We start from the raw sequence: 283,930 nt of genomic DNA, 5'->3' as shown, positions 1-283,930 counted from the left end.
TTTTTGTTTTTTTGTTTTTTTGTTTTTTTGTTTTTTTGTTTTTTTTTTTCCAATTTTTTATTCACAGCTAAATCATATGGTTGGACGTCATGGTCGGGTTGGACACCATGTGATGACAATTGCTATCGTACCCGTGAGAGGTACTGCTACCATTCAGGCAACACACAATCTTGTGGTGGAAATGTAAATGGGTACGGAGTGGAAATAGACAAACAAAAGTGCCCGCCTTCTATATGTCCAGGTAACCATGTAGGAGGCTAATTTCGAAAACCTACAACTCGGTGTCACAGCAACAACACAGCATTCAATGTTTGAATATAGTGAAGCATGTCTTCGCGCTGTTGTGTATCAGTCAAGAGAAGATGAAGGTGGCTGTCCACGTATCCATGTGGCTGTCCGAATGTCAACGTAGCTGTCCATGTATCGCACGAGTAACTTCCGCAAAAGAACTGGGTACCATGTCTAAAAATAACTTAAGATTGATTACCTTGGACACAAGGTCAGTATGAGGGTTTCACTTTCTTACCTTGATCTTCTCTTGATATCAGTGGATTGACAAAGACAAGTTCGTCCCCCGCGCTTGGGCAGAATATTGTACATATTGTTATCAGATGTTTGAGCCACCCAACGTTTGAGTTTAGGATCTCGGATTCTTCATTATCCATTCTAGAATTCTAGAATTCTAGTTCTAGAATGTTTCCACTTATGTGATTACATAAGTATAAAGTTGATAAAAAAGAAATGCTTGTTATGAATAATGGCTTTTTGCAAGCAGCGTAGTGCGGATTACTATAAAAATAAAAATAGATAAACGTGCATCAAAATAGCGAAACACAGAAGACGCAAAAGTGATTCAGAACTGTAAAAATATTTCGTAATACCCAAGACTTACAATAAACAAAACGATAAAAACAAAACAAAACAGAAAACGTAAGGAAGACAATTAATAATCACTGAAGTGAGAGTGTTAAATCAACGTCAGTGTTAAAGTTGTTTGTTCAATTCAATACGGAAGGCTTTTTTGATGGAGCCGAGTCCAAGATGAAACAAACAACCCTGAGAACACAGATTATTACAATTTTTTGAAGCCGGCTTGCAATTTAATTTGTAAACATGGGAATGACGGTGTGTAATTCGCTATTTTGTTGCACTCTTCTACTATTATTTTCACAGATTTGTATCCTTACCGTACCCAAATTCGCAATTAGCCAATCAGAAGCCGTGTCTACGGTCCTGATATCCTGTGCACCACGTCACTGACCTGATATGGCTACGATATCATATCTTCACTTGACCGAATATGGGTACGGTAAATTCCTAATCGTGCCTTTTTGGCACGCTTCGACGGAATATCATGTTCGTTCGGTCTCGCCATACAAACCATGGCCTAGCCAAACTCGCCTGAAATGTCGCCGAATTAAGAGTACCAAAAAGAAACGACTAGCTATAAGTATCACGTTAATTGCAATAAGCAATAGTCAATAACAAGCAGGAACTGATGAAGTAAAACATGTTCTCGAAACTCAAGCGTTACGTCATTGCTTTGAAATGTTCCGCCATTTACTATTCTACTGCTACGAAAAATTGGAATATTGTATGAATTATACATGGTGAATAACCACGTGACTGTTCGTGTGCTTACCCAACAGCCCCTATCGATGGTAATTGGGGTCGCTGGTCGGATTGGGGCTCCTGCAGTAAGACATGTAACGACGGCGTTAGAAGACGAGTCCGCAAGTGTAACAATCCGCCACCTGGTCACTACGGGAAACCTTGCGCTAGCAGTGGATACGAAAGTAAAATGTGTATCTTAAAAAGGTGCAATCTTGGTGAGCAAGGAGTCTTTACTTCTTTATACCTATAGTACTTTTAGGAGCTGATTTATGATATGAAGAACGTCCAAGCTCGCGAATACAAGCCACCCCTTGTAAGGCTTTTCCTCCCCAACCCCAACTAAATACAAGAAAACAAATAGTGTGAACGTAACTTTCAATACTTGGGACTGGGATAGCGAATGCTATGAATACGAGCGCAATTAAAGAACTATATTCGGAATTGTCTTAAAACTGCAAAAGCCTTTCTTTTTTGGAAATAATTTTCTAATATGACGAATATATTAAATCCTTAACTGCTAGAGCTTTCAGCAGGCTAGCGCTATTCATTTATTATATGACAGAGACATTTACAAACGCGCACGCTTTAATTTGCACTTCAGTGCAAATTGAAAATCAACGATAAATTTGATTGTTTTCAGCCAATGATAATGAAGCAGTTTTTCTCAGCTATATAATAAGGGGTTCTACTAGAGTTTTGCGAATTTTTACTTCATATTCTACAGGACAACTTAAAGATTTGTTTTATGATTTTACAGCCATAGTCTCTTTTTCAACAGATGACGACGACGTGGACTTTGAAAATTCTCGTCTTGGGATGTGGAAGAATTCTTATATAGATAAACTGGACTGGCAATTTCACAGTGGACATACACAAACTATCGACACAGGTCCCAGTAGAGATCACACATCTGGGTCAGGTAAGGTATAGAGCGGTTTTCAATGGCGCTTCATAAAACCAAAACTAAAGCAATAACTTACTAGACACATATTGATATGATTTTCAATTGCTAAATGGATACGGCTTCTGGTCGCGACATTGGTTATTCGTCATCCTGGCGTGCTAGTTTTTGAATATTTACTTTCGTTCAGAGGATGAGTAAGAAACACTCGGATCTGACATGAAACATTTTTAGAGGAGCCCCAGTAGACATAAGATAAAATAAAAATTGTGACTGTTTCGCAGCCTAGTGTAAGGTAGATCTTTGTTGATAATTGAAATGTAGAGAAATCATACTAGACCCCTGACTATAAATATTTTTCAAATATTTCCAAGGTCACTACCTTTACGTGGAATCTTCATACAGAAAACCTGGAGAAAGAGCTGATTTAGTGAGTCCGTGGATAGCAGCTAAAAATGGAGGACAGTGTCTGAAGTTTTACTACACCATGTATGGTAAAACAATGGGTACCCTAGCAATCAAGCTGGAACAATCGAACGGTGTAAGCTGGTTAATATTCTCCGAAAAAGGAAACAAAGGCATGGGTTGGAAAAAGGGTATTGGTAACATTGATGTCGATGTGGGATTTCGGTACCAGGTAAGGACGCAGCCTGATTTCTGCGCTCGTTTTCTGAAGCATTGCTCAAAACACTGTTCGTTCCATTGTGGGAGCTAAATGATACTAGGAAATTTATGTAACAACGATAAAAGCAAAGACAACAACAACAACAAAAACGATAAATTGCATCGACGAAGACAAGATTAGCAAGCGCTAAAATGACATTATGGCTTCCAAATTACACACAGTTTCTGGTATTTTCTTATCTAGTTTCAAATATGCCTTTGAAAATAGCTGTACTTTTCTTCTTCAATATTTGTTTCGCTTCAAGATTGTCCAAGTTTGATTCTTTATAAAATCAATAATAGGTAATTTACGCAGTGATATATTTTTCTTTTTCTCCCATTTGCTTATAGCTCACGATACAAGGGATAATTGGTCAGCGAGGATACTCAGATATTGCCATTGACGATGTGTACATAGACGATGAGTTGTGCAGTAAGTGATGGTATTAATAGGCTGTAGAAGGAATTTGTACATGTATGTAGTATCTAGAGAATTCAGTCCTTAAGTTCTTCTGGAAACAAAACTCTCTGTTCCCCTCTTCTCAGCTCTGCTCTGCTCTACTCTCTTCGGCTCTCGTCTCCTCTCCTCCTCCCTTGAGAATACTTCAGTGGGATACTCTTGGAGTTCGACGTCAACATCATAATGCAATCACAACACATAAAATTATGCATACCAAAGCTCCTGAGTACCTTACTGAGGTCTTTAGCCTGATTCGAGACAGCACTGCTTACCATCTCAGTGACTGTGGCTACAATTTCGCATTGCAGACTTTGCAGACTTTGCACACTCAGTCTCCACAATGGCAGTTAACACTAATAATTTTATTCTCTCGTGAAATTTTGTATTGTTTTGAGTAATTTCTTAGCACGGCTTTCTCGGAAACCAATTCTTTGTAATTGAAGAGATACCGTGTTGAAATAAATTGTCTGTCTGTCTGTCTGTCTGTCTGTCTGTCTCCTCCCCTCTCCTGTCCTCTCCTCTCCTGTCGTCGCCTCTCCTGTGCTGTGCTGTGCTGTGCTGTCCTCTCTTCTGCTCTGCTCTGCTCGGCTCAGCTCTCCTCTCCTCTCCTCTCCTCTCCTCTCCTCTCCTCTCCTCTCCTCTCCTCTCCTCTCCTCTCCTCTCCTCTCCTCTCCTCTCCTTTCTTCCCCTCTCCTCTGCTCTCTTCTTCTCTTCTCTACTCTGCTTTGGGCTCCTTTCCTCTCCTCTCCTCTCTAACTCTGCTTTCCCACTCTTTTCTTCTTTGCTCTGCTCTCTTTTCCTATCCTCTCCTCTTCTCTTCTCTGTCTCCTCCTCCTTCTGTTTCTCCTACTCCTCTTTAAATCTCCTCCGCAACCTATTGTTAACTCTTCCTTCACTTACACCACCGCACCGCTAGGACAATCAGCATTCCATTGCTTTCCTTCTCCACCACCAGCACTAACACCACCACAATTCAGTTCAAGTGTTGTCTTCCTTGACTACTTCCAACCTGTTATTACCTACATTACCAGTAACCCTCACTGTAATTTTCGTCTTCCACCTCTTCCTCTACCGACGCCTCTTCCTCCTCCTCCTCCTCCTCCTCCCCCTCCTCCTCCTCCTCCTCCTCCTCCGCCTCCTCCTCCTCCTCCTCCTCCTCCTCAATCTCCATCAATTTTATTACTTAACTATACCGCGTTATTTAATATACGTATTTTTTGGTCAGTAAATGAAAATAACCAAACAGCTAAAAATTTCACGGAAACACGAAGACGTAGTTCTAATTGAGTAGCATCTGATAAGAGATACAGTGTTGGCTTAAACATGCACGTTTACCAATGTAATAACTGAAGCTAGGAAAATCTAGCTAGGGAATCTTGGGTCTCGGAAACTTTTAATTCGGTTTCAAAAATTCGTAACCTTTGTGACGAACATCGAATTCTCGTTTCCTTGAAGTCTAGGATTTGCAAATAAGGGTCCCGGCGTCCAGGCAAGTCTCAAGGTCTACCATGCATCATCTATTATCGTATTTTTGGTCATCTTCTTTTATCTTCCATCAGAATGTCAAGATGACTATCACACATGTCACATTTGGGCGGCTAAAGGAGAATGCACCTCTAACGAAGTCTGGATGAAGCGACACTGTAAGAAAAGTTGCAAGGTTTGCCAAGGTAAATATACATAAAAAAGTGTATTTGTCGTGAAAAATATATTTTCTATAACAAAACGATTACAAAACCTTAGATAACTTATCTCTATCCAGGACTTAAAATGTTAGGCTGAAACGAGATCTGTCACGACATATTTAGAAATTAAGAACCACGGCAGTTGAGGCTGGGAAAGAGCACGATGAATTACGAAGAACGAGTGAAGTGTATTCCAAAGTAACTTATTATCATATTGTTTCAGAGCGACAGAGAAATTGCAGTAATTTCCTAGACTTGGCCAACCTTGTGCCTCGATCTAAAGGGGATTCCTCTTTCAACGTCAATGTTGACACTTGGTCTCATCAGCACACAACTTTGCAGAGAAATGATAACATTTTTTTATAAAATTATTAACTTTTAAAACTTAGTAATTTGCGAAATATTTAGTTCTTTGCGACACTATAAAAGTTATATTGGCGTTCAAATTTTGCAAATTTCCATTTGGCAAAAAGCCCATAGTGTTTTGAGTTTGTGTTTTTTCTTGGAACAGTTAATTATGTCATACCCTTTCAATACGTATTATTTTCAGAGCTGATTTTTTCGTGGATGAATCACAAACGATTCCTTTATGATACCAGTAGGGGATAATGTTTCTCAAAATAATTAAAAATCCTTGACTTATGCCTAACTGTTGCAGGAGCCAGTTCCAGTTGTGAGGATAACAGTAAGCACAAAGTCCATTGTCCAGGTTGGGCTAAGAACGGCGAGTGTCAGAAGAACCCTGGCTTCATGAAAGTTAACTGTCGAAAAAGCTGTAACACTTGTGGTGAGCTGATTATTTGAGATCCAAGTGTGACCCGGAAAATTGCGAGTACTATTTAATTGTAATTATGATGTTAGGTTTTTATGTAAGCGTGTATATACTAGGCTTTTTATGCCTCCCCCCACCCCTACCTTTTTACCCTCTAGATCCCTAGACCTCTAGATGTACTAATAGACCATTTTACAGTTGTCTGCTCAGTGACCTGGCCTTTGGATGGCAGCCCAGCTGGAGATGACCTTGTTTTGATACAGACCTCACTTCTTTTGTCATGTAAATGCATCTAGTTAGCATCAGAACAACTTATTTTACACAGCAAAAGCAGTAAAGTCTGTATCAAAACAAGGTGAACTCCACCCTCGCTTCCATCCAAAGGCCAGGTCACTGAGCAGACAACTGTAAAGTGGTCTATTCTAAACATGGACTTAAAATAAGTCATGGAAACTTTCCCTTTGCGTAAAAAAACAATTAATTATATTAAGTTTAACTCGAGACATTTTAAGAGCTAGTGAAAGTTAGTAGTTAACTAAGATATATGGTTATAATACAGAAGGAGATGTTGGCTTTCCAAAATTGCAAAATTTCCGGTTGGCAAAGTCGCCAATAAGCCGAAAACTACATCTCACAAACATTGTTTATAACATCGGTATCAAATTGCTTGGAACAGTGTCACATTCTTTATACATTAAATGTTGAGAGCCGTTATTTAGGTAGCTTGATAAAAACAGATGAAGCGTTCGTGCTGACGAGTTAGAAAAACACTCCATTATAGTACGGGAGTGTTTCTCAAAACATCTAAGTACTCTAAATTATTTGCCTAACTGTTGCAGGAGTCACTCTCCCCAGTCCTAGTTGTCAGGATAGTGCTAAACACAAAGCCTTGTGCCCGGCATATGCTAACAATGGGGAGTGTCAGAAGAATACGGTCTTCATGAAAGTTAACTGTCGAGCAAGCTGCGGCGTCTGCGGTAAGCACACAAGAATTCTGATGGTTTTTTCTTTGTTTTGTGTTGTTTTTGACATTCGGTGTTTACCCGAAAAACTGGGACGGTTGACTTAAACTTTGAATTAAGGGTAATGCATAAATTAATATACTTAAAATGCCTAGACAATTAAGCAATTACCGTATTGTGTTGTGTATGCCATACGGTCTAGAACACTGTAAATAGTTGACTGGGTCAATCAAATCAGGAAAACAAGAAGCCATTACTTCCAACGGTTCAGCATCCGTCAGTTCAATAATTAAACTAGTTTATCAGTCAGTCAATTAGTGATTCAGTCTGTCTGTCAGTTAGACAGGCATGTAGGCAGCCAGGCAGCCAGGCAACCAGGCAGTTAGTCAGTCAGCCAGGCAGCCAGGCAGCCAGTCAGACAGTCAGACAGGCCGTCAGTTAGTCGAGATCAGGAAGTCTTACAAGACGTCGAAGATTATTTTCCTAACCTTTACACTTACTTTTGTTTAATTTTCGGCAGTTCCTGTGTGCAAAGATTCGCATAAAAGTTGCCCCGGGTGGGCGAAACTTGGGGAATGCAGCAAAACTCCAGCTTACATGAAGGCATACTGCAAGTTGAGCTGTAAGCAGTGCTGAGGCATGTAATTCACCCAACTACTGATCACTGATCATGATTATAATATATGAATGTTTTAATAAGTAATTGGTCGATCAATCGATCGATCAATCAATCAATTGCTAAATCAATCAATCAGTCAATCAATCAATCAATCAATCAACCGATCGATCAATCGATCAATCAATCAATCAATAAAAAAGACCAACCCGAAGTGATCTTAACTACTTTTTCAGGCTTAAATTAAATTTTCTGGGTTATGAAACAGCTGTAAATCTGATTGAACTATCGGTTACCTTCCTGTCTAGGACGTTGGTAGTAAATAAATAGGGACCTTACACAACGGCAACGCGGCAACGAGTACGTCGCCAAACACCAGGCGTAATGATACAATGACCAGAACAATTGATCTTCACGTGCATTATGCACCTTTGTCCATTTTCTCTATTGCGTTAGGAAAGAAGCCAACAAACAAGGAAACAGGGAAGTTAACTTGTCCGTTATGGAGAGTGCCGCTAAAAACTGAACAACGCTAAGGAAGTTATATCTAACCATAAAGGAAGGAATGAAAACGACTCATTTCTTAGTCAAATGTTGTGATCGATATTACCCTAATTTTGACATTGTAGGTAAACTATATTGGCAGAGAGAAAAAGTGGATTACCCTGGCTTAGTGAGCTTTATCGGTGTGGTTCAATCGATCATTCTGGTGATGTGATTTTAAGTAAAATGTATGCCTGAACTTATGAATAAAGTCTGTAAAAATTAAACTATCTTGTGACTTACATTTAAATCGATTCACCAATTCATTGATTAAACGTCAAAGAAACTAGGTCTCTTATAAGGAAATCAGGAGGAACCGGAAAATTACCTATTTTTTGGATTCCCAAATATTTTATCAAAAAATTTTAGCATCCCTGCCCGAGTAAGATTTTTGGCAATTTAACGTCAATGTCGCATTTCCCAAAATTCGACCCAAAACACGAACTGAAGGAATCTGGTCGCGACACTTTCATTTCATTCACAAAATAAGGTCGGTGAACATTAAAGTAAGTCTATTTCCAACATTTTAAGGAGCTTACAAACATCAAGTGCTTTATTTTAAACGGTATAGGTCGGCCTGCAACCATTCCGGAGATTTTTAAATGGCATAGTGAAATGAAAGTAATTCGAGTTCCTTTGTTAGAGGTCATCCAGTGTGGCGGTGTTGACGTCAGTTGGAAATGAACTATGGCTGATAACGTTAACGAAAATAACTGGTGCTTGGAGGCAACCCAATATCAGGATATGCAGTTTAAAAGGGAACCTGCTCGATCGAGTTATTATTTCTTGCCAATCTCACACCAATCTCGTATTTCCCATAACACAAACTATCTGATGGCAACACTTTCATTTTTACTCACAAAATAACAATAAGGCCATGAAGTTTAAAAGTAAGTTTATTTTCCACCTTTTAAAGAGCTTACAAGCATTTAGCACTTTAAATGGTTAGAACCCTTACTCTGACTTATTTTACTATAACCGTATCTTTATCAATTTCCTATACTGCTCTGGTATCGCATTTCGCAACCGGTTGAATGTAACGAAATTTTGCCCTAGGCTCAAGTGATGTCACCTTTCAGATCATCAAAGTTGATGTGACCCCAACCACCAGAGCTGTTGTCGACCAGTCTGATTTGTGCCTTTTGACCATAGAACTCTTTGACATCCCAGGTCACCCTTTCCATTGTCTCGGTGCATTTACCGGTCACAGTCTTCTACACCTGAAGCGTGAGAGTAAATATATTTGAAAAGCGATGCAACTTATTCTGATATATCCGGGCATCGAAAATCCAAGAAGACGACATATTTCAGAACCACCCGGAACATGCCGGACTAGTAAAAATAAAGCAAGAAATTAAAAAAGGGAAGAAAAATTGAGTCAGTTATTTAGGTCATTATCCATTGAACAATAGTTTGCTTGTATAGATATCAAATAAAGAGAAACTCCTGCTTGCTTGCGGTTATTTTTTCTTTGGTTCTCTAGCGGTTAGCTTTTATTTGTTGAAAAGGGCAACACTGTCTACCTGTTTATATTTGTGATTTATATATGTACTCTGGTTAGTTTTATGTCCGATCCCGGCATGTGTTATGTGTCTGGCACAAGCAACATCTACACAACAGAGGATTCCATCTAATCATGCCTGACAAGATAAAAAAAATCTCGGGAGCGAGAAAATAGATTTAAAAAATTAAAACTAAAAAATAATTCATCTGCCACTTTGAATTATTGCTTCTTGAAAGTAGAATCCGATGTGTCCACTGCTTATTTGAGAGGCATGGCTTACAAGCTTTTCCTGATACATTATTAGTTAACTGAATTACAGTTCGAGTTGGCCGTATGCGGACCCTGCCCGGTTTTATGTTGTACGCTGTGTTCTACCTAGGAGTATAAATGGGGGCCAGCAAGGTGTTGGGGCAACCTGACAGAATGCTGGGGAGTACTATGGGGAGGACTAGCATCCCATCCAGAGGAAGCAGCAATACTCTTAACCGCTTCATGCAAAAGAAACCAGAGATAAATGCCTAGAACTATAACAGCCGTTTGGACTGACTTAAAAGGCTCTACCACTATAATTTCTTACCTCGCGGTCAATTATCAGGTCTGTATGAATCAGATTGGCATCACAGCCTCCTCCAATCAGGAATGTGATATATCTGCCCGTTATCTCAAAGAATGGGGAAGTAAGAGTTCCGGTGGGACGGTCTCCCTGAATTTCTTTAGGCTTATTATCCGGAGTGTGGCTGTCTTCAAACCCTCCAATCCAATAGTCACCTTGTTGTTTGGCAGGGCTGTCCTCTGTTACGCTCTGAAGGGTTATCACCATAGGTCGGCTGGCTTTCAAACACTGTACCGGTCTTAACGCAACCACCGAGTATTCCATCTTCAAAGTCGAACTTGCAAACTTAAAATAAAATATAAATTTTTAATGTTAAGTCCTAATTGGAATGTGTGAAACGTAATTTGCAGGTATTAACTTAGACTCTCTTCTCCCTGGCAAGTCATTATGTGCTGACGTATATCACCTGACGAGGCTAGAGAAATAACCACACGTCCAGCCATTTTTAATGTTTTACCTAACTTGTGTTCTGAAATTGTCACAGTTCTTTGGAAATTGTATTATTCTGCAAAAGCTGTTCTTCGTTACTAATTTACAGTTACCAACGTTGGTTCGGTCTCATTAGTTGCTGTATATATATGGTTAGTTCTGCAGTTGTGTATCTCTTGTAAGTAAAATTTGCAATTTACTTCAAAAAGGATAATTATTTGCGAACATTAGTTTGAAAAGTCAAAGCCCCAAAAAATATTTCCATCAAAGGATATCCAAAATTACTATCAATAGAAGTGATCTGAGACCATAAAGTTGAAACAATTGGTTTGGACCCTAATTTAAATATATAGCAGTTCAAGTTTTCCATCAGTTTGAGGGCATTTTTGGACATCACGAAAAAGTGCCAAAATATCGTACCAGGGCTCCTTTAAGTATACTAACGTTTGCACTTGTCCATGCATGTTTCATCCAGTGCATTTATCCTCTTCCCTATGCAGTCCCTTCCAGCGGGGACAGGTTTGGCGTCTTCCATCATGATAAACAGCACCAGGCAGGTCACAACAGCACTCAGTCCTCCATTGATTGGCCATTTCTGTGGAATAAATTTGCATTCGTAAATTTGCATCCTCAATAACTTCGGTGCTGTTCTTCAAATATACATAACTGTTTTCAGGGAAATCGTATTGGAAAAAAAAGATTTAGGTTAAATTTAAGCTGATGCACTAAGCTCACCGGACTGATTAAGCCCTCTTGTTATAGAGTGTTAAATATATTGTCAGCTTGCACAAAGCTGCACTTATGCTTGCATTTTTTTTGCCCTTTTTGCCGTTTTCTTTCTATTTGATAAGTTGTTCAAGAGGTAAATATTACTTTCTATTGATCGTCAATGGCGAATAAAAAAAAACCTTTTCTCTTTCGGAGGCTTCCACAGCAATCTTCACACAATTATTTCATTTTTTAACGCAGTATCTAGGATACACGTGTTAGAAAAGTAGACAAATGCGTTTCGAGATAAGGCACATGGAAAATCACGATGTTACTATAAATTCTCGAAGTTTTTGACCCACTTTGCTTCACATTGATAGCTGCATTAGTTGACAGTCGCTTAATAGAGACATTTGATGGCACATAAGCGGAACAAGATAGATTTTTAAGGAATAGTTGCCTAGCTTCTAATACTGTTAATTTCTTTAAAGTTGTTACACAGGCTAAGAGCCGTCTTATGGTTTCTCTCGCTCGAGCTTGATGTATTTATTGGCCGGCCTGGCCAGGAGCCGGAAGCTAATAAATACGCAACGAAATCTTGGTAATTGGAAGGAATTTCCTTGCATGAAAGCAAAATGGTTTTGCGATGCCTGATATACGTTTGACCCTATGAACCTTGTGTAAAGTGAGCCGATTATCTTTCCTTTTTCTCGCTAGAGAGCATACTTTTTTACTGTTAGAAAGCATGTCAACTTGGATAACGAAGTCAGTGGGAGGTGGTGAATAGGATGTAAATTTGTAACCTCTATACTTAATGGCCCTTGAACAATATATCCCTCGAAACTATTTAGGAAAGCCAATGCAAAGTAAAGAAGTATCTGACTGTATGATGTGGCACTGTAGCCCAGTGGAAAGAGTAAACCCAATGAAAACCGCCCATTTTCCTAGGGTCTGATTACATGAGCCGGGCTGGCTCGGTTAGCCGGGCTGGTGTCAGTTTGCCGGGATCTCGGCACGTTTGTTAAACGCAACAAAAATCAACCTCGCGATTACATGATAATCGGATCAGTCCGGTTAGCTAAGATCCCGGTATCGCGGCGCCGGGATCGCGGCTAGCCGGGCTGAGATTTTTCCATGTAATCGCGTTTGCCGGGTCAGCCCGGCCCATTAAGCCAGCGAGAGTACAGAAAATCAAAAATAAAAAAAAAAATAAAAAATATCAAACTCGCTCCGGTCTCCCGCCGTTCATCATATCAGCCATCAACCGGGCTGCCTCGCCTCATGTAATACCGGGCTGAAAGTCATCTCGGCACCCCGACGCATCCCGGCTTATGTAATCAGGCCCTTAATCATTATTTTGCAGCAAATACATATAGTGCGGCATAATTATCTGAATGAAACAATGGTTTGGACCCGGATGTAAGCAGTTTAAGCTTATAATAAATTACCTTCCACTGTGTTATATTTCTTGCCGTGAATAAATTAAGTCTTTTTTAATTATATTTTAAAAAACAAAACAAAAGGAATTAACCTGCATAATTTAAAATGAAAATTGTTTTTAAACGTCCAGCTATGGTTATCGAGTTATTGCTGACAAATTGTAAAAAAATATCGATGAAATTATTCGATTTAGATTTATTTTTAGCTCTTAATAATATACATGAAAAAATTACTCGATTCTGATTGCAAGAGAGCAGTGTAGTTCAGTATTTTGGTAATCACCTCCGAGTGAACCATCAAAACGTGTGAAATGCACTATTCACTTACGTGGTATCTACTAACGTCAATTAGTATATACCACACAAGTGAATAGTGCTTTTCGCGCACGCTGATTGGCTAGCTCGGAGGTGACTAGCCAAGTACTATTCACCTCCGAGCGCACGAATTTTTTTGTCCGACCATTTGTCGGTATATTGTCACAAATAAATTTACTCTTTGGTCCGCTAATTATTCAGCTTGTGTGATATATACTAAAACAATTATTCACCTCAGTGTCGGTGAAAGTGGTGGATATTTACCTCCACTTCGGTGAATAATTGCTAAGTAAACTTCTCAGTTACCAGTTTTAGTAACTAATCAAATTAGTTTATCTTTTTCAATCAGTTAACTGTTGTGCACATTTTGTTTTTATGAATATAATAAATAGAGGCAGATTTGACAACTCGTCGTGGGGGATACTGTGCACACAACAAATTTAAAATGACAAAAGCAGGAGACTATGACCGGACTCCTGAAAAAGGTATTAGCTTTTAGGGGTGCGATAATGGGTGTAGTGGCGGAGATAATAAATTTCCTTTTTCGTGTAATGGAAGATTACATTGATAATTTTTGTTTATTTTTAAACCATTTCCAAATGATTATGCCGATAATTTATGTTTAGAACCGCTACTGATAGAAAGTTAAAATTTCATATGATGTATATAGCAAACATTAGCCTGAATATCACGCATTTTATCAGTTATTGCATATACTTTGCATCAAAACAGGAAGGTGCTGAGAAAGCTATTTGCTGTAAATCATCAATTTCAAATATTACAAAGAGAGAAAGGTGCCGCAATCAATTTTGAAATCTCATCATTTAAAGCAAACTGATGACAAAGCATCGAACTTGATCGCTTTTAACTCCCGACGATAATCGGTATTACATTGTTATGGGTTGGACGAAAGCGTTGCAACGATTGAGAATGGACCGGTACGCTGGTTGAAACTCACACAAAACAATTCTACGGAAAGATCATAAATACTCTTGTTCTTCGGCCAGTTCAAGTTCAGAAGGAAAAGAAAACAAACAGCGGTTACAAACATCACAAATAGACAACCCATGGTCTAAAAAACTTAAGTGTATTAACAGAAAGCTTTCTTATAACACTATCGATATTCTCTTTCTTGTTACTCATGCGCAGTATGGCGCATGAGTTATAAAATGGGCTCTGTTTCTCCGTTTTGACCCGTTTAGACTTTTTCCCCAGTTATTGGGGGCGGGGAAAAAGTCTGAACGGGTCTTCGCCCGAACTTTTTTCTCACCCGTTTAGACTTTTCCCCGTCCCCAATAACTGCCCCTGGGTCTCCGAGGATGACGTCTATCATGACTGTCTTGAATTGACTCCATGTTTTCTAAGAAATTTAGCTAAATTTATAACCCGATAGTGAAAAAATATTCAAGCGGCCACCTCCAATTTCCCCGAGGGTAGCCCACTGTATTATATGTAAACCAAAAATAATTGCACAGCGCGAAGAAAGACCTAGGTAAGAGCTTAGCGTTACACTATTTACGCAGGGCGTGTATGTAGCGATTGTATAGTAAAAGATGACAACACGGGCAATGGTTAACTATTCATTCTTTTCACAAAATCGCACTAGTTGGTTGATAATGCAAAAATTAAAGTAGCACTTACCTACCGGGTATATCCAAGGCTGTTAAAATAGATATCAATGATCTTAACACTGAGAATCCCCTGTTTTAAAAATACGGAGCATTATTTGCTCGATGGGACAACGTTCTCCTAGCAACATGTCGAAAAAGCAAAATGTATCTTGAAAAGTTAAAATGCAAACTTAACACTGAAAAATTTGTCGCCATACCTACAAATGAAATCAATTTTACACCAGTTGTAAAGTCTGGTTTAAAGCAAAGTTAAAGATGTATAACAGAGCCTTACAATTACTTATTTTCTGTAATGTTATTGTGTGATTCTCTCAGCGTGAGATGACAAACACCACATTGGTCGATGTCGGCGGTAGAGTAATTGCATTTGATCTTGTAGTAATTCGACATTTACAATATTTGTAAGCTTAATTAAAAATGAAGAAGGTTGATAAATATCTTTATTAACACCGGGTTTAGACAGAAAAAAATCACACCGTTGGCACCTCGTCTGTTAGAGTGATTTTACTGAACCCGTGAAACAGAAATTACTTGTTAGTGTGTAACATTGTCTGCTAATAAGTATAAGTGCGGGTATACAAAAAAACAAAGACTAGAAAACAAAAGAATTACTAACTATAGGGGGATAGTAGGATACGAAGTTGTGGCGTGTACAAGTCCACTATCTATTTCACGGGTTAAGGAAAACTACTCTATGTTGTGGACTATGATGAGCTATGGTTATAGCTTGTGTTGAAAACCTCTCCGTGACAAGCTGAGGTAAATGGAATGAGCAGTTTGGTTTATATTTGTAACCTCTAATCGCTTTTTATTCTTCAATGTCATAAATAAATGTTAATGATAAAAAGCAAAAACAAACAAACAGCAACAGCTCGACTCATAGGGGATATACATTGGGTATGCAGCTCATTCAATTAGAACGTCTTAGCTTCAATTAGAATGTCTTAGCTTTTCTCGCGCGAAAGGAGGAGGTCTATATGGCGGCTACTCGTGTGCCTGTGTGGGTTTGTTTCACTCTATGGTATGGTTCTCTGTTGCTGAAATTAAATGTTTGTCTCTCTTAGCGTGAGACAACGTAAACACATATCACACAGTTCCATAAAAATCACAAATAATGTCCCATTTATACTATGATCAGGTCAAAAAGGAAGAAAATAACTAAGCTGGAACATTGAGTAGTATAATAATGACCTAGCATAATAGTCATTCGTTGTCAGTCGTCAGAATCAAATATTTAGGAGCGCAAGTGACCCACGAAGTGACGGCAACGAGAATGCCACTAAACAAGAGGTATACAGAGAAGAGCAACGAGGGTCACCCAGAAAGAAGAAACATGTTCCATTGATCCCTAAAAAATTTCACTTCTTCTGGATCACTTGTTCCCTATTAATAAATTTTGATAGTTCCCTAAAATTTAATTGTAGAAATACCCCTTGTTCCCTCAAATTAATCCTGAAAATATCCCTTACTCCCTTGAAAAAATCAATGAACAGATTCCTTGTTCCCCATAGTTAAACCCCTAGAGGCCATCCACAATGACTGTGCACCTGCGTTATAAATTTTTCTTCATTTCAAGCCGTCCTCTGCAAAACAATAACGTAAAATGACCAAGTTCTGCGTGGTCTCGAGAACGCAACGACGGCACTTAATTTGTGGTATTTCAATTTGGGATTAAACGCTATTATTACAAGTTTAAGCTGAGTAAGGGTTTACAGCCAAGGGCGCACAGATCTTGAAAATTTTGAAATTCGTAGGTGAAATATAAATTGAAATAATTAATAAAAAGCAAATAAGTTGACTTAAGTGTCGAAGTGTCTAGCACTGCTGTTCTAATTTTGGACACAGAAATAAACAAACAATTATTATAAATTAAACAGAAACTTGTTAAAATCTCCATTAGCGGCAGGCTGACTAGTTGGCCATTTACAAAGCGTGAAGGAGTTGAATCTAGAACAACCAAACACAAATTTAGGCCGTTTTCTTTTTCTTTACTAGCGCTCTTTCACCAGCATAAGCAACAGGAATGCTCGTAGATACAGTAAGGTGGTGGTCATTAGCACCTTTTATCCCGCGGGGAAGGGGGGGGGGAGGTACTCCCTTATATGGGCTATATAGGTATGTGCGGCCCCAAAGGGTATGGTTTTTCAGCGGTTTTAATCATAAATAGGGTATCGATTTTAGCTGATTTTGGCCATTTTGGTCATAAATAGAGTATGGTTTTTTTCACTCTAGCCTTGATATGGGTATGTTTTTGAGAAGAAGCCACGTTTTCAACATTATCGAAAAGAAAATCAACAAAAGCACTTCACAAATCATTTTTACGGTAATTCAACATTGGATTCTGAACTAGGGAACTAGTTATTACGCAGGTCTGAAATAGGGTTTTGATTTAAGGGTCAAGTCATAAATAGGGTTTCGAATTTTTGGTCGGGTCATAAATAGCGTAGGGAATATCGCAGATTTTGATCATAAATAGGGTGAGGGTTTTGGGAAGCGGGCCGCACACCGCCACTCAATTTTTCCGGGAGTACCTCCGGGCCTTTAATCATCACCTCACTTCATATTGGTTATGTTGCTTACGCTAATAATAATAATAACAATAAACGAACGAGAATCCCGCTTATAAAGCCAATAATCTATTCTTTATATTTTAGATTCACTATAGAAACCGTCTTTTCCACGAAGAGTTATGCAATTTACTTTCCACGGACGACCCTCAAAAATGTCCATGTCAATAAACCTAATTGGCCAATTACTTCATCAACCTGCAACAACGAAACAGCTAGGCGATTTCAGTCTCCGTTTTTGAGCTAATGGTTAACAACTCCAAAGCTCAAATTTAATTATCTTTACACACGTCGACCAATGCAAGGTTATCTCCCGCTAAGGCAATTAAACATCTAATAAGACAAAATTAGCGCTGTCTTACTATTTGTAACATCTTAGAATTTGCTTGAAGTCACACCGTTTTGACCGGTAAAGATGGATGACTGCAGGCCCCTAAATTCATTTTTACTAATGTTTCCGATGTCCGATGTCCGATCTCCGAACATTGTTGGTCTGTTGTCACGGGAACGTTGTGTTCTGAGGGAAATATGGCTCCTTATATGTGGTATACCTCCCCTGAGAAGAAAATTACATATTACGCTGTGCATCTGAGCTCACAGTTTCATAGAACCGGGAGTTCTTAGCGTCAAGACCGTCAAACCCAGCCGCAGAGAAACACTGAAGAGGTATGTCACTGATATAGTTCTTAGCTTATGAGCCAAGAAATTCAGTTTTCTAGTTTTCTAACTATGGTACTTCGTAGAAAATCTCGAGTAGAAATATTTAATTATACACTCTCACGTTTTCTCATTTAATCTTCACTGCCTTTCTTTGTGTTAAATACAATTTAAAAGCCGGTTTTCATGAGCCTCGGAGTTTGGCTTTCTGCAATTAAAGGGCACCATTTGTTTTAGTTTAGAGAAACCTTTCAGGTCCAAGATATTTTTTCATTGTAAACGATACGATGTATACTATACACAACACGATAACGTACGAGCGTTTAAAAAGTTTTAACTTCTGATGTAGAAAGTGATGATTTCAAGATCCTGTACGAGTTTTCATTTTTCTAGAAAATAGTTTTTTTTTTTTTCAGAAAAATATATATATATTTTTAGTTCGATTTGTCTGTATTTGTCAGCTGTCCCCATTTGGCGGTGTTTGGGACCTCCAAAGGACGGAGTAAAGAAAAATTACAATCTTCAAATCCATCCCGTATCGCGGTTTTCGAAACTAGGAGACCTCCATTAGACGGAGTAAAGAAAAAGTACAATCTTCAAATCCATCCCGTATCACGGTTTTCGAAACTAGGAGACAGACGCCATTAAGGCTATAATCAAAGAATGAAATTTTAAATGGGACCAGGTATATTTATAAGAATTAAAATAAACATGTTCAGCGTGAAAGATTCCGTGCCGAAGAGTCTCCGTTCGCGTGTCGTTTATGAATTCACATGTGCTCTCTGTTATGCCTGCTCCATTAGTGAGACCACTCGCCGCATTTGTACACGTGTCCGCGAGCACCTTGTGTCGGAAAAGCTTTCGCATGTGTACAAGCGCTTGCAGTCATCAGGAACTTGTCGTGACTCATGCTCTTCAGACTCTTTCACGATTCTAGTTTCTGCCGCCTCGAGTTTTCAAGTTAAGATAAAAGAGGCGCTGTATATTAAGTGGGAAATTCCAACAGCACTTAGATTTGTCTCCTTTTTAATTATTTTTCATGTTTTGTTTATGTTATTTAATTTTTTGATTCTGTTTCAAGTACTGTTGGCGCCACCGCAGCCTTTGTTCCCAATGTATTGCAATATTCAAATTCTTAACGTAAATTTTATGGCGTAATTCTATCACGTAATCACGTATACAGTGAAAATTCAAATGTAAAACCGTCGAATATTTGCAACTGAAGATGATATAGGAAGGACGTCGAAACATGTTTTGTAAAATTAAAAATGTTGTCTCCTTCTTAAAGACTGCTGTTAGTCTGTTGTCTTTACGACCGTTTGCTAAGAATTGAAATGTTTTTTAATTGATTGATTTGATTCTAACCCTTTGTCGTGTAACCAGCTAAAGAACCCTGAATCTCGCTTATTACCCAGACCACTTGATCCAGAGACGTGCACACTTACCATGAGGCCTGATTCGAGCTCGTGCAAGCTAGCCCTTTATTGTTGCTTGTAAGAGTTTACGTAACTGTGCCTGCAAAAATTGTCTTATTCCACAGAAATGGCCACTCAGTGGAGGATTGCTGTGGTGACCTTCCTGATGTTTTTTATTCTGTTTGAGGACGCAAGACCTGTCCATGCCGGAAAACGATGCAACGGTAAGTAAATTTAACAACTCCGGGAAAACATGCTATGAAACCCTTTTTAAATTACGTCGATAGTTCATTCAAGCAAAGCATTAATTTGTCTTCATAGATGCTTCGTAACCATCTACATGACACTTTAATTACAACACGATTATTTTACTTTAACGCCTCCGCGTGTTCGAACTATTTTTGCGATGATGCAGAGGAAGAGTGTCCAAATCAAAAATCCCATGGAAAAAGATTAGTGTTTAGAGAGGCCGGAATCGTTATGTGGTAAGCATTGCTTGTATAAAAGAGGATCATGACATGTGAACGTATTAGATAACTACTTCCAATAGAACGGTTTTCAACTAAGTAATAACCCTAGCCAACCACCAAGGACACAGACAGTACAGCAAACCAGTCAAAACTCAAAGTCATGTTACATGTATCTGACGCGGAGCACGGAAAAACGTGTGCGGACGAGTTGTGATTGGTTTTGGTCTTAAAGTGGCCAATCGTGCAGCGAAGTAATAGGAAAGCAATCATATTTTTTGACGCTCAAATGAAAACCGGTCCATATCTTTTCAAGATCTTTGTCAAGATTGTTGCAGGGCACGGCCTTCCAACTTCAGAAGATGGCACAAATAAGCAGAGATTTTACTTACAATATATTTGTTAAAGGTTGTGACTTCGACTTTGAATGCGAACATTCAAAAAAAGGAGAAGTGTGTGGTTGGATACCAGATGGTGAAGCTTTTAAGAATCAGCCGACCTTTGGTGATAACCCTAAAGCTCGTGCCAGAGAGCCCTCCAGACACCAGGGTGACCATTTTATTGGAGGTTACGAGAACAGGCAAACCCCAGATGATCCAGCCGGAGCAATTCAAGGAGACGGGCCCCAAGGAAATCTTACCTCCCCGACATTTAGAATAAGAGGCACGTACATATCCTTCCTGATTGGAGGAGGTTGCGATCAAAGGTTTGTTCGCGCAGAGTTGCTTGTTGAGGAAAAGGTAAGCAATAGATACATGGAATATTGCTTTCAGGTATCAGGTGTCTACTTGCCATAGATTTTGATTTTTGGCGTTGAGCGTTTTTCATTACGTCAAGACAGTCGTATTGGTGCTCAAAAGCAATGATACGGCAATCATGCGTGTCCCGGCTAATCCTTTGGGAGTTGATTTCTTTTCATATGTAAACACTTTCTTTGTTTCAATAAGTTTCCATGGATGCTATCCATGTGAGTACAAACGCTTTGTACTCCCTTTTAGTATTTCTCCCCATACTGTAACGTAACGGATTTCCGAAACTGGGGGCGAACATTTGTATCCGATGGTATCAACAAAATCTGGATGACCAAAGGTAATCCCTTTCTTGTATTTTTTTTTATCACAGACGCTTTTAGAAATCCTGGTGAATAGACCATTTTACAGTTGTCTGCTCAGTGACCTGGCCTTTGTATGGCAGCGAGGCTAGAGTTGACCTTGTTTTGATACAGACCTCACTGCATTTTTTGTGTAAAACAGGTTGTTCTGATGCTAACTAGGAGCATTTACATGACAAAAGCAGTGAGGTCTGTATCAAAACAAGGTCAACTCTAGCCTCGCTGCCATACAAAGGCCAGGTCACTGAGCAGACAACTGTAAAATTAACAAATGGTAAACGCCATAGCGTGCACTATTGAGTTATGGATGCACGCGGGAGGTTGCTAAGCACGAAAGAAGTGTAAGAGTCGTACGAGGCGATAGCCGAGTGCGACTCTAGCTTCTTGAGTGCTTAGCAAACCTCCCTCCAACATAACATTGAGGCATTGGAACAACAGAAGTCCTTTTATTGAGCTACATGACAAAAAAATGTTCGTGTAGTCTTACATGACAAGAGAAAACAAGCGCGCGAAAATTCATTCATGACAACCGACTGCACACCAGTAACTCGATAAAGTTTCATCTTCAGACAACTGTGAAGACAGTTTCGCATTTCTAGCAGAAGAACGTCGGCCATTACTTTGGAAACAATGTCTGTCAAAAGATTTGCTTTGTAAACATTAGCACAAACGTCAGCAGCGTACACCCATGGGCAAATAGTAGACGCTAAATTAACCAATCAGAGCGCGCGCTTTGCTTTAGTTATGTTATAATGGTCTACGGGCCATGTTCGATATATCAATATTCTAACATAGCTCCGAGGCTTTCGCGTCAAAATTGTAAATTTTTAAAGTTCCTTTGGTCTCCCAATTTCCAAAAGAGGCTTGGGTACAAAGAAAACAACACCAAATATAGAAGTTTGTCCTGAAAGTCTCGGAGCCATGTTAGAATATTTTTTTTTCCATAACCTTTATTAACCATATTGTACTCAGTTACATCAATAAATGTGAAAGGCTACGCTACAAGCATGCACGCACACACCCACACACACACATAACAACAATAACTTGGGTAAATGCTTAGTTGTTTGATAGATTACATTAACAAGCCCTTATCCTTTCAAACAAATTATAACCTAAAGTGACCGTGGCAAGCCATCCTTGCACTTCTTAATGTAATATTGATCTATCGAACGTGGCCTATTCTACAAACAGCCAATCCCGTGACGCAAATTTTTCTCACGTTGAAATTCGAAGCGGTGTTACACGCATTTTAATCCCCCACCAGGGGATGTTTTAATCCCCCACCATGTTTAAAGATGTTTATCTTATTGTTAAACGAATGGGAAAAAGGCCTATTTAAAATTAAAAACTCGCGCATGTAATATCGAGGCCTTATTTCTTTTTTAAGAAATAAACGATATCATTATCATAGGCTTTCGCAGGACAAAATCAGTGCTCATGCTGATGTACAAGCATTCTGACGCACTGTAGAAAACATTAAATGTAAAATCTGGAGCAATTTGTAGAAACACCAAGTTCCCTTAAGGGGGTTGGGGTTATGTCCCATGACTGGAAGTGAGCAATATAGTTTTCTTCACATCCCAATATATATTTTTCCCACAGGACTATTTCCGGGTGCGTGAGACAGCGACCGGTGAATGCAGCGAGACTATGATCACTAAGACCTGGGATGTCGCCGCTCACAAAGGCAAACGCGCCCAAGTCAGATTGGTTGACCGCAGCTCTGCTGGGTGGGGTCATATCAACTTTGATGATCTGAGAGGTGATATTCGCTGTTAGTAATTAAAAGGAAGGCAAAACTTCGTCCTATTTGCGAGAGACACTCTCTCGAACAGTATGAAGAAATGGAAATAAAGATGTAGTCGTAGAACTGGTTAGACATGAGGGAAAAATTATGTTGTAAGGTGCTAAAGATGTGGGAAATAAACTTTGACTTGAAAATGTCATTGATCTTTGTGCTATACCTAGTGATGAGTGAAAATGAGAGTTTTTTTTTTTGTTTTTTGTTTTTTTTGTGATTTATGTCCTGCGACACTGGATCACGAAACTTGAATACTTAAAGAGACATATAGTTAATCATACGAAGACCAGGTGTCAGTTCCTTGTCGGTTGCAAGATTCACCCCTCTAAGTGCTCATTATGATAAATATACTAATTGTTAATTTCGTACGGCAGATGTCTTTTAATGATAGCATAATCAGTGAGTCCGGTACTTTCCTGGCTGAGAACATCACAAAGAAGAGAGGAGCAAATTTGTGTCGGAAACTAAAAAAATTACCAGTAGCTGAAATAATAGAAAATATATCGGCCCACATTCATAGGGAACGTGGCTAATCCGTACTAGATAGCCCAAAAAGATCCTACACAGCTGTAGAAAAGGACAGAAAGTTTCTTGGGACTCCCGAACTATGAGGGGTTATTTTCTGTCTGATTAGTGATTGCGAGTATTACAAGTGTGTTTCTAAACAACACACAGGAATCGTAGCAAATCCGTACTCGATGGCCTTTAAATATTCTTCACAGCTTTGGAAAATATAAAGGACAAAATAATCATCATCATCATCATCATCGTCGTCGTCGTCGTCGTCGTTATCATCATCATCATCATCATCATCATTATTATAAGAGCTTTATTTATACTGAAAAAAAGGCGATCAGCGAATTCAAAATAACCACGCTGGTATGAATCGGTGATCAGTAGGTAAAACACAATTTACAATTAAATACAAGTTAAGGTAAAAAGTAAAATAAAAAAAACTACAACATATGTACAGAATACTTGATGGGACTCGCGCACTGAAATTTGCTATGTGATTTTTCTGCGTGACATTTTCTGTGTGACGAGGGGTTAATAGCTGTTCTTGGTTAGTTATTAGGGAAAAGAAGAAAAATGAAATAAAAAAGAGAAAGTTGAAAGACGAAAAAAAACAACAGGTCTTAGATCATAAGAAATATGTAAATAAAACGGAAAATAAAGGATCATTCGCAAAGAAAGAAAAAAATTGGTCGACAAAAAGTCGTTAAAAATGGTGTATTAAGTTTTTGACGTTTTGTGTACATAACTGGTTGGTTTCATGGAGAGTTTTAAAGCGCACTATTTGAGGTGGAGGTTATCCATTCATAAGTAGTAATAATAATGATAAAACAGAGCGTAACGATGCAAAAAAGCAAAATAAAGCAAGACAGTGAGAGAAACTTTAACCCGAGTATACATGAGCTCGTGTTGCCTTTTCTTGGTGTGCGTAGAGTATTTTACATGACGACTTAGCGGCTATGCTGGTGCTCCAAAACAACGAAAATTTCTTTTGTTTTCAAGAAGAATTACCTCCCCGCCGTGGAAACGTTCTATTACACAAGCTCATCTGTTATACCGGGAGAAACCCCTAGATTGAAAAGGAAAATCGAACTGGTATTCCGATGGGGCTGAAAGAATGGAGTAGCGGGCATGTAGCGCCAAAAAGTGTCAGGAGTCCGGCCTGTGTCTGTACTTATCGATAACTGACGCCGTGACTGGATGTCTCAATTGCATTTTAGGATGAAGGTTTGAATGCCAATTGAATGATTTTTTTTGGCTAGGCTTGGCCAAAATGCAGAGAGTCGAACTGTTGACAGGCACTTGCAGGCGCAGACAGGTTTCTTAACAAATTATTTATTTGCGAGCTACGCTTCTTGTACAGCTTACAGGCTTGCCTGAATGTGATCCTTAATCTAGAATTATGGTTCTAAAATTTCATACAAAAATGATCTAGTTTACTTCTAAATTTCAACTAAAGTAAGCGTTAATTCTTACACCACCTATACCAAGGTTACTATGTGAAAAGAAATCTCACGTGGACTCGTGAATCGTGTATATAAATAAACACTCATTTTGGTGTATTCTGACATCAAGAACGCTGTCTTTGTAAAAGATGACGACCGAAATTTAGATCCCCAGATAGACTTCTGATATCAAAAGTATGCTTTTCATTCTCTAGAAATTACCTTAAATATGGTTACTTTGTTATGTCTGTATTTTTGCGATCAAAATAAAAACTGACGTAATGTTGAACAGAAGCAAGTGCGCTCATAATGGGTGCAGATGAATGGCAATTGCCATGTCCATGATACTTTAAGAGCATCGTAAATATTTAGGATTTCACGAACAAATGGACAACTCGGAAGCATAACTTTTTTAGCAGTTATTACGAAATGTCTTAGAACATCCTTACGTAGATGATGTTGCAACTTTAAATCATTCAACGAGTTACATTCACTTTGATGGCATACTCCATTAAAGTTGGAAAATTACCATAAAGTTCCGAATGTTGCAGCCTTTCCTTGTCGCTCAGTCCTTCTTCCGGTGAACTAAAGCGGGGCTACCTTAGTGTATGCGAGACTATCTAACAATAAAAAAAAGCTATGTATACATATCTATGCCCTAATAATTTCAAGAACTGCCCTTTATACCAGGAAACTTAAATTGCCTTTTCATTTGGAATTTCGATATTGTTGTTTACCTCATTCACACCTCACATAGCCGACCATACAGACGAACTGCGGAATACAAACAAGAAGAGAAATTTCTTATTGTCTCGATGTTTGCACAGTCCCTCCCCAGCGGAGACTCATTTCTAGAAACTTCAGTAAAACATTCATCAGCTTCCATTTAACTGCGTAACGAGTCTTACACACTTCCCCATGCCTTATGGAACGCGACTTCGTTGATCTGCAGTTGCTCTCTTCTGCTCTTCATTTGCATGCTTTTATCTGTTTGGCAGCGCTAGTAAGGCTAGGGCCTTAGCAAGTTCTTTTTCGTCGTTCATTTGATTATTTGATTGCCTTGGTTGTGGAAGTAACCTTCTGCGTTGCTCTTGTGCCTGCGAGTAAGTTAAATACTTTGTCCTCAGTGACCCGCGATATGGCCCGTATGGAACTCTGGCCGATGGTCTCATAGTCTTACTGTTCGCGATCTGTTAGTAAAAAAAATGGAAGGCAACATAAGATACCGATGGAATCGTTGATAAAATAACGGGTAGTATGCAGTTTACAAGAGGTAAAATGGATAAAATTGTTACAGTTTGATAACAACCCTTTCATCGTCAATACATGATGGCTTTATTTTGATGGGCCACTAAAATTGTGTGGCTTGTTCCAAGAAGTATAAACAGACTTACAAAATAGGTGCTACCTATTTTGAGCCCCTCTTTATGATTCCCCGGGCCTCCATTGGTCCTTCAACTGTGTACTCCTATTTGCCCCTTAACTGTGTCTCTAGGGAGTGAATTCATTAATGTCACTAAATTGTTTGCCTATTTAAGTCCCTTACTAGTGTGCGTTTCTATCGGCCAATGGCGTGCCTGTTTTGTAGAGAAAGTGACTGACCCACGTTTTGATGCAAAATTATGGCGCAACAGAAATAGTGAAGTAATTTGCTAGAATACAACAGCATAGTGTTAAGATTAAAGTTAAATGCTAAAAACTCTAAAACACATACAGGGTGGGATGAAGACATTATAAAAAGCGTTAGATAATTAAACTTACTGTCACGTGAAGTCGCCATGCAACAGTTATTCCATGCACGTGGATGGTCGTGTTCTGGTCATCAAAGTGTCGTCAGTTGATAAAAACAAAGATGATACTTGCACGGTAGGTCATTAAGAGCTGTTACCTTGCGGCTTGTTAAAACGTCAGTTGGATTTTGGAAACCTGTCTGACAGAAAATCTAGATTTCTTAATTGGGTTCAAGAGGTTGCTGTCACTAAAAAGCGTTTAGCTGAGGCACAATGGATAATTTAGACTTTTAATAATAAGAAATTGAACTTATAATTCTTTTAGAATATGCGTTAGTTCTAAGAAGATGTATGGACATCTCTGATAATGTTGAATCCTTAAGAGATTTCTTTCTTTTTGCAAATGAACAAAATTAAAACCTTATAGGACGTCGAATTTGTGTGAAGGAAAAGTTTGTAATATGCTAAAATTGCTTAGTGGAGTCAAACGTATGTCATATTATACAACGTCAACGGTATCTGTAGACGGATAATCTGGATTACTGTTGTAGTGAAAAAAAAACCTGAAAACAAACTAACGTCAAGTTACGTCACGTCACGTCATGTCAATGTTCTTTGGTAACGATTGCTGCTAGAAAAATTGTATTTTAATGACATTATGAATTGCTGTACTTAAGAATTAGCTATTAGTTATTACTTTTAGCTATTAGTTCATTAATAATCAATAGCTATTAGACGTTTCACAGTTAGTAACTTTATTAGAATCAAGATATTTTACAATTTTTTTTGCATTCTAATAAAGTTGTATTTCATTGACTTGAAACATTATATTAACTGCCTTTGCTTCTCGTCAATATTTACATCATTTGTACATAATTTTAAATCATTGATTAAAAACTGACCGCAACAAACTAGCGCTAACCATGTGTACTATCCTATTAAATATCACAACAAAAACACGTCATTTTAATCTTTACTCTTAGAGTCCCTTTGCTGCTCTCAAAAAGTAGCTGAGAAAATTCAAACATTGCTGAAATATGCAATTTACTTAGTCTTTTGGTTCAAAAGTCTGGTGATGCCAGGTTGGTTACGTTGACGCAGTACTCGTGTTTCGTGATTCCGTGTGGTCCCAGGTTACACAAAGCTTTGTTAAATAATGTTGTTGACGGAAAATTTTAAAGTCACAGGGTATCTTTTTGGATTCATCACCCTTATGAACTGGCGGGGGCGGCTAAAACCTCGATTTAGTCATAAGCCCAAACAGAAACCATCTTGGCTCACTTTCAAAACTATTAGCTTCCTTCGTCACACAAAGCTTCCTCCCTTTGAAAGAAGTGTTGTGCGATCATCTATTATAAAATACCACATGCACACAAAAAACGAAGAACTATTTCAAAAAAGTAATATCTAAAACTTTTGCTAAAACTTTACTGACTCTCATTATCTTCTGCCCATTCCTTTCCTGCTATCCTTATCCTTTCTAGATTTCTCTTTCACTCCACGTTTTCTCTTTTTGTGTTTTAGCTTACCATATCGTAACCTGAGAATATCGTTCAATACCCTAGCTAGGTATTGCTGTGTACTAGATTGAGTGTTAAAGGAAGGCATTTTTTGGAGTTGGTAATAAAGTTGATATGGTACTGTTTCTATGTAGATTGGTCGGTTAAGCAGTCCGTTTGTTAGTTGTGACTCTCTGTCTGCCACAGCCAGACGCTGCGGGTAAGCAACTCTTTGTGGCTGAGTTATGAGCTTGCTGTGTGGGTAAGTAACATGTGGGGATGTCCATGCAGTCTGGTATGGTATTAGTGGAAGAGAAGTCAATTGTGCCGCACCCTTTCTAAGCTGAGGAAGTAAAAGATGCGTTTGAGCTTGAGTCTTACCACGGAAGCGTTTGGCCAATGGACCAGTAGACATACCTCTTGACAAGGGAAAATTTGCTGACCCTGTTTCAAGGTTGTAGTGCGGCACATAAGGGATCTGTGTAAGTTGTTTGGAGCTTCCGTTAGGAACCTTGTTGAATTTTGTAACAGTTGATTTTCCCTTCGTTTGTCCAGTTACAGTCGGGTTACCTGTTGTTATAGCTACTCCTGGCATGTTGTTCAACGCAGCACTGGAAATTTGTTGTGTTAACTTTTGTAAATAGTTTCCGTCCAGTTTCTCCCCTTTCAGGCTCGTCATTTTCATAAGAGGCCGGTTAATTGTTTTAGGATAAAAATAGTAGTATAGCAATACCTTGGGTGACATTGTGTACGGGGATGCTGGCAAATTGCTAACAAGACCAGCACCTGGATGATAACTTGCAAGAGGGTTACCGTATGCTTGGAGACGAGAAACCCCGGTTGAACGACTTGATGCTTGTGCTACTGGTGAAGCCTGGTTTCTCCAAGGACCCCAAGGCCAAGAGTTTTTCCCAGAAATAAAATGTGGACTGAAAGGTGCTATCTGCCTCGGTGGAATTCCTTGGGGTATTTTCCATGTCGTTGGTGCAAGGGGACCTTTCGAAGGTATCTGCGTCCTTGCTGGTATTGTTAGAAGCCTGTGCTGTACATTAGGTAAATATGGCGGTCTTGGCATGTTACTGGAATAATATGGTCGACCTGGTGATTGGTCCTTGGTTGAAGTAGCCATTTGGGTAGATGGCATCTCTTTTTGCCATGGCGATGACGCTGGAACATCGCTCTGAGAGACATGCTTAGGCTGCTCCAGCAAGGGCATCTTATCTGCGAGTGATTTTTGTTGCTGTTGTTGCCTCTGAAAAGATATTGGTACTTGTGGCTTGGGTCTCCTAAACAGAGGATTCACATTACTAGGTCTCCGCAACGGTTGCATAAAGTTAACTCTCTGTTTCTGAACCAACGGTTTTTGAATTAGAGGCAATTGTTCACTTGGAGCAACATAGGCATTTTGAATAATTCCTGCAGTTCTGTTTCGTTCATATGCTCCGTTGAAAACGTTCAGCGGCTTCATTCTTTCCAATGTCCGTTGGCCTGTTGAATCTACCGGCGACGCAGGGTAATATGGCCTTTGCAAACGTAAAGGGGGTCCCGTTCTTGCGTTTTCTAGAGGCATATGCCAAATAATTGGCGTATGGAACTGTTCAGCACTGTTAATGTTACCCCAAGAAACTTTTGGCTGAATTATCTTTGTTCCTTGACTTTGATATTGTCTCTCGGGTCCCTTTTGAGCACTGAATCGTTGAAGCTGCCCATTATTATTTTGTCTCAAAGGAACTCGTTGCGCTCCAACGGTATTCAGTTGATTCAGCACATCAGGAGGACGATTGGCATTCACCTTTTGCATTGCGACGGGATTCTCATGCCGAAATGAAGCTTGAGCTAAAAATGATGGTACTGTTCCAGGAGGATGATACGCATTCAGAGGTTGCATAGTTGGTGGTACACCATGCCTAATTGAAGCCACCTTCTGCATACCTCCTCGAGTGTTATACTTGATCGAAGCTTGTGTTGCAAAGGGTGCAGCTAATCTAGGTGGATGATTGGCCCAGAAATTGGCAGACCACAGCTGCGGGTTTAGCTGCGAGGCTCCAGACAGCGGTTTATCTTTTGTGTATGGTGCAGCAGGTCTATAAAGCGTTTGTTGTTTGTTCTGACTTAAAGGCGCTGAATAGCCTTGAGGTGGTCGATAAAGTGAAGAAGGATGTAGGCCGGAACGATTTGGTTCTTCAGCATTTAAACTAGCCAGAATTTGCTGTAGATTACCGGCAACATAGTCCGTAGGAGCTGGCTTCCTCTGATAAGCCGGGCCCAGAGAAGTTATACCCTGAGGAACAGCCGGGTGAGTTTGTTGCAGAGCAATAGGTCCATTATATCGTTGCCCATTTGCAGGCGGAGTCATAATTGTGGCAGAGCCTCTTGTCGTAGAGGACTCCTCTGTCAACTTCTTAGGTTTGTTAGCTAAAGAAGAGAAGAAAATAAAATTAATTTAGTTCAAGACTAACCCCCAGAAAATTTTCTTAACACTGACATAGATCTAAGTCAAAGAGGTAAATTTTGATTTCAGGTCGTAAAAAAAAAAGTTAACTCAAAAGTCTGATTTGATTTCCGAGGTAGGTGAGGTATCTTAAGCAAATTCTCCAAATCTGAAAGTTTGCGTTTCTGTTTCCCGCAAAATGTAAAGTCCTCATTCCGTGACATCTAATTTCAGACTGACATAACAGTTACTTTGGAGGCTCTGGACACCAACAAAAAAAAATTCAATGTTTATTAATTCGGATACCCTTGGCATAGAAATTGAAGTATCTTTGAGCCCCTACTTATTTCAATTTACGTGCTTCAAAAATGCTCCTGTAATGACTTAAGAAAGAAATACGTGTTTACTGCTTTTTGTTGTTGTTGTCCGCCGCGCTTTATGGATGCTTGATGAAACTCGCGCAAAGAGGTCTTGATGGTCAGTTGCTCCAAGGCAATGGTTACTGGCTAATTTCGCTATTTCTGAACTGAATCTAGATTTCCACTCTCGGCTCTACTTGCGTAAAATGAATTAGCGAAAAGTGTGTATGGTTGTATCAGCGGAGAAAGTTGAATCGTATTTAATGTGTTCTCCATTAAAATTTGCGTCCATTAAAATACTTGAAATACCGCGAGAATGGAAACCCGCTTAAGGAACGGTATTATAGCTAACAAACGTACTGAAATAGACACGGCAGTGCCTCATCAAAACGAGAATTTCCAGACGTGGCAGCTCGCAAGGGAATATATAGAACTCATCTATCATTCCTCTTAATAGGCGATTTCCAAATGGGTGCTTGTGTCGTCCTGCGGAGATCAACAGAGGAGGGAAACGTTTGGTACATCTGCTCTAGCATTAAATATGGTTAACCTGCAGCGCAGATAGATATTGAAAAATAAAATAAAATAAAATAAAACAAATTTGTCGACCGAGGAGTATAAGCCCAGCGAAAATTTTCAAATACCCAAAACAACTTTTGACTGATTTTGTCTTCTATCAAGTTGTTAACCTGCTAAAATCAAAATCATTACTTTACTGGTGGCTGGTAACTCCTTGCCGAGGGTGTATGATAAATTGTTCAGGTAACTTCAGTTACTTTTGTTTTCTAGCTATTAACTTGGTAACATGCTTGGTACTTCGTTATCTCGCAGTTTCATACCTATTCCCGCCTTGCCTCCCCAATCCAGAGACAACAGACCTTGTCCTTTGACTTCCTCTCGCATATCTCCATTGACGAAAACCTTCAAGAAAGAAACGCAAAAATGGATTTCATGTAAATGAAAAGTATTCAAACCCTAAGTATTCTAAGTGTTCTAACCTTAACCCTAAGGACATATGCGCTCCGGTCGTATGACCAAGAGGTCATAAGTTAGACCCTGGCCCATATGCTTGGGCTATGATTTCGGGAAGGACACCTTACTCCTTTTTTACTTCTAGCCTTTGTGCTGCTAGATGACACGGGTCTCATAAACGAATATTAGCGTCTCACTGATTTGTTGGTGGAGAAATCTCGCGTTAAACAAATGGCACAGACCATGGGGGTATTTTACTCTGTTAAGATGTTTCTAGAGTAGGGGCTCTGTCTATTGCGGTTCTGCATAAAATTATTTCAAAAAAGTAATCACGTGCAGGTTGTGTGACATACAAAGCAGTAAGATACAGTGTAGGCTTTCTTGGAATTCTACGGCTTACTGGCATCAAAAAGCACTTAATCAACTAATTAGCCTAGTTTAATCTCACGGACTACCTAATTAAGGTAAGAAGTTAATCTTCGGTTTAGATTTGTTTTTTGTTTGAAAGTTAGATTAGTATACAGTGCATACAGGTCACTCGTGGCCCCATAAACTCAGAGCTTGTATGGGTCGCCATGGAAACCACAAGTCTAAGATCCTGACTAATGACTTTTTTAAGGTATTGTGACCTACAGCCCTGGAGAGGAATAAGGATGTCTCTCTGGGGACTGTGACCTGCAACCCAGCAGATAAGATGAGGTTGTGACATCCCTTACCATACTAGACTAGTGATTTTTTCACTGAAAACCACGTTAACCCACATATCATTGTTGCGTTGTTGTTTCTTTTGATTTGGGAGCATTAATATATGATAGTCAATACATATGGTGGGATATTTCGTGCGATAACACTTACCCTTGCTCGCTGTTTGCTGGCACTGTACGTAGCGGTAATCTGTGTCCATACACCTTCCCTTATGGTAGGACGCGTGAGCAGACTAAATATTGTATCGTGATTTTCGTTTCTGTGGAACCAGCGTACTTTTCCATTTTCAATTTCAAAATGATACTGCCCATCTTTGTGCTTCGAATGGCTACCCACTGTGTCAAATATCGATTGTATGCCCTTGTTTGTGTCCAGTTTCACCCAGGTTGATATAGTGATACCTTCTCTGGGGATTCTATCGAAGTGTGCACCGTCCAGAAGAACGTCTCCACCTTAAAAGATAAAATGACGTTGAAACTCAAAATTTAACAACGAGCCGACGGTTATCGTAAATGCGGATCCAAAATCGACACTTGTGTTGTGTATGATGCACATTTTTCTTCGGGGATCGCTTTTAATTTGCTGGTCCGAGCACGTGCACTCGAAATGGATCACAACGCTTGCACAGCCAAATATGCGCTTTTAAAAGTGAAATAGGTTGGTGTGGTAGATAACATAGGTAAATTCATGCAGCAATTTTTTTCAGAGCTTTAAGAGCAAATTTTTTCTCGAACAAGTGTTCTTTGATGCACTGGGAAGTTAGTGTAAAACAAAAGACCCCAACCTGTCCCTTGTAATACTAACAAAGAAACGAAAATTCAGGTAAAACGGTATAGGTTCCAAGCAGGGAGACAGGATATCAGGCTGAGTTAATGGACTTTACACTTACCTAACAAGTTCGCGGCATTGCCACATTTCCCAGCGTGTGGCTCTATTTGCGCTCCGTTGGCAATGAAAGCGTTATTTACACTTCCAGAGTCATCCAGTAATGTACCCTTCGAAAACCGGTCGAAACTTATATGGACTGATGGCGGGCAGTGAGCTAAAAAAAAGGACAAGTTAAGGCGTTAGTTGACCAAACTATCTAAAAGTGAAAAATTTCGTGGCACTTTGTTTGTTCAGCTGCGTATTTTAATGACCAAAACTACTTTCAAGATTGCAATTAATTTGTCCATTTGACTTTTTCAATGTTTAGCATTATTTAGGTTTGCGTGCAGTAAATACTTTAATTATAATGGATAAATTATAACAGGATCGAGTCCATTAAATTAACAAAACGAAGCTGTCATCTTACATTCACAGTAGTCGCCAACGTATCCCAGCCGACAGACGCATTTCGATATCCCTGGTTTGCATGTTCCTCCGTTCTTGCACGGGGAGACCATACACGTCCAGTCCTTGTCCCGCTGGGTTTCAACTAAAACAGATAAGAAGAATACGCGATTAGCTAAAAACACCACTTTGGCGCGTAAGATGACACCTATATAACAGTGAGTGTAGAAACAGGTTTCCTTAATGGTTATTTTACTTGACTATTTTTAACTAGAGAGGTTAGAGATTTCCCATCGTGACTCCTTGTCTTTATTCTTGTGCAAAACACTTGACTTTGTCTATGCCACGTCCTCCGCCCATCAGTGGCTGAATTAGAGAGTTCTGCAGACGTGCACTTAATTTATTTAATATCACTCGATTGGTATAGAAATTGTAATGCCAGAATTATTGGTCATTATTCCAGAGCTAACAGTATTGACTACATTCTGTCACCAAGCTATGGGTAATAATCAGGCTTCTAGACTAAATTAGAAATCGAGTCTGTCTGACGACGTTTCCTTCTTACCCCAGCAATCCAAACCGTCCCCCACAAATCCATGCTTGCAGATGCAATGTCCTCCAACACAATGAGCGTTCCGATCGCAATGCTGACACTCCTCTGTACAAGACAGAGAAACATTTTCCAGAATAAGATAAAGCGTACGTTTACGCAACGGCCAATTCCCTCTAAGAGACAGGGAATTCAACATGTTGGATATGAAATTGGCCATTGTGTCGAGAAAAAGAATTAGGCTTCAAAAACAGCTTTATTCTAACCAAATGGTGCTGTAGTGCTTTCTCGTTTGCGATGTTTTGAATTACGTGTTGAATCACTAGAGTTTGAATGCTTGAAGGCTGGATTGAAGCTATGAGCTTCACAGCCACAAGATTTCCCAGTGTGGCCTCTTCCAGTGATGGACTAGTTTCCACATTTAGGTTGTCTATATTTGTCGAGTCGAGTTTGCACTTACCTCCTTTTCCAGGAAAGAATTTTGGCGCTGAGGAGTACTTGTATGCTCCAGCATCTGAAATAAGAAATAAACATGATGAGTAAACGAGTCTTTCAGAATCCCCTTCTGAATACAATTGTATCCCAAATAAAAAGACAGTTGACACGAGTAGTATTCTTTGAGGTCTTTATAGGAATAGAACACATTGAAATTAGTAAGACTCGACGCCAAAAGACCTCTTGTCCTTTGCGTGGACAATATTCTCGCACGTCAGGTAAATTGGAAACATGGCAAACATGGCGCTATGAACCAGAAATTGTGTCTGCGTAGGACGGTTAAGTCCGAGATTGTCGGTACTGTAACTGTTGTCTTATTGCTTATCCAGTACAAGTCTAGTTAAGTAAAAGTCAAGTATATGCAGTCAACAGTCTGTCAAACCTTCACATCTTGGTCCAGAGAAGTCACCGCGGCAAAAACACTCGAAGCTATCGTCAATTGTCTCGAGACACACGGCGGAGTTGAGACAAGGTTTGGAGGTGCAAGCGTTTGCTAACATTTATAAAAGATAAGAGTCAAGTCACATTTAGTCAGAAGCGGTTGTTAATAGTCAACAGTAATTCCCGGTCATTGAAGAAAAATGGCAAGACACTTTTCAAAGAAACGAGCTGTTTGTGAGAGCAAGCTTAAAAGAACAAGCTTAGTCTATTTGTGAGAACAAGGCGAAAAGAGACAAGGCGCTTTGCTCTAAGGCAGGGTGTGGGACAACAACCAATCAAGGAAACAACAAAAACGACAACAGTAAAAAATAAATAAATAAATAAATAAGGAAAATAAATAGATGAAAAGAATGAATTGTTACGTCGCTGTCTTTGATGACTTTGAACTCTAGTCTACTGGGTATGTTTTTCAGAAGAAGCTACTTTTTCATCATTACTAATAAGAGCGATCGACAAAGGCACTTCAAGATGTCTTTAACATCGGTCTGAATTAAGTATAAGGCAGGACTGAAACAAGGTATTGATTCAGGATCAAGTCATTTAAAGGGTATCGAATTTTTGGTCAGGTCATAAATAGGGTAGGGAAAATTGCAGATTTTGGTCTTAAATAGGGTAAGGGTTTCAGTAAGCGGGCCGCACAACCCCACCCAATTTTTTTCGGAGAACCCCCCTGGGACTTTCATATTTGCCATGCAATTCACAGGCATCGCTTTTGTGACCAATTCATCACCAAATAAGAAAACAAGGTCTCGATTTAGCTACCTCCCTATGTTTAGCACGTTATTGTCTTTAAAAGGTTGCTCTTACTCTTCAAGTGTTCTGTTGTCTTGCGCACGGGTGATACCTCAGTAATGAAGTTGGTTGATTGAACAGGAGGTGGCGCAGGGGCCAAAGCTTGCTCGGGGATAAGCACTGAAAAAGCAAAACTATGGATCAAATAAAGAACTTGTTATCTAGTAATGACGCAGTAGGGCTGCTCATAGAGCCTATAAATTTCCCAATTATATTCTGACGCAACATTTATCTAGGGAAGTTTTTGAGTAGGTAGTTCTTCAGAACCCATGCATATCGAGCAGAATATAGGTACATTCATCATTTCATCTCGCCGCAATGGAAACTCTCACTAACTGGTAAAAAAGGTAAACTGTCCAAGTTTTTTTTTTTCTTAATGACACTTCAAGAAATCGGAAACTTGAAAATGCACTTTGTTCCCTCGACACAAAACGTCTTGTACTCACTCTAATTTTGACCTTTTTACTCAATCGAGATTTTAGGGATTGGTTTATACCATGACGCAATCGTCCATGGTTTACATGGAGGACTCGGTAACCTGGTATTGGGAGTTCTAAGGTCCTACATTCTAATCATGACAGCATTCAACATTTTTTGTTTCTTTTCCTCAAATTCCCTTAATAGAGAGGGCAAATTAACAGAGACAGTCTGCCAACTGTAAAATATCAACGAATGGGGCTTAAACATTAATATTTACTCTACGGAATGTTTATGGTACCGCTCGAAACCGCAATTCTTACTTTACCCAAGGGCTGATTACAAAGTGTGATACCAACTAGATAGGATGAGTAGAATCCAAAAACTCACCGTTACATCTCGTTCCTCGATAAGCCTTTGAACATTTACACAGGTATACTGTGTAGAAGACTAAGCAGCTTCCTCCATTATTGCAAGGGTTAGGATAACATGGATTGTCTATTGACGACACCAAAGATAATGTTACTAAATTGTATAGAAATGCATTAAAAAAAACGTATTAAAAAGTATTAAAAAGTGGGATAAATAGGAAATAAACACAGTCCCCAAAAATTCCGCGTATGCTTAAATTGTAGAGCATGGTTCAATGGCTTATGTTTATCATCATGGGTAAGCCAATGAAAACTCTTGACCTGTATATTAGCTTGCATCGTCTAATGATTCAGTTTTTAATCATTGATAATACCTCTACACACAGAAATTAGGCTAGAACAACAGCCCCTTTAACCCTTTAAGAGAGGACAACATATAAAACTGACTTTCACAGTGGGGGCCATTGAATCCATCTCGACACTTGCACTGGTAACCTTTTCCGTGAACCGTTACACACAAGCCATCATTTTTACAAGGATTGGGCAGACATGAATTAACTGGAGGAAACAAATTGCGAATCTCAATTAGGATAACTGCAGGAATTATATAAAAAAGCTTAACTCAGTTTAATTTATGCCACACTTACAGAAGAACTCTAGCATGTTTGAAACATGTTTTGCCTAGCGTCTTTTAAGGCAACAGCAAGCATAAAAGCTGCATGCTATGGCTATATGAAACAGTACCATAGTTATTGTAAGTTTGAGCTGGTATTAACCCTTTCTTCCGGCTCGCTCTGTCGAGGCTATTTTTATAAGTGGTTTGGGTTATTTGCCATATTTTAATCAGTGATGGAGCAGAACTGTCGTAAACAATCTAGTTTTAAAGAGTACCCTTGCATGATTTTTTTAAAATTTATCTGTTAATTCACTTAAGCACTTATTTACCCTCTCGCTTGCTCACTTGTCTATTTTTTTTTTTTTTTTGAAATGAATTTTGTTATATTTTCTGTCAAGAACAATACCATCAAATGTCACCAAGGGACTCTACGGGTATGCTCCATCAGGACAAGGAAATAGAGAGTATGAGGGAGGAGACCTGCACTATCCCTTTTAACTATCCTTTTTAACTATTCTAGATCTGTCTATGAGATGTACATACCAAAAGCCAACCTATACGTTAAATTACCTTGACAGTTACGTCCCAGAAAGCCGTTCTGGCAGTGACACCTGTAATGGTTGTTCTTCTCTCGGAGACAAAGGCCGCGATTTCTGCAAGGATTTGGAACGCAGTGGTCCACTACAAAAGAAGTAAATATGCACATTAGATTTGTTTAGATTGAATTAATTTTCCTAGATACTCGTTGCAACCCATTCTCTTCTTTTAGTAAACAGTAAAATAGAAATTGCTACCCTGGTGTACTCTTGCTGGTTTCAATTATGCTTGTTTGTATCTGGCTCGACGAAAAGCTTCTGTGCTATGCCATTATATTATTATATGGACGATTTTACATTTTAACCGGATAAAAATTTTCATTAAAGATATAAACAGATAAATGGGTAAATGAAATACTAGTTATGCAATGCTTTCGAACATGTATTTTCTCATTATACACACAAACCTTTATTTTTATACCATGCCATGTAGGAAACACATTGGCCAATGCAATCAATGCGACACACACGTAGTGATGACTACTGCTACTCACTATTTATCTATAATTTAGTATTACCTTGACAGTGAAAACCAGTGAATCCTGGCTCACAGGTACAACTGTATCCTTTCCCTTCTTCTACCACACAAACGCCTCTGTTCTTGCAAGGATTTGGATTGCAATAATCCACTGAAATGAAGAAGTGGGGTGAAAAAACAATTCAATTTTTCATAGATGGTAATTTGCTAATCTATATATTGCTCTTTTCTATTCAACAGGGAAATATAATTGTAGTCGTCTTTCTCCAAAGTTTGCTTATTTGATGAATCAGGTTGTCATTTCGTGACGCCCGGTACCCTGGTTAGCATCTAGACATGCACATGTAATACATTTAAGAAAATCAGAGGCAAGACAAGTTTCATATGCGGTTTCTATGCGGTTTCTGGTTATGCGTGGAATAGTGATTGTGTGAATGTGATTGTGAATTGATAATTCGGGGCACTGCTAGACTTGCGCCCTCTTTAGTTATCGCCCTAATTTTTTTTTTCTGCATCCGTAAATTTAATACAAAACAACCATCCCGGCGGCCATTCCTCGTAGAACCAGAAAGTGCAAAATTTATAGCCAACAATGTCGATTAAACATGCACTTGATCGACTTACTATGAGGCTTTAGATGTACTCTCACTTTTGTTGCTTCTGCAAGACCAAGTGGTCCGGTTAGAAGCTAATTTCACAGAATTTTACATGCATATTTAAATTGGAAATTCACCATCGACATATTTAACGAGGTTTTTATCATAGAAACAGGGAATATTCTGAGTCAAAAGGCTGTCACTTAAATTAAGCTCGGATCTAATATTTATGCCCTGTTCTTCTTCCTATTCTCGTACACTTACATTACCATAAACTCTTTACAGGCACTTGTGTTGAAAAATTTAATGTTAAATCTTTAACAGCTCTGAGAGGACCAACAGTTAGCGTTGTTCTTACGTGAATGCGAATGTAGGGTGACTGAGTTACATTGACAATGAAGTGCAGTAATCATCTCCGGCATTTAAATCAGTATAATGTTTAGCGGTTGATTGCGTAGTATGATTTGGTGACGGTTAATAAATTTGGACGACTTGGGCAGGCAGGTTTTCAGTGCGCATGATTATATATATGTTACAAGTTACGGCCTTAAAGTATCTCAGTCAAGGTATTTTGAGATATTTTAGCCACGTACAAAATTACCTTTAAATTAAAGGAAACCTGAAAATAGTAGATTACTACGAAAGAGAAACACCAAAGGGATAATAATAAACCATAAAGGAACATGGATGGTTAAGGATGGAAAAGATTAACACTGATTACGAACGATGAACTTGAAACAATTAGGCTTAACTTTTGAAGATGCGCGAACCGTGACGTAGCTCCTTTAATATTAGGACTTGCAAGATGGAGTGACGGACTCAAGGCGAACTATCTGTTCACAAGTAGCTTGAACATCGAACCAAGAGAGAGACACCTCAAAGAAATTTCAGTCGAAATCAGACCTTGGAGGCCTAAACCTATACTACCAAACCATATTCCAGTTTACCAGACCAGAGTACCTCGATGGGAGCCTATTCCATTGCCGGCCATAACCAAGCACTTGACAGGTTTTATACAGAGACCGAGCCTAGAACTCGAAACCAAGTTGTTTCAAAATTAGCTGGGAGCAGAGTGCGTCAACACTCAAAGTTAGACACGAACACAGAATTAAGGGTAAATGAAAGCCAATTGCGAATGCTAGTTCCTGTCTTCATGCTAGAAGAAAGAGAAACGACACAGAAAAGATTCTTTTAGACAGATTATCCACATCAATAATGAAAACAGCGGCATCTGAAACTGCGTTGAATTTTCTAGCGCCTACAGCATCAAAGCACAGCGGCAATGAATCAATAGATCGGCAGGAAGCGATATTTATATTAAGAAATGAATGCTTCCTGCGCTCTAGGAAGCTGCAAGTGAAGATGATTAACGAAGATGTGAAGATGTGTAACGAAAGTTAGTAAAATCAGTTAAAATGGCTTTGTTCGCATTGTTATTGCCCACGTAGTATATGGGTATGTTATACGTGCGCTGTTATTCTCAACACTCTGTTTCCTCGAAAAAGTGACATATTCTAAACAATTGCTTGCAGCTATGAACACTTCACCACGTTTTTCTCTGACATGCTCGTAAATGGGACTTGCCTTCACACGAAGCGCCAGCAAACGCTGCAGGGCAGCGACAAACATAGTTGCCTTCCTCTCCCAAAAGGCACGTACCGCCATTATTGCATGGATTGGGAATACAAGGGTTGTCTGTGAGTGAGCGAGGAAAATGTATGGTATGGACAAGCGAAGACAAAAAAAATGAATTAATTTTCCAGTATGAAGTCACAGCTCGTAGATACATTAAGACTATATAGCCCTTTAAAAAATCCAACTTTAAAGTTAGTGGAGCTTCGCTGGATTTTAATTTTAGTTATAAGGGCCCCACTGCAGGTTTGTGTTTTCATATCACTTTATAATTAAAACCCGGGGATATTGCTTTTATATACAAATAGTACTCAACCAGAATTAAACCAAACGCTTTTAGATTGAGCAAAAGTGAACGAAACCTTGATCTTTCAACACTGTTTAGGAATTTTATAAACGTTTTGTTACTTTAGAAGGACCTTGCCATGTACCCACTACGATAATAAAAATTGACATATTTCTCAGGCAATAACTCACTCATCTGGCAGTTTCTTCCTTTGAATCCCCTTGGGCAGGAACAATCATACGAATGCCCCTTTATAGAACAGGAGGCGCCATTCTGACAGGGGTTTGGACTGCACACCGCTACAATTAATGGAACAAAAGAAGTTGAGTATGAACAAACCAATGATCTCGTCCAGTATTGTGAGCCAGATCACAGGTCAGTCTATTGGCTTGCAGAAAACAAACAAACAAACAAACAAAAAACAAACAACAAACAAAAATAAAAAAAAGGATAAGATAAAAGAACGAAACTAATGTTTCAAAAATATGGACCAAACAAGCCAGTGCAGTAGAGTCATTGCTCTTTTCATATTGCTTGTAACAGTGCTCTGGAAACACCGTGCCAATGTTTACAAATTATTTCGTTTTTCAAATACATTAGGCTGGTGAAAGTCAAAATGAAATCGCCCGCTAAGTATATGGCGCAAAAAATATATACTCAACGACAAAAAGTTGTAAAAAAGATCAGCGTTAATAAATATTATCCAAGGAATATGGAACTTAGATTACCACTTACACTCAGTTGTTTTGTTCCTTGCTTGTAAAGCCAGACCTGTGACAGTGTGTGTTGGGCTCGCGGCTTTTAAGTTGTTTGGAAGTTCGGTGCTATGGAAAACGGGCACGTTGTGTCGACCATCTGCGTTAACTTGGTTCTCGAATTCTAACCATTAGGGGAAGACAAAATAATAAAATCAAAATAAAACACACCCTGTTTATGGTTAAAGTTGAAATAAATGAAAAGAGAGACTCATTTTCCAAACATGTAGTATATAGAGAAAGTTATTTTAATGTTCCCTGGTTTCATTGTAGTTCCATTTAATGCTACGAAGGTATTGTCGTTTGTGATCACCTGTACAGTTCGTTCCACCATATCCCGACGTGCACTCACACTTATACCCTCCAAATGCTGTCCTGGAGCACGTTCCACCATTCATACAGGGGTTTGGATGGCACAAGTCACGTTCTTTGTAATAGAAATGTAACGTCGCGTTAGCCAGTGGTGTTGTATACAGTCGTACGTGCGTTGCATAGGAAAAATAACATTGTTATTGTGTGCTCGAACGAAAAAAGGGGTTATTTTTTATGTGACAAAATTAAAATTGCTTTTCAGAAAACGTTCTTTTTGACAGAATTGTAACATTGCTTTAGTCAAAGGTCTTGCCATGAACGAGGCATGATTCATTTATCAGTTGGTGAAATGAAAAGCAGTTTGGATTTTGAGGATTTTGGCCATGCAAATACAGTTCATTTGGAGTGTTTGGTCACGGCTAAGTCGTGTTCGTCTTGCCATGTGTGTCGTTAAAGGAGAAATAGTCTTTCTTTGTGTCAGATTCACAACTTTTTGGTAGGTATTAAAGGCATAAAAGGCAATTTTTCTGGTATACAACACATTCAAACACATGCGGTAGGTCAGGAAAAGTTTTTGTAAAGGTTTCCTTTCAACCTTCGTTAGTGCTTTTGTAGTACGTACCGTTACAGTTTTTCCCTGAATAGCCCGGTTTACACGCACATAAGTAATCTTCTTCATTGATTTCGATGCAACGTCCATCATGCATGCAGGGACTGGGATTGCAGAGATTCTTGACGCATTGATAACTGTCAACTCCCGTTTGATGGCATTTGTTGCCAAACTGGCAAGGATTGGGTTTGCAGAGATCTCGTTCTAGAAGTTAAGTCAGCAAGAGTAAATAGATTAGAAAATTGAAGTAAATTGAGATCTAATGATTTAGAGGAAGTAAAGATGAAGATAATATATTCAATTTTGGCTACTGGACTACGATGAAGGGTAATGCTTGCTGTCATGAAAGGTATAAACATTTTCAGGACAGAGATCCAGAAGGACATTTCTTTCTTTCTCATTCTCCGAGAGGATGAAAGGTTATTTTGCACTTTTTTTGGCGAGATAAAGCGATCTCCACAAGGGGAAAGAGAAACACAATATCTCGTTTGGAATCATTGGTTAGTACACAAAGGCCCAATGACCCACAATTGCCGCGCCGCTAATTCTGGTTCACTGGAAATAATTTACTTCAAATAACGGTTCCCAAAAATTCTCGACGTATTATTAAACTTTGCGCCTCACAAAGATGGCTCGGATTGAATTGTCATTTGAAATTGAAGTTGTGTGCGCGCACATCCTTTTTTTTTTTTTTTTTTTTTTTTAAATAATTTCAAGGTTTTTTAAAGTTAAGAAATCTTTAATGTGCTTCTTTTAGTCTTTTCAGGAATTTGCATCAAAATGTTCATTCAAAACTTTGGCAAAACGAAAAAACGTCGCCATCTCGTAGGCGACCTTCGGCCACTGCACAAAAATGGCTGGCAGTGTGCAACGAGTCAGCCAATCAGATTAGAGCATTTGCATTTATATACTACTGGAATTCTACTAATAGGCTTTAAGCAGTAACGGCTGGATATACAGACCTTGACAGTGTTCTCCTTTGTATCCTCTAGAACAGTTGCAGACAAATCCTTCGTCGGTGTGAAGACAGGCGCCAGAGTTAAGACAAGGATTAGGGCGACATGGATCCACATCTAAATGCAGCAAGAGATATAATTGTTGGTTATTGCTTACATTTCAAAATGTTACGGACACTATAAGTCACTTTTATCATTATTTTTCATAATTTACTTTGTGGAAAGATCTCCTGAAACGACAACCAATTAGAAAACTGCTAAAAAAAAATACAGAGCAAAGTTTCAGCACACTTGATGTAGAGAAATACAAGTGATTTAAACAATAGCATGTGATTTAAACTCTAGTACGATATCCTACACTAGCCTATCTTCCTATCGCTACTCTCAGGTAACTGATACTCTAGAGTAACTGCTTTCGAGTTACTTTCAGCATAGCTGAAAAGTGAAGCACTGTTTTATTGAGAACAGCCAAACATTACTTTGCAACAGTCTTGCATGCGCAGTGCTAGTGTGCATTATTTTTCGTATGCATATGCGTGTTATTTACGTCGTTAAGAAATGTTGTTTTAGATCTAGTTTACATAGGTTTGAACCGCATTTCGTTTCGACTCTCACATTGTACAGTACATACGGAAATGTTTTACTAAACTGAACAGGGGATTAAACTCAAATTTACATTGCGAATCGCGGAAAAAAAGCACCGTAATTCTTAAAGAGGAATCGGGGTATTTTTCACGTCTTTATTTAATACTTGATCGAAAATGGATACAAAAAATATTCAATATTTGACAGACCTTGACAATGAGTTCCACGATATCCCGACGTACAGTTACATAAGAAACCCAGTTCATCGTTGATCTCCATACACATCCCATCATGTAAGCATGGATTAGGGTGACATCTGTCTTTCTCTGTTATGAACAAAGTTATAACTTTATATAAATACTAAGTAAATGTACTTGCATTCACATGATATAAATTTGTAAGGTGGAACCAAAGGTTGATGCTGCTATCCAATCGTGCATGCTATCATTTAGTCACCAAACCAGTTGAAGACGTAACATCGTTAAAACCAAGGACACGTTGGTTATACATTTACTTCCCCTCCCCCTAAGAGGTTGTCGGAAAGCCACATCCGCATAGTTGTTCTCTCCTGTCTTGCACTAATCGTTAATTTTTCAAAGTGTTAGGTTACTGGAAAAGAAGCAAGAGCAAACAGGGAAAGCGGAAAAGTCCATATTGTACTTGATACCGTAATTGACGGGTCCCCTTCTTTTGGTTTTTCTTTTTCTTCTTACCTTCACACCTTGATCCTTTATACCCAGTGATGCACTGGCAAGCGAACCCAGTCCCTCCTACAACTTCTCGACAATAGCCACCATGTTGGCACGGATTAGGACGACATTGATCGATTTCTGGGACAAAATGGAAACGAAAAAAAATAATAAAGAAAAGACCACGTGCCTCAGGGCAAATCTTGGGATCTCATTTTCAACTCAACTTGGATTTCTCGCGTATAAACCATACATACATACGACTTGGGCGCTTGTATATTAAGTGAATTCAATAATTCAATGGAAGTGGAGGTTAATTTATTTATTCCGGTCTATTGATAAAAATTCCATAGATTTACACTTTAAACCTGGTTTGAGCAGACATGGCTAGTAGCTGTGAACTGTATATTAGGTGTCTTACCCTGACAAGTGGATCCTTTGAATCCCAGCGTGCAGTTGCAGGCGAAGCCTCCACCGATTTCCGTGCAAAAACCACCATGACCGCAAGGGTTGGGCCTACAGGGATCTTTTTCTGAAATAGCATTGAAGGAAATTGATATCTCCATGTTGCTGACACAGACGTGCATTTAAAACCCTCCATAGAACACAACCGTGGACCAGCCACGAGTTTACTGTAATGAGTTTTTCACAATAGAACGCGAAACTAAAAAACTTCGTCTAATCCTGATCTCATGACTTATCCACACATGTAAATACACACTATGTTCGTAGCTCTAAAAGAGTAAATATGATCAATTCCTATTTTGGTGTTTCCGATTCTTCATGAATTTACAGCCTACCCCGACATGTGGTTCCTCTGAATCCCAGTGGACATTCACAATCGAAGCCACCACCAAAAAAGTGAGCTATACATCTGCCTCCGTTTAAACAAGGATTTGGTTGACATTCATCTTCCTCTGCGAATAAGAAGTGGTCCGAAATGAACGACACATACGATATTAAGTAACTACTATACCCACCTAACGATGCCTTGCATGTTAAGTAAAAAATTCGATTGCCAAATAATTGATTGATTATACAGTTTATAGCACATAGTGTATGCAAGGCGCCATTCTAAAACCACAGACACACCTGTACATGTTTCTCCTCTATATCCCGTGGCACATCTGCAAACAAATCCATCGGAAGTAGAGAGACACTTTCCTCCATTGTGGCAAGGGTTTGGATGGCAGGGCTCCCTCTCTGATTAAAGCATCAAAAGAAAAATAAGCAAAATGGGAGAAATGCCGAATGAGCACAAAGCAAAACATCAAAGACTATTTTACTCGACTCACAGTAACTTTGGTATTTTGTTATTTCTCAATTCTTGTTACTGGACGATAGCCATCGTTTCCAACTTACCATTACAAAACGTTCCTCTGTAGTTCACAGTGCAAGTGCAAACAAAACCTCCTTCCTCTGTCTTGCAGGTTCCTCCGTGCTGACACGGGTTGGACAAACAACTGTCAACCACTGTGGTTTAAAAAGAGACTTACAATGAGACTGAGGATGAGAAAGATTCAGAGATAAAATTAAACATATAAATGGAACAATTGGTTAAAACATCTACGGGCCTATCACTTTGAAATTAAGTGAAACGAGCAGCTCTCTTCACATCCGCATTGTCGAAAGGTGTACCTGAAATTATTCCTCTTTCTCAATTGTAGCAGTTTGATTATCCATCGTTACAGATATGGTAAAAGGCAAGTCTGTAAGCGAGCCAGGTGGCCCATCAGGCAGGCGCTTATCTCCTGTTTCAGTGGCATGAAGCGACTAGGAGTACTTCTACTTCCCCCGGGATGGGATGCTAGTCCATCGCAGGGCTAACCCCAACATTAACTATACGCCGGTACCCATTTATACACCTGGGTGGAGAGAGGCGCGGTGAGAGTAAAGTGTCTTGCCCAAGAACAACCATCGTAATAGTCTTACTTTTACACTGCTCTCCTGTGTAACCTCTCTTGCAGGTACATTTGTAATGGTCGCCTTGTTGTGAACATGCTCCACCGTTGTGGCAAGGATTAGGATCGCAAGCGTTTTTTTCTAAAATAATAAACCATATATTAGTGGAAACTTTTACCGAGTGTTAATTAATAACAATACGTCTACGGATAGTTAACGCATACATATCCAATAAGTTAAATAGGATAATCGTTTGATTTTTTTTTTTTTTTAAGAAATGGTTGTCAGGGTTCTTAGAACTTTGGCTAGGAAAGATCCAGGGAGAACATTTCTTGGTGTATAAAAGAAGTACCCCAAGTTATCTTCTCACTAGGTTACAGCCGCATTCGGAGAGTTGAAATCAGCTTAACCATTATGATGCCTTACGGTAATTCCGTACACTAACCATGGAAAATGCGGCTGTATCCTAATGCGAAGAGACATCGTGGAATATCCAGCTCTCGCTATTTCACGAGGTAAGTGGAATATATCATCATTCTCTTTGTGCATCGTTATTTTCATGTTGTTATGCCAAATACGAAGGCGCAGTTTGTTGACAATAGCACAGCTTAAACTTCTTCTTCTCACATTTTGCAGCTTTAACTATTCCAAGATTTTTTGCATATTTTTACAGATAAGATTGTTCTTTAACTGGAGTATAGTTTTAGGATGCCAAGTGATTTTTCTGTGGCTATTTTTTCTTTCAACTTAACCATATTTATGGCTCTTCAATAGTAGTTTAAAGGTTAGAATTTTAATATTCAGTATAAGAAAAAAAAATCTCGATAACATTTTAACAGCCTCCCAAAATAACAACAAACATCTGCTTGACTCGAGTAATGTTCTTTTAATCGCATTTATAACTTTTTCTTTGTATTGCAAAATGTTAAAAAATGTGCTCTTAAATGGTCGCCTAAAACCCACTCACAGCGGCAAAACCAAGATAGTTGCCCTAACGTTAAAATACGAATCGAATTAGACTGAAAAAAAAACATAGCCAATAGCACTTTGTCAAAATTCGTAACCGGCAAGCTGCTTTAAAATATGTGCACAAAACACCCACCTTCACAGCTTTCTCCTTTGTATCCAGGAAGACATATGCATTTGTGACCTCCCTCGTAACCCAGGCACTGGCCTCCGTTCTTACATGGGTTTGGAATGCACATGTTTATATCTGAAATAGAACGGGTGAAGTAATGATTAACTTTGAGTCTAATACATATAATTCAACCGAAAAGTCACGGGGAGAGTACTCCGAAATTAAAGCGAAGGGAAGGGGGCTGGGGAGGGAGACAATATAGGCAAAAGGTCCATAGAACAATAGCAATTGATTTCTTGGGGCTCTGCTGTTGGGAAGTACATGTAAATTAAATTAACGACTGACTGATGATTAATAAAGATAATTTAACGGCCGTAGTAAACTTAGAAAGTTGGACGTTGTTTTTCGTTACGCCCTCTTTAGACGTAAGAGCAACATTTTATACTCACACTAAAAACTTCCGCTTTACTGGTTACTTTTATTAGCGTTAGGCTTGATTTAGCAAGCTATTTTTATACTTTTCTGATGAACAACTGGCCAATTGAGTGAACCCGAGAGCAGATGGATGGCAAGGTACACACTGGCACCTCCTGGGCTAAGAAAAATCAAGGCTTGATTTGGGGCATGTTGCATTCTTTTGTCATCGAACCTATCAATATTTTGCAGTAACCGGTTCTTCTAAGTTTGGAATCAATCTAATGGTAACTTCTTTTTGCATCAGCTGGAATTTACAGGAATTTGGTACAACAATATTTTCTGGAGACCTACCCTCACAGCGCAATCCCTGATATTGCGCCTGGCAATGACACTTGAAGCCGTTATCCGTTTCTACACAGTCTCCGCCATGTTGGCAGGGATTGGGCTTGCAGTGGTCTAGCTCTAAAGGTTGGAAAGTACGCACAATATGTGAGACACAGCATTAGTTGCATCTAGCTGGTCTGGCCAGTTGATTTCATTTTTTTTTTACCTTAGGAAGTGTTAGCACGAGGGAGTGTATACATTTGATTGTTTATTTACTTACCGTCACAGTATGTTCCTTTGTACCCTGACGGACAGACGCACTTAAAGCCACTGTCGTGCTCAATACACTTTGCGCCATTCTTACACACATTTGGTTGACAGCTGTGACGTACTGAAATATAAAATTGCTTTAGTTTAATCACTCATATGATTCTTATCATCTCCTCTTGCTGTCGCATTTGTCGATGGAAATTCGATTTCGCTGGTCTGGCCTATTCTAAGACCTGAAATCGACCTAAATAGCATTATTTTGGCCTATGTAGCTTGCAAATGGGATATGAATGGCCTATGCAGCTTGGCACAGTTTCCCAATACAGACCTCCTGGCCTGAAAATAACATATATTTATTGAGAAAAAGCTCCTACCTGAACAGGACTTTCCACTGTAGCCTATTTGACACAAACACTTGAAGCCGCTTTGTGTTTCAAAGCATGTACCGCCGTTTGCACATGTGTCCGGTTGGCATGGACTTCGCTCTGTAATTGAAATACAGGCATCGATTTGTATATGGTTTAAACTCTTTACTGGCATCTGATGTATTTGGAAGTACAATAACGAAAACGTGTAAAACTAAAAACGAATAAAATGGGATGGAAAAAAGAGATCAGGAAAGTCATTGTTGGGGCAAAGGAGTTGTTGAGGAGATTGTCATCCCATAGGGAAAAGGATGGCGTGGAGGTTGGCTAGGGAACTTCTTTAGTTTACGCGCCTAGATGAAAATAATTTATGTGGCTTTACGTGTTCAATGGCATTATGGGTGTAAATATACTTAGAGCTCTTTTTATTTCGCCAAACTTTTGAAAATTTATTTTGCGAAATTGAACGCCATCTTCTGGAGTATTAGACTGAGGCTGTTTACGGAATTTCTGAAAGAGGGGACAGTTTCACAGGATGAGATTTCAGGTTGAATTGAATGATTCGTAAGTCGAACAATCCATAGTTTTTGGATTGTATGGAAACTTTCCCAGGAAAATTTGTTGAACCATTCCTTCCTCCCTCCCCCCCCCCCACCCCCCCCCCCTCCATCCCACTCTTATTTAAAAATGAAGTTTTAAATAACGTTGGCGTGCTGGTGGTTACCTTCACAGTTGACGCCTTTGTATCCCACTGGACAGCGACATTCGTATCCTGCTCCACCAATAGACTCGATGCAGGTCCCTCCATTCGCACATGGATCTTGCAAACACTTACTCTGCGTTACTGTAAGGATGAAAGTAAATCAAGGAAATCATTGACCGATAACACAAGACATCTACCGAATTAATCCTTGTTGGAAGAACAAATAATAAACTTTCCGAACAGACTATTTTGGGAACTGGGGTCAAGGTGGCTTTGGCTTACAAACTTAATGTGGGAAGATTCTTCACAAGAAGGGGCAATCCATTGTTTTCTCAAATTATGGCTTTATCCTTGAAGACTATTTCTATTTTATAAACGGCATGGAACTGAGACATTAAATTTTAATTGTTGATTTGTTTGACCATGGAGAGCTGGAATTCTCCGAAATTGTCATTGGTCTAAGTTTCACGCGCGGTGAATTTACGCAAAACGTGGCATTTGCTTACATTTACTGGTGTTCACCAATCGGAAGATCCCAGATTTTCCAATTGAAGTATTCGTTCCATTATCCGGTAGTTTTCCGTTACATTGAACGCCGGAAAACGCCTGTTTTCTGGAATTTACAAGTCTGTTAACACTTGGCGAGTAATGTCTTGTCTGCCTCTGTTCACAGATGTTTTCCCGGTGTAAAACTTCACGTTCATCCGGGGTTAACAGTTGAAAACCGGCGTTTTCCCTTGTTTTCCAGAACGGCAAATTCCGTTAAATTTCGCAAAACACACTGTTTACCAGAATTTTTTTTTTTTCTGTGCTTTTCTTTCATTTTCCCTGACGGCAAAATCGCGTGAATTCACGAAAACGCTTGTTTTCCAATGTTGACCGTTCGATGAACTTTTGGAAAATATCGTGTCTTCCTGTGTTCGCAGAAATTTTCTTGTATTTTCTAGGACAGTGAGTTCGGTTGAATTCAAGAAAACGCTTGTTCCCTAGGGCACCTCGATAACGTCACATAATCTTGAGAGTGTACTATTGCTATAGCAATTTTTACCAATGAATATTTTCGAATAGTAAAGAAATGGCTGTTGAAAGTAAGTTATTTTACCTGCACATGTCGTCCCAGAGAAGCCAGGTTTACATACGCACTCGAAGCTCCCAGATGCTGCCTCAATACAATGGCCGTCGTTAAGACACGGATTTTGAGAACAGCTCGTTCTTTTTTCTAAAAGGTATTGGGGATCAATTAGTTTGATTAACTTTGATAGTTTATTCTTAGAGCAAATCTATACATATAATTTTTTTTTTTTTTTTTTTAACATGGCTACTCTCAAGTTATACTCGTATAGATCGCTTTTCGTGATGATATCTGACCAAGTCGCCAATGGAAAGCGTAAAAAAGAAAACAGTGGCCCGTCAAACCAAAATCTACACAAAAAAGAAATTAAACGTGTCACAGTAAAACTGATTTTGATCAAAATCTAGATTGACGAAATACGGTAGTATAACTTAATCATTGAGGGGACTCAACAAATGAAACATCAAACAAACAGATAATTGCTGATCAAAGATAATGAGTTAACCACTGCAAACGGTTAAACGAATTGATACGCTGGAATATGGAACGTAAATACAATGTGACATCTAAGAACACGGAAAGTCTCTCCGAGTTGGTCTAGAGCTGCCAATGTTTTAGAAGGTTCATTCTAAAAGTAATGTTTATAAATTATCGTCTAAAGCTTTCGACGTGAGAACTTTTAAGTGGTTGGAACTTGAAACATAAAGAGCTAACGTTTGAACATCTCAAACCTTCACAACTTTTCCCATGAAATCCATGGGGACAGGTGCATTCATAGTCAAACTGTAATTCTGTGCAAGATCCTCCATTCATACATGGATTTGGATGACACTTGTTGGGTTCTACAGGGAATGAGAAGTATGCTTAATGGTTGGAATGGTTGGATCTACAATTCCCTGTCACAGTTATTCAAGCGCAAAAGAAAACTTCCAAAAAGCCAAAGGAATTATTTTAGGTTAGAGGACAAAGTTCGATGGCACTTAAGTAATTCACAGTTAGAGTAAGTTTGTAAATATTTGTTTTAATTCATGTAAGTTGTATATAGTCTAATTATACATTCGTTGCAAGTATTCAAGTATTCTCTAATCCAGTGTGACTAATGATGGTTGGGGTCTATCCATATAAGTCCTCTTTTATGAGAAAAAAGGGCTCAGTAAGACCATTAAACTACATTAGGTACCTGGAGAAAATCGCTTACTTCAGCGAGACTAGAGCAGTTGAACTCCGGAATAATAGCAAGGTAGGATCAGAGCTTTATTTCCAAATACATATTTTTATGACCATTCAATATTTTTTCTCACAAACTTGCGGGTAGTATATCGTTCTCCGTATAAAGCATGGCATGGCCTGGTGTTTATTTTTGAACCTGGCTAATTCAGCTAACCCCATAGTTTGACTTCCACCTGTTACTATTCAAATAAACCAGGTGTTTGGAAAGACAAAGACAAAATTGCCATCCATAGAACAAACAAAAACATTGAATGAAACAATGATGTCGCCTAAGGCCTCCTGGGTGGTTGGCTGGGAATGACTGCGGGTCACCGACCTGTTCCCTAAACGTTCTTACCAGAAGAATTTTAATCACCCACACAGAAGAATTTTGTTTGTTTCGAATAGACATGCCATCCATATTTATAAACATCCATATCTTAAAACGTAGACAGAACAAAAAGGTAACGAAAGTTGTCCAAGCTTTTCCTAGGTAGTTTTATTATTTTTTCAAAGTCTCGGTTGAAACTTCTTCAGTACCTACCTTCGCACCTTTCACCCTTCCAACCAATGGAACACGAGCAATCGAAACTTGATCCTGAAACTGTACACTGTGCGTCGTTGTGACATGGATTAGGCAAACATGGGTTTCTTTCTGAATCGCCATGGGAAGGAAGCATCAAAGAGAATTGAGAAGATACCAACAACACTTTCGTAAGCAGGAAAACGCCCACGAGAAACATCGAATTCGCTACATAGGTACATTGACTATACCAAAACCAACACAAAATCTCTGAAGCATGTAATTTTGGCAAGGACAGAGGAACTTGTTGATACGGAGGTCTAAACACTTGCCATGCCACATGTTTGTTCACTGAACTTTTATGATTACCTCAGGGGCTAAGAACGACCCTTCTGTTTCATTAAAACGGGTGAATGACCGCCCCTTTATTTGAAAGTCATCACAGCGGATGGTCGAAGCGGGTGGTCGTAGTCATGAATTGTCTCCGCTCTGACAGTTCACGGTCTCTGGCATTTGATTGGTCCAATCGTGCGCCGTGTGACCAAAAACTTTTAAGGCCAAAAGACTCTTTATTTTCAACCAATCCGAATTCAAACGTGATGTTACTACTTTCTTTTTGGTTCACACGGTAAATTTTGCATGTTTCATTGACAGGATATACTACTGTTTTGACTAGTTATGGCACAAACTCCTCCAATTAAAGATACAAGTCATTGAGCAAATTTCATTGCCTCTTTCGCAATGCAATTTCGATATCTTTTCATAACATTTGGTTCGAAATTGCCGTAAAATATTAAGTGATACAAAAACAATGACATAACAAAATAAGCTTATACTTGTAAATGCAGAAACCAAATAAAAAGTGTTCGACCATAAACAGTTAAACAACCAACAACAGTCAGGCTGCGTTACGGAGGAAAGTTTACTTTTTATCACATTGAAAAAACAAACAAAACCAACTAAAAAACAAACAAACAAACAAACAGAAAAAATAAAAGATATAATTTGGGATTTATGTTTGTCACAAAAATTCAATATAAGGATATTTTCTCTATATCGATAGTTGCCGCAACCAACCTACGAGGAATTTTAAAAGTAGTCATGACCCCGTATAATTTTACATTCTTCCTACATAATGTTTGTCTGTAATTGAATAAAATCAATGTAGTACTGTAACTGATGATATATATGGAAATAATTATGTTTTTGATGGAAAAATGTCTGGGAAAATCTGACTTTTTTAAGAGGAATTTGGGTTTCTGTGCACATTGTGCACAGTCCTAGTTTTAATGTAATTTTTAGTCAAATTCTATTAGTAAAATATAAATTATTGATTAAATAGAGTCAACCGTAGCGTTTTAAAGATTAGCTCTCAAGAAAAGTTTTTGGAACCACGTTTATTCAGACTTCTTGGGCTCGATCTGTTTTAAATGTGAACAAAATCGTAAACATCAGTCAAAAAAGTGGGGAAGCGAGATCTTGCGTCTCACTTGATGGTATGTTACCCCAATTAAATTTGGCTTCTCTTCAGCAAGAAGAAACTTTATAAGAATCTTAAAATTATTTCTGAAAATTATTATATTTTATCGGTAATACACCTTCTTCACTGATAACAATGGGGTAACAGGCTTACACAACTCCTATCCACGTGTAATAGCCGCTTTGAGAGTTTTGCTCGAACTAGTACATCTTTGAGGTTCTGCCCCCTTCGTATGGTACGATAGGGGGATCTTTGAATATTTCGCTAAGCAATAATCCTGTTTTTAGAAGGACATTTCTGCAGAGTAGAGCCGTTAGAGGTCATAGGTCTGCGTGGTTTCCACTGTTATCCGCGTGTAATTTGTAGAGTTCGACACCTCTGTTTTTTGCCACGTGCTAGTTGTTATTGGCTCATTTGTATTGCAAGATATGTTTTAAGCTCTCCAAATATTAGCTCTGGAGGGACCAAGTTTTAAATATTCCGTGAACGTGTTGGTTACTTGCCTTTTGTATTATTACGCCGGGCCCGACAGTTTGATTAACTGTTGCAAGTTATGCTGCTTCTTATCACGGGTGTCATTTATCTTTGTCCGGCTTCGCCAGAGATAGCTGTAGCTTTCCTTGTTGAAAGCTATGAGTCTGTCTTAAAGAGACGTTCTTATGTTTCTTGCCATTTCATCGGGCGTTTTGTCCTTCCAGTTTGTTCGTTCTGGAACTGCAAATGTAGATGTTCAAGCGCAAGTCTGTGGACTGTTTTGCGTGTTGTTTATGATATTGTGTGGTTTTGTTCAGGCAAGAGCCCTTAATTTAGGAGTTGTTCATCCAGCTCCACGTTGTGGTTGTCATTGCTTTTATTTGCGATGTTGTCAGGTTTTCTTGAGACTGTTAATAGTCACTTTTTTGTTAGGAGGCTCGTAGCCTTGTAGATCAGGCAACTCAAATATCTCGACAAAGAAATTCATACAATCTTCGATTGAATGCATCAAGCTTCTGAACTTCTGTTTTGTTTTGGATTTGTGATCCATACCAATTGACGCTGTTATTGCATTATTGTTCACAAGTGTCTTTGCCTATATTCTAAACTGGGTACTCGCCCAAAAGAGATATTTAAATCCCTCTATCAAACATAGCATCACAATTATTTCACAGCAAGACATCTTTATTGAATCGAATGAATGCGATCATACTAAGATTTTACTGAGCGATAGTGTTACATGTGGTGTGGATGAGTAATCTTAGGAATGATTTTTTTACTGTATTTTACACGTAAAAGTGAGGACGACCAGTTCTTGTCCAAGCCTTGGCTTTTTGCATTGTGTTTTCCGTAAAACGCAGGCTTGAAGACCACGCTGGACGAATTTTATTTGGTCTCATATTTGCACTGTAAGTTTTTTGAAACGCCTTGTCGTACAAGAAATCTGAATTTGTTAATAAGCACCAATCTCGCTTTGGAATCCCAAAAGGCAGACTGGTCGAGGGCGTATTTGTAGCTTATTAACTACAATAGATCTCTAGAACGCGGCCTGAAATATAATTTTGTTGGAAGTTTGTTTGTTTGTTTGTTTGTTTGATTTCGTTATCTCTTGTCACTGTCACCACGGACAAGGAAGGGCTGACAAAAGAATTGGGCAGAGCAATTGTTTACTAGCCAATTTGGTATAATTTTCCTACTTAATTCTTGAAAGGAAACAAATGCTCAATAAGTGTAAATTATTCCGAGAAAAGTATGTATACATTGTCTATACCTTTTCCATGTTCTTGCACTAACGCATGTTTGCTATAGGCATGCAAAAAAGAAAAATAAATAAATAAGGCATTCTGAAATATGGAATACTCACCTTTACACTTCTTTCCAGTAAATCCTTTTCGGCAAATACATTCAAACGTTTCGCCGACATTTACGCAAGATCCTCCGTTGTGACAAGGGTTTGTTAAACAAACTCCACCTAAAAGTAATCACCAAGATTTCATTACAGTTGTTAATGAGAGATCATGTCTGGAGGACTATTTTATCTTTCCTCCCAACACTCAGCAGATCATCAGTTCGAATAACATGCAAGCTGCATGAGTTCAGGCTGTATTTCGATATTGCCTAAGTTGCGCACATCTGATTGACACGATGTTTCAGGTACTATATCTTTCTCCTGCGGTTCTACCATGTTGTCTTCGCAACATTTTATGTTTCCAAAATATGACAACGTTTGCCTCAAGACAAGGAATTAATGCAAACTTTAAATGTAGGAATATTTGTATCAACCAGTACTATTTCAGTAAAGCATTCCAACTGATTAAATTCCGAGGCTTAATAGAAGTCACTAACATCGTTCAGTCGTTCTGAGCCTCCATAACCCCACGCTACTGAGCTGGGGCTGAAACTCTCCAAGTGCATCCTAAACATTGTTTCATAACAACAGGCTTTAATCCTCGAACAATACTTAGAAACATCTTGGCCCCGTCCACACTAATCCGGAGAAATCTGAAAACGGTGTTTTCACTCTGAAAATGCATCGAATGTTTTCCGTCCACACTACGCCGGAGAAATTTGAAAACGTAACAACTACCGGTCATTTTGTATTTGTTTTTGAGGAAAACTCGGGCAGTGAAATCACATGAGTATTGTGATGTCATCGTTTTCGAAAAGCTCTGTTTTCAAAATGTTCAAACTGTTTTCCGCCCACATGTACACTGAAAACTGAAGCCGGCGTATTTAAATTACTCCGGTTTGAAAAGCGTTTTCGAAAAGCACCGTTTGCTAGACGGATTAGTGTGGACGGTAATCTATAAACTCTGAAACACCTCTTTGAATCCGGCCGCTGCTGATCCTACTAATTCTACAATTTCGCGGACATTTTGACCAAAAGGACACACGTTTCACAACATCTCTGATTTTTTTTTTTTTTTTTTCAAACAAAGCAATAACAAAATAAAGCTTGCATCGAAAAAGCTTAAGTTGGATCGGATTCTCATCGAGCGTAAATTGAGAGATGTTAAAAGAAAAGAAGTCACCCAATTTTCGCGCCAAAAGTACTACCTGTTGCACTACGCGTGTAATGTATCTCCACCACCGATTGCAAAAGCGATAAAATTCAACGGTTGTTTCGCTACACTCACAACAACAGCACTTATGGTAATTTAATAGGAAGTCTAACCTGAAATAATTCATTTCCTAACTGCAAAAAACAAAAATATCGAGTGCAAAACCATATCGAAATGGGCGGAGCATTGAACCTGACACATTTTGACCTAATACAGCAATTTTGGGATGCTTGGTTTGGTTTGGCCATGGACAATGGTGACACAAAGCGAAGCGTGATATGCCACCGAGGCGAGACAAATTAACGCGACTAAGTACATTAAATGCCGTCAATTAGCGAAACGCCGTTTCATGACCAGCATATATTCACAGTTACTTGTCGAACATGAACAAAAACTAGAAATTTTGTACCATAACAAGAGGATCATCTTAGAAGGAAGTGAAATAATGTACAAGCAGTCACCCGTAACAGTTTCCATCGCAATTTTGCTGGTGCTGTAGTGATTAGTTGTAATGCTTCACAACCGTCTAAAATTTGCTGTGTTTTCGAAATGACGTAACCATCCAGACAAAATAATCTTCATGGTAAGAATATTTATGCGAAAACAGTATAATTTCTCACCTAAATATAAAGGCCAAGATTGATACGGAGCGTTTTGACTATATTATTTTTAGAGCTGGGAATAAAGAGACCACTGCATGAGTGTAAATTAAATGAAACTAAAATCAAATGAGATGAAAACCGTTAGCGACGGAATCAGACACGGAAACAGTCTGTCTTAGCCGATTTGCAAAATTATAGATTTTACAGGAATACAGAATCGACCGCATGGTGAAAAAAAAATTCACGACTATATTATCTCGTGGAAGCTCCACAATCACTAAACATATTCCTACATGTAAGCCAAGGGGGGATTAAATGTTGTAACCCAATAAAGTAAATTGACTACTGGTACATGGGTAAATGTTAATTGTCTAAATGAAAAAGCTATTAAACATCACACTGAACTGAATATCTTAAATGTCCCCTAGACTGGAAGGTTTACCAATATCCTGGTTTAAAAAAAGTCTCTCTATATAAAAAAACATCCCATGTGACGACTGTTACTGGCCAGCGGTCACTATAAAACCCATTTTCAGATTCCTACCTAACACAGACTGTAGCTATCTTGGATAAAGAAGGTTATAAGACTTAATCTTTTTTTTCTTCTTTTTATGTTGCTCTCTTCGTTTTAATTTTTTTTTCCTGTAGAGGCTTTTGTAAAATACTTTAGATTGTTTGATGGTAACAATCGTCTTTGCTAGGAGTATCCACTTCCGACACTGTGCCTAATGTACATGTACGTATATGACTTCCCAGATCTCATTTTCTTAGTATAGACAAACTAGTAAAGCTACGTTGCTAGAGAATGACTCTCCGACATCGCTGAGTTAGGCATTAATGTTGCGAAATTTTTGAACGTCAAGTACGCAGTCACTAACTAAATAGAATTTGCCGAGTTAACTTTATACGTTGATGGTGTTCCTATGTGCGATCGTCTTGAAGTCCGTAAGCGAAATCTTCAAAGGACATTTTGTCAGAGGACTTTAGCAGTCAATTTGACTTCGATGCAATTGAGGCAATTAACGGTTCTCGTCCGAGTTGTCAAGTGCAGCTGGATTGGAGGTGAGGAAATGTGTGAACAAAGAATTAATAAGGTGGCTTTTTTCAATTAGTAAATTGGAAAGCAAATGTTTGAAGAATAATTTTAAAGAAAAACACTCTCCAGCTCAACGCTTAGCGCAGTTGAATATTTTAAAATCTCAAGTACCTAATTAATAATAACGGCAAATGGTCTCATCTTGTGAAGATGAAATGCCGAAACAAAACCCAGTTATTGGTCGAAACAAAGATTATACACTTGAAATGAATGTTATAATAACAACTTGAAGGAAATGACATACCTAACTCCTCTAGGTCAGCTTCGCTTTCATCTGACATGTCATTCAGACCCTGATCCCTGGCGGAATTTAACTGGAGCAAAGCTGGTAGATTGAGTCCATTACTCATTAACGCCTGTTGCTCGAGGTCGGGCTTCAGTGGAATCGAATCATATTTTAATCGGTTAGGACCTTTGTAGACATGAACATCGGTAGCCATGCTTTCTCCATTACCAGGCAATTGCAACCGACCAGGCAATTGCAATCGATTTCGATAAAGATTCAAGACGGGTAAAATCCTGGCTAGTTGAAGTCCATATGGTAACCTGAACGCTGCAGCGTTTTGAACTAATCCACCCGTGGCCGGGACTAACCCTCGGTACTGTGGGAGCTGTTGCAAAGTAGGAGCTTGCTGATAGCCTAGGGACGCGAGCCTTGTCCCGTAAGGCACAGTCAGAGGGTTAAGTCCAAGAGCCGCGCGATCAAGTCCTGCTAAAGCAGCCAGTGATAAGCCACGATTTTTCCGCGTTTTGCCGAGACGTTTGCTGGGAATTGTTGCGTTCTTATCGAACTTGTTATTATCGTGTAGAGTCTTGTTTTTAGGGATGTTTGTTGTTTTCGCAGAATTATTTTCGCCGCCATGTTTTTGTTTAGCATCTCGCGCACTTCCTTGTTGAACAAAAATAATGAAAACAACCACAAGCAAGAGACGGACCAGGTCTTGGAACATCGTCGCCGATCATATCCAAATCCACATTATTTGCCTTGGTTTAACCCATATTTCTTGGTCGAAGAAACTCGAAAATACAAAAGCGACGCCTACATTAGTCACACCGATGCTATTCTGGTTCCAGTAATAATAAATTAAAGACTAGTCTTTGGTTACATCATCTAAGAACAAATGCCTCTTGAATGACGTAAAACAGAGGTTCAATGAGTTGTTTTGCTTTCATTTCCTTAAAACTACTTCGTTAGCAATCCCTTTCGACAATTGTTTCGAAGGAGGGAAGTGAAAACCGATTTTGGGCAGTTTTCCATCTTAATATTTTGTACAAACTTTCACACGGCAGCACCTGTCTCAACCTGCCATATTCCGGTCAAGCCCAGTTCAGTCTTCGCAATTGCCCTGGTCAAATTACGAAGCCAGGGGGTCTTTAGAAAAATATGCGCCATCGTATCGCAATGTCTAGACAACTTTAGCTTTCATAAATGAAAAAAAAGTTCTTTATTTCAGCCTTTAATTCGTTTGCGCCATAATTGTTAGTTTGTGAATATTTCGTTATCTCCGGAAACACATATTTGATTTTAAATTTGTTCCACTTCGGTTCGTGTTTCCCTAAAAGGCATAACGATACGGTTTTGAGTTACATCAAATACTGCTAAAAGCACCCAGTTTACCCTCCCGAAAATGCCTGCATTCGAGCGCTTCAAGAGAAATAAATAATCACATTATTTTTCTCATAGCAGTTTCAGAATTGTACCAAATCGCTAAAGAAAGGCGAAACAGAGGTTCAAAAAACCGATTTGCGAAATGACGGTCAATTATTTTCACAGGTATTTTGCTTGCTCAATTGACTGTCTATATTCCCGTTAACCTAATACTTGAAGAAGTCAAAGCCGAACTGCGATGGTAATTTCTACAGAAATTGGTTTTTTGCCTAAGGGGAAAACACAAAAAAATTTAGAGCAAACAAACAAGCAAATGACAAACTAGGAAGTACTCTCTTAGATAAAATATAAACTGCCATATACAGTGGGAAATATTTCCATGGGGATAATTACTGTGTTAAAAAGATGTATTTTAAATGAATTGAAATGTTTCGTTGCTATAGTGAACCAGAATCTAACAGAAATGGCTGAAGATCAAAATAAATAAAACAGTTGAAAAGAATGACACGCTAATAAAAGTGCCATACAGCATTTTAGATCACAATTGGCGTGAACTTTCATCCCACTTAACTTCTCAAGCACTTGTAATTGTTAGATCACACGCTATGGAAATTGTCTTTTTTGAGCTTAAAATAGTTTGAGAACTAAGAAAAATTTATAAGAATTCGTTACAGATAAGAAACACGCAAATGTCGCGCTGTGCTTGCGTATATACAGACAATTCCCAATAACTGAGGCCCACCGCATTGCCGACTTCCTCATTTGGGGAAAGCGTCGATAGCTACTCTTTCCGGAAGCACTCGCTCTCACCCGTCCTCATCTCCGGCTGGGACACAGAGCAATCTTCCTGGAATGGCCGCGCATAACAAGTTGCGTTCTATATATTTGCACCAACATTTTTCCCGGCACTCATTTGAGTCTCACATAATGGTATGAAGGGTCCTACTTAGGATAAAAGGACTGACAAAGAATCAAGCAACCGAAACACTTTCAACTTTTATTTTGCTGAAAAAACACAAATAAAAAAGAAAAATATGCTAGAAAAAAGGAATAAAATACAGAAAGCAAAAACAGCGAGGTAAAAAGATAATGAAAAATACAAGCTATGTGCTTGAAGTTTTTTTTTTAACTTGCGATTATCTGTAGTAATCAGTCAATTTCCAGGTGGTGTGGACCCGTAGGTCATTGTCGTGTTCACTGAAGTGAAACAAGAGGTCAATAATTACAATGATACTATAACTCAGCAAGAATATGCCATTTAATTAAAACGCACCCAAGCGAAAAAACTCTGAGACACCAGAACCTCTCTGTTGTTGAAACCAATAGCGTAGTGATTAATATTTAGTAAAGATCTATCCAGGTATCATTTCATTTTAGTCTCATTCACTCAGCAAATCATGGCACTTTGCAAAAAGAAGGCGTTCGTTAGAATAACATTAAAAATTGTTTTACTGAACTTTGACATTATTACTGGTTGATAAACTGTCAATGGTGGTTATAGCTGTTATCTTCACTCTGCCTTTTGTTTGAAGTCTGCTAAGACAGACACGTTTCCTATTTCCTTCTGGCGTCCAGTATGCGTCGATATTCCGAGAAGCGCCGCCAAAAAAGAGCTCCGGGCAGCTAAGAGGTAATTTAATTCTCCCACTCGAACTGAAATTTAAATACAGATAGAATCATTTTTTTTTTGTTTGTTTCATTTAAGGATACACTATTATTTAATAGTTATAAGAATTGTTATCCCTTCCAGTCGGGTTATTTGAACCCCGGAAATACATTAATGACTAACTTGTACACGTACTTCCATTACGCGCCATTCTAAGAAGAGATTATTGGTGTGAATTACTTCATTATCTTGGAAATAGGTACGTTTTGGAGTGCAGATGTGTCCCCTTGGCTTTGCATTTGCTAAAGGACTATAACAATGCTTTCCAGTTAGTGTGAACAAACGGACAAACCAAGAATTGACCATTTTTCTTCTAAAAACACTGGTCTTGCGTGTGTGATTCTTGGCAAAATGCCAGAAATTTGAAAAAAACATTTTGTCATCCTGCAATGTGATACTGAAGAAGGGTTCCTAAGACTTCGGAATGGGGTATACGGGGGGGGGGGGGGGTATAAAATTCAATGAGCACTCTTTGACTTTTCAAAGTCATTTCATGGATCGCTTGCTTGTTTAACGGAGCGTCAAAAAAATCTTTCAACGACGCAATTAAGGTGCTGTCAAGCGTTTACAAGTGTCTCGTACAAATGTGCAGGTATACAATCGCAGAACCTCAGGTCACAAAACCCAACGCAGTTAAAATGACCTTGACGCTTTTGTTTTCCAAATTATATTTAGTTTCCTGTAAACATGACTGTTGTATATCATCGACGGCCTAAAATTTCTAATAGAGGAACAAAGAGTGCTTTATGAATTACTTTTACCACATTGCTACAACAGTTCTGGGGCTCTCTTTAATCTTGGTTAAAAAGATTCTCTGCCATCAAAAAAAAAAAACAAAGAAAGACAAATGTATTAAGAAGATCACAGAAGATACCACACTCTTGCATCCTGTGTTTCAAATGTGCGATTATTCCATATAACCAGTTACTGCCCATGCCTAGTGACGTGGAACCACAGGTTCTTGTTATGGCTACTGAGATGGAACAAGAAGTCAATGGGCAGTTTCCATCCCACTAAAAATTCCTCTTAGTTTTTGGAGTCTATAGCAATATTACAATACGATACCCAGTCATAATTAGCAAAATCATGTTACTTCAGAAAAAAGAAAGGGTTGGCAATGTCAAAACTGATTGAAATATTGGTTTGAAATTGGAATTCATTTTGCTTTTTTTAATAAATAAGGCTATTCTTCATATGACTGTCATCTTTGTCGTTTTCTTGACACATTTACAACTCCTTAATGTGGTGTCGAGTCAGAGTGTGTTTTAAAACATTTTGCTAACAATACCGTTTCTTCGTTATTGCATTCCACGGGTTGTAGCAGTCGTTTATGAGTTTAATTTATCTTATGATCTGAAGTACTTGGTTCTCTATTAAATGAGAATTGTAACAGTTGTGAGTAGCTTTAGGAGTGAGACATCGCACAATTGGAAATAATTTGCATTTTAAATTCCACATATTGTGCCCCCGAACCGGTTCAAGATCATTCATTTGTTATTGTTAGAAAAGGAGACACCGAGATCTGAGAATTAACGATTAGAATTTAATTGAACTTAACTTGAGTTCTGCAATGATACCAATATGTATATATCTTAAATGTACAGGCGCGAAACGGATGAAGCATTGGATTTGCTCAAGGGAACAAGGTCCTTTTTCTGACGATTTGAACATTGTCCCGGTGGATTACAATTTTAGAATAAGACGCTGGCTAACAATTGGGGAGTTTTATGCATGGTACCAAAACGAAAAGATCCAATACACTTTTTTTTCGCAGCACATATAGTTGCATTGTGGTGGGCACTTTCCCAATCAGGGTACGGATTGGCGAAGTTAGACGATAAGAGAGGCTGAAATGTTAACCCTCGGACGTACAAGATAACTCATACCCCTCACAGTGGTACAAGGGGAGTGGGGTGGATGGAACCTCAATCTGGGTTTTCGTTCTGTTAAGGCAGAGCGAAATTAATTTACACTGATTAGATAACCCTGAGATTGCTCTACAAGATGATTCCATTTTTTATTGATAATTACGTCATATGACGTCAAATGACGTAATTTGATGCGCCATCTTGGATTTCACTACTTTATTTTTTAAATTAAAGGAGAAGGTCACTCTCATTTTGTCTTCGCCTATAGCAAGTAAACTTGCAGCTTTTCCACTCACCTAAGTTTCAGCCTCTGCAGTGCCCGCTGTCCTGAAGAAATTCGTCTCGAAAGAAGTGACTTCGGAGGCCGCCATTTTGAAACTGTGTTGGCAGCCTGGCTGTGTTTATGTGACGTCATTCCGTCCGACTCGAAATTGGCAGAAAAAAGAAAAACCTGCAACTGGCTTGGCATCCTTCACAAGTTCAGCTAAATCTTTTTTTTCCAAGCGATTATCCACTTCACTATCTTCAATGCTATCATTTCGGAGTTTGGAGCATGTTTGACTCAAAATATTATGGCTCAAGAGCAGCCATAACCCAGAGTGAAGGTTAAAAGGCTCTTCGGAAGCCATTTGGACAAAATCTTTTGGACGGAATGACGTCACGAAAACGCGGCCTGGTTGCTGAGTACTGTTCAAAATGATAGCAACGATGTTCGAATTTTGGGCTTCTTTGGAGACGAATTTCGTATGGAAAACTTGACGTTAGAGGCTGAATTCGAAGTCTAAACTTAGTTCAAGGTTTTTATCCGCGTTGACAAAAAATATACGTAGAATTAATCGAAATTAAAACAAAATCAAGTTAGAATGCTTGTAAAATGTACAAATTCATGAATACCTGTTAATACAGTATTATCTCGAAAAGCTGAGTTTTGGTCAGACCTACGTGAAATTTGATGGCTGCCATGGCAACGTCAAAAATGATGGACACACAATTAACATATCAAGATTTCCACAGTGAATGAAGGAACAGCTACTGGAATTTTCAGCCCCTTAGAGTTAAGTAATTGTCTTTCTTTTAAAAAAGCTGATCTTTGGTCGGACCTACGTGAAATTTGATGGTTGCCATTGCAACGTCAAAATTGATGGACACGCAACTGACATATCAAGATTTCCGCAGAGAATGCAGGATCAACCCTGTACGTCCGAGGGTTAAGGACGCGTAACAAAGAATCAAGACTTCTTTTATAAATAAATTACCATTTCATAATTTTCTCTATCTATCTGATTCACATTTTTGTTCGTTGTATAATTGGCATGCATACATTGCATACGTGTAGCTTATCAAAGACCTGCAGCTAATGGCATATATTAGAATTGCGCCTATTGGTTGCACTTTGATCTTGCTGCGAGTCATTTTCAGTCCATGAATGGTGTAAGGTAATTATCCGCCCTCAGGACTACACTAGTCATCTGGTATGCGCATTTCTATTCGATAAAATCAATTTGGTTAGGTATTTGCATGAAAAAACTCCTGAAATTTGTAGTAACTATTTCTCTTTTAATTTTAGCCAAAACATTAAAGTCGAGATTGGTATGCAAAAGGATATATAATATAATTATTTTTCTACATTCGCCGCAAACGAGATCAAAGGAATTAGTGAATTTTCACTTGCGTTTTTCGTATTGATTGCTACGGGATCAAGGATATTTTCTCGTTCCCAAAACATTTGGCCGCTATATGTTGATACCAAGCTTGGTGATCTCTTCAGGCCTTAAGTCGGTTATGACTCCGACAATGGCAATTATCTTTGGGATTGCAGGGGTTATCAATACCCACGGAATCGTTCTAGTCGGAGGGAAAACTTTTTCCTAACACTATAACTACAAACAGATCACATCTAGTGTGTCGGTCTCTTGTGAATCACTGTCCTCCTGTTACTAATTCGACCACCAGTACTTTTATCCAGCATTGGTTTTGTTGGTGCTTTTACCTTTCTCATGTCACTTAAGTATTTCCTTTGGTCTTGGTAGCGACGTTTTTTCAGTTCCGCTGTATTGCTTCGTGGTAAACAACAGTCATGATGACAATAGTAAAGGCAGTTAAAAGGCCTACATTCAGACGGACATGGTACTTTAATGGTAAAATGGGAAGAGACAGCCGACTTGTTAAGATCAGACAATCCAGAAGCACGCTCTGAATAAGCTCTGCAGCATGTCTCGTCGCAATTTGGATAACAAGATCGTGAACAACCAGAATGGCAAACAGCTGCTGGAGGAGGAAGAGGAAACGAAGGAGGATTTGGACCCGGTTGTCGCTCTCTTCTTGTTGGACTAACTGCTGGAACGTTTGCGTTCGAATGTTCGTTTTTAAAGCCAGCTCTACAGCAACTTATCGTGCAAGCAGGAAAGCATTCAGAAGCACAACCACCGGGGCAAAGGGGTGAATTAATTGATGGACGAGTAGCTACCAAACGTGTTGGTGTTGATGATATCACCGTTCGACCACAACATCGCAAAGGACACGATGGCCCGCAGTCGCGTCGGCAAACGGACGGGCAATCTTGGTTGGTGAGAGGAGGTTCCTTAGCAAAGAAATTGTTGTATGACTGTTTGGCTTTATCGGGTGCTACTGGTTGTTGTGATAGTTTTCTAGAAGTCACTTCTCCCCTCTGACAACAGCTTTCCAAGCAGTTTGGATAGCAATAGGCTGGACAAATGGGTGTACAGGCAGCAGGAGGCTTAGGTAAAGAGGTAGCTAGAGCCTGAGTTCTAGGAGGTTGAGATACTGGTGAAGGCTTTGCAATTTTGATTTGCTCTGTTGAATTGTGATCTGCTAATGATGAAGTGGTATTTTTTGAGCAACAAAGCGGAGGACAGGTTTTAGAGCAGTACAACGCACATGATGGTTGGCATTTCAACGGATTTCCTACTTTGATTAACGTCTTTCCCTCAGATTTGTCGCGGCAACATTTCATGGGACAAATATGTAGACACGACTTGTTGCAATAATCTGGACAGAGATCATTTGCTTTGTTGTGACTTTCCGCAACACCAACCTCCTTGATATTAAAGTGGTTTTCTGTGCGTACGGTCTTAGGTTTTGTAGGGCTAACTGTTTTTAGTTTATGATCGTTTGCTTTGACAGGAAATTTGGCGAAATGTTTGGTACCATACAGATTACCATACATGTTGTACATCATATTCAAAAAGTTCATCATACCAAACCAGCTCATTGCATTTCTGAAGAAATCGGCACTATTCTTGCTCTCGCCCTTTAGTTTCTGAAGATCTACACTTTCTGAAGTTGCAGGATGAGTGGAATTAACTTCACAGCAGATTGGCGGGCAGTTTGGATTACACTTTGCCTTACAGGCTCTAGGGCAAAACTTTTCTGCCATAGTTTTCATGAAGTTCTCTTGAACCTGAGGGTCCATCATTGGAATCAGGTGTTTAGCCCCAGGAAGATGACAGCATGTTTTAGGACAGGATGGCTGACAGTTTTCCAGGCAAATGAATGGGCACTTTCCAAGACAACATCGAACAGGGCAAGAATCACGACACTCCGACTTACATTGCGCTGGACATTCTGCCTCGTCCTCGATAAGGGGTCTTGCTGCCATTTCTGAAACTGCAAATCCTCCAGCAGGATTTTTCAAGTTCACAGCTTCCAGGTTGGTGGATTCAGAGTCAGCAGGGCGCTGTTGGAAGTCAGATGCAAAGTTCGCCACGTGTTCATTCACTTTGCCTTCTGGTTTAAGGACAACTACTGTTGGGCGGGGAGTAGTAACATTTTTCTGGGGCGGTGCATTAGGTGGTATATTTATCTCCTGAAGATTTCCATCGTTGTAGTGAATCTTTAGAACTCGATGATGTTTGCAGCAGTTTGGCGGACATCCGTCATGACATCTCGTGGCACACTGAAGGGGACAGTTTCTGTGTGTTATCTTGTATGCTGTGTATAAAAATGAGAAAAAACACAGTGTTTGTTTCTGCCATAACAAAGAACATGCACGGACATGGATCAATGGGAGCAGCACCGAAGGAAGGGAGACTTTTGGATGCTATATTTCCGATACCCAGGTGACGGTGTGCAAGAAATATTCTTTTTTTCTTTTTTTTCAAATCAACTCGTATAACGTATAAAGAGAACAATACCATCATCCTGTTACACGAGGCGGGAATCCATGACTTAAAGAGGAGCTTAATCAATAAAAGCTCGATTTCTGATCCTTGCTGACGAGAAAGACAGAAATAAGCAGACGGACTTACGTGCACATTCATATCCGTTGAAGTAATGATGATGATCACACACACAGAACCCTTTGATGCATTTTCCATGTTGCTTGCAGCCAGGTAAACAAGTGTCAGCTGTAGGATTAGTAAAAAACTGGTAAAATAAATATCCCTCTTACTGTGAATGCTAAGAAATACTTGATCCCACACGCCAGGAAATTACTGATATAGAACAATTATCCTTTATTGATTTAATCACTTTTTACCATTTTTCTTGGTAAAAAAAAAAATCAATAGCATGGTCAAACGATGCATCAGAATTTTACTCCATGGTTGTGGATAAAAAAAATAAAAATAAATTTGAAAAATCTGAAGCGAAAACCAGCAGAAAACTAATTATAATACTTAGACAAATAAACAGCCGGGAAAACTGAAAGCTTAAAAGCGAAAGAGTCGAAGTATCAAAGAAAATAGCTTTTACTAAGGTCTGGTTTTCACTTGGGTACAAGCGTAAGCGTGAGCAGCGTACGCATGCGCATAAAGGTGTTACTAAGTACTTCCTTTTGTTTGAAAATTCTCGTAACAAACGGCGCGAATTATAAACATCTTCTTCTTCTGTTCACGCGTCAGTGAAAACCAGCCTTAACTATTTATTATTGGAAGCGACATGTTTAAGGTTACATCGGAAATGCTTAGAGTAATCAAGGGTAGCGTGAAAATACTTACGGCGGCAGTCGAATCCATCACCAGTGTAACCCGTCTTACAGACGCACTGTCTTTGGATGCACTTAGCATTGTAATGGCATTCTTTACATTCACTGGGTGGGGACTGTTCACCTGACATAGAAACGTGCAATATTTGATTCGTACGGGCCCCACTGACAAAAATGTTTTTTGCTTTTATTGATTTTTTAAAATTTATTTGACTTGTTGTTTACCCCAATTCTTAGAGATAAATGCAGCTTTAATTGCTTTGATATTCGTGAGAACTATCCAATGCGTTATGCGAATCAATTATGAGAATCACGAACCTGCATTAATTTGCAATACAATACAATGCAACTTAAAAACTGGCGAGAAAAATGCTCATTCCCGGCTAATGGCAATGAAGTAATTTCCCCGGTCATATAATAAATATACTGAAGTAATCAGGAGAAAGTCAAGTGGCTTGCTGAACAAATGAGCCTAATATTCTTCTGTGTTTGAAAGATATAATATCCTTGGGAAATAATACCATATGCAAAGCTTTAAAAACAGTAATGCAGCTGATCATGATTTTAGAGACTGGAAAAATGGCATTCTTTTCAAATACCAAAATATGATGACGTGTACATGAAAGTGTAGAAGATGCAATAAATTACGTCAAAATGTAAGCCCGGAAAACAGAGTAACTATATTTGCATGTTAGGCCATTAAGCAATAATTAGCTAGTTTAGTTGCATTTTCAGTATAATGACATAAACGTTCATTCCTCGAGAAGGTTTTTAGGGAATCAGGAAAAAAATGGGAATGGTATACCAGTTTATTTGGCTGTTTGCAACATTAGATTCTTTTCTGGCGTGCGTGCCATAAGAACCGAAAAACGTGTATTGTTTATGTAGTATGTATGCATGTTATGATTTTCGCCACGTAATCCTGGATTGTGTGGTAATTAATGAAAATTGTAAAGTTAATCTCAACCACAGTTCATGCATACCTGGTTCCGGACCAGACAGAGCATTCAGCATATGGGCCAGCGGTTGGTCGTCGTTGATTATGCACACTTTGTCTATGCATCTTGCATGAGGAGGACATCCTTTACATCCTTTGACTGCGCATCCACAAAAGAAAACTCAATTCACGACTGTTTACATCGTTTGAAACAGTCATTTATCATTAACTCTTGAGAGTATTAAGTTTTAATTGACCTTAATTCATTTCACAATTTTCTTACATTAGTTAGTTATTGTAAAGCTTGCGTTAATGCATAAGAAAGATTAGGCGAAAATCATCTTTAACCAAATCGAGCTTTCGATTGAGGAAAAAAATCCATGTACGCGTAAAAGTGCGCAGCAATAATAAATGTTAAAATGTTTTCTAATATACTTGTCATCCAGCGATTTTCATTTCCAGAAAAGAAGTTGTGACCTTTAAACTGTGTTTTGCGGTACGCGTAATCAAGGGAAGTAAATGGATTGAAACTGGTTTGGTAAACAGGTGTCCCATAATGCAGATTCGCTTTGGGTTTGTATAAGCGCCGAATGTTTAGTATAGAGAGAGTAGTAAGAACATTTATGTTACAATTTACCTGCCATTGGGCCGTTCTTGTTTGCAATGTCAACAATCTTGTTAAAATCGTCATCGAGTGACGGCATCTTCTCCCCAATGCCTGCCTGTTGTAATTGCTGTCCAGCAAAGTTAAAAGAATTTTGATTGTCTGTAGATGTGGTACCTTGCGATTGTTGATTTTCCTCTAATGCAGTTGCGTCACTATTGGTACCCTGGTCATTCATTGGAGCATATCCATTGACTTCTGTACCAGTCACAGCTTGGTCATTGTTCCCGTTATCATCTATAGCGGCGGTCTGATACCCAGAGGGGGCACTTACAGTTCCCGCTCCCATAAAACCATTGTTGCTGGTTTCTCTGGAATCTGGCCCCCCACCGATATTGATGACATTGGCACCATCGTTTACACCGAGGCTCCCTTGACCATCACCTTCTTCGCTGCTGCTGTCTTGTGGGGACACTGAAGGCTCTTTAAGCGCTTCTTCGATGGAGGAGGCGTATTGAACGCCGGGTGGCGCGCTCTTATCTCCCCCTTCACTAGGCTGCTCGTTTGCATATGTTACTGTTCCCTGTCCTTGTTGCTCAGCAGTTGTCTGTTGACCTTCTGTTCCGAACAGACTACCAAGGGAATTGGTGGAGGTCGTGAAACTCTGCGTTTCAGAGGACGCAGCCTCCGGCTCTTGTGACTCCTCCGATGGCTGCTGCTGTTGCTGCTGGTATTCCTGTGCTTGATCCTGCTGCTGCTGCTGCAATTGGTCATCAAAGCCTTGTGACTGCTGCTGACTAAGCTCCTGTGTCTGCCCCTGTTGAAATCCCCCTTGATCAAAACCAGTTTGAGTTCCACCTTGTTCCGGAGCTCCTTCCTGAGCACCTTGCTGTTGACTTTGACCTGCTTCTTCGCTCTGGTATTGCAATTGCCCTCCGTCAATAATCTGACTTGCCTGTCCTCCCAGTTCCCCACCTTCAGTCCCTGGTCTCGCATTATCCTGTTCTTGTCCTTGCTCCTGAGGCTGTTGAGTGTAAGCCTCTTGCTGTAACTGAATGGCCTGTTCTAGACTGGTAGGCTGCTGTCTACCTTCGCTTTGACCAACGTCTTCGCCATTATTACTCACAAAACTTGCAATAGCTGACTGGCTGCTGTCTTGTTGATACCCTGCGCTATCGTACTGCGATATTGAATTGCCATCACCGATCGGTTGTTGCTGTTGAGATGGATCCTGGTCTTTAACATCTCCTGTTTGGTCCCCCTCAATTAATGGAGAATACCCTGCCGCTAAAGCTTCTTGTCCACCAGTAGCAATCGGTTGGTAATCTAAAGACTGCGCCTGAAGTGGAGAAAATGTTTGAACTAAAGCATACTTTTTAAATAACTTTTTCTTTTTCCTCTTAGTATTTCCCTTCGGATGAAAGTCGCCAGGCTTTACTGGAATAGAGTTGTTTGTCAGTTTTGACTTCTTAGCGTGTGTTAACCGCCTTTTGCTTTTCCCATTGGCAACATTTTTATTTTTATGTTCTCTTGATTTTTCAGTTTGGTGAGTCCGAGCAGATGGCTTCCTGAATTTGTCATCAGCTTTAGCAGCCATGTGTAAAGGCACATCTTCCTTGTGGCTGATGTTGTGCTCTTTGTTTAAGCCTCTGCGGTCATGATAATTTTCTGAAGAGCCTGCAGAATCCAGTTGCTTTTTTGGCGAAGAGGAGTTTTCTCTCTTATTTTCTGGAGTCTTTCCGCGATTTAAGTCCTTTTCTAGAACGTTCTTGCTTCCATTCTTTCTTGGAATCGAATTCTTCGCTGACGATTTTTCATTACTTTGTCCAAGATGCGTTTCTCCTTGGCAAGGGTACTCAACTAACAACTGAAAAACGCATAACAGAAAAACTGGCGCAAAATACCTAAAAACTTTCATATTTTGACTACATATCTTTCTCCCTGTTGTAGTAAAAACACAATTCTACAATTAATAATACAAACAATTGTGTCTTTCAAGCGAGAAATATAGGTAACACGAAAACAATTCGGTGTCCGGTGGCTTTTGTTTGCTTTTCATTAATCACATGCCAAGTTCAGCGTTCTACCTGCTAAGCAGTTAAATATTTAGCTTCTGATTGGCCCAGCGGAGGTCACGGAGATCGTTAAGCTGGTTGCCTTGTTGTGGTCCAGTGCCTGCTTACTCGGAGTGACACTTAAGAGTGCAGGTAAGTTTTCGCTTAACAGAATTAGTCCAGTCGGCGGCTATTGTGATAACTTAGAGCAATAATAAATGTATCGAATTTAAAGGTATTTGGTTTAAATCCGAGTTAATTAGAACCAAATACGCAAACAAGTAGTACTTTGATATCAAGTCTTTAATTACGAAAGGGGATCAATTTCAGACATAAAGACAAACAAAAGGCCCCAAATTACGTTAAACCATCATAGTGCTTATATTAATATTGATTCACCGTCAGCTTCTAATTGAAACCGAGATTATGAAAGGGACCTCTTTACAGAGCTAATAAGCTTACCCTTTAACTGCATTTAAACTGATATGGGACTTAGATATCGTCTTTGTCCCACGCTTGTAACATGGTGAACGTTGTATCCTCTTGCATTTCACTTCCGGGCTTAAAGTGTAGCAGCTTACTATCATCATTACCGTACGGTAAGCTCTGAACGTTGCAGGTCCTGGCGGCATGAAGGTCTCCCGTCAGTGCGAGCCTGGTAAATGGCGTTGCTCGCCGTGAGACCTTTTTGTACTTTGGCATAGAGGGCATTCGCTCGGTGTTTGGGAAGTCATGGGTTCTACTCTTGTGAGCGATTTCGATTTTTTTTTTTTCTTTTTTCGTTTTCTGCATAATGAGCACTGCATCTCTCTCATGGGCAACGCTGTTACAAAAACCGCCAACTTCTTTAAACCTGAGGAATCTATCACCGCTAATCCAGTATTGACAAGTTAAGTCACACCATTCCTACAGTGGAGTGGCACCTAAGTAAAATCCATCTATAACTACATACATGATGTTCAGGGAAAGTAATGAGGCATAACAAGCCAATTTTAGAACATTTTTTTTTTATCAAAGTATCTCAGAAATGCGTCACAATAGCGGCAAATATTGATCTCATGGTCAACGAGTTTGTTTATAATTGTAGAGGCAACGAATATCTTATTGTCCCTAAAACGCGCTCTGGCTACGTTTTAGGAAACGTCACTGGGTTTTATATTTCGATATAGGCCATTCGCTAAATTTAGTCATAAGAAGCTTAATTAGTCGGAGCAGATGTCAGAAAAACACTTTTGCCGGTTGAAGGTTAAATCCAATAAATTATAAGTCTATGTTTAAACTAAATCCTACTCTCGGTGAAGCTCTAGACTTCACGTTCTCTTTCCTAATTGATTGTCTCAATAACGGTAATTTGAACAAACTTCATATTAATTTGATTTGTGTCTGCAAATGATTTTTGCTTGTCAACTTGGACAACTAATGGATATTACTGAATCTTGTGGCACATTAGGCAGGTCAACAAGAATGGCGTGACTGCTGTGCCTCGCCTATTGCTTTTTAAGTTTTCCTGATCATGTTCTTTTTTGTATATTGTTCACGACTGCATGATATTAATTTCGACGCGCTTAGCCCCACTCGTTCGCAACATTTTGAAATATTATTTACGTACATTGTGTAATGCTTGTTGTCGATCTGCTCCATTGTTGTCACTTCTATCACCATATCACCTATGTCAACACTAACCACTCCTTCCACATGTCAAAATGGCAAGTAAAACAAAGGAAACCAAATAGGGTCAAAATAAGCAGGGATATGAAGCGGTTAAGCAAATACAACCAGCCACACTACGCATTCAAGTGTCTAATAATGGAATTTTCCACGCAACTTTTCACTGGGTTTTAGGGTTGTATGCAGTCGACAGACAGCGACAAAAAAAACTGTTTAAACTGTTTCCTACGGCCTTCATTCGACCGCAATGGAGTTTGCACACATGTAACAGCGATTGTTGCTGTACACATCAATTTTGTTATATTGTTAATAGTTGGGAGAGTGTAATTGTACCTGAAGGAATTAAAACAAAAACCCGAAATGGATGCCCCACCCCTTTAACCCCCCCCCCCCTTTTTTTCGGGTAACAACCCCCAATCTTGCCATATATTCTACCGGTAAAAATGTTCGCCTGTGAAAAATCGCAAAAGAAAGACTCTTTTTCTAGTTTAAATGCCAGGAACCAGATAAGTAATTTGCTTTTCATTTTCGACCACTTTTCTCTGACCTTTATTGCTCAAATCCATCATACTGTATAGAAATGAAGTCTATAATGTTCTCCCTCGAAAAAAATCGAATATTTACAGGTTGTAAATGAAAAACAAACACACAAAAAAACGAGCAAACAAATAAACAACAACAAGAAGTCAGGTTGGTGCTGAAGTATAGTCGAAAATACTTTTTTTTTTTGGTTGCTTTCTTTTTACGTATCAATGTAGTCATATGAGCCTATAAATAGTAAATATAATAGAAACCGTCAAGAAAGCTTCTCCTCAGGGTGTCTGCCGCATAATTGGAGTCTCCCGCTATCCAACAATGTCGTTGATATTGACCTGCTTGATTCCATTATTGCTTTCGGGTTATTGCCGAATAAAAGTAACAAAGCAAGCAGAAATCACTGCTCTTTAAATTGTCTCAAACGCAAGAAAAGAGTCGCGAACTCTAAGCACGTCCTATTTGAAATCCATTCACCCATCGTTGTTTGTTTGGTAGTTTCTGTTATATCAGCTTGTTTTGTCACAAAATACAACTCATGATGATACATAATTCCTTTATTAATCTTATAAATGAAGACTAAGACTAAAAATAGTACTGGGCCATTGCTTTTTTAAACTAAAACATTTATGTCGCTTTAAGATCCAACCCAGATTTAACATTTATAACAAGGTTCATGATATATGTTTGCGTGGATGAGCCGCCATTTTGACCCTTTTAGGCCTGATGTCTACATAGAGGGTTCTCATTCCTGGACACTGTACAGTCCTTATAAAAAAATTTACCTATGCGGATTGGAACGTATAGTTAGATTACCTTACAATAACTGTAAGAATTTTTAGCGTTTTCGCTGGCTCAGTTTCATTACTAGCAGGAGAGAAACGAGCGCATGCTCAGGTTATTTAAATTTGCAATGGAACTCAAGCTAGCAAACAGAACGGTGATTTCTAATGTTTTAAAATGCATGTCTCGACTTCTTATTGCAAATTGTCGAAAATTATGTATGAAACACATATAGACAGGCGTTCTCAATCTTTTAAGATACAGAGGTTGTTACTGAACGATTCATAACTCTTGGAAACCTGCTTAGGACGACTGGCAAGTCAGTGTATTCATCACCGATCGACTCCAGGTACATGTACATGATTTCTCAGAGTTTGTATACATCGTTAGCTAAGGATCCCCCAACTCCATCAGCGCATTTCTCTGACGAACCATACGTTTTGTAAGTATTTTCGTCTGCGCCACCAAAACACTGTCCTCCATTTTGTATGGCAAACACTCTAAGACCAAGCCTTTTAGCCACGTCTGCGCACTTGCTGATTGGTTGCTTCCGTTCGTGGTAATTATCAGCCAGGAGTGGATCCAAACCTTCCATGACCATCATTGCACGTTTTGAAGGGTCTCGCCAGTCAGTGGTATCAGCCCAGCATCCCAAGCTACGGTATTCTGTGACTATGATGTCTTCTGTTTGGGAAAGGAAAAATTGTATAAGGAACAAAAGACTGGAAATCAAAGCTTTAAAATCAGTAAATGGTAGATAGCGATCTTTAACTATGTCTATGTGCTTCCCCTAACAGTAGCCGCAGATTGAATAGTACTTAATCTCCACTAAAAGATCGACATTCACTATTCGTGCTCTTTCTGCGGCAAGTGCTCATTACTCAACGTTCCGTACAACATTTTTGTTACCGATCTTAAGCAGTATTTAATATCTGTTATATAACCATTCTGCTCCTACCCTAGTGATTTGTAAGCGTTTGCAAGAATTCTACGGTTTAGTTTTCACTGCACGCTTTCTTTTAACAGTTTTAAAATACTGACAATGACTTACCTGCTTGGAAGCCGCAAGCAGTCAAATATTGCTTTGGCTGGTTGGCAACTCACCCATACAAAACTCTGAATTTGTCTATCTTATTAATTTCACCGAAACGTGGCAAGACATTTTATTTTCAAGGTCCCTAGCTAACTGTCACATAGAGCATTTGTTTTGTTGAATGCATCTGTAAGAATGATTGCTAAATGAAATGCGAAAACAATGACTTTACAAAATAGTTTTTCAACGTAATATAAGGTAGATGTTTACTTTCTAGTTCAGTACCTGACCACTGTTGTCCATTTCGTGTAACTGGATTTTCTGCTGGAGGAGGAATTTCAAGCTTTGGCCCATGCTGTAATGTTTTTCGGGATATATCATCATTCGCTGAGGGTTAGATATATACAAACGTTAAATTGCAAGCTTTTAAATGTCCTGTTTTTTTAAACCTGTTATCAATTTTACCCACCAAAAAAAAAACCTTTACTTGATAGTAATCATAATATCCTTGCCCCTTGCCATATCAGTTCTTAATATCGCAAGATGTCAGGACAGGAGACACGGCTTCTGATTGGCTAATTGCGAATTTGGGTACAGCAAAATGGACTGAGTAAATAGGTACGAACTCTAGACTATTAGGAACAGAACCATAGTAACATATTGCTCACATCAGAAACCCGTTCGAGTAATTTAGGACTACTTACCGATACAGGCGCGTTTTCCAGTATTGCTCATGAAATAGCCAGGATTACAAATACAGATATCACCGCTGATTGTGGTGGAGTACGGCGGACATTTATTTTTTGGTTTAACTGAAAAACAAACCTAACATTTTCTTATTCCTGAGCACCACTTCAGTTAGATGCACCCAGTTTAAAGCTTTTTCACAATAACATAATTTTTGGGTAAGAAACGGGAAAAGTGGGCTTGCTTCAATCTTTCCGAAGCCGGGAAACGTTTGAACTGGACTGAAGAGGGTGAAAATGTCTATAAACTTCCTTTTCTAACCCCTTTTGATGAGCTCTTTATGTGTGCATTTGTTTGCTTTGTTTGTAGAGGCCCTTCAAATCGGCTTTTACCCCAGTGAATCGAATGGCAGTAGTACCGGTTGGGGTGGAAAATGTAGAGAAGACAGATATAGAATTGAAAATATTTGGATTTGGAAAGGTCTTTCAGGAAACGATATACCTCTCCTGCAGGAATATCCATCTCCTTTGTAACCCCTCCGACAGAAACATTTTCCATTTATGCATCTTGCATGAGGTTCACATTCAGCACACATATCCACTGCAAGTAAAAAGCAATTTTGGCATCAATTTAAAAAATCAATCAAGAGTAATAATTAATGGAAACGGTGCCCTGCCATATATAGATATAGACTCATGTCGTTGAACACCGCCCTCTAGAAGTAAAAAGCCTATAAGTGGAATTAAGTGGTTGGGCTTTTCCCAATAAGTAATGAAACACCTACAATAACTACCATCGTAACAACCGGGCAGTTACTTTTTGGAGCTAGAAAGGGTTCTTCACGCCCTCAAGGGGCCTGTCCCGGAGTATGGTGCCAGAGTATTCTGAAGTTTGTAGGTGGATTAGCCCACCTGGACTTATTTCATCGAAACTTTATAAGCCCTCAATTTCCTAAATATTCAGGTAAGGGGCCTGTCCTGTTTATGACCCAGCACTCATCAAACCCCTGCACTCTGAGCATGTGATAGGGAGTCTTGAAGATGTACGTACTGAAAATGAGATGAATCGACATGAAATGCATGCTTTCGATTCATCTCTGACCAACTGAACATTCTTTATTCACTCCACGCAATTCCATAACTTACCGTCACAAAACCTTCCTTTAAACCGAGGATTAGGGCAAACACAATCAAAGTCCTGGTTGACTCCTGTTTCTTTGCACAGGCCGCCATTGAGACAAGGATTTGGATGACACGCAGCTTTAGGTGGAGCTGTTGTGTTATAAGAGAAAATATAGAGGACAGAGGAGAACTTTGAAACAACCACGGCAAATCATTGAGGCCAGCACTTAACTGTACTGGATTTAAGTAGTGCTTTAAGTCAATATGATACTCCCAACAATGTATAAAGGCTACTTTTATTCAACGGAGTCCAATCACAGTTATTTGCGCAACTGCCAATCTCCGCAAAAGGTAAACTCTGCGTTGGAACAGGTGGTTTCTAATGACAGAGTTCTGCCAGTTTCTGTCTTTTTAGATAAATAGGAATATTTGTTCTAGCCCATGGATGGGATATTAGCCATCGCCGGGTTTTAACTAATCAGAAGTAACTAAAATGAAAACTGTCAGTTCATACCAGTTGTAGGAGTAGTTTTCTTTTCACAGAGCCTGCCAGAGGTGTGTTCTGGGCAGACGCAATAGAATGTGTTTTTTCCTTCGATGCATGCTGCTCCATTCAAGCATTTGTTTGGAGAACAGCTGTTTGGAAGTTCAGAGGGCGTGGTTGTTGGGGCCTCTGCAAATTAAATTGTAATCAAGCAAGCAAGCAAGCAAGCAAGTAATCAATCCATCAGTCAGTCAATTTGAATAAATCACTACTGAGAAACCCAAAAAAACAGTACTTATTCCCGCGTGAAGTGTTTTAGCTTCATGTGGCAGATAGGGTCGACGAGAATTGAAACGTGCAGTACTCAATTACTTTTAGTAACAACTAACAGGTTTTAAAATTTATAATTTAGATGATTTTTACTCTCAAACGAGGTTAGTGAGGCTAATTTAAATACATACAAAGTAATTTTAAATTGACAGTCACTTATGGAAAGGGTCTATAGAGTTAGCGATCCGACTCTCCTGAAGTCGAGCATGATATTAATTCCGCGAGTAGCATCGATGAACTGTCTAACGAGATGGCAAGTATTTTAAAGTTATAATTTGATAACTTACTTCCTAGTTCTTCCGGTTCGTTGCATGTTATTCCGTCACCGGTGTAAGGGGGTCGACATTTACAAATTCCCTCATCACAAAATGCGTGTTTGTCGCATTTATTACATTTGTTTTCTGGAGAGAAGTAGATCCAAGGAACATAACATCACTATCTAAAAACATACAGGAGAATGCACAAGACTGATTCTACTTAATGCAATACATCAGTTATCTTGACCTGTGGGGATATCTCTTACTTAAGCCTACTCTATTTGCAATTTAAACGAGCGAGCGATATAGATATTTTTTTCCATATGGAATGTCCTTAAAATAGTGTATCTTTCTTTTCCACGTGCTTTTTCCATCAAGAGCGTTTTTCACCACAAATGAAAGTGGTTTAGACATTTCCAGGTTGTTAGGAAAGAGCTCTTCACAGCCCTTGAAAGACGTCATCATAACAAGACGAAAACTTTGCAGTGGTAACGGTGGCACTGACAAGATTTAACATGCGCTCTTCAATTTAATTTAGCATCACGCAGCAAACGTATTTTTGCATGAGGTTATTGGGCAAACGCTGCGTCTCAAAAGGGAAATATATGTTGAAAACGTTTGAGTAACCTCGAAAGGTTCACCCTATGCTTTCCGCTTTTTGGAGTATCAGGCTATCTAGATAAAATAACAAAACAGCAGCAACAACTACATACAGAGAGAGATTGTTTTGCAAGTGTTTACCTGCGCAAGTCGGACCTTCATACTGGATTGGACAAACACATTTTACTTCGCCGTTGGTGAATTCACATTTTCCGCTATTTTTGCAAGGATTCCTGTTTTCGCCGTTCTTTGGTAAACAGTAATTATCGACTGAAACGTTAGAAAGAAGAAAAAAATTAGTAAAAAGCGCTAGTTTTTTTTTCTGTTTAGACAAACTAGGAAATTAGCACTGATCAACAAACTTTAGGCTGCGTTTGAATGGTCACACACTGGGCCCACGCTAGAGGGGTTTTGCTGATTGATTGTCCAAAGTAATACCACAATTACTTTGGTTTTGATTATGGTTATGCTGCGGTTAGAGATTGGCTGAGTAGCCTAATTGGTGAGAACTTTGTTTGGTTTTGGTTTTATGACACTCGATAGCCCATTTCTGAGTTGCCTTAAGCCTCTCTATCATAGCGAGGTCTGGTGCTGAACCATTCATATGAAAATGAGTTTAATGTGCATGTGAATGAAATCCTATGAAAATGGTTTCATATGAAATGATGGGAACCAAGAAGCGCTTTGAGAAAGAGGCTACAGGTAATTCGGAAATGGCCTATTGAAAACCGCTCTATTACCACGACCAAATTCATTTTGACTCTAGCTGTAAAAGACGTAAGTGAGGAAGACAGTAAACATTTCAGTATAAAGTTCAAAATATACTTAGAAAATAAATCCCAATAGACTTCTTACGTAGACATGTTGGGCCTTCCCATGGGGCTGGGCAAATACAGCGTTGCTCATTATATGTGGATTCACATGTTCCTCCATTGTGGCACTTGAAATTGGAACATGGGTCGAACACTACAGTTCAAAAGTAGGTTATAAAGGATATCGTTAAGTAAGTAATTTCACAGACATTTGAAGTTAGTAGTTCAACAGACCTTCGGTCGACTTCGATACTGTTGGAGGTATCAGTGAAGTTATATAGGAAATCAAATAGTGTCTAGTGAAATTTGAAAATAACTTCGGCAAGGTTACGTCGTAACGTAAGTGAGATCATCTTGGTGTTTCAAACCTCTTTCATACCAAGAAATCAAGAAGAAACTGCTAGTATATGCCCTATTTTAGTCTCGAGTAGTGCCACCATTAAAACCTCTTATTTGCAGCCTCCCTTTTAAGTGCAGCAATTTTTAATTGCATGGACTCTTTAACTGCAGCAAATTCTTTATTAAACGTTTTTCTAGCTTCTGCAAATCTTTTAATTGAATATCATTTTATACTTGCAGCAACTGCGATATTTGACACGCGTTTTTATTTTTACAAGTTGTCTGTAACAAACTTCTAGAATCAACTTTTCTGTAGTTTGTATTACGTTCATGTTTTATTGTTCGTATAGAGGGCAGAGTTTTATCTGTGGTAGCTTTCGTTTTATTTTGTTACCCATGAGGGTCACATAGAGAAATCGAAAGACCATAATCATTTATTTCAGAGTTTAACACAAAACATACCATGACACCGTCTTCCACTGTATCCGTTTGGACACTCGCACCACCAGTCAGGCTGATGCGAGTCGACGGCATCCTCATCACGGCAAGTGCCACCATTCTCACAGGGGTTGGGATGACACTGCGAGGGTTCTAAAATCGAAATATTTAAGTGTAGCTTAACAGAGGTCATATGATTGCATTGAACCCGTTGAATGTAGTCTTGGTAACGGAACAGTTCAGGCAACAGCTTTTGGGTCACGCAGCTGCACGTCACGCGTTGTTTTGGTGCTAAGTCACCCTATTTGAGAACTATTATTTGAGTTAAAATGAAGATGAGCATAAGTTCATAGGAGTCAGACCCCGCTGTTCTTGATAGGACTACTCCTGCTACTCCTTGGTTTTTATCACTTACAAGTAGTTTGGTCTTCGATCCATCACAGATTAACCCAGATCATAGAGGTTTGTTACGAAACGTGAATATACCGAACGAATGCCACTAGCTAACTCGCGATTTCTAGTATACCTAGATACTGATGTAAACTCGCAACACGAAATTAAGTTGAACTTAGGGTACATACTTGGTCTGCAGATCTTTCCGTCACCCAAGTATCCTTGTCTGCACATACATTTACTGGAAATGCAGACAGCATGATGATGGCAGCCATTACAACTGCTTTCCTGGAAAAAATCTGTACAGAAAAACATGGGAAATACCTTAATTAAGCGTTGATACTGAAGCAGCATTTCTATAACAAAACCCTACATAAATAAAAGAGGAACTGTTTTCTTCCAGCGCTTATTTTCATCCTTTGGTTTTGCTACAAGTTTAGCCCTCGGGGAAAAAAAAAAAAAGAATTCTTACAGCCCCGCTTATCTTTTTAGCGAGTTTGGATTTTGTTTCACGCAAAGCTGAATGAGTGTGCTTGACCAAATACAATTTTTCTATCACTTTTATTTAGAATTAAAGGCTCAGTGCAATGAACGACGAAAGAAGTAAGATTGTGTTTGGACTTACGCTCGCAGTGTGATCCCCCTCGACCTTCCGGACACAAGCAAGAGTAATCTTCTCCATTTGGTAGACAATGGCCGCCAAATAGGCAAGGGTTATTGGGCATGCAAGGTGATGTAGCAAAGGCAAGAGATTCGAAACCTTTTTCTGCAAACAAAAAATTAAGTTAAACGTGCTGTTGCTTCTCATTTTGGTGCTGTTCTTACGGCCAACTATGGAACCCAAAATAAAGACATTTGTCAAATTTTGGCATCCTAGTGCACGAACTGAAACTTGGGTATTTCCCATATATATAGGACTCATATACGATCTTCTTTATCTCATGTCTACATTAATCAAGAGCTAGCGAAAGCGCATAAAACTAATTCTTTTGCCTTCCAATGCTGGTAGCTGCTTCGCTGAGCGTACAGAAAATTTACTCACAGTTTCAAAGCTTCTCCTTGTGACACAAGCAGCTACTTTCTTTTATTCATATGGACTGCGTGTAAGGCCTAACGCCTTAGATGTAAAGGCGTTGATCATACCTGTCCTGCAAACTCCTTTGATGCAAATCCCTGGACTAGGGCAGCTACCACATGCAAGATCTGTTACCATGCAAGTCACGCAAGGATTTTGCAAAAACAATTCATTTCATTATAAAACCAATAAGAACAAAGCTACCATAAGAATGGAGATGGCGGGGAGTATAGTTTGGCACCCATTGATTCACTGCGGAAGTTCACGAAGAGAATTGCATAAATGTATTTATTTATATGTTATATATCATTGTTAGACGCCGCTCAAAACATATTGAGCTGTAACAAAAAAGTAATAGTTTTATCTGTCGGGAAGATAAAGAAATAACTACTCTATATTTATGATTGGGCACGGTGTTACACTTGCGCCTCATTCTTTTTCCCAATGGTCGCGATCAATTTTGCCACACACAAAAATATCGTGAATCCTGATTCCTGACTCAAAGGATCGTGGTCTCTGGAAACTGTTTTCAATCTTTATCCAATCAGATTATGTACTTTACTGGTGCCATGTAATAAGAACCTCCACTTCAGCTTACCTTCGCAGCTTAGTCCTGTAAAACCTGATGAACAGTAGCAAGAATATCTGGTCGAATCATAGACGTCAGCAATGCACGTAGCGCCATTTCGGCACGGATAACTATCACAGGCGGTGTTTGTTTCTCGAACTAAGGAGAATAAAAAAAAATTAATTTAATTTATTGTGTGGTCACCTTCACTAGCGGACAAAAGAAACCAAATCGGCCTATTGCACTAATTATGCAAATGTTTATTTTCTGTTGAATTAATACCTTCACAGTTTATTCCATTGTATCCATCTTTGCAATTGCACTTATAACCGATCAGATCTTCAGTACAGATGCCTCCATTTTGACACGGGTTGACGGGTAAACACTTGGATTCCTCTGTGAATTAATGGCCTCGAATTGTTCATTCAGTTGTAAACATTTTTGAACAATATAACACGACACGAGTTCACTACTCAGAGAAGTGTACACAACATAGCGCGTTTTAAAAAGTGTGTTGGTTATAAAAAAGAAAGAAAGAAAGAAAAACGAAAATTAAATGTGACATTTCGCGACCATTAAACATGTGAGCTTTACGCTAGTTCCTAAAAGATGAAAACAGTTACCTTAAAGCTGAAAACAAATGTTTAATGAAAGTAGACGAAGGTCTCTTTAAATGGATATTTATAGCGATATAAATATATCATTAAACATACTGGAATTACTCACGTTCGCAATTTTTACCCATGAAGCCAGCCGCGCAAGAACACGTATAACTTTCAATGTTCTCAGTGCACACTCCCCCGTTCCTGCATGGGTTGGGCTCACACTTGCTTTCCACTGAAGATACGATATACACACTTTTAGGAAAGATTTGTAAAACTATGCAGGTTACTTTAAAAGCTATAGAAATCTATCCCGACGTACATTAAGCTCACTCGCAATACCCGGTTTTAACTGATTCAATGCAATTCAAATTTTCACCTGTTTCCAGATATTTAGGCAACAACAACAACAATCTTTTAGGCCTGAGATTGTTTTCCACTTTGGATGACAGAGGGGTCAACACGGACAGATTTTCAGAAGGAGGGACTTCTTTGTAACAGTGTCAGTAACCACAATGATTAATTTCTGTCGGGCCGGAGTTCATGTCCAGAGTTGATTAACAAAATATATATTCGATATTAATGCAGCCGACTTAGGGCCCGTCAACACTAACCAGGAGGAATTTGAAAACGGAGGTTTCACTCTGAAGACGCATCAAATGTTTTCCGTCCGCACTACGCCGGAGGAATTTGAAAACGCAACAATCACCGGTCATTTTCCATTTGTGTTTGAGGAAAACTCGGGCAGGCAAATCACGTGATTATCGTAACGTCATCGTTTACGAAAAGCTTCATTTTCACGATGTTTTTCGTCCGCACTAAAGCGCAAAGCGGGCGTGGATAAAAGTCCTAACCAGAGAAATGTCAGCTCCGTGTTCTAATTCGTTCGGCGTGGTCTTCAGTGAAAAATTGTCCACTAGTTTATTCCGTTATCAACTTATCAAAATGCAAAATATTTCAAAACTGGCGTTCTCGAAGATACAGGAAAATAGCATTTATCTTCTTACTGTCGCATGCCTTTCCGTGGAAGCCTGTGTGACAAGTGCATTCGAAATCGTCAGGAAGCTCGGTACATTTGCCAAAGTTCTTGCATGGATTTGGTGTGCAACTACTTTGGACTGAAAAAGTGCAACAACAAGACATTAGATACTGCTTCACGAAGGAAATTTATTTGACCTTCAGGCCTGTCTAGACCTTATTTGAACACTATTCTCTTGGAAAGTAATTAAGCTACCCATGCGGACTCGCTGTTTTTGGCAAAGTGAATAGAAGTTAAAGAACAAGCATAGTCTACTGTAACCCAATGTTTGATTTTTTTTAAACCACGTAGCAATGTTTCGATCTCTTTGAGATCATTTTCAAGTTGAAGAAAAAACGAATGAAATATACATATATGAGTACAAATTAGGGCGTGAGAATGTCAAACGATAAAATATGTAAATACAAGCGCTAAAATGTAAGTGTTAAAATAATAAAATACTATAAAGAACCTATATAAATAACTTTGCACGGATTGAATCTACAAGTGTAGTTTGTGTGATGCAAACTATGTCGGGTACACGTGCCGACACCTCTATCAACGCGTTGAGGAATACAAAGGATCGTCTTCAATCGGGAATCACATCAAAGAGCAGCATGGGACAGTCCCAAGTGACATATATCGTGATTTTAAGATCTTGAGAAAGTGCCAAGGTAAATTCGACTGCCTGATCTACGAAATGCTCTTTGTAAAGGAGCTTAAGCCAACCTTCAACAAACAGTCAGATTCAATCCGTACAAAGTTATTTATATAGGTTTCTTTATAGTATTTTATTATTTTAGCACTTACATTTTAGCGCTTGTATTTACATATTTTATCGTTTGACATTCTCACGCCCTAATTTGTACTTATATATGTATATTTCATTCGTTTTTTCTTCAACTTGAAAATGATCTCAGAGAGATCGAAACGTCGTTTTTTACCGCTAGTTTTTATTCTGAAATGTTTTTCAAAAAAACTACTTATAAGAACGTATCAATGAGACATGTAAATCCAGCCCAGGTCGCTTTACGATTAACGGCACCGAATGTAATATGTACAATAATACTGCTAGTTTCTTTGTGTCGGAACTTTTCCATGATTTTCACAATGACATCACTCTGACAGCGAAACCGTGCGGTATTCGTCAAGTAGTCTAACTTAAAAGTTGAAAGTGATTAATTAAAGACTTTCACCTTCACATCTGTCTCCCTTATATCCCAATGGACAAATACATTTGAATTCGGTGACCACTGCTGTACAAGTACCTCCATTTCTGCACGGATTAACACCGCAAGGGTCAATAACTGCAAAATATATATATAAAAGGAATGAATAGGAGTAATAGGGCGTCATGGGATTAATGCCATTAAGGCTATCGAATGTTTTAAGGAGAATTTCGAATGTAGCTCATCATTTATTCGAAACTTAATGGCTAGTCTGCAACTGTAGGTCTCTAAAGCAACACATTGTTCCCCAGCAGTGTTTACACATTCAGCAGTGGCTTCATATGTTTTTGTTAAAACGCTGTTGTAAGTGTTATATTTTACACACAGTAGAATATTTTCTTTGCATTCTTTGAACGATACCGTAGATCGGCGAAAGCTTGGACTTAGTAACCGTAGTTGAAGGCCTCAGTCGAATCGTTTATTTAACCACCTCAATATGCTACCGAAGGGCACTTGAAACGTTTACTAACTCCTAAGTGTTGATGATAGACCATTTTGAATCGATTGACGCTTTTCTGAAATAAGTAGAGTTCTTTAAATAGAATTAAGACTCACTTGGACTGGAAAATTCTCTGTGATGCACGATAAGGAATGGCGGAGGCCTCGGAATGAAAGGCATAGGAACAGGTTGAGGTGGTAACGGCGCTGGGTGATGGACAACGACAACCCTGGGAGGTCCGTTCACTGGCACTGGGACAGGGGGGTGGATCGGTCTGTTTACAACTATCACACGGTCCCCACGATGAGCAGGTCCAGAAATAAAAGGCGGCATTTGTGCTTGTCCAAATGGCCCAACTGGACCTGAAACTGCTCCGCTTTCTAATCCACCGAGTGCCGGGTAACCCTCTCTGTTTCCATCTTTAAAAATCACTGGAGAAGAAAGATATCTGTGTATGGGAGGACTGGGGTAGCGGTGCTGAGCTGGCAAAAACTTGTGGACAGCTGGAGCAAAGTAGTGGGTTGAATGAAGCACCCGTTGTTGTGGTCTGGCAGCCATAGGATCTGCAAAGAAACTGTCAGGGTTTCCAGCTAGCTGCATGGTTTCACCAGATATTCCCACGGCGTTTCCATTACCGAACGCATTAAAGCGGTTAGTATTTGTGATTCCTCCAGAAATTTGCTGCCTTTTCTTTTCCTTTGGGATATCTGAGTCGATGGGCGCTTTAGAGTCAAATGTGATAACGTTTTGCTTTGTCGAATTCACATTAATTGGGCGTGATCTTTGTGTTTTTAATCTTACCCTGTTTCGGGACCTTTTAATAAGACCATCCTCGTCCCGTGCCGACCCGTCAGAGAATTTAAAATCCCAACGCTCAGGAAGCGATGGTGCATTAAAATGATCAGGAATTTTTCTCCTTCGTTGATACATTTTGTTTTTAGTTTCCTTTCGTGGGTAGCTTCCTCCCAGTTTGTCAAATGTTGTATAAGATGTTGTTATCGCCGAACTTTTCCCAATTATTTTGCTAGTGGAAGTAATATTTTTCCTCGAATTAAACTCAAAGTCGTCTCTTTTTTTCACTTTGCTCTCCTTTAAATCATGTCTTCCTTTTGGTAAATCTGATAAATGTTGTTTAGAGTATAGTTGGAGATTATTATGTCTTCCATGAGGGTGGGATGGTTTCACGACGGTTCTTTGAACTTCTACTTTGGTCTTATCCTTTCTCGTCATTCGGTCCAGAAATGTGACTTCCACTGAACCAGCGAACAATGCCAGACCTACCCACACTACTACTGTAGCCCAAGCCATGAGCCTAATGACTTTCACCAAAGAAAGCCTAACGTTACATGTATACTCTTATATCTCCGCCATTTCCAAGTTTTGCTTTTGCTTACTTCTCGTAACGTTATGCATAATGCATCACAGTCAATTGTTTGAAGGTCCACATGACATCATTGTTTATGGACACGCCCTATTACTCCTATTACTTATCGAAGTGTCTCATACATTGATTAACATAGCAACATAGCAGGCTGCGAAAGATGAACAAAATTCAAACTTTTTTTTTACAAATGCTGACTACTTTGAGGTTGTTAGGTAGCCGCTATGTTTGCTGTTTCACCTTACCAGTGTTTGTTTTTCTTCAGTGTTTGCAAATATATATATTAACACCTGCCTTGACCAGAATGACCTATTTATTTAGGGCTAAGTGGAGGTCATTTAGATGAATCCTAAATGCTAGACGTGGTTTTGCTTCACTGATCATATTCTCATTATGACGGGTTGCATTGTCTTCTCGGGCCATTTACCCAGGTTGGTCAAACAGAAAAAAAAAGGCAATGGCAATCAACCAGTGGTGCGCGTTCTATATATATTCTTCAGCTGTCTAGATTCAAGGTCAAAACGCCATGCCCGGGTTATTCAAAAGGTGGATAACGTTATCGAGTGCACACATAACATGTTTTTGGTAACACTTATCCGGACGATAGCGTTAATTATCCGGCCTTCGAACACTGGGTTAGATTTTTACGTAATAATTTCTATGCATTTCTTTAATTTTAGTCCTGAGAATTTAGTGGTTCATTAACTAAAGATAATGAATCGTACCTGTTGATGTTCTTTACACTTGTCACTTGATAATGCATTGATGTTGAAATGGAGAATTTGACGTTGGATACGAGCTTTTATATCTGGTCAACCGGATAGTCGAGAACCATATAAGAAATTTACCTTCCTTAAGCTCCTCCCAAAAGGAAATTTAAAATGCGCAAACGTTTATGTACACATACAATGTTAGCAGATGCAATATTTTGAGTATCGCAAACGCCCTGGCTTTTTTATGTATCTTAGACATAGACATGGACATGTCTATGTCTATTTAGACTATAGATAGGACCCTGCGCGCGCTCTGATTGGTCAAAAACCCATGTTTTATCAGTGTATAAAACATAGAAAAAGCGTGTTTTATTGCTTTTCGCCGCATTACTTATGTATCATAAAGGAAATGATAATCCGGACATTTGAGACTCCGGACATTTGTGAACACTCGAGAAATGTAGAAAACACTCGCCTGCGGCTCGTGTTTTCCACACTTCCCTGGTGTTCTCAAATGCCCATCGTGTTTTATCACAGTATAATACACGGCTTAGGCTTCTTTATTTGTTAAATATTTTGTGGCTATGTTCTCATAATATATTTTGAGGATTAAACCATGAAAAATTTAAAAAAAAATCAGGATCAACTTACAGTTTAAGCTTTATTTTATGCTGAAGTTAGGTTTGAAAACTAATATATTTTTAGTTTATTATTAGTGGTTGGTCGCATGTTTTTACATGAAGGGTTTTAATTTAACTCTAGTCCAGTTGTCGAGATTGAAAAAATTTCTGGCGGGCAAATTTATATTAGGAATTCGTATACCCGATAAGGAAAGAGGCTTTTGCTTGCTTCCGAAATTAACTGAATAGATTCCGTCAATATTATAAATGCTGAAAAATTTTCAAATCCTTATATTTAGATCTGACAGCTAAGCTTCAAGGCCTGCAAGAGTAGTTTAGATTTTAATACTTAGCCTAGAAGTTCTCGCTTGTTATCTGTTTTATTCTTCACTATTTTAACCATCCTTCCCTTTTCGTTTTCTGGTTACATCTCCAGCTATACTGAGGACAACGTTTCTTTCACAAAAGAGTTTATTACTTCATTGAATTCATTACCTTATGAGTTGAGTGTTTACTTTTATTGCCAGACGGTTTTCCTTATCTGAGAACTCTTCAAAGTAGAATCTGCCAAAGGAACAAATCAACGTTGACGATGAGATTCATTATTTCCGAACCATGAGGAAAATGCGGTTACGGAGAGACGAAAATAAACGGTCGGTAAACATCTAAGAATTCTGTTTTAAGGGGTGAGCCATTTGACTTTTGAGGGGGGGGGGGGGGGGGGAAGGTTGGTACAGGAACTAATCTTTTTGTAAAAACCCTTTCATGATCATGCGCTAGGGAATTTTTTCCTCAGGCCGTATGTGTGCATGATATTCTTTTCTCCATGGTACATATTTTTTTCGGCTCACTGACCGTACAGTGATCGTGGGTATGAATTTTTTTGGTACGAGTTACTTTGCTTTCAGGACATTACATTTTTTAAATCACCAACCCCTCCCTGAAATATCATATGGTCCACCCCTAAGTTGACATACAATGGAATATTCGTTATTAAGTATCGTATCTGAATAAAAGTGTAAACATTACATTTTTTAAGTACTGATATATCAATTCCTGATAGCATTTTCAACCGCTGTAAAGTTTTATATGTGGTACATGTTCCGACAGATAAAATTTATAGTCAGTTTTTGTCAAGAAGAAAAATAATATTAACGAAGGGGAAAAAATTAATCTCACCGCTTGACTTCGAACAGTATCATAGAAACCGCATCCGTGGCATTGAACTGTTCACCATTATTGTTCCATGGTTTGCGCATTCTAGGCTATTCGGTGTCTTTTCTTTATTTTTTCTCTCCTTTTCCTTTGGAATTGGTGCTACTCGTCGGCTTCTGCTCTTGCTAAATCTACGGACACCCCCATGGGAAGTCAAAGCTGCATGCCTTGGCCTTGGTATTACCAGAAAGGGTGGTAAGATGACACTGGCAACCTGGTTACCGTTTTGGCATTTGGATATTTGGTCTTTGGGGCCAACTATCTTTCTTTTGAATTTCCTTTTCTTCTTGCAGGTCAATCGCATAAAAATGAAAGGGTTTGCAACGTACATAACAAAGAGCAATACCTGTAAATATATTCGCATGTCATTGCAAAACAGGCAGGTTTTGATACCACCGACACGCAAGGCAAATGACCATAGAAGTGTTGGGGCCACGCTCACCAGGTAGGTTGCAACAATTTTTATGGTCAAAAAAACCATACCTTTCTCCGAACGTGTGCGCTTTTGTTTAGAAATGTTAAGCCGCCCAGCTAGGTTTCTCATCGATTTTAGTGAATACCAACTAGTGAACAAGACATAGCTACATGTAAGTACAAAAACAACCATGAGAAGAACTGACATTGGCTCAGAATAAGGGCCTTCCACGGATGAAATCAGAATGCAGTTCGTAGAATCTATTTTGATAACGAGATGAAGAAGTCCAACCAGGAACGGTACTAGCCAGATTATGGAGAGATAACGGTTCACGTTACCTTTGGTGATTCGCCGTCGAAATGGTCTGCATATAAAGTCGTAGCGGTCCAAGCTCAGAAAACAAATATTAATGCTGTTGGTCATGAAGGCGTAGGTGAGTGAGAAATACCTTGTTCTGCAAAGAGCAGCTGGTACTTGAGTACATTCGATGAACGACAGAAAAATTGTAGAAAAAAGGCTGGGCATTCCAATCAAACTGCTCAATGCGCCGATTAGGCAAAGGCTTTGAAGTAAGATTCGATAAATTGTCCTGTGATGGCAGGAATGTCTTAATCTTGCAAAGAGTGCTGTATTGGCGAAGAATCCTAAAAGCATTTCCAGTCCTAAGATGATTAACGATGCCTTGATCGTTGAAGTAGAGTATCGTGAAGCAATACGGGAAGAATTGTCATGGAAACATTGAAGCTGCTTCAGTGACTGCAACGCAGAGTTATTGAAATTATGAAACATTATCCTTCTCACAGGCAACAACACACCTTTGCTGGATGGTTTTAGTAATACTGGAGAAAAGAACTACTGGAGGAAAATAACTGGCACAAGACTTCCGCTCGCACGAAATTAAAACTTGATTATTTTCGATGATGTAAACGAGGCCGAAAACCACAATGGACTTATCTGAAAGCTTTAATTTGACGAAAACTCATTGTATTCAACATATAGTTATGAAAAACCTTGAAAAATAATTGCCGGAAGCCGAAAAGAAAATATTAAATAAATTGGAAAAAAATGCAATTGATGGTCAAGTTATATTTGCAGGGTAAGTAAATGTGCTATTTTCGAGCCTGGGTTGAAGTTGGCCTCGTCCAGCCTTTTTCAGCGTATAGTATCAGGTGTCAAATCAATAAAGTTAATGCTGGCGATGAGGTTGAAAGCATCTTAATCTAAGAACGTACAATGGAGATAAGACATACTGCGCTTTCCGTTTCTATTGTATTGCACTTCCTTTTGTTATCTTTGACTAAGTGAATTTGTTGCTCATCTTTATTTATAGTTGAAAAATAACTCGAGAAAAAGTGATTCACTACCAAAAGACACTTTCGTTAACAAGTGCAACGTGATATTAACACGTCCTTAATTTTCCTAAAGGCCAATCGGTTAAAATTGTTATTAAAAAAAGAAAACTGTTAAGTGTAACAAAAAAGTGTGACAGAAAACTGTTAAGTGTAATAGTGTCATTGGCGTTAACTTCAAGGGATAGGTTACGGACTACACTTGACGGTCTCCTCATCGGTTTTTTTTTTTTTTTTTTTTGGCTGAAAGGAAATGCTGAATCTGCGGAAAATTCCGATTACAACCTGCATCCACGAAATGTGTACGCCAAAATCCGTTGGCAAGTTACTTCAATTCAAAAACTTTTTTGACACAGATAACGTTGCGACTGATTCTTTGACCACAGAAATAACACAGACTGCCTGTTGAATATTTAATGTGAGATTTTTTTAAAACAGATTTCAACCTGTATAAATTAAAATGGTTTTGAAACCGCATCCAGATGAAATTATTAAGTAAGCCCTTTTAATAACGTTATTCACAGCACCGAAGTCAAAGAACTTTCAAATTTGGAATCACGTTCATCGCGGTCAATAATTCAATAACAATACAAATAGTCAGCGACATAAAGGATCTACTTTGTGAAGGTCCTTTTCGACCTAGCGTATATTCGAATGGAAATTAGACCATCTGAACTCATGGTAAAGATGAATGTAATACATTAAATAATTGATTATTCACCGAATCGGAGGCGAATATTGGAAAATAGCTGAGCGAGTTGCCAAGGGTCAAGCTTAATACACTCAAGTTTTCACGTTCACTATGGAAGCAATGTCCTCACTTATATATTATGTCAGTCAACGGAGAAAAAACGTTCAATGTGACATTTTATTAAGGAGCTGTACGGTTTTGACTAGCTCTTGCACTGTGGGCTAAATCCGCCATATGCGAAGAGAGCGTTAAGAACTGATATTGATGAAATGCGACTTTCTTATACAATGCAGAGGACAACCGGACTTGAGCTTAAGTGTACATGGACGCGCCATATCTGTCAAGAAGAAGAAAAATGAAACCAACTCACAAATTTTCGAAAATTTTATCATTTGTTAAATCCATTTTGAAATCACTGGTTATCCTTGCAATCTGATTGGCTCTCAGTGGTACGATTTATTCACGAATCACACTATTTTTTGCTCCAAATCGCATCTTTTTCTCAGCCAATGAGAATGGGAAAGTAAAACAAAACAACCAATCAGATTTCAAGATTAGTTTAAAGTAATCAATAAAATTTCAGGAAAATGAAAGGCAAAAGGCCACTGTGTGAAGAATTTTGTAACTATTATTGCCAAAACTTTGTTGTTATTGTAGTTTTTTTCCAAAAAAATCGACGAATTTAATTAATTACAGTTTCTGAATGACGATTATGAGCTCCTTCAGGCTGAAGACCTACTTTAATGGAAGTTTCCAACTTTCAGTGTCCATTTTGACGAATATTTTGGCGATTTTTCTTCAACATCTGCTCAAGATCCGTATGATACCGAGTCCAGTAAAACATAAACAAATGAAAACCACACAACAACAAATTGAGAGCCATCTCAAGAAGGTAGATGTTTCCAGGCTTCCGGTAGTTTCAAACGAAGCAACAAAAGAGCTCAACTCTGTCGCTGTGAATAAACATAGTCAAAATACGCCACATTGCACAAAATAGCGAATGAATGAACGTCTTGCGAAGCCCGTGCCAGTCCCGCCTTCTTGGAAATATCTTAAAACAAATGTAGCCGAAAGAACTTGATAAGGTCCTGAGTATTGAGTCCTACGCCGAGGTCACAAAAAGAAACGGAGATGATAACGAGCTGGACTCCCTTAAAATCATGCCACTGAACGGTATTTAAAAGGAAAAAACGTACTATCCACTGGGCATCGTGCACTCGAGGGAGTTTCACAACTCAAAAAAAAATCGATCGCAGAATTACACAGGATATGCACCTCTAAATTCCTTCTCCAAAGACAATGAAAAATCTCAGCCTCAACCACAGAAGAAAGGAAGGCCTTCCATAATTGATTCAGGCGACGAGAATTGAACTTTTATCCCTGAAGTACACTATTTTCGTTCTGACTTCAGAACTGCTTGTTTCTTTGTCATGCTCGAATAAGTTTTCGTCACATGACGTCGTTTTGCATACTAAATGAGACGTAAAGGCGTTTCCGGTTCCGCTTTTTTTAACAAACCGGCTACTGAAACAGTACACCAAAAATCTAAATTTAAGGCGATAAAGTTGTGCTATTTCAAAATGGATTTAATAAAGTGGCAATTGAACTTCGGATCGTGCAATTTTGGTCTGAAATCATACTTGCGATTTCAAATTTTGAAATCACGCGTATGATTTCAGACCAAATTGCACTCCACTCAGTTCAATTACCATTATTTATTTCTTAGAAATATATCGTGGATCGCGTTATCACAGCCCTCCATAGATTTACCAAAACACGGTCATTTGTGTCTAATTCATTATCAATAAGTTTACCTATAAATACTCCATTAAAAAATGAGCGACAAATCAGCTCGAGAAAGTGTCTTATAAACTGGTCCATGCAACAAATTAAAGCTTAGGGCAAATGTATAACTAGAATTGCGTCTTCTAAATCACCTACGTTACATTTATTACACATAACACGAGAATTTTATTCCATAAAGCTCGTTTGTAGAAATCTATACGCTTTATTTTCACATGTGAAAAAAGCCCATACAGCCAATCTGAATGGCATACAGCTCTTTCACTTGTCGAAGTATAACCAATCAACGATAGCGTAAAGGTCTTTCCGAGCCAATCACAATCGTGCATCGTCTACATTCAAATAGTTTTCCAGATTTGGCGGCTTTTTAGCAGCGCTTCCTCCAAATTTTTCCTGCGAAAATGGCGAAGGCGGAGGAAAGCTCTGGATTTGTGTCGGTTGTTTGCTCCCTAGACGAGTTTGTACAGCATCAAGAAAACAAGAACACATTAAGCAAAACATAGAGAGATGTCTCGTTGCTCAAAAAATTTTTAGTTTCAAGGAACGATCTGAGAGATATTAAAAATATTGATGCAAAATATCTCAACCTGTTAATCGCCAATTTCCTACTTCAAGTTCGAAAGAAAGACGGGGAACAATAACAGCCCACATCGTTCAGGTCTTTTGTTTCAAGCTTTGATCGTTATGTAAGAAAGAAAGACTATTCCTCGACCATCATGAAAGGAAAGGAGTTCCGAAAGACTAAAGAAAGAGCGGACGGAACAGCATTTCTAGAGTATAACGAAAGACAGACGAAGACACGAACAGGCGCTGATCCAAAAGACTCTTGTACTGTAAAGCCAAAAATGTTTGCTGTCGTTGGCAGTGAAAGAGATCCTGTCCGGGCTTATGAAATATTATCTTGTTATGTGTAATAAACAGCTCATGACATAGAAAGTGCTTTGGACCGGGTTTTATTCACTCATTGTTGTCGGTGTCAAAAGCCCTCACTCGCTCGTACCTCGCTCGTTCGGGTTTTTGACACAAACAACTCATGAATAAAACCCCGTACACCGTTATGACGTAAACTGTATATACGTTGCCTCCTACAGCGGTATAGCCTACGAACAGGCTCCCGGCCAGGGCGAAAAAAATTCGGCGTGCGAAGCGAGCGGATGAGCGCGAAATAAAGAATTAGGCGAGCGAAGAGAGCGAGGCAGGCGAGTGGGGAAGGCTCACAAATGTATACCTCTTACTAACCGAGTTCGAGGTCCGCACTGTAAGTTACGGACCGAGGTTTTTTTCCCCGTCGATTTATATTCGGGAAAAAACGAGGATCCGTAGCTTACAGTACGGACCGAGAAGACGAGGTCAGTAAGATATTTATTGTATCTCTACTGTGAACCTGCGGGGTTCGGGAACGATTTCTATTCACACGACGTGCCTCGAAAGCAAAACGAGCCAAATTGAAATCGTTTCTAAGTCGTAAGCACACTTTAATAAACAATTTACAGTAAAAGAAAGTTTTAAACTTTTACTTGCTATAAAAGTTAAGAACACTTGACGATAAAATCAAGCAACAGTTTGGCAAATAAAAAACAATCTTAAGCGGGCCGTACAGGAGAATACGGCCTGCTAAATTGACCAATCACAGCGCCCGTACTAACTGAGAGATATAATAATATGAAGAAACATACTTGTGATGCATTTTATATATTTACATAACAGAAGGCTTCTGATTGGTAGATTACTAGATGAATACATGTAAAATACCGTTCTTCAGACGACCATTCATTACAGCTGATTACGCGAGATTTAGAAACGCCTAATGTTTTCCTAAAGTTCCAAAAAAACATAATGTTATTTCTAAATCGATTTTAAAGCTAGCCCTCTTAGTAAGCTGTGGTCGCGTTAGAAACGGCAAGAAACATATCTAGCAAATTGTCATCTTTAATGAAAACTACACGGTCTTGAACCAGCAAGAAGCTTGCTTCTCTCATCAATCTTCAATGTCACAGGATCCTGTTCTGAAACTGTCAAGTTGAATGAGTTAAAAAATAGTAACAGGGTTTTAAGGCCTCCCTATTGCCGTTGGTAATCTGCAAGAAGAATTAACTCAATAATACTGAGGCGTAATTTTGCCATGGAGTCGTTCCGGCTGCATAGATTTTTTTGTCTGGTTAAGAAAGACTATTATGGACATGGACGTACGTGCTAGTCAGACTGAAACGAATCTTACTCTTGCGCTCCACCAGTAATATAATTATCTGAAACAGAAACACTCCCCTCGTTTGCATTGCAACATAATCTAACATGTGTGTGAGACACTGTCCGCCCCAGATTGTCTTGCATCCAATTGAGATTACATTGTAATGCAAATGAGAAAAGTGAAGGGTGAAAAAGTTTGTTCTCTGTCGCACCTAATGGTTTTTCCCCCTCCCTCCCTTTTTGTTTTTTGTTTTTGTTTTTGTTTTTGTTTTTGTTTTTTGTTTTGTTTTGTTGTTGTTGTTTTTTGTTGTTGTTGTTGTTGTTTTTTTTTTTGGGGGGGGGGGGGGCTTTCTGGGTGTGCCAAACAGATATAGGCTTGTCGGCCATTAGCAAAAAGAAGGCCTATTGAATTCGGACGTATTAGTGGTTGCCAGTTGTGATTTGTCTCGAGTGGGCAAATATGAATAAATATTTCAATATTACCTGATGAATTGTGATAATCGCGTTGTTTAGTTGTTAGGTTCTCATTAGTTATTAGGTGGAATACCTGTAAACTAGCTCTCAAGCTAAGCGTATATCCAAGTTAAATAACGCATTCATTCATTCATTTCAGTTACTTACCTTTTGGTTATCCCTTTGCAACTTTCCATTTCTTAACGCTGGACAGTTTATGACGTAGTTTATTTCTTTCCTCCAGAAAGTGATCCGACGTGTGGCAGTTATCACAGAGAACTGAAGATCAAAAAGCCAAGTTAGAAACTTCGAAGAATCCTAAGCATAACTCGATCAGCTATAAGTATTCTAGGTAGCTGTATTTCTAAAAGGTCGGTTCAACTGTTGTCATGATCAACTCAGACAGAGGACAGAACACCTCCAATTCATAGATTGAAGGTTTTCGTTCTCAACGAAAGTTATGAGAAGAAACTCATTGGTCCACGAGTCCGCAGTACGCAGAGTCTATGTCCTTGTCAGCTCAGTAAATCCTTGATTCATAAATCCAAATCGTATCCGTTTAGTGCCTCTTTGGCCTGCCACGTCCTTCAGTGATGTGATCCGTAATATTTTCATTCCTTATGTTATAGTTTTCCCCTTTTATCCATCGGAAAACTCTGATCCCGAAACACCTTATTAATTTGGATTTGTTGCAGAATTTAAGGAAGATGCCGAACATGCATGCATCTGCAGCTGTTTACAGAGTGGCCCCGTTTTCAATTATATATCCGTATGGGTAGAAAAGCTAAGGAGTACACTGAGTCAAATATCTTTTGCATATCTCAGAAAAAAAAATAATAATAATGTATTACTTTCATAAAATTGGTCGAATAGCACAAATACATGCAAAAAAGCGAACAAATACAAAACAAAAACAAAAAAAGCGGTTAGCATACCTGTTGGGTGGAGAGTTTCAGGAGCGGAAACTATAAAGGAAAAAGTCATATATGGTCTAAAGTTTTCACTCATCGTTGTCATTATTTTATATTTTATTTATAGATCGTTAAGCTAGGCTAAGTACTTTTCTCAAGTCTGTCATGCTCTGTTGTTATGGTGTCACCAGTGACCACCCAAAAAATATCGCAAACGATATCATAAGGTATTTTAAGTAATTATGAGTAATTTCCTGAATTATCGAAAAAAAGGCGAGAATTGTAAGTACTCGAACGTTCACACTCGTTCGCGACGTGAAGATATGTTGTTCAAATGCGACAGAATACTCTTCGGATCGCCAGTTTGCGTTTATAATCTCGCTTATTTATTGAATCATGTGTCTTGAGTCAGCTTACGAAGCGTTCAGCTAAATAACTGTAGTTTAGATAAAGCCTCGTTTTGTAACGCGTTTCCTTGCGGACTCCAATTTGCATATATGGTGGTTGCAGTGGTGACTGAAACCCGTACTTTCTGTCTAACGTCGTAGTTAATTTCCAGATTTTCGCGATTTCTATTCGGGTTTCGGGATGTACTTACTCATATATCAAGAAAAACAGGTTTTTGTTTTTTCTTTTTTGCGAAATTCTTCTGATTAAAATTGTTATTTTCCAGGAAGGCAACCTACGTCTTTTTTCTTGAAAGTATTTTTTATGTCCTTTCAAAATGAAATATAGAAAACTGCACTGCCGAAAATACTTGGCGAGATATTAAATAGAGAAATCGATTTGTTAAATTTGACGTTTTCTTTTCCCCGGTACAGGGCTTAAAAACAGAAAAAAAAAAAACATGGAAAATCTGAAGTTCAAAATCCAACTAATTTAACGATTTTGTTCAGCGCTACCCTCAATTAGGATTACCCCAAAGTCTTCCAATCACATACAAAAGCACCCGAAACTCTCGAAATTAACTTATAAACCCGGGATGGACTTCATTAAAAGGAGGGGATGGATGACGTCTCGCGTAGTTGTATAAATCAGGGATTCTGGTCTTACATGGGTTGTTCAAGACAAAACACCGCTATGTCAAAGTATCTTTTAGGGTGTACTCTAAGAAGTAAAAATAAGAAACTCTCTTATTTCCGTTTTTAGACTGGGTTTCTGCGTTCTCTCGATTGCTGTCTACCAGCACGGGCTCCCTTCCTAAACAGCGGCTGGTAATCGAGCCGATTTCGTTTTAAATGGTATCTTTTAAGGGCCAAATAAAGCTTGAGCCATGCCAAGATTGGCTACATTTTCCGACTAGCCTCCCCGTCGACCGTTTCGTATGGGAGTGTCCCCAAAGGGGGAGGGGGGGGGGGGGTAAGGGGCCTTTTACACCCTAAAAGATCCGCTTAGTAATTAAACGAAGCTAACATTGAAACTATGGGTTGAAGACTGAGAATTTCAGTTGGTGTTATATAAATTAGAAAACAAAACAAGTGGTATAATTTAATGATTATTTAACTTTAAAAAGCAATGAAACTTCTATAAGAAATACTCTGTACATTAACTGTATATTGATTCTATCATTTTCCCACACACTATTTAATCCTGATCTGGGAATCAATAACGCCAACCAAAACAACTTGTCTCACTAGGTTTTATTTTTCCTCAACCTGACGTAAAAATTTAAGTACAGATTAAAATACAGGTATGTACCGAAAAGAGGAGAAACATTCATCATGAAAAGGGTTATTCCAACAGAAACACATTATCTTTGACCTGAAGTGACTACCTTCCTTCATCTTCTGACTGAAATTGTCGAGACGATAAAAGTGAAAAAAAAAAACAACAGCAACCACAATATTACCTTCACAACTTAATCCACTCCAGCCAGGGGAGCAGTCACACTGGTACGCTCCATGAGCCTCAGTACACGTTCCACCATTTTGGCACGGGTTTATTGGAAGGCATTTAGACTCAACTTAAGAGAAACAGAAAAAAGAGCGATCGGTTTGTTTAGTAGCATCTTTTTCAATTACTCGGGTGTACTACATATATCATTTGCTGGAGGCGTGGTGGCCTCATGGTTAGTGCGCTCGTCTCAGGATCGAGCGGTCCGGGTTCGAGCCCTGGCCGGGGACACTGTGTTGCGTTCTAGGACAAGACACTTTACTCTCACAGTGCCTCTCTCCACCCAGGTGGATAAATGGGTACCGGCGAATTTAATGCTGGGGGGTAACCCTGCGATGGACAAGCATCCCATCCAGGAGGGAGTAGAGATACTCCTAGTCGCTTCATGCTACAGAAACGGGGATAAGCTCCGGCCTGGTGGGCCACTTGGCTCGTATGCAGACCTTACCTTTTACTACACATATCAAGTAAGACCTTTAATTTACATCCTCTTTATCATGCAAAAAGAAGTCTCCTGCCGTAGTTAGCCCCTCAGTATCAAAATCTTTCTACAATATCAGAGCTCCGTTGACGGTTTTAACAAAGACCTCTTCAAAAGAAACCATTCTGACTGCAAAATAGTTTCCAATAAGGAAATCCTTTGGTCTTTGCTTTTACATTTTAACCAGCGTACCCCTTTAGAACTGTTGATGCCATACAGGCCATTGAGCAATAACAACACGCGTTGCATAAACAGAGAACATTTATTAGTAATCGAATTACTGTCGTAAACTAACCTTGGCAATTCAGTCCCATCCAACCCATTTTACACGTACATGAGTACGATGACCCATCAGATGAACAAGTGGCTCCATTTTGACAAGGAGAAGGGACACAAGGGTCTGGTTCTGTAAAGGAAAGACGTTGTGGCGTTTACTCTTTTGATATTGAATTGCAATGCATATGCTGCCTTGTTCCTTGTTACAAATCGTTTCACTCTAAAGAAACGAACTAGCAATGAATGTATACTGTTTCCAATCTCAAAACTTCACTACTTTATTGCTTATACTTACTGTCGCAGTTCTTTCCAATAAAGCCTCTACTGCACGTACATTCGTAGTCATGCTCAACTTGCGAACAAACTCCAAAGTTTTTGCAAGGATTAGGCTTACACATGTTTTGCTCTACAAAAAAAGTTGGAAGTCAGTTGAAGCGGAGCGATAGAGAACATTATAGAGAAGAGAATTCCTCTGTGACTGCGAATCTGCGAATCTCATCTCCCTTCTGCGCGCCAATCATAGTCGTACTAAACACATCTGTTAACCTCTTTATCACGGTTCTTGCAAAACACTTGACATTTTATTTTATCTGGGCAAAGGGAATCCACCCAGCCCAAAGTTTGTAAGATTCTACTTACTATGTTTTTTTTTTTTTTAATCTTATTTTATTTCATTTTTTTTTTTTTTTTTTTTTTTGGTTGAGACAACAGCAACACTGTTTAAGAACACAACGACTGTTTGTTTTTGTTTTCTATATATTTTTTAGACATGTTTTGAGGGTTTATCTTGTGTTTTGTGTCTTCCGTTGTTTAGGCTACAGGTGTATCAGTGCTCCAAGTTATTTATTTACGTGTTATTTAATGCCTGCCTATTGAGAATCTCTTATTCTTATTGTTATTCATTAATTTATTAAGTATAGGCTTATACATGTCTCTTTTTTTTGGGGGGGGGGGGGATGGAATCTAACCGATTTTCTACAAACTGTATAGCTGAGTGCAGTTTACTCATTCCATCATCCGATCACCTTCACAGTGTTTTCCTTGAAATCCACTTGGACAGTGGCACCGGTAAGTGCTCATATAAGCAGAGCATGTTCCTCCATTGAGGCAAAGGTTCACCAAGCACTGGCCATTACTTATGGCCTCTAAATGAAATAAAAAGAAGTAACTCATATTTAATGAACTGAATATAAACTGTACTGATATTTCTGTGAAAGCTTTGCACACACTGTCCTATTTCCTTCACCATAAAGCTTAGCTGCAAACTAGACTCTTTTACTTTTCATGCACCCGCGGATGTGCTCATGATACCCACCTAGGTGGTATTCCCTAAGATCGTATTGATCAGTGGGATAATGATCTTCAAAGGAATCTGAATTTGACTCTGAAAATTCAAGTCCTGTTGTTTTACACATTTCTAAAAAACAATATACTCCTCCACACACTTGCTTTAAATTGAGGTCAATGAAGTTCCACAGAATCACATGCAGAATATACAGACATGGCTAATGATCCCTTCATGTTGTGGCAAGACGTTTATATGGCTTTTCTATTTAACTGAATAAAGGAGCACACTGACATATTTGTTGCCTACAGCACATGTTCCTTCTCATTTAAACATATTGTTGCTTGCAGTAGTTACCGTAAAGTTGTTCTCACCTCTCCCAATGGCCACCTCGTCGTGGATGTGGTGATGTTGTACAACAACTGGAATCGGGTAGGGAACTTTCTGGGGAAACATTACAGGATATGGAACTCGATGAATCACCAAATGCGGTGGCGAAGGCACAGGTACTGGATATGGCTTTGGAGGAGAAGGTACAGCATAGGGAACTCTTCTTATCTCAGGGGGATACCTGATATAAACAGGAAATGGAACGTTGTGAATGTGCGATGGTTGAGGAACTGCTATTGGATAAAATATTTTTTGAATTTCTCCTGGTTCCTTGACGGGGTAGGCGACTGGATAGGGGACATGTTTAACTTGTGGGGGCGATGGAACGGCCACTGGGACGGGAACAGGAACATTGTGAATCTTTGGAGGAGACTCCACTGGGACAGCCACCTGCTGGATCTTAGGTGGCGACGGTACTCTCACTGGAACCATTACAGGCTGAATAGATGGTGGACCTGGTACTGGAACGGGATATGGTACATGTTGTACTTTAGGTGGGAATGGAATTGGTACAGGAAACGGGACTCGCTGAACTTCATGTTGGGGTGACATAAATGCCCCAGGCGGAGGCATCCCCTGCAGATTAATAGGTGGAGACACGGGCATTCCTTCAGGTGACATCATGTGGAAGTCATTTTCTGCTCCGATTGGCGCATTCATTGGATGATATGGGGGAGGCATCGTGTGGATGTGGGGAGGTGAAAGTGATGGTTCTATTCCTAGGGGAGGGTGTGGGGGTACAATGGGTGTTAAGTCTTCCGGTGGAGCGATCCCTTCCATGTTAGGAGGAGGGGATTGTATTGGCATTCCTTCAGGCGGCATAACTTGAACGCCTGGAGGAATTGTTTCTACTCCTTCCGGTACATTCATTGGAGGGGGTGTCTGAAAAGGAATGTTAGGAGGTGGCATTACGGGGACATCGGGAGGCCGATTTTCGATTCCTAGTGGAGAATTTAAGGACTGCATTGGCTCAGTAAAAATATCTGGAGGAATGGAAGGAGAATCAGGTAGAGGTGAGGGTGGCGGCTCTATTCTAGGTGGTGCGTTGATATGAATAGCATAGGGGGGTGGACCAAAATGATGCGGACGTGTATGATGATTGAAATGTGGCGGTGCGGAAACGTGGTGTGTTAGTGGATTGCCGACGAGAGTAACAGGAAATGGAGAGAGATGGTCCGGATGCCTCGTCATATGAAAGCGATTATTGGCTCTTTGGGACAATTTCGCCATCCTGTGGAAAGGTCCAGGGACATGAGGTCCCCCTCTGGACGTTTGAGGCGATCCTAAATGAATTAATGCGTGTTCAGTTCTGTGCAAAGACGGTGGTTTCTGTTCTACATATTCTGCTGGTGCACTATTGAAAAAGAACCGAGGTCTCATATCACCATTTGTGTCCGACCACTGTTGTCTTTTCTCTCCTGATTGGGTTTTGAGAGGCTTGTTAACAAGTGTAGCATTTTTGATACTTCCTTTACTTGTGTCTGTAACAGAACTTATTGGCTTAAATGGCTTATTGGCCGTTGCGCGAGTAGCAAAGTTCCATGATTCGCGTGGCTTTGCATGATCCAACATGTCAAGTGCTTTGGTCAAGAAAGCTGACTCTCTTCTGCGATGGCGACTAAGCTTTTTACCCAAATTACTTTTAATAGTGAAGGCATGAGAAACATCTGTCGTGTTCTGTAAGCACAACTGTCCTTGGCAAGGTATTTTATTACCGGCATTGTTTGTCAGCAGGTGGCGTTTGTTTTGGTTGGTCTTCCAACTCTGCACTCTGTCGACTTTGGGACCATTTTCCTGTTTAGTTCCATGAATTAAATTATCCACGTCGTTTTCGATGACAAGGTTGCTTCGTTGTCCTTTAATATTAACTACAACTTGGTTTAGTAGTCGCTTTACATGGTGTTTGTGAAGACCTGCGCTCCTGTTTGTTCCGAGCCATGCCAATGTGACGAAAAGGTGGAGGAAACGTAATGCAGTTGAGAACTTCATAAGCAAGCGTCATTTGAAGCTGATAACCAACTTAACATATCAGGATAATGGCTCCGCCCTTAGGTTATACGTTAGTTAAAAGATTTCAGTCTTAACAGAAACCGGGATTTTCTGAAAGAGCAAAAGAAAATGTCCCCCTGAAATGATCTCATCTGTTCTTGTAAGCATCAAATATTCAAAGCGATCGTTTAATTTTAGAACGGAAAGTCATTCTGATTAATCGCGCAGTGAATTTAATTAGCACCTTGGTAGGCCTTCTCGGTTTAAAAGTCGTTCTTGGATTTATTAGGCTTAAGAAAAGGTGCAAGAATGTTATAGTGAAAAGCTAATGCAGTACTTGTCAACTTAATTTATCTTTAATCAAGGTGCTATTTATCGGGTTTACAAAAGCCCTTCTGCGTACGCAGCATGTGCGAGGTGCTTGGATTGGGAACAAGTAATTTTTCCTTAAGGGCCAAGTAAAAGGAAGCAAGTCTTTTCAAGTAACATAAACTACTGTACAACGAGAGTTATCTCGATTTTTTGCCTTATTGTTTTGCGCCATCATTAATTGTTTTGTTACAGTTTAGTTTCAGAGGACTAATTGTCCAAATAATCCAAAACTAATAACTTATTAAGACACAATAAATCAACTATTTCATTGTTATTTGGTTCTTTCTCATTCAGGAAAACAACTATTTAGTCTCTAGATGAAGGTTAACTACGAAGACTCTATAATCAATTGGCCACATGCTGTTCACATGCGACAGCTACCCCTCTGCAGTTTAAGTCAAGGACAACTTTTGCTCCACTGAACTCGACGAGAGATCTAAAGTACTTAATTTTATCCGTCGTCAAGGCGAATTTGGAATGGTAATATCCAAGCAAAGGAAGATCGCTCGATTGCTCGTTTAGAAAGTAAAAACAGACAGTCGCATCGGGAACGGTTCGTTTACTTTAGCAGGTGAATAATTTGATTCCTGATCGTTCAATTAAGGGAGAGTCTCGCCAACGGAAAAATTCTCCAGTAGTGAACTTTAGAAAATGCATCAAAAAAAGTAAGAAGAATTATAATCTGGATATTGCAGCTTTATAATTTTCACCTGCCAAGGTAAGTTTAAGAGGTGAGGAGCTATTAACAGATAAAATGGTGACACAAAATGGCTTTTGTTGGGACAGGTTGTTCTTTTACGGTCAATTTGACAGTGCAACTCGTAACAATGAACTGCGGCGGAAGTCGTAAATCTTTAATAACTTGCACATCGATCTCGATTAGTAATTATTCTTCCAATAACTCGTTCAGTTGAAGAAATGAAAAGCTATTTTTTAGCAGGACATAAGGTCGAGCGAAACTGAAATGTGAAAAAGGGGGTCTACATTATGCGGGGTTCTTGGCTGACTGTGGCACTGATTGATTGTTTGGTAATACTATCGCATTTAACTTTTGTTAAGACTACAACAGTCATAACACGAGCATCATTTCGACGAAGTTTGGAATATAAACAAAGCATTTTGCCAGACGTCCGGGTGGACAGCCATTTAAATGAACAATCACGGTCGCTGGGCGGGAAACATTTACGTAAAAGCAAAGTAAGAGCTTTTAAGAAGAGGTTCAGGAAACAAAGCGATGAGGTGTTTGGTCAAAATAAACCTGACGTTAGCAAGAGGGATTACTTTTTTGCGGCCGCTTCTCCATACGACCGAATGACAAGTCCCGTTGACCGAAGAATGTTTCTGGTTCACCGAGGAGAAAGAGGTACTAGCCTGTACTGTGACCTTTGTGTTGCAGTTATTTTATCTTTTAGTTGAAAGGCTCAGTAACGTTTGAAAATATCAACAAATTATATTGGTAGTGTGTTTTTATCAATTATCATTTTAAATAGCGTAAAAATTCCTGGCTGAAAAGTTTGGCTTGAAAGCATTAACTTTTTTAATTGCCAATTTAGCTACTTGTAATTGGACCAGACAGTTGGCTATTATGTAATTAGTTGACAGATATAAAAGTGAGATAAATTACTTCCTTTTTATGAACATAATATGTTTTCTGGTTAAGATGCGAAAAGCCGTTTCACAGTTACAATTTTAACTCAACAAACCGGTATACAGGCAAATGCAATATTATTGCTCTTGAGAAGAGGTTATGCTTGAACTCAGCTGTTGTATTACTTCATAGTATCTTACAAATAAAATAAGCTGCAAATGTTAAAGTTGACGCCTGATTTCGTATTTATCACGATTTCCCTAATCTGTCGCCCTCTAGGAGAGGGACATTATGAAAGTCGTCTCTACAACAGTTAGAAATCCGTCGAGAAAAGAAAATTTATCATGAGCTAATAAATCTTTCCAGCAGTAGGTGCGGGAAAACAACTTCTGTCTCAAGTTTAAAACATGGGGATTTTTGGAGCGTTTGTTGGAGCTCTTTATCTCGATATAAAGTTATTTAACCGTTATCCATCTATAACTTTCGCAGGGCCATGTTTCTTCCATGCGTGTCACCATGGAGGGATGTGCATTCCACGACACCATGGTTTTTACTGCGAATGCCTACCTGGTTTCATTGGGACGAGATGTGAAGGTAAGTGATTCTGAAGCACGAAGAATAAATTTATTAACCCTCTACTGAATTATTGAATACTCAATGTTTTTGCAGACAGTGCCTTTGTTTCCTGTATGCCCTCTTGATGACGGTGCTCGGGAATAAGAGTTATAAGTTAAGATCTTTAGCCCTTTTCTTATCGGCTATCAGTCGATTTGTCTCAGCCATCAATTCAACCATGCGTCATTTTTCAGTTGCCAGCTAAAATTTTGGACAATTATCAGCCTTCAGTATAACCCCAACAAAACCCTCTATTAACGGACTCTGCATGTCTTTACAGTGTATATGAGATGATATTGCATTGGCATTATTTTCAAAGATTTTAAGTGTACTTTCATTACTAACAACTTACTTACAATTTGTACCTACGATTTGAACAAATGTTTTGGGCAGTCTTCATTTGGTCCAGGCAAACTAACAATTAGCCTTCTATCATTGTCATATTTTGGTGACAAAACGGAAGACAGAAAAAAAAGGATTTAACCCAGAGATTTGCTGATTTAGTTTCTTGCAAGTAAAAAACTTAGAGCACCTCAAAATTGGATATCCAGCGAGTGTATCACAGTTGGTTTTCTATTTCATTGCATAGTTAAGAAAGAGTGCAGACCTGAAACATGTAAGAACGGCGGGACATGTACTGAAATAGCCGTTGGAAGACATCTTTGTACTTGCCCTGTTGGATTCCTTGGAGATGACTGTGAAGGTGGGTGACGATTGACACTCTTCCGGTCGATTGGGGCTTTAGAACTGACCTACCTCGGTCGAGAGTTTTTGGAATTATGTCACGAGATTTATGGAGTGCTCGCAAGGTAGTTTTGCTAGGTTAGAATAATACCAGTTTCAATTTATTCGTTGCACAAGCTAAAACTCTCAATAATTGCCTTTTGTTCGGTTTTAATGTGAGACGTCGCTACAAAGACGTATGAAGGAAAGCGAATCAAACTCTAATAGCAGTGGGCAATTCCTTCTATGTGAAAGGCCTGCAGGGAATCATTGGAGTTGATATTTGTGTTGATGAATAAAACCACCATTATTCCCATTATTGGCCTTGGCATACGATCAAATGGTCCGATATGGTCAATATTGAATACTGTGGGCAACAGCGTCAAAAGTACCTCAGAAGCACAAAAGTTGTCCACTAAAAAAATTGAAATCCTAAGGCTGATGACTATGAATAGGTGCCCGTTACGCAATTGAGAAAGGTACTTTTGGTTTCGTTTATTTTATGTGTAAATGTAAATAAACAAAAGTTTTATTTTATTTTCAAAGCGTGTAGCAATCAATTCAATCTTTAGGTTCTTTTAATTGTTGTATTTTGTGTATGTAGCGCGAAGCCCTTGCCATCCAAATCCCTGTCGTAATGATGGTACATGCAGCCAGACTGATGAATCATATACGTGCATATGTGAGCAGGGATACAAAGGAAAGAACTGTGGAAGTAAGTATTGGCTCCCTCTGTATGTAAATACTACTTTTATGGACTAGAATTTATGAGGAGTATGAAACCATAAATGAAAGCGTAGAGGAAAAAAACCGTTCAAAAGTAAATTGAAAAAAGGAAGAAGAACAAGATGCTGAAAAAAGGAAGGAGGCTAAAAATTTTAAATTAATTAAAATTTTCTCAAAATTCCTTTAGGTTCAATTATCAGGTATAGAATTTCAAGCGATAATTTCTAGACATGCGACCTGTTATTGTAAGTAGGAATAGCTGTATATTGAGATTATACTTTCTCCATAGTCGCTAATAAGTGTTCACCAAACCCTTGCAAGAACGAAGGAGTTTGCTTTGAGGAAAACAATGATTACGTCTGCAACTGTCCACAAGGTTTTAAAGGAAAAACCTGTGAAGGTCAGTATTGATTTACAATAGACAAAGCTGGATACGTTGAATTTTAACTTGACTCCGAAGTTTCGGGAAATAAAACAAGAGGTCACCTTGAGGTGGAGGGACCAATAAATTATGCCTATTGTTTTGGTTCTTCAAGCCTCAGAGCTTAGTTACAATTCCAACATTCATTTGAGCTGATCTATTATCCCGTCAGCCAAAAAGAAAAATGATTGCTCAAAAAGAGTAACGTGGTACACCTGCACTTGCCAATTATTTCGCGATATTGCCCAGTCCAATTGATAGCATAATTTTAAAGGGGCATTTTTGGATGTACTTTTCTTGTTCAGAGTTACCGATTTTTTTTTTCTTTTCCTTTTGTATTAAATTAGTGATCAGCGAGTGTAATTCTGTCTACTGTCTGAATGGGGGAACATGCAGAGATGAGCCATCTGGATACAAGTGTGACTGCAGGCTTGGATTCTATGGAAAGCAATGCGAAGGTAAGTTTTTATGTTTTATCTGTTTACTCCATGTCACTCGGGGAAAGGAAATTCCCTCTGTATTTCCAAAACTATGTCGTGCAAATGAAACTATAATGGTGCTCCCATTTGATTGTTTCGGAGCCAGACGCTTTCAATCGATAATTCGAAAGATATTATAATAAACATAATGGGTAAAATGTTAACGTTATGCTACATGGGGAAAGACAACGATAAAACAAAAATAACAAAAAAAACGACGAGAAAAGTTCCCCCCCAAAAATAAATTTTTCACATAATTATACATTACAAATACTACAGAGCATATATTTAGTGTATTCAGTACAACTCTTCTTATTGAAGAAATTAATCAAACTAAACAATATTGCAAATACACGTTATTCTGACATTAGCTGAGAGGCTAACCAATTGGCTGGAATACCAGTAAGAAGTCTCGAGACTACTGAAAAGGCTCTCTTTAATTACCTCCAGCTTAATACCGCCACAATTACCACAGTCAATTACTTAAACAGCTCGGAGCGATATATGTGGACTAATATATGTGGACTGATATATGTGGCAACGAAGCTTATTGATAGTTCCTATAGTGTGATCGTCCGGGTGAGTGTAGTTCTGAAAAGAACTGTTGTTGGTGACTGACGTTTCGACAACCTGAGCGGAAGTCATCTTCAGAGTCAAGGGAATAGTGTTTGTCAGTCTATGATGTTATAAGTCTGGTCCGTTGAACGTGATTGGTCAGTATAGCCATGATGGTATTGGCTGAAAGACTCGTGTAAAGTTTGTAATCAGTCATTGGTGGGTTTCGATCCGTCTATTGTTAGTCAAATAGGTCGGTTTTTTGTCCGTGTATTGTTAAGTCGGTCTGTTAGAAGTCCGTTTGGCGGTTTCGTTTCTGTCATGGATAAGTCGTTTGTAAGGCGCCGGTAGTTGTTGACACCTGTTAAGAGGCGTTTGTTCTAGGTTAGTGTACCAGCTTTCCAGAGTCAGTCGTTGAAAATAGTTTGTACTGTAGGTTAAGCACTGAGCAGAGTCCCAGTCAATGTTGTGGTTTGCCAGTTGATGATGTACAGCAATGTGATTGTTGGCATCACCATTTCTCGTGGCTCGTTTGTGTTCAGCCAGTCTCGTGTTAAGGTTTCTGCCAGTCTCACCAATGTAGGAAGCCTGGCAGTCGGAGCATTTGATCTTGTAAACTGCTCCCTGTCTGTTGTTACCTTAACACAATACTGGGACTCTGCTCAGTGCTTAACCTACAGTACAAACTATTTTCAACGACTGACTCTGGAAAGCTGGTACACTAACCTAGAACAAACGCCTCTTAACAGATGTCAACAACTACCGGCGCCTTACAAAAGACTTATCCATGACGGAAACGAAACCGCCAAACGGACTTCTAACAGACCGACTTAACAATACACGGACAAAAAACCGACCTATTTGACTAACAATAGACGGATCGAAACCCACCAATGACTGATGACAAACTTTACACGAGTCTTTCAGCCAATACCATCATGGCTATACTGACCAATCACGTTCAACGGACCAGACTTATAACATCATAGACTGACAAACACTATTCACTTGACTCTGAAGATGACTTCCGCTCAGGTTGTCGAAACGTCAGTCACCAACAACAGTTCTTTTCAGAACTACACTCACCCGGACGATCACACTATACGAACTACTGATACTCCTGGGTTCAAACCATTTACTATGAAGCTTATTGATGCAATATATCAAAACACGAAGTCGCAGTGTTTGACCACCGCTTTTCCAAACATAGAGAAGAGCTTCGACGACTTTGCAAATGTAGTAAGAAACCGTCTTCACTGTTTGATATAACTGCTCATTCAAAATTAAAACTAAGGAAAAACTGGAGAAATAAGCTCTTAAAAATCTATGTTAGTTAAGGTCCGATATCCAAGGGTCATTACTTCCTTTCTCTAAACCTAATAAATTTCTTTATGAGTTTGAGAACGTTGAATAAACGCCGCGGTGTTTTATGAAAATTCCTGGATAATTTGAAACGGGCGAATGCGAGGACATTGGCACTTGGAGTTGGATAAGAGTTAATTCACAATTTACGTTTGACTGACGCATACAAAAAGATTTTTAACAGTTCATTGAAAAATTGCCATGAAAATAGCAAACAAATTGGAGCCTAATCTTAGCATACCGTACTTAAGAGAACTTACTGCCAGCGAACTGAAAATTAACCCAAAATTGTTACTTTCGATCGAATAAAAATCTTTTGACCTACAAAAAAAAGGGAACACGACGTTTAACCAAAGCAACCATTTATTATCTGTGTAGCCATCATGTTACTCTTTACATGGCACCATGCTTCACAGCATGGAATGTTGACACCTAGAGACAAAACCAAAGTGGCTAGCTGACCTAAATATCTTGGTAAAAAAAACGCCAAGAAGGGAAAATATCTCATAAAAAAATAAGATAGAAATCGCCAATTTTTTTTTTCTCGTCGGATAGGCTCTTTGCTAATGTCAGTACCGATACTGTATCTTTATATAGCTTCTGCATGCCACCCTAATCCCTGTCAAAATGATGGGGCTTGTCTAAGATTTGGTAATCAATACTCCTGCCAGTGCAAACAAGGCTTCTCTGGAAACCGGTGTAAAGGTATGAGGACTTTGCAGTTTTACTTCCCTATATCTTTGGATTACAGGTATGTTACGTCATTACCTCTTTAACTCTGTAAGGGGCCACTGTGAATCTGTGAATGAAGGATCCATGACCCAGATTTGTTTATCGGGCAGAGTTAAAGTAGAGAAGAGAAATTATGCCTGTTTGAAACGATGTTTTTTCTATTATTAAAGTATCCCAGCGTTAGTGTAACTGGTTGACGTCCCCTGCCATCCAACCCTAGTGGCTTCTGTGATTCCGGTTTTCATAGAATATTTTAAAAAAAACAACAACGACAACAGATTAACCTTTAATCGTTGTATTAAACTGCTTCCCATGTTGCGATCGGTGATAGACATTCTCTAAAACCCTCTTTTTTTTGTAATCCGATCTTTTGATTTTTATTCAATGAATTTCAGGCGGTCTCTGTCCACCTTCATCAGAGTTGCAATATCAAAGCGCGAGCAATAACGAAAAAAAGGTTTAGAGAACGTCCTATAAAAATATAACAACTTCTTATAGCAAAATAAAGTTAATTTTAACATATATACTGACTCTGAGGGTTAGTTCCTTCGCATTCACTTTTCAGGCTAGAGATATGTTTAAAATAGTGAGAGACAGAAGTACAATTAGTTTGAATGATCAGCATGGTATCATTATCTGTCATAGCAAACTCCATCAGTCATTAGCAGAGTCCAGTTACACTTTGGATGGCCTTGACCATTTAGTTGTAACCGTTCGATTACCGTGCAAAATTATTCATCCTCATACTTTTATTTCTAAGTAAATATATCCGTTTATATCTCCAAAGTTTCCCCTGGTTTTTTTTATATCTATTTTTTCGCAGTTCGAAGACCATGTTCCCTTGGCCTCTGCCTTAATGGAGGAACCTGCGTGGATGGGTCTTTCACAAACAGTAAATATGGCTTTGCATGTGTGTGTCTGCCGGGATTTGACGGCATCATGTGCGAGAAACATCTTCCGGATGACTTAGGAGATACTCTTCAAATTGCATGAACGGCATGTGGTCGATAAAGCCAACGGTTTGGGTCTTCAACTCTTTATTTGTAGACAGCAATAATAGTCAATATATAAAATTATATGGATTTTCGAGATTTAACGACCCACAATATGCGAGAGAAGCAACTTCATGGCCGTTAGAAGTATATTCGAAGTTTCACTAAGCATTTCACACCTTAAATGTAGGAAAGGCAAATCGCTGTTAAAGTCATAGCACATCGCGATGGCAAGTGTCATGCGTTTACTATACCAGTGGGGTTCATTAAAGGAGCCTCATATTCTCCAGCAACGAAAATATCTCAATAAAAAATAGAATATAGATCGCCCATGTTCACTTTATTCTTGGCAAAGAGAACATTCATAGTTTATCTTTTTCGTTACGGCCGTAAAAAAAGCACAAATTGTTCGTCCGAAAGTAAAAACAAAATTGTCCCGTGAGTAAGGTCAGGCCTGGGCCCGGCTTTGATTCAAAACTTCCTGTTTACGTCACATAGCAGTTACTCAAAATTAAGCTTGATGTACAGAAAGTTAGAATGTACAATGGGAAGATATCAAATAAAATTGCATGGCACTAAAGAAAGTAGATCTAAAAAAAATAAACAGTAAAACCGTCGTGTTAATGTAATTAGCTTGGTTTATTATTGCAAAATTTTGAAAACTTAAGATATTTAGAACGAAATAAGTTTGATAACTTGTGTAAACCATTAGCGAACGGGTTTTTGCTGTGATCTTTAGCATAACTTTGAGACCTTTTTTCCACAGCAGTATAAAATTATTCTAATTTTCCTTAAGTCTTCTTGTCTGTCATCATGTTTTCGATCCTTAGGGGTACAAATCCCTCCAAATTAGCGTTATGTTAGGTGTTTAATTGTTTTTTTGTAAATGTCGCTGATGTATCCAAATTGGTCTTTGTGTTGTTTGTTTTGAATTAGTATCTACACATTGCGTATGAGTAACTCAAATAAAATAATTCGAGTAGAACAATTATCGTAGTATATCAATGAATAAATGGCAAGCAAACGTAATGTGCATAAGTCAATTTGTTTATTTGTCGAAAAAAATGAAAAATTTAAAAAAAAAAAAACTTTTTTCCGTTCTACAGCGCATTTCCGGAAATGCTTCACATCTGTGTACACAGCCACCAGTTGCTAACTCAGTTTTTGTAGCTAAAGGTAGATAACGTAAAACCAGGGCGCAAGACGAAAAAAACAAACAAACAAACAAAACACCTGTTAGTTTCGTTTTTCACCAATAAACTACTACTAGCATTGTTTCCTGGATCAATAAACTAACTGGGAAGTCTAGCGAAGCGTAAACAGGTACAAAATTGGAAAAGCTTTGAAGTTCATCTCCAGTTGCTGATTTGGAATTCAGACATCATTGACAAACGCCCATCTTTTGACAATCGACAATGGACAGCCCGTGGTTTCTTTATTGGTAGTATATTGTTAGTCATACTTGACTGATGTCATCATATCAGTGAAATCACATCGCATCTGTGAACAGGGATCGTCTAAACAATTGTTTCCTTCTAAATTGTAGCGTCGTGGGTTGTTTAAACAAAAGAAATGGCCGAATCACAGGGGAAATTTACACAGGAGGGTTTTGAAAGGACGTGAAGAACCCGTAATGAAACAACTTAGATTACAAATCACCTTAATATGGCTGGTTTTACTCTCAATTTCTCACACAAAAGGGAAACGTCTTCGTCCACGACGCAAAGTTGACTTTCTTTATCCGTATCGGACCAATGCATATTTCCGATTTTTAACCGAAAGGACACGATATGGACCAGAGAAAAGCGCGGTAGATTATGACGAGGCACCGGAAAGAATTAAGCGAGGAAGTAATCGCTCTGAAAATAATAAAACTTTTCGACGGAAGATTTCACACGGATCTACCGCACTACCACAACCAGCAAAACCATTGCGTGTAGTAGCCACTTCCGCTGTGATAAAAAATCGACTCAAGAAACCTCGACCACTGAAAGCAATTCATATATGGGGACCGACACCTTTTAAGACCGTGTTGCAAAACCTTCGAAAGATTAACGACAATCTTCAAAAGCAACGTGGATCTGTGAAAAGGTTGTTTCTTCCCGTTCAACTTCAGCGAATGCAATTCTTAAACGATTTACATAATAAACGTCTTTTCTCCGGAGCTATTGGGCCGTTTCCACATCGAATTGCCCCTGTCAATCTGGAAGGACAATTTCCTCTTCCTTCTGATGCAGTACACTCCCCCGATGCAATTCATCTCGATGAAGGACCCCAACCACCTCCTGTTATGCCAGCTCCAATTGGACCTATACTTCCACCATTGCCAGTTCCTCCACAGCCTGTTGCTCCCCTCCATGAAATGGGCCCTACGCACTTTCAAGAGATGAACCCCATTCATACTTTTCTCCCAGATCACGAAGCTGTCCCCATTCACGAAATTGCCCCTGAGCATGACTTGGGACCAGAAACAGCAATTCCCGATGTAGGTCCATCACCCCAAATGGCTCCTAATAACTTTGGTTTGCCTGACATACCACCTCCCAATTTAGTACCAAACTTTGTGCCACCACGTGGCTTGTTTGAGCCACCATTTCCATTTCTGGCTGGGGAAATACACGAAGAGGTTAACCGCCACGTCCATAAAGGTAGGTTAAATAACGAGCGATAAAGTACTTGAACATAAAATAGAGACTAAGGGCGCGTTTCTCTAACAAAATCCAAGATTGGTTACTTAAATCCGAAAACGGATTTTGCGTTTCTTTTCTTAACAGATCAATCCAAGATCTCTCAGATCATGGTGCATCAAAGGAACCGAAGGGGTCATATGATTCAGTGCAAATACAAAGTCAATCAAAGCATTCAACTTAGGAGAGATGCGGATTGGAATGTCGTATTCCATTAAGTTCACAATATGAATTATATTAAATTTCTCTCAGGTAGCAATTTAAGAACTTACTAAAACATCCATTTTGTTTGTTTACGATCTATATAAGGTGTTTCAAAGGCAAAATGCAGTCCTAATCCATGTAGAAACGACGGCATATGTACAGCTTTTGAGAAGCACTACGAGTGTGAGTGCCCCATTGGATTCATGGGAAAAGACTGCGAGGGTACGTTCCGTCACACTTCCATGGCTTGTCTCATTAGAATAATCGATAATTTGTATTTGCTTAGAGAACTACAGAGCAGTTTCTGAGTACGGAGGAAAGCTGCCGTTCCTCAGCTGTTAGCTGCGCACATCAAGATCATGACATATCACCTGAGTAAACTACACTTATTTATAGCTTCTGCTTATTAAAGTAAATGCAACAGGGTCATCTTCTCAAAATTCCTTGAAGATTCCTTCTGATAACAGCCTTGTCTAGTAGTATTGAACATCACGATAAAACTATTAATCCTTCTCTACTGAAAAGGGCAGATCGGGGATTAAAATGACGCGCATTTTCAATACTCGATCAATGATATACAAATGTTTCATTTAGAGGTTAACCACTGTCTTCCAAACCCATGCAAGAATGAGGGAAACTGCTACGCTACTTCAGATGGTTACCACTGCACATGCGTGAGAGGATTCAAAGGACCCAACTGCGATAGTAAGTAAGCACGCAACAGAAGCAACGCATTGCTTCCTGCATTGACAAAGGAGGCACCACGTAAAATTCATTTCGCAGAGCAGAACCTATGCTTTAAAGTACTTCCTTGCTGGCTCCAGTAGCAGAAAAAAAATCATACCGGAGAATCATCAAACCAACTAAGCTACATAGAATAGACCATTTTACAGTTGTCTGTTCAGTGATCTGGCCTTTGAATGGTAGCGAGGCTGGAGGTGACCTTGCTTTGATACAGACCTCTCTGCTCTCTGTAAATGCACCTAGATAGCATTAGAACAACTTGATTTACGCAACAAAAGCAGTGAGGTCTCTGGTAGTAAGCTCAACTAATAGTCAATTAATTTCAGTTGGCACGCATTGCCACTGTAGTGGTTGTTTTAGCTTGACTCCCTTTGATTGGTTACTACAACACTTATTTACACAGTCAGTAGCAAATGCCTTCCAAGTCCATGTAGGAATGGTGGAACGTGCGAGGAGGATGGTAGCTCGTACAAGTGCATCTGTCTTCCGGGATTTGAAGGAAGCAATTGTGAAGGTAAACGTTAGTCTATGCCTCTGTAAGCAAGATAAAAGGAAATACCATTGTCATCTTGGGGAATAGTTCACCTTCGATTGGGAAGAAACTTATTCTCTTTGTAATTTCAGAGGCTAACAAACCAATTAAGGTTGCAATGTATTTCCCCCTTATTTTCTTAGCTGCTGACCATTGTGCCATTAGCAACCCATGTAAGAATGGCGGGACTTGTTTGAATGGAGAAAAGAAATTCGAATGCCATTGTTTACCTGGATTTTATGGTGTAGACTGTGGAGGTATGTGCTATATTTGTACTCACAAAGTAATTTCAATTGCCGGTAGATATTCTTTTTGCTACATCAAAAGATTTTTGTTTTACTCTGTATCGGTCGTATTGTATATGTATGAGTGATATAATTTTTTTTTCGCTTCAGATTTGGATGTTTGTTACTCAAGTCCATGTCAAAATTCTGGAACGTGTCACAACACTGGAGCAGGGAAGTTTATGTGCATGTGTCCTCCAATTTTCAGAGGAGTCACATGCGAAGGTGAGGGCTTGAGATAGGGAAGTCGATATTATTGAGCGTCAGAGACCATGGATAATCTATGGCGTCTTTGTGCTAATTAGGGAATGTAATTTAGATTCTTTGGAATGCCTACCTCTGTTATGTACGCCATGTATTTGGGATTGTTCTAGACTTCGATCTTTGCAACTAGCTTTGATTGATTTGATGGTGCCTTAGTGATTCAACTGTCAGTTAGGTTTAATAAAAGGTTACTTGTGTTCTGTTACATATTTTGCTTTTCCTTTGTGTACATGTCTTAGTTTCTTGAAAAAGAAAATGTTTCCTTTGACTCCACTATACGTGTATTGTTGGATGATTGGAATTACACGCTTCAATTAAGTCCAGTTTGATAATATTTATCCAATTAAAGTACACGTACAATGTAGTAGTAGGCATCCTTGGGACTTAATTAAGCCCAATAGAATAGCGTACTTTTGGTTGGGTGCAGCTTTGCTGTGGCTAAAGAGCCTAATTCTTGATTTAAAGTTACAAGCCTAATAAAAATCTTTATCAAGCATGTGCCAAGCCAAAAGAGCCCCTTGACTAAATTTAGGAAAAATAATAATCTCAGGTTACCAGTCTTTTTTTCTTATCTTAGAAAACAAATAAACATCGAAACAAATAAATTATTTAATAACGTGTTTTGCGTTGGAGCAGGGGATTCATGAAAAGGCGGCAGTTCATCTGTGGGAAAGCCCTAATCCGAAAAGTGACTGCGAATCTTCAGCTACAAATTTATATTAAATTGTGTAGCAAGTTGTCACTTGCCTTGAACTTTGATTTTTGACAGAAAGAATTTCCAAATGTGAATCCCAGCCTTGCCAAAATGAGGGAACCTGCATAGAAGACGAGCTAGATGGCTTTCACTGCATTTGCTCTAGCAAGTATCAAGGAAAACATTGCGAAGGTATATTAAGAAACGTAGTTTGAAGTCTCATATATTAAAAATATAAGACCCTGCATTACCTACCAGGAGTTTAAATGCCTGCTTTTTTATCTAACGTTTGTGATAAACTTTGCAAACGGGCTGTCGTTGGCAACAATGTAACCTGTTTCCAAAGTCTCAAGAAAAGGTCATGAATATGACAAACGAACAGACATTCAAGCAGTCGTCGAAGGGTGTTATTTCCGTATTTATCATACCCAAACTCGCAATTGGCCAATCAGAGGTTGTGTCCACTGTTCTGATATCGTATTATATCAAGTCACTGACCTGATATGGTTAAGATATCCTGGTCACTTGGGTGAGTTAAATACCTCGTTTGCATGCTTGATCTTGCCACGATCAATGGTTAGACCAAACACGTCTCGATTAGGTATAAAAATTAAGAACAAGAAGAACCGTATGAAGGTGGCGTGGCATGCTTTTCTATTTTTCTTGTTTCCTTGATTGTTTGAATAATTGTGGTATATTTTGATACTGATATAAAAGAAATAGGAAATAGAAAAGATATATTGGAAAATAAGAAACGACCAATAAGGTGGTTACTCTATCTTAATCATCTATCAATATCACGAAGAAAATTTCAAGCTGATCAACTCTGGTGCTTACAAAATTGAAACGTTAAAATTCTAGTACATTCCAGATCTAGACCGTCGACATATCTATATTTTTAATTCAGAATTACGCAGCGCTTGTTACAAAAATCCTTGCATGAATGAAGGAAAATGTGTTGTCGCTGGGGACACTTTTAATTGCCGTTGTACTGATGGATTTACTGGATCTACGTGCGAAGGTTCGTTAGCTGTAGTTAGAAATTCCTATCAACCATATCATTCCATAGGCCCTGTCCACACTACGCATAAACGCATCAAATGTTTCCGTCCACATTACGCTGGAGAAATTTAAAAACGCAACAATCATCGGTCGCTTTAGATTTGCGTTTGAAGAAAAGTCGGGCAGCGAAATCGCATCATGTATCGTGACGGCATCGTCTTTGAGAAGCTTCGTTTTCAAATTCTTTTCCGTCCACACTTAAACGTAATGCCGGTATTCTCAAATTCTTCCGGTTTGAAGAGCGTTTCCGAAAAGGTCTGTTTTCTGACGAATTCGTGTGGACGGTAGGCCTGACTGTGGACGTAATGCTGCGTTTTAAAATTTCTTTGGCGCAGTTTGGACGGTGCCTTAATGGGCGAAACAATTATTGCATCGTAAAAACTAGCAGTTTATTCGATTCTAGGAAATTTTCGTGTTTCTAACTTGTGAGTGACTGGTTTTCAGTATGAGAGACACATTCATCGAATTAAAACTTAAACTGCGTTGACAGATGAAAACATACGGGATGAATCAGACCAGTTATTTATTCAATACAACGTGCGAAATAGCGAGGTAGAATCCAGCCCTTTAATTCTCACAAGAGCTCTAAGCGATAGGTAATAATTACCATTGTTATAAGTTTTTCTCTATATCCAAGTAAAGTCAAGGGCAGGCGAGGAGATTTTTTTTCAGCTGATAGCAGTTACTGTTACTTACATACTTGATCTCACATATTTTGAATACTTTGACCGTTTAGACTCTGTCCTAGAAAATAAGCGAACTTTCTTTTCTTTTTTCTGGGCTGTTTCGGTAGCTAAGCTTCTTAACGTTATACCTTTCAGTGGTCCAATTAAATACCTTAGTATTCTAGCTAATGAGTAATTTTCAAGCTTTAATTACACATGCTGTGTTCCCAGCTGTAAAAATTCTAGCCTGCTCCAGGCTCTCGGTAGTTGGGACGAGCGAATAGACCCTCGTTTTTTCTCTCACTTGCCCTCTTTTTTTCGCTCATCCCCAACTACTGAGAACCTGGAACAGTCAGAGAAAAAAACTGGGACTAATGTCAAAATATTGTTTTCTCAGATCTTGTCATCGTAAATCCAGTGAAAATGTCGCTTGCTCTGCACTGCACCGATTGCCATGACCATGCCAAGTGCATCAATGGAAAATGTGTTTGTCAGGAAGGATACGACGGAAACGGCAATGTATGTGAAGGTATTTATAAAATTTGTTCTCTGCAGTTTTATTTAAGAACATTTTGATAGCTGCATGTTGTTCATTGAAACGCAGTCGTGAAGTCATTTCCATTGTTAATGTGACAGGTATCATGATAATGGCTACACAAAACCAAGTATTACATAGCGCACAGGGTTTTTGGCGCATTATGGTCTGGCCAGATATTGTTAAAGAAGGCCTTCAATAGAGGGACTTGGCTAACATGTTTACATACATGCTGCGACCTAATTCAGATCATGTGATGATTCATTTGGGAGGTTACAATTGTTCTGTTTGTACATACTTCCTTCCAATCAGTTGCGTGTGGCAAATGGCTCAATTGTAACCTCCCAAAATGAATAGTGACGTGGTCTGAATTAAGTGGCAACAAGGATGTAAGCATGATAGCCGAATGCGTTGATAAATAACTTTCAACTACACGACGATATTATATATACACTTGGTTTGTACACTAAACTTATTACACTGCTTGCTCTCGTCACAATCGACTTTTAAGGTTGATTCGGGGTTCCATCCTCCCTAAATAACAAGCCGGGCTAGGTTAGACGATGGAAAAAAGAAAATTAGCAAAAAAACCATGTCTAGGTTGTTTGTACACCCTAGGAATCACCAGGGTCATCATGAGAGCTGATGTAAGAAGTACTTATATATGTCTTTCACATTCTCACAAACACAAGAAAACAACCAAACTCTCAAACAAAGATAAGGAACATAATAAAAGGGTTAACCAAAGTTGACAGAAGAATTTCTTCTTCAGTTGTAAAAGTGACGGAGTTCAATCTAACCTCCCCGCCGTCTCTGACGTCCTCCAGGAACACTGGTAAGTAAGCTGTTAATCACGACAAAGGCCTACATATAGGACACTAATGTAAAGCCTAGTTCACGCTACCGACATAAGAAGGACGTTATCTCGTTATGTTACAGTGTGAACATCCTGACTTAATGACATAAAAGCAATATCATAACATCAGGAAAAAAAGTATGGGCACGCAAAGCGTGCAAGAGTTTTTTTTGTGTGTGTGAAGTGTCGGAGATAGAAGCATTCATGGTACAGTAATAACCCTTCCAACCCCCAAGAGGAATTTTTGCTCAAAAATACTCAAGTTAATTCAGAGACTTTTTAGCATTTTATACGAGTCGTAAGTTTACCTTTTTACACAACACAACACTACTTCACCGAAAATATAAAGGAGGAAAAAACCTCTGACATGTTGAAAGTCTGATTTAATTACATTGCACTTTAACTTGGTGCCATGCAGTCTTCAAAGAACATTTCAACAGTTTTCATACTCTTTATCTTTAAAAATATCGGACTGAAATAAATGTCATCAAATAAAACTATTAAACTGCTACTGCAGAGACGTAAAAACCGTCCAGAAACGAAAGCTTCTTTTTTGTTTAATATCCTGGAAACAATAGCCGATAACTTGTCAGCTCTAATTGAATTTACTCCCATATAAAAAACAAAAGTGTTAAGTTACCATTTGCTACTAAAGATAGCAAACATCTCGTGGGAAAGAGTGGTGACGTTTCGTCCGCTCTAATTGAATTTACTCCCTTGTGAAAGACAAGAGTGTCAAATTACACTTTGTAACTGAAAAACAAAAATATCTCCTTATATTTGCATGCAACAAGAACAAAACAATCGTTACCCGCACTTACTATTGTAAATGTTAGAACTGTTTCAAATCTAAAGTCTCGTCCCCTCTAAAACATGTCCTAAGAACTAGACGCGACGTTTCGTGACCTCTAATTGAATATACTCCTTGTGAAAAACAAAAGTATCAAGTTACCTTTGTAACTAAAAATAAAAATGTCTCGTTTCATTTGCATACTACTAACTCACGAACTGTTTCAAACCTCAAGGCTCATCTCCTTCATTTAACTAAAATCCTCAGCCTAACCCACAGAAAATGTCGAAGTAAACCCAATACATGAATACTTCCTCCTCTTTTATAGAGGAATAAATACGGTCGTTCTGAACTCTATCGGGATCAGATCTTCTTACATACCATTTACCTTTACAACAAGAAATTTGATTGGCTGTTTATAGTAGATCCAATCTGACTGGTGTGACATACATACATCTCTCTCTCACTCACTCACTCACTCACTCACTCACTCACTCATCCATTGACCCGTCCATAACATACCCGACGCGCCGACTAAGAGGTATTTTTTTTACAAAAAAAATAACTCAACAACTGATCTTTTCCTTGTTCCTTTACGTTGATGTTCACATTGCTGACATGAGCGATTATGTGGCTATGTCGCTATGACGTTATGTCGCTAGTGTGAACCAGGCCTAACACAAATGTTTTGAGAAAAGTTAATACCTTACCAACTTAACCCTTCTCTCTTGAAAACCAATTCTTGAGCAAATGATGAGAGAATACCCAATGACGAAAAACAATATGAGAATACCAGACAAGGGAGTGAATTTTGAGCAGCTGACTAATTTGCAACAGCGCATGCTTTGTGTGCTATAATCCTTTTTTGTTTTGTTTTGTTACAGTTACGCCACCTAGTGTTTGCCATCCAAACCCCTGTTATAACGGTGGTTCTTGTCATGAGAATAATTCAGGATTTGTTTGCGTTTGTCTTGAGACTTATAGAGGACCCTTATGCAAAGGTGAGTCGACCCATGGGTTACACTAGATAGAGCGGTTCAATCAACTGTCAATGCCCAGTGCCCTCCATGAGACGCGTTTGCAGGGAATCATGGTTGTCGTATTAACCATTTTGGACTGGATATTTGCAGTGATGAAGAAAACTACCATGATTCCCTGCGGGCGCGTTTCATAGACGGAATTGGCCATTGCATCACATATTCATCACACAATTACTTTCCTGTTTACTGAACTTAACTCTACAGTTAATTTTAAATAACTGCACTTAACTATTTCAAACAATCAAGGGAGTAGCAAACTTAACACCATTCTGACCAGGTTTAAGCTTCCGCTTTCCAGCTTTTTGCACCAGTTGCGTGTTTCTATTTCTGTCCAGATATAATTGATTGATTCATTGAGCTTTTTGTCTTACCTAATAGGTCAGAGCAATGCATTAATGACAGTTAAATCGAATTTTCTGAAATTTTGAAACCAATGAAAAATCAACCTAAGTCGTACGTACTTCTGCTAACTTGTTTTCCCATTTTCTTTTCTTTTATTCATTTACTTATTTTCCTTTAACTATTTTCATTAAGATGTTAGCCCTTGTCTGGGAAATCCGTGTGAAAATGGAGGAACATGTATTGAAGGAGTGGCTCCTGGCGAGTTCATATGCCGGTGCAGAGAAGGATACAACGGGGAAACGTGTGAAGGTGAGCGAGAGATTATCAATTTCTTTCCTAAAAGTCACGTGTGTGTAAAAAGTGTTGGAATGTTAGCTTCTAATCGGTTCGGATAGCAGTTCTCCCAAGCTCTCACATGAATGGCTCGACTCGATACCCTTTAAGAGAACATTAAAACAAACAATAGAAACAATGACCTTGGCCCCCAAAAAATAACAGCTGCTACACGAGCTGCTATGCTTCATTTCTTCAATGGTCAGAGAAACGACCACTTAAAAGAATTATTTCTTCCGAAATTGAACTGAAACACATATTTAGTCAACGTGATGCCCGTCCGCACCTTTGATATTTGTTTTCCACCAGAATGACTTTGCCGAGTCCAGATCTACAGAGTGAAGATCGTAGTGCTAATATCGCAACCTCCGATAAGGAAATCTAACAGAAATGTAGTTACAATGGAACACTAACAATGGCATCTAGAAATATTGCCAGACATCTCGTTCTTGGTCGAACAATTAAACAACACTGATTGAACGTTTCGATAACGACAGACACGTGACTGTCAGAAGGCCCTAACTGGATCAAAGACGATGAAGAATGCTGTGATGTCAAAAACGTATGACGAAATTATCGGGTCGATTTCACAAGACAGAGTCGCATGCCATCAGGAAGCTAGGAAAGAACTTTGACATTGACACTGTCAACGCTCCAGGAATACATCTGACCTAAAGATTTAAATAATCGAAAAGCGTTTTAATATTTCATTTGAAACGAAAAGGACAGTAATGAAACCGTTTGCTCGAAAGTCAGTGACGAAGGATATATAATTATGTAGATAGGAAAGTAATCGAAAGGCACTAGGCGCTGAAGTTTGTTCAGTGTCGATAAACTGGATCATTGGATAATGTAATTCCAGAGTTTTCATTGGCTTAGCCATCATGGTACATGAGCAAATGTAGCTTGTTTCACCAAGACTTATATTTTACAGCATCCAATGTTTTTTGCTTTTTCTGTCGTCACCACCACTCCCCCCCCCCCTACAAAAAAGATAAAAGTGATAGATAAATAAATAAATAGATAAATAAATAAATAAATAAATAAACGGAAGAAAAAACTAAACAATGAAAAAAACAAAGTTCCCTCCTTTATTGAGTCTTCTTATGTAGAGATTGCATAGTTAAAAAACATCGACATGCTCATGTAAAACGCTGTGTAATTCCATTGAATTTTATATTATTTAATATCATATTATATTATTTTACATTAATAATACAGTATCTAATAATGCCCCTCATTTTATGACAATCTTCTTGACGTTACCTTCATTCCTGTCTAAGTTCTGAAAATAAACAACCTTAAGTTCTTGATAAAAATCCCAAGACCATTAGCAAAAGAGTAGCTAGCTCTCAGGTAGGGCTTAAACGGATTCACATTAGACCTTACTGGGGGATTTCCTTTCAATATAGTTAGTTGGAAATTGGGGTCGGGCAGCACCTCTTGTAAGGTCACCTGCATGATACCCTTTGATAAGACAATAGAAGAAACAACAGAAACAATGCCCCTAGCCCCAAAACAAGAACAACTGCTAATAAGCAAACCAATTACAAGCTTACGAAAGTTGCTTCACTTCTGGAAAATTGCATTAAAAATAGCATTCTACATACAATACAAAAGACCTTTGCCACAGAAAAAAAAATGATTAACTGTTATCAGGCGATCGATAAATCACCTTGACACAGTCGGGTGGTAAACACAAAATAATTAAATTTTCTTTTTATTCACTTTGCGTTTTATTGTTGTTGTGATTTTATCCAATCTGCGAATCCAATGACACCAAAGAAGCCACTGCCTGTGAACCTAACCCATGTAAAAACGGCGGCACCTGTCACTTAAAGCACCAATCTTACGTCTGTCAGTGCTCTAACCGCTTTGAAGGTTCAACGTGTGAAGGTATGTGTTACATGTATGGTCTCAAAGTTCTATTTGTAGGCTTTTCTTTTCCCATCTCCAAGAAAAATAGAAAATTCCCACCAGATCAGAAACTGTAGGGAAATTTCGTGAGCTAAAAACAGCTACTATTATGATTTAGGTCGATGTTTTCCTTACTAGTAACCATAATAAAACAACGTAAAAGGAGATGAGCTGAGCTGAGTTGTTTGTTTGCTTAGGTCGGACCAGCGTGGTCGTAATTATACCTGCTTATAACACAGAAGGAAAAAAAAGATAATACCCTCACTTAAGGTGATTCCTTGGTGTTGCATTGCGCATCCATACTGCGCATGATTTTCGCGTTATTAGCGCGCGCACATGAGCGCGTGCGCGTACAAAACGTAAGAGACTTCCCTCAAACCAAGCTCGATAGCGAAATAAATGCTCCTTTTCTCTTTAACGAGCAGGGTAACCCCCACTTTTTATTTCATAATTTCAATGAGAACAATATCCTCAATAACTGAGAAAAAAATTAGTAGAAATCTATGGCTACTTTTTTGGCAAATGAAATAAATACTACAGAGGGAGACATAACGGGCCCAACAGTGTATGCCTAAATTATGTTTCCTTTAAAGGATAAAAAAATGCAGGGTATTTGAAGACAGTTCTTCTGGGACGCAGATGAACAAACAATCAAAGAAAGTCTGTGTAATATAACACGCTGCATTGAAAAATAATCGAGTCTATTTGTTGTTCAACGAGATTACCAAAAGTCACCTAAAGAACCATATTTGTCAGCATTGTGGCGTGAAAACAAGCCGGTGACCTCCTCTTTTTATTACGTTTTTAATATCTTCTTGTCCTGTAACAATAGCATACCAAATTTCATCGGAAATCTATAGCGGGTTCTTTTACTAGGGAATCACCTTAATAATCATATAGATGAAATAAGTTTTCCATTTACTGATCAATCTCATCTAGCTACACGACAAAAATGTGACTTCAAATGTGATTTTTTTTTCTTTTTTTCCTCAGAGGATAAATGCGCCAAATGTGATGTCCATGCACACTGTGAAAATGGAAAATGCGTCTGTGATGGTGGTTATTATGGGGAAGGAATTCGAGGAGAATGTTTCCGTGTTGGAGGTATGTAGCCGTAGCAAATAACATAAGCGCAGTGGATTTATTAAAAAAAATGACAGATATTTCTGTTTCTACTTTGTTTCGGATTGTGTTTGTTTGTTTGTTTGTTTGTTTGTTTGTATGTTTGTTTGTTTGTTTGTTTGTTTGTTTGTTTTTTATGGAATATTACCACCTTTTTCATTCGGGGTGTGATAATTTTCCTGCCCAGCCCTTAGGAGATGCTTTCAAAAGAGACCTCTTTCGAACGAAACTGTGCAGCAATTTCGGAGAAGCAGCTATTTTTTCCAGTGAACATGCCAACTCTGGTAAATATTACACATCGCTTTTGAAATCAAACATGCAAAAACTTGCACCGGGTATTTACGGAGCGATATTTCTAACTAACGAGAAATGATGTTTAGCTGTCCTGCGCTTTCAAGATCATCCTCTCTTTGTTGCTAAGACTAAGGTACATGTAAGTAAATCATTTATTTTACGATTTTTCAACTCGACTTTATTCTCTTTTATTCTTTACACCGCAATAGGCTACTTTCGATATAATAAAATTCAACTTGATAGTGGGGCCTAGAGGACACAAACAAATGAAATGTATGAACATGCTCATTCAGTTTCCTTTGTCATCTGTCGAACATAGAGCATTTTCATTCACGTAGCCAACAGCCATGCAAATTTATTGGAACAAAAAAAGTTGTTTACATATCAAAAGAGTTCAAATCCCACAATATTATTTTGGTACAACAACATGGCCGCCCTTCTATTGTTTCCGAACACCGATATGGCTTCCGTGACGTCATATGACAACGTTCTATAATTTTCCTCAGGTATACTAGGACAACCAGCGACTGCGCTGTCTAACGTCAATTGTTCTCCTGCTCTTTTAGCGTCCAATCCGCGATTCTGTGTTCCTAATCCGTGTAAACATGGTGGATCGTGTTTCGAAGAGCCTAATGGTCATCGGTGCCTCTGCGCTTCTGGTTACGAAGGAGAAAACTGTGAGCTCTCCGTCGGTAAGTCTGTACAATCATCTCGATAGCTTTGGGCGCTAGGTGCCGACCAGTAAATGTTGGTTGTTTACCATTTACCCAAAAATTCCGGAAACTTTGGTCAGAATGTGAGACAATCTCAGCTCGACCGAGCGGGAAATTTGGAAGTACACGGAATGTCTTGAAAGGTGGTCAAAAATATTCAACCTAGAATATTCGAGTAGAAATGTGCTTAAAATTTTCAATTATCTTGGAATTATGATAGGGTCGACTTGTCCTAGTCTCTTTCGGTAAAGAAAAACTGTTTAGCTGTCGATGATCATTCTTTAAGGTTGTTATCGATAGCTTGCTTCACACATCGGCTCTTTATTTTTTCAAACTTCTTACTGTCCAGAACTACACAGATTCTAACCAGCGAAAATTAAGTAATAAATTTCAAAATGAAAATTAACGCTAAAAACGACGTTTCCAGGTCATCTTGACGTAATATATCAAACAAGAAAGACAGTGTTTGGCCACATTTCCAAACACCGAGAAAAGAGTTGAAAATACGATGCGTAGCGGAGTATTTTTGACGAACTCCTCAATCGAAACAAAAATTAAGGAAAAAACAGAGAATTAAAATCGTAAAAATCTATGCTAATTAAGATCCGATATCCAAACACCATCACGGTCATGATTTCCTTTGTTTAAACTTGATGAATTATAAATTAGTTTGAGCAATCATTATCAAGTTAGAAATAAAAGCCTTTGTTTGACATTTTTCTATGCATGTTTTGTGATTAGCACCTGTAAACGCCTAATTTCATTCCGACCTATTATTATTTATCTCACGGATCTTTTTACACCTTGCCTGAACACACGTAAACAAAACGTAACATTATTTTGTTCTAAGGGCCTGTCAACACTACTCCAGAGGAATTTGAAAAGGGAGGTTTCACCCTGAAAACGCATCAATTTTTTTTTGTCCACACCACGCCGGAGGAATTTAAAAACGCAACAATCACATCTCGACGCCGACGATTTCGCAAAGCTTCCTGTTCAAAATGGTTTCCCTCCACACGAAAACGAAAAGCTGGCGTTTTTAAATTCCTTCAGTTTGAAGAGCGTTTTCAAGATAAAAGCTCTGTTTTTATGACGGATTAGTGTGGCTGTAGGCCTAACCGCAGAAATAAAACTGCGTTTTCAAATTCTGCGGAGCGGTGTGTACGCTGTCCAACTTGATAACGATATCAAGATGACATCACTTGTTCTAGCGACATCCATTGTGAAACTATGCAGATGCCGGACAAAAATAAATCCTAAATATATTTCGCTTGAATCTTGCACTTAGGAGCAGCTCCGCCTTCACATAAAACACCAGACCCTTGCGCAGGTGCGCCGTGTAAGAATGGAGGGAGCTGCGTTCCAAAAGGAACCAAATTCCAGTGTCTGTGCTCCAAAGGATTCCAAGGACCGACATGCGAGGCAGCAGGTCGGGATAGAAAGTAGCTGTGTCCTCCTCCCCCGTTTCCCCCCTCCCCCCTCCCTCCTCTCGCGTATCTAGACGAAAGTCTAGATGCTGCAGTACTATTTCCCGAAGAAATCAGTCCATTCCCTTGTGGTCCATATATTTGTTCTTTCCCGTATTGTTTATTCATGGCCCCCTCCATTTATGCAATGGATTTTTTTCTGCTTCTCTCTCGTTTTAGATTCCGGTCTACTGATCTCTTTGCAATGCGTATTACAATCCCCTGGGTGTGTCTAATCAATGCCCTGCTATTTAGCTGCTGTCTGTTGCCAATTTCCCTGATGATTTCCTTGTTCGAAATACGTTGCATGCCCATTCAAACACAAGTTATGATATACCAGCTGGAACGGAACACTTCTTTTCATTATCAGCTACCTCGTCTAAGCGTTAGCCTGCTCAGTTTAAAAGTAATATTTTTCTATCCTCTTTATTTCAGCGGAGTCATAACTTTTTCACCCCAGCAAACTTTTTTTTTAGTATTAGGACTGCCAAAATTGAAAAATCGGGTTGTTTCCTTTTTACATGTTTGTTTGCTTTTTTTTTTTTTTTTTCTTTGGGGAGGTTTTTTATTCTGACGTTTTATTGAGCTGGCATGCAAATGCCCTTATTTCTTTCAGCGAAGTCATACTGCCATCCTAACCCATGTTTGCATGGCGGAAAATGTATCGACGGCAAAAATGGTTACACTTGTTCATGCATCGGTTCTTACAGGGGATTTAACTGTGAAGGTATAGTGTTGTTTGTCGATGCCACGGATAACTTGTTCGTCTTTACGAATTCCATGTTTGGGATCTCTAGCAACACCATAGCAACTTGTGCATATTACTTGTTCATAATTGAACCAAAATATTGACTTTTGTTGTTATTTTGTTTGTTTGTTTGTTTGTTTGTTTACCTGATTTATAAGTGGATGACTGTGACCAGTGCGATATACACGCCATATGTGTACAAGGAGCGTGTAGATGTAGAGTTGGCTACAAAGGCGATGGTTTCGAGTGCGAAAAGGGTAAGTTCAGTTTGGGATAATATTTTGCTTGTTTTCAAATGTGAACTCAGCTATTTACTGGCAAGCCTTGCTTAAGACCAATAATGATCCTGCGGTTTTTTATTACACACCATTAGCTTATTGTCTTATTTTGATCTTATTTATTTTTAGTTCATCTATTAGATTCTAAAGCAGAAGCAATGCGCTCTTTCTAATTTAGTGAAACGATGCCATCACTGCAGTCCCAATGCAACCTGCATAAGTAATGAATGTGTCTGCAAGCCAGGATTTATTGGCAACGGAAAGCAATGCCGTGGTAAGTCATTAACCTCTACTGGGCTTTAAGAGTACCTTATAAAAAACTCTGTGTTGGGATCTGCGGGATTACCACGACTGACAACTCGCCACAGTAGAGAATTGGAATTTACTTATTTCAAGTTCCCGTAATAGGCTATGCATTAAAAATAAGCATTTTTTTTTTCTTTTTCAGATATTCCTACGCTAAGATTTTAGTTTAGTATAGCTACGGCCGTGATGAGTTCTCGATCGATTTTTACTTTCGACCTTAAGTGTTGTCCCTACTCGCGGATGTACTTACTGCCTCACTGATATTACTCTCGTGTATTATGAAACCTCAATAGCGCGTATTTTAGGGAAGTTTGAGAAATTTAATTAGCGCGTGAACAATGAATCACTGCTTGATGCCAATACGATATTATCAAAAATAACATGACATAAAACAAGCAACTTAGGAGCAGCTCCGCATCTCCAATTATTGTGGAGACTATAAATTATTTGCACGACAGCTATAAAAACAAATTATAATGTAAAACGGATTACAAAAGAAAAGATTTCAGGTGCCACATTGGTTTTTGTTATATTTTTTTTCCTTTTCTTTTTGATGCTCATTGTTTGGGTGTAGACTTTGCAAGAATGATTGCAGTAGTTAACTAGATACCCCTTTGTCTGAAACGGCGTGTCATTACTTCCCATTCTAGTGGATAACTGTCAAGGGTGCCCACCTCATTCGCACTGTCACCAAGGAATCTGCATTTGTATATCAGGATTCACTTTTAACGGCCACCGTTGTGTTGGTAAGCAGAGATACGTAAAATAGGCTGGGTATGATTTTTATTTTAAATGTACATTATTTGCTCCACGCCTACACGAACAGTAATTATCAAAGATTTCAATGTCAACCGAGTTTACTTTCATGCATACAAAACTTCTAAGTTGAATACCTTAAATTCCATTTGCAGTCGACATGCATGTACCTTAGATGATATCAAGGGAGGACTTCTGACGTTTTCATATTCTCCCTGTTTCCAAAGCGGTTTCGCCGAAACCAACAGCGTCACATTGCCCTGCGGAATGTGGTCCAGCCTCAAAGTGTCCATTAATTTGCCCAAGCCATTGCTGTAAACCTCCTGAACATCACGTGGTGGGAAACTGCCCAGATATTTGCCACCTAAGTTGTGAACCGGCTTGTCCTGAACATTGCTGCGAGCAACTCCATTATCTTGTTCCGTCATCATCACCTCCGACCTGTCCGTCTGAATGTCACACAAGCTGTCACCAATCATGTCCAATACATTGTTGCAAAGCTCCCAAACCATCCGCAAACGCTTGTCCAAGTTACTGCCAAACCAGCTGTGCTCCATCTTGTCTCAGTCAGTGTTGTACAGCAAAGTTTCTTCCCACGGTGGAACCTACACAGGCTTCATGCAGCTCAGTCTGCAAGACACACTGTCTTCCTACTTGCCCAAAGTATTGCTGTAATTTAAAAATCGTTGCACTATCCACATGTCCAGGTAAATGCAAAGGAGTATGCGGTCCGCCTTGTCCTATGCAGTGCTGTTCATCGCTGCCAATATCCACACAGCATCCAATATTACCAAAACAATCTTGCCCATCCACATGTAAAGCGAATTGCCTTCCCTCCTGTCCCTCGTATTGCTGCAAGATATCACAGGCGTCTTTAACTGGCTGTCCTAGTACTTGTATCATTAGTTGTGTTCCCACTTGTCCACAACATTGTTGTGGGCTGCCGTATCTTCCCAGATCGTCAGCATCGCCATCAGACGTTTGCCCGTCGCAGTGCGCATATCACTGTGACAGTTTGTGTCCATCACATTGCTGTTCCAGTAAACCAGAACAGCCACCAATGCAGATGACAACTGGTAGTGCAGTAGTTTTCCAAGAAACGAACCCAACAACGCCGTCTTCTCTAGTTAAACCATGCCCAACTTATTGCTCGTCCTTTTGCACTCCAACCTGCCCATCATACTGCTGCAAGCGAAATGAATTATCTCCGTATTTAGTCAAATTACCAGAAGAAACGGTTTCGCCATTTGGAAGGTCTTTGACTGATCACAATGAAGAATATAAGGAGAAAATGATCCACCATATTTCTGAATTGCTCTCTAGTCCTTTAACAAATTGCCAGCTGTCTTGCTTCTCGCATTGCTCAGACTCCTGTCCTAAAACATGTTGTGATGTTAGGAAGAAAAGGAAAATGTACGTCTTTAAGCGCAAAAAGAAAACGCGTATCACCAGGCCTCAAACAAACGAGTAGCGTAAAAATAGGAAGATCGTCCCAAGGAGACCTTCTAAAGTAGCGTTCTGGAGTGCCACAATTGTATATACTTTTTGACACAGTATAGCTTCGCAACGACCCCGTTTACTTAAACCTTAAATAGCTTTAGCAGATGTTAAGGCAATGTTGGTTTACTTAAGGTTTTTGGTGTATTGAAGAGGCTGAATTACCAATGCTTGTTGACTTGAAAATTCCCATAAAGAGGCTGCAGGGTGAAATTCAACCTAAGCCTTCTGGCTGCTACTTTTTTTAGACTTTCATAACCTTCACACGCCTAGTTCAATGGTGTGAACTACAGTCATAAGATGCTGTCTGACATTCTTTTAAAAAGGCAGTACAACAATTAATTTCTCATGAACAATGCAGTTGTAAACAAGTTTCACGAAAAGTGCTTTGCTTAACATGAATACTGAGATCTTGTTTTGGTGCTAATGTGAAAGCAGTATATTTTTGAAAGTACTATTGTGAGTTGTATATATGTATAGCTCTTTTGAATCACAATCAGAAAGACTACGCTAATATTAACAATATTCAGTCACTTAATTTCTCGCATTAATAGTTTTCTGACTCAAGTCGTAAGTCATTAACTTAAACACCTTAACCAAACATGGAAAACAGAAGCCCAGTGCTTTTTGTTGTTGTTGTTCTTTTTCTTTTTGCGGTGAACAAAGGGTTATTTTTAACTTTAACAGAAGTTGTTGATGCTGAAACAATTTAAAGTAGAAGCAATCTGAAACACTAAACTCTTTGCCTATCGAAAAAGAAACCAAATATAAAAATATTAAATTAAATTTTGATAAAAGAGAGATTTTTAAAACCCTGTTCAGACTGGGTAACAAATTTGAGATGTATTCCCTCAAAGCTTTTAGAGTTACAAGTATTCAAAGTTATTGAGGGCCTCTACAGTTCCCCTGGTCTGAATAGATCCGAAGCTTTTCCTTACCTGACTTTCCCCTGTGAAATCTTGCTATTTAATGGCTCTTGAACAATGTAATCCTCAAAGCTGTTTAAAAACGCTTAAAAGTAAAGGAGTATCTGGCAATGTGACGTAGCAGTGAAGGTCGATGCAAAGAGTAAAGCTTCTGAAAGCAGGTCATTTTGTTAAATCGTTCGGTATTGCGCAGCCCAATTTTTTCCTACCTTGGTCATTCGTGAAGCAAGTATATCAATGCTTATTCCAAAGATAGAGTCTTCGTGGTCGAAACCTGCACTGAATGAACTTTGTGTTTCAGAATAGAGGCATTTATTCGAAAAAAAAAAATACTAAGTTGGAAGCAGTTCCTTATCTGACGTTCTCCGACAGTAAAACTACCTGACTGCTACGTCAATGTTATTTCAAGAGATGGTGTCTTCGTGATCAAAACCTGCATTGAATGAAATTTGAAAGGGAATGAAAGGGATTTATTAAAAAAAAAAAACACTAGATCTGAAGCTTTTCCTTACCAGACTTTCCCCTACAGCGAAACTGCCTGACCTGTAATGAGGACGTTGATTATAACAAGTTGAGGAGGAACCAAATATTGCAGCGTGGCTCTTTCTATTGCTCCTTAATGATATTTCCGAGATGATTTATTGCATTAAAGTGGTCACGTCAGATTTAAATGCAAAGCATTTTTCTTTTCTAGTTTCCATTTTTTAAGTAGGGCTAGTTTTTGTCAATGAACCTTGTTCTTTGTATATTATAGTTTGGTGATTTGACAGTTGAGGTTTGTACTGGACTCATAGCAAGAACTCGAGCTTTCAAAGAAAGGTATTTTCCGAGAACGTGCAGTCGAATATACATATAAAAAAAATTATTAGGACATCCTTGGCACATGTCCTGGAGAACGTGCGATTAAATTAGATGAACAGTCATAGCAACCTTGATTCATGATTTCGAGAGCGGTTAGATATGTCAAAATAATTTATCACTTAAAAGAAAAAAAAAACAGGATGGTTAAATTTGTCCTTTCCCTTTACAGAAAAAATGTGTAGAACTATTTTCTGTTCTGACCAGCTGAGATGGACTGGACCAGACCCTCGTGTTAAATTACAAACTTAATATGTATAAGCACTTATCTGATATTGACTTCCTGAGAGGTTGCTACCCTAACAACCACCCACTCAATTTCTCATCAAAAAAAATTTTTGCCTAAAACCCTGGCGAGTGAAAGATATTAACAAGGTAAAAATATAAACAGGTTTGGTTTGATTCGAAATGATTTTCTAGACGCGTTAAGAGCCATTAAATATTTCGCCTCGTCAGGGCCCATCGCGACGCCGCTTAAAGCATAAAATTGGCATATTTCGTGGCGCTGTAAAATATTTGATTCGCAGCATCTAGTAATAAATCTTATGTCAATTTACTCATAAACCTTTGTAGTTTTCCAATCTACTAACAAATGTTCTCTTAATTTGAGTGGCAAGACGAAATCAAGCAAATTAATGAACACTATTAATCGCCGTCGAACGATGGCTGGAAATGGCCTTCATTTAGAAACTTACTTCTCAAACTTCGGACCTACTTGAAAAAAATCTAATCTACACAGCCGGAAAGTGTAGTCCTCTATCGGCCAGAAAACACTTAATTAACAGTCAATATATAGCAACCTTGATTCCTTTCACTGACAAACTTCGAGAGTGGTCGGATATGTCAAAACAATTTATCAGTTTACATATACCAAAACAGGATAGTAGAATTTGTCCTTTCCCTTTAATAATAAAAAAAGTGTAGAACTATATTTCTGTTCTGATCAGCTGAGATGTATGTTCTTTGCTGTTTAATTCGTGTTCAGTTTGTTGGCCAAAGAGCCTGTGCAACTCTTTTGTCTAGTTATTCATTGTTATGCCTTATCGTTTCCAATGTATAAATGAAGCAGTTACGACTGACCTTGCAGTTTCATACGGCTGACCATTTTCCTGGTTATTTCACTCGCTGCATTCCTAAAAACTTGAGTTCAAGCCAAAAGGAATTATCTGACATCGACATTGTGTTTGTACTGGGTTCGTGGCAAGAACTCGAGTTTTCAAAGTAAAATATAAAGTTTTATTCTTTTTATTCATCCTTGGCTCATGTGCTGGAAAAAGTGCGATTAGGTTTGTCCATCGCCGTTTCAATATTGCTAGACTTTTCAAAATATTGCCAACCTTTTAGGGAAATCACACGCGGGAAGATACAATATTCTAACCAACAATGACATAATACGTTACTACATTACTACCGTTGTCATAATCTCATTGAACAGCAGTGATTAAACCGTACAACTGATTGAACAGCACGGAACATACATCTCAGCTGGTCGGAACAGAAATATAGTTCTACACTTTTTTTCTGCAAAGAAAAAGGACAAATTCCACTATCCTGTTTTGGTAAATTGATGAAATGTTTTGACATGTCTGATCGCTCTCGGAGATTGTCAGTGAAAGTAATCAAGGTTGCTATGACTGTTAATTTAAGTGTCTTGTTTTCAGCTACGTCAATTAGTTAAAACTCATCAACTCTAGTTCCTGTCAAAAAAATATATATAAAGTCAATATCAGATATGTGTTTATACAAATGAGGTTTGTAATTTGATACGAGGGTGAAGATTAGAAATAGTAACGTGATTGCTCAAAGAACTTATAAGAATATAAAAGAATATATAATGAGGGATCCGTGACCAATTTTAATTTTAAAAAAATAATGCTTTCAAGGTTGATTCATTGTGTGCGTAACGCCGAACTCGACGGGTAACCCGTAATCATTTTACAAAATAAGGCTCTCAACCTGTTTCATTTGCGATTGTTGTCCCAAGCCGGAGAGAGCACCCGTAATTACATCACTCAGGTATTTTTAGCCCCCCCCCCCCAAAAAAAAATAAAAAAGGGAATCTGTCTGAAAAATTGCTTTCAATTTAGAGATTCCTGAAGGCTTCAAAAATTCCTTTTGGCTTCCACTAAAGTTCAACTTGTTAGGAATGCAGCGAGTTAAATAAACAGCAAAATGTTCAGCCGTGTGAAACCGCAAGATCATGCAATGACGTCACTGCAATTTCTGAGCACGAAAACGTAACTGCCTCATTTAGGCATTGGGAACGATAAGGTATGGCAATGAACAACTTTGCAAAATGACTAGACAAAACACTTAAGTGTGTTTTCTTAGCTACGGTAGATCCTTACAGCTCATCAATCATGAAAATAGCAACGGTTATGAACAAAATTAATCACACATGCTCCATGACTTGAGTCAAGGACGCTCCAGTAGTTCTTGCTATGAGTTCTTGCTATGTGTTCAGTACAAACACCAACTGTCAAAAATAATTATGAAGCCAACGTCAGCGATAAGTGTTAATACATATGAGTTTTGTAATTTAATACGAGTCCAGTCCAGTTCATACCAGCTGGTCAGAACAGTAGTATTGTTCTACAGTTTTCTCCTTCTGTAAAAGGAAAGGACAAATTCAACTATACCGTTTTGGTATATGTAAATTGATAAATTGTTTTGACATATCTGACCACTCTCGGAGTTTGTTACTGAAAGGAATCAAGGTTGCTATGACTATTAATTTAAGTGTTTTTCCTTAGCTACGCTAAATATTTACAGCTCATCAATCACGAAAATAGCAACGGTGATGGACAAAATTAATCGCACGTTCTCCAGGACATGTGACAAGGATGTCCTAATAATTTTCTTTATAATAAAGTGTATTATCGTTGTGTCTCACGACGGTATCATTTATATCACAAAGGTCGGCTGTGATTGGTGCATTTCGATCCTCCTATTGTTCCATTATTCCGGCGAGTAGCTGTTCCCTCAGTGGTCCGCTGTTGTACCGTTCTCCTGTTGTTGTGTTTCTTGATCGTGGGTATCCATGCTTCAGGAATTTCAATTCCACTATCCCTGTTGATGGGTAAAGTCTTATGTGAATAGCTTCCTTGACCCTACGTGTGTACCAGTGAGGATCTCGATCAATAAACTTGACCTCATTCCAGATAGGATAGTGGCCGGTCTCGTGGGTGTGTTCAGAAACGGCGGAGGTCTGGGTCCGGGCGAGTCGTATATCCCTGTCGTGTTCTTTGATCCTCTCCTGCATAGATCTCCCTGTTTCCCCGATGTAGACTTTGCCGCACTCACAGGGAATCCTGTAGACAACACCATCTTGTTTAGCCGGGTTGACGGTGTCCTTTGGTCGCACTAAGTGTGACCGAAGTGTCGTGTCGGACTTAAAGACGGTGCGAATGCCTTGTTGTTCTAGGCAGCGGCGGAGAGACTCCGAAACTCCTTGGACATAAGGTAAAACGGCGGTGGATTTAAATTCCACGACAGGCTCTCTTCTTGGGGTTGTGCGTGCCTTTGTGATCTTCTGTACAAAAGAGGAGGGATATCCGTTAGAAACAAGTACAGATGACAGATGTTTCTTCTCTCCAGCGATTACTGATGGTTTGGTGACGAGACGTTTAGCCCGGTCGTACAGACACTTCACAATACCGCGCTTTACTGAACGAGGGTGGTGTGAATCATACGCTAGGTACTGATCAGTATGTGTTGGTTTCCTGTAGACACTGGTGGTAAGGCGGCCATCAGGTTCTCTGTAAACTGACGTGTCGAGAAAGGCGATCTTGTTGTTGTTCTCGATCTCCATGGTGAAACGGATTGATGGTTGTTGACTGTTCAGGTGTTGCAGGAAGACATCAACTCTATCCCGATCCAGGATGGATCGGGATCCTACACACGTAGGGTCAAGGAAGCTATTCACATAAGACTTTACCCTAACAACATCAACAGGGATAGTGGAATTGAAATTCCTGAAGCATGGATACCCACGATCAAGAAACACAACAACAGGAGAACGGTACAACAGCGGACCACTGAGGGAACAGCTACTCGCCGGAATAATGGAACAATAGGAGGATCGAAATGCACCAATCACAGCCGACCTTTGTGATATAAATGATATCGTGCAATCAGTCGACCTTATCGCCTGAAGAAGACTAGCAGTAAGCAGTCGAAACGTCGCGATCTACATCTCAAGTGACTACATCGTGAGACAAACGATAATACACTTTATTATTGCATCTACCACGATGAATAACAACAACCTTTTCCTCGACAATTTTCTTTATATTTTAATGTACGAGGCCTCGGAAAATATCTTACTTTTGAAACCTCAAGTTCTTGCTATTAGTCCACTACAAATCTCAACTGTTAAATCACGAAACTATAATATACAAAGAACAAGGTTTTTCATTGACAAAAACTAGCCCTACTTAGAAAATGGAAAATAGAAAAGAAAAATGCTTTACATTTAAATCTGACGTGACCATTGCCTTGCAATAAATCATCTCAAAAATATCATTAAGGAGCAATAGAAAGAGCCACGCTTCAATATTTAGTTCCTCCTCAACTTGTTATAATCAACGTCCTCAAAGCGATCAGGTAGTTTTTCTTTCGGAGAAAGTCAGGTAAGGAACAGCTTCACATTAGGTATTTTTTTTAATAAATTCCTTTAAGCTGAAATACAAAATTTATTCTGCGCAGGTTTTGCCCACGAAGACACCATCTTCACTCCCTTCACGAGTAACCAAGGTAGGAAGAAATAACTTCTTTATGTTAGTGTTAGCTCTCCCTAGACCACCCGTGATGACGTGACTTTAAAGTACATTACAGTAAGGTGAACAAAGGTGAACGCAGTTATTTTGAAACCCGTAGTTCATGGTAGGGCGTTGTTTCAGGGTTGATTGTGGTTTAGAGCGTCAGGGTTTTTTTGTTTAGTATGCTATGAACTGTTAGCATCTTGTCGTGAACCTATTTGAAATATTTGTTTATTTATTTACAGTGTCCCCAATTAGCACATTATTATTTTATTTTATCTCATCTCATCTCATCTCATCTCATCTCATCTCATCTCATCTCATCTCATCTCATCTCATCTCATCTCATCTCATCTCATTTCATTTCATTTCATTTCATTTTATTTTATTTTATTATTATTCCATTATATGCGAATATCGCCGCATTGTGCTACACAATACTTACCGATTAATAAAATAACGTGCTTTCAGAAGCTTTAGTCTTTGCCTCGAGCTTCACTGCCACATCATATAGCCAGATACTCCCTTACGTTGGCTTGTTTTCCAAACAGCTTCGAGGGTTACATTATTCAAGAGCCAATAAATATCAAGATGTCAAAAATTTATATAATATTTGCCACTTCACGCTGATTCCGTTATCCGTTATCATATATGCTTGCTAACAGCAATTATGTGCTTTCTAACAAAGAAAAGGAATGATATCCCCTGAAGTGTGAACGACCGTCTTTACGACACAGGTTTAGGTCAAACGTTTATCAGTCCTTGTGTGAAAACCATTTCATGCAAGGTAATAAATTGTCTGCTCGCATCATGATTTTACAGCTAATTCCTTAGGCCAACAACACGCTGGAATCTGGACGATAAAATAGATCGAGCGAGAGCGAGAGAAAAATTAAACGGAAACTAGGCTTTAATTGTGCTGTAACCCACTGTAATAATTCGAAAGAAGTTAAAATATTTTGAAGCTGAGTGGCTGTTCACAAGCCATCTGTCTTCTCCCACTTACGCGTCATTAAGAGACTGCGGGCTAATACAACTATCACTGTAAAAAATATTGTCGTTAGCTAGGAGAACTTATAGCAACACTGCGGTGGTTTTCCATAAGCTTTATCTCCAAACGCCTTTTTTGACGGTTGACTTTTTGAACACTTGTACCAGCTTTTTTTGCTTTCGTGATTAAGACGGATATTCCCCTCTAGAACAACTGATCAAGTAGAAATCAGACGGCAAAAAGAGCATTCACCCGGTTGAACTATAAAAGTCTCCAAAAATTACACATATTGTGCCAGTTGAAAATCAGAAGCATATCACCTAGAAGCGTTTAACTCTGGTTCAGTGCTGCCGATTATTCCGAACCAATCAAATTTAACTTCCTAATATGGAGCAAGGGCTCTCGCGTGGATATGTCATATACGCGCGGACTACACGCGGACAGCAATCGCGGACACATTTCGTTGCGAGTTGAGAGAAGGTTTTTGTTTCTGGACCGATTTCTGCACTCATCATAAGAATCAAACGAACCTTTTCTAGGAGCTGCCAGTGTAATACCTAGGCCAGTTATTTGACAAGTCTCAATTGCAGGTAAGCATTCTTTGCATCAAAACTAGTCAATGGAAATCATGCTATGCTGAAAACGTTTGTTTAGCGCACGCGCTTTCGTTTGCTGGATAACAATGATCGGTATTGTGGATTATTTTTGCGTGATAGTCGAACTTTAAGAAAATCGGACTCGAAAATGTGGCTTTTCTCGTGATTTGTCATATGTTCGCGCCATGATTGTGTGATTTTTACCCTTGTTTTATCACGATAAGTGAATAATTTTGTGGCTCGGCTTGTTCCCTTTATATCTTAATGAATGTTTTCTTCTTAATTTCTTGTTGTAGTACGTATGCCATCCGTTTGTTTGGCCGATGTTCAAGGGTTTTGGATCCTGCTTTGGATACTAACTGGTCTACTAAACTGAGACATCATCTCATTTACCCTGCATTTACATATTCATTACCATGTTACTGCCTGTCTTGAATTGTTGTCTCAATCAAAAATTTACTACTTTTGGATGTTATTGTTCAGTCATTTTTGATCTCCCACTTCTGTACACTTGTTTTCGTTTTAATGTTGGCGGTAGTGGGAGACTTTACATAAGCTTAAATCAATAAATAAGTGTTTTATGTGAATTTACACATGACTGTCAACCCACCTGGTGTTGAGTTCAAAAAACATACTTTGTAATTAAATTATTATTGTGAAGATGAATTAATCAACATGACACGAGCGTGGGACAAAGAAAAATTCTGAGTCCTCGACAGGAATCGAACCCATGACCTCCCAAACACCGGGCGGGCGCTCTATCCACTGAGTTACGAGAACTCATGGAGAGCGAGGCCATTTAACTGAGTTCATATATGACAGGTGTCCTGCATACTGCTAGGATCAACGCTAGTGAATTCATCGTGAGTAGTGATAAGTTAATAAAAATGGTGAATTTTAAGCTCGGTAATGAAATGTGAAGATGAATTAATCAACATGACACGAGCGTGGGACAGAGAAAAATTCTGAGTCCTCGACAGGAATCGAACCCATGACCTCCCGAACACCGGGCGGGCGCTCTATCCACTGAGCTACGAGAACTCATGGAGAGCGAGGCCATTTAACTGAGTTCATATATGACAGGTGTCCTGCATATTGCTAGGATCAACGCTAGTGAATTCATCGTGAGTAGTGATAAGTTAATAAAGATGGTGAATTTTAAGCTCGGTAATGAAATGTGAAGATGAATAATATTAAATTATTATTTTCAAGTAGATGCAAGTCAGTGTTTTTTTCATCTCCCATGTGCAATTTAAATTACAACCACTGTAAATACTATGAGGCCTATTATTTGTCCGAAACATTTTTTTCATGTAGTTCAACCAGGTCTTTCCATTGAGCCCAATTTCCCTTTACATGGCCTCACATGAGGGCCCCTCACATGTACTGAGAACCCAGGAATGGACACACCGAGCAAATACAAGTTACGTACAACACTAAACACTAGGTGAAGAGAAATCTCTAACTCTCATCAGTTTTAACATTGACATTGTCAATGACAATGACTGAGGTAAACTCTTTAGTAGGCCTTTTACTTTAAACACATTCAAGCAAGTTGAGCAAGACCAAAATCATCTTTATCACTCTTGTCTACAAAATAGATACATGCAGCACATTAATCTTGGATTTGTAATGTTATTTTTTGCCACTTGCATTGGTTGCCCTTAACTTAGTGATTGTTGAAACAAACCATACCCTACTTCTACAATATTATTATCAATTTTCCATTATTTATTTATTTATTCATTTATTCATTTATTTATTTATTTCAGTTACTGCAATTTATTTTTGTTATTTTGAAAGAAACATCGCTCATTAGGGACTGTTCATTTTTTATGGGGTGGGGAGGGGGACAGCTGGTGGGATTTGATAAAAAGTACCTTTTCATCAGAAATTTTTTTTCCTACCCCTTGTGTACCCCTAAATTTCTGTCATGACCCCCCATGAAAATGAAAAAGTAAAATCATTGCAGTCCGAAAAACATTGATAATTTAAGCAGTTTTGACACTGCACCAGTTAAGACAAAAATAGACAAGGATCAGAGCCCCTAAATCATAGCTGAATTGCCTTGACTGTTTGACGAAAAGGAGTTGTATGGTCATTAGTGAAGGTTTGAGCGTATTTACAGGGTTCAAAGAAGGGGGGTCTAAGGGCATACTCCCACATGAAAAATTGAATGTTCAGGACTTCAGGAATTTTATTTCAGGCATTCTAGCAGGCACTTATCGATGCTGTCATCACAACACCCACATTCAAATAGAAATAAACAAAGCCAGGACTCAGATTGATTTTTCCAGGACTCTAAAATTCACATTATCCCTTTCACTCCTGAGATCTCAATGTTAATTCTCCTTACTGTCTGCCATACATTTCATATTTTGTACTTGACTTAAACAGATTTCCAGAACTTTCCAGGGCCAGTAGCCTTTTTCTAGGACTTTCCAGTCCTGGAAAATGCCACAATAAAATTCCAGGACTTTCCAGGTTTTCCAGGACCCGTACAAACCCTCTTCAGAACCCGATGAATGCTATTTAGGTATTCTGGCATAAACTTTGCACTATATAGATGCTATCGTGAAATACCTGTAAAAAAAAATGACGGAACAAAATTAAATACAGTCGAACCTCCCGTAAGCAGCCACCCAAAATGTCAAGCCTAAGTGGTTGCTTACAGGAGGTGGTTGCTTACAAGAGCTTAGACCATATTGGGTCAAAATTTCGCCTCATTAGCATATGGTAACTGCAGAGACTTACCCCATGTTTTAAATGTATTATTCATGTCAAAAGTCAATTTTGGGAAAGAATCCGGTACTTTCCAATTAGAAATTTCAGTCTCTTGTACTACACAGGAATGCAATAATGATACAACATCAGATTATCGAATTTAGGCTCTATTATTTGTGAAGTGGTTGCGGTCGCTTAAGAGGTGGCTGCTTACAAGAGGTTCCAAATATAGCGCTTTGACTTTTAAACTTTTTGTAATCTGGAAAACTGGTTGCTGAGGAGAGTAGGTCACGCCCGGAGGTTCAACTAGACCTGTATTCAAGTTAAAAGAGACAAAAGCTGACATTTCCTCTGTTTTATCAAAAAGAAGTTATTCGTGTAAGTTGAGCTATATTTAGCAACCAATGCTATAATCTTTCTGGTTACCACCTCTCTGAGTTCCCCTTTTCTGTTTGAGCAAAAGCAGGATATAATTTCCAGTCCCACAAGAAGGTGCATAAATTAGAAAAATACTTACAAATGAATTAAAATCTCAGTCATTTCCAAGACTTGTGTTATTTTTGGAGTCACAACACAAAGTTCAAGTTGCTATTCAGATTGGGAATTATTCTCAGCACCTTGAATTGCTAAGTTTTGCATTTAATTTACACAAGTCACACAATGTAAATTACGCACACACACCAAAAAAGCCTTTCATTCAGTTTGACTGGCTTTTATCTTTCCTTAACACACTCGTGATCGTCTCTTTGCCCCTCTAGTAGACACTTAACAGAATAGCCATAATTTTTAAAGTGAAAAAAAAATATTCTGGCATTTTCCCGAAAGCATGGATCTGCTGTTGCCCTGGATACAATAATTTGCCAACTTGAAAACAATAAGGAACAACTCTGAATAAGTAAGTACATCAAGTAAACCGTACGACTATAAAGCTAGAAAATGACGTAAATGTGATAAACAAAAGGTTTTAAACTGACCTTGACGAAATGATGGCTTGTTACCAAACAAGTTGTAGCTCACTTGGTTTACCGCCTAGCTCTGAAAAAACTTTCGAGAATGACTCGGCGAGAAAGGCAATTAAATCTTACTTTAACACGAACAAGTTCTCCTGCTTCAAACACATTTATTTTTACTACTTATAACCAGGCATACTTTTTTTTCTTGTCCTCCGTAACATCGATCGCTAAGATCTGCTTCGCAATCCAACAGGTGGCTGGACGTTCGACTACATATGGAGATCTAGAACTTTACGAAGCCGTTTCCGAAGACTAAGTGCCGCAGCAGACCCAAACTTTAACAAAGAAAACCTTATCCTCTGGCGTATATGGATGATACTTAACCTCCGACATTTTGCTTTGCCATTTCTCTGAACTTCCATGACATACTTCAAATTGTAGCGCTTATTACATTCCAGATAACACGAAACGATCGACCGTACAATATCACCACCTTTGCAACTGTCCTGAACAATCTTCCTAACTTCCTTACTTTTTCATACGTCCCTTACATATTCATACCACCTAACCTAAGTACCGCGTATTTGTCGCGAAAGAACTTCGCCTGTTCAGTAAATAAATCAAAAACTCTCTCACTTGATCTCTTTATTTATACTACGGACAGACTGCTACAATGTTTTACCGATCTGAACTCGCTGGCACAAGAGTCCAGTTAAACCTTGAATGTTTCTGCCAACTCACCAGAAACTCTTTCAAGTACAACCTCCTCTCTTAATGCTTTTCCCTTGACGCAAATCTTCTTTATCATCATGCCCGAGAACTTCTTCCCTTTAGATCCCATTTTGAACAGGTTTGTTTCGCAAGAGATTCACGCGAGGAGTTCGCGAAGAGCGCGCTATGCAGAATTTCCTTATATGGGCAAAAATTAGAAGAATGATTTTCATTGGTTGGGAATAATCGCCAGCATAGTTTAAAACAGATAAGGGAAGTTAAACGCTTCAAGATGATATGCTTCTGTGAAAATATATTGATCATTTATGAACTCAAACCTAAATCTTTTCTCCCAATACAAATTCCCTGCAAATAGTTTTGTGTGCTGGAAGACCAGCGCCGGAGTTATTGACAATAAAACAAATTTCACAATCTGCAAAATCTCTTTTTGGCCTTCATCTCTATGTCTGTAAAGAATATGTGTGCGAGTACAAACATATATTCCACAGAAATGGCCAATCAATGGAGGATTGATGTTATGACCTGCCTGGTGCTGTTTATGATGATGGAAGACGCCAAACCTGCCCTTGCTGCAGACGTATGGCAGGAGATAGGAATGCTGGAAAACAGGGTTAAAACACTGGAAGCAATGTGCGTGGACAAGTGCAGACGTTAGTATACTCACAGGGGCCTTAATACGATATTCTGGCGCGTTTTCTCCATGTCCAAAACTGCTTAAGACTGAAGGAAAACTTAAGATGCTATAATTAGGGTCCAAAACAATTTGTTTTAACTTTATGGCCTCAGACCACTTCTGCAATTAGTAATTTTGGATTTCTGCCAAACTCATGCTCGTAATAATTCCCCTTAGATTTAAGTAATCCTAAGTTACAAGAGAAGCCAATCTGCAAAATGCAGAACTAAATTATTATATATGCAGCAACTGATGAGAGCAAAACAACGTTGATAATTATAAGTTGGTAAAGAAGGACAACTTTTGTAGAATAATACAATTTCTAAAGAACGGCGACAGTTTCAGAACACGATGTTAAGTAAAGACACAGTCAAGATGGCTGACAACGGAAATGTTATTCTTCAAGCCTCGTCACGTGATATACATCAGCACATAATGACTTGCTAGGGAGGGACAAGTCTAACTTAATATATGCAGTTTATGATTCACGCAGTTCAAATTGGACGGTAATATTTAGATGTTTTTATTTCATATGCAGCTTGCAAGTTCAACTTTGAAGATGGAACACTCCGTGGTTGGGCTAAGACTGGTACAGCGTTTGATAACCAGCCGACCTATGGTGACAACCCTACAGCTCGTAACAGAGGACAGCCTGCCAATCAACAAGGAGACTACTGGATTGGAGGATTTGAAGACAGGCACACTCCGGATGACATAGCCGGAGCAATTCAGGGAGACAAACCCCAAGGAACTCTCACTTCCACAACCTTTACAATAACGGGCAAATACGTCACATTCCTGATTGGAGGAGGCTGTGATGTCAACCTGGTTCGCGCAGAGTTGATTATTGAAGGCAAGGTAAGAAATAACGATGGTAGAGCCTTTTAAGTCAGTTGCATGAGGCAGCTAAGAGTATTGCTGCTCCCCCTGGATGGGATGCTAGTCCATCGCAGAGAACACCTCAGCATTCTGTTAGGTTGCCCAACAACTTGATCGCTGCTACCCGTTTTACTCCTGGGTGGAAAGAGGCACTGTTAGAGTTACGTGTCTTGCCAAATAACACAGCAGCATAATACCGAGCAGGGTCCGCATACGGTCAGCTCCAACAGTAGTTCAGCACACTAACGTGTCAGGAAAAGTTAAGATACCACGCCTCTAAATAAATAATTAGGCATCAAATTTTGTTTTCAAAAGACAGGAATTCAAATTGTCACATAAATTAATTTCTTTTTTGTTCATAATTGACCCCCTTTCAAACTTCAGTTAAACATATTTTCTCGTTTCCAGGTTTTTATTTTTATTTTCTTGCCAGGCATGATTAGATGGAATCGTCTTTTGCGTACGTGTTGCTTCTGCCAGGAACATAAGACATACCGGGACACAAAAATATCTAAACTATAAATGAAATATATAGCTTTATGCACATACTGTGTTGGCCTTTCCAACAAATTCTAAGCTAAACGCTAGAGAACCAGAGAAGAACTAACCGCAAGCAAGAGGGAGTTCCTCTTTAGCTAAGATCTATGCAATCAAACCGTGGCTCAATGGATAATAACCTAAATTACTTTTTTTGACTCAATTTTTCATCCATTTTTTTTTCCGTGTTATATTTTTAGTGTTCCGGCATGTTCCCGGAGGTTCAGGAATATTTCCTCTTTCTGGTTTAACGATGCCCATTAATGACAGAATAAGTTTCATTGCATTTCTAATAGATTTACTCTCACTTTCCAGGTGGAGAAGACTGTGACCGGTAAGTGCACCGAGACAATGGAAAGGGTGACCTGGGATGTCATAGAGTTCTATGGTCAAAAGGCACAAATCCGACTGGTCGACAACAGCTCTGGTTCGTGGGGTCACATCAACTTTGATGATCTGAAAGGTGACATCACCTGTGCCTGAGGCAAATTTCATTATATTCAACCGGTTGCGAAATGTGATAACAGAGCAGTATAGGGAATTGATAAAGATGCTGTTGTAGTAAAATAACTTTGGCTTTAAGGAAGCGTTATCAGTTATACCGTTTAAAGCGCTAAATGCTTGTAAGCTCTTTAAATGTGGGTAATAAACTTACTTTAAACCTCATTAGCTTTCATTGGCCTTTGTTTTATTTTGTGACTGAAAATAAGAGTGTTGCAATCAGGTACTGCTTGTCTGTGCTTTAAAAAATGCCACATTGGTATGAAACTGGCAAAAAAAGTAGCTCAAGTAGATAGCCTATAACTGTACACTGTATTTCCCGATCTTGAGTCAGTGCTTGCAGTCACCGGTTATATATCTTGGCCGAGATTCTCGTATTGGCAATGCTTTTCAAGACGATAAAATTCATAAAGTCATAAAGAAAATGTTGCACGTAACTATGCCTCCTTACAAACGTAAAACCGAAAGAAAAGCTCCGTATTCAAATAAGGCACGGCCATTTCAATGCAATAAATCACCTATCTTGAAATATCATTGACAAGCATTTAAAAGAGACGTATTTCAAGAAACTGGCACTCCCTTCCTGTCATTTTTCGCTTGTAAACTGAAGATAGATTTTCAAAGAATTTCTTTTATTTTAGATGCTTCCCTTTATTCATTTCTCGTGGCTTGAATGCCCTCCTAGCTTCATAGAGGCCATTGTTAACAACCGTACGAGCAGTGTTAAAACCGTACTAAAATTACTAGTTTTGATAGATTCCGACAATATGGTAATCACTTAGTAAGATAAACAAATTTTCAATCCATTGGAAAAGGCACTACATTTATTACGAAGGAAGAAATTATACTATGCATGCAAAACAATGACATAAAACACCAATTGAGCTGTCTGTATTTTTGATGAGAAGCTTTTAAGTAAAATGAACCTCAACAATTACAGTGCTCGCCCGGCGAGTGATTAGTTGAAAGCTGTCTCTGATATTCTCTCTTGTAGTCGAAGTAGAACCAGTGGGAGCAGTTTAGTCGTAAGCTTTGAACTCTTTGTTTCGAAATTTCCATTGCAAAAGTGCACGTTTTCAAGAGCCACAATGCTGCCGATTCCACTGGATAAGAAAATTTAGATCCTTATTTTTAGGTTAAACTAAAAAGCGAGCTTTGAAGCGATCGTTCCTCTCTCGAAAGCCGCTTGAAACCGAAAGTTTAGCTCAAGTCCAGTTTGTGATTGACAGCTGTTGTCTGGTCAGCCAATCACGTTATTTGAACAACTGTAGACAGGATTGAGGTTGACTTAAAATGGGTCTGCACTCTATAAATCTTTGTTTTAAATCTTCATACATTTCTTGGTCAACCTTTGCAAAACAGAACGAAAAACAAACAGGTACACAACGGGGACATACTTTTTTACTGGAATTAAACGCTTTCTTGACAAATTTAGCTGTAACTAGTATATATCGACAGACAAGTGGCAAGATTCCGAAGTAAAATGTTAACCCATTTTCCAATACACGTCGCCGTCATCTTTGCGTGAGATGCCCAACTGAGGTGAGACGCGAATTTACAAAATTTACGAAAACGAGGACAACCTCCTCCTCCAAATTTCGAAATTGCTTTCCAGAGTTTCCGGTTGAAAATTGAAAATTACCGGATTTTCTGGAAAAGTTCTCAAGAAAGTTCCATTTTGAAAATTTTGAAGTTTTGGTTGAATAGAAAGCGACCAAAGTTTGATTTGAAAATATAAGCTGATTGCGCGCGAAAATTAATGGCTTCTTCTTCATAAAACAAATAAAGAAGCCACGACTGTGTCTGTTCTGTGGCAAAGCACTTAGAACACGTTAGAGCACGAAAGAAGAAGAAGAAACACTCGACTACGTCTCGTGTTTCCCCCTACAATTCTTTCGTGCTCGACCGCTTCATGTGTGTTTTACAACAGAACAGATAGACTAACAGCACAGTCGAGGCTTCTTTATCCATTAAACAGAAAACGAGAATCATATTCACTTTGATTTAATTAGAATTATAATTGTTTACCACGTGCAACATGCAAAATTGGACCGTTTCCATTAGTTGAAATCGATTTTAAAAGGTAATAAATACAAAGTTAATAACTTCATCGCCATCATCTCAAAATGTGTCAACGATAACTTCATAGCTCGAGTTTTCTGCACTACTTTCATTTCTGAAGTAGCGAAGAACTCCATGCATTATTCCTTTTCTCTGTCAATAATGTCTTGGATGTGTTGCTACGATAGCGCTGTCCTATCAGACAAATATTGCCACTAACCTTGTAACCATACACCTCACGCAAGTGAAAAGCGCATACATATATCACACGTAACACGGCTCATCGACAAACGCTTTTGTAAAACGGGAAGTTCTTCCCTCTTCGTGTTCACATCATTCAGAGAAGAAGTACCTAAAAGGTAAACTGCGCAACAGCCCAACCACGCTAAATGGAAAACGTTAACACTTTTATATATGAAGGAAATTGCAGTGCAGATGCAGGAAAAAATAGAATTTTGCACCCAACGAATAGCAAACGGCTTTGTTGCTGTACATTGAAATCAAATGTAATTTAACAAAAGGGTAATATATAAATTATATGGGTATGTGTCGCTGTAAACGGTCTGGTTCTCAGGCAGTTTAGTCTGGAATTAGGTATAGAAATCATATATATAGTTTTGGTCTGGAATAGAGTATAATTTACTGCAAAAGTAATCAGTGTATAAATAATTTAATCTAGAACAGTGTTGTTTACCCTGGGTTCTATAACAGAAATTAAAACTCGAAAGTGACATTGGTTTTGTTAGCGTAAGTAATAAAGTTTCGACATTAAAAATGGCTAGTCTGGGATATATAGGGTAGGCGATTTTGGTGCCTAGTCTAAATAGGGTTGTAAAATCAGGCTGATCATGGTCTCTATTACAGGGTAAGGTTTTCAGTGTCCCAGCGGCGCGCCTCTACCCAATGATTTACAGTGTACCCCCTGGAGATTTGGGCCCAAAATTTTGTTCCATTATATGCAAATCTCGCTGTATTGTGCTGCGTAATAATGATTAACCAAATAGCCAGCTTTTAGAAGCTTTACTCTTTGCATCGAGCTTCAGTGCCACGTCATATAGCCAGATACTCTCTTACTTTCACATGTTTTTAAACAGTCTTAGAAGCTGCCTTAAATATATCTGTAAACTTGTTTCTTGACCCTCCGGCTTTTTAGCTTTTCTAAGACATGAATAAGCTAGAATTGACGTTAAAAAACTGAAATGATCGTGCAAAAAATTCCGGCGGACGTATTTCCTTCCACAATCAATTTCTTTTTCTCTGTCATTGTTTTGAATGTGTTGCTACGATAGCGCAGTGCTATCAGACAAATATTGCGATTAACTTTGTACACATACACCTCATTGAAATAGAAAATGCATGCATATATCACACGTAACACGGCTTATCGACAAACACTTTTGTAAAAACAAGTTCCTCCTTGTTCGTCGGTTCAGTTAATTCAGAGAAGAAATAACCACGCTAAATGGAAAATGTTGTCGCTTTTAATTTACATGTATGGAGGAAACTGAAATGCACATGCAGAAAATATATCATTGCGTTTTTCACGGAACGAGACGTAAACAGCCTTATTGCTGTTTTTGCGTATCAAACTTAACTTATATCAAACAGCTTGATTTACCTAAATTTGGGTCCAAAACATCGTTCCATTATAGAAAAGTTTGCTGCATTGTGCTGCACAACAATGATTAACAAAATTAACTGCTTTTAGAAGCTTTACTCTTTACATCGGGCTTCAGTGCCACGTCATGTAGCCAGACACTCCTTTACTTTTACATGTTTTTAAATTGCTACGAGGGTTGCATTACCAGAGGGCCATTAGATAGCAAGATTTAACAAATTTGTGTTTTTTTGATGCTTCACACTTACTATCCAAGTTGAAAGATATGTACCGTTTCAAGAAAAAAGTGCTATCTAGGAAACAAGAGGGAAGACAAGCTTTTAAGTCTCAGTGGCTTACTTTGCACCACGTTTAGGTCAACTTATATGTCAGTCGGCGAACAGATTAAAACCCTCGCTGCTAATTTCTTTGTTTGGCCGATAAGTGCATCGCCAGTGTTCTAACAGAAGAAAAATGAAACTATACATTTATTCTGTTGTTAGCCGCTGTAATAACTTTGAAGGAATTTAACAGTCTTGGAAGCTGAGTAAATATCTGCAAACGCGTTCGCTGACCTTCCGCCCTTCTAGCTTTTTTTAACACATTGATGGACTAGATTTTACGTTAATAAATTAAAATGATTGTGTAAAAATTCCGGCCGACGGGTTTCCTTCCACGATCAGTGGAAGGTAATGTTTTCCTCGAGAACAACTTAGACGGCATCAGACGGCAAAAAGAGCATTCAGACAGTGAGATCATAAAAATCTCCAAAAATCACACGTGTTGTGTCAAATGAAGGTTTGTTAGATACTCTTTACTAATGTGGCTTAAAGTAGACTTCCACATTTTAATGCATCAGTTTAAATTAAACCTAAATCTTTTCTCCTAAAGCAATATTTCCCCGCAAACAGTTATGTATGCTGGAAGAACAGCACCGGAAGTGTTGAGAATCGTACAAATTTTACACTCCGGAAAAGCTCTTTTTAGTTGTAATCTCCATGTGTGTAAAGAATTAATACGTGTGCCAGCAAAATTTCATTCCACAGAAATGGCCAATCATTGGAGAATTGCTGTTATGACCTGCCTGGTGTTGTTTATTATGATGGAAGATACCAAACCTGACGCTGTTCCTTTTGGAAACTTAGGAAACAGGGTAGCAATGCTGGAAGAGAAGTTAAAGGCACTGGAAGAAACGTGCATGGACAAGTGCAAACGTAAGCATACTTAAAAAAAATCTTGTTAGCATATTGCGACGCACTTTTGCAATGTCCAAAACTGCCTTCAAACAAACTAACGGAAACCTTAAACTGCTATAATTTGGGTCCAAAAAAGTTGTTTTAACTCTATTGCTTCAGGGCTCTTTTATTAATCGTAATTTGTCACAAAACGAATCATTATTTCTGGTTTTTCATCGATGAAAATATGTCGTTTAGGTTTTGACTTTCAACCTCGCACTCATGAAGTCTCCTTTAATTTAAGTAATTCTATAAACTACAAAACATAAAAAACTACAAACTGCAGAATTGAACTAAGTATACATACAGCAACTAACGAGAACTGAACAGGGTCGATCACAGTACGTTAATTTTAAACGACAGTGTTTTGCACAATAATGCAACTTCTACAATGACAGAACGTTAACTGCAGCAATTTCAGAGCAAAGTATACATGGGAACATTAACATTTACAAATCTTTGTTATATTTGAAGCTTGCAAGTTCGACTTTGAAGATGGAACACTCGGTGGTTGGGCTAAGACTGGTACAGTGTTTAACAACCAGCCGACCTATGGTGATAACCCATCAGAGCGTAACAGGGCACAGCTTGCTAATCAACAAGGTGACTATTGGATTGGAGGAGCCGAAGACCGGCCTACTCCGGATGATAAGCCTGGAGAAATGCCGAGGTAAGAAATTTTGGAGCCAATGAACTCCAACCGGCTGACAAAACTTATTTATCTCTGATTCCGTAGCAGCTGCCCCTCCCCCGCATAAGGTGACGTGCTACTCGACTGCATTCTGTCAGGTTTCCCCGACAAATCGCCAAAAATCACAATGCAATTATCCCTTGGGCTCCAACCCGTTCTGCTCTATCTGGAGTTTAGAGCTCTGACGTATTAGAATACCACGCCATCCACGTAAACAAGAGATGTCAAAATTTTCTCGTTCCCAGAGTTTCATTTTCTTGTCCGATATGACAAGAGTGCGTATTGCCTATGCCTATAATAATAACAATAATAATAATAATAATAATAATAATAATAACAATAATAATAATAACAATAATAATAATAATAATAATAATGCTATAGATCAATGACGACTGTCGACAAACTGCAGCAACGTAAAACATACCAGGACACTGAAAAAAGGAGAGTTTTCCATCCATTTCAAAAAACATTGTCTCCCAATTTACAGGTGGAGAAGAATGTGACCGGTAAATGCACCGAGACAATGGAAAGGGTGACTTAGGATGTCATGGAGTTCTATGGTCAACAGGCACGGATCAGCCTGGGACTGGTCGACGACGGCTTTAGTAAATGGGCTCACATCAACTTTGATGATCTGAAAGGTGAAATCACCTGTGCCTGAGGCAAAATTTCGTTATATTCAGCCGGTTGCGAAATGTGATAACAGAGCAGTATAGGGAATTGGTACAGATACCGCTGTAGTGAAAAAAAAGTTAGGCTTTAGGGAAACGTTATCTGCTACACCGTCCAAATTAAGCGCTTAATGCTTGTAAGTTCTTTGAAATGTGGGAAATAAACTTACTTTAAACTTCATTGACCTTTCTGCTATTTTGTGAGAGAAGATCAAAGTGCTGCGATCAGATACCGGTAGTTTGCTTCGTGAGAAATACGACATTAGTTTGAGTTGGCAAAAAAAAGTAAGGTTGCCTTTTAACCTGTATATCCTGATCTTGAGTTGCCTGCAGTCTCTAGTTATCTTCGCCAACATCCTAACTCAGACACGGTCATGTTTTTCCAGTTGTTTCACTCAAACAGAAAACAAGCCTCGCCGCTCGATTTGTCATGCTGAATTTAGTCATTATGCAAATTTTCAAAAGAATCCTATGCAAACTCGTAAAAATAATGCAAATATTTACAACGATGTGCAGACCAAAGAGAGATGCGTGCCCCCTGGCGTACATTGTTGGTAATTTGGCAGCTTTGGTGTTCCATAATTTCACGAGAATGTTCGGATTTTTATGAAACATCGCATATTTAGGCCATTTTCGACGTTTAAATTTCTAACAGCTACGGGGCTTGGGGAGCAAAAACAAGAAATTAATTATTCATCCCTTGTAATCTCTTTCGTGTTAATCATCTCCTTGTAATTTCTTTCGTGTTAATCGCCCAAGCCTCGAGGCCTGTTAGAATTTTAATATATCGCAAAATGGCCTATTCGACGTGATAAATTGATCTATGGAAGTGTGAATTTTTTTTTACGAGAACCCCAAGAAAACTGTGAGAAACAGTTGAAACGGATAAAAGTCAAATTGATACTGTTGGTGTCCAAAAAATATTGCTGCACTGTTCAAAATATTCTAATTTATCTAATAAACAACTCGATAACCTGGATATCTCCAGTTTTAGCTGTGTTACCTAAAGTCACTTTCAAACTTTATTGATTTAAATTCGATTTGTGGACGATCTGTTGACAACCGCTAGGACGTGAGGGGCGTCACACACCTGAAGAAATTTTTCAGAGGTTTTTCTTGAAAACAGCCATTAAAATGGGCCACCCGTGACCGTTACTTTCAAGCAATCCACGGACTGAACGGGCGGGGTTCAACTGCAATTAACAACATAAAATAGTACGAAACGTTTTCATCCAACGAAACATAGACACACAAGGAGGTCAATTACACACATTCTGAAATCACCAGACTTTAATTTACAAAATTTGAGTAAAGTTTACCAGAAAGCATAGGCACGCAAGGCGTGCAAGAGATATCTTTTTAGGATTTAAAAAAGCCTCTGAAGGTGGGAGCATTTCAGTAGACTCTTACCAGTAATTGTTAGGTTAATCCAACAAGTGTGCAAGTTCACTCTTTCCGTTTACTCCTCCGAGGCTGTAACAACAGAGTTTGATTTAGGACGTCCGGTTCTGTGAAACTCTGCTATGTTTCGCTTAAGATGTCTTTTCCACCTCTTTAGAGGTATACCACACATAAGGAGCCACGTTTCCGTGGTAACAGACCCAAAGTGGTGTTAGAGAAAGCAAAACATATGGAGTTCAACACTGCCCCAAAAGTCATAGTTTTAAAAGGTTCATAAAAGTGATAGCTAGTTAGATTAAATTCATATATGTTGGCCTGTTCTCAATTTCAACAGGTCCCAACGATAGGACTTACTGTAGCCAAGCTTAGCCACAAGCCTTAATTTTGTTTAAGTATATGTTTAATTTTCTGAGCTTGAAATGACTGATAACTTTGTTAAATGTGCGTTAACTTGCGGAAATGTGCCATTTTAATATAACAGAAAAATAAACGCTATAACATGACGTTTCGGCGTCATCTTGCCGCTATTATGAAATCCAGATTAAAGTTCAGTTCATATAGATACTAGCTGGACCAAATTTAAACACACAAGCGAACTCTATTCGTCGAAAGCGTTCAATTAGCTTAAATTGTTCTTGACATTGTTCTTGACATTTTTCTTGACTCCTTATCACCTAAGCTAATATATAGCTCAACTGAACGACTTTAATATTAATTTGTATTAATTCGCATTTGATAATGGCGACAAGATGACGCCGAAACGTCATGTTATCGCGTTTATTTTTCTTTTAAAATGTTTTTCTTTATCTTCTTTAATGTGCCATTAGCTCAAAAAGACGAATAAAATCGCACAATTAGCACAAACAATTTGGTTTATCATCCTCAACAAACCGCCCAGACTGAAAAGGTCTATTGTCAATGTGGGACTGTATCTACGTATGTCGCTTGTGTATTTGTGAATACCAGCGTTAAGACAATGATTGAAACTCTTAGCATGAGATAATAGCTTATTGTTATCAGCACTTAACAGTTATTCCACGAGCGCCTGTTGGATATGAGATGGTAGATAGCCAACGAGGCACGTAGCGCCGAGTTGGCTATAATCATCTCATATCCAACTAGCCCGGTTGGAATAATTGGTTTATTAAAAACGCCCCTGAAATATCGAAAAATAAAATAAAATAAAAATAAAAAGGCCTAAAAAAAATAGGCGCACGCCTACCATATTAATAGAGCATGATAAATGGCTCATATACCATCATAGCTAAGCCAATGAAAACTCTTGAATTTCGTTATCCAATGATCCAGTTTTTAATAAAACCGTATAGTTCATAAGGAGACTAAAGGTTAACAGTTCAGGTGCCAAGTCACTTCGCACTGCGTTGTTTCAGTATTCACCCAACTAAACTTTTAAAAAGAACAAGGGTTTCGGGTTTTCATCAAAAAAAAAAAAAAAGCTCTTCTTAGGAAATTAATAACAGAAGCAATTTTCTATATTTAATTCAGACGTGACCATATCAAGGCAATAAATCATCTCGAAAAGACAGGGCCACGTTTCACCATTTGGTCCCTCCCTCAACTTGTTATAATCAACGTCCTCATTACCGGTCAGGCAGTTTGGCTGTAGGAGAAAGTCAGGTAAGGAACAGCTTCAGATCTAGCGCTTTTTTAAAAAAATAAACCCCTACAGCTGAAATATAAAATTCATTCAATGCAGGTTTTGATCGCTAAGACACCATCTTTGGAAATAACATCGATATACAAGGTAGGAAGAAACAGTTTCTTTATGTTAGGGTTAGCTCTCTATAAACAACCACCCGTGATGACTATGTGTTTTGAGTTTTATTTTCTGACGAAAAAGGCACGTTACAAAAACTCTGCTTCAAAAATGTTACTTTGAGCGCAAGGTGAACGCAGGTGAGCGCAGTTATTTTCAAAGCCGTAGTTCATGGTGGAGGGCTGTTTCAGGGTTAATTGTGGTTTAGAGTGTCACGTTGTTATTTCTTGTGCACTGCGCTGCTCACTGCCGAAAGTCAAGCCGAAATAATACCCATACCAAGACCAAACCAGCAATTATACCGTGTATATGAACAAGATATTTTTGAGACAAAATGCATTGAGATATCAATATTGTCTTGTGCTGGTTGACTCAGTCTTCGTTTATAACTAACCTTTTTTGGAACAACATTTATACTCACTCTACTTAAAATGGCTATCATCTTATCTTAAATGTCCTTCTTCCTGTTTGGGGAAACAGCCCGTCAAATTTTATTGATTTGGACTGTCTTTGGTGACGACCTGCTGACAAAAGATAAAACTAGAAAAAAAATTACAACAGTAATTTGTTTTAATAAATGTTTAATTTTCTTAGCGCGTGAGATAACTGAAAACTTCACATTGCTTAATGTGACTAAACTTGAGGTATTGCGCCATTAACCAAAACAAAACCGCACAATTGGCACAGATTTATATTAATTGAGCAATTGGCTTATATCCCTGAACCATTTTACCGTTTGTCGTTATGGGTAGTACTACGTAGTAATGAAGATTCATTCAAATGAATACACCGATAGTACAACAGTTATTGAAAGCCGACATGTAGTGCATCTCTTAAACAGACTTCAACTTTATCATATTTGCCATGATGAGGATGTTCATACAATGCCTTCTGTTCTTCGCGCATTTTTTTCCTTGTTTGTACCTTCACTTTCGCGTTTACAAGAAAACAAACTGTCTTTTATTATCAGCTTACGGACATTCGCGCTCATAGTTACTGCGCATCCTCACTGCGCATCCTTACAGCGCATCCTTACTGCCACGTAATTCATGACGCCACGTCAAACATCATACATCATACGTAAGCGCCAAGGAAAAATATAAGCAAGCATCGGGCTTGGTACCGGTTTTGTTAACTTCGCTTGCAATTTACTCTCTTAAATGGTCAGTGACCCCCTCTTTTCTTTTCATAGACCACTTCTGTTACTGACTTTCTTCATTATAATAAAAAAAACACTAACAAAATCTCTACCTAAGAACTTACAAATATTGCACCTTCTCTGCTCTCGTGTGAACGAAGTTTTCTTCGAATGTGGACAAGCAAGGATAATATCCTTTTTAAAGGGCTATTCTACTTCAAGGAACGAAAGCTGCAAAAGTTTATTTAATATACTAAGTTGTGTTGAATTGAGTACGTTTAGCTGATCTAAATTTCACCTTGTAGCTTCTCTTATTGCTGAAAGTCGTACTCTAAGATCGTCTTAAAATAACAAAAGCTACTAAAAGCGCGCTGCCTTCAAACGAGCACAGTGACCCCCAATTTTTTTTTTTTTTTTTTTTTTGCTTTTTGGCAAAAGCTGATCTTTACCTTACTGCATGGCAAGTTTCGATAACATCTCTACAAGGGGAAATTTTGGACGCGAACGTTTTCTCTTTACCGTTGTTAATTCCTGCCTTTTTTTTTCTAACTTCCCCTTGAAATAAACCCCCCAAAAACACAAGATTGTTTCAGCCCAGAATTTGCAACCGTGTACCACTTATGCAGCTACAAATTTATTCCACAGAAATGGCCAATCAATGGAGGACTGCTGTTGTGACCTGCGTGGTGCTGTTCATGATGGTGGAAGGCGCTAAACCTGTCCTTGCTCCAAAAGTATGGCAGAAGATAAGAATGCTGGAAGACAGGGTCAAGGCACTGGAAGAAACGTGCACGGACAAGTGCCAACGTTAGTATACTTAAGGACTTTCGCGCTAATTGTTTCTGCGAATCCTCGCTGCGCACGCAAATTCACACGCCACGTCATGCATCGATGCGCGCGCTAAGTAATAAAATGAACAATGATGGGTGAGATGGCCATTGCTATAGCTTTGCCTGGATTTGACGATCTTGGACGTTAGGTGACATTTATTTTTCTTTTAATGGATCATTTTCTCTACCGAGTTTTCTACGTTTAGCGAAAAAAATGAAGAAAATCCATCGATTAGAAGTTTGCATTTTTGTAAAATGCACCATCGAATTCCGTTATTTTTAGCACTTCGTTTATCTGTGCAGCGATTTCAAATGGCTCTTGAAGGGTTAAGTTTAGTGAAAATGTTGACAGCATTTGGAATTATTTACGCAACAGATCCACTTCTACAAAATATGACTAAGATCGTTTGCTTCCGTTGACTCACCTTTGATATTTTTAACTATAAACCCATGTAGACCATGCTGAATTACGTGCGCCAATTTTCAAATCAGGGCTGTTTTCCACACCCTTTATCTCTGAAACGAAGTCAGTGACCCCCAAGTTTTTGGCATTCCTGACACAAGTAACTCATTATCTGACTGCAGTAAAAATTAAGAAAAAATCTATCGACTGGAATATTTTCGCGCGAACGTCCTTAAGGTAGCTTTGTTACGAAATTTTGATTCGTTCTTGAGGTGGCCAAACCTATCCTCAACTGAATGAAACCTTAAAATGCTAGAAGTTGGGTCCAAAATCATTGTTTTATTTTGAAGTTCACTTTGTGCTTCGGTATTATGAAAATACGTCATCACAGTCTTTTAAATCAGTTATAAAGCTGTGGAGGCAAGGGTGTTCAATGGCTTGAGCTCTGTTTCCGTATCGAGTGGTCTGGGTTCAAGCCCTGGCCGGGGTCATTGCGTTGTGTTCTTGGTGCCTTTCTCCAACCAGGTGTAAAAAAGGGTACAGGCGGGCTTAATGCTGGGGGCTAACCCTGCGATAGACCAAGATCCTATACAGACAGGAGTACAGAACCCAGGGTACTGAAGCTCTGCCTGTGTTAGCCGTTTGGCCTGACACAGACTTTACTAACTTAAAGCCGACTAGGCTATGAAATGGCCGACAAGCTTTACTTATTGCTGTCTTCAGCGTTAAACAACATCGTCAGACACTCAAACCTTGTCAGGTTTTCAAAGTTTTCTAATCTTGCGCACTCATAACTCTTTATAATACCCCTTATAGCTTCAGTGTACTTCTATTAAGGGAATCTTGACTGAAAGGCACTTCAAGTTTGAAAGTATACCTAATAGTTTTATTTAACTGATTCTGGGGTTTTAAATTGATATCTCTGTTCGCGATTCGAATACGAAGTGTTTGGTTTTCAGTTTAAGTCACCTGGGCGTCACCATGTTTACTTTATGATAATTTATGAAGTCATTGCGCGGTCAGAGATTTCAATATGAAGTCTACAGAAGAAGATCTTTCGTTGGAACTGAACATATTCATCAGCAATGTAAATTATAAACGATAAGAAGAACTTTTATTTCTAGATTCACGCACTGTTGTATTTTAAACACGTTCAATCTTGCTTTGACGTCATAATTTCCCATCAAACTTTTCGAAAATAAACATGACGGGGAGGGGGAAATTAGAAATCCTAAACTAGCTGAAAGGAAACGCCCACCATTCAAAACAGGCAAAGAATTATCGACTTCAAATCACTGAAACAGTTTAACACAAACACCAGCTGGGGATTTGGAACAAAACTGTTTTTAGCCATGATTCTCTTTAATGTGATTCCTCAGAAATAAAAGTTGTCGAACGATTTTTTTTGAAACTTTCTCTAATTGTTCCCTACCAAGCGCTGTTGCGAAAAATACAATAAAAAGAAAAAAGATAGGTCTTCATGCTTGTAAAGAAATATGATGAGTTAATCTAAAACCATTTATGCCTAAGCACGCGCTCTTTTTCATCAGTTCAAGTTCCATTTTGCGGTAGCTAAAGAGATAGTAGTGAATTAGTAAAGAACTACGGCTGTTAAAAAATACTGCAACTTTGAGAGAACTGCAGCAACCTCATAAATACTGTAGGCAGACTAACTTTGTTTTGTTTGAAGCTTGCAAGTTCGACTTTGAAGATGGAACGCTCGGTGGTTGGTTTAAGACCGGTACAGTGTTCAACAACCAGCCGACTTATGGTGATAACCCTACAGCTCGTAAAAGAGGACAGTCTGCCAAACAACAAGGTGACTATTGGATTGGAGGATTTGAAGACAGGCACACTCCGAATGATAAACCCGGAGCATCTCAAGGAGACGGACCCAAAGGAACTCTCACTTCTCCAGTCTTTAAAATAACGGGAAGATACATAACGTTCCTAATTGGAGGAGGTTGTGATGCTGCATGGATTCGTGCAGAGTTGCTTGTCGACTACAAGGTAAGCATTAGATACGTCAAATTCTCCATGCATCCAAATATTAGCTACAAGTATTCATCGCTATCTCGAGCTCTTAAAAGAAACCAAAAAGTTCAAGATAGCGGCAGGAACTGTTAAAAGGGGTATTGCAAGACGCGATTACTTTCGTGGAGGGTAGGAAAGTAGGGGTCCTCCAGATCCCTGTGGCAAACAGTTTACGGGACAGCTTTTTCGCGGTAATCTTGATATCGTGGGTCTAGAAATCTCTGACAATATTAGGGATTTTAAGAAACCCCGACGGCAACGATAACGGGAACGTCGCAAAACAAAAGGTTTAACAAGCAGAACAATGGCTGTGCACGTGCGCTATAATTCTTGGTACATTTCTTTGCTGTCCTCAGCAAAACAATAACGTGAAATGACCAAATTCAGCGTCGTCCAGAAAACGTGAACCACGACGGCTATTTTTTTTAAAAGGTCTAGATAGCAGCAGACATGTAAAGATTTTAAGGAAAACGACCAATTTTTTAAGTTTAAAAGACATGTTTCGACAGAACTTCTGTCATCTTCAGTTGAATGAATGATTACAAAGCAAGTTGAATAATAAGTAGGCAAAAATGCTTTACCAGCTTTCAACTCAAGATAAAGGAGGCTATCCATATTCAAAAAGAACTACCTTGCCTCAATCAGCAATTACACCATGTAAATCTAAAATTATCCTTTTAATTTACACCTTTTCACGTTCTGTTGTTACTATTTGTCTTAATTAGCATTTTTGCCTACTTATTATTCAACTTGCTTTGTAATCATTCATTCAACTGAAGATGACAGAAGTTCTGTCGAAACATGTCTTTTAAACTTAAAAAATTGGTCGTTTTCCTTAAAATATTTTTTTTATTTTTATTTCAAATGTTTCGCTGTGTCTCAGATTCAGTTTCGTGATAGTTTTGACGCTAAGAAACAAAGGAAAATACTAATGAGTATTGCGAGATTCGTAGGTAATTTATAAAATCATTTTTTAATCGACTTTGTCCTCAGCGTCGCGTCCCGGTTTCTTAAACTCCCTATGAACTTGATAGGCGCCGCTGTGCAGTGTGTACACAGCTTCTGTGTTCGAGATGGCCCATAGTAAACAACTAAAATGGTATATTCAAGGGAAAATGATTTGAATTCGAGATAGCGGGTAGTTCAACAAACTCAAGTTCAAGATGGTGAAGTTTTTTTTTCTGGATAGGTATTTTCGTGCTCACAGATTTGTATTGATTCAAAGGCCATTTCCGAGACATCTTGCCTCTGGTTCAAAGAGAGTCTTCGTGCAAAATATTTCATATGAAAATGAGTTTGATTTGAATGAAAATGAACATGTAGGAGGAACACATTTCCATACGAAAGTTTTCACACGAAGACTGGTTTTGACACAGAGGCAAAAGGCAATTCGAAAATGGCCTATCGAATCCTCTTTACAATGTAAGGCAAGTGATTCCTGTGCCTGTAAGTTAGTAACAAAATACATTAACCCTCACTTTTCAGGTGGAGAAGACTGCGACCGGAAAATGCCATGAGGCAATGGAAAGGGTGACCTGGGATGTCATAGGATTCTATGGTCAAAAGGCACACATCAGACTGATCGACAACAGCTCTGGTAAATGGGGTCACATCAACTTTGATGATCTGAAAGGGGACATCTCCTGTGATATCACCAAGTAGAACAGTATGGAGAAAAGGAAAAGAAGATACACCAGTAGAATAAGACATAGTTAAGGGAAGAACTGTCCAATAATCAAGCTATTTAAGTGCCTGTAAGCTCTTTAAAGTGAGGGAAATAAACTTCACTAGAAACGTAGTCGACTGTGGTGTCAGGTAGGTGCCATTCTTTGAGTGAAAATGACGGTTTGTAATGACACTGGTAATTTGTGTTTAGTACATGCGAAATTGGTTTAAAAGTGGGGAAAAAATTCAAAATTTTAATAAGTTTTGAATAATTGTGGGGTTTTCAAGCAGTTTAAGGCCCGGGTCAGTAATGTAAAGTAGAATTATGATTGGGCAGCTATATCTCTTGTTATATTTGTTTCACGAAGCTGAATTTTCCCTGATTATAAAACTCGGCGTCCCGCTTTGCCTTAGCATATTATGTTGATCACGTGACGTGTCACGTAATAATTTGTTAGAATTTAACAAATCAGCGATCAATAAATGAGTGTTTTCGATGCAAATTTAAATTATCTACCCTGCTACGTTTGCAATGATCTTCCTTGATTTCGTTTTTAGAAGATATAAATGATCAAAAGTCGAATTTTCTAGGAAAAAAAAACAACCTTTGACCCTATAGAACGAAGTGCTGATGTTTATGGTAACTGCTCTCAAATTAAACGGGCAACTTTTCCCCTGCAGAAGGATTGTCCAGACAAGTTGTCTATAATAAAAGTAGTGGAAAACATAGCTGATAGACTTTCCATTTTCCTTTAATTTCCCTCCAATCGAGCTCGTGCTCTAGCGTGCTTGAAGGACAAATAGCATTTCCAACTTAATGAAGTAAAACAACCATACTTCTAAATAAGAAATTACTTGTAGACTTTTCAGAATTTGGAATAGCACGAACGACGCAAAGACTACAGTTATTGTAAATGTTACTGGTTTTATTCAAAGCTCAAAGACTAAAGCAAATCTTTCCCATAACAAAAAGCGTGCATTTAATTTACAGAAGGAAAGGAGTTCTTTTGGGACGAACGTTGCCATCATTAAGAGAGAGCACTCTTAAAGATGATTTCCAGTCCGTACTGCCCACTCTCGAGAGTTTGTTTGCTTTTTTTGTTTTGTGTTACGAAAGACATCACATAATGTAAACATTTCGCAACTACTTACATGAAGTAAATTCAAAGTTTCAAACAACCGCCATTTTGGATGCGAAGGGGTCGAAGCTTTATGCTTTGTTCTTTCTCATATCACTTGATGAAACAGCTTCGCAGCTGTAAGAATCAATGAAGCTGTTGGAAAAGAATTTGAAAGGCCTCAAGGATAAGAATGTGGTTTGTAACAAATAATAACGATTCGCATTCCATCGAGTGGGATTTATAATGTTTATAAACATTTGGGTGCTGAGATTGCGTAGTATGGTCTGGAAATCATCTTTAAGGGGAAAGTAATTAAGGAAAAGGTTCCTAATAATACTCGCCACCATCAGTATCATTGTCTTCTTTTTCGCCAGATTCTTCACCTGAGTTATAACTATTTTCCTCCTTGATGTTTTTATCACTTTTAATTTTTTTTTCTTTTGCTAAACTTTGAATGACGTCCTGGTTTATAAACCTGCACAGTAGATAGCGCAGGATTTTTATGTCCCTCAATGTAAGTGTCCTCCACTGGACGATGCTGGTTGTTTTTCTCGTAATTTCCAGAAGATGAAAAGGAAGAAAGACGTTTATCATCTCCAGAATAATCATTTCCTTCACTAGTTGAGCCTACATCCTCAGTAATTTCGTCCTCGGGAATCATTTCAGCTTTTGAACGACTCTTTTCGACATTTTTTGACTGTTTATGCAGAGAATGATGATCATGTCCATGCATGCGGCCATGTTTGTGAGAAGCTCGGTCCTGCAAATGAGCAAAATTACTTATATCATGACTAACAGACAGATCTTTAGAGTAATGCTGGAATTTTGAACGTGACTTTTGACTGCTGAAGTGTTTGGATCTGACCTTGTGGCGCCGACTAGAGACAGACAAGGTTTCTGATGGAACTTTTCGAGTAGTCTCACCGTAAATAGAACCGATATCATACCCTCGCGACCTATCATTGTAGTTCATTGTTTTCAGTGTTGGAAGTTTTTTCCTCTGAGCTTTGAATTTCGAACGTGGCTTTTGGCTATTGAAGTGTTTGGACCTGACCTTGTGGCGCCGACTAGATACAGACGCGGCTTCTGATGGAACTTTTCGAGTAGTTTCACCGTAAATGGAATGGGAATCAAACTCGTAGTTAGTTGTTTTCAGTGTTGGGTGATGTCTTTCCCTATGAACTTTTTGAGTACTTTCATCATCAGTGGAATCGAAATCAAACTCTGGCGATCTGTCATCGTAGTTCGTTTTTTTGAGTGTTGGGTGTTTTTCTCTATGAGTGTCAAAACCTTGACGTTCAAAATATCGATTGGAAAATGCATTTTCAGAGCGACCATATGACAGCTGGTGCCTATCTGCCTTTTTATCACTCAGGTCCTCATTTTTACCATACTGCTCGAGGACTAAATATTTTTTCCTTTTCCGTGCCTGATCGTTTTGGTCGTGTCTCGACGAATCTTGGTGCTCGTCGTCCTCGTAAGATGGCCGAGAATGAGAATAGCGAGGTTGGTCCAAGTCATATGGCGGCTCTTCATCCGCCTTATTCTGATCAATATCATTATCATCCTCACTATCGTCGTCATCGTCATTGTCATTTTTTCGACTGATATCACTGTCTTCATTTAAATCACCGTCTTCGAAATCTCCTCGTGAGCCGCCATAAAACTGCACCTTCTCCTCGTCGTCCTCGTTCTCTTCGTTCTCGGTCGCTTCGTCTTCTGAATCCAAATTTTCTCTTTCCTCTGGCTTTTGATTAACACGCCCTCTACGAGGTTTATGGTGCAGCTTAGTTTTCTTTCGTTGAGACTTAAGAGCCTTCGTGAACGCATTCTCGAACGACTGGCTTAAATTATCGAGTGCCTCTGCACTCTTGCTGTCTTCTGGATCGTTTGCAGAAACGCTATTTTCCTTGATGATAAATACCTGAGGAGGTGCCGGAGGAGCAGGATAAGCTGTCTTCGGCAGTGGTAGCTGAGGGAGCGGCGGTACGACGGTCGGGGTAGGCGCAGCTGGAAGAGGTGCTACTGGATTAGGAGCAGCAGGAGCTGTGGAGTAAACATAAACGATTTATCTCTTATTATGCATTAGTATGTGCTTTAAAGCCCTATAAGTGTTCCTTTCTTGTTCCACTGTCTAGATCACTGAGTGCTTAGTGGTCGTGCTTTATGGTCGGTTATTTGTTTTGTAAATAACATCGGTATAAGAATCCATTTTCTACAGTTCTTTTGAGATGAAACTTTTTCTTCAAAAAGACTGTCGATTCTCTTTCTTTCTGTATTCACGGATCTCGTCTTCATTCAGCTTATGTTTTTAAGACCTCAGGCCAGTAATCTCGCACTCAGTCCCTCTGTGTTCTACCCCATATTCCCACCCAATATCCTGTTGTGGCCGTTTGTTTCATCTCAATTCAGAATTTACTTCAGTCTGCACATATAAAGCGTGTTTTACTCACCACTGGGCCCCGGTTCACCAGGTAGTAAAGGTGGTAAAGACGGAAGCTGGATAGGACCTGTGCTATCTGGTGGAGGAGCAACCAATGAGCCTGGGGGGCCTGGACCTTCAGGACTTGACGATCCCGGTGTAGTAGATGATGATTGCTTTCCTGGTCCTCTTTCAGGTCCTCCAATTCCAGGTCTAGGTGGAAGTTTTGTTCCTGTCTCGGGAATTGGTCCCTGGCTTGGAGTTTCTGGCTTCAGAGGGACACCTGAACTGGGCGCCTCGGGGACTGGGATTTCTGGCTTGGGTGGAGTAAGTGATCCAGGGGGGCCGGGAACTGGAATCTCCGGCTTTGGTGGAACGCGTTCTGGTTTCGGAGGAGTAATCTCTGCTGCAGGAGGAGTTATCTCCGGCTTCGGCGGAAGGGGAAGTGGCAGCCCGGGTGAAGAAACTGGAGGTCCTGGGCCAGATGGTAAAGGTTGAGGAGGTGCTCCAAGTGGTGGCGCTGAGGCGGGTTGGGATGGAAGTGGTGGCGCTGATGCAGGTTGTAATGGAGAGACGGGATTGACTTGCCCTAATGGGGGAAGAGGAGGCACGGCAACAGGTTGAGACGGGAGTAAAGAAGGATATGACTGTTGAATAGGCTGTGGTTGGGCTGGGGCGGATGCGGGTGTTGGTAATGCAGTTCCTCGTTGAGGTTGAGAGGCCACTGGAGGTCCTGGGGCTCCTATTGGGGCTACTACTGCTCCTGCCGCTAATGGGGCTGCCACTGCCGCTGGTTGTGTCGTACCCGCTCCAGCATTTAAACAAGAGCACGGTTGTGTCTTGCAACACTCTAACGTGTCAATGATCTCCTCGTCAACACCACCTTTGCAAAGATTACATAAATCTGGACACCTTCTTTCGCATCCACAACGGCAATTGAAGGGAAGTAATAAAGGCAGGATTCCATTTAATCCCGCTAAAGGAGAGCCATTATTTGCAGCTGGTGCGACTGCTGCGTTTTGATTTCCACCAGCCGGATATCCCTGGTTTTGATTTCCGCCAGCTGGATATCCCTGATTTGGACTTCCACCCGCCGGATATCCCTGGTTTTCATTTCCACGCGCCGGGTATCCCTGATTAGGATTTCCACCAGCTGGATATCCCTGGTTTTCATTTCCACCTGCCGGATATCCCTGATTAGGATTTCCACCTGCCGGATATCCCTGATTAGGATTTCCACCGGCCGGGTATCCCTGATATCCTTGATTTAGGTTCCTGCCAGGTGGATATCCCATAAAAGGTGGCTGATACGCCATAGGGGGAATAAATGGCTGCATAACTGGTATTATCTTTGGACGACTTTCCTCCTTTTTTCCAAGCGTGTTTAACAGAGCAGCTGTCTGCAGGATGCTGGCAAGGTCAGAGTCTTCTTTATCCGGAGGTGGTGCTGGCGCCGGAACTGGAATGGGAACTGGCAAGGGTGGGGGCATGGGTGCTGGGAGGATGGGAGCAGGTGGAAGAGGAGGAGGAAGTGGAGCTGGTAATATTACTGGCTGAGGAGGTTGCGTTTGTGCTGGCATCGGAATTGGAATCACTATTGGTCGAGGAGGATTTGGGCGAGCGATTATTATAGGCTGTTTTCGCTGACCGACGATGTTTCCTTCGAAATGTTTTCTATTGAGATTGATATGAAGGTTAATAGGATGATTCGCTCCAGGCAATGGAACTGGCAGTGGTTGAACAGGCGATGTTGTGCCACCAGAATTTGTGTCAACCCGCTGGCCATTTACGGTCACGACGACTGTTTTGGGTGCCCCTTTGATTTGTATCTTTCGACGAATAAATGTTCGCTTCTCATTTTTGTTCCTGAGTCCTCGCGCAGTAAGTGGCCAATGTAAAGAGTCTGAAATGAAAAGAGATTAGTTACAATCTTGTATAATTTTAAGCTCTAGCATTGCATAAAAGAAAGTTACTAAAACGTTAGTCATTACATTTGTCTCCCTTTCATATTGAATACAATAGGCTTCGAGAATTAATTAAGAGGAATGCGAAATGAGAATATTAGTATTTTTTGAATAAAATGAAATAAAACATTTGGCCTCGGGAGAAATGGGGGAAAACAATAAGGAAACTAAAATGGTCTCGCAGTATTACAGGAATGATTAAAACTTAAACCCCTGGGAAAATGGAAACATTTCCCTTTCTTATTACTGTTCAACCCTTGGCTTGGTGTATTGTGAGGGTTTTGTTATAATCCCACTGTAATACACAGTAATGCATGAGTGATCCATTTAAATTGATCATTAGATTTATTATTCAATATCTCATGTTTACGTTCTCAGAAAGCACTTTATTTTCAGAATGTCTCCAGCTCTAAGGCTAGCAGTAATACCCCAGTACAGTACAAATGTCAGCGCTACACCGATAACGAAGGCAACCTGCTGATGGCGTGCATCGACATTTAGAGAGCACAGCAATATTCCCAGTCATTACCAGGAAAAAAAAAACAAATATATAAGCGTCCTCTCTTAAGAGCAGTTTTGATTGCCTCGCCAATCTCCTCTGAATTATATAAAAAACTCCACTCTTACTGTCGTCTACGTATTGAGTCTTAAAAGCAAGTTTCTGGAGTCATTCTTGCAGCTGCAGTACTGTCTATCATGACGTACAAGGTGATTTTGCATTTAAATATGTACGTAAAACCGTAGAATGAGACCATTTACACTTGAAATATTGCTTTGTGTCTTGTTTTTTGTCATTATTTACGCCAACAGGCTATGTAATGAATTTGTTTCCAACTTCTGGATAAAATCCAGGTATCCAAGTTGAAAACAATATCCATCCACTCACTGGTTCATTCATTGTGGTTTCATTGACAAAAAGGGTGATGAAAGCTTGTCATCATTTAAGTGAGAGTTGATAAGTTGTCTTGTTCAATTTTATCTAAAATAAATGATGTCTGAGTATTTTTCTGCAAAAATTGGACTGACAAGGTAACCGTAAAGGGGAGAAACATAATATTATACAACATAACATTACATTTCTATCCGAAACGACTCTTTAAAAAACGATTCATAGTTGAAAATTCTAATTCTTTCACATCATAATTAGCGTATAAAATGATTCTTCTACCATGAGTCTTTTATGCTAGGCTGAATTTTCAAAACCAACGCAGATTTTTTCAATGCAGTTAATTATGTTAATTTATAGATAGCTTACACACATGATTAAAATGTAAGTTTTGCAGACCATCTGCAATGAGTTCTGGTCCGTTTTTCATCTTAATTATAATTTTACCGTGTTCTTTAACTTAATACGAACGGAAACAATGGCTTTTAGTCAGGAAGAACAAAATTTGGTTATTTTTAAACTTTTCCAAAATCAGGAAAATTAGGGTTAACCTTCTTCCGAACAACGGTGCAAGACTGGTGGATGTGCTCCTACTTTGAGATCGACAAAACTGGAATCTAAAAATTATTTAATATAATAGCCACAACAATTTGAAGACTTCATTTCATGTCCAGTGAAAAGTGGATCAAAGAGAAATGACCAGTTCATTTAGTTGTGCGTCATATTTAAAGCTATCTTTGAACGTATCATGAGGGGCCACTTTTACGCCGAAGAAATTGCTGGACCCTAGTGAAGTAATTACTGCGATATATTACTCCGCCCGCTTAATTCGAGATCCTAAGACAGCTCTAACTGGTTATATCTTATGTGGGTTATGTTCAAAAAATAAAGGGCGACTTGGTTTGTGTGTGTTAAGCTTCTCGTCAGAGTCGAAGGCGAAGCTAAGAGTACACGAACCAAGGTTGACCTTAGTTATTTATTCTGTTGTTCACATCAAGCCTTGGGTGTCGTCGATGAATCTTACACAATTGAGACTTATTTTAACATTACTTACCGTTGAGTTTCTTTGAAAACAAATTATGACTAGGTTCGTATATCCCATGCTTCACGTCCGATTTTGGTCGTGACCTTTGCTCGTCTTTCCCAAGACGCCCCGCCTGAACAGCCAACCAGCTTATACACAGGGCATGCCATAAGAGAACGGCTCGCCCGTTAACTTTCATATTAAACGCAATCTACTAGTGCTCTTTTCTTTCTCTCCATTTTCTCGCTTGGCAAGAAAGTGCCAAATCTGCCCTCGTTTAGCGCGGAAGCCATGCATCAAAGATTTATGAACACCAGTAGACAAACTGGTTGTGTATTGTTGAGCGGTACACACAGTTTATTTGGTTTCAAGTACTATTGCTTTCTTGACTTAATTTAAATACGCCGATTGATGTAAATACAATATCGGAAACCCATAAAATGTAACGCTGCCGCCCAAACCATCTTTGTTTTCCGCGTTTTGCTACACACCGGCCGTATCGTGGATGCCAGTCAAAACTCGTATATTTATCTGCATAAATTATCTTCGCTTCATGATGTCTACTCTTCCTAGACTCAACATTGTGGCTGGCCTTACGTTTCGCCCTTTCCTCTTCAGTTGCTGGTCAAAGGAGGTTAATTCGAGTTGTCAATAGGTGGTCAATAAGTGGCCATTGTCAAACCTGAGACTGTCTTAAGCTTCCTACGCAGACGCTCTGTATGCTTTCCATATCTTCCAAAAAATAACAACATTGAAAACTGTGTATAGTTTAAAATCTTGCCTGTGAGTGCAGACTTATATCACAGGTGTTTACAATTGGTGACCAGTAGTGCAGGGCAGACAATAGACAGCTTCCGGTCATGCTCTTCCTCCCACTTGTGAAACAGAGTCCCGGTAGGTTGGAGTAAGTAAGAAAAACAAGGAAATATTTGTAATATTTTGCCAACGTTAACTATAATATTTCAAGCATACCGCTCAGAGAGGAAATAAAATCGCAGAAAGAGGATTTTTACGAAATGGAGCTGAATAACATACGACTACTCAGCCTTTTTCCTGGAAATGCAATGGGGGAATTTTTTTAAACTTTCAGGACCTGCATGGAGGTAACGATATGCACCGTGTAAATCACTATCAAATGGATAAGCATGGTTTATCCAGTGGATGTCATTTTATAATATATCCACCTTTTAAACTACAGGGTCCATGCAGGTCGCTGCAGTGTCACCAATAGCCTATGTAGTATCCGTTTATTACCTGACTCTTCCAGCAGTGTATCATGGAACTGTTTCCCATTGTGAATACGATTTTGGGAGAAGTTGACAAGACCTAAATTTATTTTTCGGAGCAAAGCGAAGAGATATTAAATCATTCCCGTCAACCTTTTCAATCCCGCAGTCGTAAATACATTTCGAACACTATTGTTGATGGGTGACTATTCAAATGTAAACTTTTGAGAGAGTTTTAGCTCCAGTTTTATCAAGTGTTTTGTAAAATGACATTTTTTATTTTTTATTTATCACATCTTCAGCGGCTTCTGTTTAATACATATAAACGCCAACGGAACGGCTAGCAGTGACAGCTACCACGGTGCAAAAGGAAATGATAAAGAAGACATTAACTGAACATGGGAATGCAGACTAAAACAGAAACGAACTAACACTAACATTTCGAGGACTCAGTCAGACGGTTGAAGTTTTTTTCGTGTGAATACAAAACGAGACGAAAACGAGACGAAATGAGACGAAATGAGGCGAATCCTCGTGAGGCCACTAACCAGTAGTGAAATAATTTCGCTTGGCGTATAAAAAGGTCTGGTGTTGTTTATGTCTTTTAGGGACATTCCTGAGCTTTCAGATCATTTAACTCTTCCTACCCTTCATTTTTTCATGCGGAGTAACAGCTCATTTCATGCAGGTCAGAAAGGCATTCATGTTATGGTTATAGAATGTCGCATATCGTTGATAGATGACACTACGCTAAAAAAGAGTGTCGTCTATCGTTTATTGTAAAAAAGTTACGTACGTAGTAGTAATGATATAAGGAGAGGTTTCTTTGCAGTAATAGCCTTTGTTCAGAGATTGTGCAGCTCAGCATATCGCTCAAATGGAGATTGTCGCAACTGTTCGAGTTTAGATGTAAACTGTCCTATCCAATTAGGGCCTACGTACCCAAGTGCCAAAGTCATATTAACTATGACGTAGTTTAGCCAGTATTGGTAGGATAAACGGTACCCACGATGTTTTGATTACCGTTATTATTGTTATTATTATAGTTGTAGTAGTTGGCAGCGCCAGCATTGCATAGGTCGCATGGATGCGAGCAGTCCGCCTCACATCCACACCAACAAGGACTCATAGGATCAATTCCAGGAACACCTGTAGATGTCGACGGAACTGTTAAACTACTCGCGGGAAGACCCATACCAACGCCTTGGCCTTGACTTTGACCTTGGCCTTGGCTTTGAGCTTGAGCTTGAGCTTGAGCTTGAGCTTGGGCTTGTGCTTGAGCTTGACCAATTCCAGTGACTGCCCCAGGCATACCTACAGGTGCTGCAATAGGTTGCACTTGAGGCGTTGGAGCGGACAATGGAACAGCGCTTTGGCTCTGAGTCCCTAAAGACCCGAGGGGTCTCAAATTAGGGAGAACCTTCGGACCTGGGAACGGCGGATTTGCGCCCCCTGACGATGCACTAGGGTTCTGAAGAAGATTAGTAGGCGGTGTCGGAGAGAGTGCACTAAGAAAGTTTGGTACTGTTGGTGCTGCTACATCCATGCTTTGGCTCCCACCGCCAGGATATGCCATGTTCTGAGTACCTCCTGCAGGATAACCCATGTTTTGGCTTCCGCCGGCAAGATCTCCTATATTTTCCTTACCATTGTCACCATATCTTAAGTTTGGGTTCCAACTGGCAGGTTGATAACTACCGGTAGGATGTTCCATATTTTGGTTCCTGATGGCAGGATATCCCATGTTTTGATTGCTAGCGGCAGGATATCTCAAGTTTGGGTTCCCACCGGCAGGATATCCCATGTTCAAACCAAGAGCCGGATACCCCATGTTTGTACCAACAGTCGAAGGCCCTATGTTTGCACTAACACCCGGATATCCCATGTTTGTTCCAGCAGCCGGATATCCCATGTTTGCACCAACAGCTGGATATCCCAGGTTTGTACCAACAGTCGGAGGCCGTATGTTTGCCCCAACAGCCGGATATCCCATGTTTGCACCAACAGCGGGATACCCCATGTTTGTCCCAGCAGCTGGATATCCCAATGCTGGATTCCCCAACGCTGGAACCCCAGATTGAGGGTATCCTAGTCGTGGATATCCCATTGGTCGAGATGCGGCTTGGGGATAACCAAACGGTGGCCATCCACCTTGGGCCAGCAACGCGCTGAGTGGAGACGTATTAGGCATTAAAAGGTTTTGAAGCGCAGAAGGATAACCTTCTGTCGTGCTTTCGGAGGAGTCTGATCCCGTTAGGCTTTTTAATAAAGCAGCTGTCAGTAATATCTTACTAAGACTTGATTCACCCTTCTTTTCAGGTGGTGCTGTTGTGGCAGGGGGAACAGGCTGTGGTGCAGGAGGTTGAACTTGAGGTACAACAGCGGGCGTCAGTGCAGGTTGAGATGCTATTGCAGGCAAAAGGGCCACAACTGGCTGGGGTTTAGGCGGTGCAGCTACAATAATTGGTCGGTTACTTTCTTCTTCAGGAGGATTCGAAGCCTTAGTAAGGTTAATGTGAAGGTTTATGTTATGCGTTTGTGGGGCAAGCGTTGTTACTGAAATTGGTGAAGTCGGTGTGGTCGGTGTGGCTCCACTAGTGGAGTTTGTACTTTGTGGATTACTGGAGTATACATTTTGTCCGTTCACTTTGACAATAACTTCTTTCGGCGAACCTTTTGCATTGACCGACTTTTTTCTGTGTTTGAACCTATAATTAGAATGAAATAGATGTGCATGCTTCACTGGTCTTGTTGGACTTGATAGCTCTGCAAAGGAAAATGGAACAGATTAGGATTGGTTACTTTTGTTCAGGCTGTTTTCAAGGAAACGCTATCCAGCTAGTTTTTGCAACAAGGCAGAATAGCTTACTTGATTAGGTAGCGTACGGTTATTTAGTATACCAGTATGATATTTTACATTTAGTTAGGAATCAGGCAAAGATTACCGCATTTCATTCCCATGAAGGCAACCTCGAGTCCATAAAGAGTACTTAGTAAGTGCTCGTTCGTTATAAACGGCATTCAAGCATCGCTTTAGAATCTAGTCTGTAATAATAATAATAATAATAATAATAATAATACATAATATTTTACGAGAAGACCTGTCCATGTTGATATTGTTCATTTAATATGCCTTAGATCTCTTGCTGTAAAACCTGAATATTAATCAAATTAAGATAGTCTGGAGAAAACAATCTTAACAGTAATACAACAATTACATATATACACATATATCAATCCTTGTGACATAATTGTGAGACTTTCATTCTTACCATGCGGATGTTTCTTCGCGATATGTGTCTTTCGATGGCCATTCAACCTCGACTGAATCTTGTGCCATACTTTCAATCGGCCGCTTTGATGTCTCGTGTACCGTACTTTACTCTCCGTTACAGGGCGCAAAAATAGCGTGTACAAAAATACACATAACCAAGCAACTTTCATCGTTTCAAATTACTAAAACGTCATTTTTTGGTGATATTGATGTTGGAAGAACTCGCGTCACAGAACATCATGTTACGACGGTTACTTGCATGGATCCTTGAAATTTAGTATGCAAACACCACCCGTTAACAAGCTGGTCGCTACATTGTCCGAATTGAACAGGTGTAACCGAATAACTTTTAAGCCTTGCTTCGCAAACACTATTTTAGTGTTTCTGAGGGCGATCGATGCATCTAGACGTGCGCTGTTTTGATCAATGTTATACTGTTCAACACACTTCTCGCCTCGAATTCTAGGACTATAACATAACAAGAAAATGTTCAAATATTTCGCTTTAGAAGGTCACCTTTTTTTCTGAACTTTCTTTCAGGGCGTCAAGTACCAACCAGCCTTTTAAGGACTGGATCCATTCTCGTCAATCATATTTAACAACCATGAATGCGGTTTCGTGTTTCGTGTGTACCTTTCACATTAGAGCATGGCATCACGCTGGGTGAAGCAATTATACGGTTGTGAGAAGGTGTCTGATATTGGAGAAACAGATACAAAAAGGCGGGCTTCGCCTCCACCCGCCTCTCCTAAAACCGTCCCAAAATAATACACTTTCTTAGAATTTCTCAGTAGGATCACAGCAACCCAAAGAGGTTGAGTTGGTTTGTTTGTGACCTGCATCCATAGTTGCAGTTGCACTACAGCAGTTTCGTCTTCGTTTCAGTCAAAACAAACTTGCATGAAATTAGTGACCTAAAAAACGAATAACAGATTAAAAGATTTTAACGAATGAAACTGGCTGATCATTATCTCTTACAGATTAATTTTTTGTTAAAAAGCTGCTCTTCGCAGATAATAAAGTAATTTGTTTAAAGGAATTTCCGGGATACAGGTTTACTAGCACCTGTCGGTACTCCACTACACTAGTTTTCTATTACATCGTATTAATTTTTAAACGACGAATCGGTTAATTATGTACCCTAAGTAAAACTAGACTCGGATAACAATATTTACGCCAATCTAGCCATGTTTATTCCTTAAAGGTACAATATCCGCCACTCCTCTCGAGAGCTATAGAGCGGATGAGACAACCGCAATGGTACATGTCTTAGTTTTGGTGAAATGAACGTCAAAAGGGTCAAGACTTTGCTTGGGGAAACATGAACCGTGTTTATGCCCGGCCTGGAAGAGCATTTGTGATGTTAGTTCTATCACTTTTGATCTTCATGGCAACTGTACCTGTGGGAAATGGTTTCTACGGCAGGAAGAAAGCTTATTTGAAGACAATTCAACCAAGAAGGGGAACTTTCAAATGGGTTAGATGGTCGGGCAGTGGCGACCACCAAGAGAACCAAAGTCCTTCAGATAACACAAATATTAAACGCGTTAAGGTGACAAACGGCTTCCCGATTACAGTAGGTTTTAGGCGAAAAAGGGAATATACACTGACTGACTCTGGTAGTTCAAGGTCAAAGCAGGGAAAAGGTAAGGTGCAGAGTTCTTCTATCCTAAATCCCCAATCTTGAGGAATATAATTATCCAGAACAAAGTGATAGAGACACGTTCACTTGGAAAGAAAGGTTAAGCTTCGTGAGATGCAAATGAATAGTGAATTGTCGTCGATTCAGATGAGAATCGGCGATAATGCAAGATATACGGAAAAGTCGCTGAACCACATAAGCATACCTTCGGCAAATGTAGGTCAAGGGCAAACCACACACGTGAACGTGAGCTTTGATATCAGAGAAGGTTTCTGAGGGAAGAAGAGTGAGTTAGAAGGGATGGGTGGGGATTTATTTCGTTTTACCAAGAGACTACCTAGGTCACAGTCTCTTGGTTCTACAAATAAACACGTAGTTTAAGTTCAACTTATTTTTCAACCTGGTTTCTTCATTTGCGCAATCCTAGGGAATTCCAAATTTTAATTTACCAACACGTTCATTTCTATGTGAAGTTAACAAATTTCTATGTATTTTATAGAACGCTTTGCACTTGCATTGAAGCTGGTGCAAAAGGCAAATCTGATGAATTGGCATATTCTTTAGAAATGAAGCGGAGAAGTCATCTTTAATATTTCATAATCAGTGATACTACACCGAAAGTAAGGAATTATCTGATCACTGAAGAATAACTGTGAAATTAAGAAATGAAATGTAACTTAAGAAATGAACTATTTATGCAATGCTTTCGAGTATATATCATGGAATATCATATCGAGTATATATCATGGAATATCCCACGAGTCAGTTGAATTTTCTCGCTATAAGCACCAAGCCTTTAGATGAGTACATATACTAAGAAAATACAAGTGAAACAACAACAACAACAATAACTTTATTTACTCGTACATTTACAGTTTTTTGTTATATCAATGAAATCTAAAGGCAAAGCAGAAACTGTACTATATGAGTCTGGAGACTGAAGTAACCAAGGGTTTTCTAGTCAGCCTCCAGGTATTATTTTTCTATGGAGATTTAAGAATGGCTGACTGTTAGGATCGAGAAACGCCGGTCAACGTCCCATTTGACAAATCGCTCATATTTTGCCCAAAGATACCCTTAGGTGACCTTATTCTAAAAATCATATTTAGAGGTTCCAGCGAATTTTTATTTTTCAGAAATTCGCGAAAATTTGACAGCGCGGTCAAAGTGCGGTTTTTCGTGTAATAAAATGACCGAAATAAGGTGCGAGGACGAAGCGCTGCTTAAGTCTTAAAATACACTCAATTGACTTCAAACTTCACACAAATGTGGAACAACCACTCTAATTTATTCCTCGCTTTAAACTAATCTCAGATATGTTGATATAGTGGTTTTCCGAACCATTTTAAAAACAGCTATGAAGCGTGTGAAAAATAACGGCAAAATGTAGGTCATGTTTAACAGCAAAAAAATGCATCTGGTACCTCACTTTCCGATTATTTTACTTTACAGCCTTAAAATATCATTATTTAAGATATACCATGCCAAGTTTCATGCTCGAACTCGCAGTATTTCCCTTTGTGAAAAACGAAAATCTATGTCAATGTGTTGGGCGCAAATAACACAATAATTATGCACGAACCAGAGACAAATCAATTTCAATGGCGAAAGTAAAAGGCTATCATTAATTACAATCCCGTCAATTCACTGCTATCAGTAGAAACATAATGTCCACTGCATAAAAACTGTTTTCAGACGTTTTCGAACCATTGCGCGTTAACTTTGTTTAATTTCGTGTCCGCCGTCATGTCTAGTTTTTCATCGCGTGTATTTCCTTAATGTCAACAACACGTGAATGGTTGTCATAACAAACGCAAGAGATTTCCTGGAACCTTAATGTTTTCGATTCACCAAAACGCTTTAAGTTCGTTAAGACACAATAATGGGTCGACTTGGAATGCTTTTTAGCATCAAGGACGTTAAAGGACTGTAAATTAATCGAGTTGAAATATCTTGAAGCAAATCAAAATCGCGCCCTTATTCTAATTTGGTAAACAGCCAATCTCCGTTCAAGTTCAAGAAGTCGAGAGGTTAATCCGGCAATGTATTACCGGTACAACAACAAAATCAAACCGAGGTCATCAAAAGTGTAAGTTTAAAAGTGTAGTGGCAAGTTCCAAATAAATTTCGCCTATATAAATTGGAAACAAGATGTGAAACGGTCTGACCCGAAACAAATAAACAAAATATTAATACGACTAATTTAACCCGAAAATGTTACAGAAAACATACCTAAAAGCCGTCGATTCCCCTCGATACCACTCCGCATTGCCTTAAAGAGCCCAAACTTTCTGCTGTAAGAATCAGGGGCCTCATGAATCTGTATTTATTATATCGGCAACCATGCTGCGTGGCTGATATTCGAGACTCAGTAAAAGTTGTCACACAACTGTACGAGCAGCCCAGTCACGCTTTCACTGCTCTTGCGCAAATGTTCAACATTTCGCAATTTACATAAGCCGACTACAAGTTTAAAGTAGTGACAGTAGATTGAAATGCGCTTGTTAAAGCTGTCCTATCGAGGAACAATTATTTCCTGTTTTTGAATGGCTCTTAGTTGTAGCTACAGTCGGGGAGGGGGGAGAGGGTATTCCCGGAAATTTCGGATATCTGTATGCCGTGGAAGATTTGGGCTCTCAAGGCAGTCAGTGACAAGCAGCAATCGTATCTTATGGCAAAATTCCGCGTTGGTCAAACGACAGGCCGAAAGGTTGACACCGAACTGGTGGCGCGGGAATGCGCAGAGCCCGGGATCCTTATAATATTCGTCTTTTTCAGGTGCTAGTTTTTCTCTCACCTTTTTTAAAACAACGAGCGCTTCCTGGTGACCTATTGTGGCTTTGAGTTAAGCGCCCACGCCTGCTCCAAGCAAGGTTTGTAGCACATTTTGGCTAAGTCCATAAGGGAATAGCTTTCCAGGGACTGAGTACATTTCTCCAGCGACAAGTGCCTCTCTAAAGTAGACACCCTATAAAAGACACGAATGCAGCGGCCTTGAAGACATCAATACACCCCTACCGTGCATGGTTACTAAGTGCCGCAATGCGCCAAAGTGATCCTGATGAGATGCATGTTCAGGCATCTGAAGAGGAGAGAAATTTTAGTCAGGCAAAGGAAGTTGTAGAAATACTCCAGCGTAGGGACAATCTGCAGTCCTTCCACTACTGGCTCACTATCACTCTTCTCGGTTAAGCATGGCAAATTGACTGACTTGACTCGTGGGTCCCGGCCACGCCCATCTAGTAGTATATCACCCCAGTATGTGTCGAAAGAAAACTTGAGATTCTCTCAAATACGATTAACATTACAACCAGACCGACTGCGTGTTGGACAACGCTAAATGACAATGTGCAACAGGCTTTTCCGGTTTAACTGTTTTTCCACCTGTCCACGGTCAATGCAATATGCGCGCCAACGGTTAACTGACTCAGCGGAGCTACACTCAAAATTATTTAGCGTAGTGACCCCTGTGATACTTCGAGAATCATCTAGTGTTTCAGTGTTGGCGTTAAGAGCTGGAGACCACTAAATCTTCCACGGCATACAGATATCCGAAATTTCCGGGAATACCCTCTCCCCCCTCCCCGACTGTAGCTACAACTAAGAGCCATTCAAAAACAGGAAATAATTGTTCCTCGATAGGACAGCTTTAACAAGCGCATTTCAATCTACTGTCACTACTTTAAACTTGTAGTCGGCTTATGTAAATTGCGAAATGTTGAACATTTGCGCAAGAGCAGTGAAAGCGTGACTGGGCTGCTCGTACAGTTGTGTGACAACTTTTACTGAGTCTCGAATATCAGCCACGCAGCATGGTTGCCGATATAATAAATACAGATTCATGAGGCCCCTGATTCTTACAGCAGAAAGTTTGGGCTCTTTAAGGCAATGCGGAGTGGTATCGAGGGGAATCGACGGCTTTTAGGTATGTTTTCTGTAACATTTTCGGGTTAAATTAGTCGTATTAATATTTTGTTTATTTGTTTCGGGTCAGACCGTTTCACATCTTGTTTCCAATTTATATAGGCGAAATTTATTTGGAACTTGCCACTACACTTTTAAACTTACACTTTTGATGACCTCGGTTTGATTTTGTTGTTGTACCGGTAATACATTGCCGGATTAACCTCTCGACTTCTTGAACTTGAACGGAGATTGGCTGTTTACCAAATTAGAATAAGGGCGCGATTTTGATTTGCTTCAAGATATTTCAACTCGATTAATTTACAGTCCTTTAACGTCCTTGATGCTAAAAAGCATTCCAAGTCGACCCATTATTGTGTCTTAACGAACTTAAAGCGTTTTGGTGAATCGAAAACATTAAGGTTCCAGGAAATCTCTTGCGTTTGTTATGACAACCATTCACGTGTTGTTGACATTAAGGAAATACACGCGATGAAAAACTAGACATGACGGCGGACACGAAATTAAACAAAGTTAACGCGCAATGGTTCGAAAACGTCTGAAAACAGTTTTTATGCAGTGGACATTATGTTTCTACTGATAGCAGTGAATTGACGGGATTGTAATTAATGATAGCCTTTTACTTTCGCCATTGAAATTGATTTGTCTCTGGTTCGTGCATAATTATTGTGTTATTTGCGCCCAACACATTGACATAGATTTTCGTTTTTCACAAAGGGAAATACTGCGAGTTCGAGCATGAAACTTGGCATGGTATATCTTAAATAATGATATTTTAAGGCTGTAAAGTAAAATAATCGGAAAGTGAGGTACCAGATGCATTTTTTTGCTGTTAAACATGACCTACATTTTGCCGTTATTTTTCACACGCTTCATAGCTGTTTTTAAAATGGTTCGGAAAACCACTATATCAACATATCTGAGATTAGTTTAAAGCGAGGAATAAATTAGAGTGGTTGTTCCACATTTGTGTGAAGTTTGAAGTCAATTGAGTGTATTTTAAGACTTAAGCAGCGCTTCGTCCTCGCACCTTATTTCGGTCATTTTATTACACGAAAAACCGCACTTTGACCGCGCTGTCAAATTTTCGCGAATTTCTGAAAAATAAAAATTCGCTGGAACCTCTAAATATGATTTTTAGAATAAGGTCACCTAAGGGTATCTTTGGGCAAAATATGAGCGATTTGTCAAATGGGACGTTGACCGGCGTTTCTCGATCCTAACAGTCAGCCATTCTTAAGAGAAAAAGCTATTAAGAGCATGAGTTACGTACATAAAATTGGAAAAAAAAAAGGAGCATATAGAAATATTACTAGTTTTCAGAATGTTGTTCAGACAGTAAATAAAGTTTCAGATGATTCGAAAAGTTGAAGGTATTGAGATCTTTTAGATGAGTAGGGATATTGTCCCAGAGAATAGTCGATGTATAAGCAAGTGGGATATTCCACGATATACCATTAGAGAGCGTTGGATAACTATTTCATATCGTATCAAAGAAAATACAGTGGCCAACCCAATCCATGAGCCATACGCGCGGGGCATGATGGGAAGGTTGGATATAATACCATCGAATATACAACAGCTTTCCTGTATTCTGATTGGCTGTATTTTCTATGACATGGTTTAAAATGTAATATGCGAGAAGATGTTTTCTTAGCTTTTATGATTTTATCCATTTTTAAACAGATTTTATTTGGAGGAGGAATAAATTGCCCTTTGCAAGAAGGCAGTTTTGGAGTTATTACCGAGACTCGGATCCATGGTATGACACAAAGCTTTACAGAAAACAGATAAAACAGATTTCCAACAATGAACCTGTAGTAGATGATGAGCCCTACATTGTTCTTCCTCCCGATAACACGATCAACAGCAAGCATGAAGCTTTTTTATTGGATGAGGAGGGTGCAACTTCAACTGCAGCGCCGACATTTAAACCAACAGCTGCACCTACAACACCACCACCGCCACCACCTACAACAACACCAACAACGCCGGTAACAACACCAACTACAATCCCTCCGATAACAACCCCGCTTCTGACAACCCCGCTGACCACACCATTAACCACCCCATTGCCGCCTACTACCAAACCGACAGAGAAGCAGGTCATAGCTATCCAGGCTGCGACTCCGTTTAAAAGAGCGCCGCCAACTGGCGCGGCTAACATTAATCTGAACCTGGAGATTGGAGAAAATGGGGAAATTGGTCAGGCTGAGCAGCACGAAAGTGTTCCAATAACACCAACAGCGCCAAGCTTTTACCCTCTCACTTTGCCATCTCAAGAGGAATCTGAAACGCAGCCCACTCCACAGATAATATTAGCACCAGTGCCAGCGGCACCGGAAACGCCTCAGCAACCTCAGATAATAATGCCACAGTCTGCTCAGCCACCACCCCCAATACAATACGCCTACGCACCCCCACCACCACCACCACAATATGTTATCGCACCTCCACCGCCAGCACCACCACCTCCAACATACGTTATTGCACCCCAGCCACAACAAGCCCAGACCGCCATGATGTATCAACAACCTGGAAATCAATACCCACCTGCTCCCGCGGCCGCTCCTCAAATGTATCTAGAACAAGCGTCACCTCCCCGAACTATAATAGCCGCCCCTTCGCCTCTAGTCGGTCCACCAAATTTGGCCCCTCCCCCAGGGCAAGTTACTGTTGCCGCATCGCCACCAGCTGCAATAACAGTGTCTTCAATCCCTCCATCACCCACGGGAGACCTTAACAACATGTTAATGTCTAGCCCCGTGCCAGGATTATCTCCTTTATCGCCAATGTCCTCCCTTCTCTGGAATAGATTTGTGCCTCAAGGAGGTTCCATGTACCCTATGGGAATGGGAGGTCTCCAGTCACCAATGCTCCAGAATATGAATTCACCGTGGCCTCAATATGCTTCACCATTGGCCCAGCTGTCTCAGCAGTACCCATCTCCTCTGATGTTTTCATCGCCGTTTTCCTTACCTGGGGTCCAACAGTTTCCTCAAGCCACAGGAGGGTATGATCCCCTTCTTTACAATGGCATTACCACCTTGTTTGCAAATGCCATTCGTTCTTCGATGACTCAGTCACAGCCAAATGCTCTTGCGTCGGCATTGTCTCTTGCCGCGAATCAAGCTCAAGCACGCAGTCAACCACCTGACCTGCTAACGGCTGCTTTGATACAAGCTTTGTCTCAGAACATGCAGCAAGGCATTCAACCAATCAGCAATGCAAGATTAGTGCAAGCATTATCGCAGGCATTGTCTCAAGCCCAACCTGGTACCTTGCCCAAGCCTAATCCTGCCCCTCCTCCTGTCTCTACCAATGCCGCACCACGGCCATCACTGCAACAGCCACTTTCCATCCAACGCCCTCTTGAGCAGCCATTACAAGTGGTTCCCCCCGTCACAGGACAAGATGCACCTGCCCGAGACTCAAGGTCCAACAGTAGTAACAACGAGTACTCCGTAAACATGGTTGGAAAGGCTTTAGCCAATGCCCTAATCAAAGCAGCTAGGAAAGTTGCCACTCTAGAACCGCGTGTAGCTTCGCGGAGACGCAAAGGATCCCGTTACAGACATCACAATCGTGATCATGATAATTACCATTATCGTGTACGGTCTTTTGTTCCATTACTGTACACGCATTTGCCAGTTTTGAATCACCAAAGACTCGGCCGTAATACTGTCGCAAAATGGACAGGTGAAAATATGAACAAATATTTTGCTATGTTCCGTTCATTCTGGAGACGGATTTCATCTCCTTGTCGCTCAAGAGCTTGCTATATGTGTTAGCAACGTCATGACTAACATTCGGTAGTAGTATCGCACAAAATGTAAAATATTTCTTTTTTTGTAGTATTCGCATATTTAAAGAGCAAAGTCCAACCACCGTCTGGAAAAAGCATCCAAAATGGTCTTAGTTTGCATATATAGGACCGACTATGGCTCACTTTTTGTTTAAGTCGTACTTTTACGTAGATCGTTGAAATTAAGCTAGTTACACTAGAGATCAACGTCTCGACATAAAATAGTTTAAGGACAAAGCGAGCACTTCACGCCCCACTGTGCCTCTCGTAACTCAAGTCTAGGAATTTGTTTCTGCAAGAGAGGACGAACATTGGCCCAGGTAACCCCTGTCAACTTTTGTTTTGTTTTTTTTTTTTGTTTGGAGAAGATACCCATTTCTTCTTCGGAGGATATTAGCAAGTACATCGTGTGATTGTTTTATTGGAGGACGAAAATGCGTCAGTGAAGAGCTGCCGTTTTAGCTGGCTGTAAACGTAAGCGACGTTACAAAAAGATGCTAAACATTCCTCAAAATTTGGCTCAAGAGTTTCTCAATAGTCCTTCACGATTATTTTTTCATTTGCATTACAATATAAATTAATTCGAAGTGGATATGAGGACATTTCAGGTAGAAACTACAAAATTACACGACATGTCCTCACTAACATGGTGGATTGTATTTTAATGCAAAAGAGAAACGTTAGCGTTAACCGGCTAGCTATTAAACTGATCCAGAAAGAAGTACCTTTTCGTTGAAAAAGTTGCTCTCTGTGTCGGTAGGTTTGTATTAAAAATACGCTTGCTGTCCCACAAAAGTAACATTTCTTCTCCCTTGTTCCCTAATTTTTTTTGGTCAAAGGTCCCTAGAAATAACTGATCATGTGCCCAGGCAGATTCCCCCAAACCCCTGGGAGACCATCAGTTATAAGCAGTTGTGAATCACTAATACAGTTAAAGATGATTTTCAGTTCGTACTGCGCAGTCTCGTCACCCTCCTGTTCATAAACATAAAAAAATCTCACTCGATGGAATGCGAATCGATGTTATTCGTTACGAACTACATGCCTTATCTTTGAGGCCTTTCAAATTCTTTTTCCAACAGCTTCATTGATTCCTACAGCTGCGAAGCTGTTTCATCAAGTGACATGAGAAAGAACGAAACATAAAACTACGCGCCCATAATAGCAGTTGACATGAATTTACTTCATGTAAGTAGTTGCGAAACATTTTTGCGAAACATTTTGTGATGTCATACATGAAACAAAACAAAAAACGTGAGCAAACTCTCGAGAGTGCGTAGTACGGACTGGAAATCATCTCTAAGTCCCTTGAATGTTTCGGCTTCAAGCTCTTATTTTAATGCAACAGCTGTAATTCACTTAAGCGTTGATCACTCTCAAAGACACTTTTTTTCTAGTCCGCCATTTTCAATTTGTTTTGACGTTACTACCAGCTTACCTTAATCAGTTTTTCAGCTAACCGCGGGAAGATCATACGTACTGCTCTGCTATTCTACAGACCTAAGTTTCGTTAAACAACTTAGTGAGATTTCTCAGAAGTAGTCAGAATTCGTGAATGCAAAAGATTGTTAGAAGTGTAAAAGTTGCTCGAAACGTGGGAAGTTGACAATAGGCTGCTGAACATCCTCTGAAAACCCTCAGAATAGAGAAACTTCGAGTTTGATGTTTTTAATGTATTGCTGCATGTGACCCTGCCATGCGGTTTTGTTGAAAATTTTGGAATGACGCATTTTATAAAATGGGCATACAGTCCTGAGCCAGTACGAAACTACATAGCGTATCCTCGAAAAGTTGAGTTGTAATAAAATAAAATTGGTAAATAAAAGTGGTGCAGTAACTTCTCAAACTCATAAATAATTCAACAAGATGAATGAACTGCAAGAAGACTGTCTTTTGCACGAAAATCCGTTGGGAAGAACACAAAAAACGCAACACATGTGAGAGGTCGGCTTCGCCGCTCGCCGCTCGCATGTCACGCTCGCAGTCACGCTCGCACGCTCACTTGTTTTGCGTTTTCGAGCAAAAGGGATCGTACCAGTAATGGTGATGGATAACTGATCTTAATCAGCATAGAAGTTTTCGATTTTGTCTTCGTTTTCTCTTACGTTTTAGTTTCGATTGATCGAACACCCGAGATTGTGTTTCACCACATTTATGAAGACCTGCTGGGCCGGGTTCGAAAGCCGTTTAACGCAAACCCAGGATTAAAAGTTAACCGAAGTATTAAATTTTCTTGTGTAAAAAGTGTTTTTGACTCCTTATGTTTTGATTAGTTTGAAATTACTCTAGCTCAAAACTGAAGCACAAACGATAGAAACGTCATCGAAAAGGTCATCGAAAAGTTACAAAACTGAAATCAAAATTCTCACTAATTCTGGCTTTGAACAATCCGGCCCTGGATGTTTGTGAAAGGTGTTTGAAGATGAGGAAAAACACGAATTGTCGTGTTTGATATTTCGCTTTGATTACTAGCTATTACTTTCCATACCATAATTTGTTATATACTATTTTTAAATATGCTGAGATTTTTGAAGGCTAAAAATTTAATTTTGCACTAGAGGGAATCCAGATGACTCTAAGTTTGAATGGCACAGAACCAGTTTTGCACACAGATAGTTTTCCAAGAGTTAAGACGAAATCCGATGGAAAATCGAGCAATTTTAGGTTTTAGTGGACACAAATCTGGTACCAGAATAATTTTCAGTATTTTACAGTCATTTTTACATTTTCTTAAAGGTAAATACATAAATAATTGCCTGAAATAACACCGAAAACAATTTCCCATGGGAACGAGAGAAAATGAATTTCAAAGTTCAGAGAACTTGTGCAAACACAGGAAACATTTCATCATCAGTTTCCTTTCACCAGTACTTTCAAGTGTTTCATACTAAGTTCAACATTCGTTTTCGACGTTTGGTGTTGCTGAAAATGTTTTTTTTTTTTGAGAAGATATTTAAAACAGTCGTACAGAAGTTTGCAATACGATGTAAATAATCTCAGGGGTACTAGGTTTTTGTCGACTCGTTACTCGAACTTCTGGTGGATTCCGTCTTAATGTTTTCAGACGACACTGGGACATGTGAATGAACCTTTGACATGTCATGTGCTTTTTCGTGGAAAATAGCCAACATTTATTTGAGGACTTGGTGGCAGGCGAAATATTCAAGCAAAAAACGTTTTCTAGACACAAGTCAAATATTCCGAGCCTTTGCCGCTTGAAATGATCGTCTCGTTTACCCAGAAAATCTCTGTGGGTCACAATACGGTCAACAGCTTTGCGACAAAAATTCCAGTCATGCTCATTTGTAAACTCGTCATTAATTAAGTGAAACTAAGGACCTACCAGATAGACATTTGAAGACTCTAATAAAAAAAAGCTCTTTTATTAATCAATAGAACCAAAAGCAAAACCTGTTCACCGATTTACGAGTTTGTGAGAAAATTCGGCAATGATTTATAGTCAAACTAACTCCAGTAACCCCATGCTTTAACGTACTTGGTATCCTCTGGTCGTAGGGCGCTACTTCCTCTGTGGTTATAATCCCTCAAAGTGTCTACGAAACTATTTTATTCCTAAGAAAAATCAATCCCGAGGGGGACTTCCCTATAAAAAGGACCGGGGTACTTGTCGGAAACTTTGAACACAACCCCTAAAGAAGTACCAAACCCTGTTTTGTGGACGTGGCTTGAATTCTTTTTCACCCCTAAGAGGTACCAATTCTTAACTAACTTATGAACTGACGCTGACCTTTTGGTTCAATACCCTGAAAGGTACCACGACAGCTCCTGCTGTGGGACCTTTTGAGGCTGAGCACCCTAAGAGGTACCAGAGGTACGACCAGTACCCCCGTCCTTTTTATACGGGAGTCCCCCCGGTCATCAGTAATAATGAATAGCACTGATCCAAATAGCGACTCCCAGAGCTCTGTGATAGTTTCTGTATTCGTGACACAGAGCACTAATACTTATCGACACGTAGCACTAATACTTATCGCGCTTCCGCCACCCCGTAACTCGTGGCAACATTCAGATGTAAGGCTTATTGCCATTAAGCGACCTTAAAAAAAGTAGGCGAAAATCTGGATGCTGCCACGATCGTTAGCAATTCGTGACGACATTTTACCAACGCATTATTCTTTATTAAAATAGCCGTTGTCTAAGAATAGAATTATTCGAACAATTATCATTGCAAGGAGCTCATGCATGGGACCAGTTTCTTGTCGATGTCGAACTCTCAAGTGCGGCATTCTCAAGAAAGAATATTTTGCCTTCTTGTACCATTAAATTCTCTGAATTCTAACTGCAAGTCTTAGATTTAAACAGACATCAGTAGGGGACATTTTACCTACGGACAAAAATTTAAAAAGATTTACAGTGAACTGCACATTCCCTTTCAAACTGGTCTAAATGTTATATACTTGCTGCCTTGGTGCTTTGATCTATGTTTGAAAAGGAGAAAACCTAAAGGGCCCCAGGAAGGGGCTCAAAATCTAAATGCCTCGGAAACTTGTGGCAAATGTTAGCAGGAAACCAAACTTTTACCAAAATCTCGCTTTGTGGAGTAACTATCAGTTCCAAAATATTATATATTGTAAATATTTTCCCACATTCTAACGGTAAACCACATGATTGTAGCACATTATACTCGAAAATGGTTTTCGAAAGCAATGTCATACGTCATAAATATAAAGCAGTTTTGGACCCGGGTTTTCGATAACTCCAAATGCTACAACTGGTGCTGCCTTAACTTTGAAGCTGAAAACCCTTAGCAGTACAAATGGTAACAATCAAAATCCGCATCATTACTATAACGGGGTTCCTATTGGATAGCTCCCAAACCGAAGGATACTAACTACAATAACGTGAAGAAATCTTCCCCAAACCTAAGGAGGAAACAATTCTTTCCATAAGTTTCTACAACAAAATGGAAGGTAGGACTTTCTAACTCAGACTAGATTGTTTGTTCTTTCTGACTTGTCTTGACCTTCTTGTTGATGTTTTCTTTCTTCGCCCCAGCCTCTCCTTTTGACTTGTCTCCTGATGATGGTACCATCAGCACGGTTTCTGCACTTGTGTCATCTCCAAGCTCGGGAGGCGGGTTGGGAAGAAACAGTGGTCCCGACCTCTGGCCCTGGGTATCAAACGTATATCCAGGAACGACGTCAGGATTACCATTGGAACCTTTCGGCGGTACAAATACTTTCTCCGGTGGATTGTCCGGTAATGTCCCACCCGAATTAGCGGGATCGTGATTTGCGTTGGGTGGCTCTTTCCATTCCGTCAGGGCTCTCTCAAGTTTCCAGTTGAAGTCGGATGGTGACTGTGCTTGACTGATCAGAGGTGACTTCCAGTCAAAATTGTGGACGAACTTCCCATTTTCGTTAAGGCTGTGGTGTACATTCCAGTCTGAAGCACCAGTTTGCTCGGAGGAATCTTGGGCACCAGGAATTCCATCAGTTACTTTGTTCCCTGCAGGACTCTTCGAACTGGAACCATAGCCATGGTCATAATCACCTTTCGATTGCTCACCACCAGCTGAATCAATCAGTTTCTCTATGGTATTTAAGGATAAGTTTGGCAGACTTAGCACGTGGCTATTTCGTCCCGAAGCGGTACCACTTAAAATGTTTCCTTGCATGTTCCCTTGGGCATTTCCTTGAATATTTTGTTTGGTGCTAAACGTTGCTCGTTGTTGGAGAACTCCATGAACTTTCCGTCCAGCCATTGCATTTTGCCCTAAAAGAGCGTTTTGTCGTTCGGGGGGCGACAAGCGATTTACTGGAGGAGGCCGTTTCTTCCCCTTCTGGTAAGGTCTAAAGGCATTAAAATACCCCATACCTGGCCGTTTGAATGGCGCAAAGTTCCCCATGTGCTCTTTAAGCAGACTCGTCTGTGCATCATCTAAACCATCCAGCAAACCAGGCGTTAATACTGACTCACTTTCTCCGTTCTCATCTTCAGCACCATTGTCCAAAGCATCGTCTTCCTGTGAATATGGTTCTCCTTTCCCGGTTAAACCCTGTCCATTTCCTTGAAGCTCGTTCTCTGGTATACTTTGAGGACCTTCCGAGAATTCCGATGAACTTTGCTCAGAAAACTCTGGTACACCGGTATTAGGAAGACCTTGAAAACTCTGAGAGACACCCCCCATGCGAAATGAATAACTAGGAGGAGACGTTACGAATGTCTGCTCCGATTCATGATCTGCATTGCGTCCATTTCTAGGTTTTCGTATCGAAGGCTGTCCTGACGATTCTTGGGGCTCTTGGGAGGACAAAATATTCAATGCGGAACTGACAGTATTTGGTTCAACATTTGAAGCCTGCCTTTGTGTTTCAGGTGATAGGTCCCTTTCGCTCGAAGTAAACTCTTGAGCTGGAAACTGGTCTACCTTCTGGGACAGTTCCATTAAAGATTGGGGGGGCCCAACTGGAAAAGCAAGTTCTTGATTGGGTGGAATTGATGGCAGTTGTCCAGCAGCTACGTTGGGCCACCGTCTGGGTAAAGTTAGAAAGCTCGCACGCAACGTTCCGCTCGCTAATTTGTACCCTTTCTTCTTCATGTCGTTTATTGGGTCCTCTACCGGTAATTGGGGATACATAAATCGCATTCTTGGATCGCTGGTTTCCCCGTAAAATGGTAAGAATGAAGGAATGCCAGCATACATAGGGTAACTCCCCGCGTTAACAAAATTTCTGGGAGATCTGAACTGTTTCCGAATCCTGGAGGAATTCTTTCTAATGACAGTTTTCTTGTTATGACTCTTCGTGTGACTGAAGTGGGGTTTCTCAGCATTCTTCATCTTATTTATTCTGTAGCTTTCATTTGCTGAAGTACTTGAATTTTCCAAGCTTGAATTGCGACTTGTCTTCTTTGCATCCACGGTTTTATTTTTCCCATGGGGTACCTGGATGGAGTTATTAGCTTGGCGTACCTCGCGTTTCTTTCTCCTACCATAACTTGGAAAGAAAGGAAACTGAAATTCAGGATATGGACCTGGATTTGGAAAGTATCCGTTATTCGCTATACCGTTCATTGCAGTCCTTTCCATCATCGTAAGGGCTGGATATGGGATGCGACTACCTCGGTTGAATGCAACATTGTTACTTTCGATATTATTCCAATTTGATGGAAAATTATTTGCGTTCTCCTCTTCAGCCTCACCCTCGTTTGGCTGAAAATACTGTTCATTATCTTGATAAAAGCGATGGAGCATTGCGGGGCTGTTAACTGCGGGGTAATCTCTTGCTTGCAGTGGATTAAATTTGGTAGCGACATCCAGTCCAGGAAGACCAGAGGGCCATTGAGAGGAGACCTTTCGAGGATCAGTCATAAGTGACACTTTGCCTGTTCTTACAGGGTACCACTTGTTTAGCATTGTGGCTGACTGATCTGTAACCTGCATTCCTGTGAGTCGAGGGTTAGTTTTTCCGTAAACGCCTTGATCAGTAGCATATTCATTTTCCGAGTTTACCATAGGATGGCCTTCAAGTAGCTTGTTGTTATCTATTTTGAGAATCTGGCTGGATGATTCAGTCACTGGGCTCTGGTAGCTGTCAGTGAATTTACCACTGTCCCCTTGCAAGGAGGTTGCTGGAGACTTGTTTACTTCCATATTTAGTTGTACTGATTCCTGGTTGTAAGAACCTTGAGGCAATATGTCGAAATTGTTACTTTCCTCATCTTGCATCCCTCTCATTCGGTTTGCTAGTCTCATATTCCAAGGGGTGCCAAAATAATTCTGCGCCCTGCTGTTTCCAAATGGAAAGTTTCTTGCTGGCAATCCATATGGTCGCATCGCCTCAAACTGCTGGGGCATAGGCACGGCCGGGTACCGGAAGGGATTCTGAGAAAAAAACTGTGGATTGATATTGCCCAGAGAATGAAACAAACTTCGTGATCGCATCGCACCCATACGTTCCGCCATTCCCATTTGAGCAGCTTCGAACTGCCCTCTAGTATTGAAGTATGGCTCAAAGTTTCGTTCATAAAACGGCGAGAAATGTCTGTTCAGGTATGCTTTACTCGGACTGACGTAAAATGCACTGTTCCTCCCATCTATAAAATTTCTAGTATTCTTCTTTATATGTCTCTTTGGGCCACCCTGAGCCTTCGCATGATGCCGTTTTAGGAAAACACTGTGCTTTGTCAACGACGGAGGCGCTCCCTCCCCCCTTTCGTTTTGCTTCGTTGAACTGGAAACGTTTTGTAGTCCCCCGTTAAGAACTGGTGTGGTGTCCCAATTTTTCTTTTCAACCTTTGGTCCAAATCGTGTCAATTCTCTTTCGCGTACGTTCTGTCTCTTTTGCTTCAACAAAGTCATAGTGGCAAGTCTTACGTTAGGGGTGAACTCGTTTAGGATGCTCCAATTTTGTCGTCCCTTCACTTTACGGATAGAGGATTTCTTTTCTCTCGAGTTTTCCGAATTACGTTTCTTAAAGCTACCAGTACCATTCGAAAGGTGCCGTCTCTCCCAAGCACCTAGGATGGAATGATTAGAATGATTTGCGTCTTTATCTGTCGTTTGATTGAGACTCCGCTTTTTAAGATTCGGAAGAATCTGCCTCAGCCTAATTAGTTTCGGATCGTTTAGCCTGCTTTCCTTTCTTATATAGCTTGTAGTTACGTAAGACTTTCTCGGCACTGGCATTTGTTCCTCCTCCGTTGCAGTTGCTATGTACCCAGTTCTCGATGTGGCCCGTTGGTTCGACACACTTTCGGGAATGAGGCTGTTTTCGCTTGGGTTCACCTTTGATAAAACTGTTTGAAGTGCAACGTCCCCAGAATTATATACGTCGCTGGTGCTTTGGGTTGGCACGGGTTCCAGTTTTTGTCCCATGGCATATTCCTCCAACTGATAGTTACTTGGTGAACGTGGTTCTGAAAAATCTACTGTCCTGCTGTCGACTCCAGATGTTGTGATAAAAGCTCGTACTGGACTTCTGATCTCCTCAGTCTGAGGTATTCGATTACGTTGAACAGTAGACAACCATTTCGCAATTCGGGGAGCGATACTTCTCCCAAGTAGTGTGTGTTCTACTGTACTGCGCATTATCACTGGACCTTCGGGAGACTGTGTCTTTCCCGCTCCACGGTGAGTGCCATATAATGGTATCTGGTAAAGGTTTCCTTTAAAAGGGATCCAATTTCGAGGAATATTGCGTCTACTCCCGATACCATTCTTGAGTCGTGATGGTGGGTTTGTCTCTACGAAATTATGGTTGGTGTCATAAAACGGTTTTCGCTGAACGTTTTTGTCTGGACCGTTCCAATATTTAGCAAAATCACGTCCGTTTCCAACACTGTTCTGGAGTCGTGCTGCCGTGGCTGCAGTTTGCACTTTACGCTTGGGGCCATAGAAAGGGTTTTGGTAAGTGTTTGTGTTAAGATCGTTCCAATTTCGAGAAAATCCACCCCCTTTTCCAAATCTATTCTGGCGCTGTAATGCAGATGTTGGCTTTCGTACTTTATAACTCGAGCCATAGAATTGTTTTTGGTTAAGGTATGCATTTGGAGCGTTCCACTCTCGGGGAACGGTACGCCTGTACCCAATACCATTTGGAGGTCGTCCTGCTGGGGCTTTCGTATGCACTTTGTGCTTGGAACCATAGAACGGTCTTTGATAGTGGCTTAGTCTTGGGACATTCCTGTTTCTAGGAACATTATACCTATTACCAATGCTATTCTGTATTTGCAATGCTGAGGTTGTCTTTCTGATTTTATAACTAGAACCATAGAATGATCTCTGGTTAACGTTGATTTTCGGTCGGTTCCAATTTCGAGGAATGTTATTCCTGTAACCAGTATCGCTCTGGAGTCGCACTGCCGTTGTTGCCGTTTGCACTCCGTGTCTGGGCCCATAATATGTTCTTTGGTAAACATTTGATTTTGCCGTGTTCCAGTTTTGAGGAATATTATGCCTATTTCCATAACTATTCTTGGGTTGTACTAACTTCGCTGGCGTTTGTAGTTCTTGTCTGGGGCCATAAAAGGGTCTTGGATAAAGATTTGATTTTGGCGTGTTCCAGTTTTGAGGAATATTTGGTCCGTTTCCAATGTCATTCTGGAGTCGTTCTGCCGCGGCTGAAGTTTGCGTCTCATATTTGGGGCCATAAAATGACCTTTGATAGATATTTGTTTTTGGCGCATGCCAAGGTAGAGGAGCAGGACCCCAATTCTCGCCATTACTTTGGACTTGCCCTACTAAGGTCGCCAACAACCAAAGGCCCAAAATCAGCCACAAATTTGACAACAAACAAGTCAGCTTCATATTTACAAGATTCCCACTTAGTTAGCAGACATTATAGTGCCGACATTTGCGATTTATCATGATCTCTTTGTGGTTTACAGGAGAACTACACAACCATGACCTCATCCGGTTGTGTGCTGGAGGGCGTGGCTAAAAGAGGTGTAATTTATGCACCACCTGAGTGAAGGAACCACTGGACGTCCCACATATGTCAAAGTTTGCTTGTATTACGCGATTAGCTTATAATATCGCAGCTTTCATACGCAAACGATTATTGAAAGAAAAAAACACTGGGTGGCAGCTGGGCAATTTATCAATGGTACAAGCTGTATGGAAATGGTGAAATGTTCTGTCTACGTGTGTTTCGAAACAAACTGTTGTACTGCGTCGGCGGACAAAGAAAACACTTCTCTCATCTGTTATCAAAGTTGGAGATGAACAGCTATTTTGAAAAGCTGATGTGAAGAGCGTCATATTCCTTTATTCTGCTCTGACGCCAACGTTTACTTAAGTCACTTTGCTATTTCCAAGTTGACATTTAACTGCGATTTAACACACATAGGTGACATCAGCGTTTCTTAACTTCAGTGTTTTCTCGCCGAGTCGGGTTAATCTTAGGCCCCGTCCACACTACCCAGTAGGAATTTGAAAACGGAGGTTGCACTCTGAAAGCGCATTCAATGTTTTCCGTCCACACTACGCCGGAGGAATTTGAAAACGGAGGTTACACTCTGAAAGCGCATCAGATGTTCTCCGTCCACACTACGCCGGAGGAATTTAAAAACGCAACAATCATTCTGGATTTGTGTTTGAAGAAAATTCGGTCAGGGAAATCACATAATTTGCGTGACGTCGTCGTTTTCGAAAAGTTCTGTTTTCGATATTTTTTCTGTCCACACGAAAACGAAAAGCCGGCGTTTTTAAATTCTTGCGGTTTAAAGAGCGTTTTCGAGAAGCACCGTTTTCGTGACAGATTAGTGTGGACGGTAGGCCTAACCGTAGTAGATATAGAAATAAAGCTGTTTTTCGAATTCCTCCGGCGCAGTGCGGACGGAGCCTTAACTTTTCATCTAGAGCCAAAGCAAAACTTGCACACTGCACACTAGTGTTTTCTTGTTCTTATGCTTGCGCTTAGAGATCCCAAGGTGTCGAATGATTCAATTGGAAACTATTGAGCATTTCTGTGTGGTATAGCTTATTTACACTCTTGTGGTGGATCTTACTGTATCATCTAGAGATGAAATCTTTCTGCCGTGAAACAACTGCTAACATTGTCGAGATATATCTCAGAATCGGCACTAAATTTGATTGAAAACAACCAGTTAACATTCAACTGTTGAATATTTGAAAGGAAAAGGCTGAACTAGACCATTGTAAAGACTGCATCACCCTCACCCCTGAAGGTGTCTCGTGGCCTGTCGTGCTAATTTTAACTAGCTGTTTCATAAGAAACCCCAAAACATAAGAGGACAAGGCGACCTTCTCCTAACCTGTGAGAAGGCGTGGTCACGGCTACGGTTATTTCTGAAAATGGGGTAAAAAGGAAACAGAAGAATATATCGACCAGAGTATTTACGTTGGTCTCGATGAAACAAAAACCTTCCATGACCATTACATGTTAGTGTAGCACAAAATTGCAATCTCGTTTCGTTCCTACAAGATTCCATATTCGAAGTTTGAAAAAAAGAGCGATAATGCCGCTTTTTGTGTACGCAGCAAAGATACAACAAATGCCAACAGAAGCAGTCTATGAATTGGAGTTCTTTTTGATTTCACTGACCAACCAGGATGGATTTTAGTTTTGTTATTTGGACAGGACTGCTGTTTGTTGGTTCACGCCAAAAAATACGTAATTTTTCAATAAGGAAAAGTCAATTTCGCTAACTTACAATACACGATGGCATGCGTATACTTATCACAGGTTAAGCAGGAGTAGAAGCTTGATCGAAGGGAAACCAGGCTCGTGATTAAAGTACGTTCTCTCTGTGTTCCAGATCAATATTGGCTGGCTTCCTTTTGTGTAGGGTGGTATGCTGAACATTTATATACCAGGTTGACAGCATTTGCCTTTTGTTATTATTTTTTTAATATATTGTGTAGAGTAATCAAATTCTATGATGATCATTATTACATTTTGCCACTGAGTATGGGATAAATGCTGTTTAACAGACTAGCTACTTTTTTTAATTGTATACGTGTATAAGCTATATAATATTTGATGAATATGGTTAATGAATTTGGGTAAAATAGTCAATTGTGACCAGAATAAAATGGACACCTTTATCATTTGATAATAATGTGACAATGTTTAAACTATTTTGCTAACTAAAGTATTATAATTATTATAATTAATGCTACAACGTACACTTCACTTTCATTTTTTCAGAGTACGAAATTGTACAACAGCTTCAAAAAGCAGGCATTTCCTTGGATATTTGGCGACTTATGAAGCCAAGAGGACTTTAACTGTTAACTGCTGACAACATTAATCAATACTTGCTGACCATGGTTCTTTGTTCTAGATGTAAATGTACGTGTACATGAGTATAGAGTCACTGGCACTGTTCTAATAAAAATAACCATCATTCCATGCATTTTTTCTTCCTTTTCATTGGCCAAGAGCCAACCACATGACCTGCAAATAACTCCCTACATATAACGGTTTGCTCATGCGTAGTACCGTCTAAATGTGTTTAGCTGCAAATAATATTCTGCTCATGCGTAATTGTAACCATGATCTCTGGTGAACAATGGCAGATTGCTCCCTTGACCCCTGAGCTGTCAGAGAGTGATTTAAACAAGAAAGCAAATTTGGAGATCAAATGATAAAACAATTATTGAACCCGGTTATCACAAAATAGCATTATTTGTCAGTGTCTTGCAGATCAATTATTTTCCTCAGCCTTCGGCCTCAGCAAATAATTGATCTGATCTTCACTGACAAATCGCGATATTTTGCTCAACCTCGTCCAATAATTGTTAATTATTAAAAACCAGCCAATTATTAACTTATTATAAGCTATTTTTAAAGAAAATGAATTTGTGGACTACCTCCAAGGCTTAAATAGCAGCTATGTACACTGAAAAATGGTTCACACTTTTGACTCACACAAGCATGAACAGAAGCACAAGCAGAAGGATGTTCACACTATCAACATATGGATGCGAAGCACAAGTTACATCGATGGTTGAATTATTTTACGCCACTTCCCACTTGTGGTGCACACTAGTGTTTTCTTGTTCTTATGCTTGTGCTTATCTGACAAGTGTGAACCAGGCTTACAGTGAAAGTCAGAAAACCATGAACGCTTAAAGTATGTCTGGAATGTTTATCAAGTTTTAACCAATCATCAGCAAGATCTTCAACTACAGAAACCATAGAAAACAGATGTATTCCATCAATCACAGATCTATGAAACATTTAGTTTTTGGCTTTCGCTATGTCCCAAGGTACACCCTCTGTGTTTATATATCACTGAAAGTCTAAATACCTGCTATTATTTTTTCTCAAGCATCTGAGTGGGCTGGAATCCTAAATCATCGAATTTGATCGACTAACCATACGCATGTAACCTGTCCAGCTTTTTATGATACGGCCCACAGGTCGGATTTTTTTCCCGTTGCCTAAAGTTTGCTCCAAAAAGTTAACAGTAGTCGTCAATCTTTTACCTTTTTTACACATCCATTGACAATTAGTCAACGCAAGTTTATCTCTGTTCCCTTTAAAATGGCAAGGAAAGTCGCTGTAAGTAAATTCAATTGAGTGTTTTGAAGTTGTGAGAGTTGCTTGGTTGTTTGTAGCTTGGCGCTGTAATGGCACATAATCCTGTCTTTCTCTCGCCGTAAAATTTGAGTCAATTTCAGTCGAGTTTACCTCTCTAATCGTTGCTGTATTTAGGAGAATTTCTGTGGAATACACTTAACGAATTTCCTCGCTTTCTGCTATTCAATTTACAGTAGAAAAGTCTGATTTCAAGTGATCTTAAAAGCAATGACTGACAGAAATTGTTTTTGTAGTAAAACTTCAAACTTCTAGCGAAATTTCACACCGCAGAAACAATTTTGGAGAACTTAACTGGCAAAATAAATGCAACTAACATAAATTAGTTCGAAAAAAATCTGTCTGTCTTTGTCTACTATCTGAGATACTCACTCGTTGCGAAGAGTATTTTACAAATCGTTAGTATACGGCGTGGAAGCCTATTCAATGACAAAGTTGCGTAAACAAACCCATTTGTAATCTGTAAAACCACTTGCTAGTGTTTAAATAACCTGTAATTCCAAGACTGATAGAAACTCATCTGTTTTCTGTGGTCTCTGTGGTTGAAGATCTCACTCGTGATTGGCCACAATAAACATTCCTGATATATTTTAGGAGTTCACGGTTTTCTGACTTTCACTGTAACACTCCGTTTATCCACAGCGCCCTTTAAAATTGAGACACATCCCTTCCCCATATAAATGTTCTCATCCAATCGAATGGCACCTGAAATCTCGACCTCCAACTGCCCAGCTTGGTGAAGTACACCGATCTCCAAAGAATCCATGACTTGAAGCCTTGCAACTTGCTTGTGGGAAAATCAGCCAAGCCCTGATAATCTCCAAGGTAAGCCAGCATGCCGATATTTTTCCAGGAGAAAGGCTCCACCTCAGAACCTTTCCCTTGTGCTATGAGTCCCAAGGACTTTGCCACATAACTGCCCTCACGTTCTGCAACTTGCGCAGTGCAGGGGTAGGGGCTGGTTTCAACAAAGGAGCAGTCACCAATGGCAAATATGGACTCATCACTGATTCCTTTCACCCTGAGAAATCGATCAACCAGTAGCTGACTGTTGCTGTTCTTTGGAAGATCCACTGAAGCTTGAAACAATAACTAATATAAATTTTAAAAGCTCAAACAGACTGGGAGGATGGAGTACAAGTACATTTCCACTATGATCCTTCCCCCGTCCCGTTGTTCATGTCAAAACCATTCCTTATTTGAGAAAGATCAGTTTGAGCACACATCTTATACCTGACATCTTCTCCTTCCACTTCTCGCTTAATATTATTTTGGCAATATCTATTTTAACCACTGGCAATATAGAGCAGGAAAAAAAATTGGGCCAGTAAATTTCTGTTTTCACTTACCTCCACTTAAACATTACTTGCTGACATGGCGGCCAGTATGGCAGTCAGGGAACAAACCTGAACTGCGTATGTTTGGATTCCTAACTAATCCATGCTTTCTAATCAATTTTTTACTACTCTTGCAGTCTCAAGTTTTGAAATGGCTTCTGACTGGAAAATATCATTAATTTATCAAGCTGACATTTTCATTCAGACTCACGTCAAGACTACTGAGGCTAACTTCACTTGCCCAGAGGGCCACTGAACTTCTATTTTCACCTGCCCAAAAACAAAATTTACTTGCCCCTAGCAACTGGATGTGGGTTTTTTCCTCCCTGCAATATTAGGGATTAAGGATCAATTCAACTTTTAAATGCTTTTGTTTCTTTTAGATGAAGAGTCCTCACTGGATGGATTACTATCCATGGGTGTTATAACCATTATCCTGAAAACGCCTGGCCCAGGTTGCTTGAAAGGTGGATAATGCTATCCACCAGATAAATCACTATCCAGCAAAGGAGGTGGTTTGTATTGTTAACACTTATCAACTGGATAGTGATTTTTCCAATGGATAGCCTTCTCCAGCCTTCGAACAACTGGGCCCTGATCTTTACTTAGGAAGGGTCTCTATTCATTGTTTGCAACACTCAACATCTCATGACATTTTGCCATTACACAGAAAGTTTATGTTTATAACTAGAATAATTTCTTCAAGGATTTTTTAGTCTACTCTGGTCAGACAGTGTTTAATTGATAAAAACTGTATGCCATTTTGGTGCCTCCCCTGTCTCTTTTGGCTTAACACATGATAGGAGAGGCATTTGAACCAACCCTTTAACATTGTATTGTTTAGTCTGTCATCTCCATAGCGTCAGCTGGCATAAAGGACGGCAATTATATTGTTTGCTTACCAGTAAATTGTCTTGGAGCGAGCCCTGTAGACCACACAACTAAACCACAGGGCATTATTGTCCCATCTTGCAGCCTGATGTGATCAGCATGCACTTCTGTCACACTACTTTGCACAAGATCAAACTGGTCCCTCTGTCTCATCTTTTTTTCTGCAAAAGTGCGGAGCTTTTCATCAAAAGATGGCAGGATCTGCCTTGCCTCGATCAATGTCACACTAACGTTAGCCTTCTCGTGTACATACAATCTTGTGACATCCTGTTTTACAAAGTCGTATAACTCTGCACCAAACTCCACCCCTGTTGGACCACCTCCAACTATCACAAAGTGTAGCAGGCGCTTCTTTTCCTCTTCAGCAACGCCAGGTTGCAAAGCCAGTTCGAAGTTTTTAAGAATTTGATTCCTAATCTGTCTTGCGTCCGCAATTTCTTTGAGAAAGAATGCATGTTCGTAAACTCCCGGGACGCCAAAGGTGTTGCTAATGGCACCTACTCCAATGACTAATTTATCGTACGTCAGATTGTATCGATCATCGTTCAAAGTACTTTTGCACACAATTGTGTGTTCATCTGGACGCAATTCCACGGCTTCTGCTAGCTGAAAATGGTGTTCGTCTCGAAATCCTGTGTTTCTAATCGGCTCTATGATGCTTCGAAATTCTAACGTTCCCACAGTTGTACTGCACAGCAGTGGCGTAAAAAGGAAGTGGTTGCGCGGACTGACAACGATAACATCAAACAGTTTCTTGTTGATTTGCTTCAGCACGCTGTAGCTGCCCCAACCGGTGCCTAAAATGACCAAGCGTTGTCGATTGCTTTCTTTCTCTGGCGTGCTTTGTAGCGAGATCGCATTCGTTCGAACGCTCCTGGTTGCCAGCAATCGAAAAAGGCTTAATCTAGTCTTGACTGAGATAAACATGATAGAAAACCGCTCACAAGGACCTACAATACACAGCGTTCGCCATCTTGAAATGATCTGTGTTCAGGGGTAGGGTGGGAACGAGAAAATAAATACAAATGTACACTTGTCGGGAGTGGGTGGGGGCAAACATTTTCGGGCTCGCAAGGTTAGGTTGGTCAACCTAAGTGACTGGAGCAGAACTAGTTAGTACTCCCCAAAGTTTTTGGTGGCGGGTGTGCGGCCCTAACATTGAAAACCCTTCCCATATCCGTATTTTCCCAATTTCCATCCCCTATTTTAGACTTGAGCCAAAAATCAATACCCCATTCCAGACCACTAATGTTAGTGCACGACTCTAACTCAGACCGCCACTAACCAGAAATGGCTTCTAGAAGGCCTAAAAAGTTGCCAATGATGAAGCGGAAGAGATTAGTCCCTTGTTAAAAAAAGTACCCAACTCCATAAGCTCCTGTCAATGCCAAGCCAGAGTGAAAAACATACCCTAATTCAGACCAAAACGGTCTAAATCTTTACCCTTTGTCAGACTAAAGCAGCTCAAAAACCATACCTTTTGAGACCGTCCAGTCCCTAAACTCTCCCTGACCCGCCCAAAATAGGGGTTTAACCGTGTCTCTTCTTTTATAGTCTATATGGAACGGGTAAAAAAGGTTTTAGGGCCGGAACTTTAGGTCAGACCTTAAGCTTGGTAGAGTCTTGGTAATATACACTGTACCTGACTGTACCCCAATACTTTCAGCTTGCGCATACGGTGCAATTTCCTCTCACGGGAAGGAAGTACTCAAGTATTAATAGACAACTACAAGATTGTTGCTTTGTTCCGGATATCGGACGCAGGAAGGGCATTGGAGATTTCAGCCTCACCCAATGTTGTAAAAACGTTTTTTTTTTTTTTGGCTCACATGCTTTTGAGCTCCTCTTCCACCCAATGGGGAGGTCGTTACTGAAATTTGGTGGAATCAATCACAATCTATCAGATTTCCACTCAGTCATGACTCAGTGCAGTCAGTCAGTAACCCGTCCTAACCATGTCCCAGCAAGAAACCCAAAAGGGTTTTTCTGATCTCACAATGTAGCATCAGCTAGCATCAAACGCCTCAAAGCGATCTTTGACCCATCCGTCCACTTATCGCTCCATGAGCCTCTGGTGTAATTTTATACTGTTTTTCCTGGTTGCTAATGAACTATGAATAAAAGCGAAAGTTCAAGAGAAAACAAAACGCGAAAATTCCCGCGACTCGCCCGCGGCTTTATTTGTCCGAGAGTGATTGACAGCTTTGACTACAAAGGGTACGTTTTAGTCTCTTGACTTCCCGTATGCTGAGAAGAAACTGTGGGGTTTTATTTTAGCAAACCATCGACGTTTTGGATTGTTTGCCAAGAGCTAATCTTTATTCAGATGTCCATCCATTCAACGAGGAAACTTTGATTGCATCTGATATTGTTTGAAGAAGGAGGACGGTGACTTCGATCGAGTATGCAAGAAATCATCTCAAGGTGACATTCGAAGGTAAGATTTCACCGCTGCAATGCTTTCATCGAACTTCTGAATGTGACTGAAACTTCACCGTTTTACGTTGTTAGTTTTCCTCCGATTTCTTCGCGAATTTGTCTACCTTCACATCATTAATTGGTGCAGAAGATGGCGGTTTTTCTATGCTAACCATCGGCAAAACTTCCATCATTGGTGCCTTCGCAAATGAAATCAAATTTTTGGTCTACACTCAGAGGTTCATCAATAAAGAATTAAGCCTATTAACTTTGACTACGTTAAGTGAATAATTTCAGCGTCAACGTCCAAAACGCTACGAATTCGTCGATTAAGAAGTCTTGAATTCCTATAGATGTGGTCTTAAATGAATGTGTTACTGTGTATTTTAAAAGTTGAAATGATGGATTGAATTTAGCTGATAAATATGTTATGGCTTTCAGCTTGTTTCTCGGAAGCTCTTAAAATTTGCATAACTAAATGCTTTGAGGTCTGTTTTCGCAGCTGGGCTGCAGCGATGTTCTCGATTTTTTGTATTTTTTCAAACAAACTGGGACGTAGAATTTGTCTTCCTCAGATCTGGAAGCTAATTGGTAGCAGCTATCGCGAGATATTAAGCCAACGCACGGGAAATGACTGAGCGAGTTAATTTGTGGTTTCTCCAGAAGTTTGGCTATAAAGGTTAGTGTTTCTTTCTTCAACCAAAATCAGACTACAGTATTCAAAAACTTTCTTTTAGCCCACTGGAATCCTGTAAATTGTTGCTCAACTTATTGTTTCCTTGTAATACGATATCAAATATGTTGCCTTGTTCAACAAGACTGGTTATGAGAATTAAAGAGAGACAAACAAACATTACTGTCTTGATAATATGTTATCAGTTTAAAAATTATGTTCTGAACGTTGGGCACTTTTAATTTCATGATGACAAATATTTCCAAAAATCTCATAAGAATGGAGCAAGATTTTCTGGTTGACTGTACTACCTGGAAGGAATTTTTTTCCAGTGAGAATTTTTGTCGAATGATATCACCCATAACCTCTGTAAGCTGGATTTAAAATGCTATTTCACTGATGTGTGAAACCTGACTGATAATTTAAGTAGGACAGAAGTTTGGCTCCGAGACAGTCTTAGTTTAATATGGCAAACAACATTAAGTCCAGCAGTCTGCTGCATCGTGCCAAGATTAGAGTGGCAGCTGATATTTCATACACCATGCTTCCTAGTGTGTGCTGAAGCTAGATTGCATAAATTATTGAAGTGTGTTGACAGCGTCCATGATCATGATTGGCTTATGACCAGACAAGAGTGGTGTGACTAGTCAAGTGTTGAGCTTGACAGGGCAGAAAAAGAAAATACTGCCAAAAAATTAAGTTGTGTATTCAAGCTTGCCTAATTAGCTGTCAATTTACATAAAATGGAACTGTGTGTTTTGAGAGAATATTTGCTAATCAGCGGTTATTAATTTGGCACTTTTTAGCCCAGCTACTATAAGATTTCGTATATAATTGATGTCAAAATACAGGTTGGAACAAATTATATGCTTTAAGTACTAAAGGCACTTGAACAAAGGAAGTGGGCTTTTAAATTTCATTTGTTCCCACTGTGTACGTGTATGTTTCGTTGGCATTATCCCCTTCAGAATTTGCTTTGGAAAATCAAATAAATAGAGCCCTGAGGCTCCTTGATTTCTGGTCCAGTGTACTAACTACTACATGTAGGTCACTGCTTTTCCAGCTCCAGTCCTTCCCTCTCTTCTTGTCTTCCCTCCCACTTCATGTGTTAAGTATCTCAACTTTTTTCTACTCAGGATCCTTTAAGAATTTTATGGCAGCTTGATGATTTAGCTACAGGTGTGCACAATGTCTGAAGAAGCAAGTGATGATACTGGTTGTGTCATGAACCAGGAAACTAATCCAGAAGAAAAATGTTCCCAAGAACTTTCACACACTGATGATGCAACTCCTGATGAGCTGTTTGAGTCGTTCATGGAGATTGCCAACAATCCCGAACTCCACAATGAACAGACAGACACACAGAAGGATACAACAGGAGAAACAATAGGGGCTTCTGTTCCTTGTGCTGGTGAGGTCAAAGACATCAACAGCGGTGCAAATGGAGAGAGAGAGACTGTCAGTGATCAAGAGATTATAAATGCTGTTTCTGATCCTTCTGTTTCACAACTTCCAGATTTCAATAGCAGCTCGGATGAACCGCAGACAGATGTGCTGAATGGAACAAATGATCAACGTGGAACAACGGAGACTGACAAGAAAAGTACTCCAAATGGAACACCTGATCAGAGTGAATCAACAACCAGAGAGATTTCTGATCCTATTTCTTCACAGGCTACAGATGTCAGTAGTGGTACTGGAGAACAGTCTATGTGTGCTCAAACAAGTAGTAATGTAGAGACACTTGATTCTACAGCATCGGACACTGCTGATGAGCACTTAAATTCTGGTGATAATGCTGTGCAAAGTGCCACAGAAGGACCAGTAGCAAGCAGTGAGGAGGTCTTGGCAAATCCTGTATGTGACGAAACCAAACCTGAGGAACTAAGCGCCCCAACTGCTAGTTTACAATCAAGTTCTGATATCACAAATGAAGTAAATAGAACTGAAGAACTAAGTTGTGGAACCAAAAATTTGGAAGAAGGGACAGAAAGCAATGACGTAGGAACAACTGATAATGAAGTAATTTCACCTGATTCAGCAGAAGTTGATGTTGTCTGTGCTGTTTCTTCAGATGATAAAGAAGAGGCCTTGAGTGAAAATGACCCCAGTACATCTAAAGCAGATGTTGCCAAGAGGTTGTCAAAGGCCATGATGGATCTTGTAGGCCTAGAGGAGCAGTTGTCCTCAGCTGTGACAGAGATGAAACGATCAAACAGTGTAAAAGGTTCTGCAGAGAACAGCGTTGGAAAAGAATTTAATGCAATTGCAGAGACTCCGGAGGGTCAGACTCTTGAGAATCAAATGGATGGACAGGTTGCCTCTGACACCACTGTCATGGACACTGCTGAGACAAAAGTGGCGGATGAAAGAGTAGTGAATAAAGGTGCTGCAGATGAAGAATCTAATGTCCTGCCTGTCCAAGAAAATGATGTAAAGGCAGCTGATGGTGAGACAGATGTAGATTTAAATGCAGTCACTGTTCACTCGGGTACTGACGAAACTTTGGTGGAAGATACTGACAAGATTTGTAAAGATGCAGTACCTGTAGATAACATCCATAGTGAGAGCAAGGGAACTGAAGTGGATGTTGTAGAAGTACAGGAGATTAAAATGGAAAACTCTGTGTCAGATAATCAAGATATACCAGGTAATGAAGATATACCAACTAATGAAGATACAAAAGTTGAGAGTAATGAAGTGGGTAAGAGTGAAACATCTGATGCAGAAGTAAACACTGGACACACAGTCGATGAGAAAGAACCATTGTGCACTGAGGAATCACATGGAGAAACAATAGCTAGGGATTCTAATAATGACACAGAAGAGAAGTCAGATTGTGTGGATAAACTTGACATGGAAGTTGCAAAGGCTTGCACACCTATACCTGACATTGAAGTTACTACTGATGAAAGTGGAATTCCAGAGAATAAAGGCCTGGATTCCTTGGACAATGAAGGCAGTTCTAACATGTCAGAGGATGGCATTGATTCTGACACACCTTCTGATTATGGTGATGATGATGAGGATGGCACATTCGATCCTGACAGTCATGGAGCATCTAGAAAGTCCTGGCACCTAGAAACAGACCGGGATCGCTTGTCATCAGACTCCTCAACTGTTTCAGAGAGGGACTTCAAGGAAAGTTTTGACAAAGGTGATAATGCAGATGGAAAATCTCCCAAAGATGGTGAGTTTTACTGATCACTTGTCCAATTTTGTCAACCCTTGATAAGTCATTTTTGTGTGTATGGATAATATCCCTGGGAACAAATCATGCCATTTTCTTTCTATGTGTAAATTTCACACACCATCACAGGGGTTTCGATGAGGTTCGATTCAGGGACCAGGCAAATTAACCGGCTGTTAAGATGATTTTGTCTGCATCTTGTTTGACAATTAAAGGATCTCAAGCAAAGTTTTTCTGATAAAGAAGTTCAGTTCAAAAAGTTTTGCCTGCATGTGAAAACCAGTTGCCATCCTACTGGAAACGTTAATGAAACCTCTGCCATCTCCTACATGTATAGTGAACTGAGTTACTACATTCAACTTATATGTGGTTTTACGTCTTGCACTCATGATCACTACTGTGGATTTGGGTAAATAATGTTTGTGTGTGACAAGTCAAGTTATCTGCTTTCCCTTGAGCTTGTGTGTGACAAGTCAAGTTATCTGCTTTCCCTTGAGCTTTCCAAAAAGATTGCTTCTGGCATTAGCGCCATTAAACGTATTAGGTATTCGGTCCCATATAAGACTTTACTTTCCCTTGAGTTTGTGTGTGACAAATCAAGTTATCTGCTTTCCCTTGAGCTTTCCAAAAAGATTGCTTCTGGCATTAACGCCATTAAACATATTAGGTATTCGGTCCCATATAAGACTTTACTTTCCGTTTACAATTCATTAGTGCAACCTCATCTCGATTACTGCAGTTCGGTGTGGGGATCCTGTTCTAAAACTCTTTCTCAAAAGTTACAAAAATTACAAAATCGGGCAGCACGCGTCATAACTTTTTCAAATTACGATCATAATACTGATGAATTGTTGAGGATGGTCAACTGGGTTAAACTGGACCGTCAACGCCTTGTTAATAAATCAATAATGATGTACAAGATTGTAAATAATATGGTTCCAGAATATCTTTGTTCACGCTTTGTCTTCCGTTCCGATACTTTGACTTATAAGCTAAGAGATAGTGATGGTACACTTGCAATCCCACAGCCCCACACTAATTACTGTAAAAGAAGTCTTTCTTACAGCGGAGTTGTACTATGGAATAGTCTGCCCTTGAATATTAGACAATCGCTCTCCCTTAATCAATTTAAATCTAAGTTGAAGAACTATGATTTTGACAGTGGTCTTATATAAATTTTATTTTGTTTTTATACACGGCTTCCTTGTAAAGCAGGTTTTTATCATTTCTCTTATTCTAGTAGTTATTTACAATATTAAATTAGTTAGGGAGTTAGATTTATTTAAATTAAATATTGTATAGTCCTGAAGGAAATACCGTGTCTAAATAAAGATTTTACCTTTACCTTACCTTACCTTGTCACATTCATGCCTGCACTCCTGGTGAATCCTGTGTAAAATTAACAAATTGACGTCAGTTTTTCATATGTCTGTCCTGTTATTGATCATGAATTTCGTCATAACATTGTCAAAGCAGCTGTGGATCCACAAGGTGATCTGCGAACTACTTTTACAATGTTATGACGAGATTCATTGTCAATAACAGGACAGATGCATGAAAAACTGCCATCAATTCATTTTCACAATAACAAATTGTCAGATTGTCTGCTCTCGTTCGTTGTGTCATAAATTGATGCGTCTGTCCACTTATTGACAATGAAACTTAGCCAATAAGCGCACAAGAATTTCTGCAGTTATTGTAAAAAAAAAAGAAATGACATCTGGTACATTTACCCATAATTCTTAGTGCACAAAAACCTCCACAATGCTCACAAAAACATACAGAGAAATTCTAAAATCTTCAAACCTAGCATACACAATGTTGTTAGTACAGGGGCAAATAAAGCAAAAATATGGCTTTTTTGTCTAATGGACTGTGCTAGGTTTGCATTGGTACATGTATTGTGGGGGTTTCATTTAGTGTTTTCAACAGGAGGGCAACTCCAGCTTTTCCCAGATGGGCAATACTATTAGGACTAAACTTCTTTGTATAAAATTTTCCGCTAGATCGTCAAACCAGCCGGGCAGAATTGTCCTCACAGCCGGTCAATTTGGTCGGTGCTTGGCCGTTAATGGAACCCCTGGTATTGTGGTAAAATGTACAATCACCATCTTTTTTCTTAGGATTGAGTTAATTTTTACTAGTGACCTGATTTCTGATTTTTCTTGCAACCTTACGTTCGCTTTCCTTGCATGACCTCCACCAGCGAAGCTTGCAGAAACCAGAGTGAAACTTAATTTGCAAAACTTTCACAAACTGTTTTATTGTTGTTTTAATTATAGATTATATCAGAGGACACCTGCTAAAGATGGGTGGTACTGGCTTAACACCCAAAAATTGGCGGAAAAGATGGTGAGACATATCTAGCAGTTCTGAATACATGTTTGTATTTTCTGCTGACAGAAGATGTCTGTCATTTAGTTACCAAATAGAAGATGATGTTCCTTGTTCTCATAGAGACAAGTTTTAATGCAAGCTTGAGGTCTAGAAAAACTGTTAGTGGACACATGAGTGGAACGCAAGACAGTGCGTTCAGGAGTTTTTCTAGAACTCAACTTTAGAGACATTATTTCTTTGAAAGCGTAGGAACACAGTCTTCTACTATTTCTCTTTAAGATATAACATGGAAAAGCTAATTTTTACATCTGAGAAGGGGTGGCACTGATTGTACTGGCAACACAGCATCCAGGAGATATGTACCTTATAAAAATTTTCCAGCCATGCACCTGTAACAACAACAACAGTGGTCAGGGTTTGAGCCCTGGCTGGGGACATTGTGTTGTGTTGTGTTCTTGGGCAAGACGCTCTACTCTCACAGTGCCTCTCCCCACCCAGGTGTTTAAATGGGTACCAGCGAACTTCATGCTGGGGTTAACCCTGCAATGGACTAGCATCCCATCCAGGTGGGACTAAAAATAATTCTAGTCGCTTCATGCTACAGAAACCAGGATAAGCTCCAGCTTGGTGGCCACTTGGCTCATGTGCAGACTTTACCTACCTATACATTCTAGTATTTTATTTTGTTATTAGTTAGCTAGTTTTCACAAAATTAAGTTGTAAAGTTTTGAATTCTTTTCCAGGTTTGTGCTACGAAGGGATAACTGTCTCTACTACTACAAACAATCTAAAGACAAGGTTCCCTGTGGTGTTATCATTATGGCAAACTACTCTGTCTCAAAAGCACCAGAAGTAAACAAGGATCACTGCCTCAAGCTGACCAAAGGAGGTGCAAGGACATACTACATGTGTGCAGGAAGTGACATGGACATGAAGAAGTGGATCATGGCTATGACGGACGCTATCAAAGGATCTTCAGGCAGTGTATGTATTTTAAATGGAATTTATAAATGGAATGAATAAAGGCCAAGTACTGTAAGTTAATTAGACTTGTGAGAGGTGACTTAAAACTTGTTTACAGCTTAGTGGGTTCACTCTGATTAACCTATTAAGAATCAGGTACCAGGTATCATGTATTTTGCTGAGTCTCGCCTTGATAGTGCATTGACTAATTAAAGGTCTTATGATGGGAACAAAATAGAATTATATTAATTGCTTTCAACAGAATGGAGTTCTAATGGAGGAAAATTGAGTTTTCCTGTATGTATCTTTCTATGGACACCAATTTGGTCCCCCCCCAAAAAAATTTTTCAGGGGCGAATGCTTTGGCACACCAACATGTCCTCCGCTTTATTGTTTTGGAAGTGAAAATGCCCTTTAGCTGTTTCCCCAAAGCCAAGGCAATTCAAAGTCGTGTTCGTAAACAGAATAATTGTCCTAGTTTTGGTAACATAAGCACATCATCTTGCATACCAACGGAACAGGCATCGTTTGTGTTGATTTACTTGGCCAGTATAAAACATAGACTGTAGACTGCAGACTGCAGACTGTGGACTACAGATTGGGTATAAAACATGGACTTAGTTATAAAAGGTGGACTAAGTATTACAGACTGGGTATAAAACACAGAGTCAGGCGTTAAGCGCAGACTGTGGACTAAATGCAGCCTACTGACTGTAGTCCGTGTTTTTTACTGACTGGTTGTAACTAATATCATGTAATACATGTATAAACAACAACAAACCCTCTCGTAAGCACATGCTTTGCGATCAATTCATTTTTTTTTTGCCCCTGGTAGAAGGAGGCCAATTTCACACCTACCTAACAGCTCAGGCACAAAATGCTGTTCCTGGAATTTTTGCTTTTTAACATACCAAACCTACGATTACTACTAGTTTAAAATTTAACAGTCATGCGATAATTAACATGGAATTATTATATTTTGTTGTCTCTCTCTAGTCCAATCCATTTAACCTTTTTGAAGGCAATGTACACAACGTCAGTATCCCTGCTCTGTCAATCAGAGACCCTGATTGCCATGGTTACCTCTTTAAACAAGGACACAACATCAAGACTTGGAGACGCCGCTACTTTGTCCTGAAGAATGGTTTTCTCTACTATTATTCAGACATGTCTAACACTGTTGCTCTGGGTGTGGCTAAGCTGCTTGATTACACAATTCAAGTGGGGGACCACACAGGCAAGAAATTTTGCTTCAGTGCTGTTTCCTCTGAGGCATCATTAAGGACTTACAACTTAGCTGCCGAGAGTGAAATGGATAGAACTAGGTAAGGGTTTTTTGAATTAGTAGACAATGACAATCCAATGCTCTTAGTAAGTCTAAAAGCTTGAAATATAAATTCTAATAAGTTATGCCCAGAGAGACCAAAGAGACACAAACTTGAGTCAAACTTGGGTCTCCATTGAAACAACTCAAGCTAGTGGTTGGACCCACAACCTTCAGATTTCAAGTCTGGCACCTAACCACTCGGCCACGCCCCCTCTTAACTGTGTATACTTTTTGTATTCTATGTGTATTAATCATGTGTAAATTTACATTGCACTTATTTGTGACTCTGAAAGTAATTTGTTTTGCTTTCTAGGTGGTTATCAAAACTGGAGGAGTCCATCAAGAAAGGGTCATTAGTCAGCTCTTAGGTCTTACGATGGTGTGCAGTTCTACCAAGGAGAATCATTTCTGCTAGTCTAATGGATGAAAAAAATTCAAACCAGAGATGAGGGATGTTGCTAATGAGCTTCTGGGCTTCCTCTATATTTCCTATATGGGAACTTGACCTTTTTTAAAAAGAAATTATTAAATGACTTTTATCTCTCATTACAAGTATCGGTCAATTCCAGTAGTGTCCATCCCCCCTGCCAATAGTCAGGCTTTTGCTCTCATCTTAATCCCAGTGGTGGGGTATTTGAAATTTTTGTACTACTGCTTGATTGCAGGTGCCTGTAGAGAAAAATTCACTAACATTCCAGTTTTTTAGAGGATTTTCTCATGACTGATGAAATTAACCTGTCAGATATTTGCATAAGAACTATGTAGTTGTGGCTTGGAGGTTTTCACTATTGTGTTTGTGATCATTTCGCTTATTTTGTCAATTTGTAGTACCAATTCACTGGTCACAGTTAGTTTTAGAAATTAAATATTATTTAACAATTAGATTATGAGCTCGAGATTTCTATTAGTTCAAAGTTGATGAGGCCAAAGGCCGAAGCAACTATCACCTAATAGCAATTGAGAGCAAATAATCTAATTGTTTTTAGAATTCTAACTAAAATTTACTTGAAATAACAGTTTCCAATTATTTCTCTATGTATTATTTTATTTTGTGCCTCAGAAAGATTGTTCCAGGATTGAATTGTCATTTGAAATTACAGTTGTGTGTGTGTGCATCATTTTTTTCAAAAATTTCAAGTTTTTAAAAGTCAAAGAAACTGTAAACGTCCTTGTTTTGGTCTTCTCAGAAATTTAATATTTATCATGATTTTGCATCAAAATGTTCTTCCAAAACTTTGGAAAAACAAAACAAACATCGCCATTTGGTAGACGACCTCCAGCCACTGCACACTAGTGGCTGATAGTGTACAGATTGCAGTATTTGCATTGGTGTTCAAGTAGAATTCTAGTAATAGCCCTTACAATTACATGTGCATTCTCTGTGACTTGAAAATGTTTATCTTTCATGTCACAAGTTTTGGAACCCTTTGAAGAGAGAAAAAAAAGGGGCTGGGGGTAAGAAAAAAACCACGTATATAGATGTATACGAATGAAGAGTTTATTCAATTTTTACCTTACAAAATTCACCAAAACTTGTATGTACTTGCCCAAGTAAATTGAAACTTACCTGAGCAAATAAACAAATTTTAATTCCATCCTTGGTTTCTCTTTAGTGCCTTTTTTTTTAAGAATATTAAAGTAAAAGCACCAGAAAAACTCAAATATTTGTGATGATAATAATAGTAATAATAATAATGATGACATCAACACATTTACCTTATTCTTAACCTTCAATGTTTTTAAACCAGATTTTTAATCTACTAGGTTTCAAAATAGATATTTTTTTTAGATTCAGATTTTGTACATATTCTCACAGCCATTGGCTCAGTTAGATACTATCAAAGTAGTCATTAGGATGTTGAATGACCAAAAAAGGTATTTAATAATTCAAGATTGAGGACTTACTTTGTGTAGAAGACACAGTGACATAAAACAATATACAAATGTAGAACAAGGAAGCAATTAAAACAATAGGGTTATAGGGTGGTGTTCTGTTGTGATATGCCCTGTGTCTCCTACACCAAGAAGGAGCCAAAGCAGCTTGGTTCCTGGTTTTGGCAAATATTTGTATGCAAAATCCCTGAATTGGAAGTTATGAAATTTGGAATGTTCTGTCTACTGTAAGTTAGTCAGAGCGCCTGGAACTAAGCTTAGAATGGGGGTGCACCACTAAGGAATGGCATAACTGACTGTTGAGGTAAACAATTGGAGGGGGGGAGTTTGTGCACCCCTGCACCCCCCCCCCCCCCCTAGATCCACCCCTGGTCTTAAACAATGCCTTTAACACCAAGGCTAATGTTACAGTGGATGGGCAGAGGAATCAAGTTAGTTCTTGGCAAGCCCAAGTTTCTTACAAGTTGAGTGAATTGTAATATGTTTTTATACCTTTTTTCCATGTACATGGGACAACTAATTTAGGTGCTAGTTGTCCTCGTTCATTATTATTATTATGTAAAGCACATTCACTGTAAGGATATATAGTGCAAAAAATTACATAAGTAGAGTACAAGAATGAAATAAAACCCAAATTGCTTGGGATGTGAATTTTATTGATTGCTGTGAAGGAAGTTATTGTAATTATTACAAGCTGCAGTTCGCTTTTAATAGCCTTACTCAATGACCCAGGTTGAAGCATGAGCCAACTGCATCTACTGCGGCTGCCATCATCCACGTGGTCGCTGTCCAAGGTATTCCAAATCGAACCCGCTAGTAATGACTGATCAGCTCATGCAGTTCAAAAAGATTGCAATGCGTTATCGAACAGAAAATACAATGATGCAAGAGACTGCAAGCGAAAAAGCTGCTGGTATCCTAGGTATCAAAATACTTTTAAGAGTGTATGTTCTTCCCCACTGAAGTCCTCTCCCCCCCCCCCCCCCCTGTCCCACCACTATCCAGCTTGAAGAAATTAGGTCATTGCCGAGTTACCTTGTGCCTCTGTTTCAAAATGAGTCCTCATGCAAAACCTTTCTTATGAAAATGAGTTTGATTTGCACGAGAATGAACCTGTAGGTGCAACACTGTTCCATATAAATGGTTTCGCACAAAGACTTGTTTCAACACTGAGGCAATAGGCAACTCAGAAATGGCCTTTTTCTGTGGCATCTCACTTCTGATAACCTGTGTTACTGGTCTGATAACCTGTGTAGCCCATGTTACTGGATCCCTTCCCTGAAGAATAAAATTAGAGACTTTTTTGTTTCAGGGAGGCTTGCTGCAACACAGACTAATAATTATTTATTTCGGGAAGCAAGGCACATAAATCTGTACAGAGTAGCTTCCCCATCATGACTTGGGGTGGGAGAGGCATCATTTTAATGTTGTTCTCCCTGATAAGCTCAATGTCAGAACAGATGGAGAAAATACACTTCACTTTCCAAGATGACAATTTTGAGATAATTTACTTGTAATTTTTCAATAGCTTACAGGTTTGACATATTACTTTTAATGGCTTTACAATTGAATTTTTGGTTTGTCCACTATTTGGCCTTGCAAGCAAAGCTGCGTAAATATACAAAATTCTGCAGATGAAATCATTGCATCTTCTAATGTGCAAGTCCAGCTCACATAAATAGTTATAAATTTTGCATTTGCTGAGCTGTTTAGAACAGCTTAAACTGAATACAAAACAACAAACACTGATGCACGCTCTCGGAACGCTTTTCCCGTAAATTAATTGCTGCAAAAATTGCATAGCTTTCAAAATACCGCAGTTTGAATTGGGTCAAAGTTGCAAATTCGACAATGCGTAGTCTTTCAAAGTTTTTCTTTTTTTCTTTATCGAAAGCTGCTTAAAGCTAACTTTCTCTTGATGCGCTGGGGATCAACATTTCTGACCCCTTTCTGGTTGGTTTTGAACTGTTCGACACGTACATTGGTTGCCTTCAACAGGTCAAGGCGAAGACTGCTTCCATTTCGCTTGTCTCCGGAACTATCCGGCGTCCTCGCAGAATTCTTTTCGTCATTGTTCGACTCCTTTTTGGCCTCGGGGGTGTTGCTTGATACTTCTTCTTTTTCCTTTCTTTCACTTTCTTCTGGACACGGAAAAATTAGGCGTTTTCTGATTTTCGAATGCGAATGTGCTCTTGCGCCAGCGCCAGATGGAAGATTTGCTGAAATCACCCTTCGATGCAAGCGCTTCTTCTTCGGCGCCCATAAAATATGCTCCGCGAAGGCCGGGCTGTCCTCCATGGGTGGGGTAACTTGTGCAGTCGATACACATCCCTCCATTTTTCTTAAAGAGCTGTAACAAGGACTTGCTTGGCTCGGTTGAAGTAACAATACTCCAATATCACAATACTACTGCTGAAAGCCTTTCTTGTTCAATTGAATGACGGCGGTGAGCAAAACAAATTTTAGCGCGTGTTTAGACTTGCCGCGTCCTAAGCGAAGCTCTGATTGGTTAACTGATGTTACGTTGTCATGACATTGCCCAATCAGATCGCTAAAACGATGACATAACCTCTGTTCTCTTTCACTGCTGGCTCTTACAGCATGGTTAAATGGCGGACGAAAAAGACTTGTCGTAATTTTTGCCTTTGAATGGTTTATTTTCGCATTTTGTCAGAGAATAATTCGTTAGTTGTTATCATTACTATATATGATGGCCAAAAAGAAATCGTCAATATTGTCAAAGGGTAAGCCGAGTAAGAACTTCCAGCAGAAAAGGAACAAGAAAGGAGGGAAAACGACGCCACAAAATCTCAGGAGAAAGAAGGCTAGAGATAAGGAGACTGATGATGAGGTATCGAAATATATTTAATAGAATCAAGTAAGGAAAACACCATTCGTCGATCCATCAGTTTTAAACTACGATGTACGCTTCTCCTTGTATAAGTGAGCTTATTTGTAACCTTGCATACCCCGTTAGAGGCTCCGAAACTTTTCCATTTCAGACCATGTCATGTTCTCTAGGGAATCGTTCTTTTATCCATTTAAAATATTCATTTATATAAGCACGACTATTTGAAAATTTGAAAGCGAGAATTCTTAAGAGTATCATCACATGGTCTGAAAAGGGAAAACAAACCGCTCAGGCTGAAATGACCTGTTCTGGTTGGATTTGGGAGACCTACAGTGGAAAATTATATTAAACAATTAGATCTGAGCTGGAGATTTCTATCACGTGATAGTTGACGAGGGCACAGCCTGAGTCAACTATCATGCATAGAAATATCGAGTTCATAATTTAATTATTTTAATATAAATCTACTAGTTGTTCAAAACTTTGCCTAAATCCTTTTCACAGACACTTCCCAAATGCCAAGAAGCAGCCCTCATGTTATTAACAAGGGCATACTGCTGCGCTACTCACTATCTATCGCAGAAAAGATAGTGAGTTACATAGCCAATCAGAGAATGCCATTCAGATAGAAGGATAGTAGATTTATACTAAAAACTGATAGATCAAAGGTTGACTATTCTATGATTGATCAATATTTTGCCTAAGTTATATTTTATGATGTGCACTTTTAGCTGTGCAACATTAAGTTATGGTGCAGGGAGGTTTGGAGAGCATATAAAAGCATGCAACGTGAGAGTTGCTCAAGGCACAGTTGAGAGCAACTTTAGCTCCCTGTGTACTCTCCAAACTTCCCAAGTGCATCTACTGTATAACAATTAAATAGGTTCTTTGCAGCTGTGGTTGCGTGACTTAATTTCTTCTGAACACAATTTTCATGTAATAGACTATAAATTAAAGAATGCCAGAAATGGAAAGAGCATATCAAAAATAGCAAAATTGCTAAGTTTGAGGTCCCTGGCATGAAAGAGTAAGTTTATATGACAGTTTAACTTTTCGGAAAATTCAGCGGATTTATATGGTAAATGTTGCTGGAGAGCTGGTCTTGCCCTCCGACAACTGTTTCCATACAAATCTTCTTAATTTTTTAAAAATTCAAATCGTCATAAAATCTCGTCTTTTGAAGCCAAGGGCCTCAAACTTGGCCATTTTGCTATTTTCGACATGCATTTCCATTTCTGGCATTCTTTCAGTTATACTGTAGCTCATAATTTCGTGAAAAGTAGGTCATGTGATGGCCTAGGTGCAAAGCCCTATTAAATTTGTTAAAGCTTGGGTATATTGCAGCTTGAAAACTTTGCCAGTGAAAATTAACTTTTTTGGTAATAACCAATTGCATGAGACAGGGTTCATACTGGTCATGGAAAACCTGGAAAGTCAAGGAGTTTATAATTTCAATTTCCAGGCCTGGAAAGTCATGGAGTTTTAGTGAGGGTCATGGAAAGTCATGGAAAAGCAATGTGCTTTCTGAGATTAAAAATGCAAAAAAGATGTGAAACTGAAGAAATAACAGACAAGTCAGAAACAGACATTAATGTCTGCAGAAATAAACACAAGCATGCATTTTAAACGTTATAATGTTGGAAAGTACTGTTAAAAAAAATACAGTCGTGTCAAATCATGATTGTTTTGGGCAATACTGTTAGAACAACCGCTTAACTTAGGTCAAGGAAAATTCAGAAAGGTCATGGAAAAGGTCTTGGAAAGTCATAGAAAAAGTCTTTAAAAGCTCAAAAGAGTATGAACCCTGTGAGAAAAAAAAAATTTCTGGTTCACATAGTTAACTTCGTGTGTGCTTTGAGTAATTGCATCTGGGCAACTTCTTGAAATCTATTAAATGTTGTCATTGATATTGCATAATTATAAGGAACCATGGAGCTGTGCTGTTTACGTTCAAATTTTTTGAGAAGATTGTAAGTTCACTTTCCACTGAGGCATACCTTCATTTTTTGTTTTTGCTTTTCTGTACTGCTCCAGTTCAGGAGTGGTTCACCGGAGGGTTGGCCTCATTCTTTTACAATAATCTGACTCATGCAAGTTTAAGATGTGAATATATAATGAAGTTGGGCTGCAGTAGTTGCTGTGTTCATTTTTGCCTGAATAATTCCTGCCAGCTAATCTCTACCCTTCAACCATGAATTACATGTACATTACTTTGTATGATAATTTTTTGATAAGTTTACAATGTAGATATTTAAATGCCCTTTTTATGCCTTATTGTTTTGTGTAACCTTCTGTCATTTTATTTGTATCAGGTAGAAACCAGTGGACTCTATAACCATGAAGAAGATGCAAATTTTAGGCAAGATGATGTTGATGATGATGATGATGATGACACTGTACTCAACACAAGAGGACTTGTCACCGAGCATAACAAGAAAAAAAAGAAGTCGGGAGGATTTCAATCAATGGGTAAGTTGTGTTTTTAACAAACCCAAAAACTTATTGGTCAACAATTCAAATTGCAGTTGCATCACCGATCACATTCATCAAAATTCATGATAGATCCTTTTCCACTGAGCTTCATTTTAAAATATCTTACGTTAAAAGTTTAGTTTGAAATTAAAAGAACTGTCTCTTCTACTGAATGAATAATGCAGGAATACCAGAGTGCAAAGAAAACAAATCTTCAGGCTTGTCCTTTGGGCAAATTTATGATGTACTAACCTGAAAATAATTCTCACTACAGGTAGCCTCCCCCTCCCCCACCCCCACACCCAACAAGCTGGTCTCTTAAAGTACCTCTGAATTTCCTCAAAAATTTTCCCAAGAAACTTCACTCACTTATCAGGCAAGTGACAGACAGAATCCACTAGCTACATGCAGCCACACTGGAAAATCCACTAGCTCCGGGCTATTGGATAGGACTCTCTGTGTGTACTGATTAGGAAGCTTTAGAAACCACAACGGTGATGCAGAGGACAACATGGATTAAAAAATGAGTTTGCATTTTACCTACGAATCTTGGGGTACCATAAAGTCATTTACTTTGATTCATTGTTTATTACTGTCACAACTATCACGAAACTAAATCTAGGACACATTGATTGAATAAATTCAAAATGAACATTTAAAAAATTAGCCATCGTGGTTCATGTTCTCCAGACAATGCAGAATTTGGTCATTTCACATTATTGTTTTGCAGAGGACAGTAAAGAAATGTACGGAGAATTATAATGCACATGTACAGCCTTTGTTCAGCTCATTAAACCTTTTGTTTAATGACGTTGCAGTTGCTATTGTGGTTTTGTTAAGCTCCCTATTATGACTCAAAAGATGTATCTTTTGCAGTCTAGACTCTAGCAAGTACCATATCGGTGCTTCTTGATTTAATCACACTTTGTCATCTATAAGGTGTATATTATCTTAATAGTCTGGTATAAAAGAGAAAAAACTTACACTGTGCATGATAGAAATGTCTTCATTGAACATGCATCTCTAGGGTTGAGCTTTCCAGTGTTCAAAGGAGTCATGAAAAAAGGTTACAGGCTTCCTACACCTATTCAAAGAAAGGCAAGTACGATATTTAAATTGCATTGTACAGAGGAATCCTGACTTTTCAAGCCTCCAAGGGAACGAAAATTGGTTCAAAAAATCGGATAGTTTGAGAAATCGAGGGTAAAATTACAGCGTTTGACTGAGGAGGGGAAACGACTTTTTGGTTCGAGTTATCGGGAGGTTCAAAAAACTGAGGGTTTGAGAAATCGGGATTCCACTGTAAATCATTAAACTATTTCAATGACATTGTGGATGGAAACAGAATTTAGTCCACCTTCTGGTTATATAGATCTGTAACAAGGGACCTCATCCAATAGTGCTACAATGAGTACAAGTTTTGAAACCAAGTATACATGCTCAAGATCATCTTGGTTCCAGTATCTCTGCTACTGATAAGAAAGTAGGAGGAGTAAGGGCTACAGAAGAGAATGAGACTGGTCTAAAATTTTAAAAAATCATATTTGTTCTTCACTTCCCACTTAACTGATCTCAGTGACACTTCACTATAAAAATGTTACCTTCCAAAATGTTTGATCATGCCTTTTGCAACTTTTTAATATACATACACTGTAATGTCAATTAATATTATATTTCGTGTATAGAATATGTTGATTTATTTTGTCTGTTCCCAAGTGGTAGGAACTATTATTAATAACAGTATCATGACTGACACTGCAGATTTGAGTCTTTGCAGCTGAAGATACTAAGCTGTACATAAAATCTTCCATAATGGACTCATTGATAAGTGGGTCTTTTGTTGAAGCAGTCTATACTAGTTGTGAAGTTACAAAATGAGCAATACATCGTAACCATGCAATGTTTTTCCATTAGACGATACCAGTGATTATGGATGGAAAAGACGTGGTAGCAATGGCTCGCACAGGTACTCTGTATGACACACTTGTTCATTTAATCAAGAACTTTTGTTATTAAAATGCATATTTACAAAAAGTCATTCCGTTGCAGCAAAGACGATGCCAACATGAAAGGGCAGTTGTATTTATTTTTAATGATGTACAGCTCAATGTTAAATACAAAGAGATGATGGTGTGTGCTTGCTTTTGCCCTTGAAACTAGTTTAAATAAGAAAACAAGAGATATATTAAAAACAGACTAACAGGCCACTGAAAATCTGTCTACTTCTGCTCTTGGTTCAAATAGAAATATTATTACAATTTTACAATTTCTTTCTAAATGTGTAAAAAAAAAATGACATGATAGTAATTGGGACCTCAGCAGCTTGACTGGCTAAGTCTATAGCTGATCTGCATTTTTTTCTTTTCTTTTTTTTTTTTGTTTCACAACTGTACAGTGCTGTAAAGCTAAAACTGGTATACATTATGCAGTGGCTAACGCATTGTAATTTTGCAACACACATTACAATTACTTTAGAATTTGAAAGCAATTTGTGGTTAATAGAGAGGGAGAATTCATTTAGTTTACACAGTCACCTAACTTGACTGAAATGCTGAAAGTAAGAGCTTAAGTGTAACAAAAGTCACAAGTATTTTTAATTTGCTAATTTATATGTTTTTCTTAATTTTAATAGGCTCTGGGAAAACAGCTGCCTTTTTGATACCAATGTTTGAAAGACTTAAAACCCATTCAGCCAAGGTCAGTAGCAATCAAAGAAATTCAAGAAAACTGAAATCTGACTTCTTGTTCAGAAGAACAGATGTTAACAGTGATGTCAAGAATGGAAGGAAACTGTCCTCTATTGCTTACACATGTATGCATCTTTATTTCAAAATTAAATATTACAACAGCACACCTGTAGGTTTAAAGTGTGAGCAATAACAAACCTTTTTTAGCTCTGATAAAGGTGGAAATAAGTCACTGCAAATTTAGAAAGACAAAAACAGATTTGCGAAAAGAAATTAATAAAATTAGTTGTTAAAAGACAAATTGCTATATTTTAAGCTTGGTAGAAAGATGAAAAACTAAAACTATTTATTTAGTGAATGACAAAAGCCACTCTGGAAAAACCTGAGTTCTCCCAATAGTAGTCAAACATACATTCAGTATGTACAGCTGTGTGACCTTCTGTATGTCAGCTTGATTCTCTACCCCCTGAGTGACAGGGGACTTGAGGGCTTAGATCTGGCTTATTTACGTTAACTACGACTGGGTTCAAAGGTGAAGAAAGTGTTAAAAAAAGTGGTGTTATCAAGCAGTTCAACTATAAAGTTGGTCAATTAGGTCTAAATATTTTCACCCAACAATGACTACACTACACTTTGCGCTGTTTATTTTTAATAAAATTAAAGCTAAATGTTCAACAGCAAAATGTATGTACCTTTAAGAAGTGAGAAAAGCATAATTTTATTTTGAGTTTGCTCAGTGAATGGGCATTATTGCTTCACAGTTGACAAGAGTAATACCATACCCTCAATATGATGGTTTAAAGTGTTTTTTAACATTGTCGTATTTTAGGTTGGTGCCCGAGGGTTGATCTTGTCACCCACACGTGAGTTAGCCCTCCAGACTCTCAAATTCACCAAAGAGGTAACAAATTGACTGCAATAATTTAACATATATTAAGTAAGGTTCACAAACTGTGTATACTATATCAACCATTCTGAGAAATGTAGCAGACAAAGTTACAGGAATTAAGCAAGAGTGTAGCAAAACCAGAAACCAACATGAGATACATGTATAAATAGCATCGCAGCTGAAATTTATTATTTATTGCAGTTGAACCTGGGGTGATAAATGATTACAAAACATTTACTATAGATGTTTTTAAGAATTTCAAGTGATAAGTTACAATCTGAAATGACCATTTCAGGTCTCCAGACACAAAGATACATTATTTTTCTGTCCTTCTATATAAAAATATTTTGTAAAACTGTAAATGTATGAGTGAATAAATTAAGTTATTGTCGTTGTTGTTTAAATTCTTAATTTTGTGTCCAACTTTCAGCTTGGTAGATTCACTGGTTTAAAGGCAGCTGTGGTGCTTGGTGGAGATAGGTGAGTATTGTTAAAATGCTGATTAGCAAGACAATACATACATACATACATACTTTATTGGAACTCCCTTTAACAGGGCTTTTCAGACAATATTTGGTATGGGAAAGGGGGTTGCTCATAATTCAATCTGTAAAATTTCTTTTACATGAAGTGTTTTTTTATTCATATATTTCATGTATATGGCAATTTACTGACAAGGGCTTCAAAACAAAACTAGTTCATTTTTAATCACGTAACTATGCAAATTAGAGTTTTTCCAATTTTCCTGATCAAAATACACATAATATTCATTTTGCCAAACTCTCAGAGTTTTCACTTACTACATGTGCGTTTTAAGTTGGAATAGATCAGATAAGAAGTGGTACGTTCCTTGTGGAAACGTCATGGACAAGGATAACTTTGTGAATTTTTTCCACTGTGTGATCTCCCCTGTTCTTATTTACTTTGATTTAATCAGCTGCTAAGTGAGAAGCACGGTGGCCTCATTGTTAGTGCACTTGACTCAGGAGTGAGCGTTGCAGGTTCAAGCCCTGGCTGGGGACATTGTGACAAACAAAACTCACTAACTCCTTAGGGAAACAACAAGTTTAACTTTCGACTGGCACGTGATCAGGTCGTGCTCCTTGAAACTGCGGCAAGTTTGTGAGCCAGCTGGCATCAAGAAAATTATTTCTTTGCAGTTCTTTTTTCTATTTTTGAGTTGGGAGGTATAACAAAACACTTAATGACTGGTCCTGCAGGAAACAATGAGTTTTGTTTTCCCCGCAACCTCAATGTTCCCCTCAGCTTTGCCAACAACACTCACTGTTTCCCTTGAGGCCAGTCATTAAGTGCTTATTAACAAACTAAGTTAACAACAAAGAGTAGCTTGTTCTTGCGGTCAGCGGTATTCGTATGGTACTGCATGCTCAGTGCTTTTCACCATTGTACTAGTGTGTTCCAGCGTGGCGGTCCCTGGAACGGTCGTTTTGGTCTATTCATTGACATCTGTCTGCCCCGCCCTCCCCACCTCCACTGTGAACTCAGCGTGACGGGTGCCTGGGAGACTATGAGGGAGCTCATGGCTGGGTTCCGGGGATTGCCAACCATGGGAGCGTTATACTGTCTAAGGGCCGGCTGGTCACAGTTGAGGCTCCCTGTTATCCCAGGCACCCATCTTCCATACGGCATGATGTAGTTGTTAACTTGGGGGTAACCCTGCAATGAACTAGCATCCCATCCATGGGGGAGTAGAAATACTCCTAGTTACTGAAACCAGGATAAGCCACTTGGCTCATATGAAGAGTTTAATCAGCTGCTAACATTAAAATATCTACCATTTGGGCTGAGTACTTGGCCCCTTCAGTTTGACAACTTCTTATTGATAAGTTCTTTGCCATCATGTAGTAACCTGAGCAACTGAAACAAAAGTGCAATGATATATGTCAGAAATTATCTAGAACCATCCAACCCTCCACCCACCCACAATGGAGTGTTTTCAGGTCTTAATGTTGGGTCACTACACCTCTAGAAATTTCAAGGGTTTGGGTCAACTGGCTATTGAATTTTTTTTTTTTACTGCAAGTTTGGCCAAAAGAGGTACATCAAGCTATTTACCTCTCCCCAGTCCCCGTAGCATTTTTGCAACCATGCAGGAGTAAAGCTAGCATGCCATCCCAGGGTAGTTGCAAAACCCCTCCCCCCCCCCCCCCCCCCCCATCAGAATTACTCAAATAGGTTGCTGTCCTCCTAAGTGAAGAGAAGAACTATGAGAGTAGTAAAGTGTTTTGCTCCAAAAACACAACACAGCTGTAACTACTGTCGAACCTGCCTTACGGCTGCCCCGTTTATATGTCCACCTCGTTATTACAGCCACTTCATACTGCCCCAAACAAAAGCTCAGTCAGCCATTTTCTTAATATCATTAGAGAATCCCAGTAACACGGCCAGATTTTTGTGGCCCATTGGTGACTGGAATAACAGGGTTTGACTGTACATTGATGTACAGTTTTAGTATCATAAAAGTTCATAATGTTGTGGCTATTATTGATTTCAGTCTAGAAGGGCAGTTTGCAGCATTGCATGGAAATCCAGACATGTAAGTCCCTATACTGATAATTTATTATTACCAGTAGTTGTGATTATTACTTTGTTGTAACATCAACATTGCTTTGCATCATTATTTTAATTTGTGGTTTATTACTAACAGTTACTGTATTCATCAGTAATTTAAGTAACTTTATTTATTTATTTATTTATTTATTTATTTATTCATTTATTCATTTATGTATTTATGTATTTATGTATTTATGTATTTATGTATTTATGTATTTATGTATTTATGTATTTATGTATTTATGTATTTATGTATTTATGTATTTATGTATTTATGTATTTATGTATTTATGTATTTATGTATTTATGTATTTATGTATTTATGTATTTATGTATTTATGTATTTAATATGTATTTATGTATTTATGTATTTATGTATTTATGTATTTATGTATTTATGTATTTATGTATTTATGTATTTATGTATTTATGTATTTATGTATTTATGTATGTATTTATTTATTCTATTTACTTATTTACTTATTTATTTGTTTATTTATTTATTTATTTATTTATTTATTTTATTTCATTTTTTTTTTACATAGTATTGTGGCCACTCCAGGACGGTTTCTTCATGTCATGATGGAAATGGACCTGAAGTTGACTGCAGTAGAATATGTTGTGTTTGATGAAGCTGACAGGTACAATGTTAGGAAAAATAAATATGGGTTATTGACTAAGCTTGTTCAGTTAAGATGGCTGGATATTGGTCAAGTTCTGTTTTTTGCATGTTTATGGACCTCCACTCCGTCTCGGTCCATAAACTCGCAAAAAAAGAACGAGGCCAATATCCAGCCATCTTGACCGAACAAGCTAGGTCAATAAAGGATTTATTATGTGGCTCTTGGGGAAATTTTTCTTGCAGGACACGGCGGGTAGTCCGGAGCGGGCAAGATAGGTCCATCTTGCCTGCTCACGTAGCCAATCACAGTGCAGGATTTGATTCATCTTGCCCACCCACGGAGGTAGCCATGTAATAAAAGTCAAATCCTGGCTTACAGACATTGATTCCTCCATTGTTACTACAGAATAGTGGCCAGCTGATCTCTAGTTCTCAAAACCATTAAAGTCATCAAGTTTAACAATGGAAATCATAACGGCAACAGTGTTTGGATATCTGCATAGATTTGTAGGGTTTATTTCTCTGTTTTCTCCTTAGTTTTAGTTTTGATTGAGAAGATATAAGCAAACACTCAAGACAGTGTTTGACCACATTTCCAAACACCTCAAAGTTACATGGAATTGCATGGAGATTTAGGCTTAGATAGTCGAAGTTCATCTGAAGTAACAGTGATTAATGAGATTGGCTCCTTGATCAAGTAACAATTTTCTTTTTTTTTTTTTTGCAGGCTCTTTGAGATGGGGTTTGCTCAGCAACTTCATGAAATTATCAATCGTCTTCCAGATTCCAGGTAAAATATTCTACACATAAGTTGACCTTTGTAAATATATTTGATTTAATTCACAGATGTTTCTTTTTTGGCAAAGCAATGAACAAAGCATGGTAAAATATTTAGACTTTTATTTTAGCGAATGAATTAGTACAACTTCTTTCTTTTGGCAAACATTTGAGTGCAATTTAGTGGTGTAGTTTTGCAGTGCAAAGAGCAGTAAGTGAAAAAAAAACCCGTAACAAAACAAAACAAAAACAAACAAACAAAACAAGCGTTACTTGGAGACACCAGCTACTTATTTTTCCTCTTGTTGTCGTTTGTGTTTAATCTCTAACAACCTGTAATAAAAAATGCCTGGAACAGGCTTGTGATGCAAAAGGTTCACCTTAGTCTAGCTCCTTAGTTTATCATTTCCCGAGTCTGGCTCTGTCCTTGGTGGAGCTGTTAAGCTGGCCGTACATAAGCCCAGCCTCCTGTGTTGACATAGTACTGTTTCCTTCTTTTCAGACAAACCCTTCTGTTTTCTGCAACTCTTCCAAAATTATTAGTGGATTTCACGAAAGCAGGTAATGTGAGCTGATAATTACGATAATCCTTGTAACTAAGCTGCAAGTTCTCAAGTAGTTTTCAACGACGTGCGATGTTTCAGTAATGTGGATTGATAATCATTATAACTAACACCACGCCGGATAGATTTGAAAACGCAGCTTTATTTCTACGGTTAGGCCTACCGTCCACACTAATCCGTCACGAAAACGGAGCTTTTCGAAAACCCTCTTCAACCCGGAGGGTTTTGAAAACGCGTTTTCAGAATGAAACCTCCGTTTTCAAATTCCTCCGACATAGTGTGAATGGGGCCTAAGCTACAAGCTCTCGTCTCGTAGAATGAAAAGAAAATGAGTTAGAACAGAATGAAGTTTTACAAGATACAGTGTATTTGTATCTTTGATAGGTTTAACTGACCCTGTCCTTATAAGGCTGGATGTTGACTCCAAACTAAGTGAGCAGTTAAGGGTAGGTCATTTTGTTGTCCCTGTTGTTTTCCCACTTTTTTGTGTGTTCAATGAGGAAAAAACATGTTTCACTTTCTGTTAAACTTCACATGATTTGTGTTAGGTATGATGTTATATCGTTACACAAGTCGTTTTCACAATTTGTTCTTTTCTTTTCAAGCTTGCTTTCTTTTCACTGAGATCAGATGACAAACCAGGTTAGTCCCAACCCTGTTTTACAGTACAGTAGCTCAATAAGTTCCCCCAATAAATTTCACACCTTTCTTTTGACATTGGTAATCATGACTTACTAAGCTGTCGATTTTCGGCGTCAACACCAAATGTCTGTGTCAGGGAGGTGTCTGTCTTAGACAGCCAGCTGGGTTTACCTGTCACCCCTTACACTTAGGCTGCTGAGATTACATATGTTAGTGTGTTCACAGACGTGCTGTTTTCTCTAACAAAGCCGAGAGCGCGAACAAAATAAAAACCCCGTTAGATTGAAAGAAAGAACACGCAAAAAGGTACTGTGTACGGAATATATTAATATTATTTTCTATGAAAGGCTTAAAAAAAAACACTGTTACAGCTACGTAAGCATCGTTTCAGTTGTATTGTTTTTGTTTCAGCTGTGTTGTTGCACATTCTTCAAAACTTGGTCAAACCATCTGAACAGACCCTTGTCTTTACGGCTACAAAGCACCATGTGGAATACTTAAAAGAGGTACACAGAACGAAAGAAATAACCCAGATACAGTTTGAAGAAAAAGGCCATATTCGTATTCTCGGTATTGGACTGGAACTAGCTTGGAATGGAGGCTGATGCGGGGGAATAACATTAAAAAGAGATTAATGTCATTTGCATTTGAAAAGACTCCCTGCATTAGCCTCAGTTTCAAGCTAGTTCCAGTCCCATACTGATAATGCGAAAATGGCCTATTATTAGTCCGTTGAGCTACAAATACTCATACATGTAACGCCTTTTTCAACGAAGATCCCCGATACCCGTGGGTACTCTCACAAAAATTGGGTGTAGATGTGCGGCGTGGCAGCGTGGCCGAGTGGTTAGGACGCCTGACTTGAAATCCGGAGGCTGCGGGTTCAGTTCCCGCTCTGACCACTAAGCTGGAGTTATTTTCTCGGTAGACCCTCGTTCAGCTCCTCAGTCATGCTTGTAAATAGCCAACTGGTCTTCCTCTCGCCAGCTGGGATTTTTAAGCCTATTATGTTTAGTTGACATATTTGTTTCTTTCGGTTCAAGTGGCATGCCTGTGAACTAGCTTGGTGTAGCTAAGTGCAGTGTCCACTATAAACAACAACATTTAAACAACGTTTTTTTTGAACAGCCCATCTCCACGACTAACTCTCTTAACCTTTTTAAAGTTACACTCAGAATTAGATGTAGTTTTTTCTCATTTTCTTGGTATATTACAGCTGCTAGAAGTCGCTGGAATAGAAAGTTCCTTTGTTTACAGCACCCTGGATCAAGCAGGTTAGTGGGAAAGCTTGAACGTTTTTGTTATTACATGCCAATAGTTCAGGGCTTGATGGTGAATGATTACCGGAGTAGCTCGTCTCCCTGGTGAATTTTTTTTAAGGATCTTTGTACATCCTTTAGAGATCTACATGCAGATCCTATTGCAGATTTGTGAGGATGAATTGAAGGATGAATAAAAAACTTTGAGGATCCACAAGATCTTAAAGATCGTCAAGAATTTTGCAGCTTGCATATTCGTAAGGTTCCTGCCACGATTCTACAAACAATGTATCTTAATTCTCGATGAAATCCTTATCAAATCCTTGGCGAACTTGAAAGACTAGCTACTGTCCACGTATAGGGCAAACGAACAAATTCCCTTTGACTTGTATTGAAAACAAGGCTTTGAAAAGGTCATTCGGACGCTCGCATTTTAATAGAGGTCATGAAAACTTCGACAATTCATTTTATTCCAAAATTCTTGGTATAGTTTGATTGTCAGTTCTATAAGCTCTAATCCGGCTGATATAGGGGTTTTGATATCTACAGTTTAAACCGGACTCGCTTGGACGCGAGACATCTCTAAATTAAAAAGATATTTGGTAACCTTTTTTTCTTTTTACAGCAAGAAAGATCAACATTGGCAAGTTTCAACACAAGAAAACGAACGTTATGGTCGTCACTGACGTGGCTGTAAGTGAAAATGTCTCGGTTATGATGCGTTTACGTGATTCTTTATTTTTTCCGACTTATTTATTTCTAACACCTTTTGAAAGGGGTGGCGGACGGGATTAATTGATAGTATGGACTTACTGCAAATCGTAACCCAACTGGTTACAAAATTACTGTTTTTTTCTTTTTTAATTAGGCGGAATTGTACTGAATGGGCCATTTCCAAGTTGCCTATTGCCTCTGTGTCAAAACGAGTCTTGGTGCGAAACCGTTCATATGAAAATGTGTTCCATCTACAGGTTCATTCTCGTGCAAATCAAACTCATTTTCATATGAAAGGTTTTACACGAGGCCTCGTTTTGAAACCGAGGCACAAGGTAACTCGGAACTGGCCTATTGATATGAAACTGTCAACAGACAAACTGTGCATGAGAGGGAGCCAATGTTGTTTTTAATATGTTTTCATCTGTACGTCGATCATTAGGCTCGTGGAATTGACATCCCGATGCTGGATAACGTGATCAATTACAACTTTCCAGCCAAACCAAAGCTTTTTATTCATCGAGTAGGTGAGTCACTCAAGACTGATTTGTATTCCATGGCATTTAGTAAACACCTGTGTGGTAATGATGCGATTCAGGGAACTCTATCCAGCTAATTTTCCACCCCTCTCAAACAAAATAGACGCGCCAGTGGAATCAACGAGCTGTTTGTAACAGAGTTCCTACATTCCAATAGACACTATATGCATAGCTTACTTAATTTCAAACGAAGTGATAGCATAGCGCCCAACTAGCCTCTCGTCAGCGCCTATGGAGTTATTGGCGGGGTGGGTGGGGGGGGGGGGGGGGGGAGCGGTTTAACAAATATGGCAGAACGGAATGCCACATTTGTTACTTTTGATACCCCTCCTAGTTTATTCCACGTAGCTTGGAGGCCAACATCCTTTTTCAAAGTGAGCTATGTGTTTCATTCTCTAGATCAGTGTATCAAGTTTAGTTTTGAGTCCACAAACCACTAGTTCGAGTAAACACCGTCTCTTGAGCTCCGTTCTATTTTAACGAAAGACTGTTACGCCCTTGTTTTTCCCAGGTCGGGTTGCAAGAGCTGGTCGCAGTGGAACGGCTTATTCTCTCGTGGGTAGTGACGAGGTATAAACGACAAAAAGTATATCTTATTTAGAGCGGTTTTTATTTGAGTGTCGAAAAGTAATTGGTTTTGCATAACTACGCTACACGCCGATTGACTTAAAAAAACTCGTGCCACCGGCTCTTACATCCAATCAGAAGTAAAGCAAAAACCAATTGTGATACTTTCACACACGTTTTCCCGCGCTTTGCGTCAGCTACACGTAATTACTTCGAGTTTTGATTGGTTCATTGGTTTTAAGAGGCCTTTGTGATTGGCTAGAGTGATTATTTTGGTTTTGGTTTTGCCCCACTCAATTGAAAACCGCTCTACATAGCTGTATCTCTGTTAGATTCGTTCAGTACCTAGGTAGCATAGCTGCTTGAACTGTGATTACTTTTGAGTCCTAAAATGAAGCTTAATACAACAGCGAGCCATTTTTATACAGCGGAGAGAGCTTCTGGCTCTGGGCTATGTTAAAGAAAAGGTGTTACATGTATGTTGTTGAACAACATTGAAAAATTACTTGAAAGCAACTTTGTGAAGAATGCAAATAATGTAACAGGAGATTTCGCGGTGCGAGTGAATTAAACTTTTTGTAATTCATCATCGCTTCCTGATGCCTTCCTGGAATTTGTCAAATACTGTTCCATGAAATGAAGCTATCACTGGTGTGTTTGGAACCCTGTTCACAGGCATACTATCAAAGCAAACAGACGTTGATGAACCGTTGCCAGAAACGCGCGTGTCTCTAAACCTGTTACTTCTTTAGAGCAAAGTCATTTCTTCTCATGTTCACTCAGCTCTCGTTATTTAACCGTTTTGTTGGTCATGTTGAAGCTTAACGCCTTTCAGCTGCTTAAACAGAGCTTTCGGGAGCCACGTGACACAGGCGTGGTTGAACGACATTGTAGACGGAATCTTTCCAACTTCCGCCCATTCCTCTTTATCCTTATCGTAAAATTCCACGATCCCATTACTGTAAATTCCACCGAACACGAAAATCTTCTTCTTTGCTTTGCCGATGGCCGCGTTAGAACGAGGAACACACAGTTCCGCGCGCAGCAAGCTCCACACATCTGTTGTGGGGTCGTACAGCTCACAGTTCTGAAGCGGGAGAAAAAAATCGCCCGTGCCTCCCACCACGAGGATTTTATTGTCCATGACAGTCGCACTTGCGAAGCAACGCGTCTCGTCCATAGATGCAACGTTTTCCCATTGGTCGTTGCTAGGGTCGTATCTCTCGACGCTATTGAGCCCCTGCTGTCCATCGTGGCCCCCGATCGCGTAAATGAGCCCGTTCAACGACAACGCACATAAGCCCCTTCTCGATGAGCGCATCGGGGCCATATCTTGCCAGGAATTGTCTATCGGCTTGTAAAGCGTCACACTACTTTCCTTGAACAAACAAATGCTATCTTCCACCGTCACGGCCGCCAAAGGAAGGCTGCTAAACGTGGACAGTACTTCCGACCAAATGTTTTTCTTCGGGTCGAATTTTTCAATCGTTAAACGGTCATCTTCCCAGCCAATGGCGTGCAGTCTGCCTTCACAAACAGTCACTGTCCTTACCTCGTTGAAGCTCGGCAATCTAGACAAATCAAACCAGGTTTTTGATGCGGGAATATAACAAGAAGCGCATCCATTCTTGCTCAATAGCACAATACCTTCCGCGACACCTCGTGGCTCGTCACGCTCTTCGTCCGGGAGAGTAAGAGCTGCTGTTACCAAACTTTTGCATTCGTGATCACGCGTCACGAACTCGTCACGGTCAATGACCTCGGTGATGAATTGAAGCGACATGGCCGACAAGCGAAGATGGCTGAAAAGTTCCGCAAAGCGATGCTCTCTTGTTTCGCTTTCACGCTTTACCCATGTCCTGATTCCGTCGAAAACCTCTTCTTCACCTCTTTGCGTTTTAATATCCAGTCTCTCGCCGCAAATGAGCGCTTTCACATCTTCGAAATCCGAAGACAAAAACTCCTCTGTTTTCCAAATGTCTCCGAGATGATTGCAAATGTATTCTGTGGCGGCCTCGTGTAACTGTTGATGGCGGTATCTCTCGGCAAAGATCTGAATCGCCAAGCAGTTTGAAGGCTTAAGATTGATCATCAAAAACTCGGCACAAGTTTCTTTTAGGCTCGGGATATCAAAATAATCGGCTATAACTAACAGTTCCTCGGCATTGTCGTCGGAAATTTCCGCTTCTCCGGTGTAAGCGTAGTTCAAAAGTTCCTCGATAATTTTCGTTTCTGGAATAAACTCTGGGAGATCGACTTTGAATTCGTCGCCTCCAGCCAACTCGCTCATAAAAGAAGCTTTGAAGACGGGACTGCTCGCAGCGAGTACAACTTTGTGAGCGGGAAGTCGAAAATTGTCCGCAACGAGAAACACATCGCAAAATGTTTGAGACTTTCTAAACGAATTCAATGTGTGAAGCATCTCCTGTCGCTGTTGATGTTTTCTTCTGTTTAGACCTGTTGTCTGTGAATCCATAGCTGCGATGTTTCCACACTCGCTGAAATTTGTCGAAAGCAATCAATTACACAAATCTGGAAGTCACACAATTTACCAAATTAGTAAAAAAGAGTCAGCGGTAGACCCAGTGAACCGTAAAATTGGCGCTGCAAAATTCACATTTTGAAATAGATTTCTCATAATTTTGTTCACATTACTATATTGTTAAAGACTTCTGGTGATTTTCAGCTATTGTTTCTGTGTTATGCTCGGAAGAAGCGAAAAGGTGAACCTTCGTGTTACATGGTCTTACATGTTCGGCAATAGACCTTTTTCGCTTGGGCGGTTTGTTTTCCTATTACAGACCAAGTGATATTCTCTAGAGAATCGTTCTTTTTATTTATTCATATGCACGCGACTATTTGAAAATTTGAAAGAAAGAATTCTCAAGAGTATCACTACATGGTCTGAAATGGGGCAACGAACCGCCCAGACTGAAAAGGTCTACGGTATTTACAAAGTTGCAATGTTAATTGTTTAACGCCATAGTCGCCATCTGCTCTTTTGTGGAAGAAATTGTTATGTAAATCAGGCCAAAGTTTTGTTTATTCACGAAGGTCAATTTAAAGTTCGACTGACATTGGCAGCCCATGATCGCATTGTGTTTTCACCGCGTTTTTTAATCTTGTTTCATTTTAGCCTAAGAGTTTGCCTCAGAAATTTTGAAGTCGCTGTCCTTGCACTGAACTTCTCTGTCTCCTGTGTTCGAATACAAAATGAATGTGCAGAAAATAATAATAATAACTGTATTTAAAACATGTGATGGACTCGTATTTTTATGGTTTATCTGCACAATAAGCCAAACTCGGTGTCAGAAGTGTTTTTAAGTTACGAGTTATGTGCGAGGTTTTGAACGTTCCTTTCAACATTTGAAGTGGTTTGTTTTGCCAACGTACTATAGAAATGCACGGTCCATCGCTTTCACAAAATGACTGCAATTTCCGTGGCGTTTGTTGGTACAGTAATCAAAGGCATTACTAACCTTCAAATGCTTCTTCCATGCTTTCTCTGAGTTCAATGATTGTTAACTAAGGCAAAGCAAAATGTTTGTTACAAATGTCAGTTGATTGCTTCACTTCGAAACTAATGAGGACATTGACATTCTTTAAAATACAGAAACAACTCGGCTATGAAAGCATTGCGATGAAAAATATACCAGAATGCGATGCATCATTGTTTGATCCAGGTCCTCTCGGGCGTTCCTAATCTCTCTTGTGAAGGAGCTATGGTATAAGGGGGGGGGGGGGGGGGGGTGAACTGACGAGGAACTTTGTATGGTTGCATTCCTTGGATATTTGTAGCAATCAAGGACGTTTTTGAGCTTCTCAAGTGATGTCTAAGGATTGTAACATCAGGCAATACATATGGGTTATTGACCAAGTGTGAGGTCAAGATGACTGGATATTGGCCAAGTTCTTTTTTTTTTTTTGCGTGTTTATGGACCGAGCCGGAGTCGAGGTCCATAAACTCGCAAAAAAAAAGGAACGAGGACAATATCCAGCCATCTTGACCGAACAAGCTTGGTTAGTGAAGGATTTTTTATTTTTTTTTTAATACTTTAATTGTGATTCACACTACTTACAACACTGGCACGTCTGCTTACCCAATTTACAACAGTAATACAACTACTAATTACAACAGTACTAGTTATAACTATTTACAACTGTAATACAACTACTTACACTACTTACACTACTTAACAATACGATGCAATTGCAGATGCTACTTACAACACTACAATTTGCATAACTTACTCTACAAAACAATACAATTACTTAGTTAACTTGCGACACTAATACTTACACTTACAAAATAATACAATACCATTACTGATGCTTCTTACATTCATATTCTAACAATAGTAGTAAAACACTAATAACTGATTTTGCCACTGAGACTGATTATATATTGCAAATTGAATTAAATTAATTTAACTCTCGCATTTTTCAGCTTTCCATTGCAAAGATAGCGCTGACTTCAATTCAAGAAAATTGAAAGTTTTTTCCAACATTTTGCTAGAATAATAATATTTTTGAGTTTGCACAACTAAAATCCCAAACTTCCGTGTTAGGTTTGGGCTTGTATTTGGGGGAAGATCATAGTCCTTAAATAGTAGCTGTATTTTAGATGGTTTTAAGTTAACTCTGTGCTCATTATTGAACCATGCAAGAACTTTTTGAAAGAAGTTTAGGCCAGCAGGACACTCCAGAAATGCATGTTCCAAGGAATCAGAGGATTTACAGAAAAAAAACCCGACGGAGTCGAGGTCCATAAAATCGCAAAAAAAGAACGAGGCCAATATCCAGCCATCTTGACCGAACAAGCTTGGTCAATAAAGGATTTATTATATGGCTTTCGGGGAAATTTTTTTGCGGGACGCGGGGTAGGTAGTCCCGAGCGAAGAAGATAGCTCCATCCTGCCCGCTCGGGTAGCCAATCACAGTGCAGGATTTGATTTATCTTGCCTGCTCACGGAGCTAGATATATAATGAAAAGAATTCACCCAGGGAGAAGTCAGCCAATCCTGAGTTTCGGTCATTTCTCCGATAGGAAGTCAAGCAATGCTTCTGAGAGGACTGATCTGTGGGAGTTTGCCAGAAAGCTTCTGCTACCAGCGTATCTCAGAGAGTTATCAAAGACCACCTCTTGAATGTTGGACACTCACTCACTCATCCTTATCATCCCGGCTGGGACATAAGGCTATAGTGAATGTTGGAGCGGTCTCCAAAATATTCTTGACTGGGAGTCTCTTCTCGACAAGGGCTTTGTTGTGTTAGTTTAACATGAACGGTGTACTGTATACATATGTGATAATAAATCATGGCAGAGATGTTATGGTGTGGAACACAAACTGACTAAAAGCAACTTTGTGAAGAAATTAAGTATCGTATCAGGATCGTTTCTTAATTGAATTTCAGTGCGAGCGAATCAAACTTTTCTTACGTTGCTAACATCTTCCTGGAATTTATCGAATAGTGTTTTATAGTATCAAAGTATCATAGCTGGGTTTGGCATACCATCCAAGCAAACAGAGGGTTGTAAGCCTGTACGAATAAACATGTTGGTTCATGAGATCAAAATTATGCATCTCTATGTCCATCTTGCTCTCCTCTGTTCAGCGCCACAACAATGCGGGACGCCTTTCAGTGGCGTAAACAGAGCTTTTTGGAAGCCACGTGCTACACGCGTAATCAAAGAACGGACACTGCCCAACTTCTGTCCATTCGTCTTGATCCTTGTCGTAACATTCTACAATCCCATTGCTGTAAGCTCCACCGAACACAAAGATCTTCCTCCTTGTGCTTGTGATGGCCGCCTTAGAACGAAAAACACATAATTTGGCCTGGAGCAAGCTCCACGCATTTGCTGTGGGGTCGTAGACCTCAGAAGTCCGAAGCGGTACACAATGACCCTCACCTCCCACCACAAGGATTTTATTGTCCATGACAGTCGCACTTGCAGAGCAACGCTTCTCGTACATAGATGCAACGTATTCCCATTGGTCGTTGCTTGGGTCATATTTCTCGACGCTATTGAGCCCCTGCTGTCCTTCGTGGCCCCCGATCGCGTAAATGAGCGCGTTCAACGACAACGCGCATAAGCCCCTTCGCGTTGAGCGCATCGGGGCCATATCTTGCCAGGAATTGTCCACTGGCTTGTAACGCGTGAAGCCATTTTCCTTAAAGAGGTATATGCAGTCTCCCATCGTCACGGCCGCCAAAGGAAGGTTGGAAATCCTCCATAGCACTGTCGACCAAATGTTGTCCTGAGGGTCAAATCTATCAATCGTTAAACGGTCATCATACCAGCCAATGGTGTACAGTTTGCCTTCACAGACAGTCACTGCCCTTACCTTGTTGAAGCTCGGCGATCTAGACAAATCAAACCAGGCTTCTTTCGTCGGAATGTAACAAGAAGCGGATCCATTTTCGTTCAATAACACAATACCCTCCGTGACACCTCGTGCGTCAAGTTCTGCTGTGACCCGACCTTCGCAGACGTGATTTCGCGTGACGAACGCGTCACGGTCAATGACTTCCGTGATGAATTGGAGTGACATGGCCGACAAGCGAAGATGGCTGAAAAGTTCCGGGAAGCAATGCTGTCTTGTTTCAGGATCATGCTGTACCCATGACCTTATTCCGTCGAAAACTTCCTTTTCGTTTCTTTGCATTTTAACATCAAGTCTTTCGCTACAAATTAGCTCTGTTACATCCTCGAAATCCGAAGACAAAAACTCCTCTGTTTTCCAAATGTCTCCAAGATGGTTGCAAATATATTCCGAAGCGGCTTCATGTAATGATTGGCAGTATCTCTCGGCAAAGATCTGAATCGCCAAGCAGTTTGAAGGCTTCAGATTGATCAGCAAAAACTCAGCACAAGCCTCTCTCAGGCTCAGAATATCGTAAAAATCGGCGACAACGAACAGTTTCTTGGCATTCTCTTCGGAAATTTCAACCTCCCCGGTGTAAACATAGTTCAAAAGTTCCTCGATGCTTTCAATGTCTGGAAGAAACGCCGGTATATCAACTGGGAATTCGTTGCCCGATTTTCCTCCCGGCAACTCGCTCGTAAAAGAAGCTTTGAAGTAAGGACTGCTCGCAGCGAGTACAACTTTGTGAGCGGGTAGTCGAGAATTGTCGACAACGAGAAACACATCGCAAAATGTTTGAGACTTTCGAAACGAATTCAATGTGTGAAGCATCTTCTGTTGCTGTCGATGTTTTCTTTGCGAATCCATAGCTGTGGGCGGTGAGGTTTTCGAAATTCGCCGAAACACGTCGAACGCGATCGATGTCATCAATCTTTAATGTTTTCCACTTCCCGGAAGCATTCTCGTTCCCAGGTCTACTCGTTTTAACGGACGTTACACTAGCCGCCAAATTAGCCAACATTGAGTCAGCGGTAGAGCCAGTGAAGTTCTCGCATATTTTATTCACATTTTTGAGTTTCTATACTGCGGAAGACTTTTCATAATTTTCATCTGTTGTTTCTTTGCGTGTTTTGGTCGTAACAAGCGAAATGGTCAACTTTCATCTAACATGTTGGGCAATTTACCAAAGCCACAATGTTAATTCTTTTAGGCCAAAGGCGCCATATGCTCTTTGTTGAAAACATTGTTATGTAAATCAGGCCATAGTTAACTATTTTCACGAATGTCAATTTGAAGTGTCGGCTGACATTGGCGATCCATAATAGCGCTTTATTTTCAGAATTAAACAGGAGCTACGTCACGGTTTGCGTATTTTGAATAGTTTAGCCTAAATTTTTCAAGTTCGTCGTTTGTAATTCGTTTTAATCTTCTCCATTGTTCCTTTATGATTTATTATTATCTCTGCTGTTTTTCTATCCTAGTAAGCTATTATTTTCAGGCTTTCTTCAATTTAAAGGAAATTTTGTACGTGGTCAAGAAAATTTGAACTCTTCTTTAAGCCGCGTTTTTCAATCGTGTTTCACTTGAACTCGAGAGGTTGTCCTAGCAGCGTTTGAAGTCGCTGTTGTTGCACTGTATTTTCTCTGTTGTTGCACTGTACTTTTAGGTACACGGTAAAGGCCATCGTTGTGGCGACGATTGCTACGAAATACTGTTAGTTCTTTCTCGACGATCGCAGAATGATCGCCATGATAAATATTCCAGGATGCAATGCGTCGTTCGATCCAGGTCCTCTCGTTCTCGTTTTCATTCTTCATCGTTCGGGACGAAAATGTGGAAAGCGGTCGGTGAGCGAAGTCGTGAGGATCATTTAACTATATTCACAAGTAGCAGGCCATATCTATTTAACAATTAGATTACGAGCTCGAGATTTCTATCGCCGGATATATCGCGGATAGAAATCAAGAGAGAATAATCAAATTGATTTAGTATAAATCTACTAGTTGTTCAAAATTCTTAATCTACTTCACTGAAATTTCGAAAAGGTAAAGAACCGGCCGCCAGTTTATTAACAACCGCACACTGCTAGGCTTCTCACTATCTTCAACAGAATAGATAGTGAGTAGCGTAGCCAATCACAGAGCGGCATTCGTGATAGAACGCTAGTAGATTTAAACTAATTTGACTTAGTGTCTAAATCAAATTTAGTTGCATTTTTGTCATTTAATATCCTGGTCTCAGAGCTTTCCTCCGTTTTTGTTTTCTCTTTATCAAATTTAACTCGCGATTCCGCTGTTGTTGTTGTTTTTTCCTCTCACTCACGCTCTCTTAAATAGAAGAAAGAATATAAAACACTTTCTTGGTCTCTCACAGTTAGCTCACACGGTGGATCTTCATCTTTTCCTTGGTCGACCGCTCAAACTGGCAGGGAAAGACTCGCAGGCTCAAGATGATGGGCTCATTGGCGCGGTTCCTCAGCTACTCGTGGATGAGGAACAGAACTTTCTCAAGAGAGCACATGATCAGTCACATGACCTGGTAAGTCAAATTAACAATGATTATTGCATGATTGTGCGCTGTTTATGAGATGGTAGATAACAAACGAGGCGCGTCCAATCTGGAACTACTCTAACAGCGTTGCTAGAAAACTTACCGCTTGGTTGGGTCCTAACGGTTATCGCGTCCACCTCATGGACGAAATGAAAGCGAGGCTGAATAGAAACTGAGAAAGCTGAATGGAAACGAGACTGAATAGAACCCGATTGGCTCAGGTAAGAGTAGTGAAAAAATGTAAATATGCGAGGTACGCCATTGCCTGTGGTGGGATGAAATCCAGTTGAGTTGAAAATATTTTAGTCTGCACTTTAGTTACAGAAACCTGTTGCGTGGTTCAAGTTTGTCAATAATTAACTGTTTTAAAGTGTTACACTTTGCGGTAAATAAAGTTCAGTGGAATCCCGTTAATCCAAAACATCTGGCCGTATCAACGGGGTGGCCGTGTTAAAGGGGTTCTTTAAACAAGAAAGTGACTGACTGAGCTCTTGTTAGGACCAGAATAAAGTGGCCGTAATAACGAGGTGGCCGTATTAAAGGAGACCTTTAAATAAGGAAGTGACTGACTGAGCTTTTGTTCGGGCCATAATAAAGTAGCCGTAATAACGAGGCAGCCGTATTAACGGGGTGGCCGTAAGGCAAGGTTCCACTGCAGTTTTTTTGTGTGTTTTTATTTGTCTTTTTTGTTTGGACACATGCTAAGAATACGGGCGTGTCCACCCTTGTGGACACTCTTTCGTCCACTCTTTCGTCCGTATGCCGCAATTTCTTGGACACTAAATTTAAGACTGATCTCCTCAGACTGGTCAGCAACTTGAAGCTTAACAGGTTCATTGTTTTGGTACATGCTGTCTTCATGCAGATTTCTCTTCGTCAAGTGGCGGCCAACGGATACAAACAATACATAAAATCCAGGCCAAGTGCTTCCTCGGAATCTGTCAAGCGATCCAAGCAAATCGACACAGCTACTCTCCCAGTTCATCCACTGTTCAGTAAGTGTAGTCTCCTGTTCGCTCTGGTTTGAAAGCCGTAGTCAGGCTATTTTGTCGTAGTCATGGCGGAGTCTTTTCAACGGGAAATCGAGCTTCTACTGCTTAATTAACTGACTTGACGAAGAAGCCATGCCCTATTTCCGCCATTTCAGGGTTCGCTTTCGATTTACTATCCCATCTTCTCTTAAATAAGGAAACGAAATGTGTTCCATAAAACGTGATGATTCGATTTAGCGCTCTCCTTGCAATAAACCTCTTTCCAAAAAAGCGCGCCCCCATTTAATGTGGTTTTGTTAATAAGAGCCACTATTATGTAAACCTCCCTCGCGCTATCAGAGGTTATTAAGATCCTCCGTTCGTGGATCGATTGTCCTCCCTCTGCGCGGCTTGCATCATACCCGCATTACAAAAAAATAACTGTCTTGATCGTTATATCCATGTGAGAGTACAATTCGTTCAAAACAAAAATTCCTTTTCGTTTCGAACACTTGGGTGTAATGTAAAATAAGAAATAAGCTCACTTCTTTATTAATAAATGCTCAGTTTTCCTTCAGCTCCGGCTCAAAATAAGATAACGCTCTGGACGTCATATCGAATCATTACGGCATGGCAATTTCAATTTTCTGATTAAATTACGTCGATTTTCAATTTTCCCTATGTAGAATCTGGTGTTACATCTTCCAATGTGGCTTCTACTTCAAGAGTCGATATTTTGGACGGTGTGAGGAATTTCAGGCCGAGACAGGTAATTCCTAAACACAGTTAAAGGACTTTTTTCTACATTTTAAGGTGACCATTGACCCTTGGAAACAAGAAGAAGCGTTATGTCTGTTTTACTTCGTCAAAATTCTACCCTCGTGGTCACAAACATTAAGTTCCCGACTTTCAAAACGCAGACACCTCCCATAAGCCTACACTCTGAGAAACTCAAGCACAAGAGAGTCCGCTGAAAAAAATGTGTTTACAACAAGTAAGCTTTGCGTACAATGAAAAAAAAAATGAGCCTTCGGTTCTTATGAGAGTAGCTCACTGTGTGTACGTATGAAGGTAATGAAACTACTCAGTGTTGCTAGAGCCGTTTCCAGTTGAGTGTCTTAGAACCAAAACCAAAGTATTCACTCTCACCTATCACAAAGTACACAGACAATACAGTGAACCAATCCAAACCCAAAGCAAATACATGTAGCTGACGCAAAGAGCGTGAAAAACGTGTGCAAACGCGCCACGATTAGTTTTAGTTTTACGTCTGATTGGATGAGAAAGTGGGGCGAGTTTTTCAAGCCAATCGCTTCGCGTGCTGATGCGAAACCAAGCGAAAACGAGTCCGTTTTGACACTCGAGTGAAAACCACTCAAACAGGACGGTAGTTACATGACTAATTGTTATTGAGACCATTTTTTGTTTTTCTTCTGCAGACAATCTTCGAGATTGGTTCTACGTCAAAATCCACAGCGCAGTCTATCATGATGTCAAAAAGGTGCGTTTTATTAACGTCTAAATTCTCATTATAATGAAGATAATAATATAATACATACAAGTGATGAGAAAAAGCAGATGATCAACTAGGGGGTACGTCTTGATGTGTCACCATATTTTCTTCACTAACATTAAAAGAAATGTTTGCAGTCTGTCAGGAGAATTTGTGTTTAGACCCTGGAATCGACAGAGTACCTGTCTGAACCCGCAGTGATCACTCGAAAGTTCGCCCTGAACCCAACAGAAGCTTAACGTCAAGATATAAATTCTTTCTTGGTGCATTTATTGTAGTAGAAGTTGGGAGATATTCGACTTTATAGCCAGTTAGTTTCCTTCTAGCGATCAATCGCTTTTTCGCCATCAGCGGACCTTTGGGCGGAGCTTCCGTAAAGATATCCCCAGTGGGTGGTATTTAAATGTAGCAGTTTCTCTCGTGCAGATTACCTAAGTCATATTCCATTTGTGGTATTGTTTACTCAATCACCTTAATTTTGATTCGTTCACAGAAAACGTCACAGCGACGTCATTCAAAGAGCACAGCGACTCAAACAGGACGACTCAGTGACTGACCTGGGGAGGGGTGCTGGCACCGGAAGTGAAGAACAGAACAATAGCGCAACTACGGACGAAATTAGGGTGTGTGTGAGTCGGCGTGTATCGATTATTAGTATAAATCTACTAGTGTTCTATCATGAATGCCGTTCTCTGATTGGCTACTCTACTCACTTTTGTAGATATTGAGTAGCCTAGCAGTGTGCGCTAGGGGGCCGCTTCTTTGCGTTTTCGAAGTGTCTCTGAAGAGGATTTAGATAAAGTTTTGAACGACTAGTAGATTTATAACAAAAAAAACTAGATTATTCGTTCTCAATTTCTATGCGTGATAGTTGACTCTGGACGCGCCCTCGTCAACTATCACACGATAGAAATCTTGAGCTCATAATCTAATTGCTAAATAGTTCCACGCGGGAATGCTTCATTGATATTCCGCTTCATCTGTGGAATACTGAAGGGTTATTTACTGAACAGCTATTTACGGTTATTTATTCTCAGTACTGGACTGGAACTACAATTGTAGCTTGCAGTGGACGATCATGCGGGGGAATACCACGAAAAAGGGATAAATGCAATTTCCATTTGAAAAGACTCCCCGCATTAGCCTTAGTTGCAAGCTAGTCCCAGTCAAATACCGAGAATACAAATATTGTCTATTGTTTAGTGGAGGGCCGTCGGAGCATTCGCTTAGTAATTCTTGTATCACTGCAGAAATGTTTTACCAGAACCGTCTATCAGATGCATCAGTTTCTGGAATTTTTTTTGTACATAAACTAAAGCAATGAGACAACTTGATTTACACGGGTCATTAATTGTTGCACACTACTGCTGTCTACCACACACTGTCTTTATAAATGTAGGGATCATTTCAAGTTATTTAGAGCGTTTTTCAATTGAGTGTCGTAAAAACAAAACCAATGTAATCACTTTAGCCAATCACGAAGGTCGCAGGCAATCCAGTGAACCAATCAAAGCTCGAAGTAATTACATGTAGCCTACGCAAAGCGCGGGAAAACGTGTGTGAGTGAGTCACGACTGGTTTTTGGGTTGACTTCTGATTGGATGAAAAAGTGGCGCGAGTTGTTCAAGGCAATCGTGTAGCGTAGTTGATGCAAAACCAATTACTTTTCGACACTCGAATGAAAACCACTCTATGGCAGTCATAGCAAATGTAAGCATGTAAGCTCCCAGTGAAACGCTTATATTGTTCTTTTTCAGGGAGTCTTCGCCACCGTGTTCGATCCAAGCCAGAAAAAGAAGAGAAAGAAATCAAAGTCCGATCCTCAAGGTAATTGTTAAGTGTCAGCTAAATACATCACTCCCGCAATATCTTTACTTCTCATGCCTATCTTTGGTTAGCAGTGGTATAATTGGAACTGAGTTTAATCTTTAAATATCTTTTTGTCGTTTTCAATGTGTTTGAGTCTCTGTTCTTCTCTTAGGTTTTTCCATGAAGAATTTCAGAGACGAGAACTACATTCCCCATACCGCCTCGGATCATTACGGCGAGAGAGGCCTGGGGTAAGTTTGGATGGGTGTACAAACAATTTAAGCTACTGACTTGTTCTTTTTTACTCGCTTTCGATGGCAGATCCAGACATAGTCTTCACGGTTATCTTCAGTTATTTTCTCTACCAACTTGTCTGAAACTTGTTGAGGTTTAGTCAGAAATGAGATGCTTGACAAAGTTGTAAAGCAAGTTCTTATGAGCTATGAGCGACTCTATGATCGTGTTCGGCCTGGCGCTCGAGCCACTGAGCTACAAAGAGGATTGTGGTGAACTAGACCATTTACTAGGTTTTAAGGTTAAGTAACAAGCGTCCACTAGAGTATGCTGTAGTGCACAGGCTCAATAAAAACGTCCTATGTGGAGACGGGGAAAGATTACTGCTACATTTTAAGCTCGGTAGATGAAACGAGAAGTAGAGCATGTAATTTCGGTTGCCACGTTCTCGGGACAATGTGGTATCGTTTCATGGTTTCGCATTTCGTTTGTGTTTTTAGGCTTGGTTTGAAGTCGTTTGAGAAGGATGTATCAGGTGCTGTGATGGACATCCAAGCTGACGAAGAAGAAGGAATGAGACAAGCCAAGTCGCTCAAAAAATGGTACAAGAAAACTAAGCTACTTTCAACCTCGTTCCCAGGCTTTCTCTCCTTTACCTCCTTAGTGTCGTTGAGGGGAGGTAAAGGAGAGAGAGCCTGGGGACGAGGTTGAGTCACTGTATAGTGTTTTCACATGACGTCACGAAAGCCATATTGGTGTCCCAAAAAACGGCGGCCATGTTGGTGTCCCAAACCAATTCTGTGGGAGTTCAACTCTTTTCTTATGTAAACACTTTTGTTCCAATAAATATTCATCGCTCCTGGCCACGTGAGTGAAAACGCTCTTACCTCCATGAGCGCCTTACCTGAATTACGTCCCCTCTAAGATGTAATGGCCGCGATGTTTGTAAATGACGGTTTGGTTTTCGTTTTTTAGGGATCGTAAGAGGAAAAATTATGTTGGAGAAGATGGTAACGTGAAAAAACTCAGAACAGAGAGCGGCGTGCGGATCCCAGCAACCTACAAGAAAAATATGTATCCTGTAGACATAATCAGAAAAAAATCTTGAAACTCATCTTTCCATCTGTACTAAATAGACAGGTCACCCGCTACCCTGTTACTTTTGTAGTCACGCAACAATAATGGTAATGTGGATCGTTGCGTGACGGCCCAAATAACGGCTTGCAGCTACAGTACTCTTCTTCGCTTTTCCTCGCTTTTTTCTCACACCAGAAAAAAACTTGTAGTCTCTACACAGAAAAGCTACATCTCTCGCTTAGTGTTTGCATAGCCAGGTGAAAACATTCAAGTGGTAAGAAAAGAAAGATGTTAGTTAACACTTGCATCAAGCCAAAGTGTCCCCAAACCACTAGAGCTTATCCCGGTGTCCAAAGCATCAATTGGCTAGTGGTGTTTCTAGCCCCCTCCCCTCGGATGGAATGCTTGTCCATCACAGGGTTACCTCTTTCCAGCAGAAAATTCACAGCTACCGTCTTCTTCACGTAGGTATGGTAGAGAGAGGTACAGTGAGTGTTAAGTGTCTTGCGCAAGAGCACAGTCAGCTAGCCGGGGAACTAAGTACCGTTGTCGATAAATCTTCGTAAGGCACTCGGAAAGGGTCGCAGTAGTTATTAGCCAATCAAAACCTAGCTCGAACACTTCCGAGCACTCCGAAGACATGGCGTCAGTATGGCACAACGACGACGCGTCAAGTTTCTTTGGAATTTCGGTGTTGAAAACCTAAAGCTCGTGCATTCCTCTGAGAAGGCAATTCCCTCGAAATGGTGCTTGTTCTTCTGACTGCCATGTCACCCTTAAAATTTTACTTCAATAATATTTGAAAAAAAACGTGCCAGGAGGTTATTGATCTTTCGCTGATAGTATTTATAACATAAGTGATAAAATGTGTTAGCTGATGGTCATCAGAATGTTGAGTAGCACATCACGCATTCGTTTCAGTGTTTTCTTTGACTACTGAAACTTAGATACCAAGACTGGTTACGAAGAAATAAGATGGACGTTCCCGGATCAGAAGATCGCGAGGAGAATGGAACGAGGCCAGGTCACAAAAAGAACAGAAAAGGTAACAGACAACTTTGATTGTTTTATTTGTCAAGACGAATTATAACCTCGGAAAAAATTATTATGAGGAGAAAATCAGTCTTCAGCATTATCAGTCCACCGCATTAGCTTGCCCCCTTCTCTCTAAGAAGTTTCCTCTGATGATCTTGAGTGTCGAAAGTAATCAGGCAATTACTTTGGTTTTGGTTTTGGTTTTACTCCGATTTGAGATTGGCTGAATAGTCTAATTGGTAAGTAATTGGTTTGGTTTTGGGACACTCAATTTAAAACCGCTCTTTTTTTCAAGAATTAACGAGTTTCACTGCAAGAGAAGTTGAATTTTATCATGTTCTTTATCTGTTGTTTCTTTGCTTTAGGTAAAGGCGGGAAAAGCTTTCCTCCCAAAGGTAAAGGTTTTGGCGGGAAAGGCGCTAAACCGCGTGGAAACGAACTGAAATCCAAGGACCAGATACTGAAGGCTCGGCACAGAAAGGAAACTACTATGCAACGGCAAAATAAAGGAAAACTAAAAGGAAAAAGGGGCAGAGGAAAACCAAGTAGAAGAAAGTGAACTGAAATCAGTCCGAGGGGGTAACGGCGAGTAGCGCCTGTTTCGGTTAACACTTAGCCTCGGGCTGTTTTCGGCCCGAAGTGTTCCGATTCTTACTGGCCAATCAGAAAACAACACGATGACTCCGAACTTTGTTGCGTCTTGTTACCGCCGTCTAAGCACGTCATATTTCATTCCATACCTCCATATCGCGGGCTCAGTGAGTAGGTGTTTGCTTCCAAATGAAATCAGATATGCGTCTTGTAATTTGTTGTAGCCAAGGCAACAAACCGCATGAATGATAAAGGCACTGTGCAGAGACGAAAAGACGGCTACAGTGGAACCTCGATTTAACGATCCTCTAATTAACGATGGCCTCGATATAACGAACCTCGATATAACGAATTCTTCGATATAACGAACATAATCCGGAAGCCCAAACGTAAAATCGACCTCGATATAACGAACATTTTGGTCGTTTCCCCTAAAATTCGTTATATCGAGGTTTTCGATATAACGAACCCTCGATTTAACGAACAAATTTGGCCGGTCCCCAGGGACTTCGTTAAATCGAGGTTCCACTGTAATTAGGAAAGAAAGAAACAGAAGAAGCGACAAAGACAACCCGACAGGAACATAAAAAAGTTCCAGACACTGCTCTTCCCTTGTTAGGTTGCAAGACACCGCTAATGTTCCAATATTTAATTTTTACAATGACGTGAATATCTGAAATAAACTTGTGTCAAGCAAGCAGCTTTCTGCAGGTGTTGTGTAATCTAATCTTAAGTACCCTGCGACATATTTATTTCGTTTCGACGCCGACTTTCAAACTTGTCTCGGCACCTTTCCTCTACTTGACATTTTATGCGCTAGACTTTGTTTACGGCCCGCACATATCCGCAAAAAAACTCGCTCCTATTCACCGAAAATGTCTTTTTGAAGGAAGGCAAAAGGACATAAGCACCCGCGACACAATTGTTCCAATGAATAGTATAGCTAGAGTATGCCACTTCATATGATAAATTCATTTTTTCCCCTGGTACAAAATCACCTTGAAAATGACGGAAACGCTAACCTCGAAATAATTGTTTCCTAAAAGTTAACGAAACATCACAGAGATAACGATCAACAAAAACGGAACCAAGATAGTTATGACCGAGAATTTTATGTGAATTGTCAGCAGGAATTTTAAAAGTTTGCAAATTGTTTTCAAGAGGTAGCTTGTTTAGAGGGAGTAAGTCTTGTAATTTTCTGAATATTTTATTCTCGACTATTTAAATCTGAAAGACACCATATACCTAAAGTCGCTCAAACTGTCTCTTTCTAGATAATTGTCTGCCCGGGGGGGTACTTTGGGAATTTCTGGGTGGGGATGTGCCGCTGGGACCCTGGAACCCTTAGCCTATACCAGAGCTAGTTCAGCTGAATTTTGCTACCCTATACTAGGATGAACTCCCCAAATCCCCCATCTATCGACACTATAACGGCTAATTTGCGTAAATTTAAACTTGTCGATTTTATTTTTTTTATATTTTCGAGTGGCAATTCCTGGTTTCCTTAGTCTAAATATTATCTTCAACCAACTAGTTAGTTTTGGGGAAAATGGTACCCTATTCTAGACCTAAACGCTCTGATTTATATACCCTATCCTAGAGTAAACTGCTTGAAAACCATACCCTTCACAGCGGCACATACCTATATAGCCCATATATGGCAGTGCCCCCCCCCCCCCGGGCTTGTCTGCTTTCCTTGTTGTTTACGACATAAGCTGGGAAACCCATTGTCGCTGGCAGATGTCTCGTGGCGTCACTGTTTAAATTGTTTGTAATTAGCATAATGAACCGGAAAACAAACAGATATCATATGTATGAGAGAATAAGGAAGCAAAAATTTCCCTTTTAGCAATTACTTTAAATACTGTGATGAATTTGCGGAACCTTTTGCTGGCTTGTTCGGTCCTGTAGTCATTAAAACCTAGGTTGCGTTTTATATAGTAGGTAAATTGGATGTTTTTTTCAAAATAAGGTTCTCACACTTAAGTGTCGCAACCTCTTAGTGTCGCTTTATCGAAGTTTATGTTTGTCCAGTAACTGTAGTTTAATATACGACTGACGTCGTTGGAATAATTTATTCCGAAATGACAACGATAATTATTCCATGACAGCTGCGTTGTGTTGTACGGCTTTAATGGAAAATTGTCTCCGAAGAATATATTCTTTCACCACAACCCACACATTTCCGATAGCCGAATAACTGCACCTTCTAATGAAGCCAAATTTTGTATTGTCGGAGAGTATTGTTAAAAAGGAAACAAACGCCTCTCTATAGGCGGATTTTAACATGCCCTAAAGCACTTAAAGTCAGTTTTGGTAGAGGTAAGAGAGACTTTAATAAACGTAGATACAGATCAAGGAAGTATATTTTTACTTCTTTTATGATTTTTTTGTTTTTGTTTTTGTTTTACACAGCTCTCTATTACCATATTTTCTTTATTTGTTGTGTATAACCCTTTTGCTGGTTGAACTCATAAGCCGAAAGGTACACGATGATATTTCTCCTGTGTGATGAAGCTGTTTTTTGTCCTCAGAATTACCCCTCAGGGATTTGGTCTCCTCATTTGAATCGGAGATTGGAGCGTAAATGAATCAACGGGCGAAACTTAAGTTTCCTGTAGATCTTGTTTTCCATAAAAATATCAGTTCAGATCAGATTAAAAGGCTTGTAAACCAAGTCAAATCATTGCGAACATCTCGGGTTTAGCAGAGTGAAATCTTCACCGTCATAAACGTGTCGTTTTTTTCATCAGACGAAGAGAATAAGGCGACCTTTTTTCCTTTAATTATGATTTATTTATTTTTGTTTTTTTTTTCTTTTTCTTAGAGTGTGACGCCAAAAGTTGATTTATTTTAATCAACGGTATAAAAGGGCCCTTCGGCCAGGAGGATATCTGTTTTCTGCTTTTGTCGTTCTAACAAAAGTTGAAAAAATATCAAAGTCTTGCAACAATAGACAATTATTTGGCATTGTATTGCAGTGGGTGTGTTAAAACTGCGTCTGTAGCTCTCATGAAACTGCTTGCTGTCTGCGCTGTTAGGCAAAACGCGAATTGTAATTAGTGTGTTTGTATATCTTTCTTTTATAAGGATCGATACTTCATTTAATGGAAAATTAGAATTTGCGGAACCTTTTACTGATTTTACTATCAGATATTAGTGATATCTGATCGTAACTTTCGTTATCACAGCGGATCGCGAACGTTTTATCACGCTCCTCCTCACGGATCTCATCACGCTTATCTCACCACGCTTATCCCAGGCTACTTGACGGAGCCTGGTACCGATTGCCGCTTTGAGAGCAGACCGCACTCGTTACGCAGTATGGAACATGGTATTTCAAAGAATTCTTCTGGAACCAGTTCCGCACCAAGCCTTTTGGTCCAACTTCGGGAAAATTAACAGTATAATGAAGCATGACAAGGGCCAACCTTGAGTTGACATAGAGCGACAAAGAACAGTTTTGATGCGACCGACAAAGCTGCAAAATCGAACCACTTTATTTGAAGAGGTTCACACATAACGACTGTCGAATTCTAAATTAGTACTTGTTGCCTTGGAATTTTGAATCAGAAGTCATCGTCTATGGTTCTCAGCCAACAAAACATCATGAATGATGGGGATATTGTTATGGAAGGTCATCTTAAACGACTTAAGGTAAAGCGAAGGTAGTAAAATTTAATTTGTAGCGCTCGATCTTAGAAGTGTCCTCGATCGAGCTTTTTCCTTTTAAGTTCTCAATATTGGCCTAAGATTTCGTTGATGTTGTTGTCGGTCTGATTTTGACTGCCAATTCTTTATTTTGCTTTTTTCTCGCGCATTCCAGTAGCAGTTGTGAAGTTCAACGAGGGTTTTGTTGTGTTAATATGACTTGAGCGATTGTATACGACAAACACCAGGTCTAATTTGCACTCCAATCAACTAAAACTCGGTGTTTAGCTTTGCAGGGGATCTTACATATTTCATTCGTCTTGTGTGAGGTAAAACCTCGAGAGCATTTTCCATTGATAAAAGTTGTATTGATACATCTTTATCTCGATCTCAAGCAAAATCTTGATTGTTTTCAATGCTAATATAAATTCAAGTATTACCTACACGATTTCAATTTTCTCCGGCAATTTTTAATTATGTAAGCCCACTTACTTAATTAAACAGCTTTGTGAGCTTAAAGGTTGTTTTTTTGTACACAGGCAGTATGGATGTGTAGATCTAAGTTCTCAAAATAGTCTTTATTTTGGAACTTTTGTTATTTATTAAGCTAAAAGGTGCTGCATGTTAGCATGACTAATTATTGTTTTGAGAGGTTGTGCGAAGCAAATTGAAAGACAATGTCATTTTCTTTGTGTGGAAAACAAGTTGTGCTCTTACACATGCAAATTCATGTAAGTTTGACAGATATTAAAAATTATAATATTTTTAGCAATGATTCTGGAGTATTTTGATGGCGTTTTTGGCGATTGTGGCTTTCAGCCAAAAAAACCCTTTGATAAATAGCCCGGAGCATGAAATGTCCTCGTAAAGTGAAACATTGTTTACATCTGTTTTCTCAATAGACTCAAAAGAAGCGATACTTCGTTCTTCGTTCGTCTCCAAGGAAGGAAAAATCCCGACTGGAATACTACGAGAGCGAGAAGAAGTTTCGTTTAAAAGGAACTCCAAAGCGAGTTATTTACCTAACTGACTGCTGGAACATCGCAAAGAAAGAAGATTCGAAGCACAAATCGGTGTTCGTTTTGTACACGCGCGAAGATGCATTTGGCTTGATCGCGGATTCTGAAGACAAGCTAAATGCTTGGCTAAAGAGCTTGAAGACAGAGCAGAAAAAGGATGAAGTCCTGAATGCAACTGGTAGGTTACAAAGACCCCGGGAAAGACCGATCTTCTTCTAAAGCAATCAAATTACGTCGATCATTCTTCCTCAATATGTAAATTATTTTTTCCCCGTTTGAAATTAAGTCATGTGGTTGCTGATCCTTGATTCTAGTGGGATTACCCTGTTGGTATTATTATTATAATTTTTTCATTCTTTTATTTTTTACTTATTTTATTTTGTGGAACAAGGAAGGGGAATGTTGCTTGTGTGACAAGGTTTGTGTTCTCGATTTGCGTAACACAATGTGCTGGTGGAGGCTTTGTTTTTATCAGGATTTATGAATAATTCGGACTATAATAGGAAGCAGTATTCATTTTCTTGATGTAGTGGTCGGGTTTGAATATTTGAAACAAATTAACACAATCTACATAACAATGAGTTGCTAGGAGTTGATGGCAAGCTGTGCAAGGGGGGTGTAGGGGCCTATTAGAAACCGAAGAAACTGCACAAATATCGCTGAAAACCACAAAACCAAAACCGAAATACAGCAAAAGCCCTCATTAACAAAGCTTTGGCAGTCTTCAGAATCTCTCTTTCTGTTATTTAATATTTATACATCTAAACTTCTTCTACTTTCCAAAGTTCTTTCTGTATATTTCCTTGTTAGTGCAGAACACATCATAGTCTAAAAAGCTCCTTATTTATGTAAATCAGCTCCACAGACCTATAGCACTGTGGAACTAGAAACAAACTGCACGATAAAATGATTTTAAATGATTTTTGTTTAAAAGAAACACTACTTTGTGAAGTTACTTTTTGATTGCCATTGTCATAATTTTCATTTGTGTAGGCACAATGGAAGCCCCATTTTACAACCAAATTACTAATTATTTTACAACCAAACAGTCTCTCCTTTGCTTTTATTCCTCGTGAACAGAGCAAGTGAGCATAATGTTATTCCCGCGATGAAATGGGGAGACAACGGGCAATTGAGCTATAGAAACTCGATGGTCCACAGTCTAAGGTTAAAGTCCACAAGATATTATCTCAGCTGCATGATATTTGAGAAATAGTCGTTTGCTTTGATGTTATCTTTAGCTTTTGATAGTCTGCTTGGCATCCAAAGAGACTACGCTTGTCATGCATTCCTCTAACTGTAAGTGGTCCCTTGGAATTACAGTTTTAGCGCCACTGTGGGGTGTAACTTCCTTGGCAAAACCAGAAGAACCGTAAAATGCATTGGGCTGAAAAATCCAAAAAACCACCATCATTGTTGACAAAACCGAAAACCAAAGACTATACTGGTCAGAAAAAACCCGCAAATCGCACAAGACACCAAAACTGAAAAACCGCAGTTTTTAAGTGCGAAAGCCGAAAAAACCAAACCAAACATTGGCCAAACCTGCAAAATTGAAAAATCCCAATGCCCCCCTCCTGTGCCATCCAGCATACAAATTGTGTTACTCCATGAATCACTGGTAATCCCCCACAAACCATATGTTTTTTTCTTGGATGACCCCCCCCCCCCCCCCTGCACCCCTCCACTTGTTTTCATCCTTCTGAGAATTTCAGTTTGTTTCTCTTTAAAAGTTTTGGCTCATGGATCCTCTCACCAATTTGTACTGATCTTCGTTGGGGAGGTGGGACAATTTCTGGAAATGTATCCTTGTAGGCTCTCAAACGTTTGTATTTTTCATATAAGCAAAAAGATCACCTCCATAGATCAATTTGGAGGCACAGTGGCCTCGTGGGTAGTGCGCTTGACTTCAGATCGAGCAGTCCGGGTTCAAACCATGGCCGGGGACATTGCATTGTGTTCTTGGGCAAGACACTTTACTCTCACAGTGCCTCTCTCCACCCAGGTGTATAAATGGGTACCAGCAAATTTAATGCTGGGGGTAGCCCTGTGACGGACTAGCATCCCATCCAGGTGGGAGTAGAAATACTCCTAGTCGCTTCATGCTACAGAAACGGGGATACATGTAAGCTTCAGTCTGATTGGCCACTTGGCCTGTATTCAGATTGTACCTTTTACCTAACATAGATCAATTTATCATGCTGAATTTAGTATTTAAACATGTGAAGTTTCATAAGAATCCGTTAGAAAGTCAAAAAAAGTGGACCCCAAACTTGCTATTTTCTATGAAGAAATGTATGTATTACCCCCAGGTATACATTTCTTCATAAAATTGGCAAGTTTTGGGTCCCCTGTTTTTATAAGTTTGCAATGGATTCTTATTAAACTTTGCATATGTACTTAATTTGGCATGATAAATTAAGCGGAGAGGCTCATTTTTGTTTAAATGTAAATATTGGAAAAGCATGACATTGGTAAAAAGGTCCACTCACCAGCCCTGATGATGAACAACTTTCTTCTTGTTAGTGTCAAAATGGCCTGTCGCTGTGAAACCGAGGGGACTGGGCACCAGTAAGAACCTCACAGGGCAATATGATCTTCAACTGTCCAACAACTCTTTATCATTGGTCAGAAAGGATACCAAAGAGTCAATGATTGAGCTGGAGCTTGTCAGTGTCAGACGTTGTGGACACACGGACTGTTTTTTCTTCATGGAGCTTGGACGGTCCGCTGTGACAGGTGCTGGAGAACTCTGGATCCAAGTTGATGATCAGATTATTGCGCAGAACATGCATGACGCTATACTGGGGTAAATGTTTTCTTACATATATTTCAATTAAAATGTTACATCACACTAGAAGTTTGCAGATCTTCAACAGTTGCTATCTTTTAAACAATCATTTCCGTGAACGTGTTGCAAAAAATTATAAAAAGGAAATTGTTGAGTCATGTATTTGCTCACAAAACACGTGAGAGCTCTCAATAAATTCGTGAGCCATCTTGATGCAAGTTTGCATTTTAGTTTGGTGAGCCAATGTTACACAGCCTGCATATTTTTTCAGAGACAGGCATGAGAGTGCAGCGCATTAAGAATTTCAAAGAATTCCAAACATATCTGGAGATGTCCAAAGACTCTGAAGGATCTTCAAGAGATTTGTGATGAGATTTCAAACATTTTCCTGGTCCCAGAGCCATGATGTTGCCAATATGTTCCCTCATAAAATTATAGGAGAATTGAGAGAAGTGTATTGTCATTTGCATGGACTCTTTTTTTTGTATTCGTTTGAGCTTAGATATTTTTTAAAAAGTGTGTCAGCTACCTGTAATACCTCTAATTGGGCACAAGGCAAGAGAAAATAGTCTGTTGGTGGCAGATCCAAGCATTGGACCCTCGTGCATAAGACTTGCGCCCAATTATTATTAAGCAATGAGAGTTGGAAGGTATGCAGTGGAGCAGGTCAAAATACAGTCAAACCTCTATTAACTGGCCACCTATTAAGTGGCCACCCCTTGTTTAGCAGTCAGATATCAAAGCCCTTATTGTCAGTTAAGAAAATGAAACCCCTATTAACTGGCCAGCTCTATTAGGTGGCCACAACTGCCTTTTGGTCATCCCCATGAGGGTTTACCTATTGTCTTTACCACTTTTAAATGGCCACCCAAAATATTTATTAATAGTACATGTAGTTTGCCTGTCTTTGGAAAAGGTGATGACAGATAACAGTCTGAAATAGAAAGGGACACCTGATAAAAGCATTCAAACACATGTTCATCATGATTGTCTTGACATTAGTCCATATTCACTATTAAGCAGATAACTCAAGAGTAAAAAATACTCAAACTACAACAACCCCTATTAAGCAGCCACCTCCCATTTCCCCGAGGGTGATCCCTTACAAGGGGTTTGTTTGTGCGGAGACAGGATTTTAGAGAAGGGGGTTAGGGATATGGACAGCCATAGGCGCTCTCCTGTAGGGGGGTCGGGGGGGGGGCATCCTTCCTCAGAAAATTCCTAAAATTGAACTTCTCAGAAATGGATCTCCGCCATTCTGAGGTCGCCAAGTCAGCATGTTATTTTGTCTCCCCCATTGATCCGCCCCAGGTTTAACTGTACAATATACAAGAACAAGTGTTGCAATTCTTCACACTGTTATGTAGATTAAGTACTGTAACTGTGCGTGGTTCATGATGTGTGCATATCACGACCTAAGTATGATGGAGATTGCCAGGAGGGCAATAGAGGAGACCACATGCTCGGGAGGAATGTAATTTCACAGTACACAGTTTAGTATGTGTAACATTCTGTAAATTGAAATGTTTGTCTTATTCAAATTGACTGATGTGTACCTAGAAATCTAACTACGGGCCAAGCACAACTATTCTTTAATTTGCAGTTTAATGTATTACTTGAAAACCAGGATAGGTCATTTTAAACAATAAAATAAATTAAGTTGCCAATTGATGTATGTTTATTTGTCTTAGGGCCATGCACAACATCTCAACATCGGACATTCAACCAGTGTCCAGACGGCGCTGCTCAAGTGAAGGGAAGAGACAGAAATCCAGACCACGCCCTGTCTCGGCTGTTATTTATCCACTGAATCGTCGCCGCTCTGGTACCGAGCCAAGTTCGTCTCCTGAAGCCCTGTTTCATGCCGGTTCTTCGAATTCCACGAGGAATTTATCAGAAGGTGATTCGAGTCCCAGAAGCAAGACACCTTCTGTTTTAAATCGCTTATTGCCACGAAGAAGGTCAAAGGAAGGCAAGTTCGCCATGTTACTTATCACTCAAGTCTTGTTCGATTACCGTAAACTTCCGCTTATGAGCCCTAAGCTTGTGCGACTTCGCAAGGGGTTTTGGACGATTCTTATAAATTGGAGGGCTTATAAGCGGAATAAAAATACCGTTTCGAAATGAGCTACACCAGTGTTGATCAAAATATGTTTTTCATAGACTGGTTTTCAGTTAAGCTTGAAAACATCAGACTAAGTCGAAGTCAATTCATTTTATACTAAAAGGGGGCTTATATCCGGGGGGCTCATAATTGGAAGTAATATTTTGTTTACAGGGAGATGGACCTATAACCGGGGGGCCCTTATAAGTGGAGTGGCTTATAAGCGGAAGTTTACGGGTAACAGCACGCTTCAAAGACTGGCAGCCTCTGTTAAGGTCGGCACACACTAAGGAAAATGATTCGGGGACATGAAGCGGGGCCATGTTGCAGCGACAGTTTTCCTTAACATATGTGATATGCCCATTTTTGCGAAAAAGACTTCTTGCAAGGGCAAACTGTACCCTCCGTAACGTGTTGCATGAAATTTAGCTGCTTTAAATTCGTGCATCATGAAGCAAGGGCAAAATGATCTCAATTTTCAATGTCGCATCGTGTACGCTGCTCCTGCAAACTCTCCTCTTCTACGACACATTTTTATGCCTCAATCCGTTTCGTGTGCACCAGCTTACGTACTGTCCCTGCAACATGCGTTCTAAGCTTACGCTTGTCCTCGCTTCACGTCCTCGCAACATGTCCTTTAGTGTGTGCGGACCTTGAGGCCCCATCCATACTGCGCCGGAGAAATTTGAAAACGCAGCTTTATTTCTACGGTTAGGTCTTCCGTCCACACTAATCCGTCACGAAAACGAAGCTTTTCGAAAACGCTCTTCAAACCGGAGGAATTTGAAAACGCCGGCTTTGTGTTTCAGTGTGGACGAAAGACATTTTGAAGACGAAACTTTTCGAGAACGATAGCATCACGATAATGAAGTGATTTCCCTGACCAAGTTTTCCTCAGCCACAACTCCAAAATGACCAGTGATTGTTGCGTTTTCAAATTCCTCAGGGGCAGTGTGGACGGAAAACATCTGATGCGTTTTCAAAGTGAAAACACCGTTTTCAAATTTCTCCGGCGTAGTGTGGACAAGACCATAGTGCCAGCTCTTTCTCATTGAGCCTGATCAGAGCGAACAAATACGTTTCTTTTGGACAATCAGTTCTAATTATGTATTGAATGCGTCGTTCTGTTGTCTTTATTTGAATAGTTATAAATGCAAGTGTGAACAGCCCAACCAGAAGTCAGGAAGAGCAGAATTCAGATTTCAGTGCCAAAGTGTTGTTGAGTCCACCAGCGAACAGCACTGGACCTCTCACAGAACAGAAAGATGAACAACCAGGTAAGAGATATTACGCATATTTTCAACCCCGCTTTCATTTCAAGATACTGTAACAATTGTCTCTTTTTTTCGCAAATTGGAAGAATTGTTGTCTTCTTAACGCTGTAACGCTATCTGGGTACGTCACACGCTTATCCGTGGAAGGGAAGATTGCGTGACGAATTTAAAGTCTGCTTCGGAGGGTAGTGTTCTCATTAAGGCAAGCTAACGTGACAAATTCATTTGATGGGAAGGGTAACATCTCAGTTAGCGATGAACGAAAAACCTTAAACTCAAAGAAAATGGGAAAATAATTGTTTGTAAAAAGGCGGTAGCACATCAGTGAGGTCTGTATACCAGAAAACTAAACTTGACCGAGGATTGTTAAAGCTAGGTGAAGATTGAGACCGAAATCAAACGACGGAGTGGACAAATTCTTAGTTAAATTTCTCACAATGTGTATGCCATAACAGAGCCCCTACATGTAGCTATGTCGTGTCATTCAACTCATCAACAACAACAACTAATGGAAGGAAAGTTATAAACTAGAAAGTCGTGCCTCACCAAGGAATTGATAAAAGTTAAGTAAAAATCAAAGCTCATTTTTGGGGGAGCAGGGATAGAGCACTCGTCTCCTACCAATGTGGCCCGGGTTCGATTCCAAGTCAACCAGGATAGAGGACCTGCATGAAAACCAGCCAAGGCTAATGTGGCTTCCTCTCTAAATATTATAATTTAGTTATTATTGCTTTGTACTAAATGAGATGTTATCCGCACAGAGTACATGAATATTGGACCAGGAAACGTTCAGGAGCTGACAAGTGAAGAGGATTACATGAAGATGGGTGGAGACCGAGTGAGTGTTTTGTTTCGAGACTGGGTCGGGTGTAATTTCTTTCTTTTGAAAATCAGTTTTGCTCGTCATTGCCTCGATGTGGGTGTGGGCGCATTGCATAGTAGGTGCAAATGTCCTAGGTTTTTTGGTACCCGTTTCGCGTATTTTTTGTACTCCACTGATTGCAGTTGGATAATAACAAGTGTTCCTTCTTCAGCATGAATTGGTTCTATCTGCCTGTTTTTGTTATTGTCTTTTTGTCTGTCCGTCTGTCTACGTGCCTGTTTGTTTTTGTCTTTGCTTGTCTGTCGGTCGGTCGGTCTGTCTGTGTGCCTTTTTGTCTGTCTGTCTGTCTGTCTGTCTGTCTGTCTGTCTGTCTACTTGCGTGTTTGTTTTTTTCTTTTTGCCTGTCAGTCTGTTTCACTGTATGCTTGCCTGTTCGTGTTTTTGTCTTTTTGCCTGTCTGTCTCACGGTCCGCTTGCCTGTTTGTGTTTTTGTCTGTCTGTCTCTGTCTGTCTGTCTGTCTGTCTGTCTGTCTCTCTGTTTGCCTGCAAGCGACCTACCTTGTACGTGGATTTCAAGGCTTTGTCATCACCACCTCCTCTCTCTTGTTTCTCCAGCGCAAGAGCAGTGGCTCTTACGTGGACATGGAGTCAACGAAGTTTAAAGCTGTGAAAGCATTCAAAGACCCTCAAACTCAGTCAAACTCAAAACTCACGCAGACTACTCCCGAAGGGGGCTACATGGACGTGACGTCACCAAGGAAACAACAGTTCGACAAACAGAATGGAAGTGCGAAAACTCAAAGTCCGAGCGCCCGCAGTGAGTTTGTACAGCAGAAGAAATCTTCGTCGCCTAGGCAACGGAGGACCACAGAAAGCGCCCTGCCCAATAAACCAGACATCCGCGAGTTCGTCTGCATCAAGAAATCTCCATCCACTACTCGTCGGCATTCTGGGCAGGATTATGTCTCAATGAGTCCGCTGGCCGTACCGGCAGACGAATCTCGAAGCTACGTGAACTTTACCCCGGGCTCGAACTCTCCGAGGCCCGGGTCTCCGAATCTCATGTCGACCAATCAGCGAGAAGAGTCAAATCGTTGTTACGTGAACTATTCTCCGGGAGAGATTTTCGCAAACAGAAGTGCGCAAGTCGATTCTCTCAGCCCACGGACATATCTAAACGGTTCGGTCGAGTCGTCTTCGTACGAAGACATGCACAGTTATGTGAATTTTAACCCTGGCTATAATATTGAACAGGAAGCCGCGACCAGCGACTTTAGAAAACATAGCTTGGAATCCGTGCTTTCTGAAAAACCTCGCGAATACGAAAACGTTGATTTCAACGGTATTGCAAAAAGTAAAAGCGCGGTGGATGTTCCCCAATACGTTAATTTTTCTCCGAGGAAACCCTTTGAAAGCAGCAACAATGACATTTTGTCAGCCAATGGCGACACTGATGCGAGCTTAGAAGAAGCGCTTGATTACGTCGGATTTTCGCCTGGGAAAGTTCTGGATGAAAACGAGCGGTGGCGAAGATCACCTCGTTCAAACCGACGAGAAAGCGAACCCGCGAGATTGCAACCGCCAAAATGTGTAGGAAGCACATCGCTGGGGTCAACTCGAGAAGACGAAGAAATTACTCAACTTAACTACGTTATGCTTGACTTGAACAGAACTGAAAATTCGTCCGAGTCGCCTTCACGACAGCACCGGCGCCCTCCAAATATTGACTTGCGTTCGTGTCGACAATCTTCGCCAGGACCGAAATCCGCGCCAGTCAGGAGTATCTATGCTGAGGTAGATTTTACAAAGTCTGACGGAATAAGGCAAGCTAGGCAAGAAGTTAGAGAACCTACAAATACGGCTGTGTAAAATAGGATCGCTTGGAGAGAAAGTAGCATTTCTCACAGAATCGCTTCTCCGATTTTTGAGTCATTCTTAAACTTCCGCTATTTTAGTTACAGATGTTGCTTCGTTACGCGTCACCATGACGACAAAATGACTTGTGGCTCTCGGAGTGCAGCCAGATCTCGTAACCACAGTTGTCCGGCCACTTGGTCAGCGGTTAATTCAGCCAAGCATAGCCGAAAATTGTGTGGTTACGAGAGTCATCAGGAGATTTTGTTCGGCGAGTGGTCGTGCAAATTTTGATTGGTTGTAAAGAGTCGGAAATCCCCTCGGGTTCTGACAGTGTATTAGGCTTGCTGAATCGATATTAAACGATCGACAACTGCTGTGTAATGAGGTACAATTAAATTATTGTAATTATCTCCCAGATAATGTAAGAAATATTGTTTTCAGAGTAGCCGCTATGAGTATATATTGTCTTCTATTGACATAGCTTCTGAGAGAAAGAACGAATGCAATTCAAAAAATTATTTGACTTGTTTGATGCACAACGTGTTTAGCTCTAAATTTTATATCCAATTTTGTACACACCATAATTTCACATTCTTCTCACAATCACAGATTTCGCGGGTATAAATAATCTTATAAGCACAGTTAACAGCAATTCTTACATCCTTAAGAATTCTTACATTCTTCAGAATGTACAATTCGATTGACCAAACCAAAAACTAGCTGGTTGGCTTTGTAACCTTCGCAGATTATTGTAATTAAACACGCTGTTATTTTTGCTTGACTGTTGTAACGTAATTCAAATAAAGATTATTTTGAATTAACCTCGATGTTATGTAAAGACTTGAAACTGCGCATTTGCGCCAGGGACTTGGGAATGACTGAGCAATAGCGCGTTTACTACCCCTGCATCCCTCCTTTCCCTTATGCATCGGTCAGAAAAAAAAAATCCTTATGACCAAGCGATGACGTAATGCAAACCCGTGGTGGTCGCTCATCTGCAGTTTAGCACGTGGGCTCATGTAAGATCAGCGGCGTCTGGTTGGCGTAGTTGTAGTTGTAAGGACTCTTCGGTCCGAGTTAACATTCTTTTTCCAATAGGTTTGCAGTGCGCACTTGTGTAGGCTTACCTTATTATCGTGAGTGAAATGCTACCTTAATGTAACTGTCCACCATAATCTGGTTAATTGTACATTGAACTCACTATCTCTTTTCTGATTGGCCGAAAGCGTACAGTGAATTTTCGAAATCAGCGCCTGTGGCGTCATCTAGCGGCAGATTGTACAATAATCATGTCAAGGACACCCAAGGTCACGGTTAATCATGTCATGTATGACCGCGGTGCATGATTTCTAAGGGTAATCATGTCAAGTTCGGGCGCTTTGTGTTGTTTGCCGTCAGTGAAGAAACAGAATCGTGACTTCCATTTTTTTTGTTTTCGTTCAATGTATAATGAAACAATTATTAGGTTCGTTTTTTGTGATATTCAGAATAATCAAGGTCTCGGTAAGGGTTGTCAGCCTAACCCCTACCTCGACCTTGGTTATTCTGGACATCACAAAAACCTCATCCAATAATTGTTCAAAAAAATTCCTTGAAACTTACAGTTTCAGCTTACAACTAAGGGGAATTATCGAACTTCATAAAATTATATTTTCATGCATTTTCCCTCTCAACTGCACCTCACCCATCCCCAGTCGGTCTGCTATGAAACGGTTGTAAGACGAGATGCATGATGAGAAGAAAGAAAGACAGACAAGGCCGTGTGTATCCTTTCGTTTGCTTCTTCCGTCATCTTCTGTATTAATAATATTTTGTCACAAGAGAAAAGGAAAAAAAGAACAAGTTATGAGGGGAGTGCGGCGCGGAAAACCTTATCGCAACAAGCCCCGCTATATTTTGTTCCACGTTTTTCTCGCCCAACTAGACAAATGTTTGAACAGGCGAAAGTAAGGTCTCTTTTTATAACTGATCTTTAATTTAATCTGATAGAATGCGAAGAATATTGAAAAAAAAAAACAGTCTGAAATAAAACGACTAAGAACGTGCTACACCTTTGGCCACCTTTCCTTTCCAGGAATGACTTTTTTATCAACTCGAGAGTGAATTTTAAAGAGTTTGTTTTGTTTTTTTCTTTTAAGGGTATAAAATGTTTGAGTGGAGCATTTTGATAATATAGTGAATTTTTAATCGTATCAGGAAAAGATCATGCTTAACTCACCCCACGAGGGACCATGGCAACCAGAACAATTAATTCAACTTTAAGTGCCCCCAACCCCTAATTCTTTTCTTAGCCGTCTGGAGAATTCTTCTGCTTTTGATCACATCGGTGAAAAAAAGTCGTATGATTTTTTCTCGATGTTCTGTGCATTTTCAAACTTCAGAAACGCAGCACATCGGTTCACCGCCGAGAGTTAAGGAGACTGGGTCGAGTTTGGTCGTGGATATTCAAGTGACGCTGAGAGAGCAAAGAGAGACAAGGCAAGAGACTTATCAGAGGGAACATTTTTCTAGAATGCCTGATAAATGTATTGCTGCGAATTTTAATACTGTTGCTGATTCTTGTGAACGCATTCTATGCTTACCATACCTTTCTTTGGTGATTCTCGAGCCGAGGCGATCAAACTGCGAAAAAAAACATAGGCACGCAAGGCGTGCAAGAGTTATTTTTTTGCGTGAAGTGTCGGAGATAGGAGCATTCATGGAGCTGTTTGCAGTAATGATTTGGTTAATTTGACAAGTTTTTTCGGTTGCCATGTACAGCAAGAAAGAAACTGGGAATTTATGATGTACATACGATGTTACATCGGTCATGATAAGATAGCTAAATAGTAAGCCATAAAGTGTTTGACTGAACAAACTACAGTAATCTGACACGTCTCCAGATTAATGTAGATACCATCTTATTTTCTAACAGGTAATTTGATTCGTTCTTTGATACAACCCGCACTGTGATTGGTGCGATAAGCGCACATGCATAACTCCCTCACTCACCGATCACATAGCCCTTCCAACCCCCAAGAAGAATTTTTGCTCAAAAATACTCAAGTTAATTAAGAGACTTTTTCGCGTTTTATACGAGTCGTAAGTTTATCCTTTTTACACAACACAACACAACTTCACCGAAAATAGGAAGAAAGAGAAAAAAAACCTCTCTAACACGTTGAAAGTCTAATTTAATTAAATTGCACTTTAACTTAGTGCCACACAGTCTTCAAAGAACATTTGAGCAGTTTTGATACTTTTTACCTTTAAAAATATCGGACTGAAAAGGATGTCATAAAATGGCTTTCAAATAAAAATAAACTGCTATTGCAGACGTATAAACCGTCCAGTAATGAAAGCTTTTTTTCTCTTAAATATCCTGGGAACAATAGCCGATAACTTGTCAGCTCCAATTGAATTTACTCCCATATAAAAAACAAAAGTGTTAAGTTACCATTTGTAACTAATGATAGCAAACATCTCGTGGGAAAGAGTGGTGACGATTCGTCAGCTCTAATTGAATTTACTCCCTTGTGAAAAACAAGAGTGTCAAATTACCCTTTGTAACTAAAAACTAAAAATATGTCGTTATATTTGCATGCAATACGAACAAAACAATCGTTACCTGCACTTACTATTGTAAACTGTTTCAAATCTAAATAGTCTCGTCTCCTCTAAAACATGTCCTAAGAACTAGAACCGACGATTCGTGAGCTCTAATTGAATTAACTCCTTGTGAAAAACAAAAGTATCAAGTTACCCTTTGTAATTAAAAATAAAAATATCTCGTGCCATTTGCCTACTACTAACTCATGAAGTGCTTCAAAATTCAAGACTCATCTCGTTCATAACTAGCCACCATTACACTGAAAATTATGCACTCTAAAACAACCCAGTGTACGTATGTAACTGTCACACTCCCCTACAAACCGGACTAGAAATCACAAACCGGCAACATACACGTCACTCTATATTTTTCAATTACCAAAGTCCTTGTGTTCAAGGTCAAGGTCAAGGTCAACTTTATTTAGGCAGGGTGGCCCAATCAGCACTTGGCTGGTATCAAAAGGGGCCCTGCGTAAATTAAGACTACATTACTACATTATTACATTATTACATTGAATTTCTATACATAGATACATTACATTTCTATACATTTCTATACATACCTTGTGTTTCTCACATACCATTTACCTTTACAACAAGAAATTTGATTGGCTGTTCATAATAGATCCAATCTGATCGGTATGACATACATACATTTCTCACTCACTCACTCACTCACTCACTCACTAAGAACAGTTCATCAACAACTTCAAGGGAAAAATTTACGCACAAGGAAGTTAAAAAGAGTTATCAATCTGAAAATTACCTGAAAACGGTTACAAACTCAGCACACAGAATTAGCCTGACAAGGCTTAGGTTAGGATGTCACGCATTACGAATACAAACTGGAAAATATGAAAATAAAGGAGCATCAATCCCAGTAGAGGAAAGAACATGCTTAGTATGCAAAGAAAATTGCGTAGAACACGAACAGCATTTCTTGATGTATTGCCAGGGATACGCTACCATAAGAGTTGAGCTCCATTCTCACATTTCAAACAAAGATGCACTTTACGCAAATCTGAGCGATAACGAGAGAACTAAGTACTTACTTAGAGCTGACAATAGAGTTACATCAAAAACAATAGGTAAATATATCAACTTAATGTTTAAAAAAAGAAAAGAGATTCTCAACTTACAAACGAAATGAGCATTATAATTTTTATTTAATTTTATTTGAATTCTAAAAGAACCAAGTGAATGTTATTTCTTATTGTACTAGTTAATGTTAAACCTTTATTGTAAACAGATCAATACCTCCCTTTGGAGAGTAAGGCGCAATAAAGATATACTACTACTACTACTACTACTACCACTCACTCACTCACTCACTCACTCACTCACTCACTCACTCACTCACTCACTCACTCACTCACTCACTCACTCACTCACTCACCCATTGACCCGTCCATAACATACCCGACGCGCCGACTAAGAGGTATTTTTTTTTTACAAAAAAATAACTCAAAAACTGTCCGAAGATGTTAACTTCTTTTTTGTTTAATATCCTGGAAACAAGAGGCGATATGTTATCAGCTCTAATTGAATTTACTCCCATGTAAAAAAAAAAAACAAGTGTTAAGTTACCATTTGTAACTAAAAATAGCAATATCTTGTTTTGTTTGTTCAAACATTTCATGGGAACAAGTGGTGACGATTCGTCAGCTTTAACTGAATTTACTCCCTTGTGAAAAACAAAAGTGTCAAGTTACCATTTGTAACTAAAAATAGCAAACATCTCGTGGAAACAAGTGGTGACGATTTGTCAGCTCTAATTGAATTTACTCCTTGTGAATAACAAAAGTATCAAGTTACCCTTTGTAACTAAAAATAAAAATATCTTGTGCCATTTGCATACTACTAACTCATGAACTGCTTCAAAACTCAAGACTTATCTCGTTCATAACTAGCCACCATTACACTGAAAATTATCCACTCTAAAACAACCCAATATATGTATCTAACTGTCACACTCAGCTGCAAACCGGATTAAAAATCACAAACCGGCAACATACACGTCAGTCTTTATTTTTCAATTACCAAAGTCCGTGTGTTTAATACGATAAAACACCCAAGACTTCATATACCTCAGTAAAGTTATCATGAACGAAAACAATTTCCTTTTTCTCCTACTGCAATTCGTGCTGGCTATTAATGTGAAAAAGCGAAAACCCTGATAACATTGAAGAGAAAATATTTAGTTTCATTTCAAACGTATCTTCTCATTCCAGTGGTAAACAAGAACCATTATAATTGTAAAATCGTCACAGAATAATATCTTTTTGTTCTGTTGATCAAATTAATTGTAGTCTCTTCGCTTTTCACAGTGAAACTTGTCAATGGATGCTGACATTGACTACACGCTCGGAACACTAGCCTACTACGAACTCTGCAGCAATATTTAGGTTTCAATACAACATGCAAAAGATTTGAACCTGGTCGCAGCCTCATCAAATTCCCAGAAGTACATTCCGCTCCCCTAAAATACAATTGCTCTTATCAATCAAATCTTAACCCTAGTGGCAGAGCGGCTAAGGCCCAGTTCATACGTCGCATTTCTGCCGTGTCGAATTCAATTCAATTAAGTGCGGCAGAAATGCGACTGTCGATTCATACGTCGCACTTGTGTCGCACTTAATTCAAAATTTGTACTGTCGGGTATATCGGCCAGCGAAAAATGTTTTAAACGGAGGGTATTCAATATGGCGGACGAAAATACTGAGCGACGAAGGACTTTAATTTTGCGAAAAATTGACCGCCAATGGAACGGGAAAGAGAAGGCTGACAACGGAGCAGTATGTGTTGCAATATGTTCAGGTTGCATTGGGTCGAGAATGGCCAAGTTTCCTCTTTTTCTTTGACGGGAAAACATTTACGCATGCTCAATACATTAACATAATGTATGCATTAGATTCGACACGGCAGAAATTCGACGTCTGAATCGGTGTCGCATTTCTGCCCGATAATGCGACAAGATCAGTCGAACGTGCGGCAGAAATTTCTGTCGAATTGAATTCGTTGAATTGAATTCGACACGGCAGAAATGCGACGTATGAACCGGGCCTAAGACTCATTTAATTGCAAACTTTATCTAATGGGAAAAGCTCACCCTTCATTGCATGCTCGTAGTTATATGCCAAACACTATGTTTCTTTGACTGATTATCCAATTGCAAATTTTTATCAAACCCGCCCACAAAATCCTCGCCTCAGAAGATGTCGAAATAAGCCCAATACATGAATAATTCCTCCTCTTTTATAGAAGAATAAATATGACCGTTCTGAACTGTATCAGGATCAAATCTCCTCACATACTATTTACTTTCACAACGAAATTTGATTGGCTGTTTATAGTAGATCCAATCTGATTGGTGTGACATACATACATCTCTCACTCACTCAATCACCCATTGACCCGTAACATACCCTACGCGCCGACTAAGAGGTATTTTTTTTCACAGAAAAATAACTCAAAAACGGTGGAGACTGGTGCATTTACCAACAATTCTTAGCGCACGGAAACCTTGATAACGCTCATAAAATCGTAAAGAAAAGTTCTAAAACGTTCAAACCAAATGTTGCAAAAAATATGGCTTTCCTTGTACTTTGTTGGCCGTGGGAACGTTTGCGTAGTATTGTGGTAGAATGTACAGCCGCCATCGTTTTTTCCTAGCTGCGTAGCCGGATTGTGCGAACAATTTATCCCAATGTGGATATTCATCAAACGTCTTCAATGATCTTTTACAGCTGAATGATGAAAAGTTGCTCAACGTTAATAGCGAAACCTCGGTGGGTTTTATAATCTGCAGACTGTAGAACGCCAATAAAGGAAGGAAATAAATACCTCATTGTTCACAGCTGCGGGACAATGCTTACCAGTTCAACATATTCAAAATGGAAATTTTGATAGGTTTGAAAAATAGCAATAACTTATGTTTTGTTTTGAATCTTTAAATTGGTGCTTTCGTCCATATTTTCTTCATATCAAATTACCGTTTTTATGTTGACGTGTAGTCCAGGATCCTGAAAGGCATTTTCACTTAGGAAAAGGAAAAGGAAAAACATAAAGAATTCAATTATATCGTTATCGCTTAGCGTTGATAAACGAAACTCCTGTGGTTTCCATAAACTGCAAAGTGTTGAATTGCTTATAAAGAAAGGAAGTTAAAGTTTCTGTCGTTACAACTGCTGGACAATGGCTACCAGTTCAACATATTTAAATGGAAATGCTATTACATTTTTAAATAATACTATTAATTTATATTTTAACGTTCAGTTCCCGATGTGCTATAAGAATAAATATCATCCCTTGAGGTCTAGTTCTTTTTTAATAGCCCTTTTCACGGGTAATTTATCTCATTTGCATTACAATGTAATCCAACGTGGATGCTGGGAAGCAATTTCGGGCTAAAACTACAAAATAGCCCGAAGTTGTTTCACAAACATGCTAGATTTTATTGTAATGTAAATGAGCAAACTTAACCTTGAAAAGGGCTATTGGAGCTGTCGTCCATATTTTTTCCATATCAAGTTTGCATGTTTGCGTTGGCGTATAGTCAAAGATCCTAGTACGCAGCCACGCACCACACTAAATAATTGATTAGGAAAAGGTAAACACGCATGTATCTCTGCATTTTGTTTTACATATAACTTGCCGCTTTTAGACAGCGATATTATTCATTTCTGATGACCATGTGAGCCACGCGGGAGGATATCAAACAGTGAGGTTTGAATCTTTTATTTTAGTAGTAGTTAATTTAATTTCGATGCTCTTACCGCTGTGGAAAGAATTCGTCTCCCCTTAGATCTATAGAATCATGTTTAGAAACAAAATCCAAATAACAAAAGCTCCGAAGTTCAGGCTTTTAACTAAATTGGGTGATAATTTACCAGTTTCCCCAAGAAAAAAAGGGAAGAAATAAAACAAAGACCGAAAGACAACAAGCCAAAGATATGCGAAGCAAAACAAAAGACAAAAAGATACAGCAACAGTAAAAACTGAACGTAAGGAGAGCGTTGACTTCCAAAGGAAGTGTCTTCTGAAGGGAAAAACTGTAACGAAAGGAAAATTAAAATAAGCCAGCATTCAAAAGTTAAGAATTTGGCCTAACGTGAAAATTCAAACAAGAACAATTTATTACGACCACGCCATGTATTTCCACTTTTGTTTGCCCATTCAACCTTTTTTTTTCAACATAACATGTAAACGCCCGAGAACCTCGAAGTCAACCGAGTGTAGTTTTGAGAGTGTTGATGTATTGTTGTCTGCTTATCAAACTTTTTCGGACAAAATTTGCTATAATTGAGCCAACCTAGGTGCATACGTCATACTATTTCCTTTGCTTGACCAGTTAAGTCACACGTTGGACTGAAGGGATGCTAAGTATAACATAACTTGGACATAGGACAAAGGATGTTTAATCATTAAATGCTTACTAGCGTTTTTTTTTCGCATCCAGTTTAATCTCTTTTGGCCCAAAACTGGGAAATAGAAAGCTGAACATTGAGATATAATAATCCCGACACAGGAAAAAAGTTTCATTAAATGAAGCAGTAAATGCTTCTCAACATTTTAGGTATTAAATTCAATCAGTTAACAAAAGAAAGTCACAATTGTCTTGTGGTTGCTTTCGCTCCGATCCTTATAGCTAAACCACGTATGCTCGGAAACTCTACTAGTGAAGTGATTTTTTTTTTTCTCATATTTACCCCTCGCCTCACCCTGCCTTAGATTAATGGGTATCTAGGTTGGTCTCTCTTTTTGTTTTAAGAATATTCGTGCTCGCGTTTCCTTTAAAAAATATGTATATATGTTTAATATTAAAGGCTTGTGCTGTCTGAAACCTAAAATTGGCTTGCTTCCTTCAATTAATGGAACTGCTTTGAAAATTTCAGCCTCGCTGTGTCACGCCCCCTAACTGACAGGTAACCGAGGAATGCTTTTAAAAGCAAACCACAAAACTGAGATAAAAACATTGTGGGCTAATCAACACGAAAATTAAAAACAAACACACATTATGTGATCATACAAATACTTAATATATTCCAAAAACCTTTAAAAATCTGTAGCTTCCAAAATATGTCATCAAGTGCTTGAAAATTTACAGTCATATTTTCGATTCTGAGAGCGACAATTACTAAGTAACTTCAAAACGAATACTACTGGAAACTGAAATCATCAGTCTCTTAATATTTACAGTCTCTTAATATGTACAGATGTCAACTGTGGATGATTGCGGTGATTGACTGCGGTTTGGTGTACGTCTACTAATTTTTAACTTCAAATTCTAATTTTGAAACAACATCTAATCTTCAAAATTTCCCACTTCCATAAATTTTACTAACCCTTTGAGAAAAACTATTTATCCCCAAATATACCCAAAAATCACCAAAAAAATTGCAAAACAGCCCAAAACGTAGATATGTGGGGTGAGCTCAGAGATTTTTGACTGCTTGAAGCGTGAACGAGATATTTGCGTTAAAACCATAATACCCAACCAAAATGCAGTCTTAATTCATGTCACCCCCGCCTTATTTGGGTGATAATTTACCAGTTTCCCAGGAAAAAAGGGAAACAAATAAAACAAAGACCGAAAGATAACAAGCCAAAGATATACGAAGCGAAACAAAAGACAAAAAGATACAGCAACAGTAAAAACTGAACGTAAGGAGAGCGTTGACTTCCAAAGGAAGTGTCTTCTGAAGGGGAAAAAAATGTAAAAGGAAAATTAAAATAAGCCAGCATTCAAAAGTTAAGAATTCGGCCTAAAATTCAAACAAGAACAATTTATCACCACCACGCCATGTATTTCCACTTTTGTTTGCCCATTCAACCTTTTTTTTTTCAACGTAACGTGCAAAAGCCCGAGAACCTCGAAGTCAACCGAGTGTAGTTTTGAGAGTGTTGATGTATTGTTGTCTGCTTATCAAACTTTTTCGGACAAAATTTGCTATAATTGAGCCAACCTAGGTGCATACGTCATACTATTTCCTTTGCTTGACCAGTTAAGTCACACGTTGGACTGAAGGGATGCTAAGTATAACATAACTTGGACATAGGACAAAGGATGTTTAATCATTAAATGCTTACTAGCGTTTTTTTTCGCATCCAGTTTAATCTCTTTTGGCCCAAAACTGGGAAATAGAAAGCTGAACATTGAGATATAATAATCCCGACACAGGAAAAAAGTTTCATTAAATGAAGCAGTAAATGCTTCTCAACATTTTAGGTATTAAATTCAATCAGTTAACAAAAGAAAGTCACAATTGTCTTGTGGTTGCTTTCGCTCCGATCCTTATAGCTAAACCACGTATGCTCGGAAACTCTACTAGTGAAGTGATTTTTTTTTTTCTCATATTTACCCCTCGCCTCACCCTGCCTTAGATTAATGGGTATCTAGGTTGGTCTCTCTTTTTGTTTTAAGAATATTCGTGCTCGCGTTTCCTTTAAAAAAGATGTATATTTAGCTCTTATTAACCGAGCAGGAGGTCTGTATGGGAGAATCTTGACCGAGGTCTGTACACATGACCGAGGTCAAGATTCTCCCATACAGACCGACTTAGTTCGGTTAATAAGATGTTTATTTTATGGCAAAGAAGAAAACTTTAATTCGTTTAATGTAACTGGTTTGTACTAGCTGACATTTTGCTTGCGAACGGCGATGAGCTTAACTTAAACCTGCCGAAATTTGCTGGTCCTCTCTATTTTTTTTTGTCATCAGGCTTTTTGGCAGTTCCATAAATGATTGAGAGGAAAATAATAGAAAATGGTGAACATTTTTGTATTTTAGTTTGCTACTTTTTCAACGCAAAATGAAACCGGTCTGGTTGCCGTTCTAGATGGGAAAATCTAGACCGCGGTCAATATTGAATTCAGCCAATCAAACTCGCAAAATTCCGTAGTTCCCAGTCCTTGTGAGACACAGCCATATAATAAATGTTTAATATTAAAGGCTTGTGCTGTCTGAAACCTAAAATTGGTTTGCTTCCTTCAATTGATGGAACTGCTTTGGAAATTTCAGCCTCGCTGTGTCACGCCCCCTAACTGACAGGTAACCGAGGAATGCTTTTAAAAGCAAACCACAAAACTGAGATAAAAACATTGTGGGCTAATCAACACGAAAATTAAAAACAAACACACATTATGTGATCATACAAATACTTAATATATTCCAAAAACCTTTAAAAAATCTGTAGCTTCCAAAATATGTCATCAAGTGCTTGAAAATTTACAGTCATATTTTCGATTCTGAGAGCGGCAATTACCAAGTAACTTCAAAACGAACACTACTGGAAATTGAAATCATCAGTCTCTTAATATTTACTTACGTACAGCTGTCAACTGCGGGTGATGTTTGCGTGCGGAGCAGTTAGAATTGAGAAATTCCATAATCGTGGTTACCGGTGTTAACGGAGATACTCATGGAAACTTTGATCTTCATCATAACATTTAAATGTAGAGATCTGTGGCGAAACAGTCAATCAGTATTCTTTTATATTCGATTCCATTTTTTCCGCTTTGCACATGGAAGATAGTTCTAAAAACATTGGAAATAACGAGTTTATTTCAACTTCAGCATATGCACATACACTCGGGCTAATGGCAGTTCTATCGCATTTTACTCTTAAAGGAGAAGGTCACTTCAAGAAACATATATTTTTTGTCAATCCTAATAAAAACCTTGCACTAAGTTAAGCCACTCACCGAAACTTCAGCCCCTAAAGTGCAGGTTTTCGTTATGAAATTCGTCTCCAAAGACGCCCAAATTCGAACATCGCTGCCCCCATTTTGAACAGTACTCAGCAGTCAGGCCGCGTTTTCGTGACGCCATTCTGTCCGAGAGATGTTGTCCAAATGGCTTCCGACAAGCCTTTTAACTACGACTTTGGGTTATGGCTGCTCTTGAGCCAAAATACTCCACACTCCAAATTGATAGCATTGAAGATAGCGAAGTGGATAAAATAGATTTTGCTGACCTTGTGAAGGATGCCCAGTCAGTTGCAGGTTTTTATCCTTCCCGCCAATTTCGAGTTGGCGGAATGACGTCGCATAAACACGGTCTGGCTGCCAAGACAGTTTCGAGACGAATTTCTCCAGGATAGCGGGCACTTTAGAGGCTGAAAAAAACCGTTGAATGTAAAAGCTGAATGTTTACTTGCTATAGGCGAAGACAAAAAAAGCAAGCTTTTTGGAGTGACCTACTTTAAATTGTAAAATTGTACTCTCACTTCTGGAATTGAAAAGAAGAAGTTTTCTACCCCTTATTCAAGATATTCAAATAACTTATTTTGTTTTGCTTTTCATTTCACTGAGCATGGGAGAGCATGTTTCTTTGCAGACCTCAATCTTTGAAGATAAAGCTATTTCTACAAACAGATTTCCACAGCCACCTGTTTTATTGAAGACGTTCACAAGCGAGATAGATGGGTTTGATTTTGTACGAGAACAACTACAACAAAAATTTATACCAGCGCATATCATAGGAAGGCCAGAGAGCTCCCTGTAGTTACCATTCTATTTCGACTACCTGTACGACATAAAGAGCAAGGATTGCAGTTTGAAGTATATGCACTCACTTTGGTCAAACAAATCGAAGTACAATATAGAGCGACATATCTTACGAATGTTCTCATAATACTACCAGGAGGTTTGTCCCTAACTAACTCCAGCCCAACAATTTTGTACTCATGTTTTATGTAATATTCTCGTGCATGTAATAGTGCTATTTTCCAACCATTAACTACAGGACTACGGTGTACTTCTTCAACTTAACAGCGTCAGAGCTAGAAAAAAATGATAGATTTCCAGCGCATTAACGTCATAGCTGTGTTTCTGCTGTGTCAGCAATCGTCCGTGGAATCGGCTGTTGAGGAATGTAGCGGTGATGCTGAATATTCCATCTTGGGAATGATGCTACGGCGACACATCTTCAAGAAGATCACCAGAGCGTCACTCGGTAATGTGTGCTTAAGAGAATGTTATCGCGACGTTAGATGCCAAAGTTTTAATTACGTCATTTCCCAGGCGACGTGTGAACTGAACAACCGCACCAAGGAAGCCAGGCCTGAAGACTTCGTTCCCGACTCTGACAGATATTACTTCAAACGAGACATGAATAGAGGTAAATTCATGTGACCAAAACATTAAACTCATCAATCACCGTCATTTATCTATATCACACTATTGCTTAGCTATGGGCTAATATTGTTGATCCACTGGTTTTCAATAGCACACAAGTGTAACTGCAATGATGTAAGCAACATACGTAGCCGCCGTAGGGCTTTGTTACGAAATTTTCCACATAAAAGGCGCTTATTATCAACATTGCACTACATCTGTTTCTATCGACGTATGCTTGTGGCTACTACCCTATTGAAAACCATCCTTTCATTTCACAATATCAATCTGAATTTTCATACTAATTCTTAATGGGTTTGATCTTTTATTCCGGGCAATACTCCTAGAAAAATTGGATGGGGGTGTGCGGCGCGCCTCTCAAAACCCTTACCCTATTTATGACCAAAATCTGCGATTCTCCCTACCCTATTTATGATCTGAAAAAGTAGCTGCTTCCAAAGAACATACCCAGTTCAAGACTAGAGTGCAAAACCATATCCTATTTATGACCAAAATGGCCAAAATCGATACCCTATTTATGACCAAAACCCTACCAGCTGGGGCTGCGCATACCTATATAGCCCATATAGGGGATTATCCCCAGGGCTTTTATTTCACTGTTTGTTTGTTTGTTTGTTTGTTTTGTCTGTTTTTGTTTTAGTTTTTTGCTTTTACCTTCTGGAGCACTCCAAGAATAATTTCTTGTTGACATCGATTTTGCTGTCTTTCCCCAGTCCGTCTCAGTACCATTCCGGAAATGCCCGGAGAATCGTGCCAAGAAATTAAGGCGAGTGAAGGAGAATACGCGGTTGACGGCATGTACTGGCTGCATTTTCTCTGGATTGGGAAGATTGTACTTGCTCACTGTGACATGAGGACTGTAGGTAAGTAAGAGTCAAGTAATGCTAATAAGAATAATTATGCACAATTGATTTCTTTCGCTTGTAGCCAATCTGTTTAAGTCCAGTCCCTAGGATGAGTGAGGGGGGTTACAAGAACAGCAGTGAAATAAATTAGTTCTCCTAAAGGTAAAGTTTGCATACGAGCCAAGTGGCCCATCAGGCCGGAGCCTATCCAGGTTTCCATAGCATGAAGCGACTAGGAGTATTTCTACTCCCCCCTGGATGGGATGCTAGTCCATCGCAGGGTTGTTTTCTTATTTTCTTTGTTGTCAGACATCAACGAGTGCAGTGCTTCAGCTGGAGTCTGTGATGTCAACGCCGACTGCCAGGACACTCTTGGTTCCTATCTTTGTACCTGCAAAGTTGGATACAGTGGAGATGGAAAGACATGTAAAGGTAGATAAATGTACTGTTCGATTAGAATATGGGGTCGCCAGTCAGTCACATTGTCGACACTCCTGAGCTACAATCGGCTTTTTCGACTGATAGGTGAATCTTTGCTGACGTCAACAAAATAGACCTTTCCTAGATACCGTAATATTTTTCCAACTACAGGTTAAGCCTGGTATTTAGGGTGCAAGCATTTGCCATGACCTTTTTTTATCGTGCAACAACTTCTCATAACTAAAATATGCGTGGTTAGATGGTGAATATAGAGGAATAGTACTAGTTTACATCGCCTTTTCCTCGGTTTGCAATTTATCGGTAATCCCTTGTTTAATAAGCCTCTGAGGTAAGATTCTAGGTTTCTTTAGTTACAGATGATTCTCCCTACTCATCGACTTTATTACCGACCCGTTTACTGAAATACATGTATGGAGGCCAACTTAACAACCTATCTTCTACCAAACAACTACATTAGCAAAATTTTAAATGAAATCGATTTCACCAATATTTTAGCTCTTGTTCCAGAAGTTGAATATGTCATTTTCTTAATTTCTTTATTGGCAGACATCGACGAGTGTAGTGCTTCAGCTGGAGTCTGTGATGTCAATGCCAACTGCAAGAATACTCTCGGATCTCATGTTTGTTCCTGTAAAGCTGGATTCACTGGAGATGGTAAAACTTGCACAGGTGAGGGTATGCTTAGTGTGGTAGGAGGGAATGTATATGTATTGCACAGGACAGGGAACAGAGAGTATACCCACATACGTATTATAATTTTTTCTTTCCCTTTTGTTTCCATGGAAATTAATGGACCTAAGCAAACCATATCAGAAACGGCAACGTTGATAAAACAGAAGAGCGTTTATAATAAGCAGCAAATTCGTCTTCCGCTTCCTTATTGCATCTCGGTTCTTTTCGTCGCCGTTGTCTACCAAACAACAACGTCAAATTTATTTATTTTACTAAATTGAATTCGAAAAAGCATTTAAATATTCAACCGGATGTTAGTTTCTGGACAGACATAGAAATAGACATAGACCATTGCTAGGAATTTTATTAATCCCAGTAGCTAAGTGTCTTGGTCAGGTAAAAGGTAGAGTGTTGCTAAAATAAAGATAATGCATATCCTGACTTGGTTAATAGACCCTTTTCACAAATGGCTGCCAATTAATAACTCTTTTGTGTGCATTTACATTAGCCTCACTAAACTCGTTTGAGGGTAGAAATTCTTTTAAATTATCAAGTCAAAAACAAGGTTAGTCAGAGTTATGTTAATAAAGTAATGTGCTGATATAATTCACAATAGTTATACTTATGTATAATTCACAATTGACAGCCATTTATGAAGGGGGTCGATGTGTTCTCTCAAATAAATTTTTGAATCAGGTTTTGTTTTACGATCTTTTGTTATACAGCTGCATATAAGGACTGTGCTGAGCTGTACAAATCTGGAATACAACACAGTGGTGTGTACACAATCAACCCTGATGGATTAGGTGCTTTTGATGTTTTCTGTGACCAAACAGCAGCCGGAGGAGGGTGGTCAGTGTTCCAGAGAAGAATGGACGGCTCGGTTGACTTCTACCGCGTCTGGGCTGACTACAAACGAGGGTTCGGTAATTTGAGTGGCGAGTTTTGGCTCGGACTTGATAAGATACACCGCCTGACCAACAGCAGAGGATATAAACTCCGTGTTGACCTGGAAGACTTAGCAGGAAACACTGTTTACGCCGAGTACGATTCGTTTGGAGTTGGGAGCGAGGGAGCTAAGTACCAGCTGAGCATAGGAAGTTACTCAGGTTAGTTTTATCTTTAAGCTCTGGTATTTTTCACGACACATTTACTTGGACGATATGAAAACAAGCCACGTTTCCAATACAGTAAATAGCCTGAGTCACTGTCTAAACTGGCCTCAACTTCTTTCACTTTCGCATTGTATCAGGGGATTCGATAATTTTAATCTGCATTACTAGGAAAACAAAATACCACTTCAAATGATTAATCCATTATAAGATGCCATTGCCTGCTTCCCAGTTTTCCAGTGGACTTGAACAAAAGTTGATTCCTTTCCAATTCGTGTGATTTGGGAGAGAAATAATCTAACGGTCCGATATATAACAAGTTGAAAAGAAACCTTTCTTCGGCAGTTTCTCAAGAAACGCGCAATTTTTGAGAGCAACGGCTGCCTGAAACATTCTTCCTTCATTCAATTCATCACCAGTGAAAATAGATCGCCGCGTTGCTGGTTGGGTGAACGAATTATTACTGTCACTAGTGAAATTTCATTGTTTGCGTTTCCGATTGGCTAAATTTTGACTACAATTTTTTGAGTGACTGAATGTGAGTAACTTTTAATTCGACTACGTTTTATTTAGTCTCTGCTTCATTTCGATTAGGAACCGCTGGAGATTCGCTGGATTATCATAATGGTTATCCATTTACAACAAAAGACCAAGATAACGACAGTCATAGTGGTAACTGTGCTATGCAGTATAAAGGAGCCTGGTGGTATAGACACTGTCATACCAGCAACTTGAATGGTATCTATCATAACGGAAGTTACACGGGTGGTGACGGTCTTAGGTGGAATAGTTGGAAATCAGATTCGGCGAAAAGAGCTGAAATGAAGATCCGACCGGTGAATTATTAGCCATCTACGCTTCTTTACCATAGATGACAAAATAACAACAATGTAGAAGATAACTTGTCAACAACGGATATCGTGGTTTTATGTTAATTATGCTTTGCTTTGCATACCTAAACAGTTTTACTGTATTAGTAAGTAATCGAAAGTAATTGCTTGGCTTTCGTTGTTCCACAAGGACATGTAAGGGAATATAAACGTTTTGTAGCCAATAATAATAAACATGCTGTTTAAAACAATCTGGCTCGGCCTACTTGTGTTGCTTCTCTCCTGATACACCTGATTACATGTCTACCTCGACCTCTGATTGATTTAATGAGCCAAACTCTCTAATGTTACGTGGTAGGCTGTTCCAAAGGGTTGCGCCGCTGTAACTAAAACTATTTTTCATGTAGTTAGTTCTCGGAAAGGGAACAGTAAGTTTGTCAACCGAGTCCCTCAGAGTCCCTCATTATTCTGAATAGATATATTTGAGGTATATTTTTACGGACGAGCAGCTACAATATGTGGCAAAATGGTTAAGACACTGGAATGAATAAATAATTTTGTTTTCGAATGTTCAGCAAAATATATTGTTTACATGAACTCTCCGCCTACCCCAGTTCAATATTTTAACTGAAGTATTTTGATGTCATTTCAACATTAGAAGAATGTTGGTTAGGTGGGAATTTTTTTCGTCTTAATGCTCTCCATTAATTAATAGATGACAGCATATATATGTCTGGATTTATGAAAACCATGCTAATTTCCACACAACTACCCTGACACTTTTCCAAGGAAATATACAGGTTTTTTCACTCAATCGACCACAGGCAGCCTTTCAATACACACTCACCCACCTTGCTTGTGTCTGGTTGCCTGGCTGCCGGCCGCTAAAGCTGCGGGGCATTGCTGGCCAAGGCTGTCCTGTAAAGAAATGCTCCTTTTAACTGACGAAAATGTCTCTCTCTGTGACCCACCCCATCCCCTGGGGTTAGAGCCTGGCGGCCCCGCTTGGTATCAGCTGGTAGCCAGACACCAGGGCTATCTTCCTCAACCCTACTTGACGGAAGCCCGGCTGGCTTTTCAAGCGCCGCGCGAAAGTTTTGCTCCAGATCTGACACGGTTCTCATAAATTTAGACATAAAAATAAGAAAGTCGTACAAATATCTCAAACTTTAAAAACGGTTTAATTAAAATAATTCTTTTCTTTTTTAATAACTGTTTATTGTCTCGAGCTTGTATCTAATTATAAGCTTTGATTTGTCGGCCATCAGGGATATTTAAAAACCTGCAAAAATCTACTAGTAAGATTATCAGGAGAGGTCTTTTTAAGGAATATGACGGCAGCGTGAATCAGTCTTTGCAAACGTATTTAATTTCACATGTTACTGTCTTAATTAAGGCAAAAAAATACAAAGCCAAACAATGCATGGAATTGATATTTTTGCAATGATACAATAGTTTTGCACAAGAATTAAGATCCAAGTCGTGAAAATATGCGGCGACGTTTTTGTTAGCGATTGGTTCTAGTTTGTAATGAATATTCATGACTACTTGTGAAATTTGCGTCAAATCAAACACTTGGTCATAGTGTGAAGACGTGAATTTATGTGCTCCTGATGATGTCGGATTTGGTCATGTTCTTCCTTCAAGAAGATAAAGCAGAACGAGACAGAATTATCAAAATATCAATGGTGAGTGTATGTTTTAATCTCTTTGCACTTCACCAAACGGAACAATTTCTACCTCCCTAAAGTTAAGTTCTACACTTGCTCGCAATCAGTTCTTTGCCAAGCTGCACACAGCTTCGTTCATAAACCAGATAGTGGTCGTTTTCCAATCACTGAGGTGAAAATTTTTAGTGAAGAGTTAAGTAATAATTTTTGCGCAAGTTTGTAAGATAGTAGTGCTGAATTTGTTTGATATTTCCTGTTCTTCCCGCCAGTCCGGAAAGTTGAAAACCGTTACCACGTGCAGCCGGTTCATACGAGCTTTGGTCGCTTCTTGCCCTTGTAGTAATAACGTATCTTGGAAATACATTTGTCCCGAGAAAAAGCTCATGTTTCTCTTTAATGTCTTCTTTTTAAGGTGAGGAAATGTCCTAAGGGCGAAGATGGAATTCATTGGTATGACCCGGCGAACGAAAGAAGATAATGAAATTTAATGGTTATCATCAACATTGGAGATGACGACGAGATAAGAATTTTAATTTCGTAACTTTCGATTAGAATGGTGGCAATATATTTGAAGCTTATGTTGTAAGGATAAGCTGTCGAGGTGTAGTAGAAAAGTCGTGGTTCTTATTTGTTTCGAACAGCGGATATATATTTTTCAATAACTAACCTTTGGCCGTAATTAATCTGAGATCTCGATTCTGGTAGCCACCATTTTGGTCGATATCACTTCAGGAATTATTTTAAGTAGATAAACAACGTTGAGTTTTTTTAGTTTTTACGGTGGCACTATATTTGGCAACACCATCCTAATTTTTGTGATCAAAACTCTAGGTATCTTTTTTAGGAAAAAGGATAGTTTAAATGGCCTGCACGACAACGAGATATATTTCTGGCAACGACGAAATTCACTCGACAACAAATAAATCGTCTTGCTAGAATTAAAATCCTCGCACAGCATTTTACTCTCCTCAGATTGAATAAAACCTCTAAGTTGTATTCAGTGTTTTTTTTTTTTTACGTAAAAAGGACTAAAAAAACATGTCTGCTCTGTGAAACAGAAAAAATATATTTTGGAACATGCAAACGAAATTATTCTGTAACAAATTTAGATTGTCTTGCTACTATTAAAATTATCCTCAATCATTTGAAAACTCATAATTTCAAACTCTTATTGTAATAGAGCAGATAAACTCCAGGAAATTGATGATTGTTCTTCAAAGAGTACGGATGGTTATCTGAATTAATCACATGAACACACTATTGTGTTATAAAATTATTTGCATTCATGTTCAACAATCTTAAACACACTTAAAAAACAGATATTAACACAGGCCAAAAACAGAAAGATTCCGAACGGCTGCCGAGCCATCTGAGGAATTCCGAAGATCACCGACGATAGAATTTTGGAGATCACTCGAAGATTTCCGAAGACATTCGAAGATTTCCCAATGGTAACGAAAGTTTTGGGAAAACTTTATGGAATTCAGAAGGCTAAGGGGAAATTACTGGGAGATTACAAAATACATTCAGAATCATGGAATTACCGAGTTATCTTTCGCTGTAAATCCTTTTATCTTATTGTACCATAGCTACTTTAAATAAACTCTTGAAACTATCTTCAGGTTATTAAATATATACTGCACAACTCAATTTTTTTTAATGGTGCCACCTTAAGGACAGATCAACGTTTGTTTAATTTCCAGATATTGAAAATATAAGCTTCTAAGATCAATATCTGGTTGATAAAAGATGTTGTGAAAAGGAAAAAGCATAGAAGTATATAGCGAGTGAGAAACAAAATCTTCGACTAGGACATATTGTCTTGATGTGTTACCAAACTCTCAGAAACACAGTTAAGACCAAGTAAGGCAATCTTTAAGGAGAATTGGTATTTTCAGCTTTCAAGTACGCACGAGTTTAGCTTCGCGGAGAACAACTGAAAACATTAAACCTGTTTCTGCAAATTCTTCGACATTTGCACTCAAATTCGATTCCGCCATCTTTTGTGTTTCAACAATTTTCTAGCAATGACCATCAAAAAGAGAACCTTTCGTATGCAACTACTACACAGTAAACAGTTAAAATTAGCTATTGCATTGGTTGATTTTCAAGATTTCAAAACAGCTGCCAACAATTTTGTGACAATATAACAAAAACTAGAAAGAGCAGCAGCAAATTTGTTAACAAGGATAATATGTACATATGAATTGGTGTTAAAAACGTGCCTTGTCAAACAAAGTTCTGGTAGCGCGTTCGCAAAACATGTTTGTTTTCTGTTGTCATTTCTAACGTTTGATAAGCTTTGTTCAAATTAATAGAGTAAAATATTTTCGAAAACTTTTCAACAAGAGATTAAATTTTCACGGCGAATTATACTGACATTGTTTTGACTTAACAAGTTCGTAAAACCTACTGAACCGGTCGAAGAAATTTTGCGTTATTTTAGGAATAAACATCTTTGTGTTACCAGATATTGATTATTTTGTAGTGTTTACACTTTCGTTGTCAGTTGCACGGGAAAAGAGAACGGAGCGAACGGTCGCATCGGAAGAGAAAATTTACTTGTTTTGAAACTTAAATAGATTATAAACCATCGAAATTGGCAATTTTGCGAGGGACAATGATTGGATTTTGACTAAGAGTGTTCTTGCTCCTGTGCAACTGATCCGAGGTATACCATCTTTATATTATCGTCTGATGGAGAAAGATATGAAATGACAAGCTAGAAACAGTTGCAGATCAAACCCGATTGGACACAAAATTAAACTCAGTTGAAACGTTATTTCACGGTCACTGCGACATTTAAAAATCATTTCGGAATTAAATTTTATTTGGTCGCATATTTGATCCACTTGCCATTTCATCTTTTTCATGTCTTGATGAACTCTTGCATCATCTCGCACGAAAACCTTCGCGAAGTTCGTTGAAGACT

General features: G+C 39.3%; 20 protein-coding genes and 3 pseudogenes across 37 annotated transcripts in view; 12 read left to right on the top strand and 11 right to left on the bottom strand.

Annotated features, from left to right (window-relative positions):
* LOC110041590 (uncharacterized) overlaps positions 1-8,443 on the top strand; it is a 27,275-nt gene extending 18,832 nt beyond the window's left edge. For 2 of the 3 annotated variants that reach the window (XM_089299095.1, XM_089270483.1), the window contains 9 exons: positions 68-241; positions 1,650-1,829; positions 2,393-2,533; positions 2,890-3,152; positions 3,530-3,611; positions 5,198-5,308; positions 5,982-6,110; positions 6,935-7,072; positions 7,578-8,443. In XM_089299095.1, coding sequence (XP_089155221.1) covers positions 68-241; positions 1,650-1,829; positions 2,393-2,533; positions 2,890-3,152; positions 3,530-3,611; positions 5,198-5,308; positions 5,982-6,110; positions 6,935-7,072; positions 7,578-7,693 — 1,334 coding nt within the window. In that variant the 3' untranslated portion in view covers positions 7,694-8,443. The remainder of the gene's footprint in view (positions 1-67; positions 242-1,649; positions 1,830-2,392; positions 2,534-2,889; positions 3,153-3,529; positions 3,612-5,197; positions 5,309-5,981; positions 6,111-6,934; positions 7,073-7,577) is intronic. The other variant, XM_089270482.1, reaches the window with a different exon arrangement.
* Positions 8,444-8,504: 61 nt separating this feature from the next.
* On the bottom strand, positions 8,505-11,390 carry LOC149105035 (uncharacterized; annotated as a pseudogene).
* A 6,608-nt stretch (positions 11,391-17,998) lies between these two features.
* Positions 17,999-23,021, top strand: LOC110041557 (uncharacterized). The gene is made up of 4 exons (XM_089271509.1): positions 17,999-18,088; positions 19,620-19,718; positions 20,370-20,701; positions 22,678-23,021. Exons 2-4 carry the CDS (start codon positions 19,622-19,624, stop codon positions 22,852-22,854), a joined length of 606 nt encoding a protein of 201 aa, XP_089127635.1. The 5' UTR covers positions 17,999-18,088; positions 19,620-19,621; the 3' UTR covers positions 22,855-23,021.
* Positions 23,022-24,704: 1,683 nt separating this feature from the next.
* LOC110041564 (uncharacterized) lies at positions 24,705-60,159 on the bottom strand. 6 transcript variants are annotated; one of them, XM_089270753.1, is made up of 38 exons: positions 59,300-60,159; positions 56,160-56,267; positions 52,864-52,974; positions 51,842-51,952; positions 51,141-51,257; positions 50,060-50,179; positions 49,345-49,455; positions 48,981-49,091; positions 48,728-48,838; positions 47,984-48,094; positions 46,912-47,022; positions 46,342-46,452; positions 46,072-46,182; positions 45,780-45,896; positions 45,401-45,511; positions 45,004-45,120; positions 44,500-44,616; positions 43,712-43,822; positions 42,762-42,953; positions 42,141-42,254; positions 41,808-41,951; positions 41,264-41,371; positions 39,183-39,218; positions 38,599-38,709; positions 38,055-38,165; positions 37,316-37,426; positions 36,888-36,995; positions 36,096-36,200; positions 35,230-35,340; positions 34,813-34,866; positions 34,368-34,460; positions 33,825-33,947; positions 33,420-33,572; positions 32,681-32,982; positions 31,693-31,774; positions 31,214-31,339; positions 28,797-30,478; positions 24,705-26,024 (listed from the first exon to the last, which is right to left on the bottom strand). In XM_089270753.1, the coding sequence occupies exons 1-38, from the start codon at positions 60,003-60,005 to the stop codon at positions 25,818-25,820; spliced, it is 6,696 nt and encodes a 2,231-aa protein (XP_089126879.1). In that variant the 5' UTR covers positions 60,006-60,159; the 3' UTR covers positions 24,705-25,817. The 6 variants fall into 6 exon arrangements, with proteins under 6 accessions (XP_089126879.1, XP_089126880.1, XP_089126875.1 ...); XM_089270754.1 differs by lacking the exon at positions 24,705-26,024 and adding an exon at positions 40,739-40,849 and having other exon boundaries at positions 27,303-30,478; XM_089270749.1 differs by lacking the exon at positions 24,705-26,024 and having other exon boundaries at positions 27,303-30,478.
* A 4,163-nt stretch (positions 60,160-64,322) lies between these two features.
* Positions 64,323-72,742, bottom strand: LOC110041566 (uncharacterized). Of its 2 annotated transcripts, XM_020746868.2 has the most exons (5): positions 70,718-72,742; positions 70,127-70,240; positions 69,157-69,267; positions 68,467-68,565; positions 64,323-68,149 (listed from the first exon to the last, which is right to left on the bottom strand). In XM_020746868.2, the coding sequence occupies exons 1-5, from the start codon at positions 72,600-72,602 to the stop codon at positions 66,096-66,098; spliced, it is 4,263 nt and encodes a 1,420-aa protein (XP_020602527.2). In that variant the 5' UTR covers positions 72,603-72,742; the 3' UTR covers positions 64,323-66,095. The 2 variants fall into 2 exon arrangements, with proteins under 2 accessions (XP_020602527.2, XP_020602528.2); XM_020746869.2 differs by lacking the exon at positions 70,127-70,240.
* A 2,737-nt stretch (positions 72,743-75,479) lies between these two features.
* LOC110041567 (uncharacterized) lies at positions 75,480-89,080 on the bottom strand. 3 transcript variants are annotated; one of them, XM_020746870.2, is made up of 19 exons: positions 87,265-89,077; positions 86,677-86,787; positions 85,470-85,580; positions 84,587-84,697; positions 84,143-84,256; positions 83,891-84,019; positions 83,361-83,420; positions 82,843-82,983; positions 82,406-82,516; positions 81,849-81,977; positions 81,091-81,201; positions 80,377-80,505; positions 79,666-79,779; positions 79,079-79,237; positions 78,589-78,714; positions 77,945-78,043; positions 77,461-77,568; positions 77,042-77,143; positions 75,480-76,407 (listed from the first exon to the last, which is right to left on the bottom strand). In XM_020746870.2, exons 1-19 carry the CDS (start codon positions 88,454-88,456, stop codon positions 76,091-76,093), a joined length of 3,474 nt encoding a protein of 1,157 aa, XP_020602529.1. In that variant the 5' UTR covers positions 88,457-89,077; the 3' UTR covers positions 75,480-76,090. The 3 variants fall into 3 exon arrangements, with proteins under 3 accessions (XP_020602529.1, XP_089127684.1, XP_020602531.1); XM_089271558.1 differs by lacking the exon at positions 77,461-77,568 and having other exon boundaries at positions 87,265-89,080; XM_020746872.2 differs by lacking the exon at positions 83,361-83,420 and having other exon boundaries at positions 87,265-89,074.
* A 7,706-nt stretch (positions 89,081-96,786) lies between these two features.
* LOC110041568 (uncharacterized) lies at positions 96,787-105,352 on the bottom strand. Its single transcript, XM_020746873.2, has 8 exons — positions 103,196-105,352; positions 102,562-102,681; positions 101,832-101,942; positions 101,556-101,666; positions 100,736-100,849; positions 98,911-98,940; positions 98,144-98,254; positions 96,787-97,347 (listed from the first exon to the last, which is right to left on the bottom strand). The coding sequence occupies exons 1-7, from the start codon at positions 105,198-105,200 to the stop codon at positions 98,151-98,153; spliced, it is 2,595 nt and encodes an 864-aa protein (XP_020602532.2). The 5' UTR covers positions 105,201-105,352; the 3' UTR covers positions 96,787-97,347; positions 98,144-98,150.
* Positions 105,353-106,387: 1,035 nt separating this feature from the next.
* On the top strand, positions 106,388-114,837 carry LOC110041547 (uncharacterized). Of its 2 annotated transcripts, none has more exons than XM_020746844.2 (8): positions 106,388-106,935; positions 107,650-107,754; positions 108,365-108,478; positions 109,103-109,213; positions 109,514-109,624; positions 109,993-110,103; positions 112,639-112,746; positions 113,597-114,837. In XM_020746844.2, the coding sequence occupies exons 1-8, from the start codon at positions 106,560-106,562 to the stop codon at positions 113,764-113,766; spliced, it is 1,206 nt and encodes a 401-aa protein (XP_020602503.2). In that variant the 5' UTR covers positions 106,388-106,559; the 3' UTR covers positions 113,767-114,837. The 2 variants fall into 2 exon arrangements, with proteins under 2 accessions (XP_020602503.2, XP_020602504.2); XM_020746845.2 differs by having other exon boundaries at positions 106,390-106,935; positions 112,713-112,746; positions 113,597-113,730.
* A 107-nt stretch (positions 114,838-114,944) lies between these two features.
* LOC110041546 (uncharacterized) lies at positions 114,945-134,514 on the top strand. Its single transcript, XM_089271508.1, has 21 exons — positions 114,945-116,413; positions 116,762-116,878; positions 117,251-117,361; positions 117,804-117,914; positions 118,076-118,189; positions 118,328-118,441; positions 119,250-119,366; positions 120,082-120,195; positions 121,299-121,430; positions 122,209-122,271; positions 123,967-124,083; positions 124,657-124,773; positions 126,583-126,693; positions 127,708-127,818; positions 128,697-128,822; positions 130,132-130,272; positions 130,926-131,036; positions 131,216-131,314; positions 131,514-131,609; positions 132,292-132,387; positions 132,625-134,514. Exons 1-21 carry the CDS (start codon positions 115,399-115,401, stop codon positions 133,866-133,868), a joined length of 4,377 nt encoding a protein of 1,458 aa, XP_089127634.1. The 5' UTR covers positions 114,945-115,398; the 3' UTR covers positions 133,869-134,514.
* Positions 134,515-141,709: 7,195 nt separating this feature from the next.
* Positions 141,710-149,187, top strand: LOC110041584 (uncharacterized). 2 transcript variants are annotated; one of them, XM_089271505.1, is made up of 4 exons: positions 141,710-142,019; positions 146,923-147,084; positions 147,646-147,965; positions 148,839-149,187. In XM_089271505.1, exons 2-4 carry the CDS (start codon positions 146,925-146,927, stop codon positions 149,004-149,006), a joined length of 648 nt encoding a protein of 215 aa, XP_089127631.1. In that variant the 5' UTR covers positions 141,710-142,019; positions 146,923-146,924; the 3' UTR covers positions 149,007-149,187. The 2 variants fall into 2 exon arrangements, with proteins under 2 accessions (XP_089127631.1, XP_020602554.1); XM_020746895.2 differs by lacking the exon at positions 141,710-142,019 and having other exon boundaries at positions 146,674-147,084.
* A 4,408-nt stretch (positions 149,188-153,595) lies between these two features.
* LOC149105034 (uncharacterized) lies at positions 153,596-154,663 on the top strand. Its single transcript, XM_089272312.1, has 2 exons — positions 153,596-153,896; positions 154,392-154,663. Exons 1-2 carry the CDS (start codon positions 153,596-153,598, stop codon positions 154,589-154,591), a joined length of 501 nt encoding a protein of 166 aa, XP_089128438.1. The 3' UTR covers positions 154,592-154,663.
* A 3,602-nt stretch (positions 154,664-158,265) lies between these two features.
* LOC149105033 (uncharacterized) lies at positions 158,266-164,663 on the top strand. 2 transcript variants are annotated; one of them, XM_089271507.1, is made up of 5 exons: positions 158,266-158,321; positions 158,401-158,448; positions 160,244-160,405; positions 162,522-162,841; positions 164,351-164,663. In XM_089271507.1, exons 3-5 carry the CDS (start codon positions 160,246-160,248, stop codon positions 164,525-164,527), a joined length of 657 nt encoding a protein of 218 aa, XP_089127633.1. In that variant the 5' UTR covers positions 158,266-158,321; positions 158,401-158,448; positions 160,244-160,245; the 3' UTR covers positions 164,528-164,663. The 2 variants fall into 2 exon arrangements, with proteins under 2 accessions (XP_089127633.1, XP_089127632.1); XM_089271506.1 differs by lacking the exons at positions 158,266-158,321; positions 158,401-158,448 and having other exon boundaries at positions 160,004-160,405.
* A 769-nt stretch (positions 164,664-165,432) lies between these two features.
* LOC110041594 (uncharacterized) lies at positions 165,433-172,243 on the bottom strand (annotated as a pseudogene). Its single transcript, XR_016201471.1, has 4 exons — positions 171,978-172,243; positions 168,105-169,976; positions 166,835-167,697; positions 165,433-166,570 (listed from the first exon to the last, which is right to left on the bottom strand). The product of XR_016201471.1 is annotated as an uncharacterized LOC110041594 (transcript).
* A 1,175-nt stretch (positions 172,244-173,418) lies between these two features.
* Positions 173,419-176,738, bottom strand: LOC110041595 (uncharacterized). The gene is made up of 2 exons (XM_020746906.2): positions 176,446-176,738; positions 173,419-175,939 (listed from the first exon to the last, which is right to left on the bottom strand). The coding sequence occupies exons 1-2, from the start codon at positions 176,615-176,617 to the stop codon at positions 174,150-174,152; spliced, it is 1,962 nt and encodes a 653-aa protein (XP_020602565.2). The 5' UTR covers positions 176,618-176,738; the 3' UTR covers positions 173,419-174,149.
* Positions 176,739-177,553: 815 nt separating this feature from the next.
* Positions 177,554-186,542, top strand: LOC110041596 (uncharacterized). Its single transcript, XM_089271732.1, has 2 exons — positions 177,554-178,093; positions 183,700-186,542. The coding sequence occupies exons 1-2, from the start codon at positions 177,769-177,771 to the stop codon at positions 185,802-185,804; spliced, it is 2,430 nt and encodes an 809-aa protein (XP_089127858.1). The 5' UTR covers positions 177,554-177,768; the 3' UTR covers positions 185,805-186,542.
* A 3,393-nt stretch (positions 186,543-189,935) lies between these two features.
* LOC149105032 (uncharacterized) lies at positions 189,936-196,883 on the bottom strand. Its single transcript, XM_089271737.1, has one exon. The coding sequence runs from the start codon at positions 196,086-196,088 to the stop codon at positions 190,770-190,772; it is 5,319 nt and encodes a 1,772-aa protein (XP_089127863.1). The 5' UTR covers positions 196,089-196,883; the 3' UTR covers positions 189,936-190,769.
* A 1,246-nt stretch (positions 196,884-198,129) lies between these two features.
* On the bottom strand, positions 198,130-203,059 carry LOC110041573 (uncharacterized). The gene is made up of 2 exons (XM_020746881.2): positions 202,088-203,059; positions 198,130-200,927 (listed from the first exon to the last, which is right to left on the bottom strand). Exons 1-2 carry the CDS (start codon positions 203,001-203,003, stop codon positions 200,497-200,499), a joined length of 1,347 nt encoding a protein of 448 aa, XP_020602540.1. The 5' UTR covers positions 203,004-203,059; the 3' UTR covers positions 198,130-200,496.
* Positions 203,060-204,035: 976 nt separating this feature from the next.
* On the top strand, positions 204,036-215,533 carry LOC110041572 (uncharacterized). 2 transcript variants are annotated; one of them, XM_020746879.2, is made up of 7 exons: positions 204,036-204,513; positions 205,070-205,173; positions 206,304-208,357; positions 210,640-210,709; positions 211,438-211,678; positions 212,654-212,982; positions 213,298-215,533. In XM_020746879.2, exons 3-7 carry the CDS (start codon positions 206,356-206,358, stop codon positions 213,350-213,352), a joined length of 2,697 nt encoding a protein of 898 aa, XP_020602538.1. In that variant the 5' UTR covers positions 204,036-204,513; positions 205,070-205,173; positions 206,304-206,355; the 3' UTR covers positions 213,353-215,533. The 2 variants fall into 2 exon arrangements, with proteins under 2 accessions (XP_020602538.1, XP_020602539.1); XM_020746880.2 differs by lacking the exon at positions 205,070-205,173.
* Positions 215,534-217,450: 1,917 nt separating this feature from the next.
* On the top strand, positions 217,451-248,881 carry LOC110041576 (ATP-dependent RNA helicase DDX54-like). Its single transcript, XM_020746884.2, has 29 exons — positions 217,451-217,728; positions 220,041-220,197; positions 221,228-221,298; positions 222,115-222,166; positions 222,833-222,897; positions 223,717-223,788; positions 224,207-224,256; positions 226,292-226,333; positions 226,896-226,991; positions 227,700-227,762; positions 228,252-228,310; positions 228,697-228,758; positions 228,918-228,954; positions 229,366-229,460; positions 230,171-230,228; positions 230,839-230,906; positions 231,370-231,454; positions 231,978-232,036; positions 240,778-240,942; positions 241,820-241,949; positions 242,612-242,694; positions 243,365-243,426; positions 243,932-244,061; positions 245,196-245,265; positions 245,420-245,498; positions 245,982-246,083; positions 246,457-246,555; positions 247,506-247,603; positions 247,959-248,881. The coding sequence occupies exons 1-29, from the start codon at positions 217,585-217,587 to the stop codon at positions 248,150-248,152; spliced, it is 2,547 nt and encodes an 848-aa protein (XP_020602543.1). The 5' UTR covers positions 217,451-217,584; the 3' UTR covers positions 248,153-248,881.
* LOC110041575 (kelch-like protein 7) lies at positions 231,418-234,596 on the bottom strand. Its single transcript, XM_020746883.2, has one exon. It carries the CDS (start codon positions 234,507-234,509, stop codon positions 232,827-232,829), a length of 1,683 nt encoding a protein of 560 aa, XP_020602542.1. The 5' UTR covers positions 234,510-234,596; the 3' UTR covers positions 231,418-232,826.
* On the bottom strand, positions 236,066-239,350 carry LOC110041574 (kelch-like protein 18; annotated as a pseudogene).
* A 1,390-nt stretch (positions 248,882-250,271) lies between the features above and the next one.
* On the top strand, positions 250,272-262,524 carry LOC110041597 (uncharacterized). 2 transcript variants are annotated; one of them, XM_089271096.1, is made up of 8 exons: positions 250,272-250,506; positions 251,376-251,841; positions 252,738-253,032; positions 255,381-255,663; positions 257,337-257,617; positions 258,895-259,026; positions 259,785-259,861; positions 260,462-262,524. In XM_089271096.1, exons 2-8 carry the CDS (start codon positions 251,770-251,772, stop codon positions 261,713-261,715), a joined length of 2,394 nt encoding a protein of 797 aa, XP_089127222.1. In that variant the 5' UTR covers positions 250,272-250,506; positions 251,376-251,769; the 3' UTR covers positions 261,716-262,524. The 2 variants fall into 2 exon arrangements, with proteins under 2 accessions (XP_089127222.1, XP_089127221.1); XM_089271095.1 differs by having other exon boundaries at positions 251,012-251,841.
* Positions 262,525-269,843: 7,319 nt separating this feature from the next.
* LOC149105031 (uncharacterized) lies at positions 269,844-279,579 on the top strand. Of its 2 annotated transcripts, XM_089271393.1 has the most exons (8): positions 269,844-270,016; positions 274,629-274,937; positions 275,037-275,411; positions 276,142-276,291; positions 276,583-276,705; positions 277,261-277,383; positions 278,112-278,495; positions 279,093-279,579. In XM_089271393.1, the coding sequence occupies exons 3-8, from the start codon at positions 275,084-275,086 to the stop codon at positions 279,344-279,346; spliced, it is 1,362 nt and encodes a 453-aa protein (XP_089127519.1). In that variant the 5' UTR covers positions 269,844-270,016; positions 274,629-274,937; positions 275,037-275,083; the 3' UTR covers positions 279,347-279,579. The 2 variants fall into 2 exon arrangements, with proteins under 2 accessions (XP_089127519.1, XP_089127518.1); XM_089271392.1 differs by lacking the exon at positions 274,629-274,937.
* Positions 279,580-283,930: the final 4,351 nt, after the last annotated feature.

This window comes from Orbicella faveolata, unplaced genomic scaffold (genome assembly GCF_042242905.1).
Source record: "Orbicella faveolata isolate gen_17 unplaced genomic scaffold, um_ofav_v1 contig_34, whole genome shotgun sequence".
Lineage (NCBI taxonomy): Eukaryota > Metazoa > Cnidaria > Anthozoa > Scleractinia > Merulinidae > Orbicella > Orbicella faveolata.
The sequence above is the reverse complement of the archived record's forward strand: the minus strand, read 5'-3'. Positions and strand labels throughout refer to the sequence as shown.

Bases quoted from the DNA above. Each gene is read 5' to 3' on its own strand.
- LOC110041567 (XM_020746870.2), bottom strand. From the start codon at position 88,456: ATGGCTTGGGCTACAGTAGTAGTGTGGGTAGGTCTGGCATTGTTCGCT. The intron at 84,257-84,586 runs GTGAGTAATTCC...ATTAATTCACAG, and splicing joins CATGGGTAAAAATTGCGAAC to AGGAATCCAAGTGTTTACCC. The intron at 82,984-83,360 runs GTATGATCAACG...TTTTGTTTGCAG, and splicing joins CAAAGGAGTTTGCAGGACAG to AAAAAGGTTTCGAATCTCTT.
- LOC110041564 (XM_089270754.1), bottom strand. From the start codon at position 60,005: ATGTTCCAAGACCTGGTCCGTCTCTTGCTTGTGGTTGTTTTCATTATT. The intron at 36,996-37,315 runs GTCAGTTTTATA...TGTCGTCAATAG, and splicing joins CAATGGCCCCCACTGTGAAA to ACAATCCATGTTATCCTAAC. The intron at 31,340-31,692 runs GTATGAAACTGC...TGATCTCCGCAG, and splicing joins GGGAGGCAAGGCGGGAATAG to GACGACACAAGCACCCATTT.
- LOC110041546 (XM_089271508.1), top strand. From the start codon at position 115,399: ATGAAACAACTTAGATTACAAATCACCTTAATATGGCTGGTTTTACTC. The intron at 117,362-117,803 runs GTAAGTAAGCAC...TTATTTACACAG, and splicing joins CAAAGGACCCAACTGCGATA to TCAGTAGCAAATGCCTTCCA. The intron at 131,610-132,291 runs GTAAGTCATTAA...TTCCCATTCTAG, and splicing joins CAACGGAAAGCAATGCCGTG to TGGATAACTGTCAAGGGTGC.
- LOC149105032 (XM_089271737.1), bottom strand. From the start codon at position 196,088: ATGAAGCTGACTTGTTTGTTGTCAAATTTGTGGCTGATTTTGGGCCTT.
- LOC110041597 (XM_089271096.1), top strand. From the start codon at position 251,770: ATGGTTCTCAGCCAACAAAACATCATGAATGATGGGGATATTGTTATG. The intron at 253,033-255,380 runs GTAGGTTACAAA...TCTTCTTGTTAG, and splicing joins TGAAGTCCTGAATGCAACTG to TGTCAAAATGGCCTGTCGCT. The intron at 259,027-259,784 runs GTAAGAGATATT...TTATCCGCACAG, and splicing joins ACAGAAAGATGAACAACCAG to AGTACATGAATATTGGACCA.
- LOC110041566 (XM_020746868.2), bottom strand. From the start codon at position 72,602: ATGAAAGTTTTTAGGTATTTTGCGCCAGTTTTTCTGTTATGCGTTTTT. The intron at 70,241-70,717 runs GTAAATTGTAAC...GTGGATGCGCAG, and splicing joins CAAGAACGGCCCAATGGCAG to TCAAAGGATGTAAAGGATGT. The intron at 68,566-69,156 runs GTAAGTATTTTC...CTAATCCTACAG, and splicing joins TGATGGATTCGACTGCCGCC to CTGACACTTGTTTACCTGGC.
- LOC110041573 (XM_020746881.2), bottom strand. From the start codon at position 203,003: ATGTTTATCTCAGTCAAGACTAGATTAAGCCTTTTTCGATTGCTGGCA. The intron at 200,928-202,087 runs GTAAGCAAACAA...TATTGTTTCAAG, and splicing joins CGCTCCAAGACAATTTACTG to CTTCAGTGGATCTTCCAAAG.
- LOC149105034 (XM_089272312.1), top strand. From the start codon at position 153,596: ATGTATGCTGGAAGAACAGCACCGGAAGTGTTGAGAATCGTACAAATT. The intron at 153,897-154,391 runs GTAAGCATACTT...TTATATTTGAAG, and splicing joins GTGCATGGACAAGTGCAAAC to CTTGCAAGTTCGACTTTGAA.
- LOC110041596 (XM_089271732.1), top strand. From the start codon at position 177,769: ATGAACCGTGTTTATGCCCGGCCTGGAAGAGCATTTGTGATGTTAGTT. The intron at 178,094-183,699 runs GTAAGGTGCAGA...ATTTTTAAACAG, and splicing joins AAGGTCAAAGCAGGGAAAAG to ATTTTATTTGGAGGAGGAAT.
- LOC149105033 (XM_089271506.1), top strand. From the start codon at position 160,219: ATGCAGCTACAAATTTATTCCACAGAAATGGCCAATCAATGGAGGACT. The intron at 160,406-162,521 runs GTTAGTATACTT...TTTTGTTTGAAG, and splicing joins GTGCACGGACAAGTGCCAAC to CTTGCAAGTTCGACTTTGAA. The intron at 162,842-164,350 runs GTAAGCATTAGA...CTCACTTTTCAG, and splicing joins AGTTGCTTGTCGACTACAAG to GTGGAGAAGACTGCGACCGG.
- LOC110041575 (XM_020746883.2), bottom strand. From the start codon at position 234,509: ATGGATTCACAGACAACAGGTCTAAACAGAAGAAAACATCAACAGCGA.
- LOC110041584 (XM_020746895.2), top strand. From the start codon at position 146,877: ATGTCTGTAAAGAATATGTGTGCGAGTACAAACATATATTCCACAGAA. The intron at 147,085-147,645 runs GTTAGTATACTC...TTTCATATGCAG, and splicing joins GTGCGTGGACAAGTGCAGAC to CTTGCAAGTTCAACTTTGAA. The intron at 147,966-148,838 runs GTAAGAAATAAC...CTCACTTTCCAG, and splicing joins AGTTGATTATTGAAGGCAAG to GTGGAGAAGACTGTGACCGG.
- LOC110041576 (XM_020746884.2), top strand. From the start codon at position 217,585: ATGATGGCCAAAAAGAAATCGTCAATATTGTCAAAGGGTAAGCCGAGT. The intron at 227,763-228,251 runs GTAAAATATTCT...CCTTCTTTTCAG, and splicing joins AATCGTCTTCCAGATTCCAG to ACAAACCCTTCTGTTTTCTG. The intron at 232,037-240,777 runs GTATAAACGACA...GGTCTCTCACAG, and splicing joins CTCTCGTGGGTAGTGACGAG to TTAGCTCACACGGTGGATCT.
- LOC110041595 (XM_020746906.2), bottom strand. From the start codon at position 176,617: ATGAAAGTTGCTTGGTTATGTGTATTTTTGTACACGCTATTTTTGCGC. The intron at 175,940-176,445 runs GTAAGAATGAAA...TTTCCTTTGCAG, and splicing joins CGCGAAGAAACATCCGCATG to AGCTATCAAGTCCAACAAGA.
- LOC110041557 (XM_089271509.1), top strand. From the start codon at position 19,622: ATGGCCACTCAGTGGAGGATTGCTGTGGTGACCTTCCTGATGTTTTTT. The intron at 19,719-20,369 runs GTAAGTAAATTT...TATTTGTTAAAG, and splicing joins TGCCGGAAAACGATGCAACG to GTTGTGACTTCGACTTTGAA. The intron at 20,702-22,677 runs GTAAGCAATAGA...TTTTTCCCACAG, and splicing joins AGTTGCTTGTTGAGGAAAAG to GACTATTTCCGGGTGCGTGA.
- LOC149105031 (XM_089271392.1), top strand. From the start codon at position 275,084: ATGATAGATTTCCAGCGCATTAACGTCATAGCTGTGTTTCTGCTGTGT. The intron at 276,706-277,260 runs GTAGATAAATGT...CTTTATTGGCAG, and splicing joins AGATGGAAAGACATGTAAAG to ACATCGACGAGTGTAGTGCT. The intron at 278,496-279,092 runs GTTAGTTTTATC...CATTTCGATTAG, and splicing joins GAGCATAGGAAGTTACTCAG to GAACCGCTGGAGATTCGCTG.
- LOC110041568 (XM_020746873.2), bottom strand. From the start codon at position 105,200: ATGAAGTTCTCAACTGCATTACGTTTCCTCCACCTTTTCGTCACATTG. The intron at 102,682-103,195 runs GTGAGAACAACT...TATTTCATTTAG, and splicing joins CGAGGTGGCCATTGGGAGAG to AGGCCATAAGTAATGGCCAG. The intron at 101,667-101,831 runs GTAAGTATAAGC...TTTCCTTTACAG, and splicing joins TATTGGAAAGAACTGCGACA to AACCAGACCCTTGTGTCCCT.
- LOC110041572 (XM_020746880.2), top strand. From the start codon at position 206,356: ATGTCTGAAGAAGCAAGTGATGATACTGGTTGTGTCATGAACCAGGAA. The intron at 210,710-211,437 runs GTGAGACATATC...ATTCTTTTCCAG, and splicing joins AAAAATTGGCGGAAAAGATG to GTTTGTGCTACGAAGGGATA. The intron at 211,679-212,653 runs GTATGTATTTTA...GTCTCTCTCTAG, and splicing joins TCAAAGGATCTTCAGGCAGT to TCCAATCCATTTAACCTTTT.
- LOC110041547 (XM_020746844.2), top strand. From the start codon at position 106,560: ATGCGGGGTTCTTGGCTGACTGTGGCACTGATTGATTGTTTGGTAATA. The intron at 106,936-107,649 runs GTACTAGCCTGT...TAACTTTCGCAG, and splicing joins GGTTCACCGAGGAGAAAGAG to GGCCATGTTTCTTCCATGCG. The intron at 109,214-109,513 runs GTAAGTATTGGC...CTTTCTCCATAG, and splicing joins CAAAGGAAAGAACTGTGGAA to TCGCTAATAAGTGTTCACCA.